Source organism: Pipra filicauda, unplaced genomic scaffold (genome assembly GCF_003945595.2).
Source record: "Pipra filicauda isolate LSUMZ 115617 unplaced genomic scaffold, ASM394559v2 scaffold48_size3843733_pilon, whole genome shotgun sequence".
NCBI classification, from domain to species: domain Eukaryota; kingdom Metazoa; phylum Chordata; class Aves; order Passeriformes; family Pipridae; genus Pipra; species Pipra filicauda.
Genome location: NW_024104631.1, coordinates 390367 through 652717, shown reverse-complemented (window position 1 = coordinate 652717; position 262351 = coordinate 390367). Strand labels below are relative to the sequence as shown.

The 262351-nt window shown below is 41.1% G+C and overlaps 7 protein-coding genes across 8 annotated transcripts; 3 read left to right on the top strand and 4 right to left on the bottom strand.

Moving 5' to 3' along the window:
- Positions 1 to 7117: 7117 nt before the first annotated feature.
- On the bottom strand, positions 7118 to 13567 carry LOC113991504 (ovalbumin-related protein X-like). The gene is made up of 7 exons (XM_027727930.2): positions 13376 to 13567; positions 12713 to 12760; positions 11244 to 11372; positions 10421 to 10538; positions 9528 to 9670; positions 9057 to 9212; positions 7118 to 7519 (listed from the first exon to the last, which is right to left on the bottom strand). The coding sequence occupies exons 1-7, from the start codon at positions 13541 to 13543 to the stop codon at positions 7118 to 7120; spliced, it is 1164 nt and encodes a 387-aa protein (XP_027583731.1). The 5' UTR covers positions 13544 to 13567.
- A 5396-nt stretch (positions 13568 to 18963) lies between these two features.
- Positions 18964 to 23728, bottom strand: LOC113991502 (leukocyte elastase inhibitor A-like). The gene is made up of 7 exons (XM_027727927.2): positions 23561 to 23728; positions 22992 to 23054; positions 22267 to 22455; positions 20879 to 20996; positions 20429 to 20571; positions 19518 to 19685; positions 18964 to 19368 (listed from the first exon to the last, which is right to left on the bottom strand). The coding sequence occupies exons 1-7, from the start codon at positions 23726 to 23728 to the stop codon at positions 18964 to 18966; spliced, it is 1254 nt and encodes a 417-aa protein (XP_027583728.1).
- Positions 23729 to 41743: 18015 nt separating this feature from the next.
- LOC113991508 (serpin B11-like) lies at positions 41744 to 47400 on the bottom strand. Its single transcript, XM_027727933.2, has 7 exons — positions 47230 to 47400; positions 45521 to 45634; positions 45040 to 45171; positions 44060 to 44177; positions 42674 to 42816; positions 42303 to 42473; positions 41744 to 42180 (listed from the first exon to the last, which is right to left on the bottom strand). The coding sequence occupies exons 1-7, from the start codon at positions 47398 to 47400 to the stop codon at positions 41776 to 41778; spliced, it is 1254 nt and encodes a 417-aa protein (XP_027583734.2). The 3' UTR covers positions 41744 to 41775.
- An 8700-nt stretch (positions 47401 to 56100) lies between these two features.
- On the bottom strand, positions 56101 to 71009 carry SERPINB5 (serpin family B member 5). The gene is made up of 7 exons (XM_027727928.2): positions 70878 to 71009; positions 65227 to 65401; positions 62589 to 62726; positions 61433 to 61550; positions 60097 to 60239; positions 58504 to 58671; positions 56101 to 57582 (listed from the first exon to the last, which is right to left on the bottom strand). The coding sequence occupies exons 2-7, from the start codon at positions 65398 to 65400 to the stop codon at positions 57190 to 57192; spliced, it is 1134 nt and encodes a 377-aa protein (XP_027583729.1). The 5' UTR covers position 65401; positions 70878 to 71009; the 3' UTR covers positions 56101 to 57189.
- An 11067-nt stretch (positions 71010 to 82076) lies between these two features.
- VPS4B (vacuolar protein sorting 4 homolog B) lies at positions 82077 to 102108 on the top strand. The gene is made up of 11 exons (XM_027727941.2): positions 82077 to 82200; positions 85004 to 85115; positions 86518 to 86668; positions 87926 to 87993; positions 90743 to 90862; positions 91100 to 91256; positions 92752 to 92900; positions 93070 to 93151; positions 95151 to 95370; positions 97909 to 98046; positions 99791 to 102108. Exons 1-11 carry the CDS (start codon positions 82174 to 82176, stop codon positions 99890 to 99892), a joined length of 1326 nt encoding a protein of 441 aa, XP_027583742.1. The 5' UTR covers positions 82077 to 82173; the 3' UTR covers positions 99893 to 102108.
- Positions 102109 to 113994: 11886 nt separating this feature from the next.
- KDSR (3-ketodihydrosphingosine reductase) lies at positions 113995 to 137228 on the top strand. Its single transcript, XM_027727940.2, has 10 exons — positions 113995 to 114205; positions 121654 to 121743; positions 122878 to 122934; positions 127660 to 127725; positions 127874 to 127969; positions 129046 to 129237; positions 130994 to 131077; positions 134012 to 134095; positions 135963 to 136064; positions 136410 to 137228. Exons 1-10 carry the CDS (start codon positions 114098 to 114100, stop codon positions 136527 to 136529), a joined length of 999 nt encoding a protein of 332 aa, XP_027583741.1. The 5' UTR covers positions 113995 to 114097; the 3' UTR covers positions 136530 to 137228.
- Positions 137229 to 145465: 8237 nt separating this feature from the next.
- On the top strand, positions 145466 to 243972 carry BCL2 (BCL2 apoptosis regulator). Of its 2 annotated transcripts, XM_039386556.1 has the most exons (3): positions 145466 to 145530; positions 148462 to 149026; positions 239301 to 243972. In XM_039386556.1, exons 1-3 carry the CDS (start codon positions 145469 to 145471, stop codon positions 239433 to 239435), a joined length of 762 nt encoding a protein of 253 aa, XP_039242490.1. In that variant the 5' UTR covers positions 145466 to 145468; the 3' UTR covers positions 239436 to 243972. The 2 variants fall into 2 exon arrangements, with proteins under 2 accessions (XP_039242490.1, XP_027583764.1); XM_027727963.2 differs by lacking the exon at positions 145466 to 145530 and having other exon boundaries at positions 147160 to 149026.
- Positions 243973 to 262351: the final 18379 nt, after the last annotated feature.

Here is a 262351-nt window from a genome sequence, read left to right as displayed (position 1 = left end):
CTCACTAATTCTGTTTAGATGAAGCTGCTAATGCAATAGAAACCATGAAGAGCTCAGTCCAGACTGGTGCACTTACATACAACTAATACTTTACATGGCACAGTGTGTAGTTCAGACCAGTCTGCTACAACCCTTGCTATGCAGCAAAAGTGCTTTTGAGGAAAGATTTTTGGACCTTGACTCACTTAGGGGGCTCATCACTGCAAATCTATTGTAAAGAGAATGACCTTTTCTTTCGCAGGAGCAGTATGTAAATTGGTCACCACTGATGTGAGTCCCACTTACCTGAAAATGGTGCTACGGTGCTGGTGGAAGACAGGTCATATGGGCGCATTTGTCTGTGTATGGTGAATCCTGAATCACACAACTGGGAGTGCTTCCTAGACTGCAAGCTGTTCCTGCAACTGCTGCCCCTTCTGCCTTTTCCACTTGAGACTGCCTTGTTTCTTCTCAAAGAGGCTTTAACGCTCACAGCCATGATCTGTTGTAATATACTTGACAGCTCAGAAGTCAAAGGATTAGCGAATATCTTCTACCCTGTCACTTCTAACTGTCGCATATGCCTTGAATCTTTTTCCTTGACAATCAAATTGTCTAGTGGCATGCTTCAGCTCACCACAGGTGATCCACCTTGGATTTGTGCACCATGTACCTGAATCACATTTGTATCATCATAGACAGCCTTTAACTTAGTAGGCTATAAAGATGTCCAGTGAGTCAGTACAGTTCTGTAGCAGCCAACTCACAGCATTAATGTTGCTGTCGTGGTGTTCAATACTTCTGAGTTGAATATATTCATTAATGAAAGGAATTTGTTGTTTTACAGTTGAAAAGGAGCAGTCCACTCCTTGAGACGCATTTTAATACACAACCCAGGTTATTGATTTTTTTAGCATTTCTATTCTGTATTTTTATTAGTGATTAATATAAAGCACGTTCTGGAAGCAAAACAAAATCATTCCACAAGCAAGTAAAAATCTTGATCATGATCAGCCGTCAGCACAGAATTGTAAAAATATAAGAGGTACTGCCTAGTCAACTTGGTGACTTTAGATCTGCTATGGAGCCTAGTGAGATTAAGCAAAACTCACCTGCAGTGGAAACACTTCCTGGGATAAAAGATAATGGATTGCCCTGTCCAGCACAACTGTGTAATGCAGCACAAACACAAAAGGATGTGTTTATCCACATGTCCTTTTTGACAATGCTTGTCCCAAGAAAGAGGTCAGCTAAGGCTGTACTGCCCTTTCCTCTGCCGAGAATTTCATTGTGAAGCTGTCCCTAAACCAACAGACTCTTGGACATTTGAGCCTTTACAAAGGCATGAGAAGTCCAGGTCAGCTCACAGACCAAAGCCTCTCATCCAATCACAACATCCCACTCAAGATTTTGTTCAAATCCATGCTGTTGTTCTTTTGTCAGCAGAAAGGAGCACCCTGATTGTTTCATGTTTGTCTTGCTCAGAGTGAGTGCCAGTGATTGTTCCATTACCTGCCATTGATGCCATAGCTGTCAATGATGGTTTCCCTCTCAGCTGTCCTCTAGGACTGTGTTCTTTCCCCAGTCTGACTGGTTGAGCTCCTTCAGACAAGAGCTCATAGCCCACCTGGTACCTTTCTGCAGCAGCCCTGTGCCATTCTGAAGGTCATATATTGTTGCTTGCAGTGCTGCCTTGCTCCTTCACTGGCTGTGACAGGAATGTGGATCCCTAAATGTTGGCAGAGTGAATTTCTTTAGTGAAGGCATCTTCAGAAGGATCCTGTGATGGCCTTGGTCACAAGTCTTTCACCCTTGCTCACTGAATTTGCTTAGCAGCACACACAGCATCCAGGGTCTGTTGCTATACAGATTCTGAAACAGCACACAGAGTAGTCCCTTTATCCGCCACCACAGCATATGTGAAGTCCCTTATTTATCCCTCAAGTCCATGGAATCAGCCAAAGCCAGGACAAGGCTGTGTATGGCCTCCCTCACTGGGTCCTGAGGAGGCAGCGGGATAACCAGGTCCTTACACCCAGCATACATATGGCACTGGACAGCTGGCCACTGACCCAACTAATTTACTGGCTGTGCCATATGGGAACTTAGTTACCTCCCCACAGAGAAGACTGTTTATGGCAGCCTGTGACTAACACTGGTCATGCCACCATGCCTGTCACTTTACCTCCATCACTCACTGGAAGTCTGCCCAGTATGTCCTTTATCTTGGCACACGCTCCCAGGAAAAACGGCATTTTTCTTTTGCATGAAATAGGATAAACTAACCTCCTGGTTTGTTTCAACACAGACATCCTTCCATGAAGCCTTCCTCTCCTCTGATTAGTAGCCTACTGAGATTCTTAACAATATTCCTAACATGTTTCCTGCTTCTCTTGCAGAAAAAGGAGAGATGTCATTGCACAAAGGTCTGTGCCATCATGGCAGCTTTGCATTAAAGAACTGGGAGTCCCTGCAGACACCAAGTTGACCATGAGTCAGCAATGTGTCCCTGTGGCAAAGAAAGTCAACTGCACAATGGTCTGCCTTAGGAAAACCATTGCCAGCATGTAAAGGGAGGTTATCCTGACCCTCAGCTCAGCACTGGTAGAACCAAAGTTGGAATGCTATGTCCGGCTCTGGGCTTTCCAGATCAAAGAGATGTGGATGTAGTGGAGCAGGACCAGAGATGAGCCTCAAAGATGATGAAGTGATTAAAATGTCGATCATGGGAGATGGGACTTGTTACCCCGGAGAGGAGAATGTGCAGGGAGGATCTTATACATGTGCATAGCCTACTTGATGGAAAGGTAAAAAGAAGATGAAGCCAGACTTTCTCCTGTGAATAGGCAAGAGGGAATAGACACAACCCCAAATAGCATAAATTACATTTAAACATAAGAAAATACATTTTCTTATGAGGAGAGAGGTAAATCCAGGTTGCCCGCAGAAGCTGTGGATCCTCCATCCTTGGAAATATTCAAAACCCAACAGAACATGGTCCCAAGCAACCTGCCATAGATGACTCTGAATAGAAAATCAGCAGAAGTCATTTCCAATCTTAGCTGTTCCGTAATTTTGTGAGGAAAACCTCAAGGTATATGGAGACAATGGTGTAATTGCATATTGATGTTCAAAGAAAATACTGTGGTGTAGATGAGGAGTGTATGGCATGTTCACTTGGAATGGGAGTGTATGGCATGTTCAACAATTGTTCCCATGTTTTATGGAGAGCAACGTTGCCTCATAGTGGCAGACCCTTGGACCTCTCTTTGTGCTTTCTGGAGGTGTGTTATTTACACCACGAGGTGTAGAAGGTTTCAGATTTTGTGTCACCCCATGTGTAATCTTCCACCTGGAGCTGCACAGCAGTGTGTCAGACAAACAGGATCTCAGTTCTCCAGAAAACAAAAAAACCAGAAGCCTTTGGAAGGCTATGACAAAAACGCCAGTAGCAACAAGGAGGTTTTCTAGGTTTATTTATGTTTTTGCCTTTTTTTCAAGGAAAAACTTCTGGACCATTTTAATATTGTTACCTTTTCTTTCTCTTTCTTTTTTTCTTTCTTTCTTTCTCTCTCTTTCTTTCTCTCTCTTTCTTTCTTTCTTTTTTTGAAAGCATACATGCTCAATTGCCTATTCCATGCCTGAGAAATGAAACCCGAGGGCGAAAGCACACAGGTGCTCAGACAGAGCATGGGGTCCCTCCGTGCTGCTGGAGCACCTGCACCTTTCCACTACATGCTTGCTTGGTGGGCAAGAGCACAGGGATGCTGAACCACAGTCACTGCTTCTCTGGGGCACAGGAAGGAATGCTTCTTCCAAATCTCTCCAGTGTTTTGGCGAGCTTGGAGGCCACAGCAGGCATTCATCATTCCACTGTGCAGGTCTGGCATCCCCTTCATGGCAAACACTTTTCCACTGCCCTTTAAATATTTTACCTTCTACCCATCATGTGGTGGACAAGACCACATCCTAACCATTGGTGTTTTGTTACAGGTTTGGTCCAGTATTGCTGAATTTGCACTTTTTTGCTGTCTTCTATTTTCCCTTTAGGGAAAGGGAAAGCTTTGTATTTGTTTGTAAGCATCATGGCCCTTTTCCCTTTTCCCATGCCTTCATTTTGACCTTTGTTGTCATTCAGGAAACAACATAAGTCACTGAGTCGTATCTTTGTACTTTAAGCACTTTCCAGTTTAATAATCATAGAAAGGAAAGTTTGCAAATGTAGCCCTTTTCAAGTCTTCTTATTGCTTAAGTGTACAGGCTTCTAAATTTAACAAACTGGACCAACTGCTCTTGGCTAGAAGAAGCCAGATACTTCTGGCTACAAGAGAGGCAGAAAGTGAATAGACTGCTTATGATAAGCCTTGAGATGTTGAAATTTTGCATCTCTTGGAACTGTTCATACCACTGCTTTAATTTCTAAAGCACAAAAATTAATGTATACTTGGTAAAATAGCTGTTTTTACCACTGAAAAACAATTGAGTCTATATCACAAATATCCTGATGATATTTAAATACTGTGGATGTCAGACATGTAGCACCAGCTTCTTTCCTCTGCAGATCCACTTTTATCATACAATATCCTGTGTTAATGTGGAAATAGAATCATGGAATCATGGAATACCCTGAGTTGGAAGGGACCCACCAAGATTTCACAGAATTTCATAGAATATCCTGAGTTGCAAGGGACTCACAGGGATCACTGAAGTCCAGCTCCTGGCCCTGCAAAGGAAACCCCAAGGATCATGTGCCTGACAGCACTGTCCAAATGCTTCTTGAGCTCTGTCAAGCTTGGTGCTGCAACCACGTCCCTGGAGAGCCTGTTCCAGTGCCCAACCATCCTCTGGGTGAAAAACCTTTTCCTAATATGTAACCTAAACCTGAGACAACTTCCTGACATTCCCTCGAGTCCTGTCACTGATCAACACAGAGCAGAGACCAGTGTCTGCCCCTTCTCTTCCTCTGACAAGGAAGCTGTAGACTGCAATGACACCTCCCCTTGGTCTCCTCTTCTCCAGGCTGAAAAAATCAAGTGACCTCAGCCACTCTTCATATTGCTTCCCCTCCAGACCCTTCACCATCTCTCCTTTGGATGCTCTCTAACAGTTTTATGTCTTTCTCATATTGTGGTGCCCCAAACTGCACACAATATTCAAGGTGAGGCCACACCAGCACAGCGCAGAGCAGGACAATCACCTCCCTTGACCAGCTGGCCATGCTGGGGTGCAACTCGGGACACAGCTGGCCCCTTTGGCTGCCAGGACACAATGTTGGTTTATATTTAACTTGCCATCAACCAGGATCACCAGGTCCCTTTCTGTGGGGCTGCTCTCCAGCATCTTGTTCCCCAGTCTGTATGTACATCCAGGGTTGTTCTGTCTCTTAATATTGGAATAGCTGATAGCCAAAATTAACAACAGAGTACCTCCTCTCAAAACTCTCAGTGGGGAAATGCTTTGCCTAATAGTTGTCAATTTACTTATTCTTTCTTATGCTATTTGAGTTGTATGATTTTTCAGGTGATTTCATCCTCTAAAATGGCAGAGTTGATGGAATACTTGTTCCTTGAAATATTTATCATACTGATTGTCAGTGCATCTTTAATACCCACTGGAATTGTATTGAAAAATACATAAGAAGAAATTAGTTTTTCATTCCATTAGGCTATTTCTTGGTAATCTGTGCTACAGAGGGGAATCAAACTCTAAATGTGTGCATTCATTCATTTAACAAACTGGAAACATTCATTTAACATTCATTTAAATAAATGCCTGGGAAACTTCATATCTACATGCTTATTCATTCTAAAACAGGAGGATTTTATACTTAATTCCATTTTGCTCACAACAGTTATCACTGTAATAATATTTTTAAGGATTTGTGGTCCAGAAAATTAAGAAAATAAACATAATTTCATGACAAGCATTTGTGACTTTCTTTTATTATGTTAACAAAAAAATCAATTGTATGCATCAAACTCAATAATGTATGATTAGAATGAAAACAGGTAATAGTATTGAGCCAATATATCCATATTTGGAGATGGCAATAGACACATAGGAACAAAAGACAGAGAATATTAGTATTCTCATGTGTTTCTTAAGAACAAGAGATGTAGCCTTGAATTATCATGGGAATGAAGAAGCCCAGCTGCATTCATGGAATAATAATGTACTTGAATTTTGAACACTTGAGAGGTTTCCAGGGACTAATTGAAGTGTACTAGCTAAGCAAGACCAACAGAGATGGGATTATTTTAAAAGCTGTGTTTTTTCATAAAATTCCTTGTGGAAAAATCACTTTCTTTAGCACCACTTGCAGTATTTTTCACAAAAATCAAAATACTCTCAAATTTTAAGTTCTTCAGGTGTTTTAAGCAAGAATTCAGCTCTTTTGCCTGGTAGTTCTGAGTCCTGGATAATCTGGATCATCCAGATATCCATGTTTAAGGCTTCAAATCTACACATTGTGAGAAGGCATAACTGCACCTAGGTATCTTAGATCTCCTTGCACTCTCCATCACTTTGGAGAACCTCTGAAAGAAATTCTGAATTATGTGAAGTACTCATGGTGAGAGGACAACTCTGGTGATAATGTACACCATTTCCCAACAGCTAAATAAAAAAAATAAAATATACATAGGCACCAATTAATAACCTGCATAGCAGAGTCTTATCTACAAGCATCTCCTCCAGACTAGAGATCTCAAGGACTGTGTTTCAGGAACAACATGGGTTTGTCAGCAGGATGCTACCAGGGGATGGGATGAACACAGCCCATGTCTTTCTATGTAATGGACTCCCAAAGATTATCCCATTCATATCTGCAACTAGTTCCTTGAATGAAAATCACTTGACCCCTTCCTGGCTTGTGAGAGTCTCTAGTCTCAGTGGGATCAGTCTTTGTTTAGCTCAAGCAACGCTGAAAACAGTCCGAGAAGGGACACAAGTAAGCATGCTTGCTACTGTTTCCTCACCTGCAGGTATCTCTTTGCTATGGGAGTTTCCTTAATGGGCATCTTAGATGAGCCTTTCCACTTGGAGAAAATGTTGAAGAGATTATACTACAATATTAGAGTAAGGGGGGGGGGGCTGTTTCTGAGGGGAAGGCAAGCATTGTTTCCAACTCATTCTTTCTCTAGGGTGAACAATATCTACCAAAGAAGAGGATCATGTTGCTTGGATTGTGTCTGATCAAGAAAAGGAATGGGTGGTCAGCCCTAAACTCTTCAAACTCAGAGGACGCTTGGGTATCTCCTGTCACAACAGTTGAGCCAGTCACCTCAGTGCCCTCCTCAGTGACTTCCATGTACGCCTCATGGACGGCCTCAGATACCTTCAGGTTCTCTGCTGAAGAGATGCCAGAGAGATTGGCCGAGGGGCTGAACAGGTCGGTCATACCCAAGGCTGTTAAGACAGATGTGAGGTTATATTTTTCCTCAGTCTTCATGCGTGGGAGGTACACTTTCACCCTCTTCTGCTCCATCACACTGGGACTGGTCCACTCTGTAAGTTTATCAAAGCTGATTTTGTTCTCGAGCTGCAAAGAGAGGCAGGGAATGAAATGCCTGGGATGCAAATGCAAATTCTTCATTTCAGACAAGGCTATCATAAAAAAAACCAACCAACCAGAGTGGTTCTTACAGTCATCCTATTGACATCCTTCTCCACTACTGCCTGTGTCACTGTCCTTTTATTCAGTTCTTTATCAACTTGACACATCCCCTCTTGTCCAATTAATCTTACGTCTCATAAAGCGCAACCCAACAATTTCACAGCCTAGCAAATTAGTCAGCCTGTGAAAGAGATTGCAAAAAAACAGACCATAAAAATTTACCTACGGTTAATAGTGCCTAACAAATGCAAACTCTTCTACATCTTTAATAATTCTATTTTATAATTCAAAAGTATTGCTAAAATAAGAGTAATTGTTCATATAATGCAGACTTCATATAATGCATTGCTTTTTCCCTTTCTTGGGTACAGATAGGTAAATTTTAACACATTGATAACTTTATTTTAAGTGATTGAATCAAATTAATTTTTCAAGTTTTGTTTCTCCCTTCCATCTGTCCGATTTTTTCCTCTTTGCTGTTAGCATTCTGCATTCACTCAGGTCTTTGGCTTCATTTTCTTCCAAGACAAAGAAAAAAGTTTCATTTCCTGTTGCACAGGCAGTAGATTATATTTGTATTCTTGCCTCACTGAATTCTGGTGGCACTTTTCTCTTTTTTTCCTAAAAGTACAAAACTATTTCTTTTACTAGTTTTGATGAATCTGGAAAAAACTGATTCAACCTAACTAAAAATAGTTTTAACATTTTCTTTTACTTTCTATGTCATTCTCATGTTCTGTCCTTTTATGTTCATGGATTATTTCTGTGGTTGATATTCATCCAATCAGACTCAAGTCTCTTTCCTGCTTGATGCATAATTTCCAAATATCTTACATGCATTTCCTTTCCATCTCCATGTTTAAGACTCTCTGAGGTCTTAACTGAAGAAGTGGTTTCGATCAGTTTGTTTAGCTTGATTGGTTTCACAATTTCAAAATCAAGAATATTTTATTAAGATCATGCTTTATCTAACTTCGTTTTTCATTCCATGATGACATAATCGCAGCAATTTTTGAAAGCAGTCCACTTATGATGTTTGATGAGAATTTTATTTTAAAAAACTCATCAGTGATTCCTTCAAAGAATGTCTAATTCTCAACAATTTTAGCTGTGTTTCCTCAACAGTTTACAGCCAGGGGAGGAGTGTTGGGGGGTGGTATGTGTGTGAAATTACCTCAATTTTAAAAAAAAATAAAATCTGGCATATATACATCCTCTTTTGTGGGGCTACAGCAGCACTACGCTGCCTTACCTTCCTTTTATAAAACCAAGTTCAGTGTTCTCCTAAGAGGCCAGTCTCTGCCTGAGCACCTGGTAGCACCTGGGTGGCTTTTCTGCTCCCCTACCAGCACAGCACAGCCATAGTGTGGGCAACTGGGACACAAAGGGACAGCAAAAATTCTGACAGAAACCAAGCCCCACTGAAATGATAACTCTTCTGCTTCCCCTGCCAGAGTCATACCTGTTCCAGACCAGAGATGTCATCAGGCAACAGCACCAACAGGCTCAGCTCTCCACTGGTATATGGAAGCTCCAGGATCTTCATTTTCTCTGCAGCCACTCTTCCTATATTGAAGGTACTATTCTGAAACATCATTTGAACAGGTCTGCTCTCTTGCTGCAAAAACAGAAATGTGAGATGATGTGAGTGGGGAGCAATGTTTTTCTTTAGTCAGTCAAATGTACAAGCCCTTTGAAAGAGAGAGAGTTTGGTCTTCAAGTTTGTTGCCTTTAAAGAAGAACTGTGTCTCCATTTTCCTCTCATCTGCTGTGTGCTCTGGTCAGACACAGATCTTGCAAATCTGACAGTGAGGGGCCCAGCTAAATCACTTGGCTGACGACAAGAGAATGTTGTCTTTACATCACCCAGCCCACTGTTTGTGCAAGCCAATAGCCTGTCTCCCTGGTCAGAAGCTGTGTCTGTGCCCCCCACCTTTGTCACACTGAACGGCACTTCCCGAGTGTCTTCTTCTTTAAACGCGCTCTTCCATATCCCCTTGAAGTAAATGGCATTCACAAGGACCAGCACAGTATGCAGATCAACAGAGCCTGGTTCAAGCAAATCTTGGATACGTCCTTTAAAAAAGAAGCAGGGCATAGAGTGGTAAGTTTCATAGCAGCAATCTTGCATTTTAGATGTCAGTCAACATGCTGCTGCTTGACTTTCTCTTCTTCAAGGGTGTGCACATGGATTTCAGGTTCATGAGGATGATTTAATACACTGAAAATTGGCACATGGCCAGACATTTCTTCAAGAAGACAAGAGTGTTATAGATCCTCAAGGATATTTCTAACCAGTGATTTGGAAAAAAAAGTTTTATATAGAAAAGAAGGGAATGGAGATGGAAGCAGCAATATAGATTTTCTCTTTCTCGCTGTATTTCCTTCTCACAATTTACTCTTGGTTTTTCATCCACCTTAACATGATGAACATATACCAGCTTCTGAATCATTCATTTCCCACCATCAGCTTAGTGTGCATTACTTTGTGCCCTGGAAACCCACTTCTTACCCATACAGCATATCCTTGTATAATTATGCCCATATTCTAGAGAAGCCGGGACTAATCTTGGGTAAGTTAAGCTCTCCAGACACAGAAAGCATGCATATAAAGTTTGCATATCCTGGCATCTCTGCCTTTGCCAGATATGTTTAAAACACACTGTCACTGGCACACAGGTGCAATAGAGTCATCACTTTCCACAGGAAATATCCACTAATGGAAACAGGAGGAGGAAATTTCTTCTCTAATGTTTAGTCTTTCCAGAAGCTGTTAAAATACAGTTGTTAGAGGGAAATATATTTCATAATCTTATGTGACTTTACCATTTGTCTGATTTTTCACCCAGGAATTAATGCGCTGTCTGGCTTGATTTGATGCTGTTTTGAAGTTGACCATTTCCAGACCAGCCCTGTACAGTTTCTTCACACATTTTACATAGATCTGTAAAGACATCAATTGTAGCCAACAAAATAGTCATTTTTTTAAAAAACAGTATGAAAGTGAAATAAAATGTGGCTAATAGGATTTTTATAGTGATATAGAAAAATTCTTCTAGCCCAAGACATTTTCAGATCTGAAATTTCTGTTACTCGACCAGTTAAGAGTATATATTAAAAATGTTTAAATATTTTCTGGAAGAAAGTTTGATCCAAACTCCCTATTTTAAGGTTCATTTCAGACTGTTTTATTATCTTTGTGTCTACTTTATTTTTTAAAAAAAATTTCCCTTATTTTTAAGATAAGAAGTTTCTTTTATTTTGAATACTTTTTATCTTTTCTTTTGAAAATATGAAAGAAAGATTTTGACACTTTCAGAAGTTGTTTTTGAGGTGAGGCTTTCAAGTGAAGAAATATGCCAAAGTCAAATTATTTCTTGGGGAAAAAAAAAACAAACAACCAGTGGGGGGCAAGTGGGGAGTGGGGAATTACATTACCAAATAATTTTGTTTATTAGTCCATTCATTTTTAAATAGGGCCATATTTTTTGCCTCAAATTGCTTTCCATTCAGACTATTGCCAGGGAAGTGGCAAAGAGAAAAGCCATGTAAATCCACACCAGTGGGGACCGTTGGATTAACAGATCACCTACTCTGGCCAGTCCTCCTGATTACAGGTTTACACAGAGTTTAGTAAGAAATCACTCACCGGTAGGATTGCACTTGTCTTTTCAGCATAGAGTCTGTTGGCAATGTGGAGGGAATAATTGGCTTTCGGTGCAGCGATATCAGAGAGAATTTCTTTAAACAGAAAGTGGATATTCACAGATTTGCCACACTGAGTTGTTGATAAGAAGATAAAAAAGTAGAGGGTTATTTTACTAGAAAGAGGATTATTTATAACCTCCAAATAACATTTGAAAACACACAGTGTTTGAACATTTGCAAATGAATGTATAATACAGTCTAAGAGTTCCATGGGAGGCATGTTCAATATATTAGCAACTAATGATTTACAATTCACTCATAGCATATGAAGGCGATAACAAGCAGAAAACCTCACTGATGCATCTGAAACCATACAGCTCAGGAATGAGGTGGCAAAATGAAAAATACTGGTGTCAGTTATTGCAATTGGTGACTTGTCATAGATAGAGAGCCTCCAATTGACAGCTGGTGCTTGCATTTTTATGGTAGCTTTCTGCAGAAACTGCAGGTGGAAGAGAGCTAGATAGGAAGGGAATCAGGAAATGCCTCGTAACGTAGAGAAAAAATGGGTCAACTGTCTAATGTGCCAAGAATGGTGTTCTAGGTGACACAGGCTAAAAGCATGTAAGAAAACTGCACAATGATAAACAGTAGCTGGGACTTTATTTTATGAGAATAATTGTGTTGAACTGCTCCTTTTCAAATGCTTAACCAGTCCCTAAATGCTCTAGCTAATAATACTTTTATTTAAAAAAAAAAAAAAAAAGAAAAAAAAAGGAAAGTCTTGCTCTTTTTAAGTCCCACCTTATGCTTTGGATCCCAAGTGAATGGGAACAGGCCAGGCTCCATGGCTTGTGTTATCTTTACAGAGGTAGCAGATTAACACAGAAGAAAGCATACAGGTGGTATCACGGTATTGGGATGCCTCATGGTACTCTTGGGATAGCAGTGACAACTGGAGACTGGAAAAGTCCCTGTAGCTTTTTTAAGAGTGTGGTTATGTTCCATGCTTTGAGAATTCTGAGCTCTTTTCTGCTGAAGTATCTTCCTGTCCCACTTTGGAGTCTCAGCTGCAAGTCTGCCTGCTGTACCCTGGCTCCAGGTGCTGAGCCACTTTCAAATACTGTCCCCCACCAGCACCTGCTGGTGTGCAGAAGCTCATTTACACAAGAAGTAGCCTGGTGCCCAAAGTATCCTATCTGGTCCTGTCACTTGTTCTGGTGCAATATGTACAGCCTGTCTTCTTTTTCTAGTCTTTTTGTTTTTGTGTTTGTTTACTTGCTTGGTGTTTGTTTTGCTGCTGTTGTTCTTTGGATTTTGGTGGTTTGTTACGTTATTTTTTTAATTTACATCTCTCAAATTAAGAAAATTATAAAGGAAGGTGTTGAACCTACTAAAAGCACAATCAGAACAGTCTATTCTCAGGAGAAAAGTGTGAAAGAGAAATTAATGTACCTTAGATTTCTGTACCTTGGTCTGGATACTTCCAAGTCCTGCAATTTTGTCAAAATGAAGAACCTACAATTGAAAGTAGAAACTAGGTATGTAAAGTCCACTGAGAGTCACTGATGTTTGTGTTAAAACTTTAGGTTTTGACTAACCAGGTCTGCTTAGCATATAGATGAACTGAGAAATTTCATGTGAGCTTTAAACCAGGTACCACACTGAAAATTTGTGGCTATGATGTTCAGCTTAGATCTCTTCCAGTTAATGGTATTCGGTCTATAAATCAGCTACAAACTTAGTGCACTGTATTTATAACTGCGCTCTTGTTTTCTGAATGTTTAATCTTTTGTATGTTTCAAGTTGTCCCTCCCAGCTAGGAGGAATCAGGCCTATGAGAAAATATAAGCTGAAATAAGAGACCTGCCTTAGCCATTCTCCAAGACTGCACTTTCTTAACGAAAACCAAAGGTTGCTCTTGCCCTTCATGGGGAAATACATTTGTAAGCAAGAACTCAGCTCCAGATTCAAACCTCACAGTTTGGAACACCATTCTATTTCCAGGCAGGTTTGAATCCAGCACCAAAGGTGACTATGTGACTTGCTCCCCTCAACTGGAGTCACACAGATGTAATCTGCTGCCTTTTTGAATGGGATCAAAGAGAGTTTGCACCCATTTATGTAACTTACCTTCTCCATCTGATACTCAGTGTTACCTCTTGCTCCCAGATAGACCATGGCCAAGGCTGCCATCATGCTCAGGGGGCAATAAAAGATGTTGTCATTGGCATGGTGAACTCTCAGCTCTTTGAATACATCAAAACAAAATTCTGCATTTGCTGCACTGATGGAGCCCATTGTGAAGTCAGCGTTATCTAATGCAAACAGAAATATGACTGTATAGTGGTGATATGCAGCGCTTGTTTTAAAAAGTACTGCCAATAGCCCAGAAACTGTTACTTCATTGCTGGGTTTGTGATGCTGAACCAGTGAATGATGTGAAGCCTACAAATTCTGTGATTGTTAGAAATATTTTTACATCTGAACACATTTGTTTTCTTTCAGCAAGATTCCATCTCATCACCAAGATAGTATCTTGTACTTGCCTTTTAGGAAATAGATCTTTCAACAATTATTCTTTGTGATAAATATAATATTGAACGGATGAGTTTCCCTATGGCCATCAGAGGGATGTTTGAGACAATGCTAACTTCATATTTCATTTCTTCTGTGGCTGCTCTGGAAAATGCTCTGGATCTTTAAATCAAAAGTAGTCAACTTTCTGCATTTCCTAGTGTACTTCTTACTATGCTTAGTTCAACCAGCCACAAATTTGGAGGTTGCTTTTCTGTACTTTATAGGAATAATAAGAGTAAGTTGCTCCGTAAACCCAGCCAGTTGCTTAGACACTGAAATATAAATTTAGGGGGGTTCTTTCCTGTAGTCCTGTTTGAGACATTTAATCTCATTTAATCTGTTTGAGACATTTTTGTTCAGAAAAAGCACAAACGTGTATATATGTATATATATACATATATATATATACACTAAATATGGGGTTTGGCAGTACAGCTTGAAACAGCATAGGGCTGCATTTCTTCAGTTGAGTGCAAGTCCTGTAGATGCAGATGTATGTAACATGTAAAAGATATTCATTGAAACATGCAGTTGCTCTCTCTTTTGAATCTAAGGCTAAGAAAGTTTACCATTTTTCTTGTATCTCTAAAACAGTTAAAGTTGGAGGAATAGAGCATATCCATAGTTTGGAGCAGGCGTGGTTGATTATGTGACCTGAGAGGCCTCTGGAGCTAATGACTGTGGAATCACAGACTCCATGAATTGTCACACTGTACCTCACCTGGGCCCTCCAGAGAGTGAGATTGAGATAAGAGAAATAGCCTTATTTGCAATTATTAAAATTATAAAAGAACAGTTTTAATGTGACAACAGATTTTCAGCGAAAAAGAGCTATTTCGACTCAAAGCCATGGTGCACAAACACTCATATTTCTCACACCTAAAAGAATTTGACAGTTAAACAGTATATGATATATTGACAAGGCAAGGTAAAATTATTATATATGATGTCTTTTTATATTTACCTTTAAGTTCTTAAACATAATATCACTTTTTTTCCATATTAAAGAACACAAATTAGAAATTATATTTTACTTGGAGAAATACTTACCCCACAAACTTCAGAGGCATGCAATAGTCCAGCTTGCCAGCTGAACCCAAACAGCTTCTCTGAGCTGTTGGTGATATATATTGCATGAGACACTCCCACTGTTGCCTTCAAGAAGTCATCTTTCAGTCACTGCCCTTCGTCATGACCTTTTGATTCATTGCCCTGTGAAACATTGAGTAGACCAATGGTTCTTTATCTGCAGTAAGTCAACCTTTATTTTTTGAAGTAAAATCTGATTAAAAATTGAATATTTAAGCTTTTGCGTTAACTTATAAGGCTGTACCTAAGCAATCTGAGTTCAAGCCTAAAGCTATGTCTCATGCAGTTCTTTTGAATTTACACATTAATGTGATTGAGCTCTATTAGGTAACTAGACCCAAATAAAAAATAAAAAAAAAAAGAGAGAAAAACAACGGTACAAATATGTTCAGCAAAACAAAATACATTTTTAGTAAACCCAGCTGTAACATCGTATCAGGTGATTCTCACAGCCAAGTGAAGGTAAAGATCCCAAAATAGTACAGGAAAGTATGACCTAGTCATAGTGCTGTGATCTGGGAGTGAGCAAACAGTTCCCACTACAGTCCATTGCTAGCAAACATCCATGGATATAGCAGAGGAAAGAGTCTTATGTTACCAGGGAGTGCAAAAACTGCATCAATCCCAGAAAACCCAGACAATTCTCTTCTTCTCACATGTAAGGTACTGTCAGTGCAGAAAGCACTCTAAGACAGTACTCTCACCAAGCATGAAGGGAAAAGTGGATGGTAGGCTATCTGCTGAAGGTCTGACAGACATGGAACAACTCACTACAGCATCTGTGCAGTGGAACAGAGGGAGTTCCTCATGAAGAGTGACCATCTGATGTTGCTAAAATTACATAATTCCACACAAAGCCAGTTTGCAGGAGGGTCATTCTATTAAGAGGGATTTGAAATGGATTTTTTCCATGTAAGAACAAACCTAAAAATTTCTGTTTGTTTGTCAAGAGCCAAATAGTACTGAAAGGTGTTTTGGTCAGCCAAAATGCAGAATTATGTCCCTGAAGTCCAAAGATTGGTGTGGTTAATAGCTTGTATTTTTTCAAAGCACAACCACATCTACTTCTCTACCTGGGTGAGACTGAAGTTTTTACCTGAGGTCAAACTATAGAGTCTACACATACATGTGGAGGAGGGGAGAAAGGCTCTGAGGAGAAAGCACATTTTGCTAAAAACCTCATTTTGATGTAAAGATTCAAAGCAACAGCATTGAGATTAATTAGAGGTCTGAGGATGGGCATGGCAGAGGAAGAGATTAGAGGAACAGTTGAGAATTACATGTTTCCTGGGCCGTAAGTCAGACCCCAGAATATTCAAGTAGTCAGAAATTTATTTAAACCAGCCAGTAGGATTTAAACGATGATTGAGAGTCAGCTTTCAACTTTCATTCTCCGCAGGTCATGGCAACAAGGCCCATGGTACATGCACAGGCCATTCTCATAGATCTTCCATACCTTCTTTTTTACTGTGGCAGGTGAATAAACTATGGAATCTGTCTGCAGGAACATTCATGGTCTGTTAGACAATCATAATGCACAATATAAAATATAATTCAATTGTAAAAAGCGATTACAATTTATTGAATAATAGACTTGATGAGCAGTAAAAAACCCAAATATAGCATCTGTAAAGGTCATAGAAGTGAATAATAGGAATCCAAATTTGTACATATTAAGTCACAGAGCATACAACAGTAGGTGTACCCTCGGGGAAAGGGAGCTACTTTACCCTTAGCAGTGTTGTTTGCTTTGCTGAAATTATCTAGATATTTCTGGAGGAAATTTAAAAAAAAAAAAAAAGGCAACAAAAAACCCCATAAAAACCTCAAAATATTTCTACTGTAGTAAATTAAGTGACAACCCTCATTACAGACACACCTTCTTTGCTCTCACAAAATTTCTTTTCCTGTTGTGAGACTCGTGCTCTTCAGGATAATATGTTAAAGACATGCCTTTATCACACATACCAGTAATTGTTTTTCTTTTACATTTTATCTGAAAATTTATAGGCCTGATCATGCAAGCTAATAAACTGTAACACTGTTCATTTCACTCTTTTTTCTTTTAACCTAAGTGGTTCCTATTGGAGACAAACCAGATATACACAAAATACCAATTGCAGTCATTGAAAAACATGCGTAGCTATTTTTTGCATAGTTTATTTATCAGAAGAGCCAACAGCCTGTGATTTGTGTTATCTTCACTTAATTGATATGACAACTGTGCCTCTACAGGTAATTTTAGTATTTCAGGCTGTATTTCATAACTCAATTGCAGCCATATGAGGCATCTCCACAGACTGTAATGGGTCTACTTTATTTAGCAATTCAATGTGTGGAGTAGCGTAATTTACTGTAATTTTTCCTGCATATCTCAGCATTTGGAAGAGCCCTTTGAATCTGCAGTTCTGAAATAGCAGTAGTACGCTTGCAGCGTTTACTTTCTTCCCATCAGTGAATAACAGGAAAAGGAGAAGTGAGTCATCAAAGGGGTGGAATATTTTTCCTTTAAAAGCAAGTGTTTTTCATATATCTGCGGACTTTGGACATTGCCTACTGCCAAACTGGGTAGGCTGCTCTCTTGTCTGTAACCCCTTGCTATGCCTTCCCACCACTTACACCACAACACCCAGGAGGTGGTTTAGGGAAGTAGGTCATCAGCAAGTAAATTAGCTTTACCAAAAATTTTCCCCTTCATTTACATCCCAGAGAACTGCTCATCCTTAAGTCAGGTAAATAATAGTGGTGGCATAAGGGAGGGAACAGAAACACACAGAACAAAGGAAGGAGGCAAAGCATTCTCCTTCTCAGTGGCATTAGACTGGCTCAGCCATGTCTTAAAAGGATGCTTTCAATTCTGTGGTAAAATCAATGTGAGAGAGAAGCATTAGGTGAGGTTCAGGGTTTACATATCCTAATGTCAAATTGTTCAGTGCCTAAACTCAGGATGACAAATATTTAACAGTGGGAGGTAGACTTCAGCATCATTTACGTTTTTTAAAGGATTACTATTATTTTTACTTGTTATATTAGACTATTCCTCTGTCCACTTAATTCTGCAGACTACTACATTTAATATTTGGTTTGCAGTGGTTTTATTATGATAAATCTAGCAGACACAGGCCACCCATCTAAATACCATCACTACAGACTTTTTAATTTTTTTTATGTTAATGATGAATAAAAAAGCTGGAACAAGAAACTCACAATATCTGAGGCACAAATAGAGCTGTTTTATAGAAATGAGAATAGCTGATCACTACTTAAAGTTTTCTGTGGGAATTATGTGTCTCATTCCCATCCATCACAGAGCAGGCCTTGTGAGAAATCCATTACTCTGAAACTCTGTTTTTGTTACATGGAAGTTTATGAAAAAGTTGGAGAATTTTCTCACACATACAGGGGTTTTAATAGAAAAAAAAATAACAATGGTTCTGCCCTGCTTGAAAACAAGCAAAATTACACCAGAAAATCTTCTGTTTTCTCTGGTCTCTGGGAACAAATCCTGAGAGTTCCAGCTTAAAATCAATCAACATTTAAAAGGGAGGTCCCACAGGAATACTTTGCTCCTCCCCTACAAATTGTCATTTTCCTTCAGGCCTACAAAGGTTGGGTAGGTAAAGCTAAAAGAGACCAAGGATCTAAGATTATCCTTTTAATGCAGATCCCTGTCTTCCTGTCTGCTACATGTGAGTGAATATATCAGTTATCTTTAGGGCACTACAATCATGGGTTTATTGCATCCATAGTGCACTAGGAAAGCCTCAAAATAAGATTTTCTATGCAGACATCTCTAGAGGCCTACAGCTCCTTGGCAAATATCACGTAGCGTATTTTAAGGTACATATTTTAGTGAGGCCTCCTAAAAGTAAAACACACCTGAAGTTCATGTTTTTTAGTTTTTATCTTTAATTTGGCTCTTCTCAGTTAGTCTTTTTAATAGTAAATGAAACTTTAGGATAAAGCCAAGAGAAATGTCTTTTGTTTTGTCTTTTGTCCTTACCACTTGCCAGTTTGGATGTAAGCACAGAGAAAGATCTAATTTCCTCCACTTAAGGAGAGCAATATCTTCCAAAGAAGAGAATAGTGTTAGTTTGGTTGTGTCTGATGAAGAAGAGGAATGGACGGTCAGCTTTGAACTCATAAGTAAGTGGGCAACACAGAGGCATTGCAACAAGCCCTGTGGCACAAGCTGCTTCTGTGCCCTCTTCATTGACTTCCACGATTGTCTTCTGGATGGCCTTGGACACAACCAGGCCACCTTTCTGAGAGATTCCTGACAAATCAGCTTTTCCCCAGTCAAAAACATTCATTACTCCCATCTCCTGAAGAGTTTTGTTGAGAACATAACTTTCTTCCATCTTGAACTGAGGCAGGTATACCTTCACTTTCAGCGGTTCCATCCTAGCAGAGCTGGTCCATTCTGCTAGTTTTTCATAGGTGAGGGCACATTCAAGCTGTAAGGTGGTATTGATAATAATGAATGGCACCATCATGAATGAAAGGAAAAAAAGTTCAGTTTTTTCCATTTGGCTTCAGACCATACTGGAGTAACATTAAAGTATTGCTCTCTGTGTGTTTTACTAGACAGAAAATCAAATATTACCTGTTCTAGGCCAGTAAAGTCCTCGCAGTCATCTTCAGGAAGAAGAATGAACATGCTCAGTTCATTATTAAAGTATAGGAGCTCTATGACTTTCATTTTCGGTTCTTCTAAGATAGCCATGTTAAAATATCCCTCTTGAAACATCATCTGCACTGTCCTACTCTCATTCTGGAACACATGAAACATATTAAATGGAAAATACAGAAATAATTACCCTGTTATTAATTTGTTTCAGTATTGAGGTTAGAGTTCAGTCCAAAAGCATTTCTTACACTGGTCATGGGTTTAACATACTTGTAGCATTGATCTGTTCCTCTCAACTGTAGCTCCAATGAAGTTATCCATTTTAGAAGCATAAAAGCTACTTTTCCCTCTCTACTGGTGGAAGATTACTTTACTCACAGCTTCGTTGTTACATCTTTCTTTTGTCTGGCATGTCAGATTAGAAAATTCATGCATCTGATGCAACCATAAATCTAAATTCCTCATGAATAATGTATACATCCTCCTGAGATAATTTGTCTTCAGCTCATTTTTTCCTGAAAGCACACACTATTCTGTTCATAAATAGTAACAGGGGAACAGAATCCTCAGTTTGAGTCCCAAACCAGGCTATTTTTGAAACAGCATCCTTAGTTGCAAAATCCCCAACAAAGTTAGCACATTTGCTCAGTGGCTTTGACCCAATCAGGATCTCAGCTGCACAAGACCCACTTCTGATGTTAATTGGTACAAACAGTAACATATTTGGTTATCAAACTGAAGAGAAGATGCAGCTTTCTCTTGTTCTGGCTGAGGACTCCTGTTTTGTTTTGGAATAACAGAGAGGAGGAAAGCTCCCATCTGTTGGTTTAGGGGACAGATATCCGATTTCCATCCCCCAGCTGCTTCAGTTCCCGTCCATACTGTACCTTGTTCAGATGGAAATATGCTTCCTTAGTGTCTTCTTTCTTAAATTCTACTGCCCACTTTCCTTTAAAATACATAGCATTGACCAGGACAAGTACAGTAGAGGGATCAATAAAACCAGTAGCAAATAGGTCTTTGATTTTACCTTTAAAAATAATAAATTAAAAAGAATCATTTTGTTCAGGCAATCAGCTGACTTCAACTATTAATAGTTATTTCTGTAAATCTGAAAAGTAGTACAGTGCTGTCAGACAAAAAAAAATTATGTACAGTTTTGGAAGCCAGGAACTCAAGGCATTTTTGTTCCTCTTCCTATATTTATTTCCTATTGAGAAGAAAAAAAAAAAAAGTAATTCCCTTTAGAAAAAAAAAAGTGGAAAGTGAAATTCATACATGATATCCCTAACTAGTTCAATTTCAAACCAAAAAAACCTGCATGGTTTCTTCATTACCTTTTGTCTCATTTTCCACCCAGAAGTTAATTTTTTCTCTGACTACTTCTTCAGTGTATTTAAAATTGACTGGTTCCAGTTCTGCTCGATAGAATTTCTTTGTAGAATCCAAGTATTGCTAGAAAGTACAAGATTCAGAATTTTATTTCAACATGATGATTTTTATAAGATAATTTCATGGCTTCAGGATAATTCCATGAAGTAGATCAGCCAGAAAAGAATGAGTAAAAAAGGCATATGTAAGAAATTATTTGAAATAACTCAAACATTCAATTTTTAGAGACATTATTTTTTAAAAAAAATTTGCAAACATATTTTTCTGTAATTTCAAGATGTAATCAGCAGCAGAAATCTCTCAGCACAGTGAAAAATATCTAAGATCAAAACGTGGTACCTTTTAAGCTCATATATCATTGTCATGATATATGTCTTCCCAATCATCAAATGAAGAAGGTTGTCTTATTTTGAACAAATAACCAGGACTGATATCACAATGAGATCTCTGTCTGTGCATGTATATGTATTACTCAGTGTGGATATGCACACTGTAAAATTTATAACTTGTATTAAGTGTAAAACTTTTCCTGGCTGCTGGTCACCTTTTTCTGGCTCTGAAAATCTCTGTTCACCTAGAGCACAAAGGAAGCATCTTGAAAGCAAGATGAAATCTTGACTTCAAATGAGAAAGGTGGTTACAGAGATTAAACAGCACTGTTCCTACTAATACTCTTTTAAACACCATAGCTCTATTTTCCTGAGTAAATTATTTGTATGGTCTTGCATTGTCTGGGCATCCGTGTTTCACAAGAATGTTCTGAGATGGTCAATTACACTTAAATGAGACTAATAGACACAAATCTCAAAGATGCTACTTCTTTTAAGCCTTGCTTGAAAAGGTATCAGGAATCATAGAGTCCTATATTTGTGTAGATTCTAAGGGAAAGGTGGGAGAGTAAACAAAATCATTTCATGAGAAACAAAGAAGACACTGGGAAAGGGAGGGAAGTCTTCTGCTGGACGCAGACCTTTCTTGCTCGGATAGAATTGACACAAGAAGCACCGGCTCTGTTAGACACAGGGAGTGTGTGGCAAGGATACACTGATGGTGATCGCTGCTATCACATTTTCTGGAATGTCAAGGGAGAGCAATTACCATAGATCTGTTTCTTCATCTGAAATCTTTAACTCTGTCTTCCTCATGCTCTGCCCCATATCTGGGCAAGTGAGATGGAAAGGCTCCCTGACTGTGAGCTGTGAAGTGCAGTCATTTGTCAGCACACTCTGACAGTACCATTGTGTTTCATTTCCCATTGTGCTTCATGATTGAAGAAATTCTACTGAGCTTGTCACTCCTAGGAGCTGTTAAAAGGGACACCACGGCCACTTACCTGGAAGAACGGGTAAGTAATTTCTCCAAAGAGCCTGTTGGCAATGGTGAGACAACATCCTGGACTGGGTTCACTGACTTCAGCCAACAGTGCCTGGAACTGGGAATGGACTCCTTCAGCTTCTTCACACTTCAAACAAGAAAACAGACGTTTCATAGTAGGCTTGAGCTTTCCTATGCAAAGCTGGACCTGAGGGTGAATTGCAGCTTCCCTCCACATGAGAAACTCCACCCAGTTGATACAGGCACTGGAATAAATGCAACGACACCACCTCTTACTCCCCCTGTGCCGGATGTACAGAATGACAAAGCGATTCCCCTTCAGGCCAGCACCAGTTCACCTTCAAGTCATGTATCCTACAGCAATGTCTCTGTGCACACTAAGCAAAAGACTGCTGGCTTACAGACTGGGAGAAGCAAGCTCCAAGGTGCCTTTGGCACGCTCTGTAGACAAACCTTTGCAGGTGGCAACTGAAGCACTTATCACTTTTTAGATTGGTACTGATGTTTTGGTTAGAAACCTGTAATTAGAAGGCTTAGCCATTGAAATGTGTGACTCACAAGGCCCCTTAAATAACGAGTAAAGGAACAGTAATAAGCAGGTCTGTAAATCTAGATGAAGAGACTGATCAGCACTGCTGTACCTTCTGATTAAGTGATCATCTGCAAGGAAAAGGGCTGACAAACTGGTTCCTGTTGCTTCAGCTCAGAGCAATTGTGTCTTACCTTCTCAGAAGGGTCTCTGTTGCTCTGTCCCACACTGCTCAAAACTTCACTGAAATGAAATACCTGCAATGTAAATGTTGAGTAAGTGCAGCTCAGTGACGGTACTTCAAAACTAAAGCAGTGTTGCAAGCCTATCCCAAAACACAGCCAGACAGACACTGAGGAAAGCTCCCTTTGTTCTTTACTCTAAGATCCTTGCAAGTGAACAAGTAGTTTTAGTAGACAACGAATGCATGAAATCTTTGAAATCTTTCAAATCTTTCTTCATAGAAAAGAAGACTTTGGTTGTCCAGAGAAGGTAGAAGACCATATCAAAGGGCAGGAACACTTCTGAGACCTGAAGAGTTTGGGAATGTCTCCAAAACACTTTCTTTAGCACTGTTTAGCATTCACTGAACAATCAATTACTAATAATAATGTTTAGTCTGAAGAACTTTGTTATTAGGAACAGTATAATGTATTTTTAAAGGCCTCTCTGTGTGCACCAATCCTTTGGATATTTAGGAACTATATCAGCCTCTTGGCTCATATTATGCCATCATCCCCTTTTCAGAGCAAAGGAAACCTACCTTCTCAATCTGTTCCAGTGTGTTGCCCCTGGCTCCGAGGACAACCATTCCAAAGGCAGCTGACAGACTTAGTGGGGAGAAGAAGATGTTTTCATTTCTTTTTCTTTTGTTCAGCTCTCTGAAAAAGTCAAGACAGAACTTGGCATTGGCTGCGCTGAGAGAGCACATTGTGGCACTGCAATCACCTGAAACAAGGGAAAAAGTAATTTAGGCTTCTCATCCTTACACCTGCTACATTTAGATGCCTTAGTAGAGCATGGTAAGGTTTTCTGCAATAGCTTGTCTGAATTATTCTGCACTACACAGAAGATTCCCTGTTCACCACATTTGGGATTTCAAAGTGAATTTGAAAATCAGCACCCTGAATGGCAGGAGAAACACATTTGCAGAAGCAGTATTCTGAGTTGAGCTGCTTCTCCAGCTCAAGCAATACTTATGGCTTCATCAGTTAGCCCTAACTTTGTCCTAACCACAGTGCCAGCTTAGTTTATATAGTGATCTTTCTCGCCTAGAGTCTTCCAGGCATAACCCTTATTAATTACACCCTTGATCGTATCTCATTCTCTGTCTCTCTTAAAACTTTGTGAGTATTAATCAGCTGTGCCCTACATACTGTGTCCTTTTGAGGCTGGTTGCTTAACAAACATTTGGCAAAAAAATAGAAATACAGACCGGCTCGCTTAGTAAGATTTTTAACAAAGACACATTGTGTATTAGTAGAAAATTTCAGTCATATTTTTTATTTTATCTGCAGCTTAAACTGTTTTCCCAAATATACTTCAGTTACAATCACAATTACTATAAGCAGATAATCTTGAATGTTCAGCAAAATTCTTCATACCTTACACCTATGATGGAGTTCTTCTCTTATGAAACCCAGTGTCTTCATCCAGTAAACTGATGTAGAAACATCTGATCCATTAGAAAGTTAGTGCCGTACTTAGAGGTTCCACTATTCTGTCATTTTTTGTTTGATTCTTACTGAGTCTGAATAATTTTCTCCACAGGTGTGGAAGATATCTTTCCCCCATTACACAAGAAGAATTAAATTATCCATATAAATATTTAAAAGATGGAAGAGTGTAGGAAGACTATGATCTCATAAATTACTAATTTGGGTCATAAAGAAGTGGGAATCGGTTTGGTTTTGATCTTCTTTAGAAAAACACTTGGTAAAACCATTGTGCAAGTTAAGCACAAATTCATCACACAGTCCATACATTTTAATGTAATCCAAAACATTGCACAGCAACTTGAAAATATTCTCACTTCCTCAAAATATATCATATAGTACATATATGTGCTAAGCAGTATGTATGTCACTAATGCACATATCAATCCTTAGACATTTCCTAGTTCTGTCTTTTAGAATTAAAGATCATGGAGATATTTACCTTCTCCTTGGAACTCACGGTGTCAACTTGACAGTTGAGCTTGTCGATGGGCCTTCTGGAGCAATGGGATATAAAACCATTGCCACTCCCAGTGGCAGCATAATTTTCACTCATGATGAATCATATTCCTGTCTGTTGCAACCAGTTAGTATAATTAGGGGATCTGTCGGATCTTCAGGATTTTTCCTTATCCCTAAGAGTTCAGAAAGAAGTCACAATTTCAAATGCATACTGAGATGTAAAAAAAATTTTACTTAGTTATAAAAGAGAAAGCAAACTCCTAGAAACAAAAGAGATCTGAGGCAATTTTTTACCTGTAAAAAATAAATTCTACAAGTTTTGATGTGTTTTACTGTCAGAAGTGACACCACTGAATGCAAACACATATGTTTCTGTAATAGAAACTAATTATTAAAACCTCTGATGGTGGCACAGTAGCAAGGGAAAGTAAAATACAGAACTATGTATTTGGCCTATTGTGACATAAGGCAGTGGTTCCAAGGTGGAGGTAGGGCAATTCCCTTTGCCTTCTCCAGATCTGTGCCTCTGAAGACTTCTCTCTTAAGGATCCCTTCCAGGGAACTTTCCCTACCTGTTTACTGCCTCAACTGAAAATTCTGTCCTTCATGCAGAAGACGAATTTAGCCATTTGTTCCAGAATTTGTTGAATACCCAACAGCCTGGGCAAACAGTAGCTTGCTTTCATTGGCATGATATCCTAGAAGAGAGGGCACGTTGCACACACAGCTCGACTGTGCCGAGCACGTACCTCAGGTGTGCTGCAGCTGAGCATCCGCAGTCATTGCAGCGATGGGGTACAGGTCGTGCATTCACAACAACGACACAGCGCATGCAGATTAACTCTGGTACTCCTGGGATGCTGTGCTTCCTGCAGAGGCACTGCAGTGAGGGGCTCTCCATGCATTATCTGCATTGGCCTAGGTTCTACGGATGGAAATATGAGATATTCTCCTGGGGATTCCCAATATTTCTACTGTAAGTAGGGAAGGCATTTGTGGCACAAGGGGCAAAACATTGAGAGGCTATCCCTGTTCATATAGTCTTCTTTCAAAACCTTGCATTCTGCGGATATGTTAACAGAAAAACTGCTGAGTTTTGTCCAGGCAGGCTTTCCACAAGACACTGATATATCTAAGTTTCGCCCACAACTCCTCATTTTTGTCAGTGTCTCTGAGGAAGTCTGGTCCTTGCCTTATATTGCTTCAGTGAGGCATAGGCAGCAGGGACAGAGCAACCTAATTATAAGCAGTAGTATATTTCCTGTTATTTTCCTGAAAAATAATCTTCCTTCACATATAGATTGATATGGTGTGTGGGTGGGCAAACACTTGCATAAGTGTATGCAAGCACAAACACTTAAATCACTGTTTTGTAAGAAATACTGAGGTATCACTGCTAACATGTACTTACATATCAACCCAACCAGATACTAGGCTTCTCTGCTATTTAGGAAGCTTTGAAGGCAGTTTCATGTCAATCACAAGGTACTCAAGGGTTTAATTCTCTTCTGGTTTGAATTTTCTCATATTTTTTCTGGGAGGAAATAGAAATTAAAAATGTGCTGCTTGCTCATGCCCTGAGGACAAGAGGGTTAGACCGGCACAGATTTTGCCTGAAGGAAAGAAAGCCACAGAGTCTGGTTTAACTTGCTTAACACTGGGGTAAGAAAACTTCACAAAGAAGTGTCTGGCTTGCTTTCCTGGTTTCTGGCTGCTCTCCAAACAGCCACTTAAAAACCCACCTACGGAGCCTGTTCCTCACTGTTAAGGAAACTTGCCTGTTCAACCATCCAGGAGCCATTCCATCAGTCGCACCCATACCACCCAAGCTGGGATTGGGGCCCCTTTGCAGCTGCACACCCCACACTCACACAGTCAGACCAGCTTTCCCTACCAGCTCAACCTTTGGTTTCCCATAGCAGAGTCTCAGATGTCACAACCCTTAAAATAATTTAATCATGGTGCAATAACAAACTATCAGCTCGAGCTGAGTGCCTCCAAGGAGGAACTTGAAACAAAAAGACACCACTGTGCTTTTATACCCTCACAATCTAAGTATGGGAAAGTCCAGGGTCCTCAGCTCCTGCCCTGTTGGGTCCCCTGGCTGTGCCACAGGTCTCCATGCCCTGTTTTGTACAAAGGGTCGGCAGCTCAGGTTAACTCTTCGGCCTCTTGCCTAGGGCTCAGGCTCTCACCACCCAGAGCTCAGCTTGCAGTTTGCACTGCAGCTGCACCCCGAGCTCCCTGACCTGAATGTATTGCTTGACACTCACATTGTCACCAATAGGAAACTGCAGAGCAAAACTGGGCAGATGCTGTTCTCTTTCTTGTGGTGGCAGGCTGCTCCTTGCGTTTTTATTTTTGGCACTAGGAAAAAATGTTATGGAATACAAGAGGGGAAAGTATACAAATAGGAGCCACGAAATATATTAGTTGTAAGTCAGGATAGCACTCAGTCATCTCCCAGAACAGAAGAAGGGAGATAGTTTTCAAGCAGCTAGACACAAACAAGTATTTCTCTTTCAGGAACTGGCAAATTTTAGTCCAAATTAATATAGTGAATGGAAAATTGCAATCCTGAAGCGCAATAAATCATGTCCTTTAGGCACAGGGGTGTGTGACTAGAGAAACAAGTACCCTTGAAATTCATTCTTCTGTATAGGAATCCATTAAGGCAAAGTTCAAGTTATCTAATACGCTATCAGACTGAAATACTACTCTCCTAGTCCTGCTTAGATTTCTGATACTTTTGAGCTCTTGCCTTAACTGTCTTAAGTGAACAGGGGTTTTTATGGTTGTTTGTTATTTCACTGGTTCTGTAGGTACTTCTGTTCATTTCCAGTTAACCTGAAGATTAACTGTGGCTCCACTGTTCCATTTGGTGGAGGTTTGTTTCGCATGGATCATTTTCTGTCTTTGGTCAAATTGTAGCTAATGAAGGAGCTGAACTGGCATTGATTTTCAGAAAGGAACATTTTCTGCTGTTCTCCTTTGATATTTCCTTCTCTTCTAGGCTAGTTCAATGTGGGTTAGAGAGTGCTTAGACAGGCACATTTTTTAATGGCAATGTCCGAGAAATCCAGAAGTTTTTGTTCAAGTGGATTGAAGGATCTCCTGCTTTGTAGGTTCTGAGAAGACTTGCTATGCAAGCACCTGCTGGGAAAAACAAAGCTATAACTAATTCTGCTGTTGAACAGGCAGCTGGACTAGGAATTGCACCACATTTGTCAGATCTATGACTCCCTTCTTGCTCTTGGAATAATGCAAAGGTGCATTTCAGGCCAGAGAAAAATTAAGAAGATTGAAGAAGGTCATGGTGGTCTCAAATCAGGAGACTCTCTTTATTCCCTTCCATGAATAAGCCTCCTAACAGGAAAGGATAAATAACAGGAGGACTTCTTTTTAAGGGTTATAGAAAATGCATTGTGTGGAAAGGAAGACTAAGATGTAAAAGTACTGCAAGTACAATAGAAGTGACAGACTTTCAGATACTTAAACTATTCTGGTGAGAATGCAGATTTCAAAGACAGACCTTTTAGCTGGTGGTCAGATGCTTGTCGTAGTAAAGTTGCTTTCAGGTACAGAGGAATGGATCACAGACTGAGCTGCTTGCTACACCTAAAGTTCTCTACATTTAGATAAGACTGTAAATAGTACAACATGCTTAGGGACAAGTTTTGTTCAGTACTGTTTGTCTGTTTGCAGTCATTTTGGATGAAAGTCTCAAACTTTTTCTTCATTTGCCAATGACATTTTTTTTTATGTTTCTTATGGCCTTGGGGCCAGGACCAAGGGAACGAAGACTTCTCTGTATGATTTGTAAACCATAAAGAGTTCTGATGACATGGATGAGATAAGCATAGGAAGGCCAAAACAAGGAACAAGAGATCCACTCAGTGATGTCAATCAGCAGGACACAGTCTCACAGCAAGAAGCAATGACTCTGTAGCAGAACAGACCACCAACATATTCCTTGTGATAATTCTTTGCTGCAAAAAGATGCAAGAAACTTGGACTCCTACAGTTCTCCCTTGTTTTTTTTCTCATTGTTTGCAGCCATATGCTTTCCTTGCTGTCAGTGTCTGCATGATGCAGCAGAGAAGCAGATTCCTGTTGAGGAAACAGAGGCTGATCTCAAGTTTGGCAGCAAAGGCTCTTCTTGTCCCTTTCATCTGGCAAAATGCACATTCTGCTACCACCCTGCTCAGGTGGTAATTACAGAGTACCTGATTTGTCTGAGGTTGCTGTGAGTAAAGGTACCATTAGATAAGTAGAGTTGCTGAATAGCAAGAACAAAACAAGGACTCCTGTGATTTTCATGAGGCCAAAAGGGCCCTCCCTCTTTGTCAGACATCTGCTTCAACAAATAACACCCTTATACAATATATGAGAGCAATTAAGAGTGATAAAGTATCTGTGGTGATCCAGAGAAACATTAGCATGACAGAAAAATACCTCTTGAAGTAGTGGAAGAAGTTGGAGAGATTTCAGATGTTGCTGATGGTCTCAGCTCATTTGGGAAGCACCACATGAGCAAAGTCTGATATTAATTCCTGTGATCTTCAGGTTGTATGAGTCAAGAACTTATTGAAAAGCAAGTATCACCTTCTAAATTACACTGCTGTCTTCTGACTCTCCGATACTGAATTTATTGGCAAGAGAGTGCAGGAATTGATAAGTGTCAACTTTGCAGAGATTTGAGCCACCTCATACTGGTCATTCAACTTGCCAGGGAAAAGGTGAGCCCAGCACTGGTTTTTTTTCCACCTGAACTTCTTTCTGCAACAGAAGTTTTTCCATTATTGCAATGAAACCCCTTTACTCTCCAGAGAAACTTAGACATGACACAGAATAGCATCAAAAATTCTTCATCTTTGATTCACTTATCTTACCAGCATCCAAAAATAGTTCTAGCAATACAGCCAGTTCTGCCTGTTTTACATTCTCTGCTCACAGTCCTGCTCACCTGTTTATGCGCCTTGACTAAGAGGAAATTACATTTGTAAGCAAGGATGTCTGCTTAACTGACTTCCAAAGCATAAGGTGTTATGATTAGACAGATAAATATTTTTGCATTATGATCCCATTTTATAATGCTGATCCAGGCTTTGTGAGTGATATCATCTACAGTATTTCTGGACATCATCCCTTTGTGGCACTTTAAATCGTTTTCTAAGCCAGCTCTCTTTACCTAAATAACAAGTGCAGCATTTTTTAAAGCTGTGCAATACAGAATGTCCATAAGTATTCCTCTTCTGGCTCTACCTCAGTGCATAGCTTTTCTCGTCAGTCAGTATTGTGGGATGCAGTAGATAGTAGAAAAATTCTCTTGCCTTTTAAAAAAGAGGCTGTTTTTCTATATTGCTTAGCCACTGGAAAAGATAATAGATAATCTCATGCAATGGATTTGTTGTTAGCTTTGGTTGAAAGTGACAGAACTGTGTGGCTGGAAGGAGTTTTGAGATTTCTAGTGTTTCTGATGCCCTAAGGTGGGATGAAAGACCTAGACTACAGTTGATAGGTGTTTGTCGAACCTAGTTTTTGAAGCCTCTACACAAAGAGTTTCCAAACTTCTGTTATGTTTCAGTGCTTTCTTATTCCTGGAGTTTTATCTCAACTTTCTTTTAAGTTGTCCTGTCTGCAAACTAGAATGGTTACATCCAGTCATCTTTAAACTTTGATATGTGCCACAGGCCAAGTCATGTAAATACTTATTAGTCAATTTATCCTTTGTACAAGATGTAGTATTTTGGACTGCCTCCCTGGTCATAAAATGTCATTATTGTAGGTATACTCATGACCAGAAACTTAACACTACACTAATCACACTACCCAAAACACCGTGGGTATTGTTAGCTACTGAGCTGCTTCAGCAACTTACGGACTTGGCAACCTGAAATGTCCTTTAGGGCTGCTCAGCCCTTTAGCGCATTGTATAATTCTCACCATTCTGAGGAGAAAAGTTTTGCTTTTGGCCATCAGTCTGGATGTTAAAGTAATTGTTTTTCCTCATTCCCATGACAATCCCTGTGGTATGATTTCCACAGCTAGTCAAATTATGCAGTTGCTCGGTAGTTTAATATGTTAGTTGCATAAATGTTCCTGTGGGGATATTCTTGCCAGTCCTTACAGCTAGTGAAATGAGATGCATTCTAGGTCCAGAAATGGAGTGTATGTGTTTGCTGATATTGCGCACATATTGTTAGTGACCGAGTTTCAAAAACAAAATGAGATTTGAAAACACCATTCCTAAACTGCCAAGCCCTGTGAGGAGCTGACAGCTGCATAATTTGAAACCACAGGGTCAAATTTTCAGTCACTGTAAAACTGATTCGGTTCCAGAAGAGGTGTGAAAAGAGAATTTGTTCTTCTTCAGGCCACAGAATAATGTGGGTGTACAGATGGTATGTTTTCCACATCCTCCCACAGAATTTGTACAATATATAATTTCATCATTCTTCAAGTCAAATTTCTACATGCCTAGGTTAACCAAGGACTACTGAACTGTTCTGAAAATAAGTTCTCTACATCTCTTCTCTCAGTTCCACTGATCTTTACTATTGATAAAGTGGTTAGTCTCATTATCCTGCATAAAATTTGACAGCCTCTTCTTTTCTGGCCTGCCTGTAACCCAGAAACATCACCTTGTGAATCCCAGATACTTGTATCCCAGCTGGTTGTAAACATTTATAATCTAAAAAAAACTAATGTTGAACTTGTGACCAGCATCACTTACCAACAACCTTCATAAAATAAGATACTAAAGAAATATCTACTACAGGATAAGAACACTACACAGAATACTATACAAAATACTACATAGAAAAAGATATTTAAGAAAATCTGACTTTAAAGCATTATGCTCCCAAGAACCACTATTTCATGCAGAATATGTAAAGTAGTTCCTGCTATTTTGGTCTTAAGCGATCATTGGATGCGAATAAGAATGTCTTGACAGAACATGATGTCCAGTTACTAGTGGAAAGTACCATTTGATTCTTTTCCTAAACCTTCATCTTGTACAAAGTAAATATTACCACTAAGCCATGGGAGGTAAACCGGATCTGGAACACCATCAAATGATTGTGGGGTGACTTCAAAGCTCTGATCCTGCCAGCAAGCCTTCTCATTTGAGAGTAGGGAAAGCCTCCAAGTACCTGTCTTTATTCACAGAACTGTAGTTTACTGTATATTTAAGACATGGTTAATTTTTTCCCCCTGCATTTGGAAACCAGCTACAGGATGTACTCATAAATATATTCTGCCTTTGTCTGACTTCGTGCTACATGGAGAAACACAACTGTGTGGGTTCATTTCTAAACTGAGATTCAGGATGGCCCTTTTTTTCTTCCTGCTATGCCAGGTATCTGAGCAACTCAGCTATAGAACTGGGACTGAATTCTGTTCTCAGGCTTGGGTGTAAATCTATCACAGCTCCACTAACACCAGTTCACTGATATTTTAATAGCTCATAAATGCATACCCTGTAATTGCAGAAAATTTTATAGGCAGAAGAGACCAGAATAAGACCAAATTTAATTTTGTTGTACAGTTCTATTCTCTCTGTCCCAGTTGTGAAACTCAATAATTGACTGTAGGTTTCCAAATTTTTGAGTCACTAACATTCACTGAAAACTACGTGTATTCATTCACTCCTGCACAGACAGAAAATGAGTTTTGCTATGCAGAAGCAAACCGAGTAAACACATTTAGATAGCAATTCTTATAATCAAAAATCAGAAAAGACAAATTTATTTATTTATTCAAGGCCTTACCTGAAGTGGTTTTGCATAGAAAAACAGTCAGCTCACTATTTTGTGCTATATTATAAAATTCATATTAAAATATTAAAACCTATGAATGCCACACAAGAAAAATAAACCAAAAAACATTGCCACATATTTGCTGTTTTAAAATATTTCCCTTTATATTAGAGCATTTGACAAACTGCAGCTAAACCCTGTGGTGTAGATTGATCCCAGCCAGCAGCCAAGCACCCACAGAGCTGTTTGCTCACTCCCCTCCATCCCCAAAGGGATAGGGGGGAGGATAGGAGGAGCAAAAAGGGGGGGCAAAGGGGGAGAAGTGAGTTGAGATAAAGGCAGTTCAGTTGGCAAAAGAAGCAAAAACGGAAGCAAAAATCTCCACCACCCCTTCTTCCTCTCACCAAGTTTTTATTGCTGACATGATGTTATATGGTATGGAATATCTGTTTGGTCAGTTGAGGTCAGCTCTCCTGGTTGTGTCCCCTTCCTGCTTCCCAACTTATTTTCTGGGGATAGAGGCAGAATGGGAACAAAGAGAAAGCCACAATATATTTTGGTTGTTACTGAATGGGAAGAGTTTTCTTTGAAAGGTCCCTTTCAAAAAAACCCCCCATCCTTTGCATCCATTATTTTTAGAATTAAGGTCAGATCATGGCTAGGCTTCGCGAACGAAGATTTAGGAAGGCTCTATCCACGTTTGATTTTTAAAACTCAGACAAATGCAGGTGGAGGACATTCAAGTTCACATTGCTGTCCCAGGACCAGGTTTCAGACCATGCTTTGCACTTCATAGCAAAGTGCACCTCGCACCCTGACCTGAACAACCACGTCTGGGCAAATCACCCCTTTAGTCATGTTCATGCTTTTCTGCTGTCTGTTCCAGCTAGCTCCTCACTCACTTTCATCTCCTCAATTTTTTTTTTTAAAGGCTGTACTCTGTGTAAATATGGTCATGTAGTCAACATCCTGTTTTTCTTGCAAGAATTGCTACACGGTTTAGAAGCACTGGTCAACATTCAGACACTGAGTAATTGTGAATTCACTGAATTACACAGTATAAAAAGTTTTTCTTTTGTACATTGTGTAAAATATAAAGCACATTGTGTGAAAACAAACAACAGAGAGACCAGCAAATTGGATTGTCAAGACATAGCCAAAAAACAATCTTGTTCCTCTTCCTCTTGAATTTGAGGTAGCAAGTTCATATGTCCTAGCACGTCTAACATAACTGCAATGCCATTTATCTCCTTTTGCCTTTAGAGGGGATTACCAAATTCCCTTCTGCTGATTACCCAAGGAAAGAATTTGGCTACATACCTCCTAATCCTGGGATTGTCACATCCATGAAATGTCAGCCCCGCAGGCAGAAACACTGCAGCCAGCCTTCGTGCATTGCTGCAACGCACTTTGCTCCACTCCACTCTATGTTTACAGTACTGTCACTACCCCAGGAAAACCTAAAGCTGAGAGAGTTACCTTCTCCTGGGAAGAGCTGACTGACAGTTTCTTCACTGATGAAGGACGGTGTCCCACCCCATCTTAAATTGAAACCAACAACTGTGTAGCCTGCTGTTTATTTCTCAAAAAGGAGTGTGCTTGGGGAAATCAAGGTCCAACAGACAGAGTACCAGGAGAATGGTTTTTCATGTCCCACAGGAAAGTGAGACACACTGAGTGATCCAGTGTCTTCTGGTTTTCACTCTCTAAAACAAGTAGCAAAAGAAGGAAGTATACCTCTTTCCCCCCCCCCCCCAGGGAGGAGGCACACTGTTGATCCTGCTTCATCTCATTCACTTGCTTTGCTGAATCATCTGTACCAAAGACATGGCAAGCATCTGCAGAAAGCATACAATAACAGCAAGAGGAAAATGGGAAAAAAATCACAGAAAATAAGAGTCTGATACACAGCATTTAGAGAGGCATCTCCCTATACTACCTAAATGCATCCGACAACCTCTGTCTCATGGGGAGCCCTGAGAATCCTGCAGCAGATGACAGACCTGGGCCCGTAACCACAAGATGTTATTTCTTCTTTAACTCAGACCATCCTGGAGCAGTGCAATGATCCAGACTGTGCTGTAACAGCTCCTCTGTCTCAGACCTACACTTAGCTGGGGCTGCCTCAGCATGGGCACCAAAGGATCTCCAGAGATCCTTTCCAACGCTAACAATTCTGTGATTCTGTGGTTCCATGTGACACTGTGCCTGTCTTGGAATCTCAGCCTGTTTTTCTTCCTGCATCAGCAAAGCCAGACAGTGGAGTGAGTACACAGGAACCTTCAGCAGCACATCCTAGCCTGGGATTTGATTGTCTCCTGGACTCTGTGTCTAGAGGAGGCAGACCTAACCAGGTACTACAGGATGTGATCCAAAGGGCAGAAGAAGTCCCAGTTACACAGCTCTGGGCATGAGGTTGTTCGCATATGGTGAGAATCTTGGGGAACAAACTTTTTCCATTGACCTCATGCAGCAAAAGGGCAAGAGGGGGTGAAGCAAAGGCATCACCACTTAGAAAAGCTCAGTATGAACAGCACTAATGGGAGGAGCACTGAGATGGAGCAGCTCTGTCATTCAAACTGGTGCTCCTTACTCCTCCAGGGCTAGATGTGGGTTTTTCCCAGAGTCTAACAGAGAGTTAGACACTGCAATGGGAGCACAGCTGAGTTCTCAGTTCTGAATATTTGCTGCTGTACTCTAGCTGTGGATCTGGTTTTCTATCTCTTAGGTCTAGCTCACATATTTCAGCAGAACTGTGTGGGGAGCTTGAGGCATTGATATTTTTGGTTTGAAATGCATGTGGGACTCCTGAGTCTTTTGTTGAGCTCCACAGTCATTCTCAGGCTGCACCTCCAGAAGGTTTGCACAAAACAACAACCAAATAAGGCAGCAAGGTGGAGTTGCTCCTGCCTGGGGATACAAGAGATACATCAAAGGCCGCTGGGTATGTCTTCCAGGATTCTCCATATTCATCACCATTCATGAGCAAGGAAATGGGCTCCGCACTGTCAAAACACTCATCCTTTGGCCCTTCAGGTTGTTCTGTGTCACAAGCAGCAATCAGCTGGTGTCTCGAGAATGGGTGTGGGCTGAGCACTGTCTATATTTTAGGCCAACAGGCACTGTGCTCGTCACTGCTCTGGGCAGAATACTGTACTTCTTACAGAAGACCAGCAACCAAACCCATTGAGCAAAATACAGCTAAGCCCCATTAGATATCACACAATGATTGCACTAATATAATCTGAAAATATTACTTGGGGAGCTTTTCCCTGTTATGAAACTTCAGCTTGAGAAAGTCTTTCCCTTCAGTAGTCATCCTACTAGAATTTAGTAAGGTGATTCCTCACTCAGCAAGCTGAGGGTTGTGGAAAAGGTAGAATTGGTCATTGCTGCCCCATGTTTGGGGCAGCTTCGTGCTGACAGATTTCAGAGGAGAGGAGTGACAAGCAGCAGAGAAGGCTACAGTGGGGATCTCTTGGAAAAGGAGCCGTCAGGGGTGTGAATGGAGGCAGAGCTGCAGCTGGTGCTGTGAGGTTGCAGGTTGCAATTAGGACAGAGCCGAAAGCAAACTTCTTCGTGAGGCAGGAAAATAAGGCATCCATCAGGATTTACAAAAGAGGTCCTTCAGGAGTGTTTTTCCAGCATGTTTAAACTATCAGTAAGTGTATGGAAAAGCTGGACCCTGTTTCCAAACTGTGGCACTCAAGTGAGGGAGTAATGCAAAACAATTTTGCACATGTGCATGTGGCAGTGCTCTTACATAAAAGCTGTGACATGATTAAGAATATCTAATTTCATGCCTGAAGATACAGATGAAAAAGCTGCACAGCAGCACCCTCTGAAGAGCTGAAAGGAAGCTCACCAGCGACCTACTTTAGTTGCTATTTTCTTTTCTAGGCAGATATTAAGAAAGTGAGGAAAAATTCACGCTATAAGAAAGATATAGACAAAATACTTCCATATCATTATTGCTAGGATAGACACACACATATAGATACTTTTTTTCTGTGTTACTGGACTAAAATAGGAAGAGTCCTGGGACCAGAGACTGGAAACCAGAACTCATCTATAATACAGTTGTTGAATTGCAAAGCTATCAGTCCTAGAGTTCTCTACTTGTGTCATTAAGCTGCACTCATTTATGTAAGGGTTTCAAAAGGAAGGTGGACAGTTTTGCCACACAGTCTGTGCCAAATCCCAATGCCTGATAACATTTGGTGCGTTCTCTCAGGAGCCATAGGCTTGAATTCCAGCAAAGATATGGGATACAGGCCCTTCACCTCCTAAGCCACATGAATTTCTTCACTACAGAAGTTAAGTACTATTTTCAGTCAAAACAAAAATGAAGTCAGTGTAATGGCATTTTCCAGGAGCCCTATTTGAAGAGCTTGCACAAAGCCTGCTTTGAATCCATTCACTAGATGTTCTTCAGGGATTTACACCTCATTCTACCTTGCTCCTGACTTTCAACGTGGGCAAATCACCTCATCACTCACATCAAGGCAGTTCAGAGAAAGCAAAGAAAAATGTTAGCTGCTAGAGAATTTACAAAATGTGAAAATAAAATGCCTACAAATTTTGGATAAGAGAATTTTTCTTTCAGATGGCTTTTTGGATGTACAAGTTTAAAGCCAGCCTATGTTTAGGAGAGACACATCATTACTTTAGTGTGTCTTCTTTCTGAAGCCATCTATAATTCTGTGCATTAAATATGTTATTCACTGATTCTCCATTACACATACATAAAAAAACCCCACAGTTTGCAAGTGTGACTTATGAATCTGGTTCTCATAACACCTATGAATACTATGATGCAGTACCTGCTAGAAGTTATTATAATTCAATATAGAAAATGAGCACACTTTCCAAGAAAATAAAATCAAGGATTTACTAAGAGACAAATTTTTTAATAAATATGGAAATTAAATGTCTAGATTATCCTGATGTCATTACTGTGTGACTGACTGCACAGCTGGAATAGAATAGCACCTCTTATAGTACAGAAGGCATGAAGCTACTTATATTACCTTCAGTCAAGGCCAGCCTTCGATGTGTGGTAATTCTATATTGTAACAAATATTACATTATTATCATTAATGTTAATAAATTATAAGTAAATAAAAGTTAACCTATTTATCTTGATAATAAATAAATTTAATTAACTATGTACAATTTATATTGTAAATCATATCGTGCTTGAATGTTGAACTTTAGTCCGGATAATCTGCTCATAATACCTTCTGTAGATCTTAGCCAGAGGATGCTAATTAGTAGCAATGCCATCAGTCAGATTCAGTCAGACTGCATATGTCCTTCCTTGCTGCTTTGTTCAAGCCTTGGTAGTATCTGAATATAGATGTGATGCTACTACACATTCACCCTGCTAAGTTGACTCTACTGGACTAAGAGAATAAAATATGGTATAACATGGAAGTTTAAAAAAAGAAGTGAAATCAAACATTCCTTCGTCATGATTTTTTGAACCCATACAAGAAGTGAGCTGGCACTTCCATACATGTGTTGGAAGTGCAGAATGGATGGTCTATGCAAAAGGTGATGGAAAAATACTGGAAGGGAGACTGGAAACAAAGTTCTAAATGCATAAGACTTTTTCTTTTTTATGGTTGGACAGATAAGAATATCTGTAAGAAATCAGTGACAGGATAGTTTTTAAAAACCATTTGAATATTGTAATATTTTTTATTAATGATACTACTGTGTTTAATCTTAAGATCAGAAGGAATTGTATCTGAGTTTCTGTATAAAATAGGTTTGTCTCTAGAAATCCAGAACACCAAGGCCAAAACCATAAATGACCGAGAGCCAAATTCTGAGATATTCATAGGACAACTTAGGAAATAACAGGTCAAATAAATCCTGCTAAGTAGCCTCTCCTGAAGTGTACCAGTTGAACCTTTTCTGGTTTAATTTTTAGCCCTGGGGATAAAGCTTTCCCCAAGAGTAAAATCAGTGTTTAAGCTTTTTACAGCAGTATCTCTGGCGTTCTTGACTCCTCTGGAAATTTACATATCACATCTTTATTAAATTAGAAATACATTTTGAATTGGTTTCTAAAGTTTAACTCTCTCTGAAGATAAGTGAATGATATAAACAGTTGCCTGCGAGGTAGGCATCTCACTTTACTGCTCATAACACATTAACCGATTTTGTGATTTGAGGGCCAAATTGTGGCCCTCCCCTCAGTTGATACCAGGGTAGACATAAGTATCTAATTCAGTGAGGTGATGAGCACCATGCGACGGAAAACCCAGAGCTGCTGATGAATCCTCTCAGAAGGACTGTGGCCTCACAACTTGGAGAAGAAAGCTGAAACACTGCATCCCAAACACACCAAGCCAAATTTCGAGAGAAGAGGTAGAGATTTGCTCCATACATTTCTACTGCCACCACTTCCCTTGCACCAAGAGGAAACCACATGCAAAGTTACCTCAGACTGAGCATGAACACTAGAAGTGATACTATGGAAATGAAACTTTCAACATCAATCACATCTCTAAATCTAGTCTCAGCCCCTGTGCACTGAAAAATAGTATTTCTTCACCTTGTAGCTTAAAAACTATATATTTTGCCAATAACCATTATTTCAATCACTGCTGAGTTTCTCCCCCTCCAGTTCCAGAGAAACAGGAAAACAAGGCAGATCCTACACAATTCAGTAAGTATAATACAGGATATTAAAGTTGGGAGAATGTGAGATTTTAAAATGTGCCTGTATGTTTCGTGTCTAAGACACAATACCTGATAACTCTTTCATTTTTTACCAACTCAGATATTTTGTGATGCAGCATGGTTGCTATAAACCAGTCTGACCAGCTGTAAATTAGTAGCTGACCAGAGCTCAGTGGAGATAGCTAAATCCAGCTAACTAGAGTGCAAGACACAGACCCATAGAACAGGCTTTGGGTTGTAAAGGACCTTCAGAGGTCACCTAGTCCAACGCTGAGGTCTCAGGGCAGAGACACAAATACACCTGAACCTTGCCATTTGCAAAAGAGATGCCTCCTCCCCAGCGAGCTGCAAGCTGTGGGGAGAGAAGAGGCACTGAACCTTATTTACATGAATGGGGATTAGCAGTGAGAGAAGCACTGCCTTCAGTAGAGTTTGCGCTGAGGGAAATAAAATGTGAAAAACCTATGTTGCATAGACATTTGGGGGTTTTGCTTCCTAACATTTGTCTTCTTCTCTTAGTTCATGAGGTTGTTGCAATATTAAATCTGCTGCTATCGCATATGTCAGAAAAGGCCTAGACATATCTCTGATGCCATGCAGGGTTCAGCACTCATCTTCATGGCTCCTGGGCTCTGACAGCACAAGAACGGCCCAGCTGAGCCGGTACTAAATGGAGGCTTTCACTGCAAACATTCCCCTCTATTTCTTTCACTGTCGGGACTAAGCTCCTTCATTCTTCACTGGTTACAAGTGCAGATCTGTCACCCTGCTAATCCACAGCATTGCCACAAACTCCTGTTTTAATTCAAAAGTCCAAAAAGGATATGCTTGGTGTTGGGGACTGTATACTCATTTCTGAGAAAAGATAGGAATGAAAGGAAGGGGGCTTCCCCTGTGGCATTTGCCACTTCATCACAGGAATCCCTGTCCCTCTGTTTTCAAAAACATTGCTGATTGTTGAGGTTGCAGTGCTCAGAACTTCCCTGGGGAATGTAAACGCTGGCTGATGACAGCTTTAGGTAACAAAGACAATGCCTAATAAGCCAACTGGGTGGCCAGCCTCCAGAAAGGAAACACAGACACAGCCTGAAGAACTCTCTGCTGCACTTGTACTGCACCTTCAGATTAGACAGTCAAGAGTAGTAGTTTGCTTATTTGACTCTTTTATTGTCCTGCTCCTGTCTGTTCCTGCTCAGTTATCACTCACTTTTATTTTCTAGACTTTCTTGTCCAAATGGCTCCAGGCAACTTACGGTGCATAAGCTATGGTAATCGTGAATGCAGAACATGAGGGTGTACGGTGAACAGCTGATGCACATTTTCCTTTTCAGGGGTCAAAAAGCACATTGCAAACATTCATTTGCTAAATCTCATGCAGAATCTCTCTGAGGAAGACGTCACTTATGTTAAACCAGCAAATTAGCAGTAATATCTCCCTATCAGCTAGGAAGAAGTTTTATTTTTTCCCCACAAACATTTGCAGGTAATGTTTAACTGTGATTTTCATGATTTACATTGTACTTTTCAAAATCATACCTTATTTTTCAAAGCATGGGGAGAGCCCCGTCTTTCAGATTTGCATCTGAGAACATCAAAATTCACCACACAGCAGCATGGGAGAAAAAAACCCCACATTTCTTGAAAGTTCATTGCTACAGTTTTCCGCATCAGTAACTTCAATGGGGTGCTTTAGACCATTTTCTTCCTATTCTTTGAGACTGAAATAATTTGATTTATCCCCATATAAAAGGCTTTACTATGTAAATAATTAACCATCTTTAGAAATATGCAGTTTTGTATCCTGTTCCTGCAGACACTACGCATACAAAATTGTCTTTGGAGTTATTTGAGAACTTAGGACACACTTACAGGAGGTTGTTCAAAGAAGTGGTGGAGTCTCCATCTTTGGAGATATCCAAAGGCCACCTGGACACAGACTTGGGCAACCAGTTCTAAATGGCCCTGCTTGTGCAGGGGAGGTAGACCAGATGATTTCTAAAGGTCACTTCCCATCTCACCCCTATTGTCACCATCATTAATAAGCAGAAATGCATATGAATGCAGGAATACAGCAGAACACGTGCACATCAAGGAAACAAACTGTTATTCATATTCAGTGAGGTTAAGGGAAAATTTACTCCCATTATGGATTCAGATCAATACTTACAATTCAAGGAGCCTAGTGACAGAGCATCCAATTAATAGGTTATAAACAAAACTGGTTACAGTGATTACTTTGAAGTACAAACCAGCTGTCATAGGATTAAGAATGCACTGGGGAAAAAAAGTACAATTTCTGATTTTCATCCGGGTGTTCCTTACAATGTTATAAAATAGCCCTGATTTTAAGGTGAACAGAGTTTGCCAAAAAAAATAATAGTATTGGTAGGATTGTGTCGAATAAAGAATAAGAAAGGGCGATTAGCCATAAACACTTCTGTGAGAGGCATAGATCTCCTCACAATGCTAGCTCCTGTACCAGCTGCTGCTACGGTGCCTTCCTCATTGACTTCCACATACGTCTTATGGACAACATTTGACAGCACCAGAGATTTTGCAAACGACATTGCAGAGAGGTCAACTTTTGATTCAGTGAAGATATCAGTCATCCCCATCTCTTGTAACACCTCATTGAGGTTAAATGTGTCTTCAAGCTTGAATCGGGGGAGGTAGACCTCCACTGTTGTCTCAAACATGTGCTCTACAGAGGTCCACAGCATTAAATTTTCATGGGTCATTTTGCTTTCAATCTAAAAGATGGGGGGGAAAAAGAGATTAAAATAGGTGGGCAACTTTAAAAATTTAGATCTTTACCCACTGTTAATTCAGACAACTAACTTTCAGTTCTAGCCCATGATATAAACTGCCTTACCTGCTCCAGCCCACTGATAGATCCATCAGCCACGTCACCTGGCAGCAGGATGATCATGCTCAGTGACTTCTGAGCATAAGGGAGTTCAAGGATCTGAGCACCCACCTCCTCAATGTAGCCTAGTTTAAATGTGCCTTTCTGATACATCATCTGCACAGGTTTTTTTCTGTTCTATTGAAAAGAAAATATGAAGTCACTTACGCAATACAGCCCTTACTAACACCTCTTCCCAACAGGAGAAGCAAGTTAAGTTCCCAAAACACCCTTACCTTACCTTAATCACGGGGCAGCTAAGCCTTGGACATTGTGCTTCTGCAGTGATCACACTTTCCAGAGTAAATAGTGTTAAGATTTACAGAATGTAGATGTACCTGATTCAGTTTAAAATCTCTCTGTACTGTTTTTTGTTCCTCAAACTTGTGTTCCCAGGATGCTTTGAAGTAGATGACATTCACCAGCACCAGCAATGCATGTCCATCAATCACACCAGGAGCAAAGAGTTCCTTGATTTTACCTAAGGGGAATTTTGAAATACATAAGTATTTATTAGTTGTCATTAAGACTCTGGATTTAGACTCAATAACTGGCCTGTGAACTTAGTTTTGGGAAAACTTAGGAACTTTTGGTTTATTCAAAGGACGGAAAAAATATAAGTAAACAAATGGTAGATTCCTCTGCACTGTTACCAGCCAGGGAGGACAGGAGAACTGGGGGTCACCAAATTAGCCAGCTGTCACTGCCAGTGACCATATGTATGTGTCAGGTGACATTTATCATGGTAAAAGAGACAGCACCATTAAACACATATTTTGGTTTGCATGAGGGCATCTTTTCCTTCCTATCAAGCACAGCACTTAACTGGCCATGGAGCTTTTGACTTTCTACACAGAGGCTGAGGTAGGAGTTAGCAGGTCCACAGGCTTCATATGAGCACCCAGACCAAGGATGGTTCCTAACCCTGTCTGAGGTGGCTTCTGAACTTTCAGCTCTCTTACTGGGAGCCAACTGTTAACAGGTCTTCCCCACACCAATCACAGGCCACTCTGCCAGTACAAGGACAGGCTTGGTCAGGAGATGGGCAACTGAGAAATTGCAGAAGCCATCAAATCTATTTGCCTGTTCCTGAGGAAGTTCTGGTTTATGTTCAGCGAGAAGATTTAGAAAATTTTCATCCCACTGCTACTGCAGATCTGGCAAAACTAAAGGAAAATGGCAGATATCATGTTTAGTCCAATCAGCAAAAGCCAATGGCCCCTGCTGTCCTGTTATGGGCAACAGCTGGTTAAATGATGTCACTTGTGATGGTGAGTCTTGCTGGTGGTCACATCTCTCATCTTTGTGGGCATTGCTTTACATATAACCAGGTCCCCAGATGGGCTCTCTCCCCACCACCACTCTTCCTGGCTGCTCCCAGTCTCACCATAAATCTCATGGCTTCCATCCCCTGCTGTATCTGCATTTGTGGCTGTTTGCAGAAGCAGTTGGTCTGGTCAAGCCTTATAGGTATTACTGTAATTACCATGCCAGCCATAAGGGTGGGAATACGAAAGTATTTGACAACAAACATATTTTTAATTCAGAAATAATTTATCTGGTAACTTTCAAGAGTGGATGGGAAGACAAACTATATTTAAACAGCATAAGAGTGAACACCCAGACATGTAGACAGGCCTTTGCTTTTCATATTCTGGAATTTCATTTGTTGAAGCAGTGTAAGAAAGCAGCGAGAGTATGACAGTGGTTTTTCTTTGTTTTACCTTGTGTCTCACTCTCAACCCAAGCATTAATTTTTTTTCTGGCAGCTTCAACAGCACCATGAAAGTCCACTGTTTGCAGCATTGCTCCATACAGTTCCTTGGTACACATTAGAAATTGCTGTAAAGCAAAATAAAGATTATGACTTGATCAGGTCTATTAAGCACTTATTCCCTTTGGAAAGAAATCAATGGTTCAACAGTGTTTTAGAAATGGTGAGGGACCTTTTGACTCCATAAGGCAAAGTTTCATTTTGGAAACATCAGCTATCTGAAGTTTATTCAGAGAATCTTTGAAAACAAGATAATTATTATATTGTATAGGCAAAAAAAGGTAAATAAGTAACAAGACAGCCAGGAGAAAGAGTCTTCTCATGGAGAACTGCACAACTGATGTCCAGGTAAAAAAACAATAAAGAGAGAAAATGTGAAATATGTTATTGATGCTCAAGTATCCAAATAACTCAATAGAAATAACTGACAGAAAAGTTAAGATGTGATAGTTAAAAAAAAGTTAAGCAAGATAGCCTTACCAAGTAATCTCAAGACCACTCTTCATTCAGTAAGAAAGGAGCAAGAAATTCAGGACAGCAGCTCTGTGCATGAATCTGTTCAACATCCCAGGTGATAAGTCCTCTCCAAACTTACTGCTGCCCCAGAAGTAGGTAGTTTACAGACAGCTTGAATAGGACATTTTTTGGCTGTTGGTTCACCTCTGGCTAAGTGTAGCCATGCCAAAAGTGAACAGCCCTCTGCTTTATTTTTGTTCTGTAGCTATTGATATCCACAAGGTGGTTTGTTTTATTTTAAATAAAATAACTGAAAGTTGACAATCTTGTCTCTTTCCCAGAAGCCCCAAGAGATATAGCTCCAAGAAGCACACTGAGTGCTCCAAAGCATAAACGAGAGGGGTAACAGTGAGATTCGGTTAAAGGGAAGCTTGAGGTCAGGGCCACAGCAATTAGCAGATACAGGTAACTTACCTGCTGGATTTCAAATCCTTGTTGTATAAAGAGATTGTTGGCCAGGGTTAAAACATATCTTTCGCCAAGGTTTTGTAGTTGCAAAAGCAATGTCTGGAACACTTTATGGTTAAGGTCTCCATCCTTGTTACACTGGGATTATTACAAACACAACAATTAAAATTATTCCTCTGTATAGCTTTGCATCTTAATTAGATTACGCTGTAAGGCTAACTCCTGCTGAAGTCATTTTTAGATCCAGCTACTCCAAGCTTTGTAGCCTGATCCTCTTTCAGATGAGATCACTGAAGGCTTTGGTATTGACTTATTGAAAGGTTTGGCCCTTAATAAAATAACACCTTGTATCAGGCATTTCCAAGAGGATTAGGTAGACTCCGAGCCTGTGATCTTGACTCCCTCCAGTGGCAAACTAGTGCTTTACCCCTACTAACTTAACTCACAGTGAAGACAGTGTTCCAGCGCTCCCCACCCAAGGACGCACCTGTGAGAAGGAAGGCTGTCTCTCCCGGGTTTCTTTTGGCTCCATTTCTGGGGCTGCATTCTCTTGATCATATCCAAGGCTCATTCCTCCTGCAGATTTCCTGGCGTGGAGCACCTGCAGTTGAAGATGCCAAGATATGGCAACTGTAACTGGGATAAAAGCATTTTCCTCGATTAGAGGCTTTGCTATGCTGCCCTGGATAAGTGGTGTAGATTTATAAAATATGTTTTCTCAGCTTCACTTATCAGCTGAAATGGCAGACTTGAAATTGTTCATATACTCACATTCAGACTCACATGTCTATGTTAACAAACCCAGAAGAACTTGCACTTAATCCCTCAAAGTGTTACTCTTCCTTACCCCAGAATGTTTATATTTGATTTGTGTTTCATTGCTACATTTACCTTAAATTTCAAAACAAAAAGTTGCCCCAAGCACAGAGATAAAAATGGTTTTCTTTGAAAACATCAAAATTGGATTCTTGCAACCATTCTTAATATTGGCATCAGCTTAGGAAATATATCAAAACCATAGTGCTCTTAATGGAAACCAGTCCTTGTTTCTAATGTGCAAATATCTCACTGAAAAATTTCCAGCAGCTTCTCCATTACAATAATGTTGCATCATACATAGACTTACTCTTTTTACTGAGGATACTGTTATTAAGCAGTCCCCATTTCTTTCCTAAAACAAGCAGCAGTCCCTGTGTACAGGGTTGATGTGGCATCATTATGGTAGCCAGGGGGCTGCAGGCCTCTGTATGAAGAGAATAGACTCTATATGTCAAAATGAGCTGGTTCAGCCAGCTCCAGAATGAGTCAAGTCTGTTTTGCCGTGACAGTAATTGCCAAGTGATGTCCCTGTTCTTATCTTGACCCACAAGCTTTTTAATCTTATTTTCTCTTCCCGTCCTTGTAGAAGAGGGAGAGTGAGAGAATGTCTGGGTGGGTACCTGGCAGCCACCAGCCAAGGTCAACCCACTACACTCTGGAATCCTCATGAGGAGAGCACATCTACCTTGGCTGTGGGTGATCCAGCAGTCAGACTGTGCATGTAGTAATGTTAGAATATGATGCATTAAAATGTACCAGTACAGAGTCAGCTACTCAGAAGAACTTTTGCCTTAGGATTATTGGGGTTTTACCACTCATAGGCTCAAACAAGAAAAGAGAAGAAAGGTTGTAGAAAGCAGAACTTGTCCTGCAGGGAGTAAAGGCACAGTGATTGAAGGGGTCTCTGTGAGGTGAGACACTTTGACTCTTGAATGTCATAAGTGACAAGTGAGCTAAGCTTCCAAGCCATACAGATGCAACTACTTCAGGTTTCTGCAGCTCTCCCCACTGCCCACCCAGACACAACTTGAGGATTCTCATAACAACCACAAGAAACTCTGATCTGTAATTTTGAAACCAAGTCTGATATTCTGACAGCAGGCTTGGGGAAAGCCAGAGTGCCCCACTGTGCTGTACTGCCACCTCCCATTCAGTCCTTGTTCCTTGCTCTTGCGTGGGGGTATGATGAGACTCACACTAGCAGATGGCAAGGATCGTAGTGCACCAAGCACGACTGTGAAGGCAGAATCTGTGCCTGCGTTTGTGCAGGTTTCCTATGAGACCCTTGCACATGTGCCGTGCTAGGATGCCCAACATTTCCATTAAGGGAACAGCAAGAAATGAGGAAGCATCTCGGCATGGTTTGTTAATACTTACCTTTTCTATCTGAGCAGCAGTGTTGTTTCTTGCACCTAGATGGATCAGGGCCAGGGCAACAGAGATGCTCATTGGAGAGAAGACGATATTTGTGTCCTCTGCATTTCTGTTGAGCTTATTGTAGAGATCAAGGCAAAACTCAGTAACTGGTCTAGAAATGGAGTTCATCATGAAGCATCTGATAACTGGGAGCACAAAAGAATGAAGGAATTTAATGCAGCTTGTCTAGCTAGACGCTATGAAGCACCTGTCTGCCCTGAGTTTATCCCATAGCTGGTTGCTAAATAATAAAAGTTTTCTAAATTCTGGGAGCTTGAAACAGCCAACCTTGCACATATTTGTCAGTCTGTAATGCACAGATGTATCAAGGACACAGAGGGTCTGGAAAAGGGACCTACACACACACAGGGTCCTCAGAAAGGACCCTTTTTTTTGTCTTATCCCATGCTGTATCTTATTTCAGCTCATGATACTGAAATCAGTCAGCTATGGATTAACATTTTCCTCCTCCAAACTGGTTTGATGGATATAGTTGCAACAACTCTTTTCTCTTTTAACAAAACACAGTGACACAGACTTGGTGACAGAAACTGTGCCTGCATATAACCATGTGTGGTAACTAGAGCTGTAGTATACAGGTTTCAAGCAATAGGTTTATAAAAATAAAATCACTATTAGTTGAATGTTTTCATACATCAAAAAGGGTAATTAACAGCTATGGAGACTGAACTACATATGGAAACATTAATAGTTTGAAATACATTTTTTCACCTCTCGTGAGTTTTCCAGGAGCCACAGATTCAGGCAGGATACACAACTAAAAATTCCAAACAAAGTAATAGCTCAAGAGCCCTGAAAAAAATTTTGTAACTTCCTGCTCAATGATATAACAAGATCTGTGTCAATCTCTTCTTTTGTACTAGAAACATTACAGTCTGATACCTTTCCCATGGGTCAATTACTTTCAATTCACTCTGCTAAGAACAAGTTAGGACCAAGTTCAGCTTTGTCCTTGCAAGGAGGAGACTGTGAAGAAAAAGAGGGTTATAAACTCCTTTCCTGAATCTTAGGAGAATAGTAAAGGTGTTATGTGGATATGAGTGGGATCACACAAACTTTTACGGAATCATTATACCAAAAAAACCCAAAAACCAACAAAAACCAAAACACATCACTTTCAGTATCCAACAAATAATATTTTGAACAGCACAAATGAAAAAAATGTATTAAAAGCAAAGCATACACTCTTGTCTTCTTGCAGACATAGAGCTAGGTAGCTCTGGTCTGTGTTTCAGAAAGATGATTTATTTAGGGGAAAATATATGGCCACAGTATGGAGAGGTGTCCTTCATGTCTCCCATGGCACAGATCTGGCTGGCTCTCCCTCTCAGTCTGCACTGGGACTAGCATGGGTCAGGTCCATAGCAAGCTGCCGCAGTTCCTCTCCATTTTAAAAACAAGTCAGTGCACAGCCAAGTGGTTATGCCCAGTGCCCACAGAAGGCCATGGCACAGCAGGCAGGCACTCCTTCTCAGCCCTGTCTGCCTGGCTGCTGCAGCCAGCTAGGTAAAGTTACATGAGGAGCTCCAGTTTGTGTCACCAGAGGTTAAGGGTGGGGAAAGGCTTGTGAAAAGCTGAACTTCAGGATCATTTATCAGCAGGGGCTGATAGAGACTGTCCTGGGCTGTCACTGCCCCTCTGAGAGTGGTCTAGAGCCTTCATGGGGAGTGTTGCCTGGTGCCAGAGACCTCCATCCCCTTCCAGCCAGTGCTCTCCTGTCACCTTGCTCTCCCACTGAGGCCCCAGTTCTACCGCAGCCACAGCCCCCCACCTCACAGAGACCCTGCCCTTTACAGAGTTTTCTTTTTTTCAAAGAGCTACTCAAAACGTCTTGCACTGTTCTTAAAATGCAGAGTGCAGATTACTTCTTACTCAGCCATGAGCCAGGTATGTATTTTGCGTGAGAAGCTGGAACTCAGGTGCCAGAAGAAGTTGCCAGGGCGTTGGGTGTTGACATGGCTCAGCCAAGATGCAGCATTTGTCTGTTCAAACCATCTTAGCCCACAGCAAGTGCCAGACAACAGGAATGAACTCAGTCCACAGAAAAACAAACTGAGCCTAAGACAGATTGCTGCAGAGGATTGGAAGAGCTGAAAGGTCAAGTTCCTGAATACATGAAGGTGTATTGTGTGGCAAATGCAGACATTTCTTGCCATTTGACTAGCTTGAAAAGCACAACAATAATCAATGCTTCATCCTGTTTCAGAATGAAGCTCTGTGGAAAGAACACATGGTGCTGAAAGAAAGAGTTCGTGTATGTTTCATACTGAGACATTTGTTTTACCCTGAAGTCCAGAAGTACTTCACACAGAGACCTAACACAAATGAATAAAAGAGAGGAGAAAGACCCAAAAAATTCTCTGCACAGAGAAATCAATGATCAGTTTTATCTCATTAATTCTGAAAACAGTAGTTCTAGCTCTGCTATTCGTGTCTTTGTATGAAATATGGTTTTCATTTTCCTTTTAGTAGTGCAGTCATCTTACCACAAGACATTGCACTAAATAATCATTTCTCTTTTGTTCTACCCTCACATCCTACTATTCAGAAACTTCTGGAAAAAAAACTCAGTGCATCTTCAGTTCTTAAGTTATTATTGCTCTACTTCCATATCTCTGGAAAAATCTGAAATGGAGCTGTGAAATCAGTCATGGTGAACGTAGGCCATGAGGCACATTGTAGGTGTGCCCAAACTTCAGAACAAGTCAGGGAGAAAAAAAGAGTTAATAAACTTACTCAGTGGGAAGGAGGCACCTCCACCCCACCCTGCAGGGAAAGGGCTGCATACAAAGAATGGAGGGAGAGGCCAGGATCTGGGAACAGGTTTTAAAAGCGAGTGTCTGGCATACTGAGGTGGCCACTCCTTTTGCAAAAGCAGCAGGCTGTCCTCAGGGAGACATTCAGGTGCAAACACTACAGCCAACTCCATGGTTTTGTGAGTGGGAACTACTTAGAGAGCTGCCCTAGAAACCCAAAGGAAGGAGAGGGAAGTATGGGTTGGTCAAGGAACTTTCTTACTGAAGACTTAAAGGATTTAGTGAACTTTCTTAATCTAGATTGAGGTGTGAATGATTCCACACCATTAAGTCTTCTGTATAATCTGTGTAATAATTCAATCAGAGTTTTGGAGCTACTGCAAGGACCGTGGCATTTGGAGAACACCTACATGGTGGACAACGAATGGTAATGTTACTTTTAAATAATCTTGGGGTGACAAGAAGGGACAATATTAAGAGCAAAATAAGTGTTCCAGGAAGATCCTAACTGCTGTTCTGCACTAGTCAAAGCATGTGCATTGAGCATTATCAATAGTGCAGAACCACTGATGAAGGGAGATGCTTTGCACAATAGTTCATTAGCATTTAACACAGTCCAGCAGATGGAAATTACTGGTGCCGCTGTATGTGAGCAAAAGCCACCCAGAAAAATAGCTTCCTTCAGAAGAAACCACCGCATTACCACAGACCTTGCAAGGATGACAAACTTCTTCCATACCTGTGTGAAATGACAAACACTTCTCTATAACTATTCATGATCTGTCCTCCCTTTATAGTTTTGTTTTTGGCTAAGGGTAAATGAAATCTAAATTAAAATTATCAAAGAATTAAAAAAAACCCTGTGCTCAAATCTATCATAATTATTGGGTGTATTTAGATTATATTATTCAGTCAACAGGAGGCAGTAAATAGGGCAGGGAGGCTGAGAGGTGTAGCCTTGGTTTTAAGGTAATTCTGTATTTCATACAAGGTAACTAAGAAGGAACCTGTTTTCTCTGACGCCACATGGTACTTCCTATTGCATGTTTTACTTATTCAATCGGCTTTCCATTAATTTGCTTTAATACACATTCATCTCTCATACACAAAGGAAGACAGAACAGGCAGAAATTACATGTCTATCCTAGAAAAAGATCACATGACAGATAGTGCTGTTTCCTCACACGAACATTGGTAGAAGTTACTTTCTTATTTTTCATGGCCATTCTCACAAAAAGACAGTTCCAAAAGTTTCCGTGATGATTTGGAGTGAAAGGGACAAGGAGCACATTTTCTTATTTCCTACAACACAGAAATTCTAATGATTCCTAAGTGACACAAAACATTTCCAAAGTAACATACTTTAAATTAAAAAGCAATACATTTCAGTAAAAAACAGTTTTTCAAGCAAAATGGTGCCAATTTCATTTTCCAAACAACCTAGCCTCTCAGGATGCTACTTTTATGCCAGAAAGCCTTTTTACTGACTGTTTTTATTAGTTTGAATCAGTCCCTCCAGTATCTTCTATACCTCATTCTAGGCTAATTATTTCTGCACAAACAGACATGGATATACATTGGCATGTTGCAGGCTGTACAGTGGCAAGTTATTTGCTGTGCCTGTGTGCAGCTGCACAGGCAAGCTTCTAAACGTTTTTGCCAAACCCAGGAGCTAATATTTTGCTGGCTAAGACTAGCATCCCCACTAAAAAAACCAAAATCTTAATACCACTCCACTCTCTCTATTTTATAGAGTCATTTATAGAGTCATTTCCCCGGCAGCGGGGATCAGAGTACAGGGCAAATACCTAAGAACCCAATAAAAGAATTGCAGGATCTCTCTCTCATCTAGTGAACATTTCAAGGCTTTTTCTTTTGCCATGGAAACCTGAGAAAAGAAGTTAAATTAACATATATCTCCCACTCTGTGGGATGCTCAGGTCATCAGCATCACCATTTTACATGAAGCCTGTTTCTACCAGAGTAGGTAGAGGTGCTCTGAAGGAGCCTGCACTTCAGCCCTTCTGGACATACAGGCAGAAAAGCATCTACTTTCTTGTATAAGCCCTGAGCTCATTAGTCCTGTAGAAGTTAGACCACAGTGGATGGACAGAGATGTTCTGTGGAAATTTCAGATTCGAAAGCCTGTGAAATTTAGGCAAGAATCTTTAGATTGATATCTTTGGGCATATATTCCTAAATTCCTCATTCATATCCCACAGAAGACCAGCTCCTTTGTGTGAGCCACCTGAATTTCAGCAGTGTGTTTTGCTGCCTGAAGCCTGTAAACCCTCTCTGTTCCATCTGTAAACATGATGTTTACTTTACCAGCCTGTAGACTACTTTGGATCTGCCAAAAAAAAATATCACATGTTATTTGGGGGGGAAAAAAACCAACAAAAACAACATAGAATTTTTACCTTCTTGCCTGAAGAGGTTAAATGAAGAGCACAACAGCTGAGCTCTGGAGCACGTTCCTGTGACTACCGTATTACAAAAATCTCCCACTCTCTTGTTCAATCTCTAACCAATTGCTGCTGATAGCAGCATGTTGCAGTTCAATGTGAATGCCATCAACATGAGGTTTCCTCACAGAAGACTGGTAAACCTGCATCTAGCAATATGCTATTAGCACTTCTCTCAAGGCTGCCCAACAAGTTTGGCAGGCAATATCTGCTGGCAACATCTCCTGATTGCAATGCCAAGTCACCCTCAGCTGGAAAACTGATCATTAACCCTGGAGATCCATGGCTGCACGGCTGTGTGTAGTCCCTTTAAAATTTGATGGGGTCTGGCTTGGACACAGGTGTTTGCATGCCAAGATTGTTTGGACTGAGCTTGCTTGCATAGAGCAAATGAATGGGAAACACATGAGCTTTATGTTGCCTACAGCCATCTCCCTCTCTCAGGTAAGGAGTCAGCTTTACGTGTATGGAAGGAGCTTAATTAGAGAAGGGAAGAAGTATTTCCTTGAAGTGTAACAGGAATTCCCAGCCAGGAGGTATTCATTTAAATCCTCGGAGTTAAGAATAAAAGAAGGCCAGAAGTGGTTGATCACATAGGTTAAGTCTCCAGTATAGGGTGAGAAGGAAGTGAAGAACAGGAAGCATGGAGCTGCATCAGCACAGTGTTTGATCTCCGCTAAGCAGCACGACTGAGCTCCAGTGCAACACTGGGTTATAGCAGCTGGTCTCAGAGATCAAAATTGATCTAGGGTCGTATGTGGCTTTGCAATCCTGAAAATTTTATGTCTTTCCTTTCTCACCTCTTCTTTCTTCCTACAAAGCATAAAACTGGCTTTGTATTTGTAGGATCTTTGAGAGATCAAACATGGTAAGCAGGAAAGAGAAAGAAGATCCCCCAGCATCACCTTGCCCTTCCCACAGTTTCCTTCTAGTGCTGAAGCTGGACTACCCTCTTCCTTAGGCACAGCTCCCATCAGCTTTGCTGTTCCTTTCTCCTCTGCCAAGGTCTCAGCCCAGTTGTCCAGGCTCCAGTGCTCTCATCCAAAAAGGGGGATTTGTAAGCAATGCAAGACACAAGGATAAAGTGAGTGTTCTTGTTACCTCTATTCTTTTCCTTGATTTTTTGCTTTCATTTGCCATTAACTTCTTTGTTTCTGTTTTTCCTTCTTTCATGTTTCTGTAGTGCTCCTTAGTCTTCCTCCTCAGTTCTTTCTCTATTTTTAAAACTTATTTATTTATACACATTGCCTTGTGATGCTTTTGTGAGTCCTAGACTCTTTTCAGTGAAAATCTAGGTATTTTTTAGTATCTTGCAGGACTTTCTTCCAACCTCTGTGCTTTCTCCCTCCCTCCTACATTGACGTTGTTCCTTCACTGACTTATTTTACTTGCTATGCTATATATTCCCTCAGAACTTCCTTGACTGACATCAGTTTAACTGCTTTGCCTCAGGAAATGTCAATGTATGTGGAAATCTTGTCTTTTCTAGGCCCTTAGGATACTACATTAACGAAAGTGTCCTGCTTTTCCAGTAAGGCCAATTGGTCCTACCTTGCATTTTTCAAGTTTCAAATCCAAACTGCTCTTCCCCACAAACAGCTTTTGCTACCACCAAATATTAAAATGTATCCCTTCTCCTCAACCAAATGCTGGGAGCAGGAAGTGGGCAATGACTGTGCAGATGAGCAAATGATGAGATGACTAGGCACATAACACTACAGTTTGCAACTGCCTGCCAAACCAGCCATGGCTTGCTTTTTTCCATCAGGGGCATCATCCATCACTGGATAGTAATGCTCTGTTGAAAGCTGAGGTGGAGCGCCTTTTCAGTCTGAGCAAGTCCTCAGCTATGTTCACTCTCCCCATTGTAACCAACACCTTTCAGCACATAAGTGTTCCTATACACAAACTCCCACACACATTTTCCCATGTCCTCCCATGAGATTTCTTGCCCAAGGCCCACAGGGGTGTTCCAACATGGGTGGAACAAACAATAGACTGTAACATGGTTCTCACACCAGCAGGAGCCTCATGGATACTTCTCCATGAGGAGAAGTGCTGCAAGATGGAAAGGCTTCACACTGGGACTGGTAGAGAGAAGAGGCAGAAGTGAAAAATGAAGATTTTCATGGGCAAGGCACCATGTTTATAAATGACCAATAAGGGGCTTTGCCTTATGTGGGCTAAGACAGCTTTGTATCTCTGACATCTGCTTGCCTTGCACAGACTGGGATACCTTAGTCAAGAGGTGCAGAAAGATGGGCCCCACCCTAAGGCTGTGTTTCGTTCTGCTTTCACGGGATAACCCTTCCTGGCAAAGCTATCACAAGGACAAGACATGCTTACATAAATTTGTGGGGATATGCCAAATGCTCTGATCAGCAGTTAAACAGAATACAACCTCTATTAAATGAAGACTGGCTCCTGAATTGGAATGTTTTGAGAACCTCAAAACGCTTTGGAAGTGATGTCTGAACTTTTCTCCTTCAGGAAATCTCATCCAGGCAGAAAAAGAGAGATGGGTAATCTGCCAGAGGTTTTCATTAGTCTAGCAGACCAGCACAGATGTAGCAGTAAGTGTGATATGGCCTGCTGAACAACTGGAACTACCTGACGAATAGTGCCCAAACACAAACTGTACAGACTAGAGGCAACTAATCCATCTTGCCTATGCACAGACTGCCTGTGCAGCTGCTTAGTCACCAACCCCATGCACAGTGTCCTGACACATCTCATACAGGAGAACCAGTAGAAATCACCGTGATTAAATAACCCTGGATAAATCTGACCCCAGCCTCCAAAGCAGATCACACCATGACTGGGTGTACCAATCATTCAGGTATCACTGAAACTGAGCCAGTAAAGATCTTTGCAGGTAATTCCTTCTCAGACAGGATGGGCAGCACATTAATTTTTATATTTTTCATTCTTCTGACTACTATCCATGAATCAAGATACCTGATGCATATCAGCAAAGATCCATAGAGGTCTGCAGGGTCTCACCTCCCATTGTTTTTGGTGGAAGTTAGTCTCCTCAGTACCCTCAAAGATATGGACCAAAGACCCCAGTTAACCTCTGGCATTAAAATGCATTAGAGCCCATTAAACGTCCACAGAGGGAAGGAAACAGGTAAAACTACTGAATCACTGTGACTCAAAAACTACTGAATCATTGTGAAATCTCTCATGGGTTGATAAGAATCAAAACAGTCTCTAAATTCTCAATAACCACAGCACTGCTCTCTGATGTTGAAAGTACGCATACTTGGGGTTGCCTCTTTCCATTTAGAAATCTCTTTCCAGTTGCTTTCAGACCTGAGGCACCAAGAGGATTTCTTCAGTAAAATGCTCCCATCCTTTGAGAATAGATAATTGAATTCTCTGTATATCCTGACCAGCTATTAACATATTCCTTACTGGAAACTATCATCATATGGCCCAGAAGGGCAATCCAGACATTTGCTTAAGGTTTTCTTTATTCTAACTTTGTGGCCTAAGTGAATCTCTTTGCCATTCCTATTATTTATTGGAAGTCAAGAGTGAACACTGACGCTGTCAGTGAACACAAAGACTGACACTGGAGGTATTGCTCATTTGACACAGGTTTTATAGTGCTTTATTCTGAACAGTAATTAGGTAAATCAGTACTGAACATATGCAGCAGGCAGTCTTTAGATAGAAATGAAATCTGATTACTGTGATCTCATGTGGAATTTGAAGACTAGTAATTACAATGTTAATTTCACTCAAGTTGAAGTCCTTATTTCTTTCTCATGCTTCAGACATTAAGTAACTGTAGAGGAGTTTCCTTAATGCTGAATCCAGAACTAGAAGTGTGGCACTTCCAGTATTAATCCAACTGTGTTCTATCCTTGAATTGCATAATGTTCTTTTTCTTAGGATATATACAACAGGGCTCCTCATAACTGCGCTGAACTTGTCCCATCTTCCATGTCTGAAGGGATTGAATGAAAAAATGCCACACAGAAGAATCCAACCTCCCCAGTCTGGGAAATGATGTAGCTCATGCTGAAGAGTCTTCTGGGTATACATTCTGTCACCATGATTTTTGCCTCTGGCATCCATAGGCCTCAGTGTGACTGATGTTTCACAGATGCAAATTCTGATGCCAGCCTGAATAGTTTAGCTATGCTGCAGAACTTGGGCACTGTTTCACTGAGCATTAGTAGGGTCTGGTAAGGCAGCCTGGACCACCAGAGTGTAGCCAGGTACAAGGGGAGAGCTATCACACCGCATGTGCACAGTTCTCCTTATAGGCAGTAGGAATCCAGAGAGTCTGGGTCACAAGAGAGAGTGGTTTGACTAGGGAGCAGGAATGTCTTCCCAGAGCCCTTTCCAACCCCTGGTCTGTCTTAAATCAGGCTCTCAGTTCACTTCGTTTTGGGAAAAAGGTGTCACAGAGGAACAGAATATTCTTGTTGCGAGGCTGGGATACTTCTCAATGAAGTGTTTTTCACAATGGAAATCCTTCAGCTTAAGGGGGTGAAACATAAGGAGATAAACTAGTTCTGCTGCATATGTAGAGTACATTGTATTACCCAGCCAATATATGAAACTCTTAGATTTCCTTTCAAAGATGACTGTGAGGATGACAAGCTTTACAGGAGCATGCACCACCATAAATGTAAATGTGCTTTTTCATAATGAATACGCCCTGCTTAGGGAGAACAGAATCGGCCTGTGAGAATCACATTGCGAGTTTTGTTATGTCTAAACAAAAAGATAAATGGATGGTCAGCTTTAAATTCATCTTTGTGTTGCAGAATCCGATATCCTGGTACCTCTCGGGAGTCGCCACCTTGTTCATTTACTTCCAAGGAGACTTTATGGATGATCTTTGACAAAACCACACCTTTTGTCTCACACATCTCAGAGAAATCTGATGCACTTTCATTGAAGATATTTGTCATTCCCAGGCTTTCCAGAAGTGGCTTCAGGTCATAGTCACCTTCTATGCTAAACTTTGGAAGAAATACGTTCACTTTGGTGTTGGCCATCATGCTGGGATTGGTCCACTGTAATAATGTCTCAGGAGTCAGTGCCTTTTCCAGCTGAAAATGTAAAGGAACAGAGGAAATTAATGAGCAGTCCAAGGAAAGAGAGGAAAAAAACAACAGACCATTCCTGAACTTCTCTCTCCTATCAAGTCTCCAAAACATAAAGTCCAAAAGGCAACTTGTTCTTTTCAATTCACAACTGTAGCATTTAGGCTTAACATACTCTCAGTTACATTGGTGCAAGTATGATTTAATCCATAGGACTTGGCCTCTAGAAGAAATCTACTGTATGTGCATGCTCTGGCAAGCTTTTGATAAGCAATCACCTCAACAACCATATGAAGGAACCTGAGAAATACAGTCCCTACCCAGGTTACACCTGGCCAACTGGCAGAGATCCAAAGTCTTTATTCCTGATCCTGCAGGGTAATGAAATTGCTGCTATCTGGGACAGAAAAATGCTCTGAATACAGAGCCTGATCTCAATCAAACATGCAGCTGTTTGAGCAATTTTTTTAAAACTGAAAAGTGAGGAGGCAGAATGTGGGGCCACAACAAATTGCTATCAAGAAAGGTATTTTAAGATATGTGTGTTCTGTAATTTACTCTGGCATATGAAAGTATCTTCCAGATGCAAAGACAGATTCTTCCTGCCTTTAAAATTTGTGGACAGTTGCAGCAAATTACAAAGGAGAACTGTGTGATTATCTGTCTTTTAATCTTAAATAATTTTATTATTAATTAATTAGTCCTTAATGAACTTTGAAGAGGAGTGAAAATATATTCTAAAATTTTCATAGAGAAATGACATAAGAAATTGTTGTTCTTTAGGAAATGCCTTATTAATTTTCACAAACTTACTTTTTGTTTCCTTATGCATTGCTTCAAAATAACAAAAACCTTCCATAAACATATAGCATTATAAATGGGCTGTTTCCAAGGAAGTATCACAGCAATTCTACTTTTTTCCCTCACCTGCTCCAGGCCAGTGGTCTCATCTTCAATTTCTTTGGGTAGCAGAATGAGCATGCTTATATGTTTGTTAAGGCATGGAAGCTCAAGGATGGAAACATTTAAATCTTTTACATATCCCAGGCAAAAAGTAGCTTCCAGATTCATCATCTGCACTGGTTTAGTTTCAGTCTGCAAAACACAGAGGAAACAATCTCTCATTCCTTTTAATTCACAAATCAGATGCTGAGACAGAAAAGTTTGCAAGCTTGCCTGGAAGTAGTATATTGAGTTACCACCACAGAATTTTTTGGCTTTCATAGGTAATGAAAGCAGCACCAAAACACAATGTTGACTTTTTACAGTAGGCAGCTTTCCAAAGAGAAGTGGGACAGTATTCTACTTAATACAATAGCAACATATTGGGGATGTGCCTCAAAAGAGCAATTTACCTAGTATCGGTGGCCCTTCATGCCTTTTTCCCTGAGTGCTACAAACTATACTATATACATAATGCCAGTAAGTGTCAGGCACTGAGCACATTTCAACAGTGAAGGTCAAGCTGTTCGTATGAATAATTGATTTTTTGGTTCAGGAGCTGAAATAGAATAAGAAGAAATTTCAGGCTTACTTAAATTCCTATGTCTTTGCTTTTTGTGAATGAAACAAAACAAAACAAAACAAAAAAAAAAAAAAAAAAAAAAAAAAAGAAAATTCTTTCTTTCATAAAGAAGGTTTAAAAAACTGTTCTGTTCACATGGAAACATTCAAAATTCAAATTCAGTAGAAAATGTTACTTTGGAAAAAAAAGTTGAGATGTTTCACTTAAAAATTTTAGTGTTGATTGTATAATTTTTTAAATTTTTTTGGCTGAAACTATTGGTTGAATAGGTAATTTATTAATATTTTTAGTGAACCTGAAACTTCAAGTTTTCTTTTGCATCTATATATATATAGGTATATATATATATATATATATTTGGAGTATAATCTCTCTATCTCACAAATGTTGTGCAGCTTTGTATCCTGGTTTAAAGCTGACTGTCTGCTTACAATATTCATTACTGGTCACAGATTCCTGAATGCACCAGCCATAGGTGCTACACCCATTTGGACCTCATGGCTAAGCAGGACTAATATGCAGAAGGCTGCAGACCGGAGCCTGGTTGGAAAGAGGGAGATTGATGGGGCAACACCTCTGTTGAGGAAAACACAGGGCCAGGCACCTAAGGGATGTACTCAAAGAGGTGAAACAATTGTAGATATTTCACAGTGTTTCATGCTTCACCTCTGCTGGTTTTTAGGTGCAACCTCTGGTTCCTCCAACCTTTCAGTCTCTTGGAATAAGCTACTCATGAGAATGTGCATCTCCTTACAGACAATGGCTGCTTCTGATCACTTGTACTCAGATCACATACTAACTGGTATATACTCACTCACACACTAACAGGACAGTCTGAGACCCTTGCAACACCATATAAGTTTAGATAGAGTCTAAGAATGCTGTGGTAAAAAACATTTCTCATTTTGTCTTGTTGTGATTTCTTTAGATCAAAGTTTGCATCTTCATGAGAAGAAACAGTACTCCATTTTATTTTATTTTTTTTCATAACATACCTTGTTGACTTTAAAAGCACATTCTTTGATCTCTGCCTCTGGGAACTTCTTCATCCAGTTTGTGACAAAATAAGCTGCGTTAACCAGAAGGATCTGAGTCTCACCACTTACACTATCCTCATTCAAAATATTCTCCATTTTGCCTGTGAACAAGTTTAAGGTGGTTGTTAATACAAAAATACATTAACATTATATCAATTGCTTCAAGTGAATATGGTACCATTTCACTGAACTAAAAACACTTTTGTCCTGCACCTCACAGATAAAAGATTTTATTTCTAATGGAAAACTTCAAAAAGAAGTACTTACTTAAAATTGCAGCTTAATTTTTAATATGGGATTTGGGATCAAGGCAGATCTTCCAAATTACATGTTTTGTTGGCTTATATTGCATGGAATCAAAACTATGTCTCCTGCTTTTTTTTCAATACCTTAAAGAAGGTGCTCATTTTTCAGTGACATTCAACAGGTGTAAGTGAAAAAACATTTGTCATTTGGACAGTAAGACTTGAAGGGAAGTTCCACACTAGCAGCTACTCATTTCTAAACTGATACATGAGAATAAAATTACCAGAATAACAAAAAATGCTGCTCTGATTGCAGTTAATAACCAAATACTGCTACAGACTTCAAAAAGAAGATGTAAATGACGTGTCCTCTCTCTGTTTCAAACCTGTTCAAGCACTGCCATAAGTGATCCTGAATTCAGAGCACTGGGGAGGCAAGTCCTGTCTTCGAAGGGCAAGATGCTTCCACATGAACACCTGTTCCAGCCTGGAAGGACCAGACTCATAAATGGTGTTTCCTTATTTGTACCACACGAGGGCAACAGGTGGCAACCAACCCCAGAGCCATCTCTGCCCAGGCTTCCATAGGAAGGCAAATAAGAGATGCCCATCTGCTTGTGTTGCCCTCACTGGTAAAAGGAGGTGGGATACTGATTAACAGCCTGAAATTCAGAGTCCAGCAAGTACTTCCCATTAAAATAAAGCTTTTAAAGGAGTTAGGGTCTGGGCTCAATGTATTGGTGTCAGAGGTTTGTGACACTCCACAACCAGGACCTGTCATTCTCCCAAATCATCTTGCTGTGAGCAGCTTTCCCCAAGGCTAATGCACGGTCAGTCTCACATTTCCACCTTCAGAAGTGCTGCAGTAGTGAAGTCAGTGATTTCAAAACAGGCTTACGCTGCTAATCCTCATGAGTTCAAATAGTAGGACTAGTCCCACTGCTTTCACTATGTATTTACTTCTAAAATCATTAGTAAAGAAGTGTCACAAGGACAAAGATCTTTGTCCAAAGAGGCAAACAGCATCCCCAAGGTTAAGCTGTACTCACCATCAGTTAGCTCTGAAAGAGATTTGTTGATTTTTTGTCGGGTTTCCTCAGTTTTTTCTTTGAACTCCACTAATTCCAGTTCAGATGGAAAAGGCCTCTTTGTGGAGTTGACAAAGTCCTGAAAGATACAGGGAACGAAAGTCATGCTTGGTTAAGTGTCATCCACTCAACGATTCTTTAAGAGCCTTCAACATCAGCCTCTCAAGCTTCACCATGGGGTAGCTGAGGAGTTCATTATGATAGAAAGCTATTAAATAACCACGTGACAACCAGGATGCACAGCTGCATCCAGCACATTGCTCCCAAGGTTGTGTTCAGTCCAATGGTGTTACATCAGCAGCTTTAAAGTAACTTCGATATTGCAGGAGTGACCATGTTGCCAGAGTTCAAAAGAATAAAACAATCCTCAGTCCAGGCCTGGGTAAGACTGAGATAAAGGCCACAGGCTGCTCCCATCATGTCTCTCCTCATCAGGTGAGATATTTATTGCTCTGGATGGGTATTGGCCTTTGCTGTGTCAGAGGCTGAGCAGCAGACAATCTGATTATAGCATCACTGAAGCATGCTGAGTTTTCTGAAACATGACTTTTAGGCTGATGTTATCTTTCTTGGGACCCTATTCAATGACAACTTTTGGGGGAAAAAAACCAACACACACAGAATTCTTCTGAGTTTTTTGCAAGGTTCATAAGTTATAAAGAACTTACAAAGTTATTCACTCGTTTTGCTTCAATAGCCAGGCTTGTGCCTCACAGATTAAAAAACAACAGTTTATGCAGTAATTACTTGGGTGTGTGAACTGGACACACACTTGCACCATCAACTTTTTTTATACTCCTCTTCACTCATACTTGCCATGCAAAGACTTTGATGTGGCATAGAGGTTATTTTGCATTCAAAACCAATCTAGCTACTGACCTAAAGCATATTAATGAAAGAATTAGAAGTGTTGTAATAGTTGCACAGTTTGAGTTCAAGCAGCAGACTCGTACATCCTCCTACAAACTTCTATGGCAGCTGTTCATCATTTGAGTCTAGTCAAGAAACAGCCAAAATTCAAAGAATTTATTTTAAATAACGTTGCAGTCTGACACAATAATCCGTCAACGTAATGGTTAAGCAATTCATAGCACCAGCTTTTTCCTAGAGTACTTACTGTAGTAGGATTAAGAGACTTGTCTACAAACAGCCGTTTGACCATTTTCAGTGCAAAGAAGGAGCTGAGTTTGGAAACATCTGAAGTTATTGTCTGAAACCCGAAAGAAACGTCTTTGACATCTTTTAAATGGAGTACCTGTTAAATGAACATAGTAAAATACTAAGCATCTTCTTTGTTACCATTATCTAAACATTTCAAACAGCTTAGGAAAAAATAATGCTAATTTGTGACCAGAGCTGTGGCTTTTTGTATTTAAGCTGATGACAGAGCTTCTCACTGTTGTCACTCAAAAATAATTTATTTATTTGACATCCTCACATAAATCTAAAAACCTGATCTTACCAGAACTTTAACCAAATACATTTCTTTCCTGTGAGCAGTCCAAAGAAATCAGTAGAGCTGTTCATGCTGGTAATGTGACTTAGTCAACAAAAACTCTGTGGTATGGAGTCATAATGTTTTCACCAAACTTACATTTCCTTCCAAAAATATGGAGCTTCTAAGATAGATAAATGAAGATCGCAGATAATCTCCTTTCTAGAAGTGGGCTACACCTTTAAAAATGCTTCACAGATCATCAAGTTTTCTGACTGCTGTGACTAATACATGACATCACATGACATTTCAGCAAAAACTGATCAGATAACTGTGTCTGTTTTGGTAGACACAGTGTAACTGTGAGTAGGGCTGCTGACCCACACATGGCCACTTCCCAGTTCCTGGGAATGACAAGTCCAGTTCTAGGAAGTACAGAGTTGACCTAAAACTTGTTGCTTTTAGGTACCAGAGGTGAGAGGTTACTGGTGCCTTTGCTTGAAAATAACCCTATAAATACAAACTGAACTTTTAATGCCTATTTATTACAGGGTCTTTGATGGTGGCTGTTTCACTACAGGCAGCCTGCCCAATCTTCCTCGTCTGACTCAAGTTTCTGCGTGAGGCATAGCAGGCATTAGCAACCTTTCCTTCAACAGTTTATTTCTCTGCATGTTAAGCACAGAAAGCTTCTGTGCCTGGGAACTATGTTGGAAGAGAAAGCTACTGCAATTCTCTACCTGAGAGAACTTTTGGCACAAGTTTTTTAATGTTCCAGAGTACAGCTGCCAATCTGGCTCCTTTCGTATTTAGTGTTTAAAACCCAAGCACGAACTCAGGGACAGGCAGAAGCTAGAATAAACATGGAAAATAGGAGATATTACATTTAAAAACATACCAAGCTCTCCTTAGTACCTGAAGTCAGCACTTTTAAAATACCACTAGAGAAATATGAAATATAAATGTGCTTGTGTAATAAAGCTCCACTTGTGGATGTGTAAGCTAACTTATTATTATGCAATGGTTCAAAGCAAAGTGCAGAGACAAGTGAAAACAAAATAAGGGCAGGTTAATATGTTGAACTCTCCCATCAGAAAGACAACGTTTGAATTTTGAAATCGTGAGGGAGCTTCAGGGTGCCATTTAAATTAAAAATAAAAATTAAAAATAAAAATTTTAAAAAAAACCACTAGAGTTAATTTTTAAATTTAAAAGAAAAATGCTGTTTAAAAAAATTTGCAATGCCTACAAGATTCATCCCTGAAAGTGTTCAAAGCCAAGCTGGATAGGGTCCTGAGCAACCTGGTCTAGTGGAAGATGTCCCTGCCCATGGCAGGGGGATTTAAGGTCCTTCCAACCCAAACCATTCTAGGGTTCTATGATCTTCATGGACATATTGCAGTGTAGCTCTGTGAACAGCACAAGATTCACTGTAATCTGTGGCATAAGTAGGGGCACAGAAGGCTGTGCTTGGAGGTGCTTTCGGTGAATGAGAAAGTACAGGGAGGAATTCCCAAGGGAGGGAAAATGCATTCAAATATGTGGAAACTTTCAGAGCCAGGTGATGATCAGCATACAAATGCATACTGAATTTGCCTCTAATCCACCTTTAGGTAACTGCAGAAACCATGGGGACTCTCACTGGGATAAAAAGGAACTAGACCTATTTCTGCTTACACAGAGGCAGCAGAAGAGGCTGGAGGGCTGACTCCCTCCACCCCAGAGTGAGCTTGATAAACTGATTTAATCATGACTGCCACGCTGCATCATGGTGCTGGAAACCCTTTGAACACCATGAGCTGCTTGTGAGGAGAAATACAAGCTGAAATTGTGCCCCTTCTGCTGCATTTGCCTCCTCTTAGCAGCTTTGCAGGAGAAAAGGTTAATGCCAGTGGCAGGGCTGCTATGCATACTTGCTGCTGACAGACAATGGCAAAATTCTTTCCAATTCTATAAAGCCTAGGTGTTTTTGAATAAAAAATAAACAGTTATCCAGAAAACGCAGTGATCTCGACTGTGGTTTGCAGCCAGAAACAACGCTGCAATAAAAAGAGACAAGGCTCTAATGCAATTGTTAAGGACTCTGCCATGTTCCTTTCCACCTTCTACACACTTGAAAAGTCTTTTCTTTATGACAGGTTTTGTCTTTTGTTGTGTGGGGCTATGGAGTGTGGAACTGTTCAGGAAATTCAGATGGTTGGCTTGAAGTCTGATTTAAAGGAAACAGACATCCAGGAGAATATTAACAATAATAAATAAGAAAGATATCTACAACAGCCGTGTAATTTTGCAGCCACAGAACAGGTTGCTGACAGTTTACCTGTTTCATTTGGTCTGCAGTATCACCTTTCGTAGCTTTATATGCCAGAGCCAGAGAAGTTGAGGTACACAGTGGGGAAAAAATAATATTGGCTGTTTTGTCCTTCTCACATAGTTTTTTGAACATATCAACCGCAAAGGCAGTGTTCGCTAGCTGCAGAGCATCCATTGTCATCCTGAAACAGAAAAGGGAAAAGGGAGATGACTCAGGCTGTAATTCTAGCTCCTGCACTAGGGGTTATGCCAAAGAACTGAAAGAGGCTGGGCACCAGTATCTGAACTGGATAGCTTGAACCGAGGAGAGGAGAGGTTTAGTAATAGCCATAATCTTCAAGTGACAGCTAGCAATGCCACATGTTATGTGGAGCCAGTATTACCAGAAGAACTTGGGGAAATCTGTGTAGGTCAGGGTGACCCAAGCATACTGAGTCAAATTGGATCACATATGAATTTAATCTGTTTTTAATTGATACACTTAAATTAAATATGCCAACTCAGAAGGTACTTTGCCTATGCTCTGGGCCCTCCTGGCTCTTAGGCAGGCCTTTAATGGTCTCATAGCTTCTCTATCTCTTTCTTCATGGCTAACTGTTCATTAAGCTTTAGCTTACATGTCCTTCTTCTAAGGGTTGATTCCCCATTCTCTCTGGCCTTGCTAGGAGTCTCCAAAAAGCTGTCTGGTCCTATAGGTTGAGATTGTTCTAGAAACTTGAAGGAGGCCTTCAAAAACAAATACTGCTGTGTGCCCACCCATCACTTACACTGTTTTAACTGAAAATATTTTCCTAGCCATTCTTAATAACTGCAGTTGCCACAGTGCAGTTAGATGATCTGTGCAGTCAGGAATGACCCAGGGGGCCCAAGGGACAGTTGCTGCAGTCTATGCTCTAGGAAAGCCAGAGGCTATTCCCATCTTCCAGGCTGCTTTCATATACCCAAAGTTGCACTTTGGTATAAGTACATTTGTGTAGATCCAAGCCAACAAGGGTGAATCACAGAATTTCAGTCAATAGCACTAGCCTGGCTTTAGACCAGCAAGCACACAAGACATGACCCCTTTGGCAAAGTGAATTTGGCACTACTCTGCCCTAAATATCATGTATTCCTAAAAAAACAAACAAACAAAAAAGACAACTGTTAAAACTGGTGTTAAACAGCTCCATCAACGCTATTGACAAAGACAGAAAGGAAATAGAAACAACAAATATTGGGAAAGTCTTCCAAAGGCGTAAGATTTCATACAGAATCTAAAAGGTGTCTCCAGTATTTACTCTCTCCAGCAAAAACAGCAAAATAGTGGAATAAAAATGGTATAGAAAGGTGATTTTAAAAAGGTGTGTTCTTATCCACAAACATACCTATCTACATTTGCATTTCGTACTCAGACACTGATCTAGGGGTCCTATTAAGCAAAAGAAAATTGGTTATTTCCTAAGTTGGTAGGAGGTTTGCTAATCATTGGAGAAACACCTTAATGACAGGAATTTCTCTCTAAGAATTGACTACTTAATAGTGCAGCCTCAAACATTTATTTACCTAGTTCATAACAGTTGCATCCTAGCCAGGAAAGACCTCACCACGTGAGAGCAGAACAGTATGAGAATACAAAAAGGGAAAGAGGAGTCAAGGAAATGTCTCCAGCAAGGTATCTTTCTTGACCATTCACTCTCATCTCAGTTTGGAAAGGCATTTTGAATTAGAACAATCTCCTCTTTGAGTGCACGTGTCATACTGCTCAAACGTAGCTGAACATCTGACACCATTGTACAGAGATACTGTTGAGCAGCTGTGGTGCTTGACAGTAGTGAATGATTTCCAAATAATATGTGGTAGTTATACATTTTTATAGGACTAATAGAATGGGTGCATAATTTGCCTGCAACATAGTAGAGAAAACACTTTGACTTACTCATAAGACCTGTTTGACTACAGAAGGTCTTTTATAAAATAAACGTCCTTATTTTTATTGTAATTAACTTATACATTTTCTTGGATCTATTTGGTAAGGCAATTGTTTTACTTGACAGGTAGTTTGTTTTGGGTTGAAAGATGCAGTATAAAAGGTTAGTGAAATGCCCTGCACAATCTAATCAAATAATAAAAAAAAAGATACTGGCATAAAACCAAGGCTTTTTAAGTTAGTGTTTGAAAAGCACACCTAACCAGCCCTGCACTCTTGCAAAATGTTCTGACTGTTGGTATTAGCAACAAACTGTTTTCTAACAAATCCCCTCCCACTGGGGGAAAAAAAAAATAATTTGTCTGGAAGAGAGTAAACATTAAACACATTTCACTGAAGAAATTTATCCCCACATAAAAACACAGAGGAGTATGCTTTGCAACATCCAGATGTTTTGCCAGAACCCTGAATTCAGGATGGGTCTGGCTGGATTTGTCCATCTTCCAGTAGTCTGGCAGTGCCCAGCAGCTGCTTGGTAAAGAGATATTATCCATGCCAGATTCCATTTTACATCATCAGCAGGCATTGAGCTGATGTCAGAATAAGGTTCGGGAAACATGTCTCAGAGATCTTATGGGTGTAAAGGGAGAACTAAGCACCAGCCTAGCACTGCAACCATCTACCTTTTTCACGTAGACACAATTTCTCAGGCATGAAAGCAACTAATTACCAAAAAAGTCAAGCTTGCCAGCAACCATGAGCTCAGCACACACCTTAAAGGAGGAGAGCTTTAGGCAGGACAGTGGCAAAAGACAGTTAAAACAAGTTTGAAGGACTGAGACTGCTGATGAAGGAGTAACTTGGAACAATATGGGCAAAGAAGCAAATGTAAAATCATTCTTTCAAATACTTTCCCGCAATTCCTCATTACAGACGTGCTCCTTCATGCCCACGCATATCTTAAATAAACCAGCATAGGCTACCTACCTTATGTTCACCATTAGCTCAATCATTCTCACATGAATACACATTACACTGGTATACTTTGTCTCCATCTCAATCTCGCTCTCTGACCCACCCCAGCCCCACCCCCACCCCCCAAACTAAAATGTGAATATCTGGGGCAAGTACCAACTTCCCAGGTATTTCTTACTGAGGAGCTGATGGAAAATTACTTAGGGACCCAAGAATGCGTCATTCAGTAAATATCTACCACTCTCAAGAAGACAAACAACACAAAGAACCTCACACGAGGCATGCAGTGCACCTCAAAAAACTTACTTGTCAGTGGGGTAGAGTATCATTATTTAGTTCTGGCTAGCATGATATTATTCTACTTAGGTCTCTGGATCTTCCTTACAGGCCAAAAATCAATATGCAATCATAACCACTTAAAAATACCCCTTGTTTGTTGCTGCCTTAATACTGACCTAATATGTGCTACCTGCACACTCTTCTTCCTTAGTCCAGTTAAAAGCTGTACCATGGCTTAAAAACTCTTCTGACTTCATTAGTAACTCTGATACTATTCAAGTTGGATCTTTTTTTATAAAGTTTCAATGTTTCTTTTCATTGGGAAAAAACAGGAGGTATTTCATGGTGAACTTTTTATTTACCTCTGTTCACCCAGTAACTGCTGATACTCTCAAAGTTTCTTTAGTGCAGAATGCAACTATTTCTGGTAGTGGCAAAGCTCTCCATTCTGGTTTCTTCCTTTTAGTGCTACTATTGAAACAAGGACCATTCAGGGCATGTTGGGAAAAAAGCTCAGTTTCACCCTTAACCTTTAATAAGGGGCTGGATAGCAAAGAATAATATCTATTCCACAATCTTTTTCAACTGGTCAGTCAGTTTTTATTTTCCATTTTTTAATGATGTATGATATTTAAGAGCTCATTAAATTCATATTATTGAAAAGAATTTCCAGTATTAAATATTACAAAATCTAAAATCTCGTTAAAGCCTTGAGCATCCCAAGCCTTGTGAGTCCAGTAAAGCCAGTTCTGGACAAGTAAGAAGGGTTGAGGCTCCCAATAAAAGGAAAGCCCATTAGCTGCCCATTAGCCGACTCACAAATCAGACATAGCTGCTGTGCCAGTAATCACAGGGAACCCTCAAAGGGGGAGGAGTCAAAAAATTAAAAATGAAATTTTGAAAAGGCCTGCTGCATGGATTCTTGCTGAGTCCCTCCTTTCCCAGGAAAGCGGTATGTCAGCGTTTCCAGTGAGGCCTGCGGCACTGGGGCATCTTCTAAGCACGGAGCTTGTGATCCACCCAGCTTTGCTTAAGACTGTGACTGTCACAGTGTTAATGAAACACTTTCAGATACATAAGGAAGCTGAAGGCTACTGAACTAAATCAGAAAAACCTGATTTAAACTTGTTTATTGGTATAAGACACCATTTTTGCTTAGTCACTCTTGGATGCAGCAACAACAACAACCCCCGCCCCCCAAAAAAAACACAACAGTGAGGCTTTGTTTAGTATCTGCTAAGAGAAAAGATAAATATAGCTTATCATTTAAAAATATAATTACAAGAATAGCCACGTCTGTGTGGAAATGTCTGACAAGTCAAGCTAGCTATACAATAGGAATAATCTGATAAAGCTGAACAAGTATTTACTTTATTCTTGTCTCAGTTAAGAAGTCCTTTCCGAAGAAGACACCTGTGGCAGATAAAGCGTAGACAGTGCTGGCCATCCAGTTCTGGGGTTATATTGGGTTTATATCTCAGGAGCTGTGAGTGCCAACACTGTAGTCTCTCCAGTCCAAACAAACTTCCATCAAGAGGATAAATTATATGAAACAACCCACACATGTTTCACGAGCGAGGCATTAATATTGAAACTAGATCAAGTGTTAACATGACCCCACTTCAGCTCTTACTCAGCAAATAAAAAATATAAAGGAGATAAAATATTTCTGCGAGCCTTTTCTTCTTCTGCAGAAATGACAACTCTCCACCCGGCAAACCACCTGGATAAAAAACAAGGACACAGTTTCCTCTGAACAGACATAGAGGAATGCAAGATATCAGACTGATGTGGGACCAGAGCATCTCATATGGTTGAGGAAAAAGCACTGTCAGTAATATAGCATGGAAAGTCACTACAGGAAGGAAAGAGAAACAAGTCACTGCAATATGCTTTGTTGTACTTTAATAGCCAGTGAACTCTTCAAACTAGATGGTCACATTGAAAATAGATTGTTAATTACTAGGCCTAAGTTCCTGTTCTTCACTTTAAACAAATGTGGATTAGTCACTTGGTTAATAACTCAAAGCAAACAGAGCAGAGCATACACACCTCTGCAGAAAATGAGAGGAGTATTCCTCTGTAACAGATTAACAAAACAGCCAAAATCCTACTTTGGCACAAGGAGCATTTCCATGGCATCATACTCAACCTGCTTTTTCTGATATGGGGAAAGCCATTTTCAATAAACCACCATATTTTAATAATTCCTAATGCCCTTGCTGTCTCACCAGCCAGATCCTATTCACCACTTCCAGTGAATCTTTTCAGAAGGGAAGAAATATAGCATAAAAAATACAGCAATTTTGGAATGAAACTAAAACACTGTAGTTTGGGAAGGTAAAAAAAAGCTCCTTTAATTCCACATAATATCTACCTTTCTGCACAAAATTTCCTTATCCCGCTCCCTCTACACAGCTATGTTTCACAGCCAAGATTTGTTGACTATTAGTTAGGCATAAGTTGAAGTATCAGAGGAAGAAAAAAGCTGTACTTACTTTGCAAGGCTATAATCCTGGCAAACGAATCAATGAAATGAGCACAGCACGAAGAACTAGCTGCCCGTGCTGAAACTGCTGAGCGGAAGACTTCGTTACTTGCCTACTTATTGACACCACTCCCACTTTCCCAACCTCAATTTGTGCACACACACACTCCCTCTCACTCTCGCTTTTTTTTTTTCCCTCCCTTAATCATTCTTCGTGGCAACTCCTACATTGGAGGAGCAAAATGATTCACACTAGAGTTGTCTTTGCCTGCCCAGCCAGTGAATACAACAACAAGCTCTGGCAGGAAAGAGCAGCCTTGCACGTTGCCTTCAGCAAGCATAGTACAGGCACCAGGCAGGAATGAACGAAGACTACAAAGGAGAGAACGCAGGAGTCGATGAGCAATTAAGAGACCTCCTGAGCAAAACCAGTACTCCAAATAGCATTGGGATTGCTGCTATTTGCAGAAAAATTGTCATTGTGAAAAAGAAACCCAGGAAGACAACTAAAACACATAGGAGTGTGTGGCTGGGCGCTTTGCACCTGTATATGCATTAAGACTATCTTAATTCTGTCTAAGAGGCATATGTGTGTGTTTGGCTGCCTTAAAAGCCCAAGGCCAGATTGGAGTTAACGCTCCAGGAAAAACCTCTGTCTTCTTACTGCTGTAAAGCAAGAGCTCCCTCCCATTAGCAGACAAGTTGTCTGCAGCGGAGCTGCCTTCCCTGCTGCTTGCTGTCCCCAGAGGTGGAAGGGGAACAGAAAGTCCCCTGCAGACAACACCAGCAGGTACTCCCTGGGAAGCCATGGCAACACTTGATTCCCTATGAGGAAACAATGCACCACATCAGAGGCACAGTTCAGGTTCACACCTCAGTAACCCTAGGTGGCCCTGCATACCTTTAGACTACAAAAGTTATAGGCAGGATAATTGAATTTGCATTCAGCTTTGCAGTGCCGGTGTGTCCAGCTGGCCAAATGAAAGGGGTAGGACACTGAAGGATGTGTTTCCACTGACACTATACTTCTTTGGTGACAGTGGGAACTGGGGAGATGTTATCTCCATCTGGAATTACATATTTCTGTGTTGCTTTGAGCATAAATCAGGCCACACCACCCTGATCAGGTCCTACCCATGTTTCCTTCCAAAAGGCTACTATGCTTTTGTTACCCAAAGGAAATTATGTTTTTCTTTCTGCTGAGATGCAGATGGAGTTCACTTTCTATCATTGACAGACTGCAAATTTAAAATGTGTATGCTTTGCCATAAGTGAATTCAAACAAAGACAGGGTGTGGATACGTTTAAGCAATTAAAATAAGATAGAGGCCAGCTGGCTAAGCTGTGCCATCTGGGCCGTCATTGTTATGTATCTAATTAAGTCTTCTGTAAGAGAAATGTTTATGAAAATACACAATAATGTTGGCTGCCAGACTCTTCTCAAATGTCTGCAGGTAATCTAAAGCCAAACATTGCCATCTCTGCAGGAGCAAATCTTCCTTCAGACCCAGGTCTAACAAGTATGGTCACTGTGAAGGAGCTCAGCAGCTTCTGGATAAGCTGTAGGGAGGTGGACAACAGCCAGATTGCCCTAACAGAGACGGCACAATTCACCAGATTCATTTCCTTGCTAATGGGAAGTGGAAAATACAGATATAACTATATGCCTCAAAAGGCTGGACAGTGGAAAAAGGAAAGGACTCTACATTGCCAAGCTGGAGGTGTGTAAACATCACTTATGCTTCACTAGATAACCACTCTGTGATAGCTGAGGTGTGGCACTGTGTAGCGGTACAGAGTCCTTCAATCTGACCTGGTTAATACTGAGAAATTATTTATTTCTGATCATGGTGCCATGAAACTAATAATTACTGCTGCAATTGAGATGCTTCAAGTGAAGGAGTACACGCTGGCACTGGTAACTGAGTGGCTCAGAGGGCCGGTTGCTTCCCCTAAGAATGGGTAGTTTGGGTTCATTTGCTCCTGGAGGTACTGTTAAAATAACTGTGACTTCCTGCTAGCTATTTATGCAGATGTATGGGAATTGCTGGCATATAAAAGGGTCTTACAAGGAAGATGCAGAAAAGTAAAAGATGTTAACTTGAAAAGCAGAAGATGTTTAATCTTAGGTAGTTGAGGTTTGCACAGGACAAGAAGTAAAGCAGTTCTCCCCCTGTCCAGGAACATTCTTTCTCAGTCTGACTTGCATCAACTTCCTTATCTCCTGCATTTACCTTTCACTAAATTAGTCTTGTTCAGTTTAATCTTAAAGTATTTTCAACACACACCTATTATGACCTGTATTTCTATCATCATACTAAAAAAAAAAAAAAGGAAAAGAACACATAATGGGATTTTTCCTTATCAAAAAATCAATACTATTTTTAAGCCCCCTGTTAGTTGGACACCTCCTACTGTGATATTATCTCAGAAAATAAGGTAGAAACAATGGGGGTGTAACATGGAATACACTGAATCTTAAAGTATGAAGCCTCTTAACACAGGCAAGTTACAGTTTACTGGCAAAGTAGTAAATGAGTTACTGTCCTCCCTCTTCCAGGTCTTCAACAGCTCAAGGAAAACTTCAAAGATGTTGTTGGATGCTAGGATCTAGGAGTTACATTTGCGTATCTCCATCTCTGAACTGGCATGCCAGACACCAGACATCGTTTCAGAAGGGATGGGACCCACCAGGTGACTCTCCTGTTACTCAGCCTACTCCCAGTCCTCACTCCCCTGGCTCTCCCTGCCACTCCCTCCTAGGAACACTGTTCCTACATGCTTCTGGAAAGCAAAAAACCAACTCCCTTCTCTCCACTCTTCGAGCAAGCTCATTTTGGCAGGAGGCAGGAGGGAATACTCTTGCTGCTCAACACAGCATGAAGAACTATTTCAATTATTTCAGAGGCTCAATGCATTCACTGCAGTCTTTTATTTTTCCTTCCCCCAAACTCACTAATTCTCAGTGCATGTCTGATTGCAATTAATGCTGGCATGCTTAGGAGACAACACGGGAAATCATCTACAAGTAGGACTGAATAAGGAATAGAACAAGACTGGTCATTCTTTCTATGCCATCAGTCATGAAAGATCTTCTAATCGAGTTACAGCTTTCACAATAATCTTTTGATCTTGCAAGGAAACTAGAAATAGGAGGTCATTTGAACATTTTTATTTTGATTTAGTGACCTACAACTTTAACACAATTAGAAATATTCAAAGGGTAAGAAAGACTGAAGTGTCTGTAAACAGGTATACACAGCAGAGCTTTTCATATTTTTCACATAATATGGGTCTAGATTACTATTTAGCAACAGGAATAAGCCACAGCCAAAATATTTTTCATTGCATAAGAAATGCTAGCAAAGATCACATTAACCACAAGCTAATTTGAAAATAAAATACCACTTACAATAACAAAGCATTATTCTATGGTTCCATTGAGAGAGACACAAACTGAACAGTAACAAGCTGTCTCTCTTTTTTTTTCCTCCCAAGACGTCTGCACCAATATGTATAAAGGGTGGTGTCACATAGCAACACACTGATCCAACATGTGTGGTAGCAATACAGTTTTCTTCAGATATGTCTGCTGATGTAGAAGTATTACTCACCATACTTCGAACAATACACAGGAAATTAATTTCTCATATTTACACATGCTCACTTTTGTGGTTTGTTTTTTTTTTTAGTGAGGCTCTTCTGAACTTGAGTATATGTTTCATTGGGGAAAAAAAGTGAAATAGGCAACCAAACAGCTGACAGATTTCAGTGAGAACAAAACCTTTAATCCAGTGAATGGGAAATGAATGATCCCACGAGCTGGAATCAGGTTATTGAGGATCTGACTATTTTCCCTAAAGACGCTGCTCCCAACACTTTGCACCAGGCATAAAGCTCAGTGTAATACAAATAAATCAGCTTAATAAAGACATAGATTTGATTGACTACTTGGAGAAGCCTATGGAAATAGCCTCACAATATAACTAGGAATTCAAACTACAAGGGGAAATGAATATATGTAAACCAGACCAAAAACCCGGAAACGTTATTCTGAAACTTTATCTGTTTCCCAATGTACAAAGACTAAGATCAACTTCTGTGTGATAAAAACAGAGAGACAACGCTTTGGATTAATTACTTCTCACTAAAGCATCTGTGATCCGCTCCTTCCATTAAAAAAAACCAACTCTGAACACATCCCTGTGTGCACTGCTGGTTCAGGGTGCCATCTCATGGGCACACAGATCATAATTTTTTTCCTTTGTCACTTATGCCTGTAGTTACTGCATCAGCTTCCTTTGCCAGGCTGGAAACATGATGCAAAATCACCTGCCCTACCTTTGTCCCAGAAAAAATGCAAACATGCTCACATTTGTCATGTTTCCTCAGTAATTTTTTTATCCATTTAGTAATATTTTCAAATGTTTGAAGTGCCACTCTCTAATATTGTTTAGGTGAATGGATTCACCTTATTGAAACCACCTTACCACAGGAATGCTGTTACTAAGGATGCTTTCCCTACATATCCACAATGCATTGTGCTTGATTATAGATTTGTGGAAGACCCCAGTTAGTGAATTACTGACAGCATAATAATCCATCAGTAAATTCCAAACTGAGTATAGGAGCAATTTTAGAATTATCTGCCTTCAAATAGCAAAATAAAATCTGTATGCGGATAGGATTGCTCCTGTGACTAGATGAATGTGGAAACTCTAAAGAGAGAGGACATCACATTGACATACAGTAAATTAGCAGAAGTATCTTTCCCAAGAGGAATAAAGGGACCAAGCAGCTCCCTCCTTTGGACACCAAACTAGTTTTAACTCAAAGCTTCAGCAGGTTCTGGAAGGGATTACATGACCTTCACTGCTGACTGTTGGAGACGTTGACTCTGAAACACAGCTTCTCTTCCAGCTCTGTGTTTGTATTATTCCCTTAAGTGTCTCCTTGTCATGTCTACAGGCAGGTGTTATGAGAATTAGGGGACTTTTTCCCCTCTTGTCTTTATCCATTGTCATCTGTAGATGACTCACTTTCTTCTGTAATCCAAGTAGCTAAGTGTCTGTGTGATTAATGTGGATGAAGGCACACACTTTCCTAGGCTTGCTTAGTGCAGTTTACAGCCTGAATATATGCACATTAAAGGAAAATAAAAGTTTAGAATCAATATTTGCTGAATATTTCACTGGAAATGGGCATGCCCTCACAGACTGAATTTTGTCCTCTTGTGTGTTTTCAGGGTAGTACGAAGGCCTTTGTCTATCCCCAAATGCAGCTAAGACGGAGGGGTGAATATGTTAATTCTTGCTTCTCCAGGTTAAAGGCAACTAAATCACAGTGTGCATTCTTACACACTACTTCAAGGAACACACCCTGCACATTGTCTGTATGATCAATAAATTACAGAAGTTGTACCTGCAAACCTATCTTGACTTCCAGATTTAGAATCTACAAATAAGGGTCCAAAACCCCAGCGAATGTAAACCGATTAGTGTCCATGAGAGCCAGGGAGCTACTCCCACACTCAGCAGTTTATTCCGCTCCTATCACCACTAACCCAGGACTGCAAGACTTGCATCACAAAACACATAGAAAAGAATTATATATTAGCCCATAATAGGGTAAGTATAAAACAGTTGTAAACTGTGAAACATGATTATATATTTTACAGAAGAAAGTGCTAGGACTGGATAATAGAATTTACCAAGGTGATAGGTAACCTACTGAAAAGTTTTCTTCAGTCCTTCTGAGATCTAATGGTCCCATTAAGCTCTATGGAGAAACTTTAGAGGATACTGCATGTATATTACAACAAGCTAAGAAACTTACTAGCACAATAACATTAACATTTATTTAACAGAAATAGGACATAAAGTTGTAATAAGGTAAGATGTAATTACTTGTGGTAATGCAAAGACTTATTCCTCTGTCTATATAAGCTCAAGATTTAAAGCCCACTCCAAAGGTGGCTACTGACTTCAATGGGGTAAAATAGGGCAACAGACTTGTTAGGGAAAATTGTACTGAAAGGTGTGGGGAAAGCATTGTACATGTGGAAGCATTATAGACAACTTAAAGTAGAATAATAGCCTGGATCAAAGAGCTTCCTGCTTAAAATGAAAATTATTCTGCTACGAGTGGCTTGGATCAAGAGAAAGTTAAATGACTTCTCCATCCGGTTTTTGCTCCTTTTCATACAAGACCTAATTAAAAGGCTTAGGAATTAATAAAGAGTGATCCAGTAGGGAAATTCTAGCCCAGAAATCTAGTGCAGACTACACTGCAGTAGCTGCACAGCTAGTCTAGTTCCATACCAGCTCTATTCCTCTTTATCACCTTAATCATTCAGACTACAAGCCATTCAGTGAAGTTGGAAACACTGCTCTCACAGGAAAAAGCCACTTTGAATTTAGCATGAGAATAAAGTCTGCTGGAAGCATCAGGGGTATCCCCTCAGTTTTAAAACTTACTCATGCAGGTGACTCTGTTTTGCAATATCCAAGTTCAGTTATTCCGCTATATATTGGAATGGCAAAAGTTATTCCCCTGTCATCTGTTTAGAGGAGTCTGGTAATACTTCTAAAAGTACTTACTGGAGCAGAACTACTTTTATGCTTCTCATTGCCCAACACAATTTAGATTCCTTGTACTCTGGCAACAGTAAACATACAAGCTTTTTATTGCACAGGAGACCAGATTCCCAGAAAGAAAATCTGCGTCAACTCACAGATTTGTGTCTTTTTAAGACAGTGAGACACACACTGTGACAACCAGCTGGCTTGAACCCTTGCACAACACAGGTTGTAGAACTTGATCTACCAATTTTATGAGTCCCTTGATTTCTCTTTGGATTACAGCATATATTTTTGAAAAATCTGGCAGTGATTAAAAAAGACCCCCAGGTGATGAGAGCAACTACAACTACAATATCCTTAGGAGTTGTTCCAAAGACTTTATAGGTCATCAGAATTTTAAATGAAGGCAGCTAGAAGAAATCCAAAGTGCACAGTCCAAACTTGAAGCTTTCTAAACTCGAAGAAACATTGGCTGGGGAACACTTCCTCAATTTTTAACGATAAAATCTCTGAGGTGATTAGGGATATATAAGGCTGTTAAGTGTGGTGACTATGAAAACATTTCTAAAAGAAATGCTGCTTCACCAAATTCAACAATGCATAGCACAAAATCCCTGAATTCATATATGTATAGAAGAGCTGGCAGTCTCCAGCTTGCAAAATTGTATATTTTAAATGAAAATGAGTCAACCAATACAACCTTCCAAGCCACATCTGCTCGACTGTACAAAAAGTCACCATTGAAGAGATTTTATTCCATTCAATCTCAATGAGTTAGCAAGACCTAACATATGAAATGCTATGCAGAAAAGACCAAGGTGAAATGTTTGTCCTTGGCCTCTGTACAGAATGCCCGTATGAGTGTCCCTGATTGCTGCATTCAAGATGAGAAAAGACTCAGAAATCCCCAGACTTATGCTTGTAGAGGGCAAATATTGCCCTTGAAGACAACACATGCAAAGCTAAGAAAAATACTGTTCATATTTCATTTTTATTCTTCTGGTAGCAATATCTGCCAGAATATTTTCCTACTGTTACTCATGTAACAGTAGGAAAAAAAGTCCTGAAATGCACTATGCTAAATGTTGTTCAAAAAATATAGTAGCACTGGACTTTATATTTCACAAATTAAGAAAATACGCCACGTTTTTATTTCTGTGCTTTGTCAAAAGATCAGATGAACAGTTTAAAAATGTGCCCTCAGTTATACTTGCAATCATTTTCTTAGGCTGTTTTCCCAAAGTGCCAGATTAATCTCACTATGAAGTACAGAAATATACATCTTGAGTCATTCCATTACCAATTAATTTAGTCCAGAAGGCAACACATTTTGTACACACACACACTTGATTCAAAATCATAGTGTGCCTTGAAGCATTTACATATTTTGAGTTTCCGAGTCTAAAAACTAAACCAGAAGTAGAGTGAAAATTAATATAACTAAGAAATCTAAAGAGTTTAGCTTGAAAGTTACAAATTTAACTTTTCCAGAAAGGCACAACCAGATCCATAACTGTACTATGGCAGGAAATATATTGCCACCATCCACCTTGGACCCATGGGATGAGATAAAGTCTGAGCACCACTTACTCCTCAAAATCCAGTGCTACAAGTCCTGCCCCAAAGCTCACTCTTGTCTCTAGCACCATAGATGTAACATGGCTTAATTTGGTCTCAATCCTTCTGGTCCTGAAGGCAGCTTTAATTCTTTTCCTTCTGGGCTCCATAGCTACACAATACCCTCTCTGTGCCCAGAGCTCCGAGTGCTTTAGGAATAATAACACTTAGGATACAGCCCTCCGCCACAATGCTGGTGTGGTTTCAGTGCTATTAGAAGTGGTTACGTAGGGCAGCCATCCACCTGGGAATACCACAGCAGTACTCCCACATGCACTACATTACAGGTAGACAGGTTCCCAAGGACAGTTGGTGGCTTGAACCTCTTAGAAGGGCAGTGCTCCTGCTTTTTGGCACAGCATGTTTGCTGGTGCAGGGAATGAACACAGATGCACTGCAAGTCCCAGGTGCACGAGCTCATTGTGTGTACACCAAATTGGATCGAGGTCATGTAATGGGATTTATATTGATCTTGCAACATCATTTCATCATGTAGAAAAATACAAAAAAATAGAGGCTATATTTTCCTGCCTTCTCTGTCTGCACTGTTAAGCTCTTTAAGGCAGTGATTTCCCTTAACTGCGTGGCTCTTGTGTCATCTAGTTAATAGCAGTCTCACTCTGATAATGGCATTAGTCATCTCAGTCAGCTGCCATGGCAGAGGGGAATCACAGATATGAAGCCTGGCTGTGCTGTAGACATGCCTTGTTTTATTGATGTATCCACCTATTCTTGCCCCAAGGTGTCCAGGCAACATGCAGGGTGGATCCTTTCCCTCCATACCAAGATAAGGTAGCAGGACGCATTCTCCACAACAGCTTACTCAGCCTTAGGAAACACAGGAGATCTTCCATGCTTCTGCCACCTAACACTGAAGCAATGTAAGCAACAAGGCAATGATGAGATGGACTTAGCTGAGGCCAAGAGGTACCCATATTAACATTTTAAATATGTTCTATTTTCATTACACTTAGTTGTACACAATCATTATGATATGAATTCTTAGAATATGGTAACACAGGATCTTCAGCACTGGGAAGTATTAGATAATGTGACCGTACTTGTCCCTCAAATTGAAGAAATACCCTTGACATGACACTTCATCAGCCTCTCAGGAAATAATCTTGATGTCATTACTCAGCATTCATCGTTCATCCAGTCTTTCCTCAGGCAGAATGAGCTTCAAAGTCAAATTATAGCAGGAATATTGTATGAGTAAGACTTCAGTAAGGAGTGCAAGATTTAGCCTGTTATTGTAATGGCACAAGTGCCTTTTCTGACTTACTTTTTTAAATCACACTGTTGTTTTTTCTGGAGTTCAGAAGCTAGTTCAGTGTGACTGGAGAGACATTTACTACTTACACACTTGCGACATTGTTTTAGACCTAGGTCTAAAAGCTAGATATAACACTACAGAATTAAAAATCATAGGTATAGAGGACACAGCCAGAAATATCAGTGCCAGGAATGTATCTCAGAGTACTCTGTTACACTAATCAGAATGAGAAGGTAAAGCCGAAAGGGAAATGACATCCCCAAGGAAGTAGAGTATTTTAAATAAGAAGGAGGTTAAAAAGAGCCCAAGGGCTCTATGATGACATAATCAATGGTGAAAGAGTAAAAAGGATGGTTTTGCCTCATCCTTTGAAGATGGAATAAGAAATAAATTGATATATGTGATTTAGCCCCCAGTTTTCCTGAGCACTTTCCACCATGGATGCTATGCTTGAATCCTGATGACCACACAGTTGTAAAGTTCCTTCAAAAATCATCAGCTCTCCCTTCACTTTGGCCAATTTCAGTTGTCTTTTGTGGCAAACTCCCTTTACCATGTCATTTTCCAAAGCCTGATTACATGACTTAATCTTTGCTACATCATCTTTACACATTTGGAGTTGAGCTGAGGAGAACAGTTGTTACTGAACATGTCTAAAAATCAACCAAAGCATCCTCGATACATCAGGACACTTACCAAGACAAACTGCCAACCTGGTGATCTGAGGAAAATATTACCACGACCTTCCCTGGTACAGGGAAGACTGTGGATGTGCTTTTTTCCCTCTGCCCAGAACAGGCAACCAACTTACAGTAACAAAAAGGTTCACTGAACTGTTTTATTTAAAATTAAAAAAAAAATAAAATTAAAAAAAAATTTAAAAGTGACATTGAAATTATTAAGTCAAATTTGCACTGTGGTTACTTGGAGGTGGTTGGAAGAATGGGGTTTATTAATCTAGTGAAGTTTCCCAGACATTCTTTTTTGCCCTAAAGGATTAAAGTACTGTGGGGAAGGATATGGCACTAATTTAGCAGGCGTCCCTAAATCCATACGGCAGATTGGCTTTACAGAACTGGTTTGTAATCAGCTGCGTGTTGAGTCACTTCCTCCTCCACACTCCGTGAGCATCACACGTCACCTGAGCTTCATTACTGACCCGCGGGCCAGTGACACTTGACCGCTCATGGTTGTGTCAGGATGGATTAAACAAGATTGGGCCAGCTTAGTCTGGAGGAGAGAAGACTGAGAGGGGATCTCATTAATGCATATAAATATCTCCAAGGCGGGTGCCAAGAGGATGGTGCCAGGCTCTTTTCAGTGGTACGAGGAGTAATGGCCATAAACTAAAACACAAGAAATTCCGCCTCATCATGAGGAAGAACTTCTTTTCGCTGAGGGTGGCAGATCACTGGAACAGGCTGCCCAGGGAGGCTGCGGAGTGTCCTTCTCTGGCAACATTCCAAACCCACCCGGACGCGTTCCTGTGTCACCTGCTCTAGGTGACGCTGCCTTAGGAGGGGGGTTGGACTGGATGATCTCCAGGAGTCCCTTCCAACCGTAGCGATTCCGTGACTAAGAGCGGCTCAGGGAACGCCAGGGAACACCAAGGACTACGAGGGTTGCGCGGGGCGCTCCCAGGCCTGGTTAGCGACTCGCTGGCGGCGCGCGGGGCGTGCCCGGAAGCGGAAGGGGCGCGGTGGGGCGCGGGGTGCGGAAGGGCGGGCGGAGGCCGCGGTTTCGGTTCCCGTTCCCGGGCCGGGGGCGCTGCGACGGCTGCAGCCGCGGGCCTGCGCTCCCTGCTCCCGCCTCCGCCCCTCTGCCGCTCCGCCATGGCGGGCAACACCGGCAACCTGCAGGTACAGCGGCGCCGGCCCTCTCTGGGGCAGGGCGGGCCGGGGGCGGCGGGCAGGGAGGAGCGCGGCCGGGGCTGTCCTGGGTCGGGGCTGTCCTGCGGGCGGAGCGGCGGCACAGGGAACACGAAAGCCGCCTGCCCGCCGGGCCGAGGACACCGTCGGGAGAGCCGCAGGCAGCCGCAGCCAGGGGCGTGTGGTGGGAAGTGGGCTCGGGGCTCGGCGCGGCTGAGCCCGCAGGGTCACCACTCATCGGCACCGGGGTTGAGACCCCGGCAGGGGGTCCCTGACCCCTCCGGGAGGGGGTCCCTGCGAGCACCAGCCCTGCGGGACCCGATGCCTAATGCCCGTCTGGGAAGCGCTGTTGCCTCTTGTGGTCTGGACGCATAGTTTGGCTTGTGTTTCTTGCTGTAGGAAGCCCTTACCTGCTCCGTTTTCTGCTTGTGTTAACCCTCAGTCGGGCCTGTGTAATCGGTGCTGCGGCAGGCCGGCAAAACAGATCCAGAAGTGACCTGTGTTCAGAACAGTCTCTCTTCAGCTGTTTGAACCGTGGTCATTTCCGTATGCAGTGTTTACATAGGCAGTGTAATGTTTATACTCGCAAAGCAGAGGTTATATTGCAGGGTCTAGAATAAGCAGAAGGGGGATGACACCTGTTAAGGCTGACATTCTTTCTGAGGGTGATATTCATCAAACTATCAAACTATGGCCTGATGAATGTGGTTTGTGCCTTAGGGATAGTTAAAGCTGGTCATCTATGCCCTAGTTCATAGAACTTTCTAATAATGATTTTCTGTTTGATAGCAGTGGTGTTCTTAGAATCATAGAATCACAGAATCAACCGGATTGGAAAAGACCTCCAAGATCATGAAGTCCAACCCTTGATCCAACACTGCTGTGGTTACTAGACCATGGCACTAAGTGCCACACCCAGTCTCATCTTAAAAATCTCAAGGGACAGTGAATCCACCACCTCCCTGGGCAGCCCATTCCAGTGTCTGATTACTGTCTCCGTAAAAAATTTCTTCCTAATATCCAACCTAAACTTCCCCTGGCAGAGCTTAAGACCATGCCCTCTTGTCCTACTGCTTGTTGCCTGGGAGAAGGGACCAACACCCACCTGGCTACAACCTCTTTTCAGGGAGTTGTAGAGAGTGATGAGGTCTCCCCTGAGCCTCCTCTTCTCCAGGCTGAACAACCCCAGCTCCCTCAGCCTCTCCTCATAGGACTTGTGCTCGAGTCCCTTCACCAGCCTTGTTGCTCTTCTCTAGACCTGCTCCAGCACCTCAATATCCTTCCTGAACTGAGGGGCCCAGAACTGGACACAGTACTCCAACTGTGGCCTCTCTAGCACAAAGTGCAGGGGAAGAATCACTTCCCTGGTCCTGCTGGCCACACTGTTTCTGATACAAGCCAGGATGCCATGGGCCTTCTTGGCGACCTGGGCATACTGCTGGCTCATGTTCAGCTTCCTGTGCAGCTCATGTAAGGAAGTATTAGAGCTGAGAATCTAATAGCCAGGTAATCGTCTTTGGCTGTTTACAAAACCAGGCAATACATGATGTAGACTTTTTCAGAGGAGCAGGTCTGCAACATGCCCTGTTTTCTCGCAGTTCTGTTTTAGCAGGTGATCTTTGCCATTTATTCTTTGGATTTAGTGCCATGTATATCATTGTCTTTGTTGTACTGCATCCAGGAGTCATTGGGCTGCCCCATAGTAACTGAAGTCACTGAAGGGACTTATGAAGAAAGAAACTTCTGTTTGGGGTTAATTTTTGCTCTTTTGCTAGATTTGAATGGTGCTTAGAGGGGCCTAAGGGAGCCAGCACAAAATGAGCCCCAAGGACGGGACTGCCCATTCATACCTGGGAAACTGCTTATCAGCTCCTGGCTTCTCCAAAAAGGAAAGAATAAATCCTGTTCCAGAGAAACAGATGTGTCCCAACACTTGCCACAACAGAGCCATAGAGTCTACTTTATTGGTTCATTGGTTTTAAATACCTTTGATTTCAGGTAGATCTGTTGAGATGATGTTTGCTTCCAAGACAGCAATGCAAAGCAATAGAATGAGAGATTTTGTTGTTTCTGTCATGTCGGTTTATTTTGCCCGAAACACAGCAGAGTGTCTGGATAGTGGCAAGAGTATCTGTACTGGAATGTCTAGTGGAAAATCCTTGCTGCAGGTGAAGCTCTCCACCTTGATCTCTGACATTAGTCATCCTGAGCATACTAACAATGCTTAGCAAAGCAATTGAATGTGAAAAAATAGGTGAGGGGCTAGAGAAGATTTATTTGGAGTTTGTTATCTCTGGCTAACCAACTGCTTTTTTTTAACTCACATGAAGGAGTGGTTAAAACAGAGAGTTTTAATTGTCCTGAAGTGGTATTGGCATTCCAAGGAGGAAAGTGTAATAAAAAGTAATAAGCACTTAAGAGCAATGAAATAGCGGTGATAGCAATAAATCCACTGGCCAGTGTGTGCAATATGGTAGCTTAAATCACAGATCTATTTGAACAAATAAATTACAAATCTGTTCATCACTGCTCACAGAACGCTTTTGATGCTTGAGATTTGGATATGTTCTCTATGCTTTTTTGTGTGCTAGTAAATTGCTGTTCATCAAAGGATGGAAATACTGTGTCGTGTACAATACAGCACGTAGGACTTGTAATCGGTTGCCTTCAACTTTTGGGGGTAAATGTTGAGAAGCAGGAAAACTCGCCATCAAAAAACAGGGTAACAGCTTAAAGCATCTCCGATGGTGCAAACTGCTTTTGCACAGCACTTAATTACTTGTTTGTGTTACAGAAAGCAATAGACCTTGCTAGCAGGGCAGCACAAGAAGATAAAGCAGGAAACTATGAGGAAGCCTTCCGCTTGTACCAACATGCTGTGCAGTATTTTCTCCACGTTGTAAAATGTAAGTGTAACATATTGGATGATTAAGTGAAGTTTAGTAGTCAGATTGCACAAGAGTAACCTCGTATGTTAACATCAGTATTTAAATTTTTACTCTCGTCAACAGTTGATACTTGCTAATTGTAGTTTGGCTGACGTTGTATATTTTTCAGCTTTTGCCTTTCCTGTGTTGTGTGCTTGCTGCATTCTTGAAAGAAATTGGATTATTTTTTACTTGTGTTTTGTTTTAGGGTTTTTTTAAGACAAGAGGCAGCTATTTGCTGTCTCTCTTCTGGACTTTTGTAGCAGTGTTTCAAGCTGGCCACTGCACGAGGAAATGTGACAATAAGTGCAGGGATCCCTACATTTCTGTTGTACTGAAGTCCATGTTACCCATGAAGTCTTTGCTGTATCCACAGAGTGGTTTTTGCTCCTTTTAACTCATGCCACTTGCCTTTCTACAGTCCCTCTGCTGGCATTTTTTGCTCCTTAATGTCATGGTCTTGCTGTTCATCTTGGCCAAGAAAATGTATAAGATGGATTTGTATGTTATAACTTTTCTTCAGGTTTACATATTCTCATTATTTTATGCTTTTTCACACTTCTGTGTAACATTTTGTGCCGTGTCCAGTGCTTGTATGCAAGGAGTGGGCCTTCTTAATGTAGGTACAGCCCTAATCTAAGTGGATTAGGGTTGCTTGCCTGACGTAAGTGCACTTAAAGATCTCCGTGATTTGGAAAAAACCACTATTTTCTTTATAGTTTCTTTATAGTCCTTTATTATTATGATAATTTGTGTTTATCACTTCTTATCCATTTATGTCCTATAGACTTTCTCAGAATATCACTTTCTTTTAACAATACTGATATACTTTTGGAAACTTAACACATAAACTTGATGCTAAATGTTGATTGCTGATTTGAAATACTGTAATAGTGACTACGAGAACAGTGTGGCTGTTTAAACACACATAATTCTTTCAGATATTTTATGTAATTTTTTTCTTTATCTTTTAAAATTAGCAGGCAGTGGAAAAATCAAGTATGCCTCTCAATAAAAATTGCTTAGCACAAGCAGCATCTTGATGAGCTATTTTAGAAAATCAGTTATTAAGGCAGTGTCTAGCAGCTTGAAGGGCTGACACAAAAGCTTCCAGTGCCGTTATCCTTAATCCTTTACAGTCAAATTTTAAGCCAAGGCAACGTTCAGGTGTATATTTGATTTCTGTTATGTGATACATCCTTCCTGTCACTTCTTTCCATGGCATAGTGGAAAAATAAGTAGTTGAGGTATTCGGTTATGTGGTGAGCCCTCAGAGGGCTATATTGATAAGATATAAAGAAGACAGAGATTTTGTCTTGTTTTCTGGTGACGCACATGTGTTTTGCTGTTAACTAAGAATTATTTCTCTTCAAACTTTTAGATGAAGCACAGGGTGATAAAGCAAAACAAAGCATTAGACTGAAATGTACAGAATACTTGGACAGAGCAGAAAAGCTGAAAGAATATCTGAAAAAGAGAGAAAAAACTGCACCAAAACCAGTTAAAGAGTCTGGTCCTACTGATGCAAAAGGGTATGTTTTTGGAGAAGGTAAAGCAAAATACTTCCTGAACTCAGCTTATTCTAAAATTCAACTATTGAAAGATCATTTTGAGTAGTGTTTTTGAAATGCTTCAGGTGATGACTGTGCTGAAATATAGTGGGCTAATAAAAATACCATGAATTACCATCACAGGCATTTCTGTGCTTGTTTACTAAAATTTGTGACCATTTGCATAGGAAATTCACTGAAGAATGAAAGCTGAATCCAATGATTATTGGATTTAATGGCAATGAGCCCAATGACTTTTAAAGTTTTTCTGCATTTAAATACTTACTAACTAGAAAATAAATTTAGATGATGATTACTGGACTTACTGAGTTTGATCTTTCTCACACTTGATAAGAGGTGAAAAGTTCTATATGGGGTAAAGTTCTGTAAGATGGACCGAATCACTCTAATGTCTTGCTGCTGCCTGGTCTCTCTGCTAGTTTCCTTTTATGAGATTTGTTTCTCACTTTGCATATCAGAGAGTTGAACAAGCAGAGTCACCCAAACAAGCCCAGCCTCTTTTGCTCTTGCTATTGCTGTTATAGGAGAGAGGAAAATTTCAGGATGATAGCTTCTGGTGGGGCTGCCCTTTTAGCAGTCCTGAACAGCTGAAGTTGCTTAGTTGTCTCTTAAAATGTCACTCTTTCATCTCATCAGTTTCATTTTTTGAGCTGTACTGTGTCCTGCTGTTTTATTTTTAGAAGGAATTGGTAATACCACAGAGGCTACATGTATTTTCATGACCTGCACTCCACTTGTTCACTATCTAATCTCTTTTTTCCTTCTTTAATTTCCACTATCCTTTGTTCTGATGAGAGTGTAGGGTTTCATAGTACTAGGTGTTATTGGCCAAGTCGTGTTGCAAGTCCAGATTGTCACTTTTGCCCGATGTCTACAAATAAACCTTTTTATTGCTTCTGTATTGCTGAATATGAGGGTTTTGTTTCCTGAGGGCTGGCTCAAAGCATGTAGAAGTGTGTTAAGAGTGCTCAGACCCGTAAGAGGAAGTTGAAAAGACAAGGAGGGTGAATTAGAAAGAAATTGTAGAAAAAGTTTAGGAAAGAGAACAAAAGCGGGAGTACAATCATGTAAACTTGTACAGGTCTAGAAGCATCTCAATGTTTATTTCATTCCTTCCTCAGCCTGATGTTTTTTCTGCTTTTTGCATTGTGACTTTTACCCTAAGACAGCAGTCTCTCTTACTGTATTTCAAATTTTTTTTCCTTGTTTCCATATCAGGAATGACAGTGATGGGGAAGGGGAATCAGAAGATCCTGAAAAAAAGAAGCTACAGAATCAACTTCAAGGTAATTTGAAGCATCCTTTTCTTTAAATAGGAGTGACTTCAGTCAAGCAAGTTCCTACATTTTTGCCATCTAAATGTTATGGGTAAACTTTAATGTCTGTAAGTGGCTCAGCTAGTATGCTCAACACGTTCAAAAGCATAGTCTTTCTGGAAGTATGGGCTTGTGTGCCATGAATTTATACAGTGACTATATTGAAATGTATCTCCTGTACCCTGTGCTTCATGTTAAAATTGTACCATCTTTCCGGACAGCATTTTCCAACAGGAGAAGTTGCAAAATCCCAGATAGCTATAGGCTAAACTGAATCAGTATTTTTTTACTCTTAAGTGAATTGAAGTATTGCCTAGGGCTAAAGTAATGAACATCATACAAACACTTAGTGTAAGCAGGACTGTTTTCACAAAAAAAAGCTTGTGCTCAAGTTTAGGAGTAAAGAACATGGATTATTTCCCATTTATAATAAAGGGCAGCATTTTCTCATATGCAGTGCTGATGCTCTCACAGCTAAGTAGCATCATAGTTTGGAGTTTTGAGCTCAAATTCAGAATAGAGTTAGTGATGCAGTGTATAGCAGCCACCAGTAGTTTTGTGCGCAGTAAAAAGGAGGATTTTTTCATATTTATTACCCTTTAATAGTGAAGAACTGTTCAGAGCTCCCCTGACAGAAGGTGCTTATGGATCTGAAGAAACCTCATTGTTCTCCTGTTTTTCAGAAACTGTCCCATGCTGTTTCTACTTCGCTGCACACTTATTTAATGTTATGCACAGTTATATGGGACAGTTTCCTATTTTTTTAAAAATGACAGAAAATTGCTGAGCACTGGACTCTTATCCTGTTTCTCACTATAAAGACTTTGTTTCTTCCTACATGAATCTGACCTTCAGGTCCTATTTCAAGAATAGTTTCCTGCACCCGGAACTTTCTTGGTACTTTCTATAAAATTACAACCACCTTGCTTGTACATTTGATTGCTTGAAAGTCTGAGGTACCTTTAAACTTAACACAGGTGTTACTCAGATAACAAGATACAAGCTCTGCGTTGTCTTCAGACTACTCATTTTCATTTTACTTCCTATAACAGCCACAGAAATTTCATGTATTTAATTTTGCTTCCTTGTTACTCCTAGCCGAGTTTGCCTTATGGAACTTTCCCATATTTGTGACTATTTAGATTTTAATTATGATAGTAACTTATGGTGGAAGAAGTGACCAGGTGACACTCAGACTGGATAATAGTTGGGGGTCTATTGTCATTACTCTTGTTTAGAATTTTAAAGGCCTTTTGCACTCTATTGCTTAATCTTCCAGCTGTTCATTTACACCTACAAAATTAGGAAGCCTACTGTTCCAGCTCCATTTCTGTCGTGGTACAGGGGATCTCTTACAGTGCAGTGATTTCAGTTGCCATGGTATGTCTGGTCTAGATCACTGATATTTTTACTTTGAAATAATCTCTTGTTCCAATCGGAACTGTTACTTGTTCTGCTAATTGTTTTAATGATGGAGCCCATAGTTTTGTTTAAGAAAAACTGAGATGTAATCAACCTAGCAAAAGAATTGAATGCATTGAAAGTAGGTGGTTGAATTAATTCCAGTATATAGATTGCAAGTTAAGACAGTTCACAATTAACTTTCTCTAACATTTTTAGCATCTTAAACGATATGTTGTTGGTTTTGGACTCTAAATTCCAAACTGTTAATAGTTGCAGTTGTTAACAGAGATTGTTCATGTCAATCTTATAGAGAAGGAATGCAGCAAAGGAAAAACTCTCCTTTATTTGCTTTATTCATTAGCCAGTGAGTAACAGTAAATTTTCAGTCCCATAGAAATAAAAAAGCCTTAAATTACTTCACAGAGCTCTGAATGCATGAGATGAAAATGCTGAGAAAATACCTGGTGAAAGCCAATTGTGAAATTACAGAAAACCCCTTGTAGAGAATTAGGGCAACCAAAACTTTCATTGTGTTTGAATACTTAGATAAGCATTGGATTGTTTGGCATTTGTTCATATGTGAAAATTTCTCTTATCTTTTGGATTTGCCTTTGCTAGGATTACAGTATCTAATATTCAATTATTATCTGAGTTCCAAGTTTTTCCATCCAGAAGTAGTAGAAACAAAATAATTCTTAGCATGTCAGACTAACCAATCTGAAGTCTGAAGAGAAGGCTAAATTACGGCTCAGTTGGCTGAACTCACTGATTGAAGAAGATGAGACTTGGTGATAAACTTTGAGAGAACGTGGCTTGACTAAGAAGATACTTCTGCAGCTAAGCAGGCTCCATATAACCTTTCTGACACTTTCAGCCCTAGCTCTCAAACTTCATTACCATTAGGTAGTCCAATTGTTTGCTGCACATCTGGAGATACCAAACAAGTTACTTCATCTGCTGGAGAATCTTACACATCCTGAGCTAGTGCAGCTACATTGTTTAAAATGAAATTTTAGATTTTTTGGGAAGTGCAATTGTGGTTTAGTGAGGAGATAGTTCCTGCAGGACTTCTGCTAACTCACAAGTATTCTGGTTATCCATGCTTTATTTTGGTAAAACAATGTGACAGATTTCTGTAGAAATAACATCCATTTGCCTACTGGAATTCGGTGTTTATATCTACTTAGAAATGCCTGGTTTTATTCAGTGTTGACATGAGCATATATTTTTTATATTATTCTTTTTTGCCAAATGGAATTTGCTGTAGTTGTGAAAAGATATGTGCATCACTAACTTATACAATCCTTTCTTATAGGAGCAATTGTTATGGAGCGACCAAATGTCAAATGGAGTGATGTTGCTGGCCTCGAAGGTGCCAAAGAAGCACTTAAAGAAGCAGTCATCTTGCCCATTAAATTTCCACACCTGTTTACAGGTCAGAATTACACTTATTTACTGTTGGCCAATCAGGACTGACACTGGGGCCCATGAAGTGTGTTATGCCAGTGTATCAGAGACTCAAGCTGAGCTCTTATCAAAGAGATTGTGATCCATCTGACAGAAGTTTCATGGGTAGATGTGGAAAACCTCAGAGTACATGAGAAGGGCATAATCAGAAAATAGGTTCAGTCTTTCTACAGTATTTTGAAGACTGCTGGTTTCTCTTTTGCAGGCAAAAGAACACCCTGGAGAGGGATTCTCTTATTTGGACCACCAGGAACAGGAAAGTCTTATTTAGCAAAAGCTGTGGCGACAGAAGCAAACAACTCTACCTTCTTCTCAGTATCTTCCTCTGACCTAGTCTCAAAGTGGTTAGGTGAAAGTGAAAAGTAAGTTGGAGTTGCCAGAGGTCCAGGAAAACATTTTCAACAAGAAATCAATATAGAGCTAGATGAGTTGCTGTAAAGAACTTGAATTTGAGGGAACGGTTTTGTCTTTTTAAAAACAAACTCGAGGTGTTTCTATGTTTCCTGCTGCAGTACCATGTAATGGTATCATCATGTTCTGCATTTTGAGAAGCTGCATCTAGATCTTTCTTCAGGGCTCAAGATAGTTTTAAAACTAGCTCAGGAAGGTTTATGGAGCACCATGGAGCTCATTCCCATTCTGAATTCAGCTGTGATTGCACACTCTATCACTCTGAAGTGCTAGCTTACTTTGCTTCTTGGCATCTCCCCACTCATCTGTCCCAGCAACTGTGTGGCATTCTTTTGTCCATATGAAGGTGGTTTTTTTCTTCATTCCGATTTCAAACAAAATCTGAAAGACATAAGGGACTTGTAGAAATAAGCTGAAGGAGAAGAGCAGCCATGAAAGGAAATTTCAGGGGTCCCTATGCTAACTCTTTGTTTGTTACTATGTCATATGTAAATAAGACCAGGAAACCTGAAGTGATGTGTTGGCTGCAGTCTAGAAGTGCAAGAATTTGTCCATCTAGGCTTCCAAAATCTTCCCTGATAAATCTTCTCTGAATTAATCAAAAGCTCTGGGTTTATACAGAAAGTACCTTCATATAATGATGAGAATACTTGTCAAAACCATGCTTCAATAGTTTGAAGTGTGAGACAACTCAGCAACGCTATTTAAAGTTGATAGATTGAGGAAGAAAGGCCATAAAGTGTTTGAACTGAGGGGGTTTTTTTCCTCAAAAGCTGGAAACCTTAAGCTGCTTTTCTTCTGTTGCAAAAGAAATACAGAACTGGAGTTTACCTCGGCATTAGATTTTATTTGACTTCATTTGAGACTATTGCTTGAGATTTAATGCTGTAATGTGAAAAATTTTGCAGCGTGTTCCTATTTGTTTTTCTTTTTAACTTAGTAAAATGTGTAAATGAAATATGACTGGAAGTATTTTGGGTTCTATTTTTAGGGGTTTTTTGGGGTTTTTTTTTTTTTTTGCAAACCAATGTTTCTTGTCATATAGTAATTATTTCATGAAGTTGTATAAAGTAGAAGTACAAGTTATTTCTTACAAAATCCCTAAAATTAATTTGATTAAGTTAAATAAGAGAAAACCATGCTCCTTTGAATCTGTCTAGAGTGGTGGTTTTGTATAGTCCAGGCTGTCATGTAGAAATGTAAACTGAAAAAGAGCTTTTTCTTGCAAAACCATGCCTGGAGCACTCTGAATTTTTTCATCTCTCTTTATGCTGGGCTGTCTTGCTCAGTGCTAAGCCTTGGAGCTGGAAGAATGTTGTGTCTTTAAATAGCTTTATATTAATACTTCTTTTTTCTTGCTTTCTCTGAGGGGAACTACTGTTGTGTGTTTTTACTGATGTAACTAATAAAATTATTAAGATAACTGAAGCTGTTTTCTTCTTTAAGATTAGTGAAAAACTTGTTCCAGCTCGCCAGAGAAAACAAACCTTCTATTATCTTCATTGATGAGATAGATTCCCTCTGCGGGTCAAGAAGTGAAAATGAAAGTGAGGCTGCTAGACGGATAAAAACAGAATTTCTAGTCCAGATGCAAGGTAAGTTTGGTTTTCAGAATCAGACAGAGGAATTAAGAGATGTATTTCAAGTGTAGCTTGCATGAGAACACTAAAATAACTGCAGTTCCACCTCATTACATTTTGATGACTTTTTAAAACAGTCTCTGCTTATCATCTAAACGATGAAATTATTTCTGTTCTGATATAGGGGTTGGTGTTGACAATGAAGGAATCTTGGTCTTAGGAGCGACAAACATACCCTGGGTTTTGGATTCTGCTATCAGGAGAAGGTATGATGTAATTTTTTTCATGGTGTGAAATTCATAACTGGTGTGAAGGTTCAGTCAGAGACTATTTGAGGTGGTAATCCAGCTCATGTTTGCAGCCATGGCTAATGTTCTGCAACTCAGTTCCATGAGACAGACCGAGCCAAACTAATAGCCTCTTGCCCCTTTAGAGAGGTAGGTTGTTCACTCTTATATCAGCCTTGTAGTTTATTTGATTTCTTGGTTAGATGATTATGCTTGAAGAAATGGAGGAGTTTTCTGCTTCCTTGTTGGTTTTCTGGTGGGCTTGGGGAACAAGTTAGAAAATGCACACTTCAGAAGGGCAAGAGAGGGCAGAGCTTTCCTTTTCAGCTGTTAATGAACTGCTGAGTAGCTTGAATTCTTTCATGGAGATGTAACCTTACACAGAAACACCATGGTTTTCTATTGGTCAGGTATAACTTGTGATTTTCAGTGCATGTTTTAATTGCTGTTTTGTAGATAAAGAGCTTCCAAATCTCTATCTGATTATTTGGATCTTTCTTTGAGCTGCAGAGCAAGCAGAGGACAAACACAGCTATATGATATATATGATTATGTTGAGATGAGGGCACAGCTTGCATAATGGTCATTTTTGTAGGCTAAAGAAACATTGCTTTTTTATGACTGATGCTGACTTTTATTTATATACTTCATTCAAGCTGGCCATACTTACATTTGAGGTTGGATCACGTGACCTGCAGAGGTCGCTTCTAACCTGTATGAGTATAGTGTTGTGTGAGACAGATTTAGAGGTGAACATGTTGCTTAAAATTTCAAGTCACTCCTGAAATTCCAGTTGTGTGGTCCATGGTACAAGACAGACATAGACCGATAGAATGCGTCCAGAAGGGAGCTGTGAAAATGATGAGAACACCTCTCCAATGAAGGCAGACTTAAAGAGTTTGGGCTGTTCAACCTGGAAAAGAGGCGGTTCTCTCTGGAGAGACCTTATTGTGGCCTTTCAGTGTATAAAGGGAGATTATTAGAAAGACAGAGAGATGTTTGTTGTTTTTCTTCCAAGGCCTGTAGTGCCAGGGTAAGGGGTTAAAACTGAAAGAGGGTAAGTTTAGGTTGGACATAAAGAAGAAATTTTTTACTATAAGGGTGATGAAACACTGGCACAGGTTGCCCTGAGAAGTTGTGGATGTCCCATCATTGGAGCGTTCAAGGCCAGGATGGGGCTGGATGGGGCTTTGAGCAACCTGATGTCATGGAAGGCGTCTCTGCCCATGGCAGGAGGGTTGGACTAGATGAACTTTAAAGGTCTCTTTCAACTCAAACCATTCTCTCATTCTGTGCCCACAAGACTTAAAGGGATTTGTACAACAGTGACTGTAATTATAGTTTTTTTCCATGGATTTAGGCCACTCTGTCATGTATATCGGGTTAATTATGTTCTATGGAATTTGAAGTCACTCTTGTTTTGTTGATGGGAGGTAATTCCCACTCTGAGAACAGATGCTGCTTCAAAGGAAGAACTGCAGTTACCAACACTTTCTAGTGACAACTCTATTGAGAATGTGACTTCAAATTTGCTTCCAGCTATGAGGTTTCCTTTAATTTAGTTGGAGAGTGTAGAAAATTGTTTCATCAGTTTGTTATCAGGTAGTTCTTTCTTTGAGTGTGAAAACTGTGCAAATATACTTCAACACTTAGGCTTCTTCATCTCAGTTTTTTCTTTTATGACTCAAACTCCGCTGGAGAGTATCTGGGAAAACTTCAGTCTGAAGAGAAGATTTTTGTAATGAAATGGAAGCAGTTATGTTCTGGGTGTTAGCTTACGCTAACTGAAGTATTATTTATGAGAACAGGTTGTTGAATATTTGCCTTAGATTTTTCTGAAAGGTTTATCATACTGAAACTGCTTCTTTCTAATACTGTTAGGAGCAAACTATACGCTTATTTGCATAGGCTTCTTTCCACTGTGCACCTGCATGAGCTAGTATCTGTGGAACACTTTGTTTTTACTTTTTTAAACCAGGTTTGAGAAGCGTATTTATATTCCTTTACCTGAAGACCATGCCAGGGCTGCAATGTTCAAACTCCACCTTGGGTCAACTCCAAATCTCCTAACAGAATCAGATTATCGAGAGCTTGGAAAGAAAACTGAAGGCTATTCTGGTGCAGATATAAGCATCATTGTACGTGATGCGCTCATGCAGCCTGTTAGAAAAGTGCAATCAGCTACTCACTTTAAAAAAGTAAGTAGGAATCAAAAATCTCTCACATTCCCTCTAGTCCTGCTATAAGTCTGGTGGATCTGGTTTCTGAATATTCATGCTATGACTCTTAATGTCTCTAGAGAATGTTAAAAGCATTCAGTTTGCAGTTTGACGTAAATGGGAATATTACAGAGGTGCTCTTTTTCTGTCTCAAGTGTTTCTTAACATGGTGGGGAAAAAAAAGTATTCCCTCATACACAGGAGAACACGTGGATTATACTTGAACACATTCTGTTTATTTGGCATATTTTTCAAACCGAAAAATTAAGGTTCTTGTAAAGTTCTGGTAAAAACATTGAATCAGTGTTACTTGTGACAGTAGTAAAGGGGCAAGACAAAGGAGCAAGGTCTGTGTTTCATTGTTTGGGCAGTGTGCAGCACCCTATGGACACTATGCTGTAATGTGGAAACTAATTTATGATTAGTTAGTTTCATACCAAGAGCCTATCCAAACTATATTGCTTGGCTTATCTTGCAGTTACCTCTACATGCCGTGTACTGACTTAAGAAACATTTCTTCATGATATTTGGATCTCAGAAACTTTATCTGACAAAGAACCAGTTGGCATTCTTTACCACCAATCTAAATCAGTTAGATCTGGGAATGTCTTTTCCCCGGAGAATTTGCACATATGGGTCCTGCTCAAACTTAATTGTTCTCTGTAAACGATTGAACTCTTAAAAACAGTGTGATTATAAACAGAGGTTAAAATACATGAAATACGTATATTGGTTAAATAAAATTATATTTTTCATTTGTAATATTTCTTAGAGTAGACTCAGACTACAAGTATTTTTTGTTTACATTTTCAGTGCAAACTTTGATTTTTACAGAAATTCACGTATCTTAGGTGAAGGTAGGTCAGGGTATTCTGCAGAGGTGTTTGCTGCTGTAAAGGGAAGCTTTAATTTGCCACTCCTTAAAAGAGCAGGTGTGGTAGGAAAAATTTTAGATCCTAAGCTATCAAGATATGTACCATGTAACTTGTGTTGGCAGCAGTTCTTTGTCATCTCAGTTACAATTACAGGTTTTTTACCAGTAAGTCAGGGTTAAGGGCCCTGAACTGAACAGCTACACTTATTTTGAAGATACTCTTTTTCTTTCAATGTAGTTTCTTCCAATGAGCACATTCAGCTTAAGATTCAAAGAGAATGACACACTTAAGTCCAGTGTGGTCCAGAATGTGAGAGGACAATAAGTGTATCTTCTGAGGACACCTCACAGTAACACTGTGGTGTAAGCTGTATTTGTTGTTAAATAAACAGCTATTTTGATATATCAAGAATTTTCTAGATGCTTTCTTCCCTTAAGCAGTGATGTCTGAAGTATTTGTCTGTTGTTGACTGTAACTGACAGTGACATTTCTGGCTAAAGGGCTGTTACCTTTTAGATTTTGTTCAAATTTGGAACAATCTGAGGCATGTTTCAGATTGCCATGGAGCAATGAAATAACCTCAGTTGTCACAGTTTGCAGAGCAACCCAAAAGGAATTCTTCCATCTTACCTTTTTATTCTCAAAAAAAAGGAAGGAAAAAATCCAACAGCTGCAGTACTTTGAGGGCTCTGACATAAGCCAAGTTGATTCCACTTGTGTTAATACTTTAATTGGATGCGATTTCCTATTTTTATAAGCAAAATCTTAATGTTATTATTTGCATCATAACAGATGACTTGCTTCAGTTCAACAGTGCTTTCCTCAATTGTTAGTAATCATTCCTTGCTCTGTGTTATAATTCAGGTTTGTCAGAGTGCATTTTGAATATTGCAATCTGCTCTCCAGTGTTGTGCTCTAAATGCACTTTGGAATAGCAAATCCAGTTCTCTCTGTCAAAAATACCAAGTTAGTGTGTTGTCCTTCAGTCTTTGCATATGCTTTGCATTCCCGTGGATGTGTGGGGCTTCAGGTAACAATGACGTAAAGCAAAATCGTTGGTAACAGGTAATGTGTTGCAGAAAGGGAACAGATGCCTGGTGTATCTTTTTTGACTCTTGTCAATGTGTCTGGGGAAAAAAGGGTGTGTTGTGTTATCCCGGTAGGTGGCGCTGTTCTCTATGGAGCGCTACTCGCGTGGTGCCGGGAAAGGTGCTGTGGGAGCTTTGGAATGCTTTGGAAAGCTCTCTCCGGCTTCCTGACTTGACGGACTCTCAGGGAGAATTACTGAGAAAGCTTTAGAAAGCTGTTAACCAGTGATGAACGAACTCCCAAAGTGACCAGGAAGTGTGGTCTTCACCAATTACATTTCCTGGCATATTAGTTTTCCGCAGAAATCCTTGGTGTTCAGAGGAGGTGGCTTTTTGGATTTGACCTGATGTGAATTTAGGTATCTACAGCTTCGTGTTTTCAAGGTGAATGATACCCATACTCTTACAAAATTTTTCTTTCACAGGACATATCTTCCCAATGGGTAGGCCATCTGCATAAAATCAAGAAATGTTTTTGCTCTAGGGTGCTGTTCAGCTGGTTTTTTGTGTTTAAAATTATAACTCCTATAAACTGAGTGTTTTCTTATTTTTAGGTAAAGGGACCATCAGTGTCTGCTCCAAACACAGTGGTAGATTTGTTCACCCCTTGCTCTCCAGGTGATCCTGAATCCATAGAAATGTCATGGATGGAGGTCCCAGGGGATAAATTACTGGAGCCTCAAGTTTCCATGGTAGGTATTCTTTATAGCTTTTCTTTCTTGCTTTGCAGAACCCTGAAAAGACTTTAAGGTGAAGAGTTTTTCAAGACAATTGGATGAATTGTTTGTTTTCAGAAATGCTGCACATACCAGATAACCAGATATTTGAATTCTCAATATGCAGCACTACAGTATGGCATGCTTACGGAAAAGCCAGCTCTCTATCCCTGATAAGCAATTCTTTTTGTTCTTGTCTGCTGGCATGCAGCTGCTGTTCTTTCATCCATGGGCAGCATCTGGCTCTTCCACAGTTCTTTCACTTGGCTTTTATTCACTTAAAACCTTTGGGGTCCCTGTACCATGATATGCTTTCTTCCCATCACTCTGTGGCATTAATACTGGGAAATGGAAAATTACATTCACTGTAAATTGGGGCATGATGTGCCATAGGTAAATATTACCCATGAAATAAATACAAGCATAAACAATAAAATGTAAGAAGATTTTGGATGTAGTGGTAGTTTTGGTTAAACTTCATCACAGGTGATACAGCTCTTCCAGCTGTTTTCTTTGTGTATATTAAAATACTTTCTTTGGCCTAGGGAATAAAATACATCATTTTAAGACCATTTTCAGTTTTAGTTCACTAAAAATTAATTGCTGGACACTTATTCTGCATTTTTCCCCAAGGGCAGCAAAAGCACATTCTGAATTTAAGTACAAAGTTCATGGGAAGCACTTAATAACAAATCCATGCTGCTGTCATTTCCTGTGCGCCAACAGTCCTGTAATGAATGAAAGAAATCCGTGTATTTCATGGGGATCACAAACCTCTCAAGCAGTAGGCACTGCTTTGTAAATATAACCCTCACTATATTTCAGAAAAGAATTTTCTGTGCCTGTTTGCATACTGAGGAAGCACAAAAGGATGTATGCAGCTTCAGGCCTGCCCTAAAACTTCTACCTGTGTGGTCTAAGTGGATTTTTAATCAGTCTTTCCTGGAATTAAACATAACAGCTCCTTGTGTGCTCCTAATGGTACCTGGGCTCTGATGCACTATAGTGTCCATAATCAGTTCTTGTCTTTATAGAGATCAGGCTTTAATTCTTTCTAAGCAGGGTACCTCTGATCTGATGAGAGAAATATCAAGTGTAGAAAATCATGATACTAACTTTTGGATTTAGCCATAATTTTATAGTAATATGAGGTGTTGGGCATCTACTTTTTTTCAGTTGCCTTTAACTAGGACTTGATTAATTTTCTTTCCCTTTTTTATTCACAGAGTGTTTTAACTGCTGCTTTCAACTTCATAGATCTGTGATTTTTCTAAACTCCATTTTCTAGCATCTAATTATTATCTAGGAAATTTACTAAATTGAAGAGACAGAAATTACCAGTCATGAGCAGTAAAACTTTGCTGGAGATGAATCACAATCTGTTTTTCTATCTTGCTGGACTGTGAAGAGTACATGGGGACATCTGATTCTTTTCCACTCTAATCTGCTGTAAACAAGGGTTGAAAACAGTAGCTGACAAATAAAAAAAAGGAACTAAGTTCTTATCAGGAAAAACAGATGAATAAAACTTGAATGGATGAGTGCCTTAAACCTAAACCTGAGGTTGTGATTTTGTTATTGGAAAAGTCAGTAACTGTCGTCTGTCTTGACAGTGTTAAAATTCTGCCTCTGTGCAGAAATGTTCAAGCTTACTTTGTTTTGTGTAAATAGGAGCTTTTTAATGTTTTTTTTTAATGCATATTCTTTTTTTCTCTGACAGGCTGATATGCTCAGGTCGCTAGCTAGCACAAAACCAACAGTTAATGAATTGGACCTGGAGAAGTTAAAGAAGTTTACAGAAGATTTTGGTCAGGAAGGCTAAACCAAAGATACATGTGGAGCATTAGAACTTTTTTTCTTTTAAAAATATTCTTGTGTCTTTATTGATGGCACTTCAAATAAATGCCAATAAAATCACTCCTTTCCTACTTTGCAGAAGGAATAGAAGATACTTTTGCAAAGACCCTTAAGCTTTTGTATTGTATCGTTTTCCTCAGATGTCTATTAAATGTCTTCTATTGAAAAATAATACAGAAATACAATTTTAGGGTGAGACAGCAAAGTGATGTGGTAAAGTCTAATAAATACTAGAAAGCTTTAAATTAATAGTTCCATTTTAGGTAGTGTATTAGATCTGGATACAAGTGAGTTTTAAACTCCCAGTAGGCTCAAAAAACCCTTTTTTGAGGGGTGGAAGAGAACATATTTGTCAGGTGTTTTCGGTATTAGTCAATCAGCGTACATACTAATTGCTCTCATTTCATTTAGGAAAATGCAACAAAATTTGCTAATCAAGCATACTGCAAATGTGGGTTGGTATGAAAGTAGGAAGGAAAACACTTTGAGGATAAGACTGCGTGGGCCAATATTTTGCTTAAATACTGATGGACCTGGTATTTGGCTTTTTCTGCTATGCTGTGTTAAAATTTTGCCTTAAACAGCGAGCTTTTGTTTTTAACTCTTTACTGGCTGTTACACACTGTCACTATGCAATTTAACAGACGTTTGTTAAATGCAAGTAACTCAGAAGGTGTTTTGCTGGCTGTTCTTGGCGGGGGGGTTGTTTGGAATTGGTTTGTTTGCTGTTTTGGTTCTTTTAAATCTGGATAAACTTTCTGCAGCAGTTTGACTAAAATTAGAAAAAAACCATTAGTAATACCCTGTAAGATCCCATGTCCTGAGGCTGGCAAGGTATATGTAGTCTTTGGAGAATGTATGGGAGGTATTTTAGGAAATAGCATACTTTCACATATGAGGAGGTTATAACAGATGTTTTAGCCACAGACTTTCTGATGATAAATTAACCCAGAACCCCACTGGTAACTGTAGCATATAGGTTACATCAATTTAGTGCTTAAACTTCGAGAGAAGGCTGGCAGTTTAGTACAGAAGTAGCACTTCCATTGCTCTTTTTCTGAAGAACTGCAAATGGAGATGTGCCTGAATGTAACTTACAACACTACAGCATCAGCATTGAGTTTGTGCCTTGTAAGTTTGCACTGGCTGTAGATATGAAACATCATTAGGATTATGTAGAATACTCTATCTTCCATTATCATTGTATAGCTCTATCCTGCAAATGCTTTGTTTAACTTGCATTAAAAGAAATTTGCACATTTTAGGTGTGTATGTTCTATATACATATACACATATTTGATAATCTTTTGAAGAGGTTTGGTTTCTTTTCTGTACATATTTTGTGTACGTTATAAATCATAGGATGGGTGACATTTTCTGTACTTAAATGAAGTAAAATGTTAAAGTACAACATCAGCTATATTCTTTGAGTATTTCTTCAATGTTATGTTCAAGTTTTTCCTGCTTTATTATTTTTTAGACTTGTTTCTGTGTTTAATAGCTAAACGAAATATTTAGTTAAAAATTCTTTGATCTGCAAGGTGCTGAGCTTTTGTTTACTAACATGATGAAAAATTCTTTCCAAAATCCTTCAGTTACAGCTTTACCTTTGTCTAACATCAGAATGTTATGTAAATGTGAATCAGTGGGCTGCAAATCTTTCTGTTGACCTTTGTGGGTACAGCAGGAGAGGGAGTGGGTGAGGGCAGGAATTCCAGTGGAGGGAGGTGCAGGTAGCTGTGATTAGTAAACTTAATCCTCGTTGCAACAAGATCACTTTTTTGTAGTTTTCTCTTGTGAACACTTTAGAAGTGAGCCACATACTGTCAGGTCTGTCACTCAGAGGTTTGAAACAACTATCTGAAGTACTTGTCTCTTGACCTTTTTTTAAAATGAGAGTCCTTACTGCAATCTTAAAATTCTCAGGAACATTCTCTCTTTTTTTTTTTCCTTTTTGTTGTAAGCTGATTTGTCCTATTGGTTTCTAGAAGCTTAACTGTATAATATCTTATCTTTAATGTAAAAGAAAAGTATACTGTATGTTTTAAATTTACATCTTGCTGCTTGCTCATTTGTGGGATGACATCTGTAACAGAACCTTTAATGTTTGATGTTGAAAGTTGTTTTTAGAAATATATTCCAAATAAACTTTGCTGCTTGGACTTGCAGCTAGAAGGACAATTTTTGATTTGCTGTCTTTGTAAAATGACAATAATATATATCACAGAGCCTCTTAGCCAAGTAATCCCATAATAATTATAGCCAAATTGGGAGGGGGGGACATGCAAAATCACTTTTTAGTTTTCACCGTTGAAAATTCTCTAAATGAAAGAATTTATGAAAGGTTATATTTGTCTGTAAATACTGGACAAATTAGTTGTATATTTTTAATAAGTATGATCTTTGGCTGGTTAGCTTACAAATTTTTTCATAACTTCTGGTGTTACTGCTTACTGTGACCGCAGTATGAAGAAATGTCATTTTCCTTCCTGTGTGTAAAATAATTTTTCAATTAAATCACTTGTATGTGTGTTTTTTGTGTTCTTCACAGTTGGTTTCTTCACAATGACATTAAATTTTGTATTTCCTGGTATACCTCTTGATGCATATACTCATAGGGTTAGAAGAGCACAGCAAATTAACTCTTACATTGTTTCCTATGTTGCCTGACTGACCTCAAATTCCAGAGTCTTGTTTCCTCCCTATTTTTTACCTTTTTCTTTTTGTCATTCTCTAGCATGATAAAAACATACAAATCTATGAAGTTTTTCATAAATCTCCTAAAGTTTTTCTTTTTTTTTTTTTTTTTTTCAAAATCTGCTGGGCTTTGAATATACTTATATGCTTTTGTTTTAATTAGTGGAGCAGAACACGTATAGCTGAGGAATCTGCTTTTGTTCATGCTCCTGCCTGTCAGAGTTTGCTCTTTTTGTCAGCTGAAGCAAAGAAGCTGCTGAATGTTTTCTGCTCAAGTGTTTTAATCTACTTTTGTGTTTATTTATTCTTCTTAATAAGAATATTCCAATTTTTTGTTGTTGTTGTTTTTATTTCTGAGGATTATCTTGACAGGAAGCTTTTTAATAGTTCTGAATGTGTTGGAATATATGGGAACGTCTTCATTTCAATGTTTAAGTTTCCTTCCTCCAGAATGACAAACTTGTTTCATGATTGGCTTCCATACATGTTTTTGGTCTTAACCAGATTCATCCTAGTAATCATGGTTCACTTAAAGCCATTCCTGTAACTTACGTAAACTATTGCAAGAACTCAGTGGACTGTTTGTTTCCTACTGTGCTGTTGATAATTAATCCTTATCAAAACATTGTTCCTTTTAGTCTTGAGCAGGAATCTTTTGTTGTAGCTCTTACGGCATGGCTTCAGTGCTTACCCCTTCAGTTTTTCTTTAGCTTTTTATTAACCTTTTAATCTAGTGATTTTATTCCACAAATCCTCTGTCATCATAATTAGCTTCTTAAAAACTCTTAATTGTTCGTTCATCCTCTGTCCTGGCATTTGTGTAGTGACAGCCCAGGTATTAGATAAGATTGTCCTGGTTTTATCTTTTGGTCCCCGTGACCTAATTACAATTCTCTCTCTCCCTCCCTAGCTCTACATACCCACACACACGCCCTTCTGATGGTAGCTTTTTGACTAGGTCATTGTTTTGTGCCATTTTGTTTACTTGCCGTTGCATCCTTTATCCTACCTAAGACACTCCAACTTGATGAAAGAACACTCAAGGATACTTCTTTTCTTCATCACATCAACTCCATGTTTATGAACGTTGGAGTCCATCTGTCCATACCATGTGTGCACTGTACCTGCCACATGTACAATCTGCTAGTCTTTTGCAGAAATATGTGACATTTTTGGGCTCATTTATTTGAACTTCTCAATCATTAGTCATGAAAACACAGTACAGTGTCCTACGTGCATCATTGCAGGAGTTTAGTTCCCTTCTAAATACGCTTTGGTTGTGTTTTGAGATATCTTCAGGAAATAAATCACTGACACCTGAGCATAGGCCTGATGTTGATAATGAAGCCAGGATTTTGTTTCCTGCTTGTTGACCTATTATCAGGTACTGTGACATGAATTGGCAAGACTTGCTTTTTCTTGCCCTCCCTCCTCCTCCTCTGCCGCTTCAACTCATTTAAATCCAAGCTATTCAAGGCAGGGACTTTGCTTTCAAACATGCTCAGTGTCACATGTGTTCTGTAAACTATAAACAGTAATTTCCTCTGACTCACTCTGTTGTCGGCGGATGGCCATCCACAGGTAATTTGTTACAAAAATCTCGGCTAGAGCACTTGCCTTCTGCTGCTTCTCTGTCCGTATCGCAGCAATAACAAGACAGCTGGGAAAGGGACTGAGAAAGTTGCTATAAATATCACCATCTCATGCAGGAAATATAATGGGAAATGAGGACTGTTACTTGCAGCTGTGACTTAGGCTCTGGCAGAGTCAAGTGAATCGTTTGCCCAATAAACGTTAGGAAAACATGAAAATAAAAACTATATTAAATTCAAATTATAATTTCTTCTTCCTCTCCTCCTTGAAAGCTTGATCGTGGGCTGTAGCTGGGAGGCTCTGACCTATCAAGATGGATTTTTTCAGTAAGATTTTAGAAAATCTGGAAAAGTAGCTGATTACTGTTTTAAACTGTGCCGTTTAGAATACCAGTTGAAATGCTCAAACTCTTGCTTGACTGAACATTAGCTCACTTGGAGTTTTAATGCTGTTTTAATGAATTAATCACAGCTATTAATTGCTCTGTAGACAACTGAACAGCAAAGAAATTACTATTGTTTTCATCTTTATGCCTGCTCTTGTTTTGATGTGGAGTGGTGTGTTTCTGTCCAGCCTAGTTCTGTCTCTATAATTAAAATGTTTTCTTCTTTTCTTATTTGTTCTTACCTGTCCAGAAACCTCATGCACATGATGCACGTGTCTACTGTCAGGATGGAAACGAGAAGTCACTGTGCCTGCCCAACAGCAAACCAAGTGTAGTTGCAGCATAACAATGGTTTCCACAGGGCTACTGACAGAAACTAAACCCTTCTGTCTGCCCTTCACCTTCACTGTCCCTTCACCAGCTTCAAGACAGAGAAGGGGTGCCCATATAAATAGATACTGCCATTGCCCAAACTCACACAGAGGCCTGTGATACACATGCACACCCATATGTACGAACTCTGGTGACGAACGTCCCAAAAACCCACAGATACCTGTGTGATGATCCACAGAATGCACAATGGGTAGGCACTGCAAAGTTACCTTAATCCAGCAGTTGTAGCACTGTGAGGTGCTGGCTCATTTCAGGTTTAGGTGGGCTCAGTCCAGCTGGGAACAAAGTTATTGGGATTCTGGGGATCGTGAGGCACAATGTTGTTATTCCTCCTGGGCAGTCTGAGGCTCTACATGGCGTAAATGAATCTCCAGAGATATGTGCAGGGTCTGTGCTTCAGATCTGTAGCTGGCACAGGGTGCAAATTGATTAGTGAACAAGGGCAGTGATGCCGATGCTCTGGGCTCCTATGGGGTTTTGTCCTAGTTGTTAACAGTGTGAAATGGTTTCCACAAGCTTTGAGGCTATTTGGCTTATTCTCTTGGGCCTTCTTTTGTGTAAAGCGGGCTCACTTCACTGCAGTAGATACTGGAAACACATGATGCTTCTTAGAAGAAGAAGAAGATTCTGATGAAAATTTTCCTTTGATCTGAATGTTAATTGGCAATTTATGCCTGCCTCTTTTCTGTTGCTTTTGACTAATTTTCTCTTTTTTTGCTGTTCTCTCTAGTTTCAGTTTCTTTCTTTTTTTGTCTGACTTACCCTCTGTCCTTCACACCATTTTTTTTCTCTCTCAAATGGAAGATAAGGCACTGATTGCTTTTTAAATCCTATTTCAAAGCTCTTTATGTTCTGATATTTCTCCAGTGTTTATAGCAAAGCAAGCTTATAACAACAAAGCAAAAGCTGACAGAGTGCCTCTGATTTCCATTTTTCCCTTAAAAGCAACAGGCCCATCTGTACATGCTGTCCTTTCCTGGGCTGACAGCAGGAAGGTAATGGGCTGTAAAGTTAGAGGATGAAGATGGACTTGGAGGAGCACAAGCAATACTGAGGTATTTGATAGCAATGCAAGGGGAAGAAGTGGTTGAATTTCGGCAACCTATTTTGTACCTGTCTCTTGGGTTAGAGGGGAGAACTGAGCTATGTACAAGACGTCTTCTAAATTTCCATTTCATAGCAGCAACTCCTCTGCAGTGCATGCCAAAGATAATTTGTTAGGGATTGATGACAAGGTGTTGTGTAATTTCATTCAATAAATAAACACCAGCCTGTTGCCGGTGCTGTCAATATCCTGTGCATTAGCTGCTATTGGAAACAGACTTGAAAGATTGAGCAAAGTTGTCTGAATTGCTTTGACAGAGAACCTGGCATGAACTTGGAGTATGTAATCTCAGTTCTTCCAGTAATTTTTAGAGTGCAGCTACAAAGCAAAGAGCAGTGGGAGAGTGCAACACTGTCCCACACAGCAACATGGGGTAGGGCAAGCAGCTCTAGAAACATAAGGAATTGTCAGTGAGTCACAAAGAAGACCTGGAGAGCAATGCAGTAGTTTGCAAGCACAGAAACTACCTAAGATCACCTACAGAAGGTAAGTTTTTGAGAAACAAGAGGCCTACCAAGACTACAAATCCCTAATTCGACCTTTTGTAATGAGGTAATCATTTGAATGTGAGCATAATAGACATTGCTTGACTGAATAACTCGGCATGGTATAACTGGTAGATTAACCTTGAGGCAGAGAAAACTCACAAAAGTTTAGGACCTGTCAGTCTTTTACCTAGAGATATGTGTTTCCAAGCACAAAATTATGCCTATTTTTGAAAAAGAACAGGAGCAGCTTCATCAGCAAGTTGCTCAGCAGAAATCAGGTAAAGTAAAAGAAATAGGCCAGAAGTTGCTGGAAGACTAACTACAAAAATTTTCTCTATCTGGCTAAAAAGTGAAAGCATTCATGAAAATACATATGCAGGAAGGTAATAATGACAATAATGAAGGTAAAGACTGTCTCTGAGGGAATGCAAAACATGATACAAACATCACACAAGCAATGCAATACCTTCAGTGGTAATTCCTAAAGGACGTAGTTGAAAACAGCCAGAAAAGGCTTCCTCCCTCAGCTGTCCACCTAGAATTTCTACCTGAAAACCTAAAAAAGCATAGTGACCAAGGAGGTAATTCCTCCGTGGGTAAAATTCTGTATTAAAGTTCTCCCTGTCACAGAATCATAATATGAGCTTAGAGATGGTAGCTGCAACAGCTGTAGATATTCTAGACAGGTAGGGGGCAAGGGCAGGCGACGCCATGGCAGTCCTCAAATTACTCTTATCAGAGTTCGTTAAGTGGCAGAGGGGTTTCTTAGGTCTATGACACTCTTCCCTTTCTCTCATTATCTAGTTTTCCAGCAGGAGGTATGTGTCACCCCACAGTAAACACAGCATGGGCATCTTCTCATCTTCCACCCCCCCAAAGCATAGATTCTCTGTCAACACATATCTTTGATCCCTCTGGTCGGTAGATCCTTGGTTTATGCACTCAGCAGTTCAGCTCCTCCTTAGTCCACTGGGGAAAGGGGGCAGCTGCCACCAGATGGAGAATTGTGAGGCAGAGTAGGAGCTGCAACTGATTTTGCTGGCAAAGAAGAAAAGGTCGTAGTGCAGCGCTGAGAAGTGGAAGGCTGCAGGGGGAAGGTGTGGAAAGACAGAGCAACTCCAGAAAAGGCTGACATGTGTCACATCTTGAAATACAGTTAATGGTAATAGTGGCTCTACACACCAATTTTAGGATGAAGATCTTCAAAATACAAGGACTAAGCTTTCTCCAATAAAGACTATGTCTGCTTATTAGAAGAATTATCACTTTTCATTAGGAATAAAAGAATCCTCTTACCCAGCCCTCAAGGTAGAATAAGTAGTGAAGAAAATCATACTCACTACACCTGAGAGGAAGGCAATTTTGGTGGAACTGTATTTTCAAACTCACCAGTGTGTCGCTTCTAGTCGTATAGTGCATTTTCCTATATGTATTCAGTGATTGTGGCCCAGTAGTGGGTTCCCAGGGGCTGGGTGCAATAAGGTGGAACGGGCAGTGAGGCACTGGGGGTATTGTTATAGGGTCGGGTGAACACACGCTTCCTGTCTCTACAGCTTCATCCAGTCAGACAGCTGCCGTTATCTATAATATCACCTCTGCTATCTGAACCTCTATTGTAATCATCTGCTTAAATATAATTTTTGAGGTGAAAAGACCAATTCAGAATGAGTGCTCTCATGTCAAGAGGCAAAGTGGATGTCCCTGCATTCACTTCTTGCGGATACTTAAGTATGTTTTAGCGCTGAGCCTTTCAATGCAAAGACCAGCCATAGCCTGTCCCCTCCTGTGCCTGTTTCTGCTCGCTTTGAGCAGTACTTTTCCATGCCACCTGAGTAGAGGTAGGCTGCTCAGCCTTTCTCAACCTACAATCCACATCATCCCGAGGAATATTTAGCAAGCTAAAGGAGTCTCATGTCCAAGTGTGAACAGCAAATTGTTCCAGTGTGAAGTCTGGTATAAGTAGGTGTACCAAATGAAAAGAAACACAGATTCTAAATGAAGTTCAAGATCATCTTGGTCTCAAGTTTAATTTATGCCTTTTTAAATTGGACAGTACGGATTTGCTCTTACTACTGGGTTGTCATTAATTTTATTTCAATAGATCTATTGCTCAATATGCAAAATATCAGTACAGTTACTTCTTCAGCATAAAATAAAAAATAAATTATAATATATGATAGTTTAGAATTTACAAGTAGTTAATTTTGGATATTGGTTTTCTTTTTTTTTTAACAACTCTGTCAACATGTTAAGCAGTTAAATAAGTTTGAAGAACAGTGTGAAGAAAAAAAATTCTGATTTAAATAGTGCTTACAGCATTTTTGTTTCTATACTGTAAATCACAAAACAGCTGCAGAAGCCAGGGGGAACTGGGCTGGTGGCTGGGCTATATAAGTACCTGTCACCTGCTTTTGTACCTCACTATCAGCCACCAACACCTCCTCTGCTCCCAGCAGGCAGCCTTGGTCACAGCTGAGCCACTGCTGCCTACAGGCAGCATCCCTTGCCTGTGTGCACACAACCCTGGGGAGTGATTCTGCAGAAGCCCCTGGCCCATCAGCCCTGCCCGAATTCATCGTCACAAGGGCTCCTGGAGCAGCTGGTGGTGAGAGCACTGGGATCCATCCCTGCTGCAAGCAAGCATCTTCTGGATGGTATGCTGAGTACAGCAGCACTGGAAATTTCCTTCTAGAAGACCCACAAGATTGGCTGACATTTTTCCAGCAGAGAGTTGGACAGGGCATTCCAGAAGCTGTGTTGCCCTGCAATACAAAGACAATTCTATGATCTGTGCCTAGCATGACAACTAGTACATAAGCTGTTTTACAGCTACAGGGGGGCTGGTTTTTTGTCTGGGGGAAGCACAGCCAGGCAGACAACTGGCAGACAACGTTTCAGTCACACAATGTTAGTCAGCACCATACACAGACCTTCATTTCATTTATCTTCTCCAAGTATCCTCTGCAGGCAAAGGTCAGGGACAGACAGTATATTAGATAGATCCTTTTCTGAGCGTGTATTTTTATGTTCCTATTAAGTATTCTTCCTCAAGAGATGAGGGATCAAGAAAGTTGATTGACAGGAACCACCTATTTAGGCTGCCATTATTCTAAAACCTGGAGCTTCCCAGGAATCCCAGAAGTATTAACATGGCTCTAACCTCTTGTAACCATTAATGCTAATTTTTAAAGAGGAATGTTGGATGCCACACTTATGCTTGCTACAAAAAAAAAATAGCAGGGGAGCGGAGAGGGCTAGAAGAGAAAGCAAGTCACAGAAAAAAGTTATTTTCTTTGGCCATGGAAGTTACTTTTTCACTGTTTTTTCTTTTTCTAAATGCAATAGGACAGGCTGGATGGAAATCACATAAAGAATTCTCCAGCTATATCACAGTGTAGCCTGTGGATCCCGATCTCCCTTCCCCCTTCCCGATATGCAGAAAATATAACAAGAAAATTCAGTAGGTGAATAGTAGGACACAATACAAGTGACTCCAGATGGAGGCTGCAACCATGCTACCTGCTCTTCCAAAACTTTGTTCCTTTTGAAGGCCTCTTAAAGCAAGGCATGTTTCTTTTACATGTACCTGACACGTTTTGGGAACATTTATCTTTCAAGAAGATCAAAAGGGCATTTCTAATATCAACCATTTGTCCTGTGGTATTAGCAGTTCACAAATTTGTTTCCATGTTTAAATGACAGCTTTGCTTCCACAGTTGCTCCACTTTGGATCATATTGAATATCTCAACCTACAATATTGTTACTGTAAAAGTCTGTTGAAAGATTTAAATGAACAAAACTGAGGAAGCAAAAAACCACAGCTGCAACAGTTTTTACAATTTGTCTGCTTTCATCTACTTGTATTGTATTCCCTGTTCTTCTCTAAGCACATCACTGTTGTATTGAAGCTTCTCCTGCAGATTAATTAGCAAAGAAATGAGCATGCTTTATCCATTCTTTTTCCCTCCCTATCCTTGGGGTATATACAGATATTGGTCAGCTTGCTCTTGAAAATTATACACTTTGTGATGTTATTTATGAAGGTCAGATTAATTAAGTATTGCTTTATGTATAACTGCAGTTTGGAGTGGTGTTAATGATGTTTATGTTAGCGTTCGATTTCCAGTTCCACAGTCATTGAGAAAACAGTTCTGTTGTAAACAATCCCCTTGTGCCAAGAACACATGTGCCAGGTGAATGAGGTCATGAGTGATGAATATAAATTAGGTAAGTCGGGAGGACAAACATTAGTCTCCTTTGGGATTCTTTAAAAGAATCAAAAAAGTCTGCTGGGGAATTCCTTGCTAAATTGTATGCAGTTTGTAAGGTATTCAGGTTGGAATATACTTCTCACACAGAAATATAAGACACTTTAAAATGCAGGGAACAAAAGAAATGCAAGCATTATCAGAGTTGCACTGTCAATCCCAAGGTTGTTAAGGTGACTTCTTAGCCAAAAGAAAAACGGAGTATGGATTTCTCCATGAAATCTACTATAAGGGAACTCCACCTTAGTCTAGAAGGGCTTTTAGTGTTCACATAGTGAACATAACTGTGACTGAACAGGACCATATCATGAATTCAAGGATTCTCAAGGTCCCCTACCAACATGTTTAACTTTCATCTTACAAGGAGTTAAGTGTAGATGATTTTTTGCACTCATGTCCTCACTTCACCTCAGTCTTGAGAGTTATATTGTGAAAGACATTTATCTCTGTCTGCTTTGCTTTATCTCTATACTGCTTTGAAAGTCTCAACATCTTCTGTGGTGGAAGTCTATAAATAGTCTATAGTTATTATCTGATTAATCTCCTCTTTCGTGTCATTTGATATTGTTGGAAAGACAACACATATAGACTGTCCTGTACGTGAAAGAGGAAAGGAACACGTCTGGTTGCTGCTTTTTCCTGTCCACATCTTATTTTAACTTCTGCTAATAACATAATTAACATACTTTTCTTAGATGAATCGCTAATCAACTTCCATTGCTATCACCATAGCAGCTAGCATTTTATTATGTACAATTTCTTCCTCTTACTTCCTTGTACCTCCACCTCTGTAGCACTGGACTCAAAATGCCACCAAAGACATAGTTCAGATCAATTCAATTTCAAGACTAATCCTTGGTTTTCTCATCCTTTTACTGCATCAAATTCAAGTTCTTTGTTCTCACCCTGAAAACTGCATAATCCCTGCCCACAATTCTGTTTCCATTTCCACCTACTCACTACTTCTAATCTCCTCTCCAATATTATTTTCACGCCCTTCTGCACACCCTCTTGCCTGGGGGATTTTGGTTTTTCTTTCCTTTTTTTTTTTGGTAAACTGTTTTATACAAGTCAATGACTGCATATTAACTAGTGAGAAAAAGTAATTTGAATGAGTTTTTCAGTTACAAATAATTATCTCTTAAATTAAAAAAACAAACACAAAATGCAGGCATTTGTACTAAATAAATATCTAAATATCTAAGTCAAATATATGGAATTATTTTATTCAGACTGCTCAGGAAGGGTTTTTTGTTTGTTTTAATATTTGTCCTAATATTACACCTTTAAGATGAAACCCATGTTTTTATCTTCTTTTAATGTGAATAACATGAAAAACCTGTAGTTTCACCCAGCACGGAACACCACGCTGAAAAAAAAATTCGAATTTAGAAGAAGAGAGCAGCATGACCTTCAACTGCAGCCAGCAGAACCTGGTGGAGCTTGACTGCGCTGCAAACCAAGTCTCACAGAATCTGCATCTGTTTTTACTGGAGGCAGTGATGTAAAATAGGCTTTAAAACATGCCATGATAAAGTCTGTTAATTATATTTCATAAAACTTTTATGCTTTCTACCTCACTGACACACGATGTTTTCCCATACAAGGGAGAGCTCTGTGCTCTCATCCCTTTACAATAGCACATTGCAGGAAGGTTCTGACACATCTCCACCTTTTTTGTCACGTCAATTGGTAACCGCGGGTAATGTATTAAAAAGGTTGTGTACAAACAGGTGCTTAATATTTAATATGTTTTTGTAAGCGCATGGGAAAGGCAAGATAAGAGCTAGATATTGCCATATTTTGGCATACTTTGACAGGCTGAGAATCACAGAGGTTGTTAGGGTTGGAAGGGACCCCTGGAGATCATCCAGTTCAACACCCCTGCCAGGGCAGGGTCCTCTAGAGCAGGTGACACAGGAACGTGTCCAGGCGTAGTTTGAATGTCACCATCCTCTTGGCACCTGCCTTTGAGATATTTATAGGTATTGATGAGGTGCCCTCTCAGCCTTCTCTTCTCCAGACTGAACAGGCCCAGCTCCCACAGTCTCTCCTCACAAGAGAGATTCTCCAGTCCCTCGATCATCTTTGTGGCACTCTGCTGGACCCTGAGAAAGTGAAACTGAGAAAGCTGTGGCTGTTCAGCCTGGAAAAGAGAAGGTTGCATGGAGACCTAGCAGACTTCCAGAATCTGAAGGGGGCCTACAGGGAAGATGGAGAGGGATTCTTTGCCAGGAACTGTAGAGACAGAACAGGGAGTAACAAGCACAAATTGAAACAGGGGAAATTTAGGTTACATATACAGGACAAATTCTTTACTCTGAGGGTGCTGAGGCACTGGTCACAGGTTGCTCAGAGGAGCTGTGGATGCCTCATTCCTGGAAGCGTTCAAGGCCAGGTTGGACGCAGATTTGAGCAACCTGGTCCAGTGGAAGGTGTCCCTTGCGTCGGCACACTCTTTGGAACTAGATGATCTTTAAGGCCCCTTCCAACCCAAAACATTCTGTATGATCGACCAAACATCACCTTCTCTTCCCCCTTCCCCTCCCGAACCCGACTGTTCCCTCCCCAGGGACGGGGCGCTCAGGGCTAACCCCGAGCTCACACGCCTCCGTGGCGAGGCGGCGGGCACCGCCCATCCCTGGGCGGGCGGCAGCGGCGAGCCCACGGGCAGGGGACCGCCCTCAAGCAGCCCTGCCGCTAAGAGCCGTCGGTACCGCCACAAAGGCCGGGCTATTCCCCGGTCCCCTCCCGAGGTGCCGCTCCGGCAGGGACCCCGCGGGGAGGGGCTGGGGGGTGGCAGGGCAGCGCCGCCGCTCCGCCCGCAGGGGGCGCCCGCCCGGCCCTACGGGAAGGGCACCGCTCCCGCTCCCGCCGCCCTTTGCCTCCGACCGTGACCCCGCAAACAGCCCGGGGCTCCAATCTGCGGGCCCGGCCCTGCCCCTCCGCCAATCCGCGCGCTCCCGCCCCGCCCGCGCCCGCCAATCCGCGAGCGCGGGCCCGCGCCCCGCCCCCGCAGCCAATCAGGTGCCGGCGCGGCGGCCGCGCTCCGCTCCTCCCCGCTCCCGCCGCCTCCGCCGCGCTCGCTCCCGCCGCGGCAGCGCCGTCCCCGCTCCCGCCGGCTCCCGCCGCGGCTCGGGCAGGCGGACGGGCGGCCCCGCGACCCCGCGACCCCCGCCCCGCAGCGCCCGCCCCAGGGGCTCGGACCGCCGCCCCGTCTCCGCCGGCGCAGCACGAGCCATGCTGCTCCTGGCCGCCGCCTTCATCGTGGCCTTCGTCCTCCTCCTCTACATGGTGTCGCCGCTCATCAGCCCCAAGTCTCTCAAGCTGCCCGGCGCGCACGTCGTGGTGAGGGAGGCGCCCCCCCGGGAGGGGGACGGTTCGGGGGGAGGAGGGAGCGAGCGGCCGCAGCCCCTCGGCCTCGGCGCTGGGGGAGGCCGGGGGGCTTCCGAGCCACCCTCCCCCGGCCATGGTGTCCGCTGGGGAAGGGACGGGCGGAGGGGGAGAAGCCGCTCCCTCCGAGATGGGGGCGCAGGCTGCGGGAGGAGCCAGAGGGGTGGCTGCGGGAATCCCGCTGCAGGAGCGGGGGGAGCATCTCGGCGGGGAAGGAAGGTTTGGGGGTGCAGCGTGCCCGAGGAGGGGCTGGCGGCCGGGGAGCCTCAGCGCCAGGGGTGCCCGCGGGATCGCGAGGAATCCTGGCGAGCTGGCAGTGACACCCCGAGCTACCAAAACGCGGGAGCCACAAGTCCCGGGTGATAAGGAAATGACCTGTCCCGATGACTCTGACAACCGCTGTGTGTCCCAATTGGCTTAAGGCGATGGTCTGAGTCACCATCTTCCAGTCTCAACGCTGGCTTTTTGAGGCATTCCTTTTGCGCTCTCCAAGTCACCGGTTACCTCGAATTTTGTTTACTGTTAGCATCTCCCAAGATATTTAAGTGGTGGGGGTGTAGGGTTGGTGGGTGCGCTCATAAACAAAAGGAAAAACGTATTGTTTCCGTGGTGTAAGAAACCAAGCCAGGTATGAGGAAACGGAAAAGAAATAATACAAAGGAAGTGGTCAGATGGCACTGGGGCATCTTTTCATCTTTAAGCACGTAGATATCGATGCCTTTGAGCAGTATTTTGACAAGGTAGTAGAAAGTAAGCCTTTAGAAAGAAGCCTTCAGAAGAACGTGCTGTTAAAACAGTCCGTGAGTGGTACGCCACTAGAAGTTGTGTGAGTTTGTGGCTTGGGGAAGGGGGATGGAGGAAAGGGAAGCACTACCCAGGTGCTTTCAGGTGGGTCGCAAAGTAATGAATTTGGACGCATAAGAGCAAATGAGTTAAGCAGTTCAAAGATTCATAGTCCTAGCATCAGCTTTTTAAACTCAGCTCTAACTCCCCAGGGTATGTATGTTCTGTGCAGAGAAAATGGTTTTTTACTGTTTGGTTAAATTTACTTTAAAGGGTGAGTAGTGCTTGGAGATGCCTTTTATCAGAGTGGGAGTTTGGGATAATCCTGAAGTGAGATCTTTTAGGTGTGAGTTTACAGATAATCTGAGGTTTTAATTGCTAGTTTTTGTTTTTGGGGGTTGTTTGGGGGGTATTTGTTTGGTGGGGGGTTTAGGTTTTTTGGTGTTTTTTTTTCTTTCTTGAGCTCTGTATGATGCCTGTTGTTTGGGGTTTTATTATTATTATTTTTGGAGTTCCTCTTTGGAGGATGGAGCTGTCCTCAGAGTAATTTAGATCTGTCCAAGTTGCAATAGTATTTCCAAGTTACTTTATGCAGTAGGTGTTACTTGCATGCTGTTACTGGCTTTACAGCATCATACTCTGTGTGAGGTGTGTTCAGGGTTGCTTTAAGGTTCTCAGGTTATGGCTCTTTCTCCACAAGAGTAATGATTATTAAGGAGGAACCTTTCAGTACTGTGCAGAAGCAAAGGTGAAGGAGACTTAAGGGTCTTCTGTGACTTTTATGAAGAAACAGAATAGCAAACATAAAAAGTTAAATAGATTTTATTTCAGGGTTTTTGTTTGGTTTTATTTATATATACAATAATTATCCAAAGCTTTGTTCATTCTGTATAGTGATTAAACTTTAAAAGTTAATTTTGCTGGTTCTTCTAATCAGAATCAGAATGCTTCATTTAAAAAATTTCACATTGAAAATTATGAGAATGTTCTTGTTGGAGAAGCCTCCCTGTAGCTGTTGCTGCTAACTATATTAGCAGTTAAGTTCAATTTGGTACAAGAGGAAGTCTAAAGAACAGTATTCCTGCATGTCTTATAAAATTAGTTTAGCTAGAGAAGTAACTACAAGAATATATTAATGGAGGAAAAGGCTGTAGATATATCTAACTTGATTACACAAATAGAAGTCTGCGGGCAGACAGTTTTATTGGTGTCACCATTTGCAGAATTACTTGTTTGATTTTTGACTTCAGTTATGCTCTTAAAGTGTTCATGAAAACTAATGAAATATGGAATAGTTGTTCCAGAGTTCACTACTTCTTAGATTAGTAGATGCTGTTAATAATGCTGGACACTTGTACATTTGGATTTCAAATTTTCTAATGTCACGCATAAAGAAAAATATTGGATGATGGTAATGTAAATCAGAAATATTGTTCAATAAGGCTTTCCACTCTGTGTGTATGAAGTGAATTCTTTCATCATATGCTGGGAGTAAATGTTCTCTGCTATTGAAATGACTGAGAGACTTCATAAAAATATTTAAGGACCATAGCATTATCTTCTTTGAAGTCTTCTCACAGAAAACCAGCAAAATCTGTTTAAGTATCAGGCCTCGGTTAAACCCAGTCTTGAAATAAATAAAAGAATAAAGACCCGCAAATTGTATGTTTAGCTGGTTAAGCCCTTTCAGAGGGAGACTGATTGTCATTGCACAGTAAATATAATTTTTCAGGATATACCTCAATAAATTGCTTTTCTGAAGCAGAAAAAAATCAATCTTATCTACAAACTCTTCTTTCTGGGGGCCTGTTGAAAGTATGATGAAAATATATCTGTTGCTTTCCTGAAGGGAGATCATTGGCCAACTTAAGAGGCTGTTACATACCAATTGTAGAATTTTCAACTGAAGTCAGCATTCTTTTCACTTCTAATCCTTCAGAAAAAATATTTTTTCTTCACTCCTAACAGTTATGGTTAATAGATGTTTGAATTATGGCTAAGTAACTGACTCTGCCTGCCTTTTAGGATAGGAATTGGAAGCAGAAAACTTGTGTTTTTCCCCTCTGTCCTCTCCCAGAGTCATTTGCATGATGGAAGCATGACTCTTACACTTGCTGTGTAAGGCGAGACATGGTTTCTGGAGAAATCATAGAATTATAAGAGTCTCTTATTCTGAGAAAAGAATAGGACTGCTATTCAGAGTGAGAGTCTGCAGAACTCTGAATTACTCATCGTCTAATCTTGTGGGTTCCCCCTCTGCCCATATCTGCAATGTATTTTTGTGGCCTCACTTAGCATCATTAAATTAAAAGGACTTCTCTCAAGTTGGCTAAGGCATCAGGTTTAGCTTATTTTAAACAGAAGCCTTTTAGATGTTTAATACTACTTTTTTTCTTTTTTTTTTTTTATTTCTAGCATGTCTAGGAAAATGTTCTCAAATAAAGGATATAAAAGTTACTTTTGTGCTGTAGAGCTGCTGCTCCTTGTGCTGAACTTCTCTATGCTTTGAAATTCAGAAGACTGTTTTATATATCTTTTATTTTGCCATTGGCTTTAACCCTCTCCTTGGATCTCAGGCTACATACTAGTACGTGTCGTTGATTCTGTAAGAGTAAGCTATTTTGGTAGCTGGTTATAATGGTAGATAGGAATATGAAAATAGGATAAGACAGTCACCACTGCTTCATGTGCACTGTACTCACTTGTATCACATTTAACTGCCCTTTGTCAGGGATGTTATGCCTGTTCTATACATGTTCTCTGTGCCTTTTCCTTTTTCTACAGAGGTACTTTGCTTGATGGAAAAGAATGTAACAAAAACTTAAGATGTTAGTGCAAAAGCAGCATTCTGTAAATTTCCTGAGTGACATTTGAAAGCTATCTTTGGTGAAATTTTATTGGTAGTCCCCTCCCCTTGTTCCAGCCTTAATCTTTCTAAAACCAAGTTGAAATTTGTGACAAAAAAAAAAGAAAATAAACAAACAAACAAAGAAACCCCCCCCCCAAAAAAAACCCAAAAAAACCCACCAAAAAAACCCCAACGCAAACACCGAAACACTGAGATCTCAGTGTTATGAATGCACTTTATCAAAGTTTGTGGATTAGCAATGGCAGGAAATGTAAAGGTATTATCTGCTTGGCACTGTCTCCTGTGCAGATTGACAAGAACCCTTTCATGTGAATGTAGTTCAGGATGGTCATGCCAAATCCTCCTGCAGATGGGTCGTCTTTAGTCCAGAAGTAATTTCCCCACTTCTGCATAGAACCTAACTTGATAGATAACTGCAACCAACTTTAAGGCTGGCCAATCTTGGTGTCTCGACATTGTAGCTCCTTTGTTGGGGCTGATATGATCTGTGGTTTGGATACATCCACGTGGTTTGACAGGAGGTCATTTTGAGTCTAGTCAGGCATCCTAACACTTACGCCAGATTAAAGGGATGTTCTGTTTCAGTAGAACTAAATACCTTCTACTGGAGCACTGTCTGAAAGCATGAAGCCAGCCTGCATCCAGTTCTAAGTGAAAGTTAATAAGTTCTGTTGGAGATACCATACCAGGTTTTGATTTTGATTACTCCTAATGACAGTTCTGTTAATTTGGAGTTGGACTGTCTCGTCAATTGAAGTGAATTTCCAGTATCTCAAATTTGAAACTCAGAGCAATTCGCTGTACCTCATCCCTCTATTTCCATTTATAAGGGGGAAATAAACCCTAAAGTTGAACTCTGTTATCAAGAATTGTAGCTTCAGAAGTTGGAGCCAGGTGCTTTTATGAACAGCTAGTTTGATGTATTCTTAAACATAGAAACAGCTCAATAACACTGCTCAAGACCTGGTAGTGCTCCATTCTGAACATCTGAGTTAATACTAGGATTTAATTTTTCCTTCTTGTCAAAAAATTAGTCTGTGATTTGAGTTGCAGTGACCAGATTTTTTATTTTTGCTAACTCCTTTGATGCTGGGTTACAGTGAAATTTAAAAATGGGATCAGTGGCAATTCAAATGTTGGATACAAATGAGATACAGTGTAGAACCATTGGCCACAATGGTAAGTTACCATAATAATGTCATCTTTAATGGGGTCGATATGTGCTCTTCTGTTAGTTCTGAGCATCTGTGTTAGTAACTTAGCTACCTAACAGACTTCATAGATGTGCTTAGGCCAGCTTCACTTTTTCACTAGTGTTAGGGATTTTTTTTACATTAGCATTCATGGCTAACATTCCTGAAGAATGTGTATATTACTAACAACCTCCCACATGCTCGTAACAGCCTCCCACCTAAATGCTAAAGTTCCCAGCTAATTGATATTTCATTTTGTCATCGACCAATCTGACATGAGCCCTATCCAGTGTTCTTGGGTATGACTGTAAATAAAAACTTCCTTTTTCCATTTCTTGCATGACTTCAGACCTTGTCTTTCTGAAATGAATATTAGCCTTGTTTGACAAGCTGAAGACTTGGTGCCAGTACCTTCACCTGCAGAAAATTCCTCAAGCACTTGGTGTAGTTGACCCGTTCATGATACTCACCAGTTTGTGCAGGTAGTAATCAGCTGTCTTGCAGTGCTACGCCAAAAATTGGAATTGGAGCAATCTTCCATGCACCTTGATTAGTTCATGTTCTTGTGTACTTGCTGCTGTTGAAAATCTGTAGAAGCATCTCACAAGTGCTGTGGAACTGAGGTCTGATCGAATGTATCGCATTATTTTTTCAGATACGTATTGAAATCTCGCAATGTATTTTAAAAACTTCAGTGTATTTGTGACTTCTTTCCATAACAAAGCATTAAATTAATTCTGTGGTTCCACTGAAGTCCCAAATCATTAACACTTGCAACTCTTGCCATCTTCATTTACTCTGAAAGCAGTCACCCTTGGTTGATAATCTACAGACCAGGTTTCACATTTCTAGAACAGGACATGCATCTTGGAGTCATCCTCAGAGGTTAGTGTGGTGTGAAGCTAATCTTGCAGAGTCAGTTAGAAGTTAATCTGAAGCAGTTCTCTCTAATAACAGAGGAAGCCTAAAGAGCTGAAATTAGTCTTTGTGGATGTTACACCCATTCTTGGCCCATTTGTGGCTGAAGATGAACCAACCAGAAACCATGGATAGTGTTGTAAGTCTTTGCTGGGATTATTTGATATGCACTAAGCTGTATTTGAAAGTAAGTGGTAAAATACTCAAATGAAAGAAGAGTTTAGTGACTCATGGGAATGTACTTCTGACTCCTCTGACATTACTGCCTCCAGGAGTGGAAAGAATTTTGTGGATAGTGCATCTCTGAATACAAAACTGAGGCACTGGCAAATGAGGAGATGACACAAGGCTTTTGATAGGGTGTGTAGTTAGAGAATGGGATCTTTGCTCTTACATTAATTAACTCAATGCCTCCATTTTCTTAAAATGGAGGTGATGTGTTTCTCTGGAGTCTTTGGCAAGGTTTTGATAAAAAGCAAAAGATGATGATTTTCAGAGAAATCTGAATTTCATCTTTTTCCAGTTAGTAGGGAATTTGTATTTCTTAACTCATTTCATCAACATGGGTTTTTTTACAATAACCGCTTCTAGGTATTTTGTTCCAGTATTTTCTCAGTATGACTCTTAATATGTTGTTAAAGAAAAATTCAAATAAATTGGGTATATAAGGAAGATACCAGTGTCTATTTGAAAACCAAAGGCACATGCAGACTGAGAATGATCCAAGTCATCGAAAGGCATGTCAGGCAGACATTTTTATTTTAGTCAAAAAGAGAGGGCAGGGTTGTTATCTGCATCTTGTTCCACATGTAGTTCATAGATAGGTTTATTGAGGTTAGTAAGAGAGGTGGTAAGGTGACCTTAACCTGTATATTGGTATAATTTGGCACGTGTCCTCCATGTGATGGACAACTGTAGTCATCCCTGCATTTGTCTACAGACAAAATATTAACTTCCTGTTTACATATAAGACTACTTCAGTGTTACAATTTGGAGGAAGAAGAAAAGGTTGCAGAAGTTTAGGTGCTGGAAATGGCACTACATTGAAATTGAGGGATGGCACAGGGGCAGATCAGGGTCCAGACTGGGGGAATGACAAATATACCACAGAGAGACAACTGTTGAGTTAATGGAATTTTTCTTTAATAAGAAAGAAGGTATTTTCTATTTATGTTTATGTGATGATATCTTCAGAAGGCACTATACAATTGCCAATTTTACAAATAACTTCTACTGTGACAGGTATGAAGGGGTGGTATGTAATTGTGTTATTATGGCATTAATAGTGATTTCAAGCTTCTAGCAACATGCTTTTAGAAATAGCATACAGACTTAGTCAAAAGCATGTGAGAGCGCTGACGTGGGAGTGGGTCTAAGTGTGCCTGACATAAAAAATGAGCAAAAATTGCCACTGAGGTAAAACTGGGTTTGGGGTAGAAACAAAGATTCATCAGTCTACTCAGATCATATTTTTCATTCATACTGAATAAGTAAGCTAACAGTATCTTCTGTATTTGTATCTCATCGTGTAATATTTTAACCTCAGTATGTTTTCAGAAGTTTCATTTCACTTGACTTGTATATATGGGAGAAGGAATGAGAATATTGGACTAATGCTGCCTTTTTCAAATAACTTTTAGGTAACTGGAGGCTCCAGTGGAATTGGAAAATGTATTGCTATTGAATGTTATAAGCAAGGTGCTTTCATAACACTGATTGCAAGAGATGAGGTAAGTGTATGTGTATTTTCTACTGGCTAAACTCTGTTCACAAAATATAGGTGGGGGATAATTTTGGAATTGATAATTATTCATACTTCTTTGGTGTATATTGTAAGGGGACTCCAGGCATTCCAAATTAATGTCTTTGAATAGCAGAGGTGGCCGCCTTTTTAAGAAGCATAGCCCAACATGGAATTTGTGATTAGCATACCTTAAAACTTTGCCAGAGCTATTGCTTCTGTTAATGGCATTCATTATTTCACTTAGATCTGTGCCAGAGGACGAAAGCAGGAAAACCCCATATTCTTTAAAACTGTAGAATTTCCCTACAGTGACAACTGGGGGATTAAAAACAGTTCCTAAAATTCACAGAATATATTGGTGTCTAGTCAGCATTATATTTTTTACTAGTGAAAAACTCTTCATCATCAGGAAAAAGGATTGGAAGATTTGGAAGAAAAACGATTGCTTTGTCGGGTTTGTTTTTCTTTTTGGTTTGGGGTCTTTTTAACTAAGGGTATTCAGATGTAGTTGGAATGACTCTGTTTTTGGAATAGGCTGTTATTTTACTTGTAGAGAAAAAAAATATTTGGGAAATAAAAGCATATAACTGTTTTTTGGCTCTCTGTCCCAGCTGTCTTTGATAATTGACTTACGCTAGACAACTTACTTTGCATAACCTTGAATGTAGTCAGAATTAACAGAATTTTTCTTGAAAAGATTATGGCAATTTGAATTTACCAGATTTTAGATTTGTCACTGTGATTTCATGACAGTGATTGTTCTTCAGAAAAGTTTATGTGATGTCACGTACATATAAAATAGAGTCAAAATAAAGGAGAAAAATTATTTTCTACAGCATTAGGTGCTCTCTGTAGTATGGAACAAAAGCATTAAATCTATAGAAGTCATTACTGGCTTTGGAGGACTAAGTGAAAAACAGATAAGTGAGCTCTGATAGCTTGATAAATTTCATGTTTTGATCATATGTCCATAAGTCTTTAAAATTACAACACTAAAATGCTTTAACTAGACAAGGGTAACTTTGGGCTTTAGGGGATGTTTTTAAGCCTTATTGAAGTACTGAAGACTAAAATTGCTCTCAGAATGACAATGATTTAGCTGTCTTTTTATCCATTTCAGAACAAGCTGTTGCAGACAAAGAAGGAAATAGAAAAGTATTCTGTTAATGACAAGCAGGTAAGATCACTGGTAAGAGGGGCTTGTGTGTTTTGTTTAAGGTAATCACTGCAACATAGTTCTGTAGTCCTGTCTTTAAAACAAAACTGTTTGACAAAAATAAATGAGGACTCAGTATTTGAATTCAAGATTCAGACTGTTTACATGACATGTTCTGAGCTCTTGCTATGTTTGATGTTGCTTAGCTAGTGCGTTAGGCTGCTTTTCTTAGTAAAAGATTTCTTCAGCTGTAGGTGTAGCATGCTTTTTTGGATCAGTGCAATTTACTGTCACTTGATAAGCATTTTATTCTTTAAGATGAAGTGGAAGAACCATTTTTTTTTCTACAAATATCTTGCTTTTTGCATTTGTTTTGGGAAAGAAGTGTAGATATTTGTTCCCAGGTTTATTTCACTACATCATGCTTGTGTTCCATTTCCTGGCAAAGTACTGTAACAGATACACAAGTTAAATTTGTGAAGTTCTGAGACTTAATAAACATAGAAGCTGCTTTGCTGAATAGATAATGCATTTGTGCATAGAGGCAATGATTTAGACCTTGCAGAAGTACTAACTTAGAATAGGTAAGCTTGCTGTGTTCAAAACATGCAACTTTGAGGCAAAATGCTAAAACAATTTTTTCTCAGTACTAATAATGAAGGGAGAGGGGAAATAATATTGAAACTGTTGATATCTTTGACTTCTCCTTTCTTATGTTCCAGAACTTTGTTGATCATGAAAGTCACTTAGTAACTAAGTTAGTTTCATGATTACAAATAGAAGCAATTTATTTGTCCATGAAAAGGGATTTGAATTAATAAATTAGATATTCTGTTGAAAAGAAGCAATGAAAGAAGTTGAATATTTGCAGGCAATAACGTTAGTTCTAGTTTATATAGAATTTTCCTAATGCCTCCATTTGTAAGATTTTGTCTTCACTTCCTTATATTTTTGTCAAATGGCTCAAGATGATTTTTTTTCTGTACATGCTGCCTTACTCAGATCAACTTTGGTTGAAAATCTAAGCCATTTGAGGTGAGGAGAAACTGTATTTTGCCTATTAAAAAAAAAAAAATCCTGGTAACCATTTTCTTTTAGCTGCTCTAGCAGTTTCCCAAGCTTAGCATTACAGTTAATCCCTTGTCAAACACTGTGTCAGGATGTTCTTGTTAAAATCTGTCCAAGCTTGATAGATGCAGACTTTTAAAAAGAGTATTATTCAGTGCATGTTCATAAGAGTTTCAGTGAAAATCTCCAAAAGTACCTTCAAGGCTGAGCAAGTGTGGGCTGAACAGGACTGCTTTGGCAGAAGCAGCTTTGTACTTGCAACCAGGTTAAGCAGTAGGCAGTGGAGGTGATAGGTAGGCCGGCTTTTCTGTAGCTATTGTTGAGTGGTGGACATGGTCTCAGGGAAGCCTGCCTGATCTAAATGCAAAGAACAGAACTGGAGAAAGCAGGGAGTCTGGGGCAGAGCTTGCACTGGAACAGCAGATCAAAATCTGGGAAGTGACAGTAGCTGAACCAAGAGAAGCTGTACAAAAGGATTACTGAAAGAGTGCAGAGAAGGATGATGTCTGGTAGTGGATAACATGGACAGATTGTTACATTTGATCATAGAATCATAGAATGATTTGGGTTGGAAGACACCTTAAAGATCATCTACTTCCAAACCCCCTGCCATGGGCAGGGACACCTTCAACTAGGCTAGGTTGCTCAGAGTTCCATCCTGGAACTCTACCTGGCCTTGAACACTTCCAGGCATTGGGCATCCACAGCTTCTCTGGGCAGCCTGTTCCAGTGCCTCACAGTAAATAATTTCTTCCTATTGCTATCTACTTGCTTTCATTAAAGCTACTCCCCCCTGTCTTATTATTACATGCCCCTCTTCAGCTTTCTTGTAGGCCCCCTTTAGGTACTGAGAGGCTGCTGTAAGGTTTGCCTGGAGCCTTCTCTTTTCCATGCTGTTCAACCCCAACTCTCCCATAGGAGAGGTCTCCATAGGAAAGGTGCTCCATCCCTCTGGTCATCTTGATATTCATCCTCTGGACTCACTCCAACAGGTCGATGTCCTTCCTGTGCTGGATGCCCCAGAGCTGGATGCAGCACTCCAAGTGGGGCCTCATCAGAACGGAGTAGAGGGGCAAAGTCACCTTCCTTGACCTGCTGACCACGCTGCTTTTGATGCAGTACAGGATAGGATTGACTTTCTGGCTTGCAAGCACACATTGCTGGGTCATGTCCAGCCTCTCATCCACCAGCACCCCCAAGTCCTTCTCAACAAGGCTGCTCTCCATCTGTTTATCCCCCAGCCTTGTATTGATAACAAAGGTTGCCCCAACCCAGGTGCAGCACCTTGCACTTGGTCTTGTTAAACTGCATGAGATTCCCATGGGCCTCTCCTCGAACTTGCCCAGGTCCCTCTGGATGGCATCCCATCTTTCAGGTCTGTCAGTTGTTCCACTCAGCTTGGTGTCATCTGCAAACTTGCTGCAGATCCCTTTGCCTGTGTCATTGATGAAGACATGAAATGGTCCCATATCAAGCTAAGACGTAAAGATCCTCCGCAAAGATTACTTTTTTCTTGGGCATGTTGCTGTCACTGTTCAGCTCTTGGATATATTCATGAAACCAAGTTGCATTGACAACCAGTGTCTGACATATACATACATTTTAGTGTTTGCATGTGATGTAGAGTGCTGATGGTGGGGTTTTATGGATATAGGTGTGCAGTGGAACAAAAATCCTTGCCATTAGAGTTTTTTTTCAATATTTTTTAAATCCTTTTTCTAATATAGAATATTCCCAGTTATTTCACTGGGACTTGAATTGATCCTTTATTGGGAAAGCTTTATTAGTGATCCAACAGCATGCAGTATTTAAAACAAATGGTAAGAAACAGAACTGGGGATATTAGACTATTTCTTGTAGCATATTCTGTGTCCTAGATGTGGATCTATAGTCTATGCTTTGTAATGAAGGTAATTAATATATTGTAGCAGAAAGAACGTATGATAATAGAAGCAGAGAGGTGAATTGTATAATGTGATAGTAGTCAATAAAAGTTGCGATAGTTCCTGAGCGTGTTGTTCACAATATAAATAATCTATGCAATCTGATATATTAACAAATTGCTCCAATTTTTATTAAGAACTGTGATTTATTTAAACTCTTCACTGATCTTGCAAAGACATCCAGATAATAAATCGATGTTGTTTTCATTCAACTGCTCTTTTGTTTTTAAACATACGGAAAAGATAAATGTTTCCAAAATGTAGTACATGCCTTAAGGGGAGATGCATACAGTCCCACCAATAACTTGTGCCACAAGTTTACTCTGATGTCCAACTACACACAATGCTGGGAGGCAGGAATAGCCAACCTGCTGTACAGGAATGGCAGGCAGATTCTGTTTATGCAGCTAAGAAGTGTCGCAGTCTGACCAGGGGCAGGACTGACAAATGACTAGCTGCCAAAGCAGTTAGTTATGCTGTGGTAAGCTTTTGTGTGTGTGTGTGTGTGTTGTGCCCATCTGCTCCATGACAAGTGGTCATGAGGATACTTGTTACAAACTACTGATAACTTTATTTTATTTCACTTCTGAGTTTAAATAGTTGACCAAAGTAACAGAGAATATAGAAGTTGGAACAAGAATCCAGGAATCTCCCCTTTTATTGCAATAGAAGATTTCTTTTCTTTTCAAGATGAGGAATTGCCCTGAAGCTCTGTTGATGGCTTAGCAGAGAGGGTAACTTACTTGTCAATACCTGGCATTTGCAGCAGTCTTAGAGTTTGTAAATGGCAGCCCAAAAGAAGCAGTGCTTGCTTTGGCCAGAAGTTGATTTTGAAGGTGCTTCAAAAGATAGATCGTGAGACTATCTTGCTGAAAGTAATCAGTAACTTTCAAGGAAATGGCCTATTCCCCCCAATTCATCCTTAGCCAATGATTATTTTAATTTTTCTGTATCTTTCAAATTAAACCCCTTAATGTCTGATTTCCAGACAAGGAGTAAATATTACTTCACTTCTTAGTTATTTACAACTCTGTGCAATGAGTCAATTTCTCATAGAATTTTTATTTTAGTTTCGTCCTTGACATGTCCCCATGAAGCAGTACACAACTAGGTTTACTACTATTCTTAAAAAAAATATTTTATGAAATAAGGAGGTAGCGTGCATTGCAAGTACTAAAGTTAGCAGGTTTTTAACACTTACTTTCTAAATTTTGGAACAGAACTTCTGGTGCTGCACTTTCAGGGCAATACTCTGCAACCATGCCTTTCTACGATGTGGGGAAAAAATAGTTTTTTTCTTAAAGAGGAACCTAAGCCACACAAATGGTTTGACTTGTTTAGCACTGATGAAAGTTAAATGTATCACTGTAGAATTTTGATTGTCTTAGTTAAAATAGATTTTACTAAACTTCATGTAAATAGCTCAGGCAATAGTGTATCTTAGTACAGTAAATTAGAGATGCTATTTTCTACGACTTGCTGCTTTGAGGATCATGAAGTGTTTATTTGTTTTTAATGTAATCTTTATTATACTAAAATGTGTGTGTGAGGGGGAGGAGCTCGGAGGGAGCAAGGATTGCTTTCTCCAGTGTGGCAGAGGTGCAAACTGTCCTGTCAAAAAGACTTTTTTCTGGAAAAGATACGACATCAGGCTTGTTTCATTTTGAAAGGCTGAGACTCAACAGTTACTGGACTTAGTGTGTTGTGACAATGTTCTTTCACTTTCCTTTTCTAGGTTGTACTTTGTATTTCTGTTGATGTGTCTAAAGACTACGAACAGGTGGAGAATGTTCTAAAACAGGTGAGGAAAAAACTGATTCACCTATGTATCTTAAGCCTTATCCATGTGTGGTATTTCTATTGGAAATAGTTTCTTATAATTTATACTGTGATATAGGAAGGTTTTTTTCCCTGCTAAAAAGTGTCTTAACCTCTATGCCCTTTTCCAGGCTCAGGAGAAGCTGGGGCCAGTTGACATGCTTGTAAACTGTGCGGGAACATCAGTTACAGGAAAATTTGAGGATATTGAAGTGAATTCTTTTGAAGTGAGTGAGCATACTTTTTTAATTTCATCATATGATTATTTCTTATTTAAGCATTCTAACAATTAGATTGCATTCCTTGCAGTCTTTGCAGAGTTTGTAGGAGTACACTTGATTTGTGCTTGCTGTCAGAGTATCTTTAGATTTGCAAGGGTTGCCTCTAATTTCTCATCTATCCATCAGTCCATTGATGGGTCAGAAGAGTGAATTATCCTTCTGGGACAGAGTGTCCTCAAGATGGCAGAAAAGCCTGGCATTTATTTTTGTAGGTTAAGGCACTGTGAAAGGCACTGAATTTCACATAGTTTAATTTTTTTTTCTGGTGAAGAGTTTTAAAAATATTTCTAACCTGTTTAAGAAAAATTCAGCTGTTATCAATGTTCAGTAGTGAGGTGCAGAAGTTGTTTCAGCTTGAGAAGCTGCTGCTCTGGTGAAAAGACAAAAAGCAACCCCAAACCATCTGTATTTTGGTTACTTTATGCCTGCAGCCCTCAAACCTCCATTCATCTACAGATAATGTTGAATAATCTGAAAATATTAAATACGTATAGTTTTATAATAAGTCTGAATCATCCATTCTGTTGCTTGTATAGACTATGAGTTGTTTTTTAGGTCTTCTCTAGAGTGAAATTCTCCTTATCCTGGCAAAGATTAAAATCTCTGAAATGCATAAATACGTTGCATTTTTCCTGTTTCCTGTTTTAGAAGACTCTTTAAACTTTCAGTATGTTTTCATACATAATGCATAAATGTATTGCTTCCTGGACATTGTTCAGGTTAGCTTTTCCCTCAGATATTCTTTTTTCCTTTAAGGACATATGGTTCCCAGTATTATCAGTATCCTGGATGCTATTAAGACTTATAGATAGACAGGATTTCTTTTGGCTTGAAGTGAGTTTTTTAGCTATAAAAGTTTATGAAGCTGTAGAATAAAAAACTGTTGTTTCTTTTACCAGCTGATAGAACTACAGATCTAGTGAACTTGATTGTTAAAGCAGACTGAAATAGGGGGATTTTGATAAGTAAGACCAAACAGCTGGATCTGTGGCTCAAATACCATATTAATATCGTTTGTACAGAGATTAATGGCAGTCAATTATCTGGGTAGTGTTTACCCGAGTCGAGCAGTAATCGCTACCATGAAGGAACGAAGAATGGGAAGGATTGTATTTGTATCATCTCAGGCTGGGCAATTAGGCCTATTTGGTTATACAGCTTATTCTCCAACAAAATTTGCTCTTCGAGGGTTGGCTGAAGCCCTGCAAATGGAGGTATGTGTGCAATAATTTTAAGTAATTTTGATTATAAACATTTTTTTTAAACTGTCAGTGAAGGACATTTTCATTTAAATAGTTGTTTCTTGCACTGTGCAGCACCGCTAATATCCATGTGCTATTGGCCCTTTTTTGGCAGCAGTACATTCCTATTGCTTCGCCTGGGGTTGCAGAAACTAAGATGATTTCAGTTGCATTAGAGGGAATAGATTGAATCTGTTCCTAGAACTGACTCCCACATGTGCAGACATTTTTTTAATCTTTTAACTAAAAGGACTTGATTTTTAAGACTTGAGTAAAAGTCTTCTTCAAAGTCCTAAGTGCAGAATGATACTGAAGATCACATGGATGCATGAGGGGGAGGCTGGTGATTCCCATCTTGCTTGTCAATCCATGGTAAGTGGTATGTGAACCATATGAAACAGTAATACTTGCAAGCTAGAATTTGATGACTGGCCACAAAAAAAAATTGTGTGGACAGTGGTTCACCCTTCCAAATTTTGATACATATAAGCTTTTTATACTGCAATGATCTAAGCTTATTCTTAAGTTCTGACTAAAACCAAACACCCTTTTCATTATTCAGTGGAGCAAGTTGGTAAGTACATTGTAGTAAGACAGATAAAACTGATTTGAAAATCACTTTTCTTATTCTTCCGTTAAGAATGTATATTTGAGTTGCTAAGTGTTTATATAAAAAGTGCCTGTGTTTAGTTCTAGACCCTTACATAGTCCCTGTTGTATGCCTTTATTCAGGATAAGAATGTGTGGTAAAACTGACTCTAGTCACTTCTGGTCTGCCAAATAGAACAACGCAAATGTAGGGTCTTTCTTCAGGCTGGTGACAAATATTTTTGTGAAGACTGAATTACTCAAGACTAAAAATAGGGTGTTTATGGGCCTGTGATGTGGTATTTCAGTGTTTTCAATATAGAATGTTTCATAATAAATAAAAATGCTTAATATTTTACGACACTTTGCTTTATCATAGCCCTCTCTAATATTTTCGTTAAAAGCTTTTTTATTTGCATTGGAGTACAGATTTGCATTGTATTAGTTTTAGAATAGTAGTGCATTAAGGGATATTAATTCCATGACACTTACATACAAATACATAACTAAATGCAATCCTTGACGTAAGACCTTCCATTTTTCCTCACATTTTCTACTTATTTTTTGTCTCCTTAGACTTTGACCTCTTGCAAGTTTTTACCATGGGTTGAAAAGCCTTGTGACTTGAGTATGCCTCTTAAAGATAACAAATTTGAATTTTATGTTTTTGTTGTTTATTTTCTCTTATTTGTCCAGCAATGAAAATATGTTGATGGAAACAACAAGGGAAAAGCCTGTTAATGTGCCCAAGTGAAAGCCTTTTTGGCCTTGTGTTTATAAATGTTGGGTACTGGTGTTTGGCAATAGTTTAGTCTTTTTTTAAAAACTGAAATTGGTAAAATTATAAACCTAAACTACTTTCATATTCCTCCTAAATGTCTTAGATTCATCAAATAATTTGCAAAGTCTTTACAGACTTTTATTAAAAAAGCACCACAACCCCCTTTTTAAAATCTTTGCTGTTGTGTTTTTTCACTTGACAAAGCTGCAAGTCTTGTAAGTGCTGAATACTTAACACGAGAAGCAATTTGAATTCATGCTTCCTGAATTTCATCGGTACAAGAGAAATCAGTGAAATCGTGAGGGACATGTAAAGGCTTGTCAGTATTAAGATAATACTTAATGCTTTTGTAAAACACAGGTAAAACCTTATAATGTCTACGTAACGGTGGCCTATCCTCCAGATACCGATACACCTGGATTTGCAGAAGAAAGTAAAACAAAGGTAAATTATCCTTCAGTAATACTGAATTTTTTAAGCTTCATTTTGTTATAAGCAATGCATTTTATATATCATTTATTTCTGTAGTATTTTTGAAATCAGGGCATATTAAGATTTTAAGAAGTACTTATAAACACTTCAGTTTTATCAGTTTTTAACTGCTCAGAGTTATATAGCTTGTAGGATAATTTCATGTAGTTTATTGTTCTAGCTTTAAATGGAAGAACTACCTGCCTTTAACATCTGAAGCACTGCAGAGTCTTCCTGCATACAATCAGAATATTGTTGTGGAATAATAAACTGTAAAATCACTGTTTTGATATTAAAGCTTAATAAAACAAATATAATATTCATATTTTGCATCTTTGATAATATGCAGTTGTTGTGACGGATATGACAGATCAAAATAAACCTCAGTTCTTTAAGTGCAGTTGCCAGCCTAACCATGCTGTATGAATGTATATAATGACCCAGTTCCATAATGGCTGTTCTTTAGTATTAAAGGAAACTCTCTTGCACTGTGTTTGCAGTGGAAATGACTGTCTCACTTTTCAGAAGGATGTGTCAGCAGTAGGCCTTTTTCATTTGAATTACCTTAAAAGTGAAAGTTTTGACCTCTAGTTACCTCTTGTCATCTACCATATCCATACATATGAACTATTAATTCCAAAAACCACATTTAGGCCCCATTTAGACCAAAGCATCAGATAACCAGAGAAAAATCTATCTTATTTTTTGTTTGCATACTGTGAACTAGAAATCTGATATCTAAGGATATAATCTTTTCAAGCATCTTTTCAACATGCACCATCACGTATAATTGGAAATTGGGTTTGCATTCCATTTTGTCTTTCACTCTTTGAATAGGAATCAGTAGGGATTGTATAACACAATTCTTACTTCATCATTTCTTGATACAGATATTCTGTATTAAATGTATACTCCCACACATCCGCATAAAGTGCCAGAATTAGACATCTGCAGATACTTGTGTAGCTTGCATATTCTCTGGGATTTTATTCTTCATAATAGCCTATTTCAGGGAAATACAGTCACCAGCAGAATGCATTGTTCATCTGAGATTTCTCTTTAAAAGAGATTCAGGGAGATTTATCTTATTTGTCAAAAAAAGTCTTGTCTTTTAAGGAGAGAATTATGCTTTGTTTTAGCCCACATGAACTCTCCGGGTGACTTGCTCCTAATATGATGGTGTACCTTAAATCTCTGAAACATTGCATTACTCTGACATTTCAGATAGTCATTTGTTGTGGCATTTATTTAATACTACTTAGCTTAGAACATCTGCCTCTGTAGTTTGCATTTCCTTAGGACTGGGCCATTTTTCTCTGTAATCGTTGAACGTGGTAAAATAAAACATCAGGAACTAGGATACAGCTTTTCTATGTTTTTAAAAATTAGCTTTTTTTTGTTTTGAGGTAACTGCTTTACAAATGACAGCTGTGCTGACTAGCCAGATCAAGTATTAAATGGCTGATTTCTGCCTGCCTTATTCTCTACAGTCATTAAGTTTAGCTGTTGCTTCAGAACAGCTGCTATTTTTTCCCCAAACTTGCAGTATTTTAGTTACTGTTGATATCCCTTTATCTTTTTCAGATCTGTTTGATACTGGCCAATTAGCTTAAAAATAAATAAGGGCTATGAAATGGAGATCTGATGACACAAATCCTATCACTATAGGAAAGCATGTAAAAGTTGTTTGTATGTGATTTCTGCTGGCAAAGATACTGATGACCCCCCTTAAAATACACATACTAAAAAATAAAAGTTTCAGTGAGCCTGGTCGATGAAATCAGAACTCGTAATTCTACAGATATTTGGAAATAGGCGTGTTTCTGTGAAATTTAATTACTCTAGTACTTCAAATTGATAGTGAGAAACCTGTAGTTGCTCAACTCTTCCCTGGAAGTGCTTTTTTTAAAGTATTAATCTGAGAATTAAACTAGTCCCAGTATTTGAGTAGTCTTAAATGCTTCAATTAAATTTTGTTATTAAATGTAACTGAATTAGCCATTACAAGTGAACTTGCAACCAATACTCCTTTCTCCCTAATTTAGCGTTGTTTTTGCTTCATCAGTGGAACCATCTGTCTCTAAGATATTGAGCATTTAAATATTTCCTGGGCAGTTATCTCTATAACAAATAATTTTATTTGTTAAAAGGACATTAATGACAAACATGCTTCTAAATACCTTAAATCATATTTTGCCATTTGTTTTTGTAACAGACTAAACTTGTTTGGGGGTTTTTTTGGTGAAAAAAATTGTGACTGCTAAAATAACTGTCATAATTGCTTTCTTCTAGTGAGGTAAAAAGGTATAAATGGTCTAAAACACAAAGAAATAAAATACAGTGATGGATTTTGGTAGATAACAGTGTGTGGAGATGGAGAAATTAAAAAAAAAAAGCAAGCTGATTTGTAGGATCTTAAAATATTTAAGGCCTATCTTTTATTTACATTTCTGGCAAAAAAACCATAAATGGACTAACACAGGTGTTGAGGAGAAGTAGTTTAAGCATTTTGGTAACTTCTACTGAGAATAAAATACTTGGGAGGAAAAAGCCATTTCATAGTAAACTATATACAAAAAAAGTACTACTCAAGGAAAAATTTGTAAAATTTTGTAGAATTAGACTATTATTTATGATCTTTAAGTGTATGTTTTAGGTGACAGTATGATACCACTTGCTAACAGTGATGTCATCTATGAAAAAAGACCCAAAACTAAAATTTGACATGCATATTTTTCTCTCCTGTGTGGTGTTATCTAAACTTATATTGGTGTTTTTAGCTAAACTTATATTGGTGTTTTTAGCTAAACTTATATTGGTGTTTTTAGCTAAACTTATATTGGTGTTTTTAGCTAAACTTATATTGGTGTTTTTAGCTAAACTTATATTGGTGTTTTTTTACTAAAGCCCTTAGAGACGAAGCTGATTTCTGAAACTTCATCTGTTTGCCAAGCAGAACAAGTTGCCAGAGTTATAGTCAAAGATGCCATAGTAAGTAAATTATGTTTCTAAAGTATGTCCTGTGTTGAAGAGGCTAGGATCACATGTCATGCTTACTTAAGACCATAAGATAATGGCTAAGCTAAATGCAAAACCAATTTACACAAAACAGTACTCTTTGGTTAGTTTGAACAGGATTTATTTATTTGCTTTATTCTTCTTTTGCCACTGTGCCCACAAATGATTTTATACAATCTCTTGAAAGTAAAAGGTATCTGAAGTTGTACATAGACAGAATAAAATGATGCATCCGTATGATGCAATGTCTCAAAGGTAGATTATGACTTTCTTGAAAGCACTAAACTCTATTGACTTTTTATGTATCAAATACCATTTGTCTAACCTCAAAAGCTTGTTGTACTGTCTTATTTTTCTTGAAGATGAGTTCATATAAAAATAATTATACATAAAGGAAGGCAGTTGACCTCTTTTGGCTTTTACTGTCTAAAGTATGCGATTTATGAGTGATTACAATACATAAAATGCCGTTCCTAGTGATTAAAGGTGTACTGCTTTTCTGAGGATTTTTTTTCCAATGTTTTGTGCTGGGGAACATTTGCATGCTTCACAGAGTACCTCGGAAAAGAAACAAACATGAAACTTCATGATCATAAAGCACACTGATTGAATCCTAAAATCTGCAATTATTTTGCAGTTCCAAATACTCTTGACCTTCAATGAGACATCTACAGCAGGTGTTCAGTTTTGAAGTTTTTACAGTATTTTCACAAATACAGCATAGAAACACAAAATCATATCTGATTTTGGCGTGGTGAGTTTTAAAAGCAAGTACTATCTCAACACAGTATTCTCCTTTGATGTTTAAAGAAAACTAATGTCCTCTCTGACCTTAAGAATCTGGTATTTCTATACCATACTTTCCAGCACTTTGTATCATATATTAGTTCAGATGTGGTCTTTATGCACTCTAGCCATCAGCTGAGAGACTAAAATAGAAATGAGAATGTATCTGTGTGCTCGCAGGCCTCTCAGGTGTGTGCTGGGAAATAATCAAATCTAATAACCTCTACTGCTTTGCATAGATTCACCCCTAACCCTGATTCGGGAACACCACCTTTTCCTTCCACTTCCGCATTCCATAGATCTAGTCCTGCACTGTTTCAGACAGTCTGTTTTCCAGCATAAAGTGTAATGGAAACAAATGGGAGAAGCCTGGGAGTCAGAGCTATAGAACTGCAATTTTACTGATGAGTATTTAAAAACCAAACAACCAAACTTTTTCCTCATGTCAGTCCCCCCTTTTCTGCCAGCTGAAGTGCTTAGCAGGCTGTGTCTCGCAATTTTGAGGAGAGCACGTTAAAAATCCTTGATGTAGATGAAGAGGGACCTGTTACCTAACATCTGAAATACACTCCCTTACCAAATCTCATGTGATAAGCAAACTAATTTTAACAAAATGCAAGCTGTATTTTATTACACAATTCGGGTAGTGATTGGTGGCCTGACAGAGTTAGGGTGTAATTCTGTCTCTCAAATGTGCTTACAGTGAAGACCATCATGCATTTTATCCACCATCTGTTTTAAGCATGCCTCAAGAAGAAACTTAGAGCCTCTATATCTTGTAAAAATCTGCAGCAATTTAGCACACCTCTCTCTAAAGACAGGTTAGCTTCCTTGTCCATTTTTAAGTGAATGCTTTTTGGAATGTTGCTGTATAGCCCAAAATATTTTTTAATATTTTGATTCTTAATTGAGGTAATATTTTTTTACATAAAAATATTTCTTGTTAGTTATATCAGTCATCTGTGTCCATCAGGAGTAACTGTTGAAATAAGACACATCATGATTTGCCATAACTGGGTAAATTCCTTTTTGTTTTCTTAATCCTTCCATCCAGCAAGGGAATTTTAACAGCTCAGTTGGATCAGATGGTTACATGCTGTCAATATTGACAAGTGGAATGTCACCGGTTACTTCTATTACTGAAGGTCTCCAGCAGGTAAGATTTGGGAAGGCCCTGTTGTCACAATTTTTAATAGTTCAAAATACTTTAAAATGTAGAACATTATGTGAATATTGAATGTTTTTTCGTCAAATGGCTGTTAATACTGACAGGTTTTGAAAACTGCAGTAGTATTTTCAAACTGAAGTTGGCGGGTGAACTAAGACCACCCCCTGCTACTCAGGCCTGAACTGTTACATAGTTAGGTTGGTTTTCATGAGTTTGTTTTTTGGAGGTTATACAACACACCTGCCTAGAACTTTTTTTTTCATTTCATGACTAAATAATATACTGCAATCCAAGATCCTAAATTAATTAAAGGATGTTTCTCTCTGTTTCCAGGTTGTTTGCATGGGCATTTTTCGAATCATTGGCCTATTTTACCTAGGAAGTTTTGACAGCATAGTTCGTCGCTGCATGATGCAAAGGGAAAAATCTGAAAGTGCAGATAAAACTGAGTAATCTTTATTTTGAGTGGAAAGAAGAATGTCAACCAGTCCTGGACAGCTAGCTGCTTAAGTGGGACTCAGTTTTGCTCCTAAAGGATTTAGACTGGAAGTACTTGCCTGTGTGACAGAGGAGTCCCCTCCAAAGCTATGAAAGAAAGCAAAAGTACAACTCCAGAAAATGCCAAACTATGCAAAAATGTGAATGAGGATTAGATAGTTGTTTTTTTTTTTTTGATGATTTGAGTTGAAGAGAATTTGGAGAGCTTGTAAGTGATCTGCAGAGTAGAATTTGAGAATGGACTATATGCGGTAATTCTGGACAAATACTTAAGTTTTCTCACTTGGTGCTTATGGACAAAATAAGTACCATGACAGCCCAGGCTGAAATAGATTGAAGTCCCCTGAACAAGTTGATACCTTTTGATAATGTTTTGGGACTGCTTTTAGTTTAGAATGTTAGATTTTTCTTTGGCCAATCTACAGATCCTTCTGTCAACGACAGCTTTCCTTATTCTATCCAACATGTGACTGTGGAAACCCTGAGATGGCAAATACATTTGTATGATCCAAGCTTTCTCAGTCTGGGAGCAATTAAAAAGTATGGTTTAATATATGCATACTTTCTAAAGGGAGATGAAGAACCCGTTCCCACAGAGAAATGCTAGGAGATGTGATCAGGTCTGTAGCTCTTCTGGCCTTTGAAGTACGTTGTGAAAAACAAAAAAAAATCTTACCAGTATCAAATGTGTTGATTATGACTCAGCATTTTAAGCCATTGAAACAATGTACAATTTTTACAGATACTTAATCTGCCAGTTTTTGCTCTGGAAAGGAGAGTAGCTTAATGCTACTGTAATGCACATTATTTCAAAGCTGCAAATCATGAGCCAAATAAGTAGTTGATGGTAGAATCAATTGTAATTAAAATGCCAGGCTCTTCCAGTAGCAGGAATGTAGCTTTTTAGGGCAGAAGTGTCAGGAGGGAGGAGAGAGGTGTGTGTCAGAATGGCCTTCCACACTTCATTTTATCACTACATGGAAAAGCTTTCACATGAGAAATTATTTAAAATATTCTCCTTGTATGACCCACTTCTAATTTGTTTCATTTACATAACATGAAACAAGGCTACTCAATAGCTGCTTCAGAATACACAGAACCCAGTGGTTGTTCCTAATAAATCTCATTCAACACTGAAAAGCTTGATGCATAGCAATGATGTTTTAAGGGTGCACTATATATACTGTTTATTAAATGGACCACTATAGTAAGTGCCTTGTGAGCTGCTTTTTTTTCAAAAGCTGCATATTTTGTATTTGTTAGCACTGCTGTGTTTTCGATGTCATATTTTCCATTTTCATTCAGTACTCTGAATCTAAAATTATGTGTAAAACTGGGCACTTTCACTTCCTTGAAAGTAGTATTTAACAACCAAAATAAGCAAAATTTGATTGCTTTTGTTTAAATATTCTCTATATATATTTAAGAAGAAGTATTCAATTAAACTGAGATGAAAAGTAATAGGTGGTTAACTGGAAAACCTTAGAATGTAGTTTATTGAGGTGATTTATTTTCCCTCTCTGAATTAGGCTAACCACTTTTAAATTTTCTTCACATATACTAAACTTGCTTTAATACCTGGTTTACAAACACATTTTTCAAAGAGAGTCACATTGGCACTCTCATTTTAAGTGGTTTGACTTCCATTAGATTGCAAATGTTGAGGCACTATTGAATTCTTCATGAAGCCTATGTTTTAGGTCCTGCCTCCTGATTTTGTTTAGATATATGAAGTTGTGCATGCCTATAATATAATGCTAATTTTGAGAACAGAGTGTATTCCTGCATTTTTAAACAGCTCAGCTTCAGTGCAAAGAAATCTAGTGTGCATATGTATTTCCTGTGCTGCTTAATGTGACTGACATAAGGGAGCATTTATCATACATCCATTGTCAACATCGCTGTGTTTCCTAAAGCAACCTAATGCTATTCAGACCCTATGATCGATGACATAAGGGAGCATTTATCATACATCCATTGTCAACATCGCTGTGTTTCCTAAAGCAACCTAATGCTATTCAGACCCTATGATCGATGTTAACTCTTGTTTTGATGAAAATCAAATACTCTTTCGACCACCTGCAAAAAAATACCAAAATGGGTGAGTCAGTTGTGCTCTAGTTTGAAAAAAATGCTTCTGTAAATTACTTGATATCAGCACGAGCTTGGAAGTCAGGACTTAAAACCAGTAAGCCTTTGGATACTTGAATTTTTGGATCGTCAACTTGGAATGCTAAAGGGTTTGCATTTAAGAAACATAATCCAGAAGGTCAGAGCACACATGACACTGTGGCAGCTGGGCCTCTAAAGGTGTCAGGTTGGGCATCTTTGATCACCACTCACTACTTCTTGACTGAAGAGTCCTCCCAATAATGGGTGATGTAATTCAGTGCAAGTGTCTGTGAAGGAGAAGTAAGACTACAGGGTGAAAGTTTTGGCCCTGATCTACAGAGACTTCAGTTCACACCTAATTTTGCATAGTGTAAGTTGTTGTGTTGACAGTGAAACTTTACGTTGAACCCCTCAGCAATTGTGGAAATTGGAACAAGGCAAGTTTTTTGAATCAAGAATAATAATCTTTTTTTCAATGTTCTATTTTCTGCTGTTGCAAGTTATTGATGTTAATTTTAACTGATAAACTTCTCAACTGTTTTACTGTCAAAACAAGGTAAATTGTCAACTACAGCAACCTTTGGTGTAAATTTTGTTTTCTTATGCACATTCTCTATTTACCAATGTACTCATTTTAAGGTCCAATATAAAGTGAAGGAGATGCCTTGTAATCTTGTGGAAAAATGTTTAGCAGTTGAAAAACTATTTTGCCAGTTTAAATGTTACGAAACCTCTGCATTGAAATGTTTTAGCCGTGTATTAAATCCGTGAAGATCTTCAAATAGGCTTTATTACTTTTTGTCAAATTGTCAATAATTTAATCACTTGTGCCATATCAGTCGGTGTCTCGTCTCGTTTTCTTGGTCAATCTTTAGGATTCGATTTAGGCTTGGATAGTCTTTTCCATTCCATGTAGTTTCTAATGACTGTCTGCTTTACATACAGATTTATTATAACTTTACTTATAGTTTACTTCAACAAGGTGTTCACGTGCAATTTAAATAGATTTAATATTTTACTAAGAAAAAAGACATAGGTAAATAAACTTTATTTGCTGTGAAAAACTCTAGGCACTTTTAAATGGTAAAGATATATAGCGTTATTTGTAAAAAGAAACTTCGTGCTTATTGCGTCATCATTTTTTGTGCCAGAACTGTAAACTAGTTTTCATATTTTATATTTCTCAAAATAAATGGAGAATCAACAAAGCCTGTAACTTTTAAGTTCTTTTTAGAGGATGAAGAGTAGTGACTAAATTCATTTGCAGGATGTGGTGGGGGGGTTATTTTGTTGTTTTTTTTTTAAATTAGAGATCAACAGGATTCTGTTAATTGTGTAGCACAGCAGAGGGGGCAGTATATCCCTCCATTTTAGCAGCTTAGGGCAGAGGTAAAAAGGGATGTAAAGAATTCAACTGGGAATTGTCAGCAGACCTAGCATCCCCAAACCATAATGAAAGTGAGATTAAATTGACAAAGCCTTTCTTGCTGGAGGTGCTGCCAGTATATAACTAGTGCTTGTGCTCTCTGGAATTGCTTATGAATCCTGAGGAGCCAAGCAATGCTCATTCTTCCTAGTGGAAAACAATAGAAGTAATAGTTAGGATAGATGTCTTTCTGTACTAGCACTGAGCATGCAGCTGTATAAAGAAACACTGTATTATGTTTGAGCTCTATAGTAGGAGGGCTTCAGGGTCTAGCTTGCTCCAGTATAATAGTAGGGGAGGAGTAGCGCCAAGATACTTATTCCCAAATTAAATTCAAAATCTCAAATGTTCAGTCTTTTAAAAAGACATTTGTATTAAATTATCAGAGAGCCAAAAATCAAAGATGGATTGAGGAAAGCATAGGCTATCTAAAATTGTGTTTTAAAGCTATGGGGCTGATGTTAATCTTTTAATTCTCCAACATTCTACATCAATGTTGCAACTGGAGCTCCTGATTTCTCCATTTCAGTAAAAGTAGCAGGCCAAAGTAGATTGCTCCTCAGTCCTCTTCATAACTGCATTTCAGCTACAAGGCTAAATTATCTGATAGTTCCATTTAATTGGGTTTTTTCCCTACCCAACCAGTACCAGGCACATTGAAGGGTAGGTGTATGTATGATTGTCTGTCAAAGGTTGTAGTAAAAACCTCACGAAGTCATTTCCTTTCTTCTGTCACTGGGGGGAGACTTTAAATGAGGTGTCTGTCTTGCCACACCACCCAACCTCCTTCTCTTCCTCCTTTCACCCTAGATGCTCTAAATTGGTGAGAAAGATGACAGTGTTAATGTTCCGCTGGTGATGGTCTGCGGTGGGGGGGAAATAATACTGATAAGCTTTTGGATGAAACTCACACTGAAGGAAGTGGAAAGTGCAAATACATTTTTTTTTTTAAACCCCAAAAGATGCATACCTAATTATTATTGGGGGGGCATCTAATTTGATGGGGGGGATGTATTTCATAAAGTTGTTTGTGAAGGTTTGCTGTCTGGGGAAACCTTGCTGAATATATTACCAAGACTCCTCTGGGGTAGAATACCACCAAGTCAGTCTGAAATTTTATTTTTTTTAATTGAAAACAAGTTTGTTTTCAGCTTGGAGGGGAATGACCTTGTTAATTTTAAACCTTTCCAGTTCTAACTATGAAGTTGGTTCTGTAGTAGCGCTGCTAGTGCAGTATAAATAAATACAAGGGGTGAAAGCAAAATGTACATGACCAACACAATCATGCTACCAACCACCAAGAATCAACTCCCTTGACCAAAATACGGTGTTAAATCTGTGAAGGTACCAGCTGTAAATAATATGCATAAAACTAAGTCTAAAACCAAATTTTAATGTTTTACGTAACTTGCAACTGAAGGGAATGCCTTTGTCAAAGCTAACAAGTGCTTCAAAGAAAGTGATTAAAATGAAGCATCTTGGTCTTTATTTCAAAGCATTTACTCAAAAAAAAGCGCTTTCCCGCTTTTTACTTGGAGAAATTTTAACAGGTGTAATAAAAGTTTATGAATCAGAGATGGATGTTCCTCTTTGTCCAGCAGACTCTTTCTGTTTCCTATGCCTCTGTGTGGAAGCTGTCTCCTTTGCTTTTCTGCACTTTCAGCTGGAAAGTTGGTCTGCAGTTCTTTTCAACATAGCAGAAAGAAAGGGCATGGGCAGCATTGCCTGAATCAGAAGCACAGGTTGGCAGCTTGCAAAAGGTGGCAAGACAGCTCAGCTCTCATACAGATAGGGTCACTATGTGACCCTATTGTCACATAGTGGAGATGTCAAAGAAAAGGATATCCAGAGCTGGATGCAGCTGTTTTGCCTTCTTCCAGTCCAAACCATTGGGCTAATGGATCTTGACAAGAAGTGAAGATGATTGAGGGATGAGCACAGTAAAAGGCATCTGAAACTCAGGAGCTGTTTGCTACGTTGGACCCTAAGGATATTATCCAAGTATCTCATCCAGCTGCCTTTCCTGATGAGCACAATTAAAGCCTGTGAAATAAACCATAATTGCAGGTTGGGCGTGCTTTAAGTGTTTTACAGTAGCATTATTTGCTCTGCAAGCGCTTCCAGCCAAAAAGGATTCACTCCACACCTGCAGCATTTGCAACACCAGCAGGATGAAAGGCAATCTCCCATTTCAGGAATGCAGTCTGAAGAAGTGAAGTTTGTTCAGGTAAACCTACCACCATCCTGGTTAAAAATGAGGAAAACACACATCCAGGCTTCATGGGTACTACCTTTCCCTATATTTTTACATGCAGGAAACTTTTTTCAAGCATTCTGTACAACAGATGCTAGCCGCTGCCTAGGCAGCAATGTTGGGCCACACGTTGAACAAACCCGATGAGACGCTCTGAACAATGAATCAGGTGGCATGCAGCTGATGGCAGAGAATTATATGCATGCATGCAAGTCTCTACGAGAGAATTGCTTTCAAGGCATTTCATCCAACTTGTCAGAGATACCATAGATCCGTGAGTATTGCGGTCTCCTGGACAGAAACAAACATGAAAAGACCATGTGGTTGGTGGTTAGTCTTAGTCAGGGTGAGTTATAAAGCTCTTGCAGACACGAAGGCACACAGAGCAAATGCATAGTGGCATGGAAAGGAGCAGTACTGAATGCTTGGAACAGGGGGAAGCATGGCTGTGGGTGGCACAGACAAATGCCTCACTGGACACAGCATCAAAAAGTCTTTACAGAGCCACTGGCTTGCTAATTTGCATATGTGCAAATTTCTCACCCATGGGCACAGTCTTAGTGTACTCTTTCAGTAAATCTATTTAAGCTGTGCTAGAACATCATAAGGCAACAGACCTCTTTAAGTGTCATAATTGTATTTAACCTATATTGCTCTAGATACTACTTTTCAGTTACTCAAATTTAGTTTACTGGTTTTGGTTTTTTGGTTGGTGGTGGTGATGGTTTTGACTTTTTCTAGAATAAAAAATCTCTGCAGATTTAAAAAAAAATGTGGCAATGTCCTTGTTCAGTGTGAGTGCAAACATACACCCCGCTTGTTTCATGCCTGCTCAGGCAGGGCTTTAAACAATCGTTTGCTTCTCTCCAACTTGCCTGTGCGTGAGCCAAGGAAATAAAAGGGTGGGCAGGTCACCAGGAACCAGAGTTGCTGCCGAAAGCCTGTTGATGTTAACACAAAGGTACAGGGAAAAGGTGTCCGCTTTCAAATTGTTCAGTGTTGCCAGGCATTACAAACTTTCTAGATCGTTTGTTAATAATACATCTACAGTATAGTGCGCATCTGGGAAGCCACTGAAGAAATAGCAGGCTTTGTAGGATCCTGTCTGGTCAGTTGCCCAAGCATGGATCAAAAAGCAGTCCCAGAACATAATCTGTCCTTTGCACTGCCAGACCTGACTGATGCCTGTTGTCAATGCTCCTGCCTCTTTAATTGTCAAGAGAGCTTTTTTCAGGTGAGCTGCTGCTTGTATTCCTAATCAGGTTCCAATTCTTCATACGGTTAATTCTTCTTATTAGTCTGATCAGCTTTGGTGGGCCAGCTCACATAAAGGTAAACGCGGGCGTGCGGAAGGATTTGCAGGATCAGATCTTGAGTAGTCAGCATGTTATTCTGCTACCCAAAAGCACCGTAATGATTTCTTAGCTGACTTCATGCACTGATTTTATGTTCCTTGGTAAATCCTGAGCCTCTCTGCCATTTCTTCCATCTGCCCCCAAAACCATATTGCCTCTTTTTAACTGTTGTTTTATCCTGCTGAGCTCAAACAAACAAGCAAGGTGAAAAGCAGTATTGTGATGCAAACTTGTGACGCTGTAATAGATGCTCATCACCCACTCAGGTAGCATGATAATTGTTTTTAAGATGCCTCTCCCTTCAATTAGAGGCACAGTTTTTGTTTCCTGTGACATCCCTAATACCCTTGCTTAAAGCAAACAGTTCCTAGGATTTTCCCTTGTGATTTTCATTTTTTTTGTACAGTCTCAGCTGTGTTTGGTATTAGCAAGATTTCTGGTGAACCATGACCGCTATTTTCCTATTAAACTTTTAAAAAAGCTATCATTCCTATAGCAAACTGCTGAATGAAGAGCTGGTGGGGGAAAAGCACCATTACTAAGTCTCTTCCAAACACAGTATCTCATAAATTTTTGCTGTTTCATCAAAAATCAGTTACGAATTCTGAAACTATTTTATTTTTCTGATTATATGTCCTTGGTACATTTAGTTGGTCTTACTTCCATTTCTGCATACAAAATACCTTTAAATATCATAAGCAAAATCAGTGATATTTTCAATTCCTCCTTACAAAAGCCCATTAATTTTATATGCATCTTTGTTTTTTGCATCAGTCCCACACTGATTATCCTCTGAACTTTAAAACCAATCTTGCTAGATGTTGTTGTGCAGTGCTGTTACTTAACGTCTGCGTCTGATGTATTTTCAGTTGCAGGACCCACTGCATTAGATTCAATCACCGTCACAGTGACAGACTGAATCAGCAGCCTAGTTGGTTATGGCTGTTCTGATTTTCTGTATCACTTTTTTCCCCTAGCATGTTACATGGGAATTTCATGTTGCTTTCTGTGTTCAGAGGTGACCTTTTTTTCTTCGTTCTCTTTTGGTGCGAGAATATAAAGGTGGTGATGTTACCTGGTTGACAAATCCCTTGTCTACATTTCTGCCATCAGAAGCCCTCCCTCAGCTCATTGCAAGCACCTTACTTTCTGGAGTCTTTCATACGGATGGAGATGAGGCGTCTTCACGTTCCAGCATTGCCGTGAGTTACACGCATGCCCTGCTGCGGTACAGGTTTTAGTCCATGATTGCACAGAACACCATCAATCCTCTTTTGACCTCATTTCACTTGCTGTCCTGCAACCTCTACCCCTCTTAAACCCCGAGAACTCAACCAGGCCCGTTTCATACAATCAGCAGGCGGGAGTGCACACGGGACAGTTTCCCGGGCAGCTATGAGGCGAACGAGCCCTTCGCTCCCGCAAGGCTGCAGGGAGAGGCGGAGGGTCCCGGCTGCCGCGGCCGAGCCTCGAGCCTGGGGCGAGCGGCGGCCGCTGGGTGGCAACAGCCGCCCGCTGGAGAGAAAAGTGGAGAGAGGAGCAAGAGGGGAGAGAGGAGAAAGGAAAGGAGAGGAGAGAGGGGAAAGGAGAGGGAGAGAAGAGAGCGGGGAGAGGGGAGAGAGTGGAGAGGATGCTGGCGCTAGATATGGTGTCGAGTGCCTTCCCGTGCCCCGCTAAATAAAAGACAGCAGAGCCATTAAACACCCTGAACGCCTCTTCAGGTACCTGGAAAGGCGCTGGTTTGTACATGTTAGGAACAAATTCCTCGGTGCGTCCTCGAAACAAATCCCTGGATCACCGAGGGCACAGGTGAGTTCCGTTTAGCGCATGGGGAATCCTTCCCGTTTGGATGCCGGGACCTCCCCTACTTCTGGAGGGAGGGTAAAGTGACCCTCCTCACACCAGTGCCATTTCCTCAAGCAGGGTAGCTGCCAACCTGGGAACTACGCGTGACAGGTCCGTGGGTGAAGGAAGCGCGACTCTGGAAACAGAGACTTGAAGGGGAGGGTGCAGTCATTCCGAGTGTCCCCTATCCGAACAAACTCACAGTCACAGCTTTACTTATGCATTTTATTCCTTTTAGGTTCGGGGTAGTGTATAGATGAGATTGTCATCCCAGTCACCCTCATATCGACAAAAATCGGCAGAATTTATCCATAGTCTTTTTCCCGCTCTTGTATTAAGCAGCGAAAGGTGCCGAGAATGCCCTGCTCCCGTTCGCCTTGGCATTTCCCCGGGATGGCTCCCCCTTTCAGCTGGGGCAGTCCCAACATCACACCGATGTCGCTGCTCGGGGTGGCTGGGGGGCTGAACCATCGCTATTTCACAGCTCTGTAGGTTTAACCTACTTTGAAGGTTAGCTCTGCTTCTTTGGTCAAGCTCCAGATTCACCTCATCTCCAAACAGCTCGAGTAGTCCCTCTTCAGTATATATATATATAAAAAAAATTCTTCAGGTCGGGCGCAGGGACAAACCTGAGCCCCGTTTCTACAAACAGTCCTAAAACCCAACTCCCTGCCGGTCCCACGGGCACACCTGAAAGCCGACCGGCCGGGCGGCCTGCGCGGAGCAGGTGTGCGGGATCCTGCACGGCCGGGAGCCGGGGGCACCCGCCGAGCCGGGACCCGGCCCCGCACGGGCTCCGCGGCCGCGCAGGGGCTGTGGCCAGCGCTCCCCACCTCGGTCGGAGCCCTGCCCGCCTGTATCGGGCCACTTTTCTTTTGTAGAAGGGGGATTCGGGCTTTTTTGTTTGTTTTTCTCGCCTTCACTCCCTCATTTTAATTTTTTTTTTTTAAGCATGATTTATTTATTTAAACGAATCCGCGCGGGGCGGCAGAGGCGCGGAGCGGGGCGCGCTCCCCTGCGGAGGGCCGTCAGCTCGCACCCCTTCGCCCCCGCCGCCCGCTTCCTCCGCACGGGCGGGGGCGGCGAGGCGGGCCGGCAGCACCGCCCGCGGCCCCGGGGCCGCCCCTCCACTCCGCTCCACTCCGCTCCGCTCCGCACAGCTCCGCTCCGCGTCCCCGCCGCCCCGCCGCCGGCCCCAGGCCCGCGCCGCGATGGAAGGCGGGCCCGGGCCGCGGGGGGCTGCTCGCCTTCCCCCGCCGGCTGTTTCTTTTTGAGCGCCCCCCCTCCCCATTTCCCCCTTTTCTTGAATGAAGCGTGAGGCGGAGCTCTAGGAAACCACCGCGCCCGGCTGCGCCGCGCGGGGCCGGGGCCGGAGCCGGAGCCTCCCCCTCGGGCTCCGCTCCTCCCCGCCTCTCCCCGCCCCCGCCGCTCCGCTCCGCTCCCCCCCGCCGCCGCCGCCGGGAGAGCTCCCCGCCCGCGCCCGCCGCCGCTCGGAGCCGCCGCCGCCACCGCGCGGAGCCGCCGCCGCCGCCACCGGCAGCAGCAGCGCGGAGCGCCCGGAGGAGCCGCCCGGAGCCGGCGGGGTGCGCGGGGCTGCGCGGGCGGGCGGGCGGGCGGGCAGCGGCGCCGCGGCCGCGGTCCCCATCGGCACCAATCACACCGCACACACGCCCGTCCGCGCCCCTCCTCGGCAGCGCCAGGGGCTCTTCCTCCGCCGATACAAAGCTGCTCGGGAAATGGCAGCAGTCAAAAGCAATTTTCCTTCTTTATTTTTATTTTCATTTTTTAATTAATTTTTTTTCGCGCTCTCTTGTGCAAAAGAATTAATTTCCTAAATACATACAGTATTTTTTTAAATTTTTTAATTTTTTTTTTTTTTGGTGTGTGCGTGCGTGTGTGTGGAAGCACCGGGCTCCTGCGATCGGTGTCTGAATGAAACTACGTAAATGCATATGTCTGTACGTTGCACTGGAGGGAAAAACAGAGCACTTCTGCGAGAGCTTGGATTCAAATGTGGTTCATCTGGTCTCCAGGATTTTCCGTCTCTTTGGGGTTGTTCGCCTTCCCGGGCTGCAAGGCGTTATTTTCTGAGCTTTGACACATTTTTGGAGATGTCTGTTAAACAGAAGTCTGGGAAAAAACATTTGAAATAATAGAAATATTTTTTTTTGTCCCTTTCCCATCCCTTTGGTGACTTGAAGCATCAAAGCGGCCAGAACTTAACCTTTCTGAAGACTTGTGATGTTTGGATTTTATTGTTGCTATTTTTCTTTTAGAGGAAACTTGACAGAGGAACATATTTATAGTCCAAGTAAGTACTTTACAGAGGAAATTTAGTTTGTGTAACTTAACAAAAAAACCCAAAACCTAGTGTTGAGGTTTCTAGCATAAAGTGTGTTGGATTAACGTCCATCCAAGGCTGCTTAACAAATTGTGTTGAATTGCAGTTTTTACAGTGTGTGTTCGTCTGCTCCTTCATGTCCATGGTAGTCCAGCACCTAGGGGAAAATGCACCTGATTTTGAGTCGGTATAATATCTTTTAAGATGTATTTCAACACCGAGGAGGAAATGGTCCTAAAGTAAATTTATAATAAGTAATAAATGTGCACCTGGAAGTAAAGTCTTTACAACATTTAAATCCTTATTTATGACGTGCATCTCAAACCGAGGAGGAAACTCTGAGAAGACAAAAGTACCTCCGAGACCCTGAGAACTCCCCCACAACAGCGTGAATGAAACCGTATCCAATACAATAACTGGATTATAATTTTTGGTGTTATTAATTTTATTATTATTGGCTGCTTAACTTTTTTGGGTTCATCCTGCTCCTCTTCTTCCTCTCTCCCTTCCTCTTGCTGCTTCCTCTTGGGAATTATGGCTCATCCGGGGAGAAGAGGCTACGATAACCGGGAGATAGTGCTGAAGTACATCCACTATAAACTCTCTCAGAGGGGATACGACTGGGCTGCCGGCGAGGACCCGGCACCCTTGCCTCCAGGTCTCTCTCCTCCTGCTGCTGCTGCGGTTGCTGCTGCTGCTGGGACTTCCTCTGATCACACTGGGCTGGTGTCTCCGCACCCCGAGCCCCCTGGCTCGGCTGCTGCTAGCCACGCGCCCCCAGCCGAGGGGCAGCGCCCCGCACCCCAGCTCGTCCACCTTGTCCTGCGCCAGGCAGGGGACGAGTTTTCCCGCCGCTACCAGAGGGACTTTGCCCAAATGTCTGGCCAGCTGCACCTGACGCCCTTCACGGCCAGGAGCCGCTTCGCGGCGGTGGTGGAGGAGCTCTTCCGAGACGGGGTTAACTGGGGCAGAATTGTGGCCTTCTTCGAGTTTGGCGGTGTGATGTGTGTGGAGAGCGTCAACCGGGAGATGTCTCCCCTTGTAGACAGCATCGCTGCCTGGATGACTGAGTACCTGAACCGGCACCTGCACAACTGGATCCAGGACAACGGAGGCTGGGTACGTCCCCCAATTGCTGGCTTCCCCTCTGGGCTCTGGCCTGTGGCTGGTGGGAACCCCATTTGGGCAGTGCCTGAGAGGTTCCGCTCGCGTTGTGGAGAGCAAAAGGTTTGCCTCGGGGGTGTCTGCACTGGTGTGTGCATGGGCGTTTTGCGGATTGTTGAGTTTCATCTCGTTGCAGGGTACGATGGAATGGTTTGAGATGGAGTGGTTTGAGATGGGAGATCAGCTACAGCTTGGGAGTGAAAAGGATGAGTGAGGCACTGTCTTTATAGCAGTCTCTGCTTTCCTGGTCCTGTCCAACCTTGCTTATGGGCAGAACCAAGGCAGGTTCCTGGCCAAGGCAGAGTCCTGCAGCGGGGTGGGAAGGGGCAGCAGAGATGCCCATCCACCTGCCAGGGAGAGGCGCATCGTGGTAGGTCGCAGTTGCAGGGCATCAGGGACCACCTATGTGTGTGTGCATGTAGGCATGTTAGGGGTGATGTGCCAGACTGGCGTGCAACAAATACAGGATCCCGGTGTTACTGGTGAGCAGGTGGCCATTGGTGACAGTGTCTACAGCTGTGGTGGCGACTGGAGTGGGATTTCTTGGTATAGGATATGTCTAATATAAAAAATCTTTGTCTTGCGATGAAACAAAGGTGCTGGGAGCCGTGTCTGTGGGATTGTTCTGGAAAATGAGTATTTGTTGCGATCTGATGGGTGACTGTGTTTCTGGGGTAGAGATCACCTCTGTCCAGGGTGGACTTCAACATCATCTAGAAAGGAAAGATTTCCACCTCTGGAAAATGAACAGCTTTTACACTGATAGTCAGTCAAAAGCCTTTTCTTTTTCTCTCTCCCTCTCTTTCCAAAATTAATAACTGCATTGAAATTGAAAAGATATTTCTTTCCTTCTTTCCTGTATTAATTGATATACTGGAAGAAAACATGGTCCCAGCCGCTCTCCCACAAACCAAACCTGTTGTATGTGTAAAGCTTGTGATATTAATGCGTTGGAGGAAGAAATGACAAAAGTTATACTGAAGAAGAAACCTTGTATCTGGGCTGAGAGCTGGTATAAAGGCACCTAGGTCAGCTAGCTAGGACACCGGCAATTTCAGGTCCAGTCCCCTGTGAAATACAGAGAGCTGACTCAATGGCACAGCACACCTTTAAAAGGTGTGTGTAAAAGAAGATAAAATACAGTATATGTTTCCCAGTTAACGTGTTTTGCAAGTCTGGTGTTTGTGAAGCATTGTCACATGAAAATTTTAGCCCTGGGTCTCTTGCTAAGTGTTATGTCAAAAAATGTGTTGCCTGCATTGACCATCTCTGTTAAAAAATAAAGATGCTGCCTTCTCGCTGTTGAATCCATCTGACTAAAGGTGATATGTGTTAAGGGATTCAGAGGACATCTACCTGCTGCCATAATGGAGGGAGCAAAGCTTTGGGGCCCTTTTCTCAGCAGGAATCCACACTGCGCACCTTCCAGAGGAGTGCTGCTGGTTCCTGGCTACAAGTCACATTGGAGGCAGGATTGTTCTCCTGCTCTCCTCTGCTTCCACCAAGAAGAAAAAAATTCAAGATTCATGGGGCCAGAAGGGGGAGCAAAAAATGTGTGTGCGTGCATGTGTGTGTCTGTGCATTTATATACATATATATGTATATACAAATGTATATACACACATACACATAAAATTACTCCAGCACGTAATGGTTGGGACCACACTTGGGAGAGAGAGGTCTATCCCCTGATCCCCTATTTCCTGGATCGCTCCAAAGGGTTTGTTGGTGTAGTATGGTTTTTTTTCACAAAACAGATAACTGTGGGAAGAAAAAATCTGCAAATGGTTCAGGCTTTTGGAGACCTTGGCTGGTTAAAAGGCAAGCAGCTAAAGGGTTAGGGATTTTGTGATTGCACTTCTGGGCTGGGATGCCTAACTTGTGCGTAAGTCACTCCTCGGGCTGGAAGCCGGTTTGCGGAGCTGGGGCCCTCAGTTCGCTCCAGAGCCAGTGAAGTAATTCTGTTGACTCCAGTGAGCTTTGGATCAAATCATAAGCATGCTGGAGATGTATTGTCCTGTGGGTGTATTGTGTAAAGAGAAACATAAATAATGAATAAAACCGAGAATATGAAAGTACAGGTGGTACCAGGCGTGACTGGCCAGAGGAGATGAGTCCTGGAGCCGTTTCTTGACAGTTAGAAATACAAGAAACTTGGGATTGTAAACAATGACTGCCTTTAAAAGGAAAGGACACTTCTTATCGACAGCCATTTAGTTCTTTATTCAGGTTTCCTATCAACAAAAACTCCAGAATTTGGATGCATGTGATGCCGTTTACTGTCGTGTGTTATTTGTAATGTATACATGGGAGATGATCTGCAAAATACTACTTGAAGGTGGCTTTTGTTTGTCTGGTACATGGCTGGTACTTTTGAGCCATGGGATTGTATTAAACACAGGCAAAACCTTCTAGATGATTACAAAGAGCAAAAGACTAACATGAAGTTGCTAACACAGCTTTTGGGATCATCTCTTCACACAGAAATCAAGACAGCATAGGGCACTGGATTTTTCTTTTTTTTCTTTTTCTAGCTTTCAGAATCTGTCAGCATAAAAGGATGCTTTAATATATGCACTGACCTGTTGGAACATATACCGTGTAAGAACCTTGTTAAAGCCTCGCAGATGGCTCTTCTGAAGTAGCCTTTGGGTGGTGATGCTTGGTAGGACTTCAGCACAGCTGCCTGTAAGATATCCCTGTCACGCAAGTTGCTACAACAAGCAGGAGCTCCAGCTGCTGTAGCCTTCTCTTCCTTTATGTTGTGGTTCCCCAGTATGTTGTGGAGTGGTAAGTTTATTAGAGGGTGCATATACCAGAGAAGAGAGCATCACAGTTAGTCATGGGCATATGTTACGCAGCAAGTAAGTTGGACAGCACGTGCCTTGTGTCTGTTGTATGGACATGTGTCTTACACTCAGGTCTGAAGTTTGGTTGACATGTTTTTCTTATTTATCTGTTAGGTTTGAATCAGTTCTGTGAGTTGGCAGTGTGTTTTCAGGATGTGAATTCTTTAGATTGCAGGAAAAACAAGGAAAGAAACGTATCAAAGGGCAGATTGGAAGGGGGATAGAGCTGGTGGAGCATAAATTTTAGGCACTAGGCATCGCTGATAATGGTGTCTGGGGATTGTTAATACCCTTACAATACATGGCATCATGGTTTTGTTTGAAACTTAGAAAAAGCAACAGACAGGGACTGCATGGAATCTGTATTATTAGCTTGTGGTTCTGGTGGCAAATAAATGCTGCTTTCAAAGATTTTCACTTAGGCCAGGATACCGCAATATTGTACTTTGGCCTGATAACATCTTAATTGTATTACAAAAGAAATAAGAGGAGAACGAGCTCATCTCTGCAATTTCATGGTACTTGGTATGATGTATGCTTTCTGATTAACAACCTCACGGCTTCATTTTGATTTTCGGAGCGGCAGAAGGAGTGGCTATTGCACTTGGCAACTTTTGACATTGACATGGGGAAGATTGAAGTGATGCAGTTGGTGTGGGTGAAGTAACTGTTTGTCTTGCAGTGATGGGTTCCCTCTTTGGGCATACAACCTAACAGACGTGGGAGCCATGCTTAGCTCTGGGCACTTCTAGTCCAACATATGGCTTCCTCCCCAAGCTGTTCAAGAAAAACTAATTGTGAGAACTACAGAAGGAGACACAGGCACCGTCATATTTACATAGACAAGTACGTTTTTGATGTAAAGAATAAAGAAGCCCAGGTGAGAGAAGCAGTGTTTTGTTGAAAATTCAGCTGAGAACACATTTTAAATGCCAATATTTACATTTGAACCAGAAATGCAAGGGTTGTGTGTTTTCATCTGATTCTCTTCATTTATTGCAGTTCTTTGTTTTGTTTGAGGGTTAAGGCCAGAATACAGGAGAGAATTTAGATGTCTGAAGTGGACATTGGGTGGAACATAAGCGCTGGCATCCTCCAGGTGTCTGCCTAGCCAGAAGAGTGACAGAAGTCCCTGGCTTCTCACTGTTCCTCGCCCAAGCTAGTCAGAAAAGGGGGGCCACTCAGCATGCTGCGGGGAACAGTTCCCTAGAACTTCCCTGTCCCGAAGCTGGCAGGCACCTTCTGGCCCACCTCCTCTCACTCAGGTGCCATCCTTGCATGCAAACACATTGAGGAGAAGCTCCCACTTTTCCTTGTGGCTCCTTAGTTAAGGCCTCTCCCGAGCTTTGCCAACAAGACCTTCCCCAGCCTGGCAGGGGGGTTTACACCCGCATCTCCACCATCTCAGGAAGTTTCACCTACCAGATGGCTGCTGATTTTGCTGAGGTGTCCTCCCCTTTGGCAACAGGGCTCCTCCTCCTCTCAGGGGTGAGATTTCATTTGGTGAAGGAGGAAGAACTGGGGTGTCTAATTCCTGCAGTCCAATGTGTTTTCTCAGGTGGCTGTCTACAGCCAGATGAATAAATGCTTCTTGGACCAGCAAGTAGATCCTAACTTTCCCTTCTCCTGAGTCCTCATCACTGAGCTTCCTTTTTTTTTTTCTTTTTTTTTTTTTTTTTCTTTTTTTTGTGCCTAGTAAACCATTGGTCTTTTTACTTGGTGGCATGGCTTGGAAAGGAAGCTTGGAGGGTCTCTGTACCCTGCAAGTGGTCCATGGCCCTCTCATGAAGGTGATGGATGGCAGGTGCATCTGCCTCCGGGACAGAGCTAGGGGTAGTGGATAGCGGTGTGGCACAGGACCTTCCAGAGCTCATGTGTGGGGCACTGACTGAAATCCCATCCCTTTCAGGATCTGGAACTGCTTTCCTAACAGCTCTGCCAGACACCCGCCTGCACAGAACGTTGCTTCTCGTGCAAGTCCCAAGCAAAAGCCTCTTGCTCATTCAGCATGTGATTTCACCTTGCTTGGAGTGGGATGCCATGGGCTGGAGCAGAGGCACTTGACTTTCTTTACTAGCAACATTCAGCCTTGTTAACGACTCAATCCCCAGTGGGGCTAACCCCAAGTCACTGTTTGACTGGTAAAAGGAAACTATCTGAAATCCACTCAGTTAAATAAATGAATTGGCAGTTTCAAGTGTTGCACCTTCTAGGTCCTTTGCCAGTTTTTGTGGCTTTGTGGGTTTATAATTGAATTCTCAAAATATTATCAAAATATTTTTCTTTTTGCTGTTGCTGAAGAGCAAGAAATTCATCTGTGGGGGCTCTGTACAGAAGCAAAGAGGAGAAGAGCCAGGGCAGAAAGAGAAAATGATTGCGGTTCTCCAGTCCTTTTCATTTATAATAGCTTTCTCTGTAACTTGCAACAACATTAGGCTGTGTATTTTCTCAGAAGTCTGGCCTTTTTTTCTAAAAAAATAAAAAAAAGTATATTGACTGTGACCTTTAAAATTTCAGAACCAGGGGTCTCACTTGTGCAGATGATGTCATTTGCCTTGATCTTGCAAAGAACTGTAAAGTTCAAACAGCAATCCTATTAAAAAGTTTTATTTTACTTTCAGTATTGAGAAAGAAGTTTGTTCTGTGCCTGCACTAACACAGGCCTCTCTTGAGCTGCTGTGTTAGCTCTGCTGGACAGTAAGGAGCTTAGTTTTTTGAGTATGTAGCTTGAAATTCAGAGTCGGTAATCCATGAAGAAAATCCAGCTGAATTTTTCTGCTGAGGCACAAGCGTTTCTCCGATGGCAAGGCATGGCTCTAGCAGGAGAATCACAAGACCTATGCAATGATGTGTGAAATTGCATGTGGAGCAGAAGCATTTTCCCAGCGGCCAGATCCCAGGGCCTGGGCTTCCTAAGGCAGCACAGGAACTTTGTACTGCATTGCCAGCAAACATTAAGCCCTTGTGCTTGATAGAGGCATCCTTGATGAGAGGGTCATCTTTCAGTGGGTTGGAACTGGGATGGTGGTGGGAAATATATGTAGAAACAGGAGCAGCTCTCAGGTGTCACTGTGAAACCTCTGCTGTGGTTTTGGGTCTTGTGTGATGGTTTGTGCCTGGCTCATGGAAAGCCAACCTTTGCTCTGCCATTGCCACCAAAGGATGCTGGGCCGGGGGCTCGGGACAAGAATGGCTGAAGTGGTGGCTCTCTGCATGCCAATGCCAGCTGCCAGCAACTGTGCTGTGTCCTTGTCTCCCTTCTTGCCCTGCAGCTGCCTCTCTGACCTAACCCAAAGCCTTTTAGCACCGTGGTCCTACTCTGGGGCTGCTGGAAAGGCAGTGGTGTGGGGTCTCTGTAGCCCCAAACTGGGTCAGCAGCCTGGGCACTTGAGGAGCCATAACTGAAAAACAGTGCAAAAGGTCTAATTGAATAATGACTCTCCTGTAGCAAAGGGAATTTTTACTTTTCGGATATTGCATTTCCATCCCCTTTGGAAATCAGAGTTATGGTGAGTGGTTCTGGGTCTTTGCCTGTTTTCTCTTTCAGCTTCATGGTGGGCTGGTTGTCCCCAGCTTTCTCACCACCCCTTTCCATCACTGCTGCTGGTGCCGGGCACTGGGTGCCAGCCAGGATTCTGGGTGCTGCCACACAGCCATGGGGCACTGTGTGTGCCAGGTCTGGCCCTTCCCCCCTCCATCCCTGTTTTATTTTCCTTCACACCCTTAGGAGGGTGGAGCCCAGCCCTGTTTGGTTTGTTGGTTTTTTGAAAATAATTTATTTATGAGCACCTCGTGGCTGCTCTCCTGCTGATTTAGTAACAATAATAGCAACATTTGTTAGGCAGTGGCAGCAAAATACTGATTATTTCTGAGGGCAGTACCGGCCTGTTTTATTTTCCATTTCATATATAATAATAGAATGGATGAAGGTGTGCGGTGCCATAAATCTTCTCTTCCCCAGCAGGATAACATCCAGGCCTTCTTGGCAAACATGAATGCTGATGACAGATTTGAGGGATTTTTATTTTACTCTGGCTTTCAGTCTCATTAACAATCTGATGGCTTTTTTTTTTTTTGACTTTTTTTTTTTGGCTCCCAAGAGACTATGAAACCAGATAACTTTTCCAAATGCATCTGAAAGTCTGGAATTTATTTTCTGTTATTTTATCTTAATGCTAGTTTGCTGTCATAATTATTGTATATTGATATACTTTACTAAATTCCCCCTTGCTAAGTTCCTTGTGGGTTTCTGGGTTTTACAGTCAATGAGTGAGAAAACGAATCTGGTATTAGAAAATGTTGCCCTTGACTTCAATAGGAACAGGAAGAGGCACTTAATTGGACAATTTTAGTTATATTTACTTTGTATATGCAACAAGAAAAATAAGATCAAATGAAAAAGCCACCAATTTTCAGCTAATAGAGAAAAATAGCCTTTTCTGCAACACATGATTAACCTTTGGGAGTTGTTTTCATGGGAGAGCTGTGAGTGGAAGTACTCAGTTGCATTCAGGAAAAGTTTAGGTGTTCATAAGGGTAAGGAAAACATCTATGCTTATATTTGAATCAAATTGTTTGAAAGGGTAGTCATACACCTTGGGCTAAATTTAACGTCAGCTGCTGAAATTAGATCACCAAATGCTGAGGGTAGACCTTTCTCCAGGTAATGCCGTTTCAAAATTATCTATTCCACTGCTTCTCCACCAGAGCACCTGGTGCAGGTTGGTGTCTGGGGATACTGGGATGCATGTGCTGCCAGTCTCATCCATCTGGGGAAAATTCCTTAATCCTGCATATGTTTTGTAAAGGTAATTGTAAGTGCACTTGCTGTGTTTCTAAGAGTACCCACGTCACTGAAGTACCCACGTCACTGAATTTACTCCTGTGCTGTCTGGAAATCTGTTATGAATTGCCACATGAGTACCTAACTTCGGACCTAAAGTTGCAAGCCCATGCTCCTTGTATTTGTCATCGAAGTTCTGTAAAAAGGAGAGGTGCTGGGTTAATGGTTGGACTCGATGATCTTAAAGGTCTTTTCCAACCTAAATAACTGTTATGATTCTATGATTTTGAGTTAGTTGAAAGTAATAGTCAGCATCCTTCAGTGCATACATAATTTTATTGCTATTTTATTTAGGAAGCATAAAAATAATGATTCCATTTTGTTGATTTGGGTTTCACGGTACTTCAGTGAGTAATTTATGTATGTGAGCCAGGTACAATCAAAAAGAAAAGGCTTCATTTTTCCCACATAGTGATTGAAAGAGACTGTCATGCAGTTGTTCGAGAAAGCAACTAAGAGTCAAAACTTAACTTCCTCTTCTTGGCTGTAGTACTGGGTACACGATAGGATGTGGGGCAAATCATTAATATCTCTCTTTTTCAGCTAACTCAGCTATGAAATAGGTATTCTTGCTAGCTACACAGCATACCGGGTCTGGGAAATTTATTGTTGTCCGCCATGCTATCATGAGTTGGGCTGATGTTCTATAATTAAAAAAAAAGGAGTGATACAAGGTACAATATTGAACAAAACGTCCATCATAGTAATTTGGGGCTTAGAATAAAGTTCAAATCTGTCGCATTACATTTTGTCATTGCTGGAGCTTGCTAGCCTGGGAAAGAGCAAAGTGAGTCAGATTGTGAAACTGTCTTGGGGTGAGATTTGAGTGGAGAGAGGAGATAGAAGAAAGACAAAATAAAACTTAAATAGAAATTAGGCTTAAACTTTTCAGCTCCACTGTTTGGATGTGTTTAGCAATGCTTGTGATGGAAACAGATTAAAGAGATCAGTTTCAGGTGTTGATTTCTAGTTTTTATTTAGGGAAAGGGTGAGCACTGTGAGAAATAGCAACTGACAGTATTAATGTTTACCTTTATATATCAGCACAGTTCATTGGGTGTTTCAAGAAGGAATTTGTCTTTTCTATTCCCACCATATATAAAGGCTCTCTATGGCACTTCAGGGAAGGAGCAGTATAGGTGTATCACATGCACCTGTAAGAAGTATCTTCATACAATTGTATTCCTTTTTTTCCATTCACAAGCTTCATTAAGTGTTCAGATGCAGGCAGAGAAAGCAATTCTAAAACATTTTAAAAAAATTAGTAGTAATCAAAGCTTTTGGCTTAACCACGAGTTTGAAATTAACTATCTTACTGAACTGAGGCTTAGGAGACAAAATTCTTGTTGAGTGCTCTGGAGAGACTAGAAAGTTGGGTAGGACCACAGACAGGAGGCGAGTGAAATCTGTTGGACAGTCCTGTAGCTTGTCTTTGTGATGGAATAACTATTGCCAGCTTTGTCTCTAAAGGAAAGTACTAGTTTCTTAAAAATATTCTTCACATATTCAAACTGTGAATTATAAAAGGTAGTAGAGAACCCTATTTCTCGTCTCTTATTTTTTATAGAGAAAAAAGAATCAGATATAAATCAAAGACAAATACAATAGTAAATGAGTTGGCATTTCCATTAGCAGAATAAGGTGGTCAGTGCTGTAGATCAATAAAACCTGTTGAAATTCTCAAGAATGTACAAACTTAAGTAAAAAAAAAAGGCATTAAAAAAACTGAGGTAATGACTCCCTCGTTCATAACAAAATCAAATTCTATGTTGTGCTCAAAGTGTCTGCAAATTTTTGTTCAAGCTAGACATATCCAAAGCCCCTCTCCTGAAGTCGTCTTGCACATCACAGTAAATCGTGCTGTCTAAATATCTAATCTCCAGTCTGCTGCTGGATGCAAAAGGTCCCGAATATAGCTGAGAAGGAGGCCTAATGCCTGTGTTATTTACAGGTTCCAGCTTGACCTGTTCCTTTTTCCGTTTTCCAGATCTGCAAAAATTAGCAGCGCTTCCATGAAGCTTGGCTAGGGGAAAGGCTTTGCTCCTCTTTGGGCCAGAGCACTGCAGCAGGGTACACCAGCAAGGGAGAAAATAAAGGGGTCTCTTGAAACGTCAGGTGGCAATCAAGGCTGAAAGTAAACGAGCCAGCCTGGAGGCTGCTCAGGCTTCTGCAGGAGCTCATGGCTGTCTGCAAAATTCCTGCAGTAGAAAATTCGCGTATTTGGCTCTGAACTGAATGTATGAAAGCCTTGCCCGGTTGGAGTCAATAGCTATTTTTTTCAGTGTGGATGCTAAAACCAGTGGTGTCTAGTCTTGCACAGCAGTGAGCATGTGAACAGACCCAGAAAGGGATCTATAAAGTGTTGTTGAACAATGCCTTGGTTGTAGTGGGCACATCTGTGCAGTGGTGGAAAACTGGAGCAAGGTTGCCTTGGGTTTTGCCATGAGAGTGCTTCTCAGCCTCCCCAATCATTCTCGCTGTAAGGGGACCCCAGGAAGCTAAACACATCCTGATTGTGTCTGTGTAGGCCAGAAATGATAGTGTCCCACCAGGACCCCAGCAGTTTTCTAGAAATTGGTCCTGTCCAGCTTCAGCCAGTAAAGCTGTGCCTCAGCCCCAGGAGTGAGCTGGTGAGTCTCCCTGGTGCTTTAGGACCATGACAGGGGGAGCTTCCCACTCTGCTCTCCAGCCTGGTTGGCACAAGTCGTGGGAAAACCTGCCAAGGAATCCCTTTGTACCTTTTCTCATATCTATTGTAGTTGATTGTTTCACAAGGGAATAGTGTATTTATTTTGCAAGCAATTGGAATTTTCCTGCCTTTAAAAAAAAATTATTTTATTTTCCCCAACGCAGCGAGAAGGATGCTTGTGACATGTAGTACATCCTGCAGGCTGGGACTTCTGTGGGAGTTTAATGGCAGCACTGGCACACTGTTAGGCTCTGTAAACTGGCCTAGGGTTTGTTTTAGAAAACTTGCTTTTTTTTTTTCCCTTCTCTCTGCTCCCTTCTCTTCCCCCTGCAGACAGAAATACATCATTCTTGCAAACACAACTGTTTAATTTTAATAACTGGCCTAGAGCTAAAACTGACAGTGGGAGAGAAGCTGTTTGGTTTGCAGTCGCTGACAGCTGGAATAAACTACCTGTTCTTTTGGAAGGGATGGACAGGCAGCTTGTTTGGTTTTGAGGACACTTTGATCCCTAAAGAAACTCCTCTCAACAAAAAAAATAATGACTGGAACTGTGGCAGCTTAGTGTTACATAGTGTTACATAGTGTTACTCCGACTATGATGGGGAAATGCTGTGTGCAGACGTCCCATGTCTCCCTAGTTCAGATCCTTCTGCTGAGAGCAACTCCTCATCCTGAAAGGTCACTGTCAGCAGTGTCTTGGGAGAGACCCAGAGTCCCACTAAAATGAGTTTCCTGTGATCAAGGTCCCTATCAGACTCGTTTGGCAAGAGCTCTTTGGAATAGCTAAATGGCTTAGGTTCTCAAAACCCTGCCTCGAAGCAATGAAAGCCGGATGATTAAGTTAGATATTAAATAATTTTGCAATGAATGGTTTTACCTCTGGCTCCTTAAGAAAGTCAGCCTTCTTATTTTGCCAGTTCTCAGAAGAAAATGGCAGCAGTCCCATTTCCTCTTCTCCTCCCTCAGGGCCTGCCACCCTTTTTATTTTTATTTTTTTCCTCCCAGGGCCATTAGACAACATGCAAATTATTGTTAATAGGGCCAGAACAATACTGCATTCCCAGTGGGACTGTTAGGGTCAAAGCCATCACATGCCAGCCCTCAGTGTGATACTAATTTTGGCCGTGTCTGCCTCAGGGTTTGGAGGTCAAGCAGAAGGGGGCTGTAAAGCACAGACTCAAGCAGGACCTGTCCTTGCAGCCCCCTGCCCCGCATCAGGCTCTGGCCAACCTGTGCCAGGGGGCTCTTCTGACCCCCACGGCAAGGCTGGACTGCTGCAAGGCACAGGCTCCTTGCTCCACCTTTCCTGCAACCTCATCGGAGGTCCTTCAGAGGAGACAAGTCCTCCCCTGCCCAGGGACCTTGCTGACCTCTTTCCTCCCTCCCTTTCCCTGCTGCTCCACAGGGGCATCTTTGTGCTTGAGAGATAAGAAAGCACCACATGGCTTGTTTTGATGTGGGCTTCCACTTGAAATATGGGGATGCCTGGCAGCAAAAGGGTGGCTGTGGGGCTGGACTCAACAAAGGACAGCCTGCAGCCCGCATCCATCCTTAGCTTTGGTGCAGTCTCCGGAGGACAGGGACAGGCTGGGGGAGCTGGAGAGAGGATGCTCTACCCTCACTTCTCTCTCCTCTATCCCAGACCCTTCCTTCCAGGAACCCTGAGAGTCCTTCCATGGAGGGACAATGCTGGCAATGAATGTTTTAACATTAGCTTTATAAACTATGTGGACTGTGTGCCACAGTTCAGAGGGAAAGGAAGGGCAGCTGCCTTCAGGCCTTGGCCTAGGGCTAGTTTCTGTCTCTCCCCTTTGCTTTAAAGTCATGGATTTTGTCACTGGAGCTGTTGGGAGGGGGATTAGGGCGTCTACAAGGCTCCTTTTGTAACACATTTTACAGGGAAGTGGTTGTAACTATATTTAAAAGTGAATATAGGAGACAAAAGAGACATGTACTTCTGACATCACTGACTAAAGTAAAAGTAGGGTACATTGGATGTCTCAGTCAAGCGTGAGATTGTGAGTTCCCTTTCTCCTACAAGATTTGCTGAAATCCCTGCCTCGGTTACACTTTTGGAAATGGCAAGTCCTTGACATCATGTCTTCACCCTAGGTTTAGTGGATGAACAAAATGAGAAAGGAACACATTAAATTTTATAAAGTACTTCAAGGAGTGGTTTGTCTGGGTTTCCCCCTCCCCCCCGCCCCGTTTGACCTTGCCAGGGACTCCATGCACTCCCCAGTGCCCGCAAACTCAGAAGTGCTTACCTTTAAGAGGTAGCTATGGACTTGCTCAAGTCTCTTGACTTCCAGGGAAGCAGGATGAGAGGGCTGAAGCAGAAAGTGAAACTCTTGAAAAACAAAAATGCAACAGAACAGCCTTCTTTCATTTTCCCAAGTGAACATAGTGCAAAAAGTAAACAGTTGGCACAAATGACTAATGCAGGTTTACCAGGAGGCTGATCAAAAACATACCAAATTCAGCAGTATGTTTTGCACGAAGTTCAATAGGTTTTTTGCATCAGACTCGTTGCAAGGTAGGCAAGAATATTTTTTGAAAGAAAAATGCCATTTGAAAAAATGTGGAAAATTCTCCTGCTCTACCTCCTACATGTTGCTATTGTCAAACAGTCACTGATCTTATTTTAGACTTGACCTTCGTGTTCTTTCCACAGCACACAGGCTGAATGACATGTTATTCAAGTTCTCAGACAATATTATGATATATCTGCTTTTATATTTAGCTGTAACTTTTATTCTCCTTATAAACAAACCCACCTAATGCAACCACCACCTATCTAGGGAAAGTATTTCCATTCCCCTTGGCTTAATTTTGACAAATTTGGCATGAAAACATTCAATAGTTCCATAATAACCTTTGCAACAGGATGCCTGCTGTGCTGACATGCAGGTCTAGAGCAACTTGTACCATGTGCCAGGAAATTGCATTCTTAAGAAAAATCTAGACATAAATTCTGAACAATCAACACTTAAATTTTAAGAAGTCTGGCAGCAAGCTGTTATCTGCCTCATGGGGCTGAGCTCTAAGCTGTATGCCCCTGGCCCAAGTAAGCTGAACTCTGGAGAGTGGAGAGAGGGGGCAATTAGTTTCTTCTCTCTTGCTCTTGTGTGCCTGTGTGCTCCAGCACTGCACCTTGACACAGCAGGAGAGTGATTTCTTACCTAAAGAAAGCAGAGCTAAGCTGGAAGTTACACAAATGGGCATTTAGCTCTCAGTGGGCGTTCACACAATGGGGCTGCAAAGCAGTTCAGCCTTGCCTTCCAGTCTGGTGAGCTGGAAAGAGGATGGGAAGAGACAGAAGTATGACCAGACCCAGCTATCCTAGATCAGCGGGGGACATCCTTACCCTGGGACAGGCCAAATTGCTGAAATATGAGAGGACTGAAGACTAGACTGACTCCAGGGGGAGAAAAAGTTTTTCCTGCCTTAAGGTCTCTGAGCACTTCATTCTTGTTGCTCCTCTCACTGGAACTGGAGCAAGCAAACAGCATCATATGGATGCTCATCTCCCAGAACTGCTGTCAGCTTGGACAAAGGCTCCATGACTCTCAAACGTTCCCCAAACCTCCCTTTTTCCTACTTAGGGGAACAACAGCATGGCTGGAAGACTTGTAAGTGACACTTTGACAAGACCTCCTAGACATGCATCGAATGTTACATCAGCAAGAAAAGGGTGGTTGTAGATGCAAGCAACTGCATCCCTGAGTTTTGCCACTAGGAGATTGCAAGAAAAACACACACAGCTCCTTAGGAAAGAAAGAACCCACTGTTTTTTGTGATGAGTTCAGTAAAGCAGGAGGACAATTTAATCAACTAAACATTAAATGGGATTCTATGAGGAGGCAGGAATGGGGAGGGGTGTTCCGTGGATATGAACTCGCGGCAAAATTAAGGGCTGCAAAACCGTGTGAACTGAACCCCGTCAGGGAAGGCTTACTAAAACTTGAGCCAGGAAAAATTATAGAGCTCTATAAATAGCTAAATTGAAAATTGAATGCATTTTTGTGTGTGGATGCATACATCTATCTGTGAGATCATGTGTATAAAAGAAATACAGTAGTACTTCATGTGTTGAGTTTTTTTTTTAAGTACTGGAAAATGTTTTAATGACTTTTTTGATTTTTTTTATTTTTTCCTAGAGACAGGACATTATGTTCTGTCCTTAGGGCCAAAAGCACAAAGTGCCTATTTTCATGAGGAATCCTACAGAAGGAGGAAGGGAAAGTATTATGCAGTGTAGCAAGGGTATAGTAGCCATTCCACAGTGATTACACATCCAAGCAAAGCCTGCACTAGAAAACTCAAAAATACATTAGAAGCGGAAAACAAGATGTGTGAAGTGTTTCCTATTCCCTTCCCACACTTACTAACAACCAAGCAAGCAGGGAGGTGGTCTTGGAGTTTAAATTTAACCCTTTGTATTTGATAATAAGACACTATTTCAGTGGCAGGCAGCAAGCATGTTACATACACACTAGATTGAGCACTTCCTCTGCTTATTAATTTTGCTCTCTCAGAACTTTAAGTTATTTTCAGTATGTTAAAATAGTCCAGACACAAACCAGAAGTGACTGGAAGCACTAAATAATGCAGAAGACATTCAAGAATTAGGGTAGTTGAAATGAATCCCAGCCTAAACAGCTCCTTAATTAAAGTACAAAACTGTGTTTAGTTTTATACCAATAATTTGTGATTCAAAGTCTGATCCCCGCATTACCTTTTAATACCTTTCATTCATCCTGTGATGGTCAAATGATGAATGAACTCAGTCTTCTGAGAAAAAAAAGGGCACTTTTTTTCATACGCAATTCAAGTGAATTAAAGAGTCTGTGCGGTTGTTCAATTTGATTTAAGAGCACGACGCAGTCTGAAGTGTAATGCCCTCGTAGCACAAGGGAATCAAATTTGTATACGAGTCTCCTTTGCCGGCTTGTTTAATCGTTTATGATAACATCAGTAGCTTGGTAAATGATGTAATGGGAGTTAAATCAGGATGACCAACATAAACATCTGTCAGTGCATGTGAACATTTGATGTATGACCCCAGGGCCCAGTGCAGCAGTCAGTATCTTGGCAAACAATCCTTGGACGTCAGTGTCACTCGAGGTTGCAGGATTGCACACTGGAGAGGATTCATGCTGTCTACTCTGTGCTGTTAGCTGGTAACAGGGTATGTGATCTGGCTGCTTGGTATCGGGTGTATCACTTGGCAGCAGGTCCCCTCCTCACTGTGGGCAGAACTCACCCTAGTGCTGAGGGTCAGGGCAAGGCATCAGCATTGCGGTGCTTCTCCCAGTGAGCCTCAGCTAGCATTAGGTGATGAGTAGGCTTGTGCTGTTCCTCTGAAATGCGGGAAAGTTTTACAGAGGTAACCAATGTCATTCTGGCTAGCCATGTAGACCGAGATTCACAGTCCGAATAGTACCCAAGAAATCAACCTTAGTGTTTTGTGAACGTAATTTCAGAGGAATAATTTACTAGGCTTGGATTATACTGGTGTTATTTTCATTCAAAATCATCTTGTCATCATGTTCTTGCATGGATTTGTAATTTTCTGATACTAAGCTGGCTGGTGTGTTCATGTTCCTCATTAATCTTTTTTTTTTATTTATTTTTTTTAATGAGAGTCATGTGGAAAGCTAATAGTATCTACTACAGAAAAACATGTAAGTTATTGGATGTGCATACCCTCTGCAGAAATGGACAGAAAGGATCTGAAAAAAAAAAGATGTGTTGTGGAGGAGGCACAGAGCTAAGGGAACTCTGCCTATTATATTTTGGGTTAAATTGTTCTTTGAAGGCAACATCTTTGTTGCAAAGGTAACACAGGTGAGAAATGCCAAATAACGGGTGCAGGGGAGGTGGATGGTTGTGGCTCCTTAGTCATCAATAGGAACCTCAGCATAAGCATGGCTTTGCATGAAACTGTGGTTTGGTCCCATTTGCCCACTCGCTCTGAGAGCAGCTTTGCTTTAGCATGTGGAGTTACAGGAAAACTCTTCCCATTCATGCTATGTCCTTGCTGTTATACGTGCGGTTGCTGTCACAAAAAAGATAGTCATATTTAGCTATTTTACTGCTTTTTAATCCTTTCAAGGTACTGAACACATAATTGACTTCAAAAGGAGTCGGTTATTGGTCATGGGTAAGTACATGAAGTTGTAGAACCTAGACTTCTTATTGCCGTGACTTTTCAAAAGACAGCTGGCAGCACCCCATAGCTTTTATTATGGATATACCATAGAGTCTGTTTGCAACAAGAAGGAATAAGTTATATATTCCGCAGTTATTAGGATTTTTTTAAAGATGAAATGCAAGCCATTCAGGAATGCAACTTAAGCTCCATCACTTCAAAATAAAGTTAGAGAAATAAATATAAATGCAAGATAAAATATTTTATCTCTTTCAAGACACACTACCAGCTTTAAAAAAAGATCATAATTAGCTGGGTATGTTAAAAGTGCTGGAGCAACACACAGTTATTCTAAACGAGAAGGAGAACTGGAGAAAGAAACCACCCCTCCTCACCTGCAGTTCTGCACACATGCACCACACATGCCCAATTTGGTTTTTACAAAGTATGCTGTCAAGTGAATACTGTCATGTTCCCTGTTTAATTGGTTTCCTCTTCTATTTGTGCACCGTTGTATATAAAAGGAAATCTGCTTGTAAAGTCAGGCTTTTTAATAATTCATTCAAAAATTATTAGAGTTCAAGGGGAAAGTTGTTCCTTTAAATGACTGAACCAAACAGGACAAAACCACATGTAACAGAGGCTGAAATTCACTTCTACCTGGATTATATATGGTATATTTAAATTCCGTGTTCAGATCTAAAAATATGGCTTAACATAGACTGTCAGTAGTTATCATCTTTATTTGGGTTCTCCTTTGTTCCACATTTGGGAAAATTTTGTTTGTTCTGAATCTTCAAAGGTGCTTTCTTAGGCAGTAAGATAAGAAAGAGGATTTTTTCTTTTGGTCTTAGCATACACTCTGTCTTCCCAAAACAGGCTGAAAAATCCCCGTTGGAATTGTTTTTGCCAGTGGTAATTCTCATCTTCTCTTCCGACTATGCTCTACAAAGTAACCCAGCAGCATCCCTGAGGAATGATCCTTGTTCCGAGTTGGGTGCTGGGCTGGCAGAGCATGCGTAGGAGCGGAGGGATGGTGTGAGGGAGTTGGTGGGTGGGGTGGCAGGGCACAGGACTAGTCAGGCTTCAGCCCTTTGGGTTATTGTGCCTGTGCCCTGGGAAAGTGCTTGCAATGGGTTTTTTATTGAATGTTTTCCCTCCTTTCTCTTGTGCAACAAAACAACTACCAAGGGCCTGAATTCATCAATGTGTTTAGACCAGAAATTTCCCCTTTGAAATCCCTGTCAGCACTTTCCCAACCTTAGCTAAAGCAGTGAAACAACAGAGCATGGGGACACTGAAACAGAAATTAGAGCCTGTGGATTGTACTGACTCTGGTTTCCAGAACTGTCCACGTGGCCCCAGAAAGCCTCTTTTTATTAATGAGAATATTTCCTTCATTTGCTTTGCTTTCCAGAAGCAGCCTAACCAGCTGCAACCCGCATTTCCAGTCTTTACTGGGGGCTGGTTTTATGGGTGCTACTCAGAGAATGGTGAGACATGGTGAGACACAAACACCTTTCCATTTCAGGGAGGCTCAGCTGGCGTGGGCTGCACTTCCCCTGTGCAAATCTAGTATGTTTGTATGTGGTTAGCATGACTACCAACCTTGGAGATGCTGCCGTGCCTTGCGCTTGGTCTCTTGTCCTCCGGAAGCCACTCTTGAATGAGTGGAGCAGTGGCATCCAAGTCACTCAAGTGTGATGATGCCACTTAGATGCAACTGAAGTCCAAAAGGTGATAAAGGCGTGAAGAGGAAGAGAGATAGCACTTGTCAGATAGCACTCTGGTCAGCAGAGCCAAGGATATTTATAGGTCAATGTCACACGTCTGGTCAGGAACGCCCTGGTCATGGCAATGCATCATCTCATTTCTTGAGCTGGAATAGCCTTGATCCAGCCCCTGGTATCATGTGAGATGGTTCAAGTCTAAGCTTTAGATGTCTCATCATGGGAAGGAGTTTGGTAAGTGTCATTGGGATGTATCCACCATGTGTGAAAGGCTGTTGTCAATGACAGAGGGACCCTAGACTGGGTGGGGTCCATGATTTTCTTGGAGGAATGGACAAGTGGCAGCTGGCCGTGGCCCGCAGGCAAATAACTACTTTGATGCTAAGTATGGTACCAGCAGATGGTGCTGAAGAATGGATAGCACAGTTCCCGGGTTTTGCGAGGACCCTCTAAGACTTCTTGTTTGGGGTCACTTTGATAGCTCCTTGTGCACTGGTTTTCATGTGGAGGTGGTATCGTCAGCTGGGCGTCACCTGGGCCCTGAGGTCTGTACCAGACAGGCTATCGAGTATATCACAAGTTTGGTTTCTCCTGCTACATCAAAGATGTGGCATGATTAAAAATTGTGCATGTTGCTAGTATAACATTTCCTCTACTAAGTGTGCTCTGAAACTGCTTAGTCACTGGTGGTAAAACAGCGTTATTTTAGTGACTTTTCATAACACCCAACAACTGCTCATTTTCGTTGAAAGGCCAGTGTTTATTGTCCTCCTGCTATTGCCTTTGCGCTCTTCTGTCATGTACTGCTTTTGTCTCAGGAGGTTTGCAATCCTTGCGGGCGTGATCGCAGTCCCAGCAGGCTCTCACTTGACCTTGGTACAATTTGAGTCAGATTCGAAGCCGTCTTTTTTCACCTCGAGTTGTGTCCTACTTGCTACAGATCAGAAGTGCTGGAGTTCATAACTGAGTAGGTCATTGCTATAATGTTTTCCATTTGAATTAGGAAACTTTCTGAATGAGGGAAAAAAAAAAAGTAGAATTTGAGATTGTTTCATGAAAAATAGATTCTATATTTTACAAGTTTAATTATGACTGATTTTCCAGTTTTAGTTTTATATTCTTTTAATGTTGAGTCTAAATTAGGACATGGGAAAAGGATGATCTGTCTTCAAAGAAACATTTAAGCTAATTGTGTTCTTCAGATTCACGGAAAACAGCTGTGGGTGTAGCAGTAGCTCTCAAGCTCTCTTCCATGCTAGCATACAAGATGTGGGTGCAAGCTGGATACTTCTGCTGTGTGGGAGTTTGGAGGAGAGGCTTGATAAAACTAGTTGGCAAAATTGCCACCAAAGCTGTAGGGCAGTGAAGGTAGGACCTTTTAGAGTGCGTGAGCAAGGGGAAGTGGACAGGAGGAAAGGCATCCCACATCCTCCTCATGCAACTATGAAGCCTCTGATTTTCATGGACAGAGACCACGTTGCACAGATACATGAATACATTCTTTTTCATTGCTGCCTACCCATTAAGAAAAGCTTCTTAAGTATATAATTATCACTCCTTTGATTGAAACACAACCCTGTACATGTATATATACCACCACAGATGGAAGGTGATAGCACAGGGAGAGCTCCACAAAAACCCTTTGGGAAATGCATGGTGGTTCTGCCAGCAGAGACTTTGCTCTTTGATCTTTAAGGTTTTGTAGTGACTGTTCTGATTTCTTAAGAGCTTTTTATACAGCTCATCCAGGAGAGTTAGTTAACCTCCAGTGTTCATATTTGGTACCCAGTGACCTGTGCATAGGTAGCTAACATATCTCACTAGTCTATAGCTTGACATTTTGGATGATTCAGGTTTCCCACGAGTTCTCTTCTCACATGTTATTCAGAAATATGTATGGAGGAGCAGCTGTTCCAAATGAGTCCATGAACCAGTAGTCTGTTTTTTGGTTTTTTTTTCGGAAAGAGGTCACATTGCTCCTGAGCAGTTTTTAGGGTATTGCAGCATTGGTTTTGGCTAAAGAGGAACAGAGCACTCTTACTGCAGAGCAAAGAGTGGCAACTCATGGATGAATTTAGAAATAGCTGCTCTTCAGTAATCTCACATGAAGCGAAGCTCTATTCTTTCAGTGGGCTCTGTGGATGTGCTGCAGGGCTTGGTTTGGGGCTGCTGAAGACCTGTCTTCACAGTTTATGTTGCTTAGTGGTTGTCTGAATGGTGACTTCAGAAACATTTAGCTTGGCATGCAAACTGAACAAGCTTTGTTTAAATAACCAAACAGGTACAGAAGGCTATTTAATGTTTGGAGTTATTAGTAAATGATGGTTGAATAGATATTTTCAGTAAAATCTTTGTAGGTTTCCTACTACAAATTCAGAGGTTGGGGTTGGTTTGAGAATATTGAAAGTACAGGGGTGCAAGTGCTGTTATGTGAGGTGCTGCAATTTTGTTTGGGCAGGCAGCTGTTTGCTGGCTTGCCAGTGGTAACAGGAGCAATATCTGGGCCTTGCAAAAACATGTGTTTCTCTTCTGAGAAGCTCCAGCCCTTTCAGCAAATATAAAAAAAATTAGAAAACATCCTCATTGTTTTGTTGTTATGGATTTTGTCAGCACCTGGAAGAGGAATGCAGTTCATAATTTAAAACCTCTCCAGTCTCCCTTCCAGCATGGGCTGGTTGATGTTTCTGAAAGAGGCTCTCTTCATGTGGATATCTGGACAAGTCCTGCAGCCCATTTGCTTATTTTAAAGCCGAAAAATACAAGAAGTCGTTTTGAGGAGTATTCATTCTACCTAATTTTCATTATACCTTCTCTCTGGCCAGGCTGCATTGCCTTTGGTGACACAGGAGACTGGGGAGTAACTGCTGAGCCTCCCCAAAGCTGCTTGCCCTGGCCCTGGGCTGCAGCAATGGTCAGACCCTGTGGGCTGCATTTTTACCCCAAAAACCAAGAGTATTTATATGACTTTTTCTGCAGCAAATTACAGTATTTCAGTATGCTACTTGGAATTACTCTTTGTCTTTTGAGCTTGCAAGTTGCTGAGAGGTAGGAAGCTTTCTTGTTTATTGTCTTCTCCCTCACTTTCACATGACTTTTTATTGAAGACCCGAGCACTTCTTCAGCAGAGTGTTAGATTCAGCATTCTTTTTAGATTAAATGTGCTGGGGTGACCTAATCAGATGGTAGCTGGTTGACCACAGGAATGGGAACCACAATACTCTGTAATCTAGTTTAACATTTATTCACTCTTTGACCTTAGACAGAGTGCTGCAAAATGGAGATGATAATTCCTTTGAAATGTTGACAGAAAGTTGAGTAAATAAGCAAGTTTTACTCTTTGTCGGTCAGGAAGTCTTATTTTCAAAGGGACTTCAGAGCTTCCATTCTTTCAAATTACTTTGGAGTAAAGGGATGTAGCATCTGGATCACCGAGGACTTACTAATGTGGATCCCCATACCTCAGCTTTCAGTTATGTGTATGTGTGTGTGGTTATGTTTCAGGATGTAGTGGGAGATTCATAGTGGTTGGGCTGGGTGATCTTGGACATCTTTTCTGACCTGCGATTCTGTGACTCTGTGTCTTACCTCCAGTGGCCATGTCATTCAGCATCTTATACCTGGTGGTGTGTAGACACTAGATGGATGGATGTATTACTTCTCTTTCAGGCAAAAATATGGCACTCAATTCCGTGCTGTTTTTAGTTTTGAAGTAGCATATCTTTATATTACATAATGACATTAATGAACTCAGCTCCGTAAGGTTAAGAGCAGCAGTGGCTTCATTTGCCACTAGTGAGTTTGCCTCTCTGGTTTTGCCTGAAATTTTCTGTGAAGCCCGAAGCAGACTACTTGCTGTTTAACATCTTGGTGACAAAACACCTTGTGACAGCAGAACAACCTTTACAGTTTTTCATTTCTCAATTGCGTTTTTTAAACTTTGAAGTGCCATTTATTTTGACACCTGGCGTTTTTCAGGCCATGCTTTTATTTGGTGGGAATAGCATTAATGTATATTAAAGGCAGAAAAGCCTGAGGAAATGGTTAGAAGTTATTCCCAGAATGTAAATAATTTCCTAAATTTTGAGCTCTACAAGTCTAATGTATTTTAAATGGCCTTCCAGAGTGCAAAATGAAACTCAGCGTGGCATTTAACCAACAGTTTGCAGAGGTGCTAGTTATTCCACTTGGCTATATTTAGGAGTCCAGGAAACAACAATTAAAAAAAAATAGTGAAATAGTCTTGCAAAAAAAATTAAAGGAACAGTTTACGCTATAAAACTGATGTCTACAGCAAAAAAACACAGCTGCTAAATGTTACCAAATCATAATAACTGTGACAGAGTTACATCCCAATCTTTCTTTAAGACATCTTCACCCATGTGAAGGCCTCTTGATTTAAACAGGGCTCAGCGGCAGCAGGGAGGTTTGTGTTAGAGGATCCTGGTAAAATTGGACTGCTCATGTAAATCAAGGCTTATTTTTGCATTCCAAAGGGTGAAAAAGTCACATGAAGGGAGTGAGATGCGAGATGTGTGAAGAAAACTTTATACAGTGACTCCACGCTGGGGGAGCCTCAGCTGGATGCTGTGCCCCACTTCAAACAAAAAAGCAGTTGACCGGTTTGAGAGGGAGTACAAGGGACTCCCCTGTAGCTTGGGGAGCATCGCCCTCAGGGAAAATCAGAACAAATCTGCTTGTTTGCTCTGTGAAAGAGCACAGAAGGCTAAAGGATGGAAGGGTAAGTCCTCAAATGAGTGAGAAGCAGACACAGAGCAAAGGGAATAGAGCAAAAGTGCCAAAAAACATATAGGCATAGTTGAGGAATCACCGCTAGCTTAATGAAACTTAGTAAAGATGAAACAGTACAATTAATGTGTGTTAAGTGGACATAATTAGTCCCTCTCCAGCAAATAAAACAGGTAAAGTAACTTAAGCTGATATTTTGCACTCTGCCTTATGAAGTGATGTAACTTTTACCAACCTTTAAAATACTGATTGTGAATGAGTCAGTGTTTCTCAAGCGCTTTGGTCAGCTGTTCCCATTTACTGGTCTGGAATCTCACTTTTACCATCCAGTCTTTTTGAGCTTCCCCTCATGTGTTCAAATCAAAGTTACCGTTATTATACTGGGATACTGTCATAGTATGAGGTTGGAAATGCATTGTGATAGATGCTAATTAAATACATGGGGAGCAGAGTTACCTGCTTTTGCGGGTCTGTGGATGTTTTCCTGCTACATTTTGGTTCATTAGGGCTGTGATTTCTTGTCACGGCACTTTTATAACCCTAGTATAAATGCAAATTTATCATCAAAGGGGTGGTTTCGCTACAAGAAAGTGTGAGGGAGAACAGTGATGCAAGCTACCTTCCTTAATCTGCACCCTTCCCTAGGATAAATAGTGTTTACTCCACCTGAGCTCACCTGTGTGATGAAGCTGGTGGTTACCCTGGTCAGCTATTCCTTGTGCAGACCTTGCCTCAGCACGGGCTGTTGTAAACACAGGAGATGTTGCAGATTAGAGGGTACCCACTTTAGCAGGAGCATCAATGGGCCTGGCCAGGCACCGAGGCAGTATTGTTCGGAAGGGGAGGGAGCTTATCTCGCAGGGTTAGTTCCAACATCCTTTGGCATGCCAAAGGGAGAGCCTGGGAACGACTGTGTTAAAGAGTGGGTTGACATTTAGCTCTGCTGTTTCTCCTCTAAGAGTTTCACCACTATTCAGTGGTGATTACTTGATGGGCAAAACACCCACTGTGCTCTCCTCTTGGGCAGGTAGCAAGTAATTTTGTAAACCAGCACCCTCTTTTGCCTGTCCTCCCTCCCACCCCCGGCCCCTTGCCGTGAGCAGGTCGACAGCAGTGGTCAGAGACATCCCTAATGAGGTCCCTAGCTGCTTGCTGGGCTGATTTGGTTGTAGTTTTTAATAATGTGAGGTTATTTTGTTAGCGGCTTTACTTTCCAAGTCTTTTCCCCCTTCTAGCACCCCTAGGTATAGCTCTACTGGATCAGTTACCATCTGCTCCAGTGTTTGCATTTAGCCTGCAGGGCCTGTGATCTCAGAAATATTTCCTGTAAATGGGATCTCTCGTGCCAGGCCTGTCACACAATAGATATATAATTGGATAAAACCTAAACTGAAAACAACAAACAAAAAGAAGAAAACTACGTGTCGTGCCATACAAGCGCGTGAGCCTGTCCAGAATGGGATACGCTCCTTGTTTACGTCTGAAGCAGCTCTTGTATGTCTTTTTTAATTCCCTTTTGCTGTTTAACAGAATCAAATTAATGTAATAATTAAATTCCATGGTGCATTTTTTCCCCACTTACTCTCCAACTCAAGCAGCTTGTGGTGTGCAAGCAGAACAGCATTAGTGCCACAGCAAATGCAGTTGCTATGTTTTAAGCCTTGATCCCAGTGTTGCATACCAGGTGGAGCCCACGTTGAGGTCGCAAATCTTTCTCCTCCATGAGTTGGCTGTGCACAGCGTTTCTTGTTGGTTGGGAGGCAGGATGGTGCATGGCCTGGGAAAAAGGCAGGACCCCAGGGGAAACAGTGGGCAAACCGCAGGCAGCCAATCCCCTGGTCAGTGAAGATGGCATCACTGATCCTTGCAAATGAAAAAGAAATACAACGTTTCTTTAAATTCTTTAATCTCGTTTTGAAGGCCTCCTGAGCAGGGGTACAGGTTTGTGTAAGACACATACTGCCCTCTGGCATAGCTTGCCTTTGGGACTTGCCAACCTTTCTTGAAGAAGGTGGAGATGATGAAAAACATCTGATACAATGAATCCACACCTAAACCAAAAAAAACCCAACAAACTGATTAAATAAATCAAAAATTGATCGCTGTGATTTTCCCCTTGCTCATACTGTGAATTTTCTTCATCACATCTGCAAGAACAAACTGTGTAAGTTGTGTCTGTGCTGTTATTCTAGTAGTAATGAGCTTACGGATACTTTTTCTGTTTTGTTGGAGGGACTGCAAATGCTGTACACTAGTCATAGCTTGCAAAAGCTGCTCAGAAGTGCACTGCAAAACATCACAAAAAGAATTGAATTCAACTTCAGTCAAGACCAGTAATTGGTTTTCATTAAAAAAAAAAAATCCCCAACCAAAAGCTGGTTATCTGTCTCTGGAAGATAAAAAAAGCTCAGAGTTTGGATTTGATTGCCTTCCCCTAAAGTAATAACAGTAATCCTAATAAATGGGGAGATTTGTAAATTTTTCCCAACAGACAGTGCCACGATGTTATACTAACTTCGGCTTATTTATGATAAATGTAGTCTAAAGCACCAGAAATATAAACCTTGAATCCTTTTTAATTCCAACATAAAAGGATTACATTTTATCAATATAGCTATCTCCTAGCACTCTGCCTTTTTTATGAACCCACAGAACATGTGTTTTGTCTTCCTTTCTTTTTTTTTTTATTTAAACATAGCCAGCAATTCCTAAATGAAGAATACAGTCCTAGTACTAGTGCCATTTTTGGCAATGAGCTATTTTATTGATTTCCAAAATGCTGGCATTTCATCAATAATTGAAAAATACAGGCCTGTAAATTCACCCTTCCTTAAGGAAAGTGGCCTGATCTTTCATAGCAACTTCCATTTGCCTTTGACTTGAACTGTAGGTTTAGTGGTTCAGAAAAAAAATTAGGTTTGATGAGCCCTAAAGAAACAAATAAACCAAGCCAGGGGCAATCAAAAGTACATGCGAGTTCATAAAAAGTGAGCCTTGGTTTCTTTGTCTAGAAGATTAACACTTCCTCAGGAGGGCTGTAATAGGATTGAGCCTTCCCCATGGTACTTCAAAGACTTGCTCCTGAAGATTTTTACTGAGTAACTTACAGTATTATTGGAAGCTTTGCCTCTGCTTTCCTTCTGGTTTCTTTCAATACTTCGAGGAAGATCTGAACTGAGGATCATGTTACTCCTCCTTATTTTTATCCCCCAAACATTTTCTGTCTTCTGTATGCAAATTTTTATCCTCAAAGAAAAAAATAGTCTTAAGTTGCATAACAGTTGGAGATTTTTAAACATAAATATCCACATCTTTCATGTTACTACTTCAGTACTTTCAGGTGTCATATTCTTGCATTTAATGCTCTATAGTAAAATACTTTTTTTTAATTCAAAGAGACCCACAGTGTGTATTTTTGTTACATTCACAGCACTGTTGTTCTTTCCGGGCACTTTATACAGAGTAGTGAATTCAGCTGTTGGGGTTCATCTTTGGTTGTAATGTGCCATCTCCTTTTCAAACTGTTTTCCCTGCCCTGGTTCAGATGGTTAGGCTGCTTTCCATGGTAGTGGAAACTTTGAAATCCATCAGACTGGAGCCAGAGAAAGCCACTCCTTAGGTGAGTGTTAGCTGCTGGCCTGGGGACAGCTACTGCTCTGTGTTTAGAGAAAGGAAAGGAACTTTATTAGGGAGAAGCCGGTCCTGTGCGTGGGTAGGCATGCCCTACTGGTTTGGCTCCATAGGTAATAGGTCCTACCTGTTTGGGTAGGGCAGGTTCAAAAAGTAAAGTTGTGGTGACCCAGCGAGTTCCCTGGCTCCAGGGCTATGCAGTGCCGAGTTGAGCGCTCTGCTTCCCACTGTGGGTCTTACAGACACCTGCGGAGCCCGTGTCCTGCTTAAATGCCTGCAATTACCATTTCTGGATCTGACCAGGAGTTGATGTGCCTGGAGTCAGACAGGGAGCAGAGAATGAGGCCTCAGATATGTGTAGTCTTTGGCCAGTTGGCTGAATCACAGGAGGAAAGTCCCTCTCTATGCCTCTAGGAGACATCAAGGAAAGAACCAGAAAGTCCCCAAGCATCATGATAGTTTAGTTCTTGTTCTTTCTCTGGCAAGTTTTGCTCTCGTACTGATAGCAATGAATGGGTTTAGACAGGGCACACCAGTTATTATTTAATTTTTCACTTCAAATGTGCTGTCAACCTCTGTAATTCTATTGCCAGGATTTCTCGTAAAGCATCTTGGTATGTTAGTTAATACATTTAAATCTGCTTAAAAAACTTCTCTCAAGAGCAAATAGAGCCTTGCTTAACATTCCTTATTAGCTTGCTTAGGGGGAAAAAAACCAGTTGTCTCTGTATTGCCTGGCAAAGGGAGTTGCGTTCTTACTCCATGTACTTTACTAATTTGTAATCTTTCACTCTTAACTAGCTTGTTTCCATCTTCTAGAGATTCGGTTGTTTTAGTATCAGCCTTGACTAATAATGCGGTGCAGCAGTGCAATTTCGATGACCACAAATAAGCAAGCAAAAGTTGTAGACTAATTCTGGTAGTCAGACATACCCAAACAGAAGTTTCCTGCCCACATTCATGTCAGCTCCAGTGAAGCAGTCCCTTCTGCCCAGCCTCTGGCCCTGCTTGTCACCTAAGCCATTACCAGGAAACATTAAACAAGCCACGGAAAGTACCCTTGGCTGGCACTTGTCGCGTTACTAAGCGGTGCACAAGGGCTCCGGCTACAGGATGAATAATCCCAAAGTTTCCCAGTATGGCTACAGGTGGTGGTGGGACTTGTCACTTGGGAGGGCATTGAGGGCTTTTTGGAGCAACTGGATGGGATAGGACACTCTTCTGGTGTTTACCCGAGGGGAAGGGGGTGGCGGGTGTCTGGGGTGGCCCTGCTGTGGTCTGTACCCAGTGCTGCGGCTGGTAACATTGTCCAGGTGTGACCCAGCGTGCAGCTATGGCCTGTGTGATGGAGGGGGAATGGCCGGTGTGTTATTGACTTCTTTTAGGTCAGAATTGGGCTCCTGGCTTATTGCAGTTCTGTAAATTATGCCTTTGCTTGCTATAAATTAACCACTGTATTAAGTGCAAAGTCCAGAAATAAAAGGACATAAATAGTTGCATTTGAAAGCTGTATCATTGTCTGTGGATGTTTAAGTGGGGATTTTATCCGTTAGATTAGAAATACCACTTATCTCATCCTTCTGGATATTTTCACTACCCTTCTAACTTGAAGATAAATATCCCTTAATGGTTTTTTTATGTGTTTTATTTCTTTTTCCATGATGATCAGATCAGTTCTGACTGAAAACGAAGCCAATTATCAAGAACAATAAATAAAAAAGTGCGCGTTGCTCCTTCTGCACTGAAAGAAAGAACAGTAAGTTGAGACAAAACAAATTTGGTTGCCAAGTCCAAGTACCAAAGGCAGCAAGGAGAACTCGGGCCCCATCCTAATTAAAGAGATCTAAACACAATGAAAACATATTGTACTGATGTCATATGTTAAAATATTTATAATTGCACAAAAAGGAATTGCAGCCTATTAAAAACATTTACAGAGCTCGCCATTTCTGTGAGCTACAGAGAAGAGGGACTAAAAAGGACTAGTTTTGCTTAGCTAGGAAAGTTTTGCTCTTCAGGTTTTTCCTGTGAGGTCCAACATTACCTTGTCACTTCCTCTTATCAGTCACTAAGATAAGCCAAGAGCACTGCTGGCATTGTATCTGAACACAGGAGATGGTATCTGTCAGGAATTGCTGTTTCCCCTGGGCATTGCATTGCAATTGGCTCCAGTGGAATAATTTCGTCTGCCGGGAAACCCTTTGTAACACTGAGGCCCTTCATATTGATCCAGCGTGCCAGGTCATGTGTGGGAGGGCCGGGGGTTCCCAAAAGGAGAGGTGGTGGTGGAGGAGAGCAAGGCAGGCATTATCCTCAGAGATGTTTACCAGACTCAAGATTCTATTTGGCAAAAAGAAATACTTGTGCCTTCTTAGAGGGAAAACTGATGTGTAGGAAATCACGATCCCTTTCAGCAAAACCAGAGGCACTAGGAAGAGCAACAACCATATGTGTAGAGATCTTGAAAAGGCTGGAAAGTCAGGCTGAACCACTTTTCTGTAGCTGTGTGTGGTGGGCACGGTGGGCAGAAGACACAGGTGGCTTGCGATGCTATGGAGTCTGCTGTCAAACATCAATCCACCTGTGTGCGTTGTGTGAACAAGGTCCCCGGTATATGTTCCCACAGAAGCCTATTGCAGATGTGCTCACTTAAATACTTTCTGTAGTATAAAAATAGGTTTTTGGCTGCACATCATGTACTCATTGGAGTAGGAACTTTTCAACTGTGGCTTAATTTAATATCTTCCTTGTTTGTGTTTATGTTTCTTGATATTGATTTTCATGTTTTTCTTCCTCAAATACTGGCAAGATCCTTTGATAAATAAATAATACAGGCATCTTTCTAAGTTTCTTTTGTATTAAAGAGCTCTATGGCAGCTGATGGACATATCGGTTTCTTTAATAACATATTAAAGAAGAGCATTTATTAGTTAATAATTTTATTAGGAATTTATGTTGCACCAAAAAGATGATTGGAACTTGAGACATTTAAAGCATCATTTTAGGGAAATAAGTGTATCTCTGTTTAGCTAGTTAGTGTCTAGCTGTGGTATTTAATATGAAATCAGCTCGTCAATCATACAACAGAGGAAAAATGTCGTTACCTCTCTGGAATTATTAATGAACCAAGAAGTGCTATTGTGTTTCTGTGCAGCTTTGCTGTAGTTGAAAAAAATTGACACTTTTTGTCAGAAAGAGATTGATAGCTCTGCAAGGGTTCAGGAAAGAACAAAAGCAGGTTAGTGGGAGCGTGCTAAAAAGACATATATGAGGAAAGATGCGTGGGTTTTTTTCTAATTGGCTGTGGGTCATGGTGCGCAAATGCAGACATCCCTCCACTTGCCCAGAGCTACCCAGCAAGCTTACCCACCAAGGGCAGTTTGAAGGTTAAGTCAATTCCAGTCCAAAATCTATATATGTGGGTGATTATAGAGCTGTTCCCAAGGTAACACACTTGCTGGAAAGCTAGAGATAGTGGCTGGAACATGGTGCCACACTAAGGTGGCTCCATGGCTTTCCAGTGGTGTGGAGGCAGTTCAACCTGTGGGTGGCTGGAGCCACTGCCTCTTGGTAATCAGGACTGACGTAATGAGGGCTGACAGTGAGAGTGCAGCAGGGGCAGGATGCCATTGAAAAAGCCAAAATTTAGCGTAAGTTAGGTTAAGAGCTTTCAGTGTTTGCTGTTGCCTCCTCAGGGAAGTGAAAAGTGGCAAACAGCTTGCAAAAGATGAATGTGGATTGCTCTCCTAAAGCCAGACCAAAAAGTGATGCCCAGATGAAAGACCTTTAGAGGCAGGAGGAGGATAAATGATTGCTTAAGCCTTTGAAGAATACTCTCTCCACCCCTCAGGGCAGTGGTTCGGTGCCTGCATGGACATGGCAGTGTTACCCCAGTCTGCACTAAGTAGCGTATGACCCTCTCATGGTCAGAAGCAGACACAAGATGTGGGGATACCTGATGGCTTTTGTCTTTTGATACCACTAGCAGCAATGGTGCGCAGCCAGAGCCATGAGATGGCCTGACCCAGGTTTTCTAGCTGTGCTCCTGACAGGATGGTGCTGGTCTCTGCTTTCCAGGAGGCTGGCCCACTGCCCGAGCACGCCCTTTGCTAGAGTAACGTGGCTGCTTGCCCTGACCATTGAAGCAGACCTTAACTTGCCCTTCTGCTGCAGAAGTCTCGGGTTCTGTTCTCTATTTACTCCTACAACAGCTCAATTAGTTTGATGGAAATGAGACGTCAAAATGCTCCGGGCTTCAGCGACTTACCCAATGTCAGTTAGAAAGCTTTGGCAGAGGGCTGCCTCCTGAAATCTGCATGCCCTCCAGCAATGGGCCATTTCTCCTCACCTTCACAGACAGCTAGGGTGAGTGGAAGTCTGACCATGCAAAGGACAGTTAAAAAAAATCGCCTGTTTATTTAACTTTCTAACAATTTAATCAACATCCTATTATTCTTAGGAAGTTTAGATAATACGGCTCTATTTTTTTTCTTTTCTTTAATTCAGCTTGTCATATACACTCCTGGGTCAGTCCTTTTACACAAAGCTTCGGCCTTGGCAAGATAAATGTAGACTAACAGAGAAGAAACGTATTTATATGATTTGTTTAATAGTGTATGGACATATTCCTGCAATTCAATGTTTGGCAATTAAGGCTGACTCTGAATGTAATTTGGCTATAGGGCAAAAAACCCCACTTACCTTCAAATACTGGGTATGAGACCTACCTAGCTGACAGATTACAGAGCAGGTCTTAAAGTGGACATGAAAAGAATGCCAAATTCAGCTTTCCTGGAAGTAATTGCCATGGAAAGAAGCTGGATTAGAGCAGCTGGAATAAAAAGTCAAGCACTAAAAGAAAAATGCTAATTACTGGTTTCTCTAATCATGTAAAATGAATGTTTTATGACATTTTAATATGATGCTTTTAGCCTTTCCTACTCTGTCAGTGCCAGCATCCTCTGAACAGCTCATGGATGCTATAATTATGTGCTCTAAGCGATCAGCTGCATTGTACCTTACCTGGCTGATTCAAACTGAGCTGGAGACATGATATTCTGACTCAGTACTGTGCAAACCACTGCTCATTGGGAGGCAGAAATGAGGGCACCAAAACAGAAGCTCTGAACACTTACTGTAAGCTTTTGGAAGGGGATTTTTTATGGAAATCAAGATGGGATCTACTTATAAGCAGACTTTTTTAGCTGCTCTTTGCATCTGAGGTGTTTCAACTTGATAAGGTATCTGAACGCAGGCTCTTGATATAGCTTATTGAAATATATGGGATAGTTACAATGTCTAAATATGAATTTAGACCTCCACAAAGTTTAGGAGCATTTGGATTCCATCTTTGGGGCCAACCCTGCCCCTTCAGTGAGATGAAAAATCTTTAGATATTTATTCAATTAAATTTGCCTGCCACCAGCCCCTAACCATCTTTGTTTTTGAGAGGATTGGTTATAGATTTATATTTGAAAAGGGAACACTCATCTACCCTTTCCTTTTCTTAAGGCACAAATTTTCCTAGGGTTGGCATTATTTCTATATTGATGACTAATTTGGGTGGTTAGATTGGTTTATTTACAGGCTGACCTGGGTGCATTACTATTGAAATTAAATCTGAAATTTAATTTTCCTCCTAATCTGTTTCTTCATCAGAGAGAATCATTATTTCTTGGTAATACTCTGTAGGAGGAGAAGGCTGCTGTTTCTATTTCAGCATTGAACCTCAGAGGTATACTGCAGGATTTGGGCTTAATGCATCCCGGTGAATTGCTAAGTTTCTGTATTTATTCAGGTATATGATTTTTTATTGTATGAGGAAGTAAGGGGAAAATATTCTTATTTCAAGTGGATGGTACCGACTGTATACAACTGTTTTCCACCCTACCCCCATCAGGATGTGAAACAGCTGGTGTGTCTCTTCAGAGAGTAATGTACTGACTCTAGCTCCATTTTGCCTTCATAAGCCTCAGGCATTACTCTGTAAGTGCACTCCAGGAATTAAATTAATTTACAAGCTGAGGAATACACTGTTTCTCCTTACTTACAGGTCTCAGATAGGACTGCTACTGCACGGTTGGGAGGATAATGCACACATTGCTGTTGAGACCAACTAGCATCTTCCCAGGGCAGTCATCACATTGGGCAGGACAAAGGCAGCCTTGCAGCCTGCACCCCTGTCTGCCCATGTCGTTTCTGTCCCAGTAATGTTAGTTCAACAGTGAAGTTATCAAGAAATAGTTCAGATAAGCTGTGCCTCCCTTTGTCTTAGCCTTTATCCTTGACGTGCACAAGTTTCTTGATATGCCAGTTGAGTTCTTCTAAATCATGTCCGTCCATACTTAAAACCAAATAATTTTAAACTATCTTCCTGGAAAATGGCGGCTTTTCGGCCCTAGCTTGTGTTTTCCTGCATAGAAACTGCAGTCAGTGTCTGTCTTTGAACCAGTTCAAGCTCCAACCCCAAATACGCACTAGCTGGCCATAACCAGCTAATGAGAGCAGTCCAAAATGGACCATGTTTTTTTGTTCATGTCTGTAATAGCCATGTCATTTGTAGTTGCTGCAGGAGCTCGATGGTTTCGCCTTTCTCCCCCTTTGCCCAAGGCCCTGCTGCCAGGGTGTATGTTTAGGTGTGCTGCTGCAGTACTTCATTCCTGACATCCCTGGCATCCTTGTCTGCCTTCCTGCATTGAGGTTCATCAACATATGCATTTAGTGCCCACCCTCATTAGTACTGAAATAAATCAGAACTTTGCTCCTGCTTTCAGCTGGGATGGGATTCGTCTTTGCAGTGAGACCACGGTAAAATCTGGTCTTCAAAGCTCTACCGAGAGTCTGCACGTCGGAGTAATGGGAAAGTAGGGACGTATCTTGCTTCATACTGTATTATTCTATTAAAGTAAGATTTTTGACACAATTGGACCCTTATGTTTCTAAGTGCTTGGTACCTTTAATCTGGCTGGCATACTCCATTGGCGGGCTCAGCTGTCCTCCTATTGCTTTCCATCATGCAATCAGCCCAGCAACTTGTGTAATCAATTGAATGTGGTGCATCTAAAGTTTATTTTTCTGTTTCTTTGTTTGTTGCTAGGGAGATCTGCTCTACCTTGCCTTACGTCCCTCCCAGTGAAACACCACTCACAGATGGGTTGTGCCTTATAAACCAAAGCCATAACACCTACACAGGGAGCAAGGGCCCTGGCCCTGCTGCACACTGCTGTTAGAAACCCAGCAGTCAAACAGCAGCATTCGAATTAGAAAAACAATTTTTAAACTGCTGCAGAGCATAATTCATGTCATAGTGCAGGAATGCTGAAGGCTTTTTGATCTTTGTCATCATGGACCTAAAGGTGAAAGGCTTTTTTTTTTGGGGGGGGGGAGGGGGTAGTTTCTGAAATCCCCTGAGAAAAGGTAACTATAACAATAAGGCAGCAGATGTGTGGGAGTAAATGCAGCTGTAACTGAATCCAGACGCTCTTCTGTATGTAGGGACATGAAGGGAATGTTCCAATAAAATTCACGTAATAAAAATCTGAGCCCCCTTTTTTTTTTTCTTGCTTAAAGTTGGATTCACATGTGTAGAATTCCTGTGGACTTTGATGTGGATTGACATTAGCACTGTACAAAACCGGGCTGGGAGAAAGATTTTTAACAGGCATGGGGTACTGGAAGGTAAATGATCTATGGAGGCCTGCAAATTTTAATAGAAAAACACTTGCCCAATTAAAAAGAGTTTAGCAAACCAGATATTCAAGTGATGCGATCACCCTAGTCGGATGAACTAGCTGGTCTAGTAAAGAGTTTCTCAAACTTTCTGAAAGTGGGACTGCCTTTTGTCTTACCTGTTTTTGTACTACCCTGAAAGCCATGCAGAAGCGGTTCAGCTCCTTGGGGAGAGGGGGAGGGTGAGCTGTGGTCGCTGGCTGTGCCTCCCCCCAGCCCACTGGCACTGCTGCCAGTGCTTAAGGCAGGTGAGTGGTGCCCTGCCGAAGGTAAAGGCTCCCTGTTTGTAGCTGCTCCCGGCTCACTCTCCTCTGCTCTCTAAACTCCAAGTTTAAACTGAAACTCAACTAAATGAAATTTCTCATGGTTGTTGCTGCGCTCTGACATTTGCTGTCCCCACACCTTTCTTTGAGTTGCCCAGGTTCATGATCAGCAGTGTGGGCAGCTCTCTTTGTTCTAAGAAAAAGGAATGGGCAGAGTGGTGGGGCAAGCCATCCACTCCTCCTTGTTTTTCTGTAGTTCAGATAGCTCTGTGCTGAATTAATTTTTTACCAGACAACTTACATTGCACAGTAGTGTATTTTGCTCTTGCCCCATGCATGCTTCCGAACACAGGCAGTACCAGACATTTCAGTGTGGCCAAAAGTGCCTTCCATCTGCCTCACAGCAGCTGAAATCCTCTTTGTATACAAAAACAATTTCATTGAATGCACACAAACCACGTTTGCACTCGGGATGTAGCAGGAACACTGTGGCGTTGTCCCGGCGGGACATCTGTAGTGCTTTGCTTCTTCCTTCACGTGATGTCCTTCCCCATGTCCCCTGCACCCGTATGCCTCCGGCACCAGGGAGGACAGCAGCTTTACACCACAAAACTTCGCTGGCTGTTTCTAATTAGCCTGCTCGGTCATTACTCGCGACATGTGGGCTTGTGAGGGTGCCAGCGGTCACGTATTGTCTGCAGGGCACAGCATCAGTTGAGCTGGCGGGACTGAGAGCGTTTGCTGAGATGCTGGGTACCCATATAAGGCTCTTCTATGAGTCTGACTCTGATATAAGACTACTGAGTTAGTCCAAACTCCATCAAGCATCAGTTTGCATAACAATTTATCAGAGAATGTTTGATGACTGCTACATGAAAAAATGGTGAGCTCTCTGAAGCACTGTGTTTTTGTAGGTTTTTCTGAGCATGGTATACATATTTCCACTCCACAGAGCTGGATGTTTACGTTTATTATTATTATCATTTTCTTCAGTTTAAAGGAATAACTTTGGGCTTACTCAGGTCCTGTTTTACAGCTGTTCTTAATGGGCGATACGAGGAACTGAGAGAAATATGGTCATTGCTGACTTGTTTGCAATTGTTTGGCCTTCAAGCCATTTAAATATTTAGTTGTTACACTACTTGCAGAGGAAAATTCCAGTTCTTGTCCAAACCTACTTTGGAAGTATATGTACATAGATTATCTCCCTGGTGTCTTAACTGTAAATATGTAGCTATATGTATCTAACTGTAGCTGGGAAAATTTTGCTGAAAGACCTTTCTTGTAGCAGACTGCAACTTGTATTGTTTCTTTCTTTGGAAGTTGTGGAGTTGCTGCCGTGTGATAACTCTCCTCTGCTTCTGTTTTGGTGTGTCAAGTACGCTTGGTGCCCCTCACTACTCTGTGACAGGGAGATACACATGTCCAGTGGAAACACACAAGTGGAAGGACACAGCAAAGACTGTTTTGCATAGAACTGCTACATTCAAAACCGTCCTGCCCAGCACATCCCCCTGGAGCACCTGTAGAGATGCCCTGCAGTGCTGAGCATCCTTTTCTTAGGCACTGGTGCTTTAGCTGATGGTGGTCTAAAACTTGGCATTTAAGGATGCTCTGAACATGTTGCCCTCTCTGCTCTATGCATCAGGCTAGGAAATCCATGTCTTTCTGTTGTGTCTTTTGATCATAGACTTTCCCACTTTTAGGAAGTTTGGACTTGTTCATTTCACTATGTACAGCCCAATTATGCCATCAAAAATTTGCTCAGTGTGGTTGGTAGAAATGTCGATGCTTCGTTAGGCAGACAATGCCAGCTCTTACCCAGTAGGGGCTGGCACATGCCCACAGCCAGGCTCCTTCTTTCCTGCACCCAGCACACAAAGGCTGCAATTGAACTGCCTCCCAAAGCGCAGACACGGCTTTTATGTACCTAAGGAGGCCCAGGAACCCAGAATGATTCAAATCCCACAGTTCAATGTCTAGCTGGCAAGGGGTGAAGTTGTTTTACATGCACTTTGCACAGATGGAAATGAGTATGGAATTGGTAGGAGAGTGCCAAGGGGAAAGCAGTAGACACAATACGTGAGTCTCTCTTCTTTTATGTCTCCAACCTTAGTGTGGCTACAGCTTTACACAGGAAACAAATGGAGAGGAGATGTAAGGGCCTGCTTTTTCAACCCTAGGAATGAGTTTCAAAATCCTCTCCACCCATGGCTCCTCTTAAGGACTGGGTCATTTGCCAGATACTCCAGGGAAACATGGTAACCCCATCTCTATCTGCATCCTGGGGTGGGGACATCATCGCCCTCCTGTTGAGCGCAGCAGCACGTGGCTGGCAGCAAAGCTGTGGTTCCTACTCGCCCGATGGGTACTGGCAAGCAGGAAGATGCAGTCCACCTTCTCAAGGGCCTTCAGGAAGCAGCCTCCCACTTCAGTGGCCAGTATCCCACCAGAGGGGACAATACCAGTGGATCAAAGGGAGGGTGGGCCGCCCCACCGGTGTACCCCACGAGCACCCTATGCCACCAAGGTGGCCTCATGAGGTGTCACCGCTGCAGCCTGAGCAGTGAAAAAAAAAAGAAAAAAGGGTGTCCAGAGATCAGCTGTAGATATTCTTGTGCCCTCTGTGGGCTGTACTGAAAAAAGGAAACGTTTTTGGTTTTTTTAATGAAACAAAGGGGGAAGATTGGGCTATTGAAATCTAATCTGTGCAGAATTTATTTAATAATATCGATATCATTCATTATGGTTTTATAGCCTTAGTGAGTAACAAAGGGTGACAGGAAAGCATCATGATAGCATCAGGATTTCCTTACTAACCAACCTTGCTGCACCTGAGACAGAAAAAAGCTGAATGCCGAAGGGAGAGAGAAGGAACAGGGAAAAAAGGAAAAAGGGGAGAAAGTAGAATCATAGAATCATAGAATAGAATCATAGAATCGATTGGGTTGGAAAAGACCTCCGAGATCATCGAGTCCAACCCTTGGTCCAAATCCAGTCCATTTACTAGATCATGGCACTCAGTGCCACGTCCAATCTGCGTTTAAAGTAGAAAGTGAAGGGAAGATAAAGCATGAGATAAAGGCACTGAGAAAGAGACAAGATTAGTACCATGGTCTGTACCAACAAAACTTCAGCAATGTTTCTACATCTCTGTGTTTTAGCAATATAAAGCCAGACAGTTTAGTTTTTTGGTTTAGTGTTTGTAGCCACAAGAATGTGTATTATTTCCTTCTTACCCACAGTGTACTCAGAGTCATCCATCCAATACAGAAGTTAATCCCAAATAATCTTGTCACCCGGAATAGGGAAAGTGCCTTCAGTTTTACCACCCTTTATTCACTTTTTACTTGTATTACAATGTTTTTGAGTTTATAACACTCTCCTTGCTGCATTTTTAGAGAAATGTCTTCCTTAGCAGTACGCTATGCTTACTGATATTTTTGTGTGCCGTGGCATAGTTCACAAACCTGGCATTGAATAGACATGCTGAGAAGGAATTAGTTCATTGTAAGGTAAAATGTAATATAATCTCTTTCCTAGATTTCAGGACTTTAAGAGAGGAAGATTCAAGTGCCTTCATATTTTTGTCAGCTATTCACATAGAGAAGATGTTATAAGATTAGGGGTTGGTGGAAAGATATACAGCTATATTTAGGCTCACCCATAACCGCTTGCTCTGCCCTTGCACCTGCGGAGGGAGTTGTTCCATAAATATTATCAGCAATGCAATGATTTGATTCTGTTATCATTAAAGTTGTCCATATAGCTCAACAGGAGTAGTTCCCAGAGCTTTGATCTTTTTCTCACAGTGTGCTGGTAGGCCCAAGACTATTAGTGTCACATCGGGTCACATTCAGAAGCTTTGCTTTGCGACTGAACAGTATAAGAGCTGACTGAACTGCTTAAAGCGGGGAAACTGCACTTTGGGGTAAGAGGAGAAGTCCATCTGTGACCTCTGCATATCCACTAAGTTCCTTTATGCTGAGAGGTTTTAAAATAAGTATTTTTAGAGAAATGGATTTAAGAAAGAAAACCAACTCTGTTCCTTCTGCCTGTCAAATCAAAGAATGAGTTGTGGGAGTGCACTAGTTACGTGCAGCTTCATGGACAGGAGGTCATCATTTCCCAGTCACTAACCCTAAAACCCTGAAATTGTCTATGGCAAAGCAGTAACATATGGTGCAGAATGCCCAGGCTTTCAGTTTTAGTCAGTGTTTTTCATCATGTAGACTTTAAAACACTTGAAGAAAAATCCCCAAGCTATGCAGAACCTCCCTAAAACCTGTTGGTAGCAGTTTGGCATGAAACAGGGAGAATTTTTTAGTCTGGGGATTGCCCATAAGAGTGAAATCAGTCATGAAATAGAGACTCATGAGTTTGAATTTGAGGCAGTCTCTCTGTTGGCTTGTCTAAGGCACTTGTCACTGTGGGAGCAGAGATACCTTTTATCTGTCTGTAGGTCTGCTCAGATAGGCCTCTTGGCTTTCAGAGGCCTTTCAGGCTGCCATGTACATTGGCAGCATTGCCAAGGCTTACAGGGCTGAGTCTCACCCTGACTGATGTTCTTAAGGGCTCCACTTCTGGAGATGGTTGCCAAGAAGTTTCTCGGTTGTGGAGAAGTCTTCTGGAAACTCAGCACCAGTGCAGCCTTAAAGAGTCAAAACCAGAGGCTTCTCAAACTCCCCAGAATTACATTTTTTCCAAACCCCAACATGTTATTTTTAAGCTGATGGCTTGGAAGGGGTTTGGTCACATGGGAATTCACTGGGGAGTTTTCTTCAGAGGGGAAACTCACTGTCATCTCTGCAATTAATTCCTGCAACTAGATGATCCATCATCTTCTTTGGTACTGGTCATTAAAAGTAGAGTGAGCAACAGGCACAGAAGCAGCAGAGACTTGTGTCCAGCTGTAACATCAAAGTGGGCTTGCCCCAGGAGCAATCTGTTGTTCAGGTAAAACTGGGTCTCACAACAGCGCATATTTGAGAAGGAACCCATCTGGCAGATGACTGGCAAGAAAACACAAATGTAACTTCAACCCCTCCTAAAACATAAAGCACAAAGCTAGAACTACAGGAGAAGGCATGTTGGCTGCAAAGTTTGATTATGTGTTTGCATTCTCTTCCTCACCATCTCAACTGAGAGACTTTATTTCAATTGTGTGATGTGCCTGACAAAGTAATAGTTTCTTGAAGCATTTTATGTTGAAACGTGGTGGCTTTTTTGTTTGTTTTCTGTCAGGAGAAATTGTTGAGATTATGAAAATTAAGCATTCACTATTTTTGTAATTACTGTTAAAGAATACTAGATAAAACTTTTACATTATTAGCCTTAAATAGATGCAATATAGAGTTTAACTGTTTAGTAGAGATGATTGTTCTTTTCTGCATGGGGTGGATTTGGGATATCTAAAAATTAGGCATCCAGCAAAGGGATGCTTTCAGAAGGTGATTCATCTGGTCCTAAAATAGGTTGTGCGAAATGAGATGATTCATCCAGGGAAAAAATCTACATGATGCCTTTGTTTAGACTTGCATTTTTAAGGCAACTCAAGCTAGGTAAAACGCATCCCACCCTACTTTTCTTGACTTCTCTGTGTGGCTTCATAGTTCAAGCAGGGACCTGACTGCAAGGGCTCAGCTGGTGGTCATGCTTTGTCACTGACACAACCCTGTTTATCCTTGCCTGCAAAATGGGCCCAATGCTATTTCCATAACCAGCAGATGACATATGAGTGACAGAACTCACAAGTACTTAAAAAATATCTTCAGATCCTTGGGCTAAACAGATAGTATAAAAACCCAAAGAGGATTACCATGACCTGGAAGACTACCCGTTTATCTAATGGCAACAAAAAATATAATGATGGCATTTTTCATCTCTTTCTTCATTGTGGGAGAAAAGGGCTGTAAGATTTTCCTATTTCTCATTCCACTGCTATATTTAAGAATAATTAAAGCTGTTCTGGCTAAGGGTGATATAATACATATATTCAGAAGCAGGCTTTCAGTTTAATTTTTCCAGCTGGTGGGCCTGTTAGCCCATTCATTTGACTGTTCTTCACACGTTGACTGAAATAGGTAATTGCTCTGTTCCCCATGAGATTTTGCTTCCATTTTTTTCAGGCATGAAAGATATTAGACTGTGTGTATTTTAAATTCAAATACACTGTAGGATAGATTTATGTCCTTAAACGCTGTGCAGATCTAGCTATAATTCATTTCATATAGAACTGGAAAATGGGTTAAAACAAGAGTGCTAGACAAGAAAATCCAGAGTCTTATCTGATGAGACCAGCGTCCTTTAATCCTTACTCCTTGAAGTGATAGCAGTATCTCCCTTCATTTTATGTTCATTTCACATTTTTATCTAAATGGGAATGCAGGGTCAATTTGTTTGTTTTGTTCTTAATTTTTTCAGTGTTTCTTTAATGGATTGATGTGGGATCGTGGATAAGATACTGAAGGGGTGTAAATCAGAGTGTCACTGCTGAACCTGATGGGATTATATTAGACTTCATGAGTCCAGCAGTCGGCCTTGTGGAATGGGTTGTGCAGACCCTCACATCAAAATGAACAGGCACCAAGTATTTTTAATAGTCGAAGGCTGTGGACTGGTTGTATTCAGAGCTGGACCTGTGCCAGTGAAATGTTGCTAAAGGAAAGAAGCAGCAAGATTTTTAAGGTCCAATAGCTCATAAATCACCAGGGATAGAAACACATGCTGTATCCCACGGGAACATGGGATTATACTGTTGCACCAGTATCCAAACAATGTTCTAGCTCCATACTATCTGAGGATACTAACCTTATATAAATAAAAGTCTTTATAGATAATACTTGCCATCTTAATTCAAATTTCAACATGCTTTTGCAGTCCAATGTGTCAGGAACTATTAGACATGACAACCCCCTTCTTCATACAGTCCAGAAACGTGGCATTCATATGGTGCAGAACAGGGGTGGCTAGTCTGAGGAAATTTTAGCTAGTGGGCTGCTAAAATCATTTGGGATTTAAACAGCAGACAGGAGATGGGAGGATAGGATTCAAGGTGCTATTTAGTATCAAACGTGACTGAAATACATTATTTTTTCAGATAAAACTCCTGCTTCCAGAATGTGTTATAGTTTCCTGAAATGAAATTGAAGAAAGGGAGTGATGTGGCAAGAATTTCTGAATTGATATGCAGGCAGTTTCCTAGGTTTATTTGGTTTTCACCAGCTGTTCTTGGATTACTAGTGTTGTATTTTTCAGTTCCTAGTAAGAGAATGGCATTTTCAGGTAAAAGGAAATCTTAATGCCCAAGTATTGCATAGTGTATAATATATATGTGTGTGTTTCCCCTAAGGCAGGTTTAATGTCTTCTCTGTTTTTGACAAGTTGCAAACCCCATGAATTCTCTCTCAGTTTATTCTGGTGAAGCATAGTTTTCTGGGTAATAAAATAGGGCTGCACTTACATTAAGTCCTTTGTTACAGATTATTTGTCTTGAACTTTGGAAATGATTGAACTAAACCCAAGTCTTTGAGCTACCTTTAAATGTGTGGGTGTTGCTCAGAAACCTATTTCTTATTATTACTCCTTAGGTATTTTGCTCTGTTATTAACAAAAATACAATCCAGAAGAGTGGTATGTTCCAGTGGATTACAGTTTTCTTTCAAAAGCACCTTAAAATTGCTTGATATTTTGTAGCTTTTTGAGGAACTGGGTTAGAGTTTTCTTACCTTTTTGCAGCTGCAAAAACCCCATTTTGGCTTCTTGCTGTTTGGGAAAACATTCTAATATGTCACCATCTGTGAAAAGCATGAAATGCTGGCTGAGGCCTGGAACCCATTGATTTCATAGATATCTTGTCCTCCAAATATTTTTCCCATAAACATGAAGTTGCATCACATTTTCTGTTTTTAACTCCTCCTCCATCCCCCTCTCCTCCCACCCAAACACTTGCAACAGAGCAATGGAAAGAAAAACTTAATTAAACCCCCTTCTCCCACAGACACTTTGTTTGTGTTACAGAGTTTGATTGGAGTATTTTCTTATCTTTTAAGGCCACTGTTGTCATTGATAATGAGCAGATAAAGTAGATAAGAGAAATTATGAACTACATCTTTTTCAGATCACTTAATAGTATAGGTTGTCTTAATCCCGTACCCTTCTAGGGTAAGACTTTAGAACTCAATACCAAGAGAAATCATAATCCACAATTTAATATGGCTATTATCTGGTTTTAGCTGTCTGTGAAGAAGATTAAATTCCAGATGGTAGAAGTTATAATCCAAGCCTGTTATGATCACCAAAATGAACCAAATAACCAAATGCAAAATGGTCTCACCAGAATTATTTGTTCAGAAACTTATCTGCTTCTGAAGATGAAGCCACCATAAGATATGCAAAATAGCAGAAGTATATTGTAAAGGATTTGGACAATGGTGCCCCGCAGCAAAAAGAGAGTTGTTGTCAGGCAACACACTGGATATGATGAAAGCTCATTTCCTAGGTCATCACTTCAGACCGGCTTTTCAGTCACCTTTCTGCTGTCTGTGAGCCATATGTTCCCTTCTCATGTACATCAGCCTTTGGAGAGGAGGAGGGAAGAAGTGGCAAGAGCAGTATGGGAGATGATGGGAAATAAATGCCTGTGAAGAAGTACCCTGCCGTGGTGCTTGCCTGGTCACACTTAAAGAACATTTTACTTAATGGCCAGGTTGTGCCGGAGGCTCCCAAGAAAACACCAGAAGCAGAGTGAGAGTTCCATGGCAGTTTCCAGCCCTGGTGAGGTATGGGGCTCATCTGGCTGCATCACCCTGAGAATAGAGTGAAGATGGTCAAAATACCATCCATGCCCATAGGCGGCCTTGGTCTCCATCCCGAAGGCCTTGCAGTCAGACAGAGATTTGGCAGAGGTGCTAAGATTCAAGGCTTAACAAAATCTGCCATCTAAATCAGTGATTCGTGCCTGCTTCCCTAGAAAATTAGACTGTGACTTCCCTCTGAAATTGCATAGGTCAATTGTGAAAAGTACGTAAGAGGAGCAGTTTACATTTTAATGAGCACTACCAGCAGAATTCATGCTGAATTATTCATTTGGTAATAGCATATGAAATGGGTAATGCAACACACTTCTTTGGGGTCATTCAGGGAAAGATTTCTTATAACATTGCTCAGAAGCTGCGTTTCAGAGAGATGTTAAAAACGATGCATGGGTACTCACATGTGTGTCAAATACATGATAATTCCTCCCATTAACAGTGGCTTCCCTTCATAGAAAAAAGAAACGTGTGTCTTCATGTAGATAAGCAGACCTATTTCCATTTTTATTGAGGAAGAAATTGAGTTGCAGAGAGGCAAAACGACTTATCTATGGTTGGTCTTAATGGGAACTGGACAGGGCACAAAAACAGGTTCCCCTCTTTCCAGCTTATCTCCTACCTGCCCCAGTTTCTCCAGTCATTCCAAAACACTGCCTCCCAGTCAGCTGCAGAGATTTCCCAGTAAACAAAGTTACTTCATGTAGTCACATGCAGGATCCCTAAAGGATTTATTTTTTTAAAGGCTATGATTTATAATAGCCCCTTTTCAAGGACTAGCTGTGCTTAGGTGAGGTTAAATCAACGATTATTCCGAAGTCCTGTTTTCAGTGCAGGCTCTCCGGATGGTTGCTGATTTTGTTCCATTTAAAGCATTTTGTGGCATGAACTCACTTTGTTTCTGCCCACATCACTGCATTCCTGGGATGTTTTTCACAGGCCTTAGCAAGATCATCTGACAGCAACTAGTGAGGTCAATGAACTTTATACACAATTAAACACTTGAAGCTAGGAGAATTAATTGTTATTTTTTTCCCCTGCAAAGTTAGGGAAGGATACACGGTACGTTATAGTCTGTAACAGAGTCAATGTTATGTGTGGTAATCAAGCTAGTTTCACATGATTTAATGCTGAACAGAGTCAGAAAATGATTGCATCCTTTACATGGGCCTCACAGAGCAGTCACCACCCACACTGTTTATTCAGACTCGGAGCTCTGCCATTCACTGTTTAAGCCAGAGGAGGAAAAAAATCCCTTCGTGAATGCTCTTGAAGCCATGTATTCTAAGTACAAAGTGGAGCTGGGGGGAGGAATCCAAATAAGGTCCTTTCAATTGCCACAGTTGTACAGAGGTGAGATTTTCTTCAATCCTCCAGCGGCACAGTAAAGAAAGGATTATTTGGAGCTGGGGGTATTAGGGAGAATCAAACCAAGAATTTGTTGATGCCACTAAAATTTCCAGAGACAGCTGGCTATCTTTTCTCCTCCCAGCTTTCCCGTCTGTTAGTACCTGAACAAAGAGGTAAAGTTACCTCCTCTTCTCTGTGCAAAACTGGTATGGTTTGCTGAAAAGGCTTGTGGTGGCGCAGATTTTGTTCGGCTTGCTTCTTTCAAGAGTGAAGTTTTTTGGCTCCCTTATGCCTTAACATTTTTGGTCACAGAAGTCTTTGCTTCCTCGTGCCTACCCATCTGTTACAAAGAAGTTCTAACCAGAAAAGGTTGCAAGCGAGTATGAAAGACATCTACGACAGCCTGGTAAAACTTTATATGCATCCAGTGATAGTTTTTTTACTCCTTCTATAGCTAAACTGATCTCATCAGGAAGGCTTTTGCTACTCTTCCATTATTATTTTCCCTTTTACAGTTCTTCATATTTCTTCTGTCTAATCCTCTCCTTTTAAAAAGGGATTCTTCACTTCCCCAGGCACTTACATTTTAAAGTTTCTACAGATCTAAGCCACTCTTTTAAATTTTTATCTTCAAGTTTCTGAGGTTATAGAAATGCCAAGAACATATCATCAGTTAGTCTCAAGACATAAACTAGAACAACATCACCTCCACCCCATTAATTTTATGCAGCATTTAAACTTTTCATGTTAGGTGCCGGCTAATCTGAGTGGCAAGCATGAACTGTTCAGTTCCTCATAGGAGACTGGTCCTGTGCTGTGCTCTATCCAACACACCATTTTGGGTCCATGAGCGGGAGATTTTGTTAGTCCTCTTACCATCTTTTACTTGCTCGTCTGTTTGGTTGCTTTTCATTCCATTCTAATTTTCTTTGAATAAATGAAACAAGGACTCCCTTGCTCAGTAAACTCTTTCTTATAATAATTGTGTGATATATAGTGATGTAGTGTTAGAGTGGTACCTTCATGTTTTCTTACTACCTTGAAATGTTTCAAAACCCACTCAGTTAGTGCATTCCCTTGACTGGAACAGCTTTGTTCCAAACTCAGGTATCTCATCCATTTTTCCGTTTAAGAAATTATCATGAGATGTGCAATAGCTATGTCCATGTGCTTTTGTTCTTCTTGCCAGACTCTTGCTACATAAATTAGAGCTGAGCTACAGTAAACCCAGAGATCTGGACTGTCCTCCAGGTTGCCGTCTAAAAATACCTAGGGCATTTTTCCAGTCAACCAATATCTAATAAGATAGATTTGTTTCATGCTTATTGTAGTTAAATATTATGAGTGAAATTCTTCTTGGAGGAGCATAAATGGGGCTCTCACAGACTTCAGTTGGTGTGGATCAGAGAATAAAACTTGTCCAAAGTTTCTTTCATTAGGAAGTTATGGGCACATAAACTTACAGAGCACAATGACTATTTTAGTCATTGTTTTCCTTGTTATTCAAAGCACTTACATAAGGCAGTGCCTGAAGGGAAAAAAAGATAATTATCCCCAAACAGAAACCCCTTTAGATATAGTAGGGGTTATTGAAACAGTATTTATATTTCCAGCACAAGGCTGCTTTCCCACTTGCCTTTGAGATGTGACAGAAATGTTCCTCTCCTCCCGCCAGTGAATACGTTGTTAATGCAGAATTCATTGGTGCCGGAATTATACTTCTGTTTCCACACTGGGTCATTTGAGTAGTTTTAACCCACCTTTGCCTCATGTCTCAGCAGCCTGGAGATTGCTGTATGTAATATTTTGGCTTGGTCAGCCTTGATCAAACAGCCAGTTGTACCTTCATTCAAGTCCCATGTGCTTTGACCCAGATAACAGGTGCCCCTCTAAATCAGCTGGCTTTAAGAGAAGGAAAATTATTATTTGCTTTGTGAAATGAGTGAACTTGATGTAGGAGTCACAGAGGGATTAACTGTCTTTATAGATACAAAATAATCATGTTTGATATGGAAGAGTGAGTCACCCAATGGTTTTGGTTTTTTCCTAGTCGTTACTGGAGTCCTTCCACTTTCTTCCCAGAGATGTCAGCATTATGGGGTCAGAGAGGCGTGCATGAAATTTTTGCCCAACTCAAGCCAATGAGAGTAGTAATTAGTAACTACTCAGTTCAGTGGTGTCCAGAGCTTGTTTAGATCATGGGTACAAGCTACGACAGAGCTCCTCAGGGCTGTGCCTTGAGCCAGCTCTGCCCATGGGCTATGGGCACACACTGCCAGGCTGAGCTTGAACATCCTGCTTTTACATGGCCCCTGTTGTGCCTATAACCACATTTTAATTTCTGTCCCCTGTGATCACAGCTCTGTTAGCTCTCATGAGGGCTCAGGGAGCTGGGAAACTGATTTTTCTGTTACTCATTGCTTTTCACAGGCCCTGATCCACTGGCATTTTCATGACCTGGGTTACTCTGTACCATTAAGATGCAGGCAGTTGTCATTTTACTGCAAATACTGCCCAAAATTGCAAATAAATTCAAGGAAAATCTCAGCAATTGCTCTGAGACTTTGGTATAACCAGTGGTTACGTTACTTTGTGAAGAGTATCTTAGTTATTACTGTTGAAGTATTGAGACAGCTTTCAGTTCTGCTGGATTTATTGCTGAATCCTGACACTCACCTAATAGGGAAAGCCATAAACTGTCCAACTTTGGTCATCTGGAGCCTCTTATGCCAGATAGGGCTTATTTTATTTCCCTTTGTCAACTGGAGAGCAAAGTCCTTGCAAGCTTGGATTGAGAGTGGGGCTCGTTCGTGGTATCGTGCAGCCCCTTGACTCCTGAGAAGCTCTGTCTTTAAGTGCTTCATTGAAGAGTGCTCTTGTCCCTTCAATTGCATGACAGCAGGATTAAACCTAGGCTGAAGAGAAGTCTTTCAAGTCACCTAGAAAGCTCTCTGTTGCTCTTAAAATGCTGTAATGTGCTAACAGAGCCTCAGGTGGGTCTCTCTACCTTCTGACTCCCACCTTCAAGCAGATGCTTCAGTGATGATGGAAGGCTGTGCTGGGATGTGACCCATGTGCCCTTTACCTCCTCCCCCTGGTTTTCTTTGGAAGGAGACAGATATGTGTGAGCCTAGAGGAGTGCAGGATGTACCCCACAAGTCTCTCCTGAGGATAGTCTGTGTTTCTGGAGCCCAGATCTGGGTTGCACTATGCAGATGCAGCACTGTCAACTCCTATTTCTTCTTGACTGTCTGAAGCAGTGAAAAAAATCCCACAGAAGCAATGTTGGTGGGAGTTTGTCACATAGAATCATAGAATGTTAAGGGGTTAGAATAGACCTTAAAAATCATCTGGTCTCAACCCCCACTGCCATGGGCAGGGACACATCCAAATAGACCAGGTTGCTTAAGGCCTTGGCTTTGAGCACTGCCAGGGTTGGGGCATCCACAACCTCACTGGGCAACCTATTCAATGACTAACTACCCTCACAGTAAAAAATTTCTTCCTAATATCTAACCTAAATTTCCCCTCTTTCAATTTGTACCCATTACTCTTATCACTATAGTTACTGACGAAGAGTGCCCCTCCAGCTTCCCTGTACGCCCCCCTCAGATACTGGAAGGTTGCTGTAAGGTCTCTATTCAACCTTCTCTTCTCCAGGCTGAACAGCCCCAACTTTCTCAGGCTGTCTTCTTAGGGGAGATTCTCCAGTCCTCTTATCAGCTTTGTGGCCCTTCCCTGGACTTGATCCAGCAGTTCCATGTCCTTATGTTGGGGACACCAGAACTGAACATAGTACTCCAGGTGGGATCTCACAAGAGCAGAGTAGAGGGGGAGAATCACCTCCTTCAACCTGCTGGCCACACTCCTTTTGATGCAGTCCAGGATCCCATTTGACTTTCTGGGCTATGAGCACACACTGCTGGCTCAGGTTGAGTTTTTTGTCAACCACCACCCTCAAGTCTGTCTCGGCAGGGCTGCTCTCAATCACTTTGCCACCCAACCTGTAGGTGTATCTGGGACTACCCCGTCCCAGGTGTACGACCTTGCACTTTGCTTTGTTGAACTTCATGAGATTTGCATTGGCACACCTCTCAAGCTTGTCAAGGTCCCTATGGATGGCATCCCTTCCCTCCAGCTTGTCAACTGTGCCACACAGCTTGGTGTTGTTGGCAGATTTGCTGAGGGTACACTAGTCCCACATGTCCCTGCCAAGGGTTAAGTGTGGGCATTTTTTAACTGTGTTTCTGAGTCGGGATGCTTGCTTGTTTTGGAGACTGATTTATTTCCTCCTGTACGTGTTTGGGATCAGAGCACTTGTTTCCTGTGACTTCTGGTGGTGTCTCTGTGGTCTCTTTGGACTGCAGTTCTGCAAGGGAGGGACTCTTAGTTTGCTAAGAAGCTGGCATCGTAGGGCTTCTTGGCATCACCATAACCCAGAAGATCAATAATAATAAATGGTGGAGACATTTCAGATGCCTTAAATCAAACAGTCATGTGGAAAAGGACTTTGTGTTCCCCATGGCTATAATGTGGATGCCTAATAGTGTGGATCAGGAGGTTGTGTTAGGAGTCAAAAGGCTAGTTGTGCATCTGAAAATCCTTTCTTTTGTATGGCAGAAGCTGAGGAGTGGGGGTGGAGGTGGGATTTAAGCCCCTTAATTCAACATAAATATAGCTTTGTGGTTTAATGTGCACAGCAGTAGCTCTGTGGTTTATCATTTACTGAGAACTATGCTTTTCTAAGAAAATGCTCTCTTCCTGGTGCATATCTAAGCCAAGGCCTCCGCTGTCATTTCGTTAACTGTAAGGATTACTCTTTAAAATAGATGTTTGGTAGTAATAAGGCCAAACAATTGCCTGATTCACGCTGCAGGTGAGTTTAACAGAAATCATATTGACTAAAGCTACTCTTAAGAAAGACAGCAGTGTTGCATTTGAGTATTTGCCAAGAAAAACCTGCAAGTTCCTAAAACTGGCTACAAGGACAAGGGATTAGACTGTCCTTCCAAGTCTGTAAATAAGGTCCTCAGACACTTTTTCCACTTGGGAACATGAACACTGACTGTTTATGTTTTTTAAAGAAAAACTTGAAAAATCCCATGATTTTGCAGATAGCAAAGCGTCAGCTTTGCAGTTGCTCAGCTACCAGCATGTGGGTAATTTGATGTTCTTTTCTAATCAGGAATGCATTGTGAAACTACTGTTCCTTGCAGTGAAAGGTCACTGGATTTTTAATTTCTGTTCACTGTTTCTATTTTTCTAATAAATTACACCCTCTGATAAACCAAATTACTGGAACCACAGAGCAAATGAAACTTTGAAACAAACCCTTTCCTGTGGCACGTATATGGATCCTAGAGTTTGCCTGAATGTCCAAAAAAAAGTGCCTTTTTAGTGAAGTAGTGGGAGGCAGGCTAGATTAAGAAAATAAAGGGTGTGCATTCTGTATAGTTCTGTGAGTTCGGGCTGCCTGAATATTTTGTGGTGCTTGTTTATAAGCACAGATATTTAGTTTCAGAATTAGTATAGGGCCTGAGTAGTTGACAACCCGAGCTGTAATGAATACATCCACAGCGCAGAAATATATATGAGTAGAAGTTCCAAAAAGTATAGCTTGATATTTATGATGCTGATAAAAAGCATCATCTGCACTATCTGTTCAGGAAAGACCAAAACCACTGCTTTGTTGCTGGGTTTTGTGCAATGCGACTCCCATGAAATGCCTCTGTATAATGGATTATCGGTAGAGGGTCCTTTATTCTCTTCTCTTTCCCTCTTTCTCTTCCTTAAAAAGAAAAGCAATCTGCCTTGTTTAGCTAAAGGCTTGTTTGTTTTCAAATAATGGGTGTTGAACCTGCTGTAAAACTGAAACAAGGTGATATTGAATCAGACTCGGAACTTCGTTTTGTCTCTGCTGGGTCCCGCACTGGGATGGAGCTTGGGTGCAGGAGGGACGGCAGCCAGGCTGAAGCTCCCTGGCTCGAAGCTGCTTGGCTTTGCCTCTCTGTCACTCTTCTGCCGCTTAAGAAAATATTTCCATTTGTTCTCTCCAGGTATTTTATGGCAGTGCAATGTGGCCAGAGAATACAGTCCTCCCTCCATGAAAGGGGCAGGACGTGTATCCTTTATTTCAATCACTGCTTCTGGTGTTGAGCAGGCAGTCTCAGTTCTGGCATTACTGACCTTTCGAGTATTTGCCTTTGCAAGTTTAGGGTTTGTTTGGTTTGAGAGGGTTGTTTTGGTTGTCCTGTTGCTGTAACTTATGGATCAATTTTTTCCCTTAATGAAAAGAAGAGGAAAAGAGAAGACATACACTTTGTTTTGCAGATAAGGCTGAGACACAAAGAGTGGGTTGTTCTGACCCTCTCAGCATGCTTGTAAATTTTTTATACTGGCAAAAAGGACCTGGATCTCAGAAGTCCTGAACACTTCTAGTTTCCCATGCAAGAGCCGAGGCCTGCAGCATGAGCCAGCACAAAGTCTGGGAGTTGTGGCCGGCAGAGCGAGCACGAGCTGGCAGCCTGTGGAACAGAGAATTTTCTGGAGTGGCAGGAGAGCTTCCCAGCATTGCTTCCCCTCTCCACCAAACACTACTGCTTGTTAGGTATTGGATAAAGCTCTATAGGAAATATTTGAGGCTCTGCAAGTGCTATTCACAGGCATCTGACTTTTCTGCAGTACTCTGTGTACCCTCAGCAAGCTCCCTGATTCACCTCACGTGCTGCAGTACCAAGCATGATACTGCCAAGCTCTGGCTCTAAAGCTGTCGGGAAGATGCCTGGCTCTGATTTAGTGTCCTGGATCCCAGGCATAGTTCCCAAGTGAGTTTATGAGTTGGTGGGAAACCTGCCTTGTGACCAGGAATTCTGATAGCTTTGTGGTGTCCCATCAGGTCCAGGGGGATCCAAGCAGCTGTGCACAGTTGAGCTTGGGGTGATGGGGGTTGAGCTGCTTCACAGCATTGACCCTCAGCTAATAAGACCTAAGGACGGGAGGATTGGACAAAGATGGTCCAAATACTATGTTCGTTTTCTCCTTGCAGTTGTTTTCTGGCAGCCAAAATGATTCCCTGAAGCAAAAGGTATCCTTTAAAATCAGGCAATGGTGAGTGCACAGATGTATCACTTGAGTTCAGAGGCAGCCTCCTACATCTGATGGGCAAAAGAGATTGTAACTGCGATTCACTCACAGAAGGGAAGGGCCCCATCCTCGCTCATAGGGTTTGTTTCCTTGCTGGGGAAGCATCTGGTTAAGCTGCTGCCTTGCACTTCGCCTGTTCTTCAAGGTTTCAGAGGGAAGAAAACCTTTCCGCAGAAGATGCACAGCAGAGCTTGCTAGTGTTTAACCCTGTGTGTCAGCCAGGTATTGCAAGAGAAGAGCAAAGGATATACTTTACTTCCTCTGGTGGGGTGTTTTTGTACACCGTGTGCTCATTCAGGGGAACAACTTGCTTTTTAGTTTTATGTGGAACTAATTTTTACCATGAAATGTTTCACCTACATCCTTCCTCCCTTCCTCTGGGGTACACCCCTGCACACCCGGGATTAGGGCTTTGGCTTTTTGCCCTGGTACCTACCCTGTCTCTGCATTCTGCAGGTTCCTTTTGGAGGAGAGCTCCATTTTTGCCTCCCGTGGGAAATGCGGGCAGGGCCATTGCAGCTAGCAGGGCTGGAGATGCCCCTGTCTCCTTCCCTGCCAACCAGGGCCAGTGTGATTCCTGGTCCCTTCCCATTGCCCTAGGAGGGATGACACAAGCTGGGGTGCTTCTGGTCCCCTCCTGCCCCATCTCAGTGGTGGGCAGAGCATGAACCCAAATGGATGTATCTCCGTCAAGGCACAGGGTGCCACTGAGAGCCCGGTAAGGGCTGGGTCAGAGGTAACCATAGATGGCTCTGATTCATTTGGCTTCCTGTCTCTCTCTAAGAAAAGGATGTAAATAGCCAAAAACCGGGGATTCCAGTGAAAAGAGCAAGCGGGTGTCGTGCGGTGCTGTGCTGCGCCAGCTGTGGCACTCGGCCTCACGGAAAGCCGGTAGTGGTGAAAGCTGGGGTTCTCAGAAGTGGGGGAGGCGCGGGCTGCTGCTGCACCGCATCACCCCATCACATCAGAGAGGCTTCCTGCAGACAGAGGAGATCGTGGAAGGAAGAACCTCTGCAGCAACGGTGACCTTGCCCCTGACTGCAGAAGGGGTGCACCCTCGCCTCTGTGCCCCAAGCAGTGGTGGTGCTGCTGGTGCCCTCAGAGCCAGGCAGGCATCCCTGTGTTGTGGCCAGCCCCTGGAGCAGGGAAGGTCCCAAAGGATTGATGACTGGAGCTGCGGTGATATTTTTTAATAGGAACTTCATGTCTTGAGGCCACTGGCAGTGTAACGTGGGCAAGCTTTATGTCCATACTTGGTGCTCGTACCCATGCCTCTGGGTGTTGAACAGCTGCCTCCTTATAGAAATACAGACTGGCGTCACCAGTGTTTTCCATGTTCCCAACACAATAGCAAATTACAGTGATCCTACAGAGGCTCACACACAAGCATCCCGCTACCATAAGAAGGCCGGCATCGCTCTGGTCTCTCTCTTGATGGCACTGACTGGGTGGTGTCCTGAAACCAGCTGTGCTGGAGACACTTGACAGTGAGGCCGTGAGCTCCATCCCCCCAGCTCATCTCACACATCACCCTCGCAGTCATCAGCTGGCTGAAGACTCACCACCAGTAGTGCCTTCACCCATCTGGCTCCATAGCCCTTCTGCCCTTGTTTCCTTGCACTCTAAAGGAGAATGCTGAGGAGGCAATCCCAGCAAAGATGGCACAAAGGGGTTTCATTTTTTTACCACCAGCAAGTGTGTGCCTGTAATTGGGATAACACTGTCAAGGGACTTGAGGGGTGTCAGGCACGCACTGCCCACTGGCAGCCAAGAGACATGGGTGTTCACTTGCCTTGCTTACCTGTGACGGTAATCTCTCTATAAATCCAACACCCCAGTACTGTTTGGATGAGGAAGCAGGGAAGATGTCTCACAACATAGTGCTGGAATTGCCCATCTGATGTCCACCTCCATACTCCAGTGTCAGGGAAAGCATGACCTCTTTAATCAATGGTCTTTAAGGTTGTTACATATATGTTGCTCTTCTATGAAGACAGGCTGAGAGAGCTGGGCTTGTTCCACCTGGAGAAGAGAAGGCTCCAAGGAGACCTTATAGCAGCCTTCCAGTACCTAAAGGGGGCCTGCAAAAGAGCTGGAGAGAGACTTTTTGCATGCACCTGTAGGGATAAGACAAGGGGGAATGGCTTTAGGCTGAAAGAGAGTGGGTTTACATTAAATATTAGGAAGAAATTCTGTGAGGGTGGTGGGGCACTGGAATAGGTTGCCCGGAGCAGTTGTGGACACTCCACCCCTGGAAGAGTTCTAAGCCAGGTTGGATGTGGCTTTGAGCAACCTGGTCTAGTGGAAGGTATCCCTTCCTGTGGCAGTGGGGTTGGAACTAGATGGTCTTTAAGGTCTCTTCCAACCCAAACTATGGTATGATTCTGTGATTCCATGTGTTAAAGATGCAAAAATTACAAGAGCTGGGGGCAGAACTGAGGCCCAAGGCAGTAATCTGGAGTGCAGTTTGAGATCTTTTTTGGAGTGCAGTTTGAGATCTTTTTTGGAGTGCAGCTTTCTGAGATGAGGTTGCAGTGACAGAGTTTGTGGCACTTTTGGAACCAGAGTATGGTTGATATGGGGCAGACTTGTTAAGACATCTTTTCTTATTTAGAAGTAGCCGCATATGTAAGTGGAACTCAAAGAACTCATTGCTTTTCTACTTTCTATAGCATAAGCCTAAAAATTTTCTTTGTGAAGTTGCAGGAGAAGGTGGGAAATAAAATGCTTTTTGCAGGGAGCAGTAACCTAATACAAAATACATCAAAGCACATTAAAAAACAGGGGCGGGTAAGGATGAGCGAGCTATATCTTTTAAGTGAGGGCTATGGGATGCTTTTACGTTACCAATAAAACGTTCACCTGTAATGAAATAATCAACACAACAGATACTAGCAAAACCCACCCGAAATTTCACATGCAGATTGATTATTTATGAATATATTTGCTAGTAGCAGACAAAGTTAATCTACCGGGGAATCACTCTGGAAGACATACTTTAATGCAGAGATGATCTCCTTTCCCCACCATCTTATCTTCACTTCCCTGCCAATGCACTCCTTTCCCTTTCAGAGTGCTCAAAATGGATTCTGCTGTCTTCCTGTGAGAAATTCAAGCTCCACCTGTGTTTAATTAGATATTGGATAACTTGGGTTGTTGTATTACGAGCATCTAGGGCAAGAGTCTAAAAATCTAATCAGTCCTAGGTCAAAGAGCAATGGTACCAATTTTAAGCCAAGTGAAGTGGTAGGAGGTATAGAGCAAGACACCTAACAAATCCAGAACAACTGTTTTAAAAAAAATAATTACGTAAATCCTGTTGTTTGTATCTACTGGCTTGTAAGGTATTTGTGATTGCATAAAGAAACAAACATATAAAATGATCTTTCTCAAAGACACGTAAAAATTAATAAATTTTTCAAGATGATTTCAAACCCTATAGTTCCCTTACATTCCCTTCTTGATGTTCTACAGGAAATTTTAGCTACACAAGATAAATACTACTTCCAAAAGCAAAGGATAAAGGAATTATTTTCCTTTAAATGCTCCTGCTGATTTTTGAATGAAAGAAGGAAAGCACACTATGCACACCTCTAAAGGGACTGCTCTAGTGATAAGATAGCATTTCTATGGCCCAAGGTACCACGTGGGGAGTGTGGAGATCTGCAGTTTACTGCTTCCCCCAGTGACTGGTGACGGGGAGCCAGGGTTTGCAAGCAGCAATGGTATCTTTATAACGTTGCTGCTCCACTGGATGGTGGCAGGGAACAGATGCACTTTTGGGCATACTACCGTTCTTTGTTGTCATATGTGCTGGATCTCAGTTTTTCCTAGGTGAGGGCATCTGCTGCTCCATCACAGGGATTGTTCCTCCCCTCATCTCAATAAATTAGTTGTGAGCTCTGAAAACAGTACAGCAGGAGGGGCTTGCTACATTTTCTCATCGGCATAAGCCACAATGTTGGGTGTGAAACAAAGGGAAATAGTGGGCCACAATCCCTTTGGGCTGGGAGAGGAATCATCCCAGGTCTTCCCATATCCCTGCAGAGTAGGGTGAGCCCAGACTCCCCAAGATTAGGTCAGAGAAGTAATTTTGGAAGGAAGAGGAATGTACAGGCCTCTGGGTTATATTTTTTCTTTGAAGGAAAGGAAGTGCTTCCAAATGTGTCTGAACTCCCTGAGGATGCAGGCATTGCTCTGCAATCCTGAGTTAACCCACACTTTGGCCTTGGGGTGAGGGCATGGTTTGTCTCCCACATTTTCTCTGAGTTAGCTCATCACTCAGCCAGCTGATTTCCACTAAGTCCTTTCTTAAATGTTTAAAACTCCTTCTGCTCCAAGCAGGGAAGCCCCAGTACCACATGTGGGTTTGGCTGGATTCAACCTTAAAGGTGAGCTGTTTGCAAGTCTTGAGGCTGTCATGGGTAAGGTTCTCCCAAGGCAAGGTGGGTAGGCATGTGTAGTGCTAGGGGCATGTGTAGTGCCTGTGTCTTTGGCACCCTCTGCTTGGATATATGAAGATGTCCTTAGCTGGAAGAAATGTTTCTCAAGATCCCCATGCCCCAGGTCTTTGTTTTTCTAGCTGCAGGCCCAGTGCATGCCTTGTCTACAGATGGTGAACCTTAGAGTTTATTGCAAAGCCTTCCAGCCTTCAGATACTAAAATACATGACTCTTCCCACCCTAAGATTACAGCAACGCAGTGGGAGTACCCTTCCTCCTCTAGCCCCCATCAGGCTCTTCCTCCTTGGAGAACTGTCACTCTTGACAGTCAGTGGCTGAACTGTCTTGCCCTTGATTTTTTTCCTTTGGGTGGAAAGGGGCTCAGCTCTAATGACAAAAGCTCTGACGGTTATAAACATCCTCATCAGCTGTCGCAAGAGCTCGCCTGCCACGTGTACGCTGCTCCTTAAGAACTTGTGGTCTCCTTTCACTGCAAAGGCTCAGTGAGTCAGCAAAGCCTTGGAGTGCTCATGTGCCTTCACAAAGAGCTTTGTAAATACTGAACTTTGTTTTTGCAAAACATCCAAGTAAAAGTTATCTGTTTATGATATGATACCTGCAGTTGTATCTAAATACCTTCCAGCTTGCCTTTATTAGGGCTGGCACAGTTCCTTTGCCACAGGACCAACCATGGTTCAACTTTGCATGCCTTCTGCCTTGAGCTGAGGAGCAGGTCTTATGTTGCCACCTGCAACCTGACAGGGAAAGAGCTTGCTGGAGGGTGGTTAAACTTGTTTCTGACCTGTGGGACAGACTAAGATTCTCCTGGGATTTGTAGAGATTAGGGACACAGTGGCTTTGAACTCATCTAGCCTACTTGCCCATGTGTCATGCATAAGTTTCACCCACATGTTTCTCTGCTAAGCTTGAATGATTTTATATTACAGCGTTTGGAGCCATGAAGGGAAGGGAAAATGAAGCGTCGCCAAGTGGGCCCAAAAATGTAATCCAGATGATTGGAGCAGGTGATAGATCACAGTGGAAGGCTTGTCTCCTGTATCATTTTTGATTCTCTCTTGAGTTTTCCCATGTGTCTCCAAACTGTGGAACCTTTTCAAACGATGCCTTGCCACTACTATGTGGGGCAGTGATGTGCAGGCTCCAAGCTAGCTATGGGTCTGGAAGCACAAGAGCAAATCAGGACAAACACAATATTGCACCATGCTGTGTTACCCCCAACAGTCTCACGTGCGGCTCCCAAATGTGGTGCTTCCCCTTGGATAAGCCTCACACGCCTTTTACTGCTTTGGGAACATGGAAAAAGGCATTTGGCTTTTCATAAATCACAGGTTCCTGTGATGATTTCTATATCTCTTACTAACTGAGTATATGTCTGTTTGGTTTCCCCCCATCTTTTGTCCTTGTATGTGTTATCATTGCTTCTGTGTGTTTTTAGAGGACATGTCCTCCTGTCTAGACTAATAGTTTTAGGCTTTTTTGTCACAAACTTGCCTGTGGAGTTGTGGATATCTTTTTATAAAACCATGTGTTTGTCGATTATTTCTGTTGTTAATTTTTGCTACCCCTCAGTACTGCTAATACGTGAAGTTTGGGGATACTGGCGCATTTAAATTTCCATCATACGTCTCCTTGGTTGATGTTTTATTCTACTTGATCCTAATATGGTCATCGTTATGCACAGCCACCTGCTAATTCTTCAATCTGTAAACTTTTTTTATTTTTTGTCCGTCTGAATGAGGTCAGTACTCATCTTAAGTGTGCTGGGTGCATGACCGTCTAAGGTATTTTTTGAATGACCACATGAGATCTCCAGCAAATATCTCTGAGGCTGAAGTCACCAATGATGGTAATTCCTCTCTCTACATATTACAGACAGATGGTTGAGGAGATGTTCCATTCACTGGTAAAATTTGTTCTGTAACAGATGCCTGCCAGCTGCCATTCCCTGCCCTGCTGCATGATTTTATAGAGCTAACAAGATTAAGAAACTGTTGAAATTGATTTTTACTTCTAAATACAGCAGATCTGATTCTGAAAATGCAGGGAGGGCTCTGTCTCAGGTGGTGCAAGCTGGCACAACTCCAGTGAAAACTCAGCGGAGCTGAGCCACTTCGCATGAGCCACAGTGCTGCCTTGAAGAGCAGCTCTCTTAAATGAAAGCGTAGGCATTAAGAAACCAACAACACAAAGAAGTTTCCAGAGCAGAACAACAGCACAAAAGTGGGAAGAGGGGAGAGTTTAGGACAGTTTGAAAAACTACCCTTCACTCATACCAGCAGTTCAAAACTGCTGATACATCTTGAAAAATGCCTTTCATTGGAAACTCCAGTACATCAGATAGCTCATTGCTCAGCCTCAGTGGCAGGAGGTTGTTTTGCAGCCTTCGAACTTGCTCGCTCATGAATCAACACTTCCCACCTGTAGCCACTGCAGCCGAAGCCATGAAACCTCCCAGGCTGAAATCCTTCTTCTGATAAAATCTAGAATGAACTTGGCATGAAACTGTGGAAGAATGCAGATATGTATTTTGAGAATCCATGGTCAGGCTTTGAACAATCAGATGAGTATTAAGAGAAAAAAAATGCAGTAGTTTAAAAATAACAGATCTACTGCATGGCAGCCATAAAAGGAGATTTTAAGGAAAGGAACAGAAAATCATGCCAGACAAATGCATTAGGAACAGCAGTTGATATGGCATATACTAATGACAACATATATATCCCTTTTTTCCCCAAAATACATGTGACGACCTTACAGGAACATCCAGAGCACTCAGTTTAAACTCTGTTAGTACAACATTCACCACATCATCTTATTACTGAGGGCTTTTGCTTAATACTGCTGCTGTTGCTTATGTCTCCAGTCAGAATTTAAACTCAGGTCAAAGCTTTAAGCAGTGCTTAATTCAGCAATCCAACTTTAAGCATTATAGGCTGTTTGAAAGCATCTGTGACCTGACAAATTTGAATAGTGAAAAACATGACATTCAGAATGACCTTTCCTTCCGCACTGTTCTCATAGCTTCTTTCTTCTCAGTAGATGTCTGAATCTCTACTGTCTTCCTAGTCTTACTGCCTGATACACTTAATTTGATCCATCCATCCATCCATCCATTCATCCCACTAGGACCACTAGTTGCAGTGTCATTTATTCCCTCTCCTCTGTTTTGTAAAGGGATGAGAAGGCAGCATCAGGTCTCAGTATCATCCCCAAGAAAGCCAGACACCATCATGGGCTTCCCAAACACCCTCTTCCCCAGAGAGCAGAGCTCTGAGGTTTGTTGTGGTTTGAGCTAATTGGCAAAAGAGTTCAGGCCTGCCACAAATGTCCCCTGCCATCACCATGCCGCAAACCCAGCCCATCTTAAATCTGTCTGCTGTCTACATCAAAAGTCCTTTGTGAAGAGCACAGTTGATCCTCTGTAACTTGTCTACATGGATCAGGTCATTGACTGCTTATGAGCTTTCCTTTTATTTTTCAGGTTTTCTTCTTAAAAAACCCCACAGTATGAAGTAATGTTAGAAATAAATAGTCTCATCATTCTCCCCTAATTATAGAATGAAGGGCCTTGTTAGGCTACATGTGATTTTCAGTGTCAGCTCCTCATGTGAGAGTTTGAGTGAATTTCCTGCAAGTTACAGCAGTTTGATTCAGCAAAACTTGAAAGAAAATGCTTTATTTTCTGCAAATCCAAAGGATGATCTTTGAATTACTGAGCCTTTCCTCAAGGTGACTTTGAAAGCCATCTTCCTTGCCCCAGCAGTGAGACCTCTGTGCATGGCATACAGCTGTGATGGTCCCTGGAGAGTTTTGTCTGAGCCAAGAAATTAAGAGCCCCGTCTAATGGGGTCACCGGATGCTAATGAAGTTGCACGTTCATAAACTGCAGCTACAGCCCTCAAGGGAAACTCCCTGTCATCCCTGCTTCGGGAGACACAGTTTGTCTGTGTCATAAGAGCTCATAGGACCTGTGAGAGCTGCTGGAGGCAATCTGCTGTGTGGACTTTATTTTTTAACCTGACCCCCCAACCCCTGAGCAGGTTCTTCTTTCATTCCCAAATTGAATTGAGCAGAGTTTTAATTTCAATGCCTGTGTCAATTTGTCAGAGATAGGCAAATGAGATGGGAGTTATTCAGGTTTTTTCCTTCTGTGGAGGATCAAACAACAAATCTGTATAAGGAATTCCTGATGGAGAAGCCTAAAAGGAAGATTATGAATTTTCAAAGCTGAGGTCTTGTAAACCAAGTGTCTCTGCAGACCTCATGGAATAAGAGCTCATTAGCAATAATTATCTAAAACCTGACTGAAATCTCTGTAGCTTTTCTGATTTACACCAGATGAAGATCTGATCCATTCAACTAGTTTTAAGTCCAGACACATAGTCATGTGGTGTAGACTTAATTTCCTTTGCATGCTGTAACTATTGCTCTGTGCTGTGACAAGCAAATGTTTATTGGGCTTTGTATGGCTCAACAAGAGATTATAGCACATTTCTTTATGGCATTTGTTTTGCTATAAATGCTGTATATTTTGGTGGGTTTGCTGGTGCTTTATTTGACGCTCAAGATCAATCATTTCTGAAGCACAAGTGTGACATTCTTGGGAAAAATAACTTCCACTCGCTCAGTACTAATCTATCATGTTGACTTTATTTCCGTCATAGCATACCAAGAGCAAACAACTTCCTACTACTCCGTGCTTTTCAGCTAAATGCCTTTTCCAAAAGACTAGGGAAATGCTTGTGTCATGGAAAAAACAGAATCCAGCTACACAGAAAATAAAGAGGTGCAGTGAATCAGGCTTAATGGAGCACTTAACAGGTTCAAACTAGCCTGAGCTTACATTAACTGAACCACTGAACTCATCCAAGCTGAACAGATGTTGAGCATTTTGGCTATCCAGTTAAGACACACTTTAGCATGGTATTCTTTATCTGCAAGTAGTAACACATGACCACCTGGGCAGCCCTGCTGAAAATGACTCTGCAGCATGGGCAGGGGACAGGGGCATTTTGCACTTGCACAAGGCATGCTGCTCTCAGGGTCTCTGCATAGGTTATCCCCCTCTGCCTCTGAAGATGCAGCTAAGGTTGTTCCCAGGCTCTTGTTCTTGTTTTTTTTTCCTCAAGTGTTTGTCCTGGGAAACAGGTGTTTGGGGATATCCATTCTCAGGATTTCAAGTGGCTCAGAGGCAAAGGGGCTAGTGGTTAACTTTGTCCTTTCTACAAGACCTTCGCTCTTGTACGTCTCTTACATCTCACTAGTGTGATGTTACTTTTTCCTAAAGAGCTGGTATCTCAGTCACTGTGGAAATTGCCCCACAGATCTCCACCTCACTGGAAATAGTGCTTCTCAGGCTGAGTGTTAGTCATTGCTAACTAGACAGTGTTGCAACGACTCCTGTCACAGCTGTTGGTCATTCTACAGTACTTTCTACTAGACTTTCTTTTTGACCTCAGGAAAAAAAAAACAACCCCGTGCACACTGTTAGCTCAGACAGGTGATAATGTGCCTGTCTTAGGTGATCACAAGACAACTGGTTTCTTCATTATGTCTGCAGATAATTTAGGATTCTTTAAAGTAAATGTTCAGGGGGGAAAAGTGCATGATTGCAATTTAACATCGTGATTATTACAGCATCCCCGGCTCTAGCAGGCAAATCAGGAACATTGTAGCTCAGCATTTTCTGGATTGTAGGGATCTATCTGTTGGCTTAGGCTTTGCAGAATTGTAAGTGGTATTTACAATTGTACTTGGCAATGAGCTGCTTCTTTCTCATACAAGTCCAAATGCTAGGGTTATAATTACTGTGAATTTTGCATCCTGCAGTCTGGAAGCATAACCAACATGTATTGGTCTGTATTTCACAAAGAAATTGTTGAGGGCTGCAGTGGCCATTCCTGAGGAATCTTCCCATGGCCCTGAATTATGTAGTAAGCTCTTATCTGTGTCACCTCCTCTTGATATTGTTTTGTTTTGCTTGCAATAATACCATGACAGACTGACTCTGCAAACTCATACTGGCCCAGACAGAAGACACGGGATTCATCATCTTCCAGAGACTAATTTTAAATACTTAAAACAAAATGGAAGTCCTACAATAGGGGAGAGACACTTGAAAATAGGTGCTCTTTTATAGAATAGTCCTGTAGGTCATTGTATAGTCCTTGTATTGAGCAAGGGAGGGAACAAACCTTGATTCTCCCAAAAAGGGAGGTAATAGCACAAGGATTACACAAGTCCTTTTTTTGTAAGGCCTGATCTTGACAGTGATCTTGGTCATCTGTGTAGATGCATACCAGATCAAGCCAGAGCAAAGTCAGATAGGCAGCCAACACCTGGAGACCTAAAAAATATTACATCAGTGCTCACAGCGACTGAGAGGGTTTGTCTAAATTTGGGACTGGCATGCCTAAAATGACAGCTTAAGTTATGAATCACTTTGTAGGCCTGTCTGTATGCTGTTGGCACTGAAGGGTTCCTCATTGCTATCTGCCAAGCAATAACCCTTCCGAAGGGATGGACGAGAGACACTTCACAGGCCAAAACAGCAGTTGAAATCTACTGGACTTGGAGGATGAAAACTGAAGCTAAAACCACAGATGAAACTTTGGGCCAGGCTATAAATAAAGTACCTGAGTAAACTGAGGAGAAATAGTTTTTAAAGGAATGGAGCCAAGGGAGAGAGAGACCTATCCGTATGCCTTGCACTTCAGTGTTAGGATGCAGCTTGGTTGAGGTTTTTTCCTGGTAGATAATAACAGTGTGTGCTTACAGAAAATACGTTTGGACAAACGCAGATGCTACACAGTGTTAATGGAGGGGGGGATTTCCCATAAGCGATTTGTTAAGTTTTCATGTAAAATTTTATTAGCAACATTCTGTGTAATTGGTGAATTTCCTATGCCAAACACTTTGTCCTACAAACATATCGTCAAAGAAGGGTAAAAGAGTCTTACACAAGAGGCAGGTAAGCTCATAGTCTTAATTTTATTTATAAGGAAAAAATGCCCTGAAAACTAAACAGCTCTCAAAATACTCTTCTCTAGATTTAGGTTTTGCAATGTATTCTGAATTTGACACAGCAGAAAAATTTTCAGCTAAAGATAGAGGGAATTTCATATAGACAGACTTGTTCTTTCTGTCCTGTGTGTGTCTACCTATATAGAGAAGAAAAAGATAAACTATACCTTCTTTAGCTTTGTAATAAACTCAAACTAAAGTGAAACCAGAGGAAGACTTTGGCTGTGTGCTCAGCCTCTGCAGGTATAGTCTCATTTCCAGTTTGTTCTATAAACAAACTCTTTTCTTCCATTATTTAAAACTGCTCAGCTGCTTCTCTGCAAGAAAATAGCAAAGGCAATTAATACAATCTTGGTCACATAAGTGGCTCTTGTCTCAAAAGCTCGTTCATATTCAGTGCTGTCCTAGTTTTTCTTTTCTCAATCCCATAAAGGTTCTTTTCAGAGTTGAAGAAATTCCAATTAATGAGCACTGGAATCAGTGTGTGAGCAAAAAAAGTACGATATATAGCATACTGCTATAAAATTACAGAAAAATATTTACATACACTTTAATGTCACTTCACATTCTGTTAAGCTGTTGGGGGGTTTTTTGCAGCTTTTCTCTAATCTTCATTTGACCATTTCAAGCATGACTAACATTGAATTATTTTTACACTTCCAACATCTCTGTAAAAACAGTGAACGTGAAGGTGCAGGTGGCTGAGCTGAGTTCAAAAGATTAATTTGCCGAGGAGAACTAGGACTTTCCAACTGTCTTTCTGTGCTTGAGTTTCTTAATAAAGCCACTGTGTTATCCTGAACTTAGAGTAACTCCATGGTTACAGTGGTGTCGATTAACCATAGTGTCAAAGAATAATTCAGCCTGAAGCAGCCAATACAGGGATTTTTATTTTCCTCTCCTCTTTATCCAAGCATGGAAAAAGGGGCAGGTTGCTACGTATTCTTGTTACACCTTATCTAAATATATTGATCACTTCCTCCAGACTCTTATCTGTTTGCTCTGCAGTGCTGTGTTTCATTCACGCAAGGATTGCAGGGAAGCTGAATGGATACAGCCATGTGAAAGGTAGCAGTGGGCTGGTTCAATCCGGGTCACAGTGGGCCTGGCTTCTCTTTTGTTTCTTCTGGCTGGTTGTTTGACATCCGCCAGCCTCTCTGTTCATTAAGGCAGTGTGATGAATGGAAGGCAGTGAGTGTAATTTGGGCAGTTAGGGCCACCTGGTCAATAAATATAACTAACATCCACTAGTGCATCTCTTTCAGCACCACGTGAGTCAGTGAAGTGCAAACTGGATGATAGTGAATGGAAATCTTAAATTGATGTGAAGATTCTAGCAGTTTCCAGAGTCTTCTCTTCCCCCAGCCTTTTTAAGCCCCATAAAAGAACATTTTCAAAGGTGGAGTTCCCTGAGTAACAGAGATTACATTCATGTAGCATTATTTTTTGTGCAGAAGACATACGGTTCTGCTAGCTTTTACACTGGGATAACTTTATTAGAGTAGATCCTGCACTGCCCCAAGGGTAGGTGTACCCAGCCATATGGCATTGGGCTGGTGGTTGGCACACTGGTTTCTGTGCCATCCATGTTCCATGTGTGTGGCACAGGCAATCTGCTGGGGAAGGCAGGAAAAGGGGTCTTTTGCACCACTGGTAGTCCCTGTGTGGAGAGGGGAGGAAGTTCAGCCCACGGGAGCCCAGAAACCAGCTGATTTAAACACCAGCTTCACACTTCACACTCCCAGCCTATGCCTTTTCCTGACCTGAGCTCTGCCAGACCTGACTTCAGCAGTGCTACAGTGGGCAGAGATGAGGAGTAATCTCAAGCTGGAACCATGGATATACTATTTGTGCACATGTTGGATAACATTGACTCATAGATGTGACCTTGGGCTCAATACTGATCAGTAAAGGCAATGCTCACAGCATATAGAAACAGCCTCACACTGGCCAATGAGTTTAATGTCTTTAGCAGACTTTACATCATGAAGTGGTTAATGAATTCTTTTGTACTGAAAGGCTGGATTCAATAAAAAGTTTCTGGGGCAAGTTACCATAGCCTGCCATACTACAGTGTGTCAAGCAGACCCCTTTTTTTTCCTTTTCATTTATTTTTTCTTGCCCTTTTAATTTTAAATTGAGTGCAGCTGACTGCCTCCAATGCTGTTAACAATGGCACTTCTTTCCCTGGGACCATGTAACATTTAAAACAGATAAAAGCCCATGTGGGGCTAATAAAAGTTTGCCCCCATCCTCATTCCTGTAGGGCAAGTTTCCTCATCGTTAACATTTTAAGTAGCAGGCGCTATGAATATGAATGTAATTGACTTTTACACACCATTACTCATCAGCGGGTAACTCCAAACAGGCTCACTGGAGGGATGTGTTGAATCTCAAAGAAACTTTCCGTGGCCCAGCGGCAGGGAAGCAATGCGGAGCTGTGTGAGTTGCATCTTCAGCAGGGAAATAACTGTGGGGGCCAGAGAGCTGGCCATGGCAGCCCAGTCCAACAAGAGTAGGAAATGGGGAGATGTACCAATGAGACTCAGCATTTTGCACCAGTAGGACTCCTGTGTGCTCCTTCTGGTTGCTGATGGGAAGAGAGAACAAGTGGGTAGGTTCCGGATTTTCCCTCTGAATTGCTTTTACAGGTTATGTTAGGGGTCCAAATGAAACCCTCTGAGTGTCGGTCTTTTGTCCATATCAGGGAGAAGGAGACACTTGCATACCTTCTTGTGTGGAGAGTATTCACTGAATCCTAGCAAAAATCCTTATTAACAACATTATGATTTTGAAGGCACTATAAAAGTGTTGGGTTTCATATATGCACTTTGAGGTGACTTCTTTCCTGAGCAGTTTCTGCACAGTATATATGTGCTTTTACACAATCAGTCTAAAAACTCCTTCAGTCAGCAAACCGACTAGTTTTAAAGTAGTTTCTGTGTGGCAGAGGCATGTTTTTTCACACTCCTCCCTGCAGAGCTCCATCCAGAACATCCATGACTGGGTTCTTCCTTTGCCTTCAGTGATCTTTGGATTAGGGTCCATGTTGCTTTGTGTATCCATGCATCTCTGTGAGGGGGATTTCATTTATTTATTTATTTATTTATTTATTTATTTATGTATGTATGTATGTATGTATGTATGTATGTATGTATGTATGTATGTATTTTAAATTGTTTTAAAGCCTGTATCAGTGCTATAATAGGAAGGTGCCTCTGTTCCTCTCCTCCACCTCCTCCTGGTCTCCTTGTGGCTGGACACTTCTTGGTTCCCCTGCCAGTTGCTGGTGGCTGTAGCTACCAAACCTGCCTCACTGTGGGGGCTGAGCCCCTGCCCTTCCCACAAAAAACTCATATCAGCAACAGGACCAAAGAGTTGGTGGCGTATGGACTGTTTATGTTTACAAATTCAGAAATATCATTGCTCCCCACCAGTGTTTACCAACTATATATTCCAGCCAAAGCACAAATGAGTCATTTTTACATAGCTCATAGAAAATTAAAAAAGGCTTAAACACCCACAAAATTTGCTTACTCTTCAGGTGTAGCCCCCGGAAGGGTGAGGACAGCTTCCGCCGTATTCTGATTGGAAACATCACTGACATGACTATTGGGAAGTCAAACAGTCCCTACCAGTGATAGGTGATGTGCAAAAAAACAAGGAAAAGGCCATAGGGTCACATCTTGAGAACAATTTTAAAAGGAGGCTAGGATGCCTTTTCATGACATGTCGCCTGATGATGCTACATGGTCTTTGTACAATTAAGATGGATTTTATCCACACGGACATGAAGTTAGATCTTATGATGCACTAATGGCTGTCAGCAAACTGATACAGATGGTAGTTTTGTTCAGAACAATGTGAACAAAAGTATCCCAGAAGTGCATCTCAAAATACCCACATTGCTCTCATGTGTCACTCCCTCTCTTCCCATTAATTCAAAATGACTCACAGTCTTGAAAAGGCAAACATTGATCAAAAGACCGAAGAGTGATTTACTGGTGCGGGATGGGACAAGATGTTGTTTTAGCCCAACAAACAGTAGCTGCATTTAGAGGTATTGCCAAGGGAGTCCAAGGCGGTGCTTGCTTACTAAATTGGGTAAAATGCAGGGATTTCACCAAATGCAAATGACAATGAACAATATGTATGACTCAATATATCCGCTGTGCTTTCAATGTGCAGTCAGAAGGTGGTATAGCTGACCTTTTAAAGTGATGCTTTTCAAACCACATTGTTATGATTATCAAAGTGTTCATTTTAGAATACAATATTTGGACCCACTCCTGTATCGTTTGAAGGCTGTTTACTGCACTGTTTATACGAGAGCACTTCCAGGCAGCCTCTAGAGTGTCCTACATTTATTTCTATATCTAATCGGGGAGTGAAATTTGCCATCAGTTCTCTGAGCCTTGACACATACCTCTGGAGTACTTCAAGTCACGTATGGAATTAGCTAAAATAAGTTTGATGGTGATTTTGTGAGACCTTCCTGCGTGCCAGAAATAGTCCTCAAGAACAATGTAGGGCAAGAAATAGTCTCTGATCTTTAGCCTCAGCTTCCTCCTATCTAAAACCTGTTGGTGGCATCTCTGGCAGTGCAGAGCAGATCCCAGCATGGCTGTGGGGTAATTCCAGTTTTGCAGTACTGTAAGAGAAAGAAAAAAATCTGTCATCAAATTTGTAAATTTGAGTGTAAAAAAGGCTAAAAAAAAATAAAACAATCACAGCACAAAGTCAGCCCAAGGCCAGCAAGCAGACTGGAACAAGGCCCCTGCAAGTCCAAGAGAGGCAGTTTTGCTGGGATGCATTTCCTCTCCGTCTTCCATCAGCCAAGCCAAAAACTTAACAGGAAAAAAATAAAAAGGAAACCGTACAAAGCAATTTGGCTGCACAATGGGCTTTACTCATTACAGATATAGCCCGGGCCCGGCTTCTCTGTGGTGTGGGGACTCAGCGCAGTGCTCAGGGGCCAGGCGAGACACAGCCCCTGTGACCAGCGACGGCTACCGCCCTGGTTTCCACAACACTGCTCACCCCTGCCCAGTCACCCCTCTGGCCTGCCAGGCGTCTGGCACAGGCTGGGTCGACCACACTTAAAGCACAACTTTCCTGAAGGATGAGCTGCGATGGTCAGATACCCCATCAGTGGAAAAGTTAAGTACTAAAAAATAACAGAATCTTCTGTCGTGTTGAAGATGCCTTATTTTGATCATGGAGGTCAGACACAGACATGGGAATTCCCCCAAGCTGGTTTATTTGCAGATTTGTTCATACAGTTTCTTTTTCTTTTTTTTTTTTTTTTTTTTTTTTTTTTTTGACAAATCAGCCTGTTTTTTATAATAATCTCATCTTGAAACTTGAGAGGAAGGGAATGTATGGGTGAGTAGCTAATATCAGTGAGTTCTGGAAACTCCCTTTTTATGGTCTCTCTTGTTTAGCAGCTGTACTGTTATGATACTTTCATTGCATTAAAAACTTGTTTGAAAAGACTGACAATAAATTAACTTCATCTGTTCCAGTAAAATTAGCTTCAGATCACAGTAAGTTTGAGAAAAGCACTACTAAATAATATTAATATACAGACAACATGGCTTTGATCTAATATATCATGAAAAAGAAAAACATCAGAGGTGTTACGATCAGAGAAGGCAAAGCTATTTTCTCTCTTTACTGATTATTCTCTCATTCAAATATTACTTTAAGAGTCTATATGTAGGATCTAGTGACTCATAGATGCAAACATTGGTTTAAAATTAATTTTAAAATATCTCTTTATACAAAGCAATATATTTACTGATTTAAATCATACCCATCTGGACATGTTTATCAAAATCAATCCTTGTCTACTATAAGCCATTTGCTGCCATTGCCACCCACTGGCCAGGGACAAATAACCATCCTGTTACTGACCCAGATCAACAAATATCCTGATTAAACAGACACATCTTGCTACACATCCAACTGCTTCCTATACAGCATCTTGTCTTTAATACCAAATCTAGCCAGCTTTGTACAAAATTTATTTACTGATTTTATCTTCAAAACATAAGTCATAGTCTGGGAAGGAGCGGGGGGGGAGCCTGTTGTGCAGACCGTGAACTCTGATCTGGTAGTTTCATCCTTCTGCCATCTCTTTAAATGTACTATCTAAAAATGGAAGGATCTTATCCTTTTATGTTTTTGTAGGACAAGACACAGTTTTGGCACTATGTAGTAAAATAATGAAACTGAATTACAGATTGTAGCGAGCCATTTTTCTCACATGGGGTCAGCATACATGGTAATACTTTGGATTAAGGATGAAATTGCTACAGACCGTAATAACTAACCTTGCTAATCTCTTCTCATTTTCTTAAGACTATCTTAAAAAGAAATATTACAGCAATCACAGCTTAACATTAGAATCCTTCTTTCCTTTAATCACAGTCCTTTATGTACTGTGATTTTGTGTGTTATTTTGTCCTAATATTAGTAGCAATTTTGTTAATCACGTCTGTTGTTGGTTGGTTTGCCACTTTCCTTCACAAATGATTTTAGGGCCCAATATTTGTGCCTTTGAAAAAGTGGAATAAAAATTATTCCTTTTAGAGGAGCTGCTCTTCACTTAGGTACCCGTAAACAAAAGCTAAACCAGGGCCTTAGACTTTCCTTCTCTGCACCTTTCAGTACCACCAATGCTGACATAGCCTTCTCTACAAATGGTTTATCAGAGGCAAAGGCAGGCAATAATGTTTTGTTCTCTGCATCATTAGTGAGGGAGAACAAGAAGAACTTAGCAGAACAACTGCATCTTTTGTTTTTAAGTTCTTTGGAACAATTCTACCAGGCAGCGCGTTTTCCCTCTGTTTTCATTTGTCTTTGTTATTTTCCTATCTAATTAAAATTCTGCAATGCCGTCATGAAATTGTTGTCCGTTTAAGGTCACAAACAGCTTCTGTCCTAATGAAATATGAATTGCATTAGTTAATTGAATTGTGCACTTATTGTGTGTTGTGAATGGACTGAACACACTTATATTCTTAATATATACTGAGCATTTTATCAGTTTAGGCAATGTGTGGACATAGAAAATGCTGCTATCATTCTTTGCATCACAAGAGGGAGATTTAATTGGCAGTAGATGGGACTAAGAAGTATTTGTGAAGGACAAAAACTCTAAGATCTCACACAGTCCTGAGCGGAAAGCTCGAATAAACCCTTATTATGCACGGTGTCTCTGTGATGTCTGTCAAGATAGGAAGAACCAAGGAAGACTAACGAAACATCTGTGGCCTTCTGCTGCAGCAGGCTTTCTGGGTTAAATGAACCTTGTAATTGAAACCCTCAGTGCACGGTCCAGACCGTTCTCTTCCAGGGTCTGCGTGGTCTCTGAGCAGATACTGCCCTCATGCCCCTGGTAAAACAACAAGCTGAGCTCTGTGGTCCTTTTTGCAGCTGGGAGGTTCTTTCTTTGAACTGTGGGAGGGTTCAGTTTAGGATGTCGAGGACCTGATTGAAGTCAAATGAAAACATGGAAACTCCTTCTGCTGACCTCAAGGCTGTGGATGAAACTGATGCTTATGGGAAGTGCAGGCTCTAATACTCAACTTTTCCGGTGTCTAAGATAGATGCATCTGTAACCACTCAGTGGTGGACTCTGCTAATGAACCAGACTATTTAAAAGAATGGTTATTAGCTGGGAAAACAGTAGCAGAATACAAACAGAATTCAATTTCTTTACATGGGTCTTGATTTTTTGCTTAGTTGTTCAGACCATTCAGCATTATAAGTACACACATGTCATTGTATACATGCACATATATGTAATATGCATATGTGTCTATCTCCAATATTTAGCCTTTAGATTTATTTAGAGAAAACTATCTTTGAATTCTGCGTAATACTTCTGTAAGATAATAAATCTGAATATAGTACCTTTCAGCTACTCTTTAACTTGACAGGCATGGAGAGGTATCTATTGTTCTGTCAAATAGTGCCTCCCTTAGCTCAAAATGATACTTCATTCAATAGTAGGCTGAAAGAAAAGATAAGCAATGTTCAGGTTGAAGAGTTGTTGAGAAATTTCTTTTTCTTGTTATCATTTTCTACTCAAAAACGGAGGAAATATGCAAATGGCAATTTTTTTTACCACAGCAAACTAATGCAGGAATATAAAACTACTTAAGATAAACACAGCTAAAAACTGACTTGCCATGATACACAATTCCCAGAGGGAAATACCATGACCCATTTTGCAAGAAAAACAGAGAGAAGAGTATGTGTGCTTGATCTCAGCAGGCATGGACAACCTCTTTGTGGGGACTTCCCAGCTCTGTGCACGTGCAGAGCCACTTGTCATTTCCCACCATGGGTGATCCTCTGCAGCTTCTGTAGCACTCACCTTCCAGGAACACTGCTCTGTGTGCCCCAGACAAGTACTCGGTTACCACCATCCACACATGATGCACTCAGATACAGAGATTAAATGAGGGATTCTGGTTTAGGTAGGCAGGCAAGGACTTTCCCTATGTGCTCAACAGAGGGGGAGAGAGGTTTTTTCAGAAGGCATCGTGGGTATAGCCACATTAGGTGTCTGCTTCTCTGAATCACCTGGAAGAGTTTCTTTCTCAATCATTGTATCTACTGAATCTAAGGGGACCTGCCTCTGGGTGTAGTTGTTGCATTGCAGAAGTGCTTCAAGCGGATGAGTTTCCTGCACTCCCCAACTCCTCTGAGACACTCCTACCTGCTAAAACTTCTGACTGAGGAATTTCCCACCTAGTGCCTGTATTACTTGGTTGTCTCCTCTCTGTCTCTGAATTTTCTGTATTTACTACAATTCTGAGAGCTCTATCTGAGCTACTGTTGAGTATCCTTGCCCGCATGAAAGGCTTCAGGAGGTAAGACGGGGTAGGTGTCTGTGATGGTTTGGTGAGGTGCATCCTGACAGAGTCACAGGCAGTGGGCAAATGACTGAGAGTGAAAGTGGTGGGATGAGGCGTGAAGGGTGATTGACAGTGGTTGCTTAGTGGTCTGAAAAGGGGTGAGTGAAAGTGGGGGGGGGGGAGGGGAATTTGGGAAGCACGGCTGACTGTGAGAAAGACACTACTACATTACCCCGTGGCACACTACAGGTGTATAAGCTGTATTCTCTTCTCTGAATCAGTTTTAAAAGACTTGATGTAATTAAAAATGCTCACGTAGTTCTATCTAAAATTATATAATGCAGTGCTGCGTAATTAAGGTAGGGGAGGAAATGAAAGAGATTCAAGGAAGGCTGAAAAATAAAAATAAACCAAGGAGTCCTCTAGGGAGAGTAGAGAAGAAGCGAAGACCGATAGAGTCTTGCAGACTGATGTGGCTTTGCTGTCTTCTGTAGCACCACCACATGCAGGGAGACAGTCCGGTCCCAGATCCTACAGGTGGCCTTCCATGAGAACACCTGTACTCAGGCTGCCCCTCTGCCCCTGGCTGCAAGATCCAGTTCCCCATCTGAGGTGTGGTGAAGCCTCATCTGCCCCAGTGCCATCCATTCTTCTGTGACCTCATTCACTCCAGCCTCAAACAGAGCAGGAATGCAGGGATGGTCCTCAGAGCAGCCTGGGAGAGCCTGCTTCCCCACTGTGATTAATTCAATCAAAAAACCATGACTTAGCTGTCACCTGTAGCTGGACAAAGGAGTGAAGGCAGCCCTATGTAAACAGTAGCATTTTATACCCTGGCACGTGGTTAAATTTGGTATTGTTAGCAGGTTGTTTAGCTTTACTTTCAGTTAAGTAAGGAACACACCGATTTTTTTTTTTTTAATACAGCCTCTTCTCTTTATGCTGCTGTCATTATATGTTTAATTACTATTCCTTCCATTTGGATAAAGCACATACACAAAATCTAATTTTTGTTCTCTTTACTTTTTAGTTTTCATTAAATATTTTATGAAAATGTGCCTTTAAAGAATTTACCCATTTAAAAAAATCTGTCTTGAACTTCTTTTCTTAACCTTGTATTATGACTACCATTTAATTTACAGCCTTTTTTTTTTAATACTTAATAGTCTCATTAATTTTCTGGATAGAAAGACATACTGTATTTTTTTTAAAGTTGAAGGTACTATGTTATTCATTTTTTTAAATTTTCTATACAAATCTTATTTTAGGAATCCATAGTTTTGTCTCAATTAAAGTCTTTTTGTTAGATGAACACGAAAAAGTTTAGAAAGAAATCTTTATAAATGTGGAAGGACAGAAAACTGCCCTGCTTATCTAGTACACAATTACTAAAAATTACCCTTCTTTATCAAAGTCATGATGCGTCCAGCACAGACTGTGGCTGTGGCTGTGCTGAGCACCACCTGCTTTGGATGAAGGCAAAGAAATGCCACAAGAGGTGGATTTAGGATAATCTCATCTCCCATCCTTCCCCATGTCCTACATAGTCCCTTTGAAGACCTCACACTAATCCCAAAAATCAGATTTATTTAATTCCTCAAACAAAAGCCTTCCATTATTATTATTATTATTACTGCTATTATTGTTATTACTATTATTATTGCCACCATTATTATTACTACTACTATTACTATTATTTTGGACTAATTGTTAATGGCTTTTGTTTACTGTAGAGATATTTAATTATTCTTTGAAGCTTGCTAAACCCACTTCTCAGCATTCTGTAGCAATTATCTAATTTAAATACTTTATATAATAAAATGGTCTAATTGAGGATGGCATGCAAAAGTATGTCCTCTTATCAGCTTTCAATTTCCTGTCTTTCCTTATGTAATTGAAATCCCTCTATTTCTTGCGTGATGAGGACCAGGAGCACTGAATCTCCACCCGTACATTCTCTCTCCCTGTCACTTATTCACTCCATGTTCAATTAGTTGGTTACATACTCATATATGGCTTGTTCCAGTGCCCTCTCTATTGAAAGGTTTTTCTGTTCTTGTAGTCTCATTCTCTACTCTGATCCCTGTATAATAAATAGTGCAGAAAATTCAAACACAATTTTCAGAAAAGATTTCTTAAATCTAAAAAACTTTAATTAAATTTTTATCAATGCAATGATTATTAATGCATAATATTAAAATTTTAGAAATAGGATCAGGAATTTAACTGCTTTCTTCTGTTCCTTTTCAAACTGTAGCATTGTAATGTATTTCTTGACCCAAAACTTTCAATACTTGGCAGCTGCCTAACTTCAGACAACCAAGACAAAAGGTCCCCACTGTGAAACTCAGTCTACTCACTTAGGTGTCTACTCATGTGTTTAGAAATCTAACCTGAAAACATATTTTTGGAAGAGTTAGGGAAGTGGGGTACGTTACAGTGACAGTGAAAAAGGACTCTCTTGGGCAATACAGTACTGACACTTATTTGCCCTGCCGAAAGTCCAACATCTTATTAGCATTTAAGCAAGTAGATAAAAAGACAGTAACTCCTATTTTGACTATGGAACTAGTTAAAATATCTTACCTTTTGTTAAGGACCCTTGATCTGACACAGCTTCTGCTTCTTTACTTTCAAATATTCTGAAGTCCCACAAATGATTGTGACAAATTGAGGAAGCTGAAAAGCTGAAAGGTCGTCTGGGAGGGTAAGGGTGGCTCTCAGGCACGAGCTGGCTAGTGTATTATTTTAAGAAGCCAATCTCCTGATGGAAGAGAAGCTTGGCTACAGAGTGGAGGGTAAGATCACTCTTCTCTGGCAGACAGTGTGATTCTTTGCAACCAAAGATACCTTTTGCCAGCAGTCAAAATGAGACTGGCAAGACAAACTCCCCCAGTTGTCCCAGGAATGCAGTCAGAGGAACATGAGCTCAGCAACCTTCTTAATTTCAGCCAAAAGAGTGGATATCTTGAAACACTGGATGAGCTTTTCTTACCAGTAAGTAAGAGAGACTGGGAAGGAACATTGTTTGGCTAGATAGAAAACTCTGGGTCTGAGACAGGGCAAATGGCTTTGACTCAGCTGTTCCAGTTTCATATGCAAGTCTGATGAGGCAGCAAGATCTATGCCAGTTTTCAGTGTGGCCAGAACGGACTGTGCAGGAAGGCTTTTTAGTTTGTTAGACAGAGAGTACAGTAACCTTCTGAGGAAAGGAGAGCCTAGAAAATGGAGAGGACCAGAACAGAAGTAGATCCTGCAAATAAGGCAGAAGTTACGAGGATCTGGGGAACATATTAGTCAGATATGTCTATTAAAGACATCTGTATATATGGCAAAATCTTGTGAATTCAGAGAACACGATGCCAATTATGACCATTGGAGAGTCGTAATTTTGGTAAATGCATAAACGGGGAATTCAGTAAAACTGGGAAGGTATCAGAAAAAGGAGTTGAAGAAGCGTAACTATTTAGACAAAGGTAACAACCTTAAAAGCAACAGAACAATCAGAGTATTTTGCCGTGGAGGATGATTTCAATAGCAATGGGTGGTAGGGAAATATAGTGGAACATAATTATCTGCCTACAAACTGCTCAGGAAAGAAGGACTGGGCCACAGTGGCAGAGGAAATACTGCTGTATAGAAGGATAACATGAACATTATTTAGCTGAACTTTAAGTAGGAAGGGCTATGCAACTGAATCTCTGAAGAGAAATAAATAAATGCTAAACTAGGAATTCCAAAGCATTTCAACAACTTTTGGAAAGTAAAGACATTAGCAGGTCTTTGTTGCTAATATCCAGCTTAAGAAAAGGAAACAGAGTGAGCATTGTTGAACTCAAAGGAATTGTTAACAAAATTGTGGTAATAGGGACTTGGGCTACTCCCTTAAGCTTGGCCAAATAGATCAGGAGGCACACAAGTTAGAAAAGCGATTTTCTTAACACTTGACGCAACAGTATCTTGGAAAAGTGACAGGCAGAAGGAAGAAACTAGTCTTAACTAGGATATTAATCACGGACTGATTGTAGGTGACTCATTAAGTACTAAGGTTTAGGTGGACCAGAAGGCTAATTCAGTATAGCAGCTCCTATGTTCAGGGATCAAACTTTCATCTCTTCGAGGTGATGCTCTTTTGTCCCCTTTAAAAACTGTGACGTAAGTATGTATTTTAAAATCTAAAAAGTTCAACAAAGAGCAACTTCATTTTCCTCCTCCTAAATCTACTCTTAAAATATAGCCAGAGGTGATGTAATAAACACAGCTTTATGAGCTGCTCCCCGTCCCAGGAGTGTGAAAGCCTTCAGAGAGCTTCTCATATGGCTCAGGGGCTACCAGCTTCTTGATAAAACATACAAGGCGTGCTTCCCCTTCCACACATTAGTTTTCACTGAGCAGGGCTCAGTGTACAGGTCTGCAGCTGTACAGTGCACAGGTATCCCTGCTTCCTGAGCGTGGTTTTGTGTTGACTTCACAGCAAACCAGACGCAACTGGTGTTTGTTCTAAGCCTTGTTTCAAACATTCCTACCCAACTCTGCTTGCTTCTAGAGGAACACCACCTCAACTTAGGTTTATTCAAGATGCAGACTGAGTGTTGGACTATCACCGAGTACTAGGCAGGGCTAGTCTTCACTGCAAGCTACCGCTGTGTCACAACACAACCTTGAAGAGTGTCTTTGGCACAATGCCTGCAGTGACTTGGCAGTTACATCCACCTAGGCTCCACTCAGCGTTATGGCAGCCAGCTGCAGTTAAAACCTGCTGGGACCACAGCTCAAGCATGATTAGCTGGCACGATGACAATCATGTATTTGTCTCCACTAACTTCAGCTCCATAGACAGGAATAAGCAATATACCATCAAGGAAAGGCATAACTTGTGTACAGACAAATGCTTTGTTGAAACTGTGTGAGTCAGTTCTGAATGCCTGAAAATGAATAGTGAAAACAGAAGTAATGAAGGAAGGAAGGTTACACAGCCGTAGGAAGAAGGAATCACATAAGAAATAGCCGAAGAAACATGCACCAGAAGGAAAGTGAGTGTGCTGGTTTAAAGGTAAACCAGCAGGGGAAATGAACCCAACTCAAAAGGGAGATTATAAGTCAGAATAACAATTTAATAAAATAATGCAATAAGTACGATTATACAGACAAACCATTGGTTTTAACCCACAAAACCCAAATGTATAACCCAGCACCCTGGGGAATGAACAGAGTGGTGTTCGTTGGGCTCCCTGAGTCCAAAGGAAAAGGAGAGGGGAAAACCTGTTGGTGAGAGTGCTGTTGCAGGCTGGTCAAGAGTGGTGATTGCAGTCCGGTCGAGAGTGGTGGTTGCAGTCTGGCTGAGAGTAGTAGTCTGCAGTCTTCCTCTGGATCCCATGAGTGGTTAAAAAAGTCCCAAGACCCCAAGATTATATATCCTCCAGTTTAGGCAGGAATGCCCAGTACCTCCCTCAGGACGGGGAGTTCCACAATGGATGTGAGGACAGGGGGCACCCTCCTATCTCCCAGGCCTCTTAACACCCCGTTTATAGGCTGAGGAGTCAGGCCTGCTCTGGGCAGATGGTGTAAATGGTCTATTGATAACAGTTTCTGGGAAATGGCATGGAAGGCTATAGAATACACAGTTTTGGGTTACACCCATACAGTGATGAACTGGTCCCAGCTGTTCTAACTAGGACAGTAAGTACACGAACAAAGCATGAAAAAAAACCCAATGAATGAAGGAAGTTCGAGTTAAGAGGTGCAATTTGGGGTTGAATACAGATGACAAAATTAGGCTGAAACCAACATACAGGGTCAGGTAAGCATGAAAAGAGACTCACTGATCCTCACATGGTTGTTACATACATAGAAAGGCCATTTAGATGGGACAGAAAACGTTAGGCAAAAAGGATGTAAAGAAGCAATGTATTTTTTCCCAGTCAAAAGCCATCTGTAACTTGTACTGAAAATGTCTTTTTTCTTTACCTCAAGCATATTAACAGTTTAATTTATGATAGTATTGCTGGTGACACTGAGAACACCGGCCTTTAACGAATCAATAGATTTCTTTCATCTTTAACTAATTTGAACCTTTGAAACCTCTTGCTTGTACAAATTCTTCTTCCTTCAGGTCAAAGTATTAAATAGGTTCAAGAAGTAAATAAGGAAATAAATACCAGAAACCTCATGGGGAACATTGAAATTAAAGTTTTCTAATAGCCAAATCAACTTAATGCCATGATTACCAGCTCAGTTCATCTTCTTTCCCTCCCCCCCAACTCTATGGCTAAAGCTGTGGGAATGAAAGGAAGGTGCTTTGGTTTTCTTTTAGTTTCTTGATTGCTTGTATTGCTCTTGATTGTTGAGGGTCTTTGTATTTTAACCGCTTTCATTATAGACACACAGGAACTTTACAACACAGATTTGTGAAACAGCCCAAAACATCGGCCTGCAAAGTTCACCCCATGCTTCATGTCTTGTTTGCACTCTACTGTAGGCCCATGTTGGTTATGCATCTGACTTTCTTTATGGATATAAATTATACCGGTGCAAACCCTTCTGTAGACAAAATCTTGCTGATATAACTGTCTTGCACCAGCACAACGTATTTCAGTTAATGAGTCAGAATACACTTTGATATCACTATAAATGGTTCCTCCTGTGGGGAGGATTGCTTCTTTACTGTTAAAAGTGTAGATAAGCTCTTAACTTTTTTCTTCCCTTACTTGTTCTTAAATCAATCAAACCCATATATAGTATTTCTCATCCAGAAATAATACAGATTCTTTTCATCTCGTTTTTGACTGTTGGTCCCTGTCTGTGTTCTTGCTTCAATTGTACGGTCATCAGAAAAGGGTATATCTAAAATCTTCTTGAAAGCAGAAGTTCTGTTTCAAGTGACAGTAACCACAGGACCAAACACCTCCAATCTTAAAAAGAAACAAAACCTACTCAAAAGTTTGAAGCTAACAAATGGGTTGTAGCTGGCTGATAATATTGAGGATGCAATGACTTTCTGGTCTCCAGTGGAGCATCTCCGAAACAAGACAGACAGGCACACAACAAAATGAAGTCTTAGTGCTGAGAACTTCTTGAGAATGCTACAATAACATTCTGGTGGGCTGGGTTCCCTTGGCTCATGTACTCACTGCAATTTGAATGTCTAGTGTGATGCTTGGCAAATTTCCCAATCTTACATTATCTGGAAGACAGGAGAAGCTGGTACATTCAGGGAATCTATGAAGAAGTTTCTTTGCAGTTTGGTTATAGCAAAAGAGTTGGCTGCATATAGAAGTGTCAGGACTGAAGCTTAGGCTGCTAACTTGAAAAGGCTTTAACTGAATTGCATCCAGGCACCAAGATGCTCAGATACCACAGCAATGTGTGTGGTATATGAACCTAGATAGAAGAAGATTAGATAGCAAATCAGACAGAATTTTGCACGTGATTTCCTGGGTTTGTCTAAACTTATAGCAGCAACAGTTAATTATAGGAGGTTCTGAAGGCAGCTCCTGGGTGGGTTTATGTCACATATACATTAGATTCCAGCCATAAATTGATAGCTGAGAGTTACAGCTGTGGCAGGAAGCCCTTATTGATGCAAAGCTGATGGAAACCATCCTTGTGCCTTCCCACTTAGAGGTAGGAGCAGCAAGGTATCATTGATGGAAGACCTAGGGGAAGAAGAAGCCCTTTGATAGCAATGGCAGAACTCCAAGGAAAAGAGCATCTAGATGTGCACAGGTCATCACCCAAAGAGGCACAGATGTGGGAGGTGTTTGCACATAAGAGTTATGTGTGATCACCCTCTAGATGATTGCTGTTACCTACTTCAAGATCTAGTGCCTCTCCTTCTACCACACGTGAATTCCTCAGCTCATGTAATCACTTCCTCTGGCTCTTAAGCAAGGGCAGCTTTTTAATTGCAGGTTAATGTGTTAATGAAATACTTGAGGGTACTTTGAAGTGACTGGGCAAAAGAGACTAGCCTTTCAGCAGCACCTGCTGGCACAGGAGTCACAGCTCACATTGCCATAGAGGGAAGGCGGTACCATAGAGCTCTCTGTGCGCAGCAGGAGCAGGATCCATCATTTTTTTTCTCTGGTAGTGCCTCAGGGCACATCTACACGGCAGAGTGCAGGGCTGCACAGGGATTCTGGAGCTGCCTCTAAACAGTGGTTATACTAGTTTCACAGCAGGAGTAGCAAGCCTGCCTGGAGTATGATTCTAATATGTCTGTAGTGCTTGCACCCCTGTACCTGCCCCCAAGGTGGCTTGATCGGTGCAAGGTCAGCTCTCTCTTCCTCTCTGTAGAACTGTGATCTGCTGTGTGCACCCACATGCACTTAGAAGTATTAAAAAAAAAGATATGATGTTTATGAAGGACCTTATATAAATTTAGATCTGCAGTTTCTGATCTGTGGGGTCTTATTTATTTTAGAAAGTGGGGAAGCTTTCAAGAATGATTTCATAGGTAATGCTTTTTTTTTTTTGGTCCTTGGCTGACAGGCCTGATTTTGTTTTTTATACTTTCCTTTGAAATTTTGCGTGAGATTTCTACTCACTTGGAAACACCAACACATGAAGTAATAACCAATCTTTCCTGCCTTCTCCTTCCTTGTGCTCTTAGTTCAAGGTCACAATGATAGATCTAAATCCTTCATGAATTTTCATCTGACTTGCTGTCTGCAGAAATTGTTGATTAAAAGATCCAATTTCCATTGGCATTCTCCCTTCTGAAGGATGTCAACAGGAAATGTAAATGTGCAGCCCTTTGTGAATGATCTGCAAGGACATGCAGGCTTATGAAAAAAAAAAAGGCAGCAGTTAGCCAAATCCTTTAGTTTCTGTTTTGAATGACTGGCCATAGGAATGCAGGCTAAGCTGTATTTCAGCTGTTCCCAAGGATATGTATGTGTAACTTGTTGATAGTGATAGGTACATCAGGCTCCAGTGACAGCTACGTGACCACTCTGATGATCACTGTCCTGTAGCAGAACCAGCCCCTGCCTCCTCTCAAGAACACCAGGCATGAAAGAAAACAAAGAGAGATCTGTTTATTCAGAGGACTGGCACTTGTACCTCCTGCTTTCTACTGAGAAAAGAGAGATCCTAGGTCATTTCAGCTCTCACCCTATGCTCCCAGCAACCATTAGGTTGTAAGGAACTGCATGACTTGCTCTAACAATTGATGTGAATTTCTGATTCCTAGGAGAGCTGACTTTTGCCTTACAGGACCTGTAGGGGATCTGACTGATAGGAACAAAACTCAATACCCAGAACACCGGCTTACTTTATGGGAGCTACTCATTGCCACCAAAGGGAAAGACAAGTTCACCACAGCCCTAAAGTTTCAGCATTATATTTTTAAAACCTTACCAGTGTCCAAGGTATATGTCTTTTACAGTAAAAACTACTTGGAGAGTGCTGTGAATGCACAGACACAGATCAGTGCTGAACATCTGGTTAAAATAAATTACAGTCTTATTTTGCAAATAAAAGCTCCTAGGGTCTACATGACAAAGTCTGGCCAGCATAACTATCTCATGGGGAAAAAATCACATCCCTAGGCTACGAAGATAACTATTTTGGCCTCATTCCCTTCCCCATTATGTAGACTTACACTAGAGAGGAGTCCTTTTGCCAGTATAACTCACGTTGTTTGGGAGGTAGTTCAACCATGCTGGCAGACTCCTACAGCTGGTATAAGCGATGTTTCCATTCAGGAATATGGCCAGAACAGTGACACCAGCAAAGCCCCTGAAGTACAGAATAACTCTTTTTCTCCTGCTACTAGTGTCTAACATTTTTCAGTTTTAAAACTTCCTGCTAAAAGGAAACACAGAGAATTTGTTCCCTTCCTTGTATCATCAGGACATTATTTCTTGTTATAGAAGAATTAAAATATATATAGGTAGGAGGTGTGTCACTTTCCCACATCCCAGTGGGATGGGATGGGACAAAATCCCAGTTCTCCTGTAGGATGCCTGTTGTTTGTTTTGGTGTTGGTTTGGGAGGTGGATGGGCAGAGGTAGTTTGCCTTTTATTAGGTGTTCATATTTTGGTTTTGCGGGGTGGCATTTGAATAAATCTAATGGTCATAGCTAATGAGTTACAACTGCATATGCAAATGAATTTGAGCTGTTTTGAATAACAAAACAAAGTCCTTTATTTTAGTCTCTTTGTGAATTGTATTCTTACTCTCTTACTGTTCCTTGTTTTTTCATATGGTCCCTGTTAGGTCTTGCCTGATAACATTTGCCAAAGCACTTTCTGGATGAACCCAAAAATTGAAGATTTACCAGCCAACCCTAAGCTATGATCCGCCCCACCCCCCCATAAGGCAAGGCAATGAGCAAAACTGTCTTGGCTTAAAAGAAAGGTCCAGCTCTTTTTACAACAGATGGTTTTCACCTGCCCTATTTAGACAGTTCATTTTGTCTAAATTCCTACTTGCCTCAGTCTACACAGGCTCTATTAATTCATTTCCCTTCTCCTTCACCCTCCATTTGTCTCCCAGGTCTTGTGCTTTTGCACAAATGGTGAATAAGACAGAAAGGACAAGAAGGAGGACGAGAGACACCCAACCAAAACTAGTCTCTTCTGAGCAGATGCAAACCTGGAACTTCCCCTTATTTTAATTTCCCATTATCACTTAGATGTGAAATGATGGGAACATGGAGTAAGCCACCAAAAGGCCTCCATTCTCACATGCACCATGTTGGAAAGGGAGCACTTGCAGCTTGTTCCACCAGACTGCATGACTGCCAAGTCCTGTCTGCCTCCTCCACAGTTCCTGGTGGGAGGGCTAGCTTAGGAAATGACAAGAGACAGCAATGACCAAAAAATGCTGCCTCTTCTCTGTCTCAAGGCTTTTACAGGTGAGCAGAAATGGTCTGAGCTGCTAATGAGGTATAGGCTGCCAAAGAAAACACATGGGCATATTCATATTTTCCAGGTGGCTGGTGGTAGAAATGTAACTGCCCATTGAAATCTACAGCATAGGCTTTTTTTTGCACTTATTCATTAAATTGTAGATTTATTGTGAGGTTACTTTATCGTAGTGGTAGCTGTGTTGTCTCACTAGCCCTGTAAATCAGTTGCTTGTCACAAGATTTAGAAAAAAAACAAGTGCCTGCTTGAAGTCACATGAGGAACAGGTGGCACTTCTGCAGAAGGTGCTGATGGTTTCACATGGCCTGTTGCCGCTGGAGCACCATGGAGCGCCAAGGAACGCCCAGGCCACCACTCCAGCTCTGTGCTACTCTTGCTCAATGCTGAGTGTGAGTTAGTCAAGCCAAGGAGTTTGGATCAGAACTGAGTGTTGAAACAACAAACACGGGATGGAGTGTGTCCCTGAGGGATGTTAAAACAAGCAGCAGAGAAATGCGTGACTGGTCCCTCGTAGTGTGGTTGATGGGGCAACCTGCTCGGACCGGTTCGATGTCACCCATCTGGTTCAGATGTGCACTTGGCCTTTTCTGGCCAAGGCCCCCCCGAGCCGGGTCCCTCACCAGGCTGACAGCCTCGCTGCCTTGCTCTCCCCTCTCTGCCTCTGCTCATACCTGTGCCTTGAGCCCGGCACCGCTGGATGTGCTTGTTAAATGAAACCTCCATGGCCGTGATGATGACAAGCACTGTGCCACAACACTTCGAGCACTTCTACAAGCAGCTACTTTCGTTTCCCATTTCCCAGGCGGTTACATGATTTAACTCTTCTGCGGCAGCCCAGGAGCGGCACAGGCAGCTGGAGCAGGCAGGGAACATAGCAGGGGATGTGTTCATGTGTCCCTCTGCTGTCAATGCGGCACCTGCTGCAGACAAATCTTCAGAGTTGGGCTTTTAAATTAGGTAGGCTATTTGCAGTGTAAGAGCACTCATATTGAAAACTAGTTACAAGCAAGACAGAGAATTTAAGCAAGATTTAGAGAAAAACAGGCCTACGTTGTCATTCAAGCCCATTTTGTCATTTTTATTTTAAAGTCATTCTGAAGATTTGTCAGGGGTCCTAATACATCTGGCCTCTTTTCAGAGGAAGCAGGCGTAAGACTGATGTTGTGGGATGAGGTGAGTCTCCCCAGCAGCTCTGTGACATTTGCTCTCTCCTTCAAAGTGATTCACAAATCCACAAATGAGTGGATTGCTAAATTTACTGTTGTATGTGAATATAAACTCTCTAGAACAGGTTTGATACATTGGAGAAGAATGTGGCCTAAAACTGAACAGGTCTCAGTGCAACTGAGATTCACATGCAGGGACACATTTGTTTTCTGGGTACGAGTCGCACGCAGTTTCTAGCACTCTACCTAAGCAGAAAATAAAACTAAATAAAACAGCAGAATATTTGAATAGGATTATTAACCTACAAAAGATCTGAAAAGAAAATTGTGAAGGATCAAGTAGAGCAGCTCTGACCATGTCGTTGAACATAGAGTATTTTGTCCAGAAGGCCTTCTCACCTTCTTTTACTCATAATTGCTAATAGTGCTCCCTCAGAAGTGGCACCCATTAAATATCACCAGCTAGCTGCTGTAGTGACATTACAGTTGTTATGCTGATGCCAGAAATACCTCATTTTATAGTGTGGGCCTTTCCAGGAATAGGAGAATGATGCAGCCTGCACTAGGTCTGGGCTTTTGCATATTGCAGAGCGACGTCTAACTGAATTAAGTAGAGACGCCAAGACTAAATTACTGATTTCTCATGCTGACTTGGTTTAACAAGAATGTGGCCTAGTCTGAATACGGGATGGGTTTCTATCCAAGCTGAATGTTCAGCTCCTTACAAATCCTGTGTTTAGAGGTAGCTTGACCATTCCTAAAAGCCTAGGTTTATTCTTCATCTCTCAGGGGTCTGGAGGAAATCTGCCTTCCAGCAGGGTCTCTCTCTATGAGCATTGACAGGAGGACTAATTATCTCCTTTACTATAACCACTCACATTTATATATTTCTAAGCATATGCATCACTTTTCATACGAAAACCTAACCACAATTAGTCCTTGCTACTTAGATGTTTCCGAGTGCCACATTTAGCCAGTCTTATGCAAATAATATTTCCACCGATTTCAATTCACACAACCTTACAGTGAGTGCCTGGCAAGACTAGGACATGGAAGACGCATCCCCAAGATCACAGGCTCACCGATGCAAGAATTTATACAAATAGATAGCAAGGACAAGGAACAAAGAAGTTAGGCAAGACTACTGTGATGAAACCGGTTTTGTCCAAAGTCAGAAACCTCAGGGACCATTGGAGAAACAAAAGGGTATGCAGCCAGCAATTAACACATCAGCTGCAGACCTATGACTATGTCAGGCATTGTGGAAACAGGGGATTCAAAATAGCATCATGGAATCATAGAAGATTGGAGAAGACCTCTAACGTCATCGAGCCTAACCACTAACCTAGCACCGCCATGTTCATCACTAAACCACGTCCCCAAAATAGACCCCTTTCTACCACAAGCAGAGGTGAAGGGGAGAAAGAAAAAAAGCCAGGTGGGAATTTGTTCGGGGGTTCACGTGCCAAAGCCACACACCTGGCAGGTTCTTTTTCCATGATCAGCAGGGCTTGTGTGGTGACACCTTCTTTTCCTTACCATTATAATTTGATAATGTGCACCTGGCAGGACTACCAGCATGTCGGCACTCCCAGGTGTAAAAAGATATCGGCATCTCTAAAGATACTGACCTTGTGAAACGCCACACCTTGGCACAACACAGCCAAAGTCTGAGCTGTCCTTATTTGCATTTACTCACCACATAGGCTTGCATAAAAGACCCATAAACTCTTTGGGAAAAGAACAGCTACACATTTGTCTATTATTTGTGTTCCAAGAACTTTTCTTGTTAGCTTCAAGATGACATTTTAATGAGGTTTCACTGCATAGAAAACATGGGACGATTTAACCAGCTCTGTCCACCCCCTCCCTCCCCAAACTCTTTCTGAAATGAGTTACCATACAGGAATGAAAGCTTTTATGAGAATTTATGTCATTCATTTGGAGGCAGGGGTGAGGGAAAAGTCATCTAGCTGCTAAACCTTGGCATCGAAGCATATGCCATTCCCTCTCCTGCCCTGTGCTGTGTTGCAAAGCTGCCTTGTTCAGACCTGTGCAAGTTTCTTCAAAAGCCAGAGCTAGTGTGTGTTTGTTTGTTTGTTTTGGAGTCACAGAGAGGGCAGCATAAAATAGCCACAAGGCAATTCCCGTTCAGTAAAATGGAAGTCTCACAGGCTCTTCATTCAATACAATGTGGCTCAAGAGGATATCCTGCCAGCCCAATGATAACGAGGGAAATAAAGTCACTTCCTCACCAGCTGTTTGATTCAGGTAGAAAAAGGAAGCCTTTACTTCCTCATGTTTGCTCTCCCCACCGCCCCCTTGGTCAGAAATGCTAGGCAGAAACTGCCTTCTCCCTCTGCATTTTCAGTAAGGAGCCGTCGCTCAGCCTATGGGCAGTATGTCGTTTTCTGCAGCTGAGAAGCTGTGCTTTGCCTCTCAGGCCAGAGTGAAGGCTGAGCTGTAAAAGGACCAAGGCTGAACGGACTCTACTCATTCCACAAGCAAAGAATGCCCGTGTAATTAAAGATGACATTTGTTTCTTGGATCAGAGCTGCCGAATTTGGGCCAGCGGAAGAATGGGATAGTGTGATCTCTTTGTTTTGAGACTGCCCTGACTCAGTGCACTATTACGCCTCTTAATCCTCCCAGGGTGACAAACTCCATTTCTGTCCTGGACTCCCTGCAAATGCCAGGAACTTCAGCCAGGGACGTGCTCTGTCCTCCCTGTGTATAGTCCAGCAGGCAAGGGGTGCTCTTGGGGCAATCTTCCTGGCCTGCCAATCAAGCCCTGGTAGCAGGGCATCTCAGGTGCTCTCATGCCTAAGAGGAGCTTAGGCAGAACATCTTTCCCTTCCCCACCACCACCTTTCTCACTTCACAGAAACAGTCAATGTGAAGTTGCACAGTAAATCAGCAACAGACTGATTTGACTTAATGAAAGCTTCTTAAGAAATGACTTTTTCAAAACTTACAGAGCTGAATGAAGAGTTCTTTTCCATATAATTTTTAACTGCCTTGATATAATTTTACATCCAGGATATAACTTCCTATTAAATTTTGAAGGTCTTAAAAGCAAGGCCTGCAATGATTTTCTTTCCAATTGTATAAAACTTCCAGAAAGGTTGACCAAGCCAGAACTTGCCTCAGTCTATTTGCCAAGGGGACCCTTGCTTTCATTATAAAGAGTGCTTTTCCAAGGACATTAAGTGTTTCAAACAATTTTCCTAATCTTATTTATTTTAGCTGAGATTCTCTTCTTTTAAACAGAGCAGTTTAGGTGACAAAAATCCAGTGACAGATACACGGGTTTACAGGAGACAAACCTTATGAGAAAGTTAAGATTCTGTTTAGGGTTCTCTTTGTGCTAAAATAGTTTTCAGCAATGGGTCATAAGTCCCTTCCCCCACCTCCCTTGTTTTAGTACATAAAATGGACATGTGTTTATTTAAAACAGGTTTGAAACTTAAACAAATAGTGACAGGCTGTTCAAACAAGCTTCGGAAATAGGCCTAATCAGGATGTTTGAGAAGGAGAGGGGGAACGATCATAAAGAGCTACTTGTAATATATAGTGCAGACACCATTAGGTTGGGTTTGTGTTATTGTTATAATAATCTCGGACAAAAAAGTACTGCATGCTGCACATTTTTGAGCCATAGGTTATGCCATACTTTTGCCTTGTATCCAAGTTTTACTTGTTACCGTCTATCTTCATACCCAATACCAGGAGCTTTACTGAAACATTGGAAATGGTTGCACATTAAAACTGGAAGGAATGTTCCCAAACTGGGATTGAAGAGAGGCACAAATTATGCTCATTTCGATATTGATACTGTGTATGCATCGACTGTCATGAATATACAGAAGTGAGACCTTCCCCACAGGCAGAGACCACAAAAACCTTAACGTTAAAATCTTTTCACAGGACTTGCATTTCCATGAGGGTTTTTTTCGGTTTTTTTTCATTTCCTCCCTGTTTCACCCTTAATAATATCACCAAGTGTTGAACTTTACCCTTGTATTTTTATAAGGCCTGATCTTGAACTCCCTGTATAGACAAGGCTCCTGTGGAAGTCAGTGAGTCTCTACTGGCGACAACAGGATTTAGCCCAGTCTGTAACATTTTAGGATATTGTGTTACTTCATAGCCTTAAGGAGAAATAAAAGCAGCTTTCCAAAGAGCTGCACAGCAAACTGAGTGTGCTTTTTCAGCTCAGCAACAGCACAGCAGAATATTAAGGCCAGAGTTTGCAAATGTCTGTGTCAAAAAACAGGCAGTTAAGCAAAACTTGCCAATTTCCCTCTGGAATGAAGAGCTTGCATTAAAACATTCCATCCTCCCTGCAAAAGGTTAAGCTGCTTTCACTTAAGAATATACCTTTGGAAACCCAAGTTGGAAGATCATTGCTTAGAGGAACAAGCATTGAGAAATAGCAAGAGGCAGACGTGTTTTCACATCTCTCTGTTGGCCAAAGCCTATGGCTGTTCTGTTACCAAATCTTACCTATTTACATCCACTGTAATGTACAACATTCACCAACATTACTTAATGTAATAACATATTTTGGAAGTAAATATCTACTATTTATTTGAATCCCGCTCAGTATCTAGTGAATAGAAGTCAAAATATTAAAAAACCTTACACGCCCTCTTGTGGTGGAACCACAAACACTCTTACTCTGACAATAACTAGATAGCTAATGAAGGAAGCTAATTTAACTACATAATTTGCAGAAAATTAACTTGGATGGAAGGTTTACATTAATAATGGAGACCTTTCTCTCCTCAACTTCTGCTGTAAACCATAACATATATGCATTTTTAGAAGGCAGGTTATCTCCTAGCATAGTAACATGGCAAAACGGTTAAACGCGCTGTAACATTGTTAGAGAATGTTAACTTCCACCAAAAATGGGAACTCTAGAGTCATAAAAGTAAGACAGAAACGCCCATGTTAGATAGTTGTTTCATGGGTTTATCTCAGTAGTTTCGGAGCAGACCTTAGCTGAGTGCACAGTAAAAGAGTTGCCATAAATGATGCTATCAGGTTTGTCACATTTTTAAAGTCATTCAGCTCAGCTATTTACTGCTTTCATGCCATACAGTATGATTTATCTGTCTCTCAGGAATGCTCTGAAGCTTCATGCTTGTTAGGAATTGCAGCCTGAAAGAAAGGCATTACGTGCAGAATATCACCAGTCCAATTACTAGCCCAGTCAAATCCCATTGTATTTATGAGTCACAAAAACTTTATCTTTGCTGCTTAAACAGCCCTTCCATTTGGTGCCTACGTGCACCAGATTTTCCTGGAGCCCAGGACCACGGCATCACCCTTGGTGACGGTTGTGAAAGACCATCATAGGTGTAACACAACTTTAACAGCTTCAGTTCATATGGAAGAAACATCTGTGGCTGCTACACATAGTCTCTGAACCATACCAAGGGAATCAAACAAATACTGCCTTATTTTCAGTGAAGCTGACCAGTAGTATAGGTGCCCAAGTCCAGTGGAAATGAAAGACTGGAGAATGAAAGTCCATTTACCTCCTTCATATATGTTTGTATAAACAACATCCAGGACCCGAAATAGTGGTAACTTGTATTTTAAAATGCTGCTCCTGTATTTTCTGTTAGACTAGGCATGCCTAAAGCAGAAGTCATGGCTGTAAGTAATTACAGCAATATTTGTAAAGAAATAGGCAGGAGAACTTTTCGCTAAGCACTGCACGAAAAACAGAGCTCATGAATCACTATTTTAAGAGGTTTGTGTGGTTTTCTTATGCCAGCAGGATTGTTGGATGACCATGGAGGGTGAACAAGTTGCTTCCCCCACCCCCCAAAAAAAAGTTACTGCAATTCTGATATTCACTTTCTGATTACTTTCCTTTTTAGGATGCCTTTGTGGAGTTGTATGGCAACAGTATGAGGCCTTTGTTCGATTTCTCCTGGATCTCTCTGAAGACTATCCTGAGTCTGGTTCTGGTGGGAGCTTGCATCACTCTTGGCGCTTATCTCGGACATAAGTAGAGTCACCCAGTTTATTGTGGATTACAAAAGTCTTTCAAAACAACAAAATAATATTTTTTTTTCTCTAGCACAATGATATTTTATGAGCAAAGCAACTTCCCAGCGAAAGATTAAATCAGCTATTACTGCCAAAGGAAATATCATTTATTTTTACATTGCCGGAAAATTATTTATTAAAAGATATTTACATTTTTACCTGCTATTTTCAGAACCTCAGCAAGTTGTATCTGTCATCGCATCGTATTGTTATTCTTAATTTTAATGAGCCCCAGAGTATTTTAGGTTTGGTTGGGTTTTTTTTAATTAATGTCACTGGCTGGATTATTTTATCTCTGAAGAGCAAATATACTGACAAAGACCTACCTGCTTACACTTACGAGGGCAGTTACTTGAGCTGCTAAAGCCTGCAAAATTGTGTTGATTCTCCTTGCATTTTCTGGGAGGGATCTGAAAGACAAGGTCAGCATGAACAAAGTTCTCACCCTGTCCTGCTGGCAAGAACTGATGTAGTAAACAATTCAACATGGTACATATGTGGAGTCAAGATGGAGACTTCTTGAAGGACCACTCGGCTATCCCTACAGGACAACAGTTGGAAATATGATTGTCTATGCCTTTTAAACAGGTGTTTTCCAGTTATCAGTTGTGCCATCCCATCATAATCACAATACCCACACAATACATGTCAACCTTTTTTTTAATAAGTGTGAAGTTAAATCTTTGGGGCTTGCAGGAAATTGCTGTTCCAATGATTTTCTCAGCAGTAAAATGTTTTTTGTGGCTACTGACACAGAAACATCAGGAGACCTTAAGTGCCTGCTTCAACAGAGCAGAGCTAGAGTCTGAAGACCTGACCTGTGTCCCACTTTAGTGGGCTCATATCTGCAACTAATCCTGCTTACTTACAGAGTTCCTCCAGGGGTTTGAAACCAATTAGATATGGTCTCTAAATCCCTGAAAGTTGAAAAAGATCTTAATTTTATTTGGCAAGAAGCAGACCTCAGCTAAGTTACAGATTAGCTCTGACTATCCTTGTTTATCAAACTGGACACCAAAATCAAGTTCGTTTTCATAACAGGAAAAGAAAGTGAGATTTATCATCCCACCCCTCGCCCTAAAAAATTATTTCATGCCAATTATTTCCTAAGACTGTCTGCAGAAGAAAAGATAATGAAGAAACTCAAAATCCTCTTTCTGGACAGAGACTCTCTGACACCTCGATCAGGCAGGTGCCTACTGTCATCTCAAGTGAAAATAGGGTGAAGGAAAAGGGGGAGTGGGAGGTGTGAAGTCATCTGCTCATGTTACAAAATGCAACGCAAGTAAAATTAATGCAGAGTACATAATACAGTTTTATAAACAGACCTGTGTTCTGAAACCAGATGTGTCAATGCCTTTTAAAGCAGGGCTTTCTGTGAGCTCGAAGGGGGCCGGGAGTCCCCTAGAAACTGAAGACTCTGAAGCGTGTCCCAGGGGCTGTTCTGAAGCATGGAAATGTCCAGCTTCAAATGTTTTAAGTCCTGCGCTTCTATTTTTTCTATGAAACTTTTGAAATCTGGGATTTTTGGGTAAATGAACATCCAGATAGAAAAGGAAAGATTGCAAAGCTCTTGATAAAATGTACCATACAGTACATAAGTGCTCAAAAGGTGAAAAACATACAGTGAATAAACTGTAGCTCCAACCTCAAGATTTCAGTTGAATAACTTTGTGGCATTATATGCAAAATATCTCCTGTAACTCGGGAATGTAATATGTTCAATGTTAAGGCTGTAGTTGATGTTGAGTCTTCAAAGCTGCTTTTATGTTTGGTTGTTTTTTTTAAGAGTTGTACATCTCAGCATTTTTACTGCTATTTAGTCATGGCACCTACACTTTGTATGAGCAAAGATAAGATGGAGCAAGCTTACATTTCAAATTTGAAATTACTTAATTTTATAGAAACTTAGAAAGGAAATATTTTTAAGAACGCAAAAATGTGAACTATGCTTGATTAAAGAAAAAGGAAAAATCCCACCATCAAACAAAAAGTACCTGCAATGCTTTCAGAGTGCTTCTGTCAGAAGTGGGGATGCTCATATACGATTTGTATGAAAAATATTTGAAATCAGAGGAACTGAATATTGTGAATTGAGTGTGGGCTTTGTTTTTTCTTTCAGCTTCCAAGCTGAATTTGTCTGCAGCCAATTGCACAACTGGAATTGGCTGGTATCAAGCTAATGTTTCATTTCACAATCTAGTCTTTGTTTCAATTTGTGCCCATCTGCCCATTAAAGTTTATTAACTATTAGACCTCAAATTGTTTCAATATTGTTTATTTTATTAAAGGTTTACATTGTCAAAAGTAGTAAAAGTATCAATTCCAGTGCTGCTATACTGCCAGGATAATTTGAATGGGTTTTAGTTTTTAATACCTTCCAATGGCTGAAGTTTTTTTAAAGCTGCTTTAGAAATAATATGAAGATGACACATGATACACATTTAAATAAGTACTGACGATTTTGTGTTCTGTTGTGTCTACTCACTGGACTTCCCAGTGTATCAGTTAATACCTGGCAAAAAGAAGAGTCATGATGACTGTTGATTTTATTTTATTAAAGAGCCAATGGAGTTTTCCCATCCTGACTGCAGAATAGTACAGTATTGTGGCTGCATTAGGTATAATGATAGTTGATAATACATTTATTAAGAAACATATTAGAAACATTGAATGTATATAAAAGCTTGAACTTCTTAAATAAAATCCTCTCCTTTCACTCTTGCATTTCTTTTGCAATCATTCTTGTCTTTCCTACTCTTCATTACACTCTCATGTAAGATTTTTTTCCCCACAAAATGCCTTATAGACCTCCACACTCAAAGACTACACTTCAGTCCACTCCTGGCATATCCAAATTGTAAAAGCAAAAAAAAAAAAAAGGTCAAGAAGTGGAGGGAAACAGATCACTGAAAAACCTTCTTGGTTAAACATGATTCTACCTGGCATTTGTTTATCTCTTATCCTTTCCATTGAAAAAGGATGATATAAGGGCAGAGAAAAAGCTTACAGAGACCCCACAGTTCTCTGCAGAACTTTGTTAATGCTGAAGGCAGTCTTTTGCAAAACAGCAAATCTCTAGGCATTGAGGAGAAATACTTGATTTTGCTGTATTCAGCTTATGTGTCCTTAATTCTTTTTCACTCCATTTATTAAGAAAATATTGAAGAAAAATATTTTGCTTCTGAAAAGAATAATCTATGAGATCATCTAAGATCTGTTGTAGATCAGTAACTTAGGAAAAGATGGAAAAACAAGAAAAAAAATTCTGGTAGCAAAGCATTCTTAAACCAGAGCTGACACAGAGTACATTTCTTAATGGAACAAGCACTGGATCCACCAAAGGACTAATGGGGTTGTCGAGGTAACAGAGAATATACAGATAAGGAAGGGGGCTGGAAGATATGGCGAATGTCATTATTATGTAAGAAAATCTGTAGTTTCATGTGTTGCAGGAGTTCACCCAAGACGGTCTGAAAATTACTTTTGACTAAAAGCAGCTACAAATGTGTGCACTACGTGGCTACAATTACTAAAAATTTTCAGTTACAAAATTATTTGTAAATTATTATAAAATTATCCAGTCTATAAAAGTTCATCAATCTGCTGTTGTGATTGGGGATTATGTAGCCTTAGTAGGTTTGCACTAATAAGGAACAATTATGAAGAAATGTCTGAAACCTAATGTGCAAAGGCAACATGAAGGTGATGCAGTTCAAAGAACACAGATCCAGTACCCCCAGTCCTTGCATGCACACAGTCTCCCCAGCTGAGGCAGTGAGTCTGGACTGCATGCTTTGACCCTGAGGCACGACTCTGCTTAGCTGTGCACCTGCACTCCACAAACCTAGAGGTCCTATTGATTAAAAGTATACTAAAGTAGCATGTTTAAAGCCTTTCTTATTTTTCCTGTCTCTATCTCTGAATAAACTAGGAAAATGATTCATTTGTATAATGAGTTTAAGGCTCAGTACTATATGAAAATTTACACATCTTTTAATTTATGAATATAAAAATTATTTTTCATTGCAAAAGCCTAGCTTTGTTTTTCATTCCTATCTCTCTTTCCAACAAAGCTAAATACAAGGAAGACAAAAGAGCTAATTTAATCTGTATTTGGTTTAAATCACACTTCTATACTAAGTTAATGCAGCTTCAAGACACAACGAAATTATCTTCAAAAAGTAGTACAGCATTAAGAGTTCCACACAAAACCTGTATATTTTTATAATTTAAATAGCGTATTTTTTCTTTTTTTTTCTGCATATTTGAATTTTAATTATCACCAGCATAAATGTACATAAGCAGATATTGTTTATCCAGTATCTTTGGAGATGTATGTATGGTAATGTAGTTTGTCAGTTTATCATCATTCAATATGATTATGTTGTTCTTTGTCTTTCAAATGTTATCAGAACATGCTGCCATTAAACTTTCTATGTCTGTCTAGTTTATATTGTGAAATATAATAAAAGCACACTGTGAGATACTTGTTTTGCATTTGCATTGTTTAGGATTTGTTGATTAAAAAAATACTCAAGCATTTGACTGTAATCCTATAAATGAAACGTAATGTTTCCCTCCTGATAGTTCAGTTCACGTATTCTGCTCAGTAGTGGCCAGTACTCACCAGCTTTCTTCAAAGAGCTCTGTGCAACAAGGTGCAATAACCCAGCTTTGATTAGCTGCTGCTGTGTGAAATACAGCTCACAGGTGTACCCTGCGCTTTGGGACCCAAGCACAGTGTCACCCGTTTTGCTCTCCTGTACATTTGATGTCTTGTGGAAAGTGCAGCAAGGCTTTTCTATTCATTTGCTAAAACTCCTTTTCATTCTGGTAGACAGGAGCTGGAAATGCACATTAGCAAGTTTAAACAGGAGAAAACAAGTATTTTTGTTATTGCTGAAGGTTTCCTACAATTATGATTGGTTTTCAGGAAGTGTTTAGGTATTAGGGGGAAAACTGTTTCCCCCCACCACGTGCTTCTTCACGGTTCATGGTAACTGGCCCTTAAGTCTCATCAGTTGCCTCTTCTGTGGTTTTAATTCAGGTAGAACATAGCTAAATGCACTCAGGTAAGGACTATTTAACTGCCCTAAGAATTTACGCATCTTCTTCAGTGGGTTTTGTAGGCAAATGTGTGCACTCTGCTGTCATGGATGCACCTTTCCTGAGTGCCTGAAATTACTAGCTTAATGCCCTTCAAGGACAATTCAGGCATGTGTGCAAAACATCTAACCCTCTGTCTGTGTCCATGAAGACAGAGAAGGTAGAGGAAGTCAGCCTGAAACAGAAAGAAGAAGCAACAGAATACAACACGTAGACTCTGTCCTTTGGACGCTGGGATTTAACTGTCCAGCAGAGAGCAAGGTTACTAAATCCTTTGCAAGGCAGAAGATAAACCACTTTGCAGTACTGCAAGTACCACCATTTTCCTGTCCCATTATTTTGTGAGACTGAAAAAAGAAGACAAGGATCTGGGGGAAAGCAGCCCCACCATTGCCTTTCTTCCTACCTAAAACCTAACAAAGGAAGATGGGATTAAGTTTCCTTAGGGAGTTCAGCAGAAACAGGTAATTAGTTCTGTGATTCTCCTCTTTCTGCCCAGTCAGAAAAGCTTTCTAAAAAGCTAACAGGCTAGTAGACATGATTAAATGCTTACCTTACCACTGGGACCAAGCACAGTGAACAGATGGGTAGAACAGAAGAGGTCTGGGTAAAGACAAAATTATCTTATAACTAAGGTGGGGGTTGGCTATCTGAAAATTAGGTAAAAGCATCCTTAAAAGAAGTTTTTCTGGGCCAAAACCAGAAAGCTCTCTTCTCAAAACATTCCCAAGGGGTTTCAAACACTGTAAGTCTCCACTGAAGCTGCACAACTTAGCAGTGTGCTGTCATTCCTCTGTGACAGCAACTTCTCTGTCCTGAAGCACCTATAGCTCCTGCTTTTATCCTCCTCACTTATTAAATATTTAATGGGAGTCTACAAGTGGTAAAGAGTGAAATTTATTCCAGTATGAATGGTTGGTTACCAACTGCATGGCATTTAAGTTTCACACAACACCTGACCCTAAGAGGAGTTTCTGCTTGTAACTAACTTTTTGGTATCAAGAACTGCCTCTGAGGACATTTTACTCAGGTCAAAAGACTATGTAGTCTTGCACTGCAAGAACCTGACTTGCACAGATGGACAAAAAACAAAGCAGCTCTTGAAGCATCCCATCATAGACTGTAGTTCACTGCCTTCCTCTCCAGTGGGGATACCTATTCTGTGCAACTCATTTTCAATGTACTGAGTTGCTTCTTGGATATCCTGGAGAAATGTGTCAGTGCTTATCTTCTGCATGTGTCCTCCAGAACTCCTGTTACAAGCACAACCACAATAATGGGAAGCTCTCAAATTTGCACTCAAACAAGGTCCTGGGCATACAGCTAAAAGTGTGCATCTGGGGCAGACAGTACTGATGCAAAGCTTTATAAAGCCACAAGTGACAGAGACAAAAGGTAGCCAATCTATTTATCGGGGGAGATGAGAAGGAAAAAGAGCCTCCTTCCCTTTCTTAATCCACCAGATAAGCTACAGGCACTTACCTGCCTGTGTGGTCAGAGATGCTGTCCAATACCCTAGTTAATGATGGTTTTGAGTTCACTTGGAGTTTTGTGAGAGTTTAAATCTCTCCCTACCTGTACGCTCCCGCTGTAAAAAGTCTGCCAATCCTTTATATATCCAGTAAGTAAACTTTTTCCTTTCCTACCTGTGACTTCCAGAATTTTAATCTTCTCACCCTTTGGTAACGCAAAAGACCCTTAGGTAAGGTGGATGATACTGCTAGTGGATTATTAACAATAATGTCCAATGTACATATCTCAGGCTATGCTACTGTGATCATAAGTACCATGCAGTTGTCTGCATTGCTAGACCACCGAGGTGGAGAGACACCTGATGCCATTGCTGTCAAAGTAGCCACACACCATGCTAAGGGGCTGTAGGGGGATAAATGACACATGATCCAGCATCATCTAGTTAGAATGGCACAAACAGGCTTTAGCCCCTTGTATTGGATTTCCATGGCGAAGTTTTGGTAGCAGGGGGGCTACAGGGGTGCTTCTGTGAGAAGCTGCCAGAAGCTTCCCCCCTGTCCATTACAGTCAATGCCAGCTGACTCCAGGATGGATCCACTGTTGGCCAAGGCTGAGCCCGTAAGCAACAGTGGCAGCACCTCTGGGATAACATAGCTAAGAAGGAGTGGGGAGGAAACTGCACAATTGCAGCTGGAGAGAGGAGTGAGAATAAGTGAGAGAAACAGCCCTGCAGACACCAAGGTCAGTGAAGGAGGAGGGGAAGGAGGCACTCCAGGCACTGGAGCAGAGATTCTCCTTGAGTCCATAGTGAAGACCATAGTGAGGCATGCTGTCCTCCTGCAGCCCATGGAGATCCATGGTGGAGCAGAGATCCACCTGTAGACTATGAAGGACACCATGTCAGAGCAGGTTGATGCACAAAGGAGGCCCATGCCCAGGCAGGCTCCTGTCAGGACTGGCAAACCCATGGAGAGAGGAGCCCACGTGGTTTGCTGGAAAAATTTGTGACACCCTGGGAGACTCACACTGGAGCAACCTGTCTCTGAAGGACTTCGCCCCATGTAAGGGACCCACACTGGAGATACTGAAGAACTCCAGCTCCCAGGAAGGATCCACATTGGAGAACTGTCTCCTGTGGGACGAAGACCCCATGCTGGAGCAGAGGAAGAGTGTGAGGAATCCTCCCCCTGACTAGCAAGGAGCGAAAGAGGCATGTGATGAACTGACTACAACTTCCATTCCCTGTCCCTCTGTGCTGCTCAGGCAGGAGAAGGTAAAGAAAATTAGGAATGAAGTTGAGCCTGGGAATAAGGGAAGGATTGGGGGGAAAGTGTTTTTAAGATTTGATTTTATTTCTTATTATCATACTCTGATTTGATTGGCAATAAATTAAACTAATTTCCCCAAGGCAGGTCTGTCTGGCCCATGATGGTAATTGGTGAGTGATCTCAACCTGTCCTTATCTCGAACCAGGAGCTTTTCATTATATTTTCTCTCCCCTGCCCAGTTGAGTAGTGGAGTGATAAAGCAGCTTTGGTGGGCACCTGGCACTCAGCCAGGGTCAATCCACCATACTCATTCACCATAAAGCCCTCTTGCAGGGGAGTGGGGAAAGTAGGGGGAAAAAATTTGGTCAACTTGACACAGCAGAGGTAACACCAGAGCAGCACTTTGTGCAATGCATTTATATAAATGCATGCCATACAACTACTTCATAATCCTTCAGAAAATGCTCTTTCAGTCAAGTAACATGAACCTCAAAATTGGATTTATTGTACCACTGAACCACAATAAGAATAATGTCTTCTACATGTGAACTGACAAGCATATCTGATGCAAACACACGAAAGATCAATGCATGCAGTCTACACACTGGGGTGGCAACAGCTTTAATAGACCTTTAATCGTTGTCTTTGTTGGGGCAACTATATCAGAAATTGTGAAAGGAGAAAATGTTTTGTTCAGCACTAAAACAGACAAAAAAACTAGACTGTACATAACTGCTGCAGTGGAAATAATCATCCCTGATTTACTAAAAGCTTACTCAAAAAAAACAGCTCACTTGTCAAAAAGCCTCTTGCTCTCTCCCAGAGTTCAGCCCTCCAAGTCACTGGTGTGACAGCACATACCTCTAGTTGCATGAGCATGAATGCTTAGCATTCAAACTGCACAGCATTGCACAGAATCATGGAATGGTTTGGGTTGGGAGGGACCTTCAAAGATCGTCCACTCCTTCACCATAGGCAGGAACACCTTCCCCTAGACCAGGTTGCACAAAGCCCCTGGCCCTGAACACTTCCAGATATGGGATATCCACAACTTCTCTAGGCAACCTGTTTCAGGGCCTCACCACCCCCATCATAAAAAATTTCTTCCTTATGTCCAATCTAGAGCCACTAAATCCACTTCTTTCAGTTTGAACCGTTGCCCCTTGTCTTGTCACATATACATCTCAAATCTTAACAGCACCTCAGAACTATTAAAAAAAAAAAAAAGAAAAAAATTCCACTGTGACTCCTGGATAGTTTGAAAAGAACACAAAAGAAAACAGCAAAAGATTGGAAAGTGAATCCATGAGTCATATGAGAAACCCTAACCGGCAACAAGGTATTTTGGAAATGCATTTCTTTTGAGACACTTCCATAGCATTGTAGTAGGTTGACCCCGGCTGGATGTCAGGTACCCACTAAAGCCACTCTCTCACTCTCCCTCTGCAACTGGACAGAGGAGACTAAAAAAACAGTGAAGGATTCATGAGTTGATATAAGAGCTGGGAGAGGAGGTCACTTACTGATTACCTTCACAGGTAAAACAGACTCAAAGTGGGGATAGTACTTAAATTTATTACTAACAGGATAAGAGCAAAAGAGTGAGAAATAAAACAGTCTTAAAAACATGTTCCCCCCTCCACTCCTTCCTTCCATGTTCTCCCTCCTCCCCCCAGCAGTGCAGGGGGATGGGGAATGGGGGTTACGGTCAGTTGTTCTTTCTTCAACTGTTCAGGGAGAGGAGTCCTTCCCCTGCTCCCATGGGGTCCCTCCATGGGAGACAGCCCTTCACAGACCTCTCCAGCATGAGTCCATCCCTCGAGCAGCAGTTCTTCATGAAACTGCTGTCCTGTAGGTCACTCCTGCATGGGGTGCAGTCCTTCATGAATGAGCTGTACTGGCGTGGGTCCCTCATAGGGGCCACAAGTCCTACCCAGGAAAAACCTGCTCCAACGTGGGCTTCCCTCTCCACGGGCTGCAGGTCTCCAGCAGGACCCTAATCCATCTTGGGCCTCCCACGGGGTCACAGCCTCCTTCATGCATCCACCTGCTCCAGCACGGGCTTCTCCATGGGCTGCAGGAGGGTCTCTGCACCCCGATGGTCCTCCATGGGCTGCAGGGGCACAGCTGCTCCACCATGGTCTGCACCACAGGCCACAGGGGCCTCAGCTCCGGCACCTGGAGCACTTCCTGCCCCTCCTTCTGCACTGACCTTGGTGTCTACTTTGTTGTTCCCATGTTCTCACTCCACTCTTCCCTGGCTGGAATTCTTTCTGCACAACAACCTCCTGTTCTTAAATATGTTATCACAGAGGCAATACTATTACTCCAGATTGGCTTGGCCTTGGCCAGCGGCAGGAAGTCTGTCCTGGAGCCGGTTGGCATTGGCTCCACCAGACAGGGGAAGGTTCTAGCAGCTTCTAAGAGAAACCACTCCTGTAGCCCCCCCCTCCCCCCCAAAACCCAGCCACAGAAACCCACTATATCACCCTGTAACACACCGGGCAGGCAGAGGGGAACCACAGTGCTGCAGTGTAATTAATGTTGCTTTTCAACGGGGAGCTGGGGCACAGACGTGCTCTGTAATGCCTGCATCGGAGCCCGGCCAGGAGCCTGCGCTCTCTGCTCCAGTGCCCAGATGCCGTGGCCTGAAAGGGACCACTGCCTGCACTGCTCTGTCCTCCGACAGTTTTGCTTGAAGTCAAAACTGGCAACAAACCAAGGTGTTCTCTCATGAGACTGTAAATTAATGTTGCTGAAGGAAGCTGGCTAACAGTTCATGTGGCTCTGGGTTTGCTTTCCATCTGGTGTCGAACTTCTAATTCCCTCTGCAGCTAAGAATAAAACAGGTGAGGTGCCCAGGCCACTCAGCACCCCCTACACATTACTAATTTCCTTTCGTCCAGGCCTTTTTTAAAAAAAACCCTGATCTTGCTGCAGTTTTGAAATGTTTTGGGGTTTGGGTTTTTTTCATTTCTAAAAGCAGCTGTTATTTCTCTCCCGGCTTTGCAAACATTCTTCCCATTAAGTAACTCATTTACTGCTTGCAGCAGGCACAGCTTCCTCCAACACACAATTCTAAAAGAAGCTAATACCTTTTACAGTTGAAAAACGTGGTCATGGAAAAGAAATAGATGTATCTTAAACAGTGCTCATTTTCAGCTCCTCCTCACTCCTTCGCCTCACAGACAAGGTGCCTAATAAGCCTTTCACTCTTGCTGCTGACAACCCAAATCAGTATGATTCTTTGTCTCTGTGTTTTCATTAGGGACATAAAATCAATCTTTAACCAAGGACAAACAGCACTGCTTTCAATTACATCCAAGTCTCAGCTTCCAGTCCTGGAATTAGACATCAACCCTGTTACTTTGTGGCTGCTTCCTTGTTTTCTGCCAAGATGGAGGGGGGAAAGGAAGGGCAGTCCAGAGGTCATGAAAGATATTCAAGAAGTATAAAAAGAAAAATCTATACGGCTTCCTCCAACAAGAGATGAGAGAGCATCCAAGGTTCAGATAGGGCTAGGCTCCTCTTCACACCACATGCTTTTCAAAGCATGCTACCAGCTTGAGAACTACTCCCATTGTCATCTACTGGGAAACTCCCATCAACATCAGCTGGAGCTAGGAAAAGATATTTTAGTACTTGCACTGGAAGTGGAGCCATTGATAGCTGCAGAACAGCTTTAACTGCTACACAAGGTTATTCAACTACCTGAGAAAAGCCTGGATCTTTCTTCAAGTTCAGGTTGATTGTGGTTGGAAGCTGTGTGGCTGGGAAAAAAATCAGCCAGCCATCCCAAACACTGCTCATCCCTTATGAGGAGAAACCCACTAGCTGTCCCTTTACAATATTTGCAAGCCCCTTTGAAAGCAACACCAAAATCCATAGTAGAGTCAGAAAGGTGTTAGGAAAATGGACCATGACGCACAACTGCAATATTTACCACAAGTGAGCACAGCACATGCAAACAGATGTACCCTGGTCCAAGCAGTATCCCTTTCTTTGCTTATTTTATATGCTTGACAAGTGACATCTTACTCATGCTTTCACAAGTCTTTCTAGAAGTAATTTCCCTATGCTTTTCTAGAATGCCACCAACAAGGACGTGATCAAAAAGTGTCCATTTGCTTGCCTTAAAATGTTCAAATTATCTCCTAAAGGAGAAAATGTATCTTTTAAGAAAACAAAGTAAATTCATTTTTTTTATTTAGTAGTTGTTTGGAAAGAATTAGCTAGTCAAAGAAATATGTCACTTTTGGCAAACAGAAGTATACACACCCAGATAAAAGAAAAACCCACCCTGTCCTTCATTTTCAACTGTATGTCCACTGCCGAATCATCCTTTAATTACAGCTGACAATTGCACAGATGTCTCCAATGCAGTTTGCTCATAGAGACACATTCATTGCAATGAGATACATGACAGACTTCACACTTAACAGTTGTCAACATAACTTCATTAATGTGTCTTGAGTATCCATTTGCCCACCCCCACCCACTTCAAAACCAAAATTAAACACCCCTTTTTTTCTGTCATCACATCCTCTGACAACTATCACCACTCACTCAAGTGTTAGGAAAATAAGTCACTGCTTTTTCCATAATCTCCATCAACCAATGTTACTTCCAACAAAAGCAGTGTACAAACAAACTCAAAGTCACAAATGAAAGAAGCCATTTTCATTTCCCAAAGACCACATCTATTTATCTTCTTGACCCATCCAATTAAATGGTATGATTCACCAGTGACTAGTAGGACAAACATACATTCATGTCTCAAGTTCTGTCAAAACATTACAAAATTAGCAGAGAGCAGCTACTGTTGTAATTTTAATGATGTGCCTATGATGACTGTAGCTGGCAAAACAAATCTTTCAGCATTATATGAGCCCTTTTAATACTTAAACATTTCCTATAAAAGTAAGATTGCATACTTAGAAGAGAACAGGGTGTTAGAGGTCAATTATAAAAATTATCTTTACTGGGTAGAAGAGACATAAATGTTCTCATTTATGAATGTTGGATAAGCTTATCTTATGTATATGTGGTGCTGCAGCCCCAGTGGAGACAACAAAAGTTACAGGACTCTAAATGAGAAGAATGCCTGTGTTTCGTATTTGTCTAAACAGGGATTGAGATCATGATGGAACATGTCTACAGATGGAGCCAATCATCTGAAAACAAAAGGTGTTCACAGATTTCACTTTTTGATTAAAGAAATTTATCATTCAAAACTACTTGTTGAGATTAAAACTACTCATGCTGAGATTAAGTTTCATATGAGAACAAACAATTAAACCACCTCGTCATGTCATCATTGAGAAGACTGGTAATCAACTTGCACACATGAACTTAGCTGTAAAGGTCTATGACAGTGATAACCAGGGACTTGGTTACACCACCACTCAATTTTCATACACTCACCAGAACAGAAACAAAATTTTCAGCTCTGGTACTTCTTTATGACTACTTGAACTGAGGGAACAGAGGGAGGACTCTAAGGTAGAGGAAGATCAAGTAGAGTTCAGTAGGTCCTCCCTACTCATATTGGCCTTTGGATTTTGCCAGATGTTTGCATCTTTAAATACTACGCAGAGCTAAGAGTGTTGTGAACCTCGTAAGGGTCAAGTCTTTGGTGAGGACTTGACCTCACCAAGGTGAGCACTAACAGCCAAAGGGAATATCAAAGCTTGGAGGTGGGGCACCAGCAGAAGGAAATTTCCCTCCTTATTCACTTCTGGCTTAGGAGTGAGTCCCTTTGAATCCCTCCACTGATGTCTTACTCTGCTTCTTTTCTGTCTCCCCTCTTTTACACTACAAATGTGTGCACATGCATAGCTTAACTTAAGTCCTCAGTGCCAAAGAATGTCATCCTTATTGTCAGACAGGTCTCCCCATCACTGACTGTATGAGAGAGAGCATTTACCATCACAGATAAGTGTTCTCATGAAAAAATCAGTGTTGTGAGACAACTTTTTCCCTGAGTTTCCCTCTCTCCTCCACCCTCCCCAACCTTGCTTGATGGGAAGATGGAACATGGTAACAAAAGGAAATTGTACAGCTGGAAGTTTGCCAGAAGACCTTGGAATAGTTCTCCAATGGAAGAAAAACATCCATAGAAGTTATAAAATCACTTCTCATACCAATGATATACTAATAATATATCTGTATTGTGGGAAGTATGTGGTGAATCTTTGTAAATGTGATTTGAATGTATGTAGACAGTACGCTAAGAAAAATTCAAGGAGACTTTCTATTACTATATATACTCAGCTAAGTATAAATTCAAAATTACACACAGGAACAGAAGAAAAAAACAATCATACTGACAAATGTGATGGGGTTTTGTTTGGTTTAAAATGTATTTATTTTGCCAAAAATTCCATCTTAATGTAAAACCTCAATATAATGTTAACTACAGTGCTACTGTTCTACCTGCATAATCAGTTTTATGCCTCTAAAGATTTAAAGAATATTGTAGCAATTATGTAATTTCACCTTAATGCCAGTTTTAAAACGAAGGGGAAAATCACTTCTGTATGTCTCACAGGAAAAAAGTAATTGTTTTAAAGCCATCTTCCTTGAAAGCGAGCTGTAAACTCTCCAGTTTCAAAATAGACAGATGAATCTTATGCAGTTTGTCTGGTTTCTAATTATTAAGATAATTCATAATAAAAAGCGGGGGGGGGGGTGGAAATTAGGTGCTAGGGAAAGATGTTTAGGCACACATCAGCCACCAAAATGGATTGAGATCAGATGAAAAAGAGAGAACAGAACAGCTATTAAACTTCTGCCTAGTCTTCACTGGGGCTGTTGTTATAAACTTGGAGTACAGCTGCACTTAATGAGTTTGTGTAAAAGCAGACATTATACAAATGGGAGAAAGTAGGAACTTCATCCAATTAGATAAGAGAATTGGCCAGCAGCTCCCAATGAACTGAAAAGCTCTTCCAACTTTAGGGATGAGAGCTAATTATAACTCTATTTTTGTGTGTGTGCAATGCTACTAAATTATTAAGAAATATTGTTCTGTCAAAAAACTATGTCGTATGCACTGACTTGATTACTGCAGATAGAGTATTTGCCAGAGACAGGGCTGGAAAGTGATTAGCCTGGATAACAAGAGAAGTCATTCTGCCATCAAACTTCAGGGTGCAAATGGCTTCTCTTCGTGAGGTTTTCACGAAATTTGGGCAGTGAGGTGAAATGGTAAAAATTTCTGTTTCTTCTTCTTGGTACTGAGCATGCAAGGAAGACAGGTTGACATAGATAACTATGTGACTGTTTAGAAAGGTAGCTCAAGAGATGTTTGCTGTTGAAACTAACACATACACTGGCGTATTATTTCCTTTCTGGTTTTGTGGAGGTTTTTTTTAAACACACAATAAGACAAACAATCAGAAATAGGGTAGATATGAATGGGCACAAAGGTTCTCACTGTTGCTTGCTAACAATTAAGGACCTTGTTTAGAGAGTGGAGTAAAGCACAGAGGAAGCAAAGAAATGATGTTCCATCTCCTCCTCCTTTGTCACCACCAACAATGCCTCCTTAAGACACCGTGTTACAACTATTTAGGGTGTGCAACTCCTGACAGCCATTGCCCAGCTTTCTTGGCTCCATGGACAACTAAGTCCCCCCAGCCACCTCCAGACAAAACTGTCCATCAAGTCGGGCAATTTTCAGGAAATAAGTGTCATTTTATGTAAGGGAAAAAAGGTATGAGAGGGCATGTCCTCACTCTGAGAAAGTTCATGCTGAGGGCAGCAGGGAGGGGAAGTGAAATTAGAGACTGTGTTAATTGAATATTAGAAAACAGTTTCAAACTCTGGACCCTGCTATTTCACTTCACTCATTTCTCCTTTGGAATAAGGGCTTACGACAACTGCCAAAAAATGTCACCCCTTAGAGCCGAACTCCCGGGTTCTGTGCTTACTAACAACCAGTGCAGACTGTCCTTATGAGCACGAAGTGTTGTTTGGTTTTCTTTTCAGAACAAAGTAGAGCCACTGGGACTCCTTGAAAGAAGCCAGAAAAACAAGACGAAAAAATCCCAGAGCAGACAGAGCACACCGGAAGGTTGAGGCTACTAATGGGACAGCTGTAAACAAGGATGAAATACTCAAATGCAGGATTAAAAAGGGCAGTGGGAAGAGTCCAGAAGAGCGCTGTGTTTCAATCTAGCCAAGCCATACTTCCAAACTGATATATTTTACTTCAATTATCCTAGAACCAAATAAAGAAATTAACTTAGATTTAAATCATCAGTAAGACAACAGAGCAAGCAACATCTCAAGAGACTTTCAGCAATCTTTTGAACTTTGAAGGAAGACTTCCAGTTCGGGTCCTAAAACTAACACAGGCAACAGAGAGGTTTAAGGCTCCTGAACACAGATTCGGCATGTCAATTTTGAAATGCTAAATGAAAGCAGTGGTGCCTCATTAAATGAAAAGCAAATCACCAAGAAATCAGCTTTCAGGGATCTACTGAACTGCCGCATTGTACTCACACAGAAAATTACCCAGCAGTTTTTTCCGAACCAAAAAACACAAATCAGTTTTGCTTAGTGAATGCAGGAGCCAAACTCTTCTATTGTGAAGGTTTCAATAGACACTCAAATAACTTTGACAGCATGAAGGGGGAAGGGTGTCTCTGACCCAGTTTCTGTATTACAGCGTCGCTTGGGTGATGGTGGTACGAATGTTCACAGCAGAACCTCTTTTCTTCAATTTTCCTCTCCTGCTTGGCCACCATCGCTTTGTTTAAATAATCCACAGATGTTATCATGGGCACAAGAATACGATTAATTGAGCTTAATGATTGCTGGCAGCTTCTAATATGCATTCAGCTGGTGATTCTTCAGCAGAGCCCTTTACACAGTGCGAGAGGAAAATTTGTTTTTTTCTTTGGCTTTCTCATTTCATGGACATTCTGAAAGCAGAGTTCTTATTTCTTCCGGACATCTTTGCCCAAATCCTCTTAACAGGTCATGGGAAATTTTGAAGGTCAGGCCCTCCTCACTCAGTGGAACCCAGATGATTTTTTTCTAGACTCTTCACCAGGAAGTTTCTTGCTACTTCTCACACCACTGATCCAGGAGAAGATTCAACTGCTCCTTTTTGTAGAACAAAAAAAGCCTACAGAGGCAGGTAAGCGAACTACTGAGTAAGAGGATAAATGCATGAAAGAAAGGCTCCGCATACACAGGCAGCAGGGAAACAGGAAGTCCATGTGTGCAGGCACATAAGGGCAGCATCCCTGCCAGGCAGTCGGGCAAGAGATGTGACAGATGAACTGGGTTGAAAACACTGAAAATCCCAGCGAGAGAGGCAAAATCCAAAGCATGCACATGAAGCTAAAATCACAGGATTTTCCCACAGCAAGGCTGAAATACACTTATGATTCTGAACACTCACAATAAAAATTTTCTTTTTAAAAACTCCTCACTGTTTCAAAAACCATGTTTCAATCTGGTTTTCGAGGGATGTTGAATTATTATGAACCCTTGCTTGTCTGCTTTTATATGTCACAAGCCATCACTAACCTGACAGCTCTCTGGCAGACTTTCAAGCATCTTCAAAAGTACAAAACCAATCTTGCTTTTAATGCTTTCCCCACTTCCAGCTCCTAAAACAAAATCCAATTCAGGGTCTTGAAAAGAGCAGAATCAGAAATAGATCTCACAAATGTCCTGATAAAGAAGGCTGAAGCTAAAGCGTTACACTGTCCAAAGCAATGGAATAATGGGAAAAGAAAAGCAGGAACAGTTTTACATCAGCCCATAGGCTGCACAATGGTATATATAAAAGCAGGGGTAACCAACCCAGGAGAAGCCCACAAATAATTCTGCTAGGCATAGACTGGGATTACACCAGGTGACTCCCAGCACAGGTGCATGAGTTTAGGGGCTACTGCGCAATAAGAACCTAAACAGTGGAAGCAGATGAGCCAGCAAAAACTGCTAAGGAGATCCATGATCAATCCTACTGGACAATAAAGCAGCCAAAGTCATAAGGAGCCACTGTCATCAGCCATAAGGTCTCTTTCCAGCTCTCTCCCTCTCACTTTCCTTGGTTAATGAGTGTTGTCCACAGTGCTGTTGCATGTTTTTTAGAGTTAAGGAAACTGGTCACTCTTGCATCAGTCAGTTACATTCAAAAGACAAAAAGAAAATACTAAGACTGGAGAGAGGAAAGCCTGAAGAAAAGATACAATGTAGTTTTTATTTTTCCATCAACAGTACATTTCCATTCTTGTTTCACTGGAGAAACCAGGTCCCTTTTTGCCTACCTCCCAGAAGAGTTCCTTCCTTTTTTTTTTTTTACACTAGGGAAAAGGATCAATTGGAACATTTACATTACAAATCTAGCTCATTTTGGTTTGAATCCAACAAAATTTACTTCAGTTTCTCAAAATAAACGCATTTCTGCAAACGTCTTGTATAATTTGAAAACTCATGTTTGTTAAGAAAATAGTGGTGGTAAAAACTTTTGACTATTTCTAAGTGATTCCTTTTTATGAGAATTGTGGTGCTTCCCTGGAAAAGGTTAGCTAGTACACTAACTTCAGTACTGTTAAGTTCACTCAGGTGAGAGAGTCATAATTCCCTCTGCTGCCAGAGACTTCCCTCTTGACATTGGACTATTCACTTTGCCTCTGTGCTCCTCAAATCCAGCTATAAAACGGGTATAAAACTTGTACTTTACAGAAGCACCATAGGCATGAGACCACTCATTATATGAAGCTTTTGCATACTTTGGAGGAAGAAGGTACAGAATACATAAAACCCCACTTGAATTAGGCTTTAGGAATGTGCTGCAGAGGATGACGGACCTGGCTGAATTACTGTGCACAACTGAGCAAAGCAGCGTTATTTCCTGATCGACTAAAGCCTTAAGACACTCTTACTGTTGCAAATAGCACCACAAAATCTCTAATGGATTACAGATAGGCAGGACTCTTGTTTTATATCTCAACCAGAAGACGAGAATCACTCTGCAGCTCAATGGGCTCAAAACATGAAGTGGCTCAAACATGAAAGGAAGAGCAGCCAGTACCACAGAGTCAAGACCTACAAAATAAACACCATTGTTCCTAAAGCACGTTAATTTTATGTTCCTAAAGCACGTTAATTTTATCTTCACTGGAAAAGCCAAGCTCTGCCTTGTTTTGCCAATGGCATATGAAGAATTTGGTGCCTGATGTAGTAAGCCTGTAACATTGATTCAACACTGGACATTTGGAGCTCCCCTCCTGCAACTTAAAGCATGTTTTCTAAACACAGTCTTAGCTAAAACCCTTTACTGACAAGAATTGATCTCATTCACTTTGTTAGTCTTTGTCATCCCTCATCTAGATTCAGGGTGGTCTGTTTGCCTTTCTTTGAAGGTGCCCTCCCTTCACGTGCCAGAGCTGAGCTCAACAGGGCAAGGCTGGTAGCATCCCAGTGTAGACACAGGGAATAGCCAAGAGCCCAGTGCCCTCCTTCTCCTCCACCGATTATCAGCAGTACCTGGTATTGGAGCTAGCGGGGAAGGGGGAAAAGGGAGAAAAACTGAGAAAAGCGAAGCCGATGATTAAGGAGTAAAAGAATGGCAGATGAAACTAAAAATAGTCCCCTCGGCAGTTGTAAAGGAAATTCGTTTGACAGGAGGCTGCTTCTTTTGTCGAGAGTGGTTTGTTATGCAAGAGACGATACCAACACCGGCTCTTCTTATCTGGGTTGTCAGTTTAACTGACAAAAAGGAGCAGGGGTTAACATCACTGGAGCCACAGCCAGTCATAACATTTGTTTGTTTTCATACATGTCCGTGTTTTAAGAGGCAGCCCGGGGATTTAATACCGTCCAGAAAGTGTGGTGCAAGCTCAGTTAAGCAATTTCACAAAAGTCTTCAGAGTACTTACTCGTTGTTAAAGGCAACAATTAAGCCTCTGCCTGCTGCTGGTTTTGTTCCCCTGCCCCCTGCTTCAGACACCCCATGGTGACTTTCCTGCACAACAGAAAACTGAATGCCCTCCAGTTTTTCTACACACAGGCAACAGAGGACAACCTTGCCCCTACTCTGCTTTTCCACTTCTCAAGGTAGATGACTCAAAACATGCAGAGCCTCCTCAATACAAGAAAATGCAAAACTAAACTAAAGAAAGCTGTTTCATTTCCCCCCCACTCCTTCCTGATGCTGAGCCTTCAACAGCATTTACACCTCTATGTAAAAAGGTAAGAAGTAGGAAGGAAGAGGCTTTAAAAGACACCACCTTAACATCTCCTCTCTTACAGAAGAGAAGTCACTGTAAAACCAGGAGGAGAAGTAAAAAGGAGGCTATCAGCAGCTTCCTGGCCAAATGCCCACATGAGTGCAGGTGAGTCTGTATGTTCCTCGTTAACATGCCTTCTGGCATGCCTGCAAGCTTTTGTAGAGAGCCTGGTGGTCACGGCTGCCAATATCTGCTGGTGAGGAGGTAAGCAAACCACAGCCTGTCCAAGTTAAACAAGTTAAGGCCAGGACTTTGAAAAACTCAAGAGACCCACATAGGGTGTGTGGGAGGGAGCACTCGGGTATGATGTAGGTGCAAGGGAAAACAGTTCTTATTAGTCTTCTCTTCATCGGACTTCCCTGAAACACTCATTTTTAGACCAAGTATGCTGCACCTAACTGTGGGTTAATTAGAAACAGGATGCTTGCAGCCTCTCCTCTATTCCTATTTTCAGAGGAAATGTTCATCAGCACAAAGACAGCAATGCAGAAGTCCTGTCTCCTTGGTGGGTAACTGAAGTCATCCCCTTTGTCCCAAACACCAAGGTGTTTGGTAGAAAAATAAGCAGCAGAATAAGATAAATTTGTGGAAAACCCCAGTTGAAAAGTAGATTTTAAATGTGCACTGAGTTGAAATACTGTGGGCTTCTTCTGTAAACTAACTTAGAAATAACTTGATCTGTTTCCCACTCAGTGCGGGAAGACCTTGGTGGCAAATTCTGCCCTAAACCAAACCCACCTGCCATGAACTGCTAGGGCCACAGGATGCCACTGTTGCATTTCTTTTTCTGGAGGTCAAAAGAATGTGTGACAAATTGTTTGCATGAACTGGACACCTAAATTTAATGCCTCTTTTCCCTTCTTAACACACATAATTGCCAATGTAAAGCTCCAGACAGACCGACCAGATGTAAATAGCTCAGAGCTATACAGGATTATGTGTTTTGATCAGGAAGAAAATGTCTGAATACCTTTTAAGGCCAGATTACTGAACCCAGCATCTTCGTGTGTTCATAAATTTTCTACGCACAAGAAATCTTCCCAATGACTGCCAGGAGTGTTGACTCCAACCCTGATAGTTTTGACCACAAAAAAAATACCCTCTTATTGGATTTTATCTATGTCCAGATGAGAAAAGAAAAACACTGGATTGGAGAGTAGATTAAATCAGAGAGAAGGCAGGCTGCTCATAATTCCTACCTCTTGTGAAAGAGCAAGAGCCCCTCCATGTTAATAAAACTTCATAAATATTTTACTAATATAAAATGGAATGCAATGTATTCATGCCAAGAGACAGAAAAGTGGCCTGAGTTCCCAGATAGCTACTCTTGCTTAAATTTTATGCAATTTGCAAGCTGGCACACAGAATCCAAAGCCCGGGACTACTGAGACCTCCAGCATGGTCAAGACAGAGGCAGATCACAAAGGTCCACCAGTGTCAATTTAAGAGCAGTCGAGATTGCAGTGATCTACACAGGATCTAAAAGTCCTCTGAAAGCAAATTCAGTCCTGAAGTACTTTTACATTTGCATTTAAGTGGTAAATTATTATGGAAAACTAAGTATGGGGTTGCAGATAGTCTCCAAGATCTACGCAGACAGGGGTTCCCCCCAAGTCCAGCATGACATAGATGGAATTTGTGAGAAAGGACTGTTAAGAAATGAGGGAGAAATTTTAATGCTAACAGTTTCTCAGATTTCAAAAGCCGGTTTGGTTTCGCTCAACATTTTAGAAGGAGAAAAATGGCTTTAGCCTACTACAACTCCACTTAGGAACAGGGAAAAAGAAAATGAATTATAAGGTTTCAGATACAGCTTGGGTGGCCAGCAACAGCAGAATTTGAGGAAAGTCAGCATGAAACTGACAGCTGTGGTGATGCAGAGCATTACCGAGGCTGGTGTTACGGCCCCGTACTTCAAGCTGATATAAATACAAAGGGGCCCACAGATAACAGCCTTTTAGGATTCAAGGCTTCAATAGAAACATCCTCACTGCCTTCAGCCCACTTTGGATGTGTCCCAGAAGTCGACTATTCCCCAGTCAGAGCCTAGATTCAGTGAGACAAAATCCCATTTTCAGAAAGCTATTGTAGATGTTTAAATCAGAACTAGGCAATTGCTCAGAAGATGCTGGGAGGACTCAGCCTTGTGAGAGAAATAACTACCAACCAAACAATTCACACATTACCAAAGACAACAATAAAAGAAGGCCTAGGACTGGTTCTATTGCTTTTAAAAATAAGTATTCATAATAACACACACCAAGGATACAATATTAATATTAAATCATTTGTGACTGTTTACACTTCTTTGGCTGAAGCAACGGCTGAAGCAATTTTTGGTGTTGTGATTTTTTTTCTCACTAAGAAAGAAAAAACTTGACCAACACATAACCAATTACTTAGTTCCCAAATTCAATTTACCTCCCATTCCAAAGACCAGGGATTTCAAAATCTCTTTAAGAAAAGAAAAGAAAAAATAAATAAAAGCCTTCAACCCAAATATTTTTGTGTTGTTTATAACAATAAACAACAGATTTCATATAAAAGCAACACCACGAGGGCAGAAAAAAGTGTTCCAAAGCTAATTTTAGTCCTGCTGATCTCAGGAGCTTAGTGTTCCTGTCAAACTGAACAGACTGCAGTGGTGCCCTGCCTGCCTGCCTGCCTGCCTGGAGAAATCTGTCCCTGGAGGTCTATTTATAGCACTTTGTATTCTATACCTAGATTGGTTTTTAGAGTTTTGTTTTGTTCTGTTTTGTTAGACTGGAGCAAGTA

Excerpts from the sequence above, each read along its gene's own strand:
- SERPINB5 (XM_027727928.2), bottom strand. The coding sequence starts at position 65,400 with ATGACAATGGATGCTCTGCAGCTAGCGAACACTGCCTTTGCGGTTGAT. Across the intron at positions 60,240-61,432 it reads TCTTTCAGAGCTAACTGATG|GCAAAATGGAGAATATTTTG; the intron begins GTGAGTACAGCT and ends ACTTGTTCACAG. Across the intron at positions 57,583-58,503 it reads AGACCACTGGCCTGGAGCAG|CTGGAAAAGGCACTGACTCC; the intron begins GTGAGGGAAAAA and ends TTACATTTTCAG.
- LOC113991502 (XM_027727927.2), bottom strand. The coding sequence starts at position 23,728 with ATGTGCTCTCTCAGCGCAGCCAATGCCAAGTTCTGTCTTGACTTTTTC. Across the intron at positions 23,055-23,560 it reads CACTGGAACAGATTGAGAAG|GTATTTCATTTCAGTGAAGT; the intron begins GTAGGTTTCCTT and ends TTTACATTGCAG. Across the intron at positions 20,997-22,266 it reads TTACTTACCCGTTCTTCCAG|CAATACTTGGATTCTACAAA; the intron begins GTAAGTGGCCGT and ends TGTACTTTCTAG.
- LOC113991504 (XM_027727930.2), bottom strand. The coding sequence starts at position 13,543 with ATGGGCTCCATCAGTGCAGCAAATGCAGAATTTTGTTTTGATGTATTC. Across the intron at positions 9,671-10,420 it reads GGTGAAAAATCAGACAAATG|GACGTATCCAAGATTTGCTT; the intron begins GTAAAGTCACAT and ends TCTTTTTTAAAG. Across the intron at positions 9,213-9,527 it reads TGCCGTTCAGTGTGACAAAG|CAAGAGAGCAGACCTGTTCA; the intron begins GTGGGGGGCACA and ends CTGTTTTTGCAG.
- KDSR (XM_027727940.2), top strand. The coding sequence starts at position 114,098 with ATGCTGCTCCTGGCCGCCGCCTTCATCGTGGCCTTCGTCCTCCTCCTC. Across the intron at positions 114,206-121,653 it reads TGCCCGGCGCGCACGTCGTG|GTAACTGGAGGCTCCAGTGG; the intron begins GTGAGGGAGGCG and ends AATAACTTTTAG. Across the intron at positions 127,970-129,045 it reads TTGAAGTGAATTCTTTTGAA|AGATTAATGGCAGTCAATTA; the intron begins GTGAGTGAGCAT and ends TCGTTTGTACAG.
- VPS4B (XM_027727941.2), top strand. The coding sequence starts at position 82,174 with ATGGCGGGCAACACCGGCAACCTGCAG. Across the intron at positions 85,116-86,517 it reads TTTTCTCCACGTTGTAAAAT|ATGAAGCACAGGGTGATAAA; the intron begins GTAAGTGTAACA and ends TCAAACTTTTAG. Across the intron at positions 90,863-91,099 it reads ATTTCCACACCTGTTTACAG|GCAAAAGAACACCCTGGAGA; the intron begins GTCAGAATTACA and ends TCTCTTTTGCAG.
- BCL2 (XM_039386556.1), top strand. The coding sequence starts at position 145,469 with ATGTTAGGAACAAATTCCTCGGTGCGTCCTCGAAACAAATCCCTGGAT. Across the intron at positions 145,531-148,461 it reads CTGGATCACCGAGGGCACAG|AGGCTACGATAACCGGGAGA; the intron begins GTGAGTTCCGTT and ends TCCGGGGAGAAG. Across the intron at positions 149,027-239,300 it reads TCCAGGACAACGGAGGCTGG|GATGCCTTTGTGGAGTTGTA; the intron begins GTACGTCCCCCA and ends TTTCCTTTTTAG.
- LOC113991508 (XM_027727933.2), bottom strand. The coding sequence starts at position 47,400 with ATGATGAACTCCATTTCTAGACCAGTTACTGAGTTTTGCCTTGATCTC. Across the intron at positions 44,178-45,039 it reads AAGGATTTGAAATCCAGCAG|CAATTTCTAATGTGTACCAA; the intron begins GTAAGTTACCTG and ends TTTGCTTTACAG. Across the intron at positions 42,474-42,673 it reads GAGATTTTAAACTGAATCAG|AACAGAAAAAAACCTGTGCA; the intron begins GTACATCTACAT and ends TCTTTTCAATAG.